Consider the following 287132-nt stretch of genomic DNA (forward strand, 5'->3'; position numbering starts at 1 on the left):
GGGGACAATAAAGTATATTTGATCTTATCTTGATTTATTGTTTGGACATCGACCTGCAGCAGTAGTTTCAGGCATTTATAACAACATAGAAATAATCAAACCTGTCTCCGATGGTCTCATTTTCTTTTATACAGTTGGTCATTAAAAACCTGTTAACTATTTACAGGTTTAACTAAGATTAAAAAGTAGAATATATGTATAAATACGGACAATGCACTTTGTTATAGAACAATATATGTATAGGCCTAAGTTAAGTTGCACAACAGGATTCAGTTGTTTTGGCAGTTCAATTATAAGGATTTTTTTTGCATGTATGGCCTTAAAGCATAAGGTTGTATCCGCTATAACCTTTTCTTAAAAAATGGCACAACTGCGCTGAGATCCCATCGCAGCATGTCGCTCAGAGACAAGGAGTAAGAGGGCCCTGCATAAACAACAAGCCCTGCATACATGTGACTGATTCATCTTTGTGTCTCTGTATTGGGAGACAGGTGGAAACTTGACTTAAAACTCACGTGCTATCTTTAAATCTTTCACGGTTACATGCATGACCTATTTTCGCTCATCTTTTTTTCACTGATGATAAATCCTCCTCTCAGCTCGCAGCATTCCTGTTGTTCAACAACCCACTTGACAAACTTTTTCGGAGGAGCCAAACCCCTGTTTATTCAGTTTCTCAGCCAAGTTTTCACGAATCATATTTTTTAATTATTTTGTACCACTGCCAATCATGATTAGTGCACTTACAGACTAGGTGTGTCTGTCAAAAACACAGCATATGTGCCAAATACATTTATAGCTATAACATGCAGAGAATTGCTGCTTGCAAACATCATTTTGTGATTCCTAAACATGCAGAAGGAAGACAAAGGAGAGCCTGGGGTAAAGGTCTGCACCCTTGGAAATGTTTAATTAGTTGCATATATAAAATCCTGTTAATATACAACTAAAACCTCTCACGTGTTTCGTTAGACTGATATGCAATAAATGTCGGTATCAAAGCTTATTATTTACTAAGATTGTTTAACCATCAATTGACCCACATTGTCCGTGTAAACAAGCATGTTTGTGTTTCTCTACAGACTTTTTCCTTTGACATGTACACTTACTGGGTTCTGTTAAGAACACAATGGCGGAAAGAAACTGTACAGCTACTCACCTTGTGCTTCTGTAATCTGTTTTTTTTGTTTTTCAAATAAATGTTTCCTTTAACTTAGATCCCATGACAATTCAACATGTATTATGTATATAAAACTACGTAAACTGCTTATAGCATAAGGACTGCTATGACTTGTGAATTTCATTGATGGTTATATTTGATGCATTGCATTCTTTAAACATTGCAGTAAATAATTTTTCGAGGGACTTGTACTGCTCTTGAGTTTTTTTAATTCACATACCTCCATAGAATCTGACTATATATGTTTGGTGTTTTTTTTATATTAGAGTCATTGTGAACTTTGCAGATTCAGAAAAAGCACACAAGATACTGTATGTTCTTACAAAAATAAAGAATTAGTGTCGGTCAAACCAACTTACAGTGTACTTAGGTTTGATCACAGCTCGAACAGTTGTGGGGAAAAAAAGGCAATTAATGTGATTCTTTATATGGACACTTCTGCATTTTTAGTCATTTTATTGATTTAATGCAAAATTGTGCATTTGTGTCAAGCAAAGAAGTTGTATGTCAGCCAACATAGATATTTAATAGCATACACGTGTGCAGAAGTATTACTGGAATAATTAGGCTTCAATAGCCCACTTTTAAAGAAAACATTTAAATTGAGATATTTGGGGTTGAAACATCTTTTATATTTCTTTGTTTAAAGTTGGGGTTTTTTACCATAAAAAAAAACACACAGAACCCAGATTTGAAAATGTATCCAAACACGTTGCGTTTAAATAAACAGAAAAAGTTGCATTTATTTAAAATACAAGGAAAGTGTCTACAGCACAACACGTCCATCTGGTATGATGCAGTATGTTTAGGAGCCATAATTAGTCTCCATATCTCCAACCTTGACGGGGTCTTGAGATTATTGTGTTTTTTTAGTAATTTTGGTGTTGTTGAGAGTCAATCTTTCAAATTCTAAGACGATACTGTTGCAGGTTTATCGTCACTAGAGGGCGCACAACTTGTTTACCATGCACTGCCAGTGAAAAAGTCTCTTTCTCTCCCTCTGATCAACATTTTTGCTCCATGCTCTTTTTTTTGTGTTCTTTTTCTTTACTTTTTTTCCCCATATTCTGTCTCGCATGCTAAACAAGATTGATAAAGAGATAGTTAAAGATGATAACACTATGTGGGTTTCCGTCTTTGTTATCCAACACAGTGACCGATTGACTTCACATCTCCTCATCACGGGCTGATCACGTTTCCGCTCGACCAATCAGAGTCGAGTCTGCTGCTCAGCAGCGCTATAAAACAAGCTGGACGCAGAGGCACAGGCAGGAATGAAAAACAACAATAGAGACATTAACATAGACAGCACGTCTAGAGACTGTTTTATTCTTTTGATTTACTTTTATAGTTAACATAAGGTAAGGTCCTTTTTATACAGTTAGTGTTTTCTTCTGCATGCACGCGCATCTTCAAAGTGATATCTGTTTCCTGTTTGTGTGCTGCAGAAACTTTCTTTGTTTTCAGTGTTTGCCTTTGGCAGTTGATGGTGACTTGTTTTTGACAAGTTGTGACAAATTTTGTGCGATTTATGTTGTTTGTGTGTCTCTACATGAGCTTTTATTTGCCGTATTATTATTCACAGCAACGCATGAAACGTGATGACAAAAACATTTGTTTGTGAAGCAATTCTAGAAACGGAGGTTTACAGAAATGTTTCACAGAGAAAAACCCAGAAAAAGACAAATATTACTTGGGGATGAAATTTATCATGTAAAAAAGAAAATCAAACGGGCAACAGTGCATCAATGATGAGTTATAATTGAATGTAGTGCAATCTAAGATTACACAAAATGAAACAGACTGTAGGCTGACTAACTGAGGTTGTAGTTCTTTTCCTGATCATGTTGTTGGTGATTTAACTGAAATGGTTACAGTCTGCCATTTGGGTTTTTTTCCATTCATCCTCTATGATATTTATGTGCAGAAACACAAGCTACTCCTCTGACGCTCACCATCTGTCTTCTTCTGTCTTGTCTTCTGCAGGTTTGGGGTCAAGAAAATGGCTACCTCGGAAAGCTCAAAACTGAACAAAGCTGTTAAACAGCAATACATGGAACTCCCCCAGGGAGACAAGGTCCAAGCCATGTACATCTGGATAGATGGATCTGGAGAGGGGCTGCGCTGCAAGACCAAGACTTTGGACTCTGAACCCAAGACTGTTGAGGGTAAGCTCTGGCTCCAATTTGATCAATACCAACAATTTCAGATAACCTAACCGAATAGTATTGATTTTATGGAGTTTTTCTTTTTTAGATATTCCTGAGTGGAACTTTGATGGCTCCAGCACCTACCAGTCTGAGGGCTCCAACAGTGACATGTACCTGATCCCTGCAGCCATGTTCAGGGACCCGTTCAGGAAGGACCCCAACAAGCTGGTGCTGTGTGAGGTGCTCAAGTACAACCGCAAACCAGACGGTAAATAACTGAGATCAAGTTTAAGCAGTGAATTACAGGTTAAACTGTCTAGGATTTTCAGCTAATTCCCGCCATTATTCCCATAGACAACAACCTGCGCCACACCTGCAAACAGATCATGAGCATGGTGGAGAATAATCACCCTTGGTTCGGTATGGAGCAGGAGTACACTATCCTGGGCACAGATGGACATCCCTTCGGCTGGCCCTCCAACGGCTTCCCTGGTCCACAAGGTTAGAGTCCAGCCCCTGCCTGGTCTCAATGTTTATTTAAATGTATTCCAGGCCAGCTGATTTTTATATTTTTGTTATTCTACCTCATCAGGCCCTTACTACTGTGGCGTGGGAGCAGATAAAGCTTATGGACGAGACATAGTGGAAGCCCACTATAGAGCGTGTCTGTATGCTGGAGTTCAGATCTGTGGAACCAATGCTGAAGTCATGCCTGCTCAGGTATTAACCTTTTTGTCTTTTAGTTTCATAATGGCCCACTTTTTGTATGTTTTGTTTTAACATCTTGGGTATTAAATCCTGTACATTTAATAAATGAATGTGGTGTCTGTGTTTTAGTGGGAGTTTCAGGTCGGGCCTTGTGAAGGTATCAACATGGGGGACCATCTGTGGGTGGCTCGCTTCATCCTCCACAGAGTGTGTGAAGATTTTGGTGTGATTGCTACTTTTGATCCCAAACCAATCTCTGGGAACTGGAATGGTGCAGGCTGCCATACCAACTTCAGCACAAAGGAGATGAGAGAGGACGGCGGACTTAAGTAAGAATGAGTGTATGAACTATCTAATAAAATATTTTAATTTGGTTGGTGTGTTTTTAATTCCCTCTTTGCTTCACAGAGTCATTGAGGAGTCCATCGAAAGGCTAGGGAAGAGACACCAGTATCACATCCGAGCCTACGATCCCAAAGGTGGGCTTGACAACGCTAGACGCCTCACTGGTCATCACGAAACTTCAAACATTGACGAATTCTCTGCTGGTGTGGCAAACCGTGGCGCCAGCATCCGCATCCCTCGGGCTGTGGGGCAGGACAAGAAGGGCTACTTCGAGGACCGCCGCCCATCTGCAAACTGCAACCCGTACATCGTCACAGAGGCGATAGTGCGCACGTGCATACTCAAAGAAGAGGGAGCGCAGCCCACAGTATATAACAAATGAAAATTCCCAGACAAAGTCTCATGACCAGTACTGTATTTAGCCTGTTCGACTATAGATTGATCTGTTCCTTTTCTTTTTTTTACTTGATGGATGAAATGATATCTGAGGTCTTCCTGTGCTCTTTGTTAAGTCTTGCAGACGATCTTTAAGTCTGACACATCACTGCCATATTGCCAGTATATTTTTTCATCTAAGCTGATCATTTATATATAAAAACTGTTGTGTCTCTAACTGGTGCAAATGCAATGGTAGGTGCAGCAGGTTTGTGCAGTGGCTATTGTTACTCAAAAAAGCATTTGAATGTTTGTCTGAGGCTACCATGCTGGTTTTTGTCATGTTGTCCTTGGAACAGGTCAATGGATATGCCAGAAAGAATTTGTATGTTTAAAAAAAATATATATTATTAATCTGTTTTGTTCATTTTCAACGTCTCTTTGCAAGAAACCTTAAATAAATGGTTAACCTTTTTGTATCATATCTGAATTCTGAGTCGTTTTATCCATGATCAGTATTCATCCATATAGTGACACTTCTCATGACACTGAACATAAAGAGTAAGACTTTTCATTTCCAGTGTTGAATTTCCCATGGGATTAATAAAGTATCTCAAACTTACATTTTAAGGTCACATATTCTCCACCTTTTCAACCAGTTAATATAAGTCTCAGAGCTCCCCAAAACATGTCCGTGAAGTTTCTTGTTCTAAATCCACTGATCCTGTATTTGATCGTGTCTATAAACCCCTCTATTTCAGTCCTGCTCAGAACAGGCTGTTTCTGTGTCTGTAGCTTTAAATGTAAATGAGCTGTGTCTGACCCTTTAACAAAGGGATTTGACTCGGGCTTCTTGCACCATGCCCGATTTACTAAAATGAGAAACCATCTAGCTGTGTTGAACAAATAAAACAAAAACAAATGTGATAAACAAGTATTGAGGCAATAGACAACCATTAAGAGAGTTAATGTGACCAACTGAATGCCTGAACCTCAAAAAATGTGACGTCAAACCTTTAAACTATAGTTTTCAGACATACTGTAAATCATTTACTGTAAAGGCAGTGACAACATGGAAGCAACCTGAGGACAGTGACTTTGCTGACGAGTCACGTTTTACTGATGTATGCTAAAGGTCAGTGAAGAGATAAGTGTGTGTGTATTTACACGTGCCACTATTCATGTGTAACTGTCAGTTTGGTACGTTGTTCTGACACGAGCCCTGATAACCTGTGGACTGAAAGTAGGTCAAGAGAGAGAAAAAAGGAGGATTTCTTTTAAAAAAGTGTTTAAAGTCCTATGAACTCAAGCACATGTCAGAGTCAGTGTTGTGACTCCTTGTGGTTTCACCTTATAAGTCCCAACACGTCATGTGGTGCCTCTCATTTCGAAAGTTTTCCTAAACTGGATCTAAAACATGTTGACACAGTAAAAAAAAAAAAGAATAACGAGAAATGGTGAGTCGTGATGAGTCTTTTTTTTTTTACTTTCACATTCGTTCTTTTCTTCTTAAGCTCACAAGTTGTCCTCCTTCTAGTAACGAATAGCAACAAATATTATTGCAACTAAAAAATACAAACAAAAATTATATTGCATTTGAGTTTGTTTTTCCCTCAAATATCCTTCTGCAGTGTTTTAGATAGCATGGTGTTCAAGTTGTAGGGAAGTGATTTGCTCTTGAGTTTTGACTTGCGTCAGAAGAAATCTTCAACTTCCACTTTATTGTCCCTGCAGGGATGAAGGTACAACTAAGACACAATACAGTCACCCTGTTGCTGTCCGCTGCAAGAACAGCATTCCCAATCAGTTCCTTCTTCTAAAGCTGCATTCCTGTTTTACGTCATGACATGTACATGTTATTGACCACAAAAAAACAGATAAGTTAATTCTACAATAACATATTGTATTGAACTTGTTCTTCGAATATGTTTTACTTTGTTGGTTTTCTGTCCGTCATAGAGGCATTTGACCTGCTTAGGACCTGGACAGTCACATTTACAGTTCTATTTCCATCAGGTCCATGAACTTGACTTAGTGTGGTGACATTGTGACCTAGATAGAGCCGCAGTTAGAGTTGCACATCACGTTCCCCTTTCCCCTTCCCTTTGAATTGGCACGTTTATTCCAAGAGCACTTGACTGAGACGCTGACCTCACAAAATGCTGGTGTGCAGTTTTCAACATAGTCTCAGGGAAATAATAGTGAAATGAAAACCACACACAAATATGACAAAAGAAAGGGTGAGCCTTTCAGAAAAAAGAAAATATTATAAAAAATATTGGGTGCTTTAACTGTGATCATAGTTTGCTTAGTTTGCAAGTACATAGGATCTGTACAAAAATATACCATTTTCACAGAAAACCGATCTCAACCACCTGGGACATCTGGTGAGTGTCACTATACTCTAGCTCTCTAATGGCCCCAATTAATACACATATAATTAATGTGTGTTTGTTGTCTGTTTGCAGATTTGGATTAAAGCCCTTATTCACCTGCTGATGTAAATGAAAGACATTAGAGAATAGAGTATATATATATATATCAGAGTGTGTGTGTAATATTTGCTTGCAGCAATGTGTTTGACAGGAGTCTACGATTACACCTTATTTGATTCAGCTCAGAGTTTAATGCCAATAAGTGAAAATGTATGAATCATGTTACATTAGCCCCTTGAATCATATCTGAAGGCCAAGCTCAGAAAATAATACGAAACCTTTAAAAAGACGTTTAAGACAAAATCACAGACAGTCAAGCATATTTCATTTTTTTGTGGACACACAAAATAAGATTGCAAAACGAGATGTTAAATAAGAACCAACTAATTGAAGAAATGTCTGAGGAGGAGTAAATCCATTTGAAATGCATTCTTACACTTGCACATGTTGTGCTCCATGTGGTCTGTTTCATAACCTAATGAAATGTTCCTTCCTCAGTTTATCCTATGCAATCTGAACCCATTGTACTGCACTAACTGGGGGTATTAGGAGTGCGTGATTGCCACAAACAAAAATATGAGGAATAACGTACATGTTTCAAATAAGATAACCTCAGAAGACAGACCCGGACAAAGAGGAGGTCTAACATTACGCCTTCAGCTTTGTTTCTATGGCAGCCGGAGACATAACTCAAGCAATCTGGTGGTGTGGAAATGATGCGGGGGAGGGGTTCTATACCAGCCTATTGCATAACAGTAGGCAGGTCAAGAATATGTAGAGGGCACACAACAAAGGACATTGATCACAAACTGATGCGCTTTTGGAAAATCATCTTAAGAAAGTCGATGCAGTCCGGTATATGGTAATGTTTCATACTCTCACAATACTCTTTTCGTCACACAATATAGACTATTCATCAGGAAATAAGCATATGAACTGCAATTCAATTGGAAGAGGCTTAATCAAGTAGTTTTGAGTGGGAACAGTAAATGAAGCACCATCCACTGCAGGTTAGTTCTAATGTCATCATGAGTGCAGTCATGTCTGCTTTAGAGACCCCTTATCCTTATCATTTGTGACAACAGGCTGACTTCTCTGTGACACCCTTCCCCTTCCTCCTCAACCCCCCAAGTTGGCTTAAGGACGTGAAAACGTTTGATTTGCTTGGCTGGCCAGGTGCTGGGAAAGCAGAACTGTAAAGTGAGAAATGGAGATAAAAGACCCTAAATAAAAGGCAAAATGCAAGGGAGAAACATCACCTGCACCAGGTCAAACAACCACTTACATTTAAGGTCAAATCTTAACCTTACAGATCTCTTTATGCAAATCGTTCCAACAAAATTAATGATATACTATCTCTTATCTGTATTACAGGAAGAAGGGTTGTATCTGGTTGTATCCAGATTCAGCACAAGAAACTCCCTCATGTTTGCACAAGGAGAAGCCTTATGTGTCCCACTATGTGTGTCATATTTAGTTTGGCTGTCTGTGCGACATGTGCAGCTCAGCTGACCCAGTAATGAGAAACATGAGAGAGCAGAATCTCAAATTACAGACGGAAGAACAAGGTCAAGTGATGTTAATAAAAACACATTATCGAAACAGGCAAATGCAGGGCAATGGTAGGATTCAAAAAAATTCTTTCTTCAGACTTTCATTGCCACATACACATTTCTTTTGGACAACTGGCCTATTTAAGGGTCAGACAAGAAAGTAAATACCCTTACCCATGTCTGCAAGGCTTATGGAAGCTTCAGAGTGGAGTAGGTTTGCTAAGCATATGCATAAAGAAAACAAGCAGAGAGAAACATTTCAAATACTAGCCTCACAATATATTTACATCTAATTCTATATTTCTGCTATAGTTTACATCTCATACTGTGCAAGTACTTATATTTTATATTAGTTTATATTTCATATAGTGCAATATTTATTTTACACGTCTGCAATAGTTTACATCTCGTTCTGTGCAAATATTTATTTTATATTTCTGCTATATCCATTCAAACTTATTATGCTGCGTAAACAAGTCCTGTCATACATAGCCCACCTTACCTTAACTAGAGTGACTTTTTTATATTCTTCTTTTGTTGTTTTTCCTTTTAGCTGTGTGCACATTAAGGTGAAGCCAAATCATTTTGTTGTACTATTGTATAATGACAATAATTCCACAAGTGATGCTCCTCAAGGAGAAGTATACCAATCGATCAGTGTTTTTGATAAAATATGCTGAAATAAGTAGGAAACATGTTAAACAACAGACAAGCAACTGCCATGAAGTTGTTAGCTTAGCATGTTTTAAAGCTTCGGTATAAGCACACAAACAGCACACAGACAAAACAGCAAAATCTGAACAATCTGAAAGTTCCTTAACTACGTGGTACAACTTCAACCGGCAATTTTTGTCTGGTTTAACTTGTTATAACTTCCTTGTTTTTGTTTTTTGGTTGTTTGATTATCATGCTGTGGGTTGGTGATTTCTTCCAATTTCCAATGTTACCAGTTGTAGCTTCATGATTAGCAAACAGGGATAAAACAAGTCTCAAATTCAGAGGTGACTTGTGATTTTCACCTTCTACCATGACCTTTTTCTAATTCAGTCAATAATTTTTGGTTCCTGGACGTACCCATGCACTGACACTGACAAAAAAAAAAAAAAAAAAAAAAAAAAAGGGTGTAACATAAGCTGTCCTGCACTTCAGTCTTCAGGTCATTAAAAAGTGTGGGAAGGTGTAAAAGAGTCAAGCTTCCCCTATTTTCCACCTTAAAGTTTGTCTCACCAGATCAGGCCAGACACTTCTCCCCTAAAAGTTTTTTTCCCTCTTATTCTGTTTTGCTAAACTCAGTGTTGTCAGGTTGCCAAGCGAAAGTAGGACAAATAGTTCTCCTTTTTTTTTCTTGTGTGCACGTGCCTGCTACTCAAGAGCAGTTGCATGTTTGGGAAATGTGAAAAAAAGCAGCATTGTCTTTTTCACTTGTTCTCTTTCTGTTTGTTGATTGTTGAAAATGTTGATTACTGGTAATCAACATTTTCTCCCTGAAGACAACATGAAGTTGAAAAGCCCCCATTCCAAGACCTTTAGGGACTGAGAGTAACCACCCCATCCTCCAACAACAAAGATAGTGGAATTTTACAAAGGTCACGCAAGTAAGTGCAAAGTGAGCAAAAAAAGAGAAAGACCCTTTGTGCCAGATACCACAAAAACAATTTAATCAGCACTTCTGGTCAAATGCACGGTTACTGCTCTACTTTGGGGATTGTTTCAGAAAAAACGTTTTCAGAAAAAATGTAATGTTTAATTGATTTCTTCCAGTGCACTTCTTTTTTTTTTTGGCTCATTACTAACAACGTTTGTTTTGTGCCCTGCAACTCATGGAACTTAACTGGATCTCATGCTGTCCAGTGCAAACTCATTCCAGGAAAAATGTGGGGTGTTCCTGAAGGGTTGAACTGAAGGAAGCATGATTCAACATTTCCTGTGGCTTTGCAAATGTTTGCTATTTTATGTTTAAACTGCCCGTGAGGCAAAAGTGCTTATTTTTACAAATATTACAATTTAAAGACTCAGACAAAAGTGCTTATTTTAACAAGTATTAAAATCAAAGACTTAAACAAAAGTGCTTATTTTAACAAGTATTAAAATCAAAGACTTAGACAAAAGTGTTTCTTTTTGAAGTATTAAAGTCAAACATATAGGCGAAAGGGCTTTAATTATTATCAAAAAGACAAAAAAAATATCAAAAGGTTTGTGCATAAGATAAGATAAGATAAGATAATCCTTTATTCATCTCGCAAGTGGAGAAATTTACAGAGTTACAGCAGCAAAGCAGGATAGCAGAAGAAAATCACACAGTGCAAAAAATTAAAATAGATAAAAATATAAGTGTACAAAAAAATATGCATCGAAAACAATAATCAAGAGCTAGTATAAAAATATGCATCAATTAAAGGGCTAGTAAAAAATGTGCATCGAAAAAGGAACAGTTGAAGAAAAAGGAACAGTTGAAGAAAAAGGAACAGTTGAAGAAAAAGGAACAGTTGCATGCGAAAAAAGTGTTGTTGTTTTTAAAAAAATAATAATTATACACTACCACTTAAGTGTTTTGAGACACCCAATCAAAATGCATGTTATATTCTTGAAGACATTTTCATCTAAAGGCTTAATCTTCAGTATTTGACAATAGTGAAGTTGATGTCTTCGTCCTGTGTTATTGATAATACTGTTACTGTTTCTAAGAGGAGCTGTATTGCAAAAAGCCACATTTTTTCGCCAGGACTTTACCGAGAGTTTCTCCAGAAAATATAATAATAACAACAATAATAGCTGAAATAGGGATGGTTCCTCTAAGTGTATGTGTAAGTGCTTTAGCAGTAAACTATAATTCCAAAATAACACTTCATGAGATCCTTGAACTATAATGCCATCACCAACACGGTCTTACCAAATGTAATTGCTAAACGCAGAATAAGGTAAAATGTTCAAGGAAAATAGGGCATGTTGAGTCCTGCCCTTACTCATTCTCCGATCTGGTGATATAAAAGAGTGTAGCCTGGCAGCGACGTCAACAATGAAATTCTGTGTAACCTGAGTAACTACAGGTGTCAAATTAGCTTTTGGTTACAAAACCAGCCCAACTGCTGTTTTCAGCAGACTGAGGTCTCAGAGGTAAAGGACAGACAGCTTCAATGTGGAGGTAACAAAACAGGCAATTATCAAGGCTGCCTACAAGCTACATTAAGAAACAGTGCTCTGATTATTAGGGTCTAAACAAGCCCTGATAGTTCCTTTTGCCCACACCCAAGCTGTTATAATTTCTTCACTTTCTTTAAAGGTTTATTCTTTGGGCTTTTGGTTAAGAGATAAGAGTCAGATATTGGGGGGTAAAGTGAACATGCACTCACTAACCACTAGGTAACCAGTGCCTTCAGCTGTTACAATGTCTAACAAAACAGCAAGGATTAAGCCGGGTGGCATCCTAAGGAAGGAGACTGCCCATCAACTTAAACACGTTGATTCAAGATCCTGTATTGGGTAACAATTTCCATAACACCCAGCCCTCTTTGCACTCTGCGGTCCATGTGAGGACAACAGCACTCAATTCTCAGAAGAATAACATTACTACTCTTCTAAAACTACTCAACTGGAATAGTTGGTGCTGCTGTGGTTTCAGTTCTTCATTCTATATAAAAATGACACACTAGTCACTGATAGTGCCATGCGTGTTACTGTTGTCCTTGATATGATATGGACTAACTCAACAAGACCTTCAGGACATCAGAAAGAGGTCTAGTGTTTAATAAAGCTGAAACAGTGGTTAAAAGCAAATCAGCTCTCATGTTTCCGCCATCCTGGGGCGTCTGTCGTATTTTATTTGAGTATTGAGTCCCATTTGTTTGTGAAACAGTCCGTGAGTTCTTTTGTATGATGTCCTGTAGAATGTCCAGGGTTGTCCTGTAATTGTAGTTTCATGTTTTTTTTTGTCAGTACCTGCCTGAGACACAGGATGAAATTTAGCTCTTGTGCTAATTCTGGCATATTCACATGGATGGTATTTGCTGATATTTGGATTTAAGTGCAAAAATAATAAATGAAAATAGAATCTCTGTAAGCTTACCCAGTCACATAAGACAAGATGAAGACAGTTGTGGGTGGAGACATGGAGATAATTTGTACGGTCAACACTTTGGGCGGCTGTTGCTCTGTTGTGTCTCAACCTGAAGGTTAGAGGTTCGATCCCCAGCTCCTGCAGCAACAGGTCCAATATGTCCTTGGGCAAGACACTTAACCCTGAATTGGCGGTTTACAAAAAGGTTTAGTTACTTTTGATGGTCCCTTTACACAAGTATTTACAAGTCCTTTTACTTTTTAAAAAGTTATTGTTAATGTCTTGTTTTTCATAAAGACATTAGTTAAACTAGATGATCATGTTCATCTTCCACACTGGCATGATGAAGAAATTGTCACTGAGCCTGAATTGTTCTCATGTGTAAAGTGTTGTTGTGATTTAGTTCCGTTTTGTGTAGTTTCAAAGACATCTAAGAAATCATCCCGTGTCTGATTGAAGCAGTCGGGCTTGTGTAACTGCAGTAGGCAACATAGGAAGAAAAACTCTCTTATATAACTATCCTAAGTGTACATTTTAAGAAGTACCATATGGGTCGATGTTCTGCAGAGGACAAGTTATGCAATCTTATGCCAAGCGCAAAAAAATCCAACAATTTCCACAGTCGAGAAACAGCGTCCCGTGGAAAATTCCAAGGTCTGGTATGTTTTCAATCAAGGCAGTTTTCTCTCCACATGAAACTCAAGAACCAGCAGAATGACTCAGCACTCTCTCGCTCTGTCTGTGCGGTGTGCCAGAGAGTTACTTAAGAAGATCAAAGAGATGGTCATTCATGTCCAAGTTTATAGTAAAGTCTATTTAACGTCTTTAAAACGTTCTCTATTCATTGATTATCCCCCTCAGATTGCATCCTGTTTGTGTAGTGTTCAGTCAGGAGTGATAAAATGAATGCGACGCTAAATGAGAAAATAATTTGTGAAGATGGAAATCTTAAAAACAAGTGTTGTGTTAGCGAGCACGCATCAGTCATTATTTGTAGTCAGCCAGTTCATAACAAGTAATAATAGTAGTAGTAATAATAATAATAAAACATTTATTTGTAAAGCACTTTCAGGTCATAGTGTTGTACAAAGCATAACAAATACAGTTTAAAAACATTTCAAATAACTAAAACAAAATTTAAACACACACTTTGACTCTCAGGAAACATACAGAGAAATTAGGACTCATACACAACAGAAAATAGATTTAAAAAACAGGCTTTAGCTTTGCTTCAAAAACTTCAACTGAATAACCCTGCCTGATGTCTACAGGTAAACAGTGTCGATGCATGGAAAGAAAAAGCCCATTCACCAATTCTCTTCTTTTTGACTTTTGGGACACTCAGAAGACTTGTTAACTCGAGACGCTTTCTTGCCTTTTAGGTGGAGGTCGAAGCAGGCCATACATGTTTGCCTTTATTTCTTTTGATGCAGTCAAGAGGGAAACACTTTCGTCTCTGCAGGGCTGGAAGAAACAGGAACACCCTGAAGACAAACAATCTTTTTAATCCCAGCAGGTACTTCCTGGGTGATGCTCCTCAGTCTGGTTGTTGATACAGCTTCAGCATCCTGGTTCATGTACTGCGTCACCACAAAGGGCACTTACGTAACCCACCCACAACTTTGTTGCAGACAGGAAACTCCAAGACGCAGAGTCATGAACATTTCAACTCCAACTCTGACCAGCAACAATTTTATGTGTGATGGATGTGTACTTTGTGTCTCTTCGACTGAACAAACAGCTTTACTCACGGTACAAGTTGTAAAATGATGTATCCTTCTTGGGTTTCATCATGCAGGACCTTGAGTCAAGATGAAAACCCTGCTGAACACGAAAGGTGTTTTGAACATGTAAACTTTGCACAGTTATATAACACCAAAAGAAAGTTAGTAATAGGCCCTTGTGAATAAATTCCTACAGATGTTGTATAAGTTCAAGGAGTTGAAGAAGACATTTTCAACAATGAACTTCTTTGTTGTTTATCACAGACCATCATTTCACTTTTTTAAGGAAACAATTCTTTTTGCACAATCAGCTACAGGTAGGAAAACATTTTGATTCATGTAAAAACCGAGATTCTTATCTTGTGAGATTTTAAATAGATTCATAACTTACCTTTTTGAGGGGCTAATCAGTCACTCCCTTCTAGAATCAAAATCAGAATCAGATTTATTGGCCAGGTATGTTTAACATCCATGGAATTTAAATTCTGTAGACTGTGCTCTCTCTGTACAATGTAACATTAAATAATGACAATTAGCTAAAGAAATAAAAACAGGTAATTAAAGACTAACATGTAAAAGACTATGTGCTAATCTAAGTGCTAGTGCTAGCTCTTTAACTCAGTAGAACGCCAAATGAAGCAGCACGAAATTCATCCAGTCTCACAGATAACTGGAGTAGATCCTATTATTGTGCTAATTCAACAATATGACTTTGAATCATAAATCCAGAATCGTTTGAATCTAAAAAAGATAGTGAATCGAATTGTGACTCCAAGAGTTAAAATCAAATTGTGAGGAGATTAATAAGTGCCAAAAAATGAGGGTGTTTGATGTTAATGACTTATTCATGGGCAAGGAGCTCAGGCAGTTGGGAACTGGGTTGGAAATCAGAGGACGGTCAGTTCAAGCCCTGGTGATGACCAAGTCTTGAAGGTGGGCTGGTATAGCTTGAGAGGTGCCAGCTCACTTTCTGAGCTCTGCCAAAGTGCCCTTGAGCTCAGTACTGTACCCTCAAAATGTTGTATCAACAACAGAATGAACACTTTGAATTCCCCTCTGTGATTAATAAAGAATAAAGAGATGCTTCCAATTGTCACATTTCACCTTCGCAGCACGAAGAAAACCTGTGATGTGGAAAAACTTTTGTTCGCAGTGAGGTATATATGACATGTCAGAATCACTTGTTGAAGCTTCCTTTTCATTACAGTCATAATGATTTTCTGTTCAGCTATACTGTATTAACATGACCGGATACCTGTGTTCCTGCACACATCATCTGTCGTGAATCACAAATGTTTCCTGTTAGCAGGATTCTGGTTCTTTCTTAACAACATTTTTCCTCTTCTTTCTCAGCCTCACTCTTGCACCACTCCGATGCAAACAAAATAACATTATCTGAGGGTAGCTGATGGCTTGCAGGGGGCTTATCTGATTGGTCACATGCCTGCTTGTTGACGTAAATTCATTGGTTAAAAATGTTTAGGCTTCTGCTACGTGTTTTGCTCGGGTTCAACGAAAACAAAAAAAAAGAGATAGATGTAATGCATAGCTTTGTGTGTGTGTGTGTGTGTGGGGGGGGGGGGGGGGGGGGGGGGGTGTATGGGAAACTGTATACAGGAGGAACTCCACAAAGATTAAAACATGATATGTTAGACAAAACAGGGCGCATTTTATTTTATAAAGCTGCTTTGTAAAGGTGATTAGTAGAGTATCCAATTTCAATCTGCTCTCCTGGGAAAAAAGAAGGCAGACGAGCACAGCCCAGTCAATCAGGACAATAATGTCTCACAAGAAGCTCTCACTTAACACCATGAGCTGCTTGAACCCTGTCTGCTGTTTCTGAATGAAAGAAACAGCCTAGTCTGCCTGTAGAGTGATCCCCATGCCAGCAGCAGCAGGAGGATGAAGGCTCATTTCTAGGAATAAAAATAGTACTACTAAACATTTTGGTCTCATAACGTGTATGATCACATGATCCTTATTCAATGTCTCCATGGAGCCCAAACTACTGGAAAGAAGTACGAGGTCATCTACTGACAGAAAACTGAATTGCAACTTGTTTATCGTCTAAGAGCAGAGGGACAGAATGTTCTCAAAACAAAGGAGTCACACAGAGTTGCCGGTGGCTTAGTGGTTTTGCGTGTACCCCATATAGGCTGTGGCCCCAAAAGCAGACAGCCGGTGTTTGAATCCGGCCTGTGGCTCCTTTCCCGCAAGTTGTTCCCCAGTCTCTTTCTCTCTCACTCATTCTCTTTCTCACTCTATCTCTCTCCATATTCTCTGGTTGTAACCTGCTCTATCTCTAAATAAAAAGCATAAAAACAACGAGTCACACAAACTACATTCATCCCTCTTCCAGTGTTTTTTTTTAAACCATATTCTGGACATATATGTGACAGTAACCTTATTCTAAAATAGAGACATTCAAAACCAAACAAAGAAAAAGAGCTGCAGAGGGCTCTTTAAACTCTTTTTGAATTATTTGATTCAGAACAATCTGTTTTTCTTCAGCGCCACACATGCCTATAATAAATTGTGCTCCAGGAGGAGATTTCCTGTAGGTTTTTTTTTGTTTTTTTTCAACAGCCTGTTGTTCATGTGGTGCACTCCTCAGTACTGCAGTGCTATCTTGTTTAGTCTTGTACATATTCTTATTATTTAATATTTACATTTTTACAAAGAGAGCGCAGTCCACCTAAGTTAATTTCCTTATGTGTTAAACACACCTGGCCAATAAAGCTGATCTAGATTGTGAAAATAAATGACGAGCAGACATCGCCATCTTGAGGCCGTTATACGACCATGCACATGGTTTAAAGTAGAATTGGGAGCCGACCTCCACGACCTTTGCTGTAAATTGAATCGCAACCAGAGTGAACTGACTTCCATGTAAAACAGATATCATCCTGACGTCACAACCCAACAGTTACGGCAGGCTAATAGGCTATAGATGTTTTCTAAAGTGAACCATTTACTTATTAAAGTGTCTATATTATACCTTTGGATACATATTGCAAGGTCAGTTTAGTTAGCCTCTCATAAATGCAGGAAAGTCGATAAAGAGCTTTTGAAAGAAAGTTGATCGGAAGCATACTTAGCATGTTTTTTTAAAGTAGGCTATTCAAATGAAGGTAGCAAAGGTAAAGTTTTATGGAGTTTGTTTTCAAGTTCAAGGAAATTTGATGCTCTCAACCTTTGTACAGTAGGCCCACTGACTGTGTAACTTAGTCAACAGGCTATATACAAACGCATAGTACGCTAAGTCAGTGAAATGTAAGCTGAGCCAGGCCTGAAGAATATCATTGCTCTTGCTGACTAGCAGGAAAGATGCTTACCCCAAGAGAGAGCGGCAGACAAACCCCGCCTGCAAACACCACCGGACTTTTCTCATGGACCTTTACTAGACAGGAGGGGGGTGGGGGGTGTAGGGATGTGGGGGTGGGGGTGCTAGTAGTCTAAATCTTATGGCATCTCATGGACATGACCTGCTCGGAACAAGACCACAGAGTAAGAAGCTCAGCAACATATTTTGAATTTGTAATGTTATCTCTTTTGAGGACTGCTGTGGGTTTTCTGCTTTATGGAGAGATCAGCGGAAAATCTACTTAGGAGTATTTGTTGAACTCTGAGGTATTACTTGTCAAATAACTGCAAGGTTATGTGAAGGATACTAATGGTACTAGCTGGATACTAGTGAATGCAGCATTTAAGTATTTCCAAGCAGGCATGAATTGTAAGGCTATATTATACTAACTGTCTCTGTTTGTGTTTTTCAGAGATTCTTAAGGGACACACGGCACCTCCCTGTATGAATTTCATGCCTTTTATAAGAAGTGACTATGGCTGATGAAAGCAAAAGGAACCACCAAGAAAGATATTGTGTCATTCCTTCTTATGGAGATGGACAGATCCTAATCAACACAAAAAGCGTGAAGACTGTTTCCTCTGTAATTTGTTTAGATCCACTTCCAGAGAGCGGTGACACCGAAATCCTTTATCTGAACCCTCAAACACCAAACTGCTCTCTTGTGGAGAAGTTTTCAGAGCTTTCGCCTGGAGAGGAATCAGGACTTCGTGATGACCAACACAAAAGTGGACGAGAATTGTCACAATACTCTAAATATAGTGAGAACACAGAAATACATGGATCTAATGGCAAGCTGTTGGATGCCACGCAAAAGAAGAAAAGGAACTGCTCTCAACACCTCAAGAGTCATAAGATACTAATGGATGCCGCAGTCAAACCAAAGGCATCCAAGCTGAAAGAGAGAAATGTTGTGGAGAATTCTTCAGTTGGAGGTGAAAACAAGATCAAGAAAAATCATGTGAACAGTCCTCATATTAGGAAATCCCTTAAAAAGTCTGCAGAAAGCAAAATCCCTCGCCTTTTGGTCGCAATGAAAAAACGTGGTGAGGTCGACACAGATCAGCGTCCCTTCAAGTGCACTCACTGCCACTGGGCTTTTAAGAAGCTTTGCAACCTGCAAAGTCACCTACAAACACACACTGGGCTCAAGCCGCATGTGTGTGATACATGTGGCAAGACTTACTCTCATCAGGGCACGCTGCAGCAGCACAAGCGTCTACACACAGGAGAGAGACCATACCACTGCCCCTTTTGCGACAAGACTTACATCTGGTCATCAGATTACCGCAAGCATATCCGGACTCACACGGGTGAAAAGCCCTACGTCTGTGACACCTGTGGGAAGGATTTCATTCGCTCCTCTGACTTGCGAAAGCACGAGCGGAACATGCACACCAATGACAAGCCCTTCCCGTGCAAGCACTGTGGAAAGACCTTCAATAAACCCCTCTCTCTGAAACGACATGAGCGTAAGCACCTGGGAGAGAGGCCCTTCTCCTGCCCTGAGTGCGGGAAGACCTTTGCCCTGGCCAGTCGAATGGCAGAGCACCAAAAGATCCACACGGGAGTGCGTCCGTTTGCCTGCTCTGTGTGCTCCAAGTGTTTCACAAAGTCCTCCAACTTGCTTGAACATGAGGCCATTCACAGCGGTGAACGGCCTCACAAGTGTACAGAGTGTGGCGTGGCGTTCGCTATGGCCTCCCGCCTCATCCGTCACCAGTACGTCCACAGTAAGGAGAAACCACATAGCTGCACTGGCTGTAGCAAGAACTTTTGTCAGTTAGCTACACTAAAGCTCCACCAGGAGCAAACGTGTGCTGGAAGGATATTTGTCTGTGTTGAGTGCAACAAATCCTTCCAGTGTGCATCAAAGCTTGCTCAGCACATGATGAACCACAAGAGTGTCTGAATCTGTGTAAAGAATTATAAAAAATAAATATGCAGTTGTAAAAACATTGGTTGCATTCAGAGTCACAGGGCACCAGTTTATTTATATTCTGGTATGCATTAGATATAAGTGTCTTATGAGTTTTGACACTTCTTGCGCACACTCTGTCTGCCTCTGTGGTGCTGGGTTTCCAAGAGAATGTTGTAGGATACAAATTACCACACGCACAGCATTGGCACTGGATCTGACAGCTTCATAGAAAGATACTTATGAGCACATAAGAGCATTAAGATTACTAATGCAGTTCATGATATATTGACACTTTGCATTTTGGAAATGAAGTAAGTTTATCCTGATGAACTTCTGTTAATGATATATTCACATGTAGGGCTTATTCTAAGTACCCTTGTGGGATATGCTGATCCATTGCAACTACGAAAGACACTGAGCATTGCATTTCAGAAAGCTCATCACTTCCTCGCCTTGAAATCATTGATGCACAGAGATTTGAATACCTAACTATAGCATCAGTGACATTAGCACAGATTCTTTGAAAACAGTATTAATGACGGGTCCTGATGTCCTGCCAGATGAAGGGTCAACTTAATGTCTCAACCAATCAGTGCTTGTACATAACAAAACACCAACATCAATGCTAAATATTCTCAGGTACACTTTGTGTCTATTATTCAGTGACCTTTGACACAATATTTCTCTATGCACAACCAGCAAAGGCTGCAAAACAGACTGTATGTAAAACATGGATGTTGCCACTGTAACTGTAAAGAGTCTGTAATTTATTTTTTTCTGACCTCATTCTGTGTTTTGTTTTGCTCTTTTGTTTTTGGACATGAGCGTGACATTGCTATGTCTCTACCGTAGATAACGGGAGGCCCTAAGGGGACCATTTTTACAAAATGGACATGCTGTATTGAAAAACACTTGGAACAAGCCATCGATACCATAAATTCATTGGCAAAGTGTTTACTGAACAAAAACATTTTATCTTTTGGCACCAAATAATCAGACTTCTTTTTGTACAGCCACCTGAAGCGAGAATTTGTGATTGGCACTTCAGCACTTTTCCTTAAATTAGACACCAACAGCATGGACATGCCTTGTCCACTTCTTGTGCCAGGGACACATTTTTTCACCCACATTAATAGACCACCGTTTAAATGGTTCAGGGAAGCTAGATTAACAGCAAGCCATCACTTTTTGCAATCAGAGATTGCTTGGCATGCATCTTGAACTAATTATGCTAAATATTTGTTTTTTATGTTTTCATTCAATGTTCAATATTGAACATTTTGTGTGAGTTTATGCTTTAGATTTAAATTGACCTTTTGAACATATCAGTTTAGCATAATTTTACTGGTGTGTGCAATAAAGATTTGCCTCCATAATTCATCCCTCAGTGTTTTTTAACTTGATGGTTGTAATGTTCTTGGTCCTTGGTGCCTCTGTATTTTAGTAGTTCAAGCTCTAGACTCTGGATGTCACTGCCCTCGGTCTTGCAGAGTTTTATAAGTAGAACTACAGCCAGTAATTTCTTATTTTCTTTGGCACTTACAAGTTGAATATTTTAATGTCCTGTTATTGTCTGTTTGTTTGTTTTCTGAATGTCAGTATGCATTAAAGGTCAAGTTTGGATCTCTTTGCCTCATGGATCTTATTGTACCAAGTCCACAACTTCAGCATGTAAAAGGCCACGCTCTAAAGGATTAAAGGGACCCATTCTGCTCAGGATGAAGAACAAAATTCAAAAAATGATCAGCCCTCTTTTTTATTTTTACTCTGGACTATGGTAGGAAGCCACACCAAATTAACCAGAGAACCCAGAAATGCACAGGAAAAATTTACAAACTGCATACATTAAGACTCCTGTCTGACGGGGATTAAATCCAGGAACATTCTCACTGAGAGGCAACAATGCTAACCACTGCAGCCCTGCACTCGGTCATAATGTGATCGTATTATTAAGATTAAGAAATGTAATCGAGCAGAGCAGTTTTGGTATGCTAACAGTTACTTACATGATTGGTTCATTTGGACAGGGTGGCCTGGTCAAAAGCCCTGTCTGAATTGAATTATCCCAGTCATGCAGTAGAAATGCATCATGCCAAGAGGATTTTAAAAGGGGTGTCTACTTAATATACTAAAGTAAGTATCAACACAGCCGTCACAGTCTCTTTTTACCATTAGTCTGCACTTGCCAACTGCGAGTGGGACATACTGTCCTGGAATTCAGTTGACACTGACAGCCAAGAGGGGACTTAATACTTACTGCTTGCCAATAACCTGCCAAAAAAACATTTACATCGATGACTAGGCAGAGACGGTTAGATGGGGACCAAATTGTGGAAGTTGGGAGATATCCCGGTGCTGGAGATTATTTGCACTCGTCAGATTAATATCACATTAAAAGACAAGTATGAAGATGGTGTAAACATTTAATAATACTGAAAAAATGACTCTTATATAAAATGACATTAATGAACTGCTCTTTTATGCATCTTGTCTTCTGCTGGTCCAGTAGTACAAAAACAGAGAAGTGTGTTGTAATACCATAAGCACGATACTGCATGACAAATACAAAAAGCATGAATTACATCAAAATATATTTATAAGGTAACACATACAATATATCACTATCATCTTTAAGGAGTGCACACACACAGTGTGCAGTCACACAGACATGTACTGTATATAAAATAACTATGAATACACACGTTTTAGATTAAAGCGACACACAATATTCTTAGCACATAAACAGTTTGATCTGTTGTCTGCTGGCCTATTAGCGCTCTTTCTGGTTTCCCCCCTCCACTGTCACAACCCTGTGGTATTACCCATCATGCACCACACCAACTACAAAATTTAAAAACAATGATCATATTTTTAACTTGCCTTGTGACATCTGCCAGCACACTTTGCTGGCAGCTTTGAAGATAAAAAAGTGGCCTCCTCGAGGCTGCAAAATAACCACAGCATTGACTTTTAATTTAAAATAATTAATTTACATATATAATTACATATATATTCATGTTAAGAATATAAAATTATTGCTTCATTGTGTTCTCTGAAAATATATTTGAATTGAAAAAATAAGAATGTTGACTCTGTGCTTCTTAATACAATGTGATGTGAAATGATCTGCATTTCTTGCAGCTCTTGGAATGGATATATTTTTATGGTTGACTCATAAGAGTCTAATATCCTATAGATGTTTTAGCACTGGTCACATTTCACGTTTCGCACTGGTCACTAGTCCCCAAACTTTCCCCTGACCCACTAGATTCAAGTCTCTCCCACTAAAAATGGTTATTGGGGTCAAAATATGTCCTACGTCCACCAGTAATTTTCCTTCCGTCAGCTTTTCATAAGGCCTCAGCTGTTTCTGGGATACGCGTCACTGCAATTTGGTAACCAAGTATTTCTATCTAAATGCAATATGATGGAAGAAGCTGGCAGTTTGAAAGGGCAGCCTTAAAAAGGAAATGTGGTCCAAGGGGAGTGGTAACAACCCCACTTGCGTTCACTAAGACATTCGGTACTTTATCCCAGCGTTAGATTAAGTGGCGTCAGTGATCCTAAAAAATACAACGATTTTAAGGTCATAGACAAAATTAAAAAATCTAAAATATGGTGCAAATGTATCTTTAATATCTTTTCATTTATTGAATTTACCTGTGACACAGGCGAGTAGTCTCTATCCCAGCTGCTGGCCTGAGAGGAAAACGTGGATATTTATAGAAAAACATTTCATTTGCGCAGTTGAATTAAGGATAAATGTCATCAGTGGAAGCATGTAGGCAGCATGCCATGACTATGCTTAAGCCATAATATGAAATTTGACACGTTGGTCAGCATCTGTGTTAATGTCAAGAACACAGCTTGTCGCTGACCTCAGACATCCCCCATGACAAAAGAAGAATGTGGAGTTTAGCAACATATTTAGGCGGAATAGTTCAAATCTCAAAACTAAAAAAACAACTGCTGATTTTCCATATCTGCGGGTAATTTTTTTTTTTGATAATTCACCTGCTTTCCTTGAAAATGGATTGATCCCTGCAGAGGAAGACTGGGATGGACACATGGCAGGTGGGACAGCTGCAGGTGGGGGAGGGGGACAGAAGCCAGCACTCGGTTGCTGCTTTAAATAAAACATACAAAAGGATTAATGTTAGCACCAAGTTAAAAAAACAAAACATGTTTGTAAGTGAATGCATGATGTCTTAATCTCTCACTGGCTGAGCAGGGCTGTCCAACTCTGTGCTCTCCTTCAAAACATCTTTGGGTTTTGATTTGAACCATCCGCTAAACCAGCCAGCCTTGGCGCTCTGCATAGAACATGGAGAATATGGGACGAATGTCAAAGGACTGTCATGTGGTTTATTATGTGTCAACTTCAGAGGGGCTCCAGCCACCTGCTTCAGGGGCTCGTTGGTCACTTTGGAGGCCACAAACTGTTGTTGTACACTCTGCTGGCTCTGCTGCTGCTGACTAGTGGTGACTTCCAGCATCTGACCCCCCATCTTCAAAAGGTAGACACACATCATTCACATCCAGGTTTTTCTTTTTGTAACCTCTATAAGCTTGTACCAATCTATTTCTGAAACACTGTGGATAATGACTACAGTTTGGGCATAAATTCAGAAAAGATAACAAAGGGAACAGCATCAAAGACAGAAGTTGAAATGTCTGTGGTGCTTGCTTTGTTACAGTACATAACGTTAGAAAAATAGGACTCACTGTGCCCGCTACAGAGGACAATCCAGCCCCTGTAGGAGAAATGAAATCAAAGTATCGCACACAAGCTCACTTGCCACAGTTAAGCTGAATAGAGACTGGAATGACTGATCTCTTAATGCTTTGGATTCTCACCCTGGGCTGCTGATGGTAGATTATTCTGAGGACAATGTGGCAAAGCAGTTCTGACTTCAGCACTATCTGTGTTATGATAACTGAAGTCCTGGCCAGCAGCCACTGTTTGCACTGGGGGAGGATAAACCACTGTTACTGGCATGGGATGGTTGGCGGGTGTCCTGGACAGAGCAACAGAGAGATGACGGTGACATAACTGGTACCCTTAAAGACTGGATATCATATGAGCCGCAATTGTGAGTTGACAGAAGGGATTAGGTCACATTGTTGTACCAGTCCTGGTCAGCATCCCATGAGGAAGCTGTCGTTTCCTCATTGTGTTCTTCAACTTGATGATTAAAATGCTCTTGATCCACCGTGCCTCTCTTATGAAGTACTTCAGGCTCTGGACTCTGGATGTCACTGCCTCGGTCTCGCAAGTCTGACTCTGTGGTGAAATAAAAATAAAAAGCAACATTAAGGAGAAATGTTGAAGTATTCATACAGATGTACAGCATATGCACGGTGGAAATATTTGAAGTAACAAGAGTTCACAATATTACCAAAGTAAGCTTTGCCATCGTCATGGGCCAAAGCCTTTTCTTCAGGCTGGTATGTTTCTGTGCAGTCATAATTCCCTGTCTAAGTAAGAAAAACACATTAGACAAATCAAGAGCCTGCAGGAGCTCTACTACGACACAGTTGTGGCTCGAGTGAAATGATAAAAACATCGTGCAAACATTCCTGCAATGATAATATTGCCACATGAACTTTACTGATAATCTGATCTCTATTCCTCACAAGTTAGCATTTTGGCATGTAAACAGTTGCTAATTCAATCTTTTTTTGTTTTGTTTATAAGAACACACTTGAAGAGAGACAGGAAATGTTTGGAAGAGAAAGGATGGGGGATGACGTGCAGCAAAGCTCCGAGGTCAGATTCAAACCCACGGCTGCCACGAGGAGGACTCTGTTCATGAGGCGCACAACATAACCACTAGGCTACGGACACCCTGATTTTAACTGCGGCTTGGGGGAACGCCAGCAGCTTTGGAATTATTTAGGCATAAACAAATCTATTGGCCAAAGTAACATTGTGATGTGATGATGGTGCTGCAGTACATGTAACCATAAAGGCTCACCTCCTAAAAAACCTGTAGCACCCACAGCTTGTTTGAATTTTAAAAAGGATGAGAGGAACTTGAATACATTTGCAAAGACAAATCAGATGCAAACTGTTACCTCTGCTTTTGTTATTTTTTAACATGTCGACTGTGTTTGAATTTTGATGATACATTTTCCAAAGCTCTAAACCAGCAGCCTGGATAGTTTAGAAAACATAAAAAGAAACTCTCAGGAACATACGCTTACAACAATGCTTCATATCTTACAACAATGGCCCTGTCTAAGCACTGTCGTAGGGACATAAAGCATCTTTGCTGAATTCCCCCTGCCGCAAATTAGAATAATTTCTCAAAAGCAAATGAGGAGCTAGTTGAAAGCATTCACCTGTAAACTGTGTAGTCTAGCCCGTAGATGTTTCAGCCAGGTGGGATCGTGTACAGCTCTGCCTACCCCTGTGTCACTGAACTGGCCCTCAGAGTGTCTCAGCCTGTCTGACAGCTGCAGGAAAAAGACGTATAAATATGACCTTACATTTATTTATGCATTTAAAGCATCAGTATGAATAATGAATTTTGTTGTGAATACCTTAATGACCTCTGCAGTCAGCACATAGAAAGGCTCGCTCTGTCGGAGGATGGCCTGCCCGACTACCTCACAGTAGTGAAAGGCCTGAGAAGCCAGTCCACAGTCCACAAGTCGACATGCATACAGGAACTTATACACCTGAGCAACATCACATGCCTGTTCATCAAGTGTACTGAAACATGACAATTGTAACATTTATGACATTTAGTCAGAGCAGCAGAGAGCAGTGAGATCTACCTGAAAGGTTGGTATGGCAAAGAATTTCCCTCCTAGTGTCTGGCAGTACTCATACAGCTCGGTGCACTGGATGGCAGAGTTTGTTGCAAAGTGTCGAAAGGATTGCCTAAAGGAGCAGACAGCAAACAAAACAGCTTCTCTTTAACGATCAGAAACCTGACCAATCACATTTGTTTAATGAAACATTGTGTAGTTAGGACATCAGATGGTAAAAAAACATGAGACAGAACAAAGACAGAATTTTTTTTTTGTAAAAAGCAACTCGTAGAATTTTTACAATTCTGACTTACTAAAAACTGATGCCAAGCTATTATTGGGTCCCTACTCACCAACTGAGAACCGCTGGTTTAAAGCATGGGGGTTGAAAGAACCACATTCAAGCTCTCGTATTATGTAAAATAAACGTCACCATGTTTTTCTAACACGATGTGTCCCAGTTCATCTACAAACCCCCAATGATGAGAAAAGTCCATCCTCTCCGTCTTTTGCCTGCTCCACTCTTCAGAAACTGTGTGCTCAAACAGGCTGTTTGGAGATTTTACTTTTATGACATCACAGGGCAGTAACCCCTCCCCCAGATGGGTAACATGCCCACAGCTAGGTGTTTGTTCTGCCCTCTGAGTCTGCCTTCTCACCGAAAACAATTGGGCATGGTGCAAAAAAGCCCGGGCCACATCCCCTTCCAAAGAGGGGCATGGTCAGACACAGCTAATTTACATTTAAAGATACAGACCCAGAAACAGCCTGTTCTGAGCAGGGCTGAAATAGAGAGGTTTATAGGCATGATTAAATACAGGATCAGAGTGAATTTTTATATCTAACACCTTTTTAAACTGGTTCAAAATATGTCTGATGTGTTGTTTAGACCACATTTGGGTGCTCACGACTTCTAATTCCTGTTACCCCATAGGAGTCTCTTTAATACCCTTTTGTGAACAGACTCACAGATAGATGTAGTTGTTATGTTCAGTTAAAGATTGATCCTCCTCATAGGTTTCAAGTTGGAACCTTTAAAAACTGTTCTGTCAGGAACCAAAAAGGCTCCAGTGGGGACGAGCTGAAGAAACTCTGCTTCTAAATATATAGAGAAATATAACAAGTAGTAAAAGTCATTTAGCTTGGATCTTTCTCCATCTTCTAATCAAACCATCAAGCAGACTTTATTAGTGTAGAGCTCACCTGTGGCTGCTGCCAAGGAGCACCAGTCTCTCTGCCTTCTGTGTGAACACCCCAAAGGGAACACTTGCCGTCAGGTAGCACATGTGGGCAGCATATAAGAGCTCTTTGGAGGCTGCACAGGAAGAGCGACACAAAATGATCAGCTCACAAATCTATGCAGAGACAACATTACATCCTGTCTGTCAGTCCGTGAATCACTACCGAGAGTGTCTCCCATGGTGACGATGGCCTTCTGTTGGACAGCCGCGTCCCCCGTCTCATTGGAGAGCATCACAGCCAGATGAGGCCTCCAATCTCCCCATTTTTCATTCCCACAGCACTGGACACAGAACATCACGATCAAATCTTGAACATTTTTAAACTACTATTATTGAAATGTGGGTCCTTGAGAACTTTATGTTGTGGGTGTTTTTACCATTGCTACAGCAGGAATTCTCCCAGACAGCAGCTGAAAGAGAGTCTGGAGTGGATCACTGGCTGTTAGCTGTCCTGTAAACCTGCCAAAAGAGGAGTTTGTTGTCAATATCTCATAGTCTAATATCTCGCTGTCTAATATCTCATTTGTTGTCAGAGATCTTATGCATATCTCATTCAAAGCTTTAATGCAGGCTTGCAGCATTGCTACTGTACTTAAACAGCAATCATCCAATTTAAGGCACCACTGCGTATTCGACTCTGTATAAAAGTAAAACGTAGCAGCAATAGATCGCACATGATGATCCTCCTGGCTATCTGTCCCTCCTCCCTAAGACATTCTTCCAGTGACATATGCTGCAGTGGGAAATACTGGTGTAGCTAAAATAGCCTGGTAACAATGGATCGGGTTACGTGATAAATAGTTTACAGAAACTTCAGTTTAGTGATATACTGTACAGTAGTGCAAATGTTTCTACTTTTGAAACACAGGGCCATTACTTGGCACAAAAATATGACTGTGACTGACGCAGACGTTTAACTGGGCTTATTGTATGTCCAGCTAGGTTATTTGCAGAACGGTGTTAATGGTCTATTATGTACCCTCACATTTACAATGTATTAATAACTCAACAGCAAAGGCAAACTCTGCACAGCAAGAGAGGAAGTAATCGGGTGTTGTCTGCCCACAGAAACCATCTATTATTGCTTTATTAGATATGTGTCACTACGTGGAATATACATGTAGGAAATACTACTGACAAAAAAAAAAAAGACATAATATCCATCGCCTCATCAAGATATTAAACTATTGTTCAGCATGTTCATCAGCAATAGGCTGTGTTGAAATGTTCTACATGTCTAATCTCTGGTTTAAATCATCCTTATTGCATAATCAAGAATCTCTTGTAATATATATATATATATATATATATATTTATTTATTTTATTTTATTTTTTTGGCTAATCATTTAAAAAGTGCGAAAGCTAGCTTTATAACTCAGTAGATCCTGAAGTATGTACTAATTAAAAAATAAACTTTGAATTAATGGATCCATGAAAACAGGATCGCATTGAATCGAAAATACAGTCTGAATAACATTGTGACCCCAAGAATCAAATGGAATCATGAAACACCAGAAAATTCCCGGCCCTACCGAAGATATTCTCTGACGTACTTTACGTATTACAAGCATCTGTGAGTCTACCTCCCTTACTTCTGACTGCATCCAATGCTATGGTCGTACAGTCAGTAGAATGACCGGTTCTCAGGATTTAGTCAGTTAGTGGTGAGATTGCAGCCAATTGATAAGCCAACTACAGAGGTTAGGTTGATGGTTGACTTTATGTTGCCCGTAGGTCTTATAGTCAGTGTGGCCGGTTGTCTGCCTCTATATGTCAGCCCTGTGATTGACTAGCGAACAGTCCAGCGTGTTCCCAGTGTCTTACCCAATGACTGCTGAGATTGACTCCAGCTGAGACCTTACTGTGAACATTGAGACTGGGACAGGGTGTACTTGCCTGTTAGAAGCAGAGTGCTGTGGGTTATACTTAATTTAGGCTGTAAATTGTCTACTTCTTCTGAAATTGTCACAGGACTGTCTTCTAAGAATAGGTTGTATTTATCTTCTTGCACTGTCCTTCTTGACAATGTTCCCACTTTTGTTAGACAGATCGCTTTGAGTGTGTCACACTCCCAGCAATCTATTCATGGTCTTGTGGCTCCTCCTTTTGCAATGACTGCGTACAAAATAAAATTATCTCAAGGCTGCTGCTGTCCTGTGATGAATGTTTGGAAGTTAAAGTACTCTGAGCGGCACCAGTGCCAAAGTCACGTTACAGCCCGGCTTGTTCCCGGGTGCTTGATTAAAACTCACACGCAGGATGCTTAGGATATACTCCACATAATAGTGGCACAAATGCTAGCTGTATTTGTATGCAACAGCAACACAGAAGACCACAACAAGCCCATATCTCAGTTTAGTCAGAGAAATCATTCCTCACAAATTACCGCCATGTGTGAAGTTGTGTAAAGATAGTCGTGTTTTTGCAGCTGTCGTGTCTCAAAAGACTTTGTCACCCATTTCTCACCTGCTCAGCACAGTGGTGTAGGACCTGTTGTCCATTTTGCTGGCCAGAAATAGTGCATGTCCCCATAGGCTGCTGTTCATAGCTGACTCCAAGGCCTCCTGGGAAACACAAAAAAAAAGGTGTGAAGAGACAAACACTCAGATCCCTGCACACTGTGACGTCAACGGCAACTTGTATGAAAATGTAGGTTTAAGCTTTTTGGCAGCTTATTTTGTACCCTTACAAATAGTCAATAAAAAAACATTACTGTGAATGGGGATCACTCTCTATTTGGGTAAAAACAAAACAATGTAAAAGTCCACATTGTTTTCGTTCAGTTTGAGGCCCAAACAATTCAACATATTTTGCCAAAAAGCATTGAATCCACATTTACATGTAGGAACTTTGATCTCTTCTCCGCTCTACCTTTCCTTGTTTAATCAACATGCTTCATGTACACTTAGCTGATAAATAATAGTTTAAATTCAAGACTTATAATTTATTATTTGTCAAGGTTGTATTTTTAAAAAAAAGTTTCACAACAAAGACACCTTTTTTCTTCCAGCCAGCAGCAGTTGAGTGTAGCTTTGCAGCGCTTTCTCTGACGTCTCAGAGCTGAAGCTGCTCAGGTTTCCTGTGAGCAGGTCGTCTCCTCTTTGAGGGGGAATGTCAGCCGTGGAGCTCTCACTGAAGTCGATCAGCGTGGGTGCCTCAGCCTCCCAGCTTCCATCTGCATGTGAGCCCTGCATCAACAGCTCTGCGATATCTGATCCCACTATTTTCTGAAATAAAGGAAAACTGTGTCGTCAAGATCACAATGATTGCTTTGATGTAATGTCAGCTTGTCCTTTTTATTTAAAAAAAAATACATGATCCACCTACCCCATTCTGTCTGCAGAGCAATATCAGTAGATTCCACAAGAGGGCAGCAGACTTCTTATCATGCAGTTTTTCGTCTCTGACGCTTGCGTCTGCCCTCTGGTGGGCAAACTCCATAGCATCCACTTTGTGCAAGTCCTCTCTTCGAAAACATTAAAAAGCGACAAATAAATATGGCCGTGATTTTTCTACATATTGTTATTATATTCATTAAATTTATTGTATTGAAAAATTAAAATGTCTTTATTTACACAGTATCATTATTTCAGTATTTCATTAAGTCTAAAGCTTCTGTTTCAAGCTGAGCATGGACAGGGGTTGGCCAGACCGAGAAACCTGTAGGCATGGCATCTACTTAGTAAAGCAGTGTTCAATGAGTCCCTACTAAATAAACGTATAAGATAAAAAGATGACACTGAGCAGGATACATTCTGACAGGGAGACAAAACGACACAATACCTGGTTAAAGGCCCGGGGAAGTTTCTCATCTCCTGCTGTTCCTTTGTGTCACTCAGAATCACCTGAGTCCAGACATGAAGACAAACTCCTTCTGTTCAGTGTCATTCAAGTTTTCAGTGATAGGGCTATGAATAGACAAGAGTGTAGCAGTACATGTGTGTCATGATGCAGGGTTATGGGTCACATGTATAACCAAAGCTAGGGGAATTGTTATAGAATGAGCAACACACCATGATACAAACAAAGTCTGAGTCTTTCATTTGAACGTGATCTGGAGGATCTGCACGTGCATCTATCAGAGTCTCTGTCACATCCAGCATCATCAGTGCAAAGGTTGTGACATTTGCCTTTGTCGGTACAAGACAAACAATAACACATCTAAAAGTGCTTGAGTGTGTAAGATCATTGAAACACAGAAGAAAGAGGAATAATACTGAGGTCCGTCACTGTAATAATAATGTCTTGTCTCCCTGTTATTACCCATACAAAGGACATAGTCAAACATGTAATAAACACAGATATGGCGTAATTTCCTGCCCATTCCCTCTCCACCACTTCCTGCGTCCTACTGCTCTGGTGATCAGCTGATTTGGGGCGTTATTTCTTTAAGTAGCAATCAGACCCGATTCTGACACAAACTCTCTCAAGCTGCTTCGAGCAAAGTTTAAAACCTCTTCCCTCTCTTCCACACTCAGTTTGTCATTTTAGAAACCCACTCCTCATCACATCCTGCATTCTTCTACCACCACCAGCAGCAGTGTCCTCTAGTGTCCTCTAGTGGACAAAACTACGACCTGCATAATGATCCTGTGGGCCAATGACCTGAAGTACGGCTCAAGGTGCTACATTTTAGCATCAAAAGATTTAGATATATTTGAATATATTTTTTTTTTTAAAAGAATTCAAATCAGACTATAGAGGAATATCTGCAGCACCAAACATTAAATAACCAACAGAGGGCACAACAGTTGTACTGAACTCACCTCCATACTGTGGATTTCCAGGTGGCTGACGTTCTCCTGAGTGGACAGTCCCGGACTGACTCGTATCAACTGTCCTGCAGGTCCAAAACTTACCACTGCATGAGGGATGGAGAACTTCAGAGGGGCGGACAGCTGATGCGCTGAGGACATACGATGAAAGGGACAGGAGTCGTCAGGAAAGGTCGAGGTGAGGAAGGAAAAACAACAACCACCTTTAGTCGACTCACCTGCATCAGATGTTTGAGCAGGCTGTTGGACAGGCTCGCTGTGCTCAGCTCCGTTTATGTACTGACTCAGTTCATAGCTGCTGGACGACATCCCAGAGTTTTTGGAACTTTCTAACGTCCCTAGGTAATAAGAGGAAACCTCTTCATGGTCTCTGGAGGGATTCTCCTCGTAGTCGTTGAAGTAATGCTGGGAGTTTTTTCTCCCTTGGTCATTGCTGAGATGATAAAAACATCAATATATTACATTTTCATTCAAAAACAAATCCAGATTCATACTTTCTACTTGAGCTTGTATAGAGAGCACTTTTACACCGCAGCTCACACATTTGGTATGAGTGCCTTATAAGACTCTTGTGAAAAAGAGTTTTTGTTTATGTAACTGTTTTTAGTATGTCTGCCTATTGAGCTTAGAGCCTGTAATAAAGTTTATATTTATATTTACACCCTGATGGCAGAGGCCGTTATTAATGGATCCCTAAACAGCTCGGGGTTAAGTGTCTTGCCCAAGGACACATGGGACATGTGGCTGTGGGAGCTGGGGATCGAACCCCTGACCTTCTGTTCAGAGACAGACGACCGACTCCACCAGTAAGCTACAGCGGCCCCTTAACTTGTATAACTATAATAATTAAACCTAGAATTGTTTGAGATAAGTGTAGCTTTTTATTGTTTTTTCATTTGATTAAATGTTACTCATTAAACAGTTTTAACTATTTGAGAGCATTTTACGCTTCTCTTATACATATGATTATATTGTTGTACCTTTACATGTAAAGTATTTTACCTTCCTTTTATAAAATTAAAGTCCTCTTAATAGTCAATTATGCCCTACGAAAAATAAAAATAAACGTATCTCTCTGAACCGCGGTGCAAACTCTGATAGTATCAGAAATATCTCAAAATAGCTAAAACGGAGCGCTGATAGTGGTTACAGAATGTTGTGTAGCCCTTCTACAGGAGCTTTTGTCCTCATCGCAGCGGCTGTGGGTTTGGATCAGACCTCTGCCTTTTGCTCACCCCCCCCTCCCCCTCCCCCACCCCACCCTCCTCCCAACACCTCCTGTCTCTCTTCAGCTGTCTAATAAAGGCAAAAGACCCCCAAAAAATAACAAATACAAATAGAAATACCAGCACAGACATAGAGAAGTATTAAGATAGTCTGCCAAAAGATGGGCACGATACAATATAAATATATAAGGCACTAAACAGTCCAAAGATGGTGCTCCAGTGCATGTTGTTAAGTCATTTGTTTTTAAAGCGAACAATGCTTTTGATTGCTGATGAAGGTGGGACAACATAAGTTCAAAAGGGACATCAGTGTTAAGTGCCAGTGCTTTTTTTGGTTTTCCTGTTGAGGAGAGGGAGGGAAGAGAGATACGTTTCTATCTCTTTTAAGGTTTCATGTGATTATAACTGAGGGTTGTCTATCTCCCATATATAAGAATGAATGTTGATTATATTTCTAAAAGTTGAATCTTAGGGCTCACCTGTACTCCTCGGTTTGGGAGCTCCCTGATTGGACCTGGCTATAAGCTCTTTCACGGTAACTGTCCGTTCTCCAGGAGTCATGGGGACCCCACTGTCCAGCATCTGTAAAATCAGAGTAACAGACATGGACATCGTGTTTTTGACGAGACAAAGACTGAAGAATACTGCTGATAAAAAGACAAGTTGGGTCATGGACGTGTTTTGAGTCACTTTACCTTGGTGTCCATGCTGGCCTCTGTTGTAGTCCTGATCATAATAACCGTAGTGGTCTCTGTAGTCCCAGTGGCTGTGTGCTGAATAGTCGTACCCATGTCTGAAGGAAAATCATTGTAATGTTAATCCTCTCACCCCAAAGCAGCATAATCATCATTACCATTGTTTGCACGGAGTGTTTAGCTTTCCCTTTAACATATTTTAGCTTGACAAGAGTCAGGTGTCAGGATGCACCAACCAGCAGGAAGGAAAATGTGCACTCTAAATCAATCTCTAAGAAAATCAATGGCCTTGGGCTTCTATAGCTCTTTTCTAGTCTTCTGACCTTTGCGCACCGCAGGTCACACATTCACACACTGATGACGGAGGTTGCTATTCAAAGTGACCTTCAGAAGTAATGAATTCCATCAATACACATTCCTACGTCACAGAAGAAGCAGGAGCAACTTTGGGTTAAATGTCTTGCCCAAGGACACGTTGGAAATGTTGCTGCGGGAGCTGGGCTTCGAACCCCCGACCTTCTGTTCAGAGACAACCGCCTCTACCAACTAACTGCCCCAATGTGTCCTCGGGCAGGACGCTTTACATAGCAACCACTGACATCAGTGTGTGAATGAGTCGGTGTTTCTTGGTGTGAGCTACTTGAAGACTAGGAAAGTGCTAAACAAGCTCATTAACCATTTCATACACAAGCTAATGTCAGATATTCGCCTTTTTAAGTTGCTCAGGTCAAAACGCTCCGGCAATATTTGAAGTATAAAGATCGACTTTATCAGAGTCAAGGGCATGACCCTGCTGAAGGCCACAAGCAGAAACACGTTGGTCTTGTTAATATATTCGATATCCATACTATAAGTGTTGTTGGAGCCTGATGACCTCCTTTCACTCTTCTTGCACCTCGGTGGTTGGTGAAGTTGTGCCATAACGTCTCACTCTCTTTTTCAGTTTCCAGACTGTACACTTGTCGCTCTGCAAACATGCTTTGAAATATCTCAGCTTTTTAGCTTATTCAGGACTGCACAGGGGGCTCTACACAATTCTGATGAGCCTTCTTTTTCACTAAGGCGGCCAAAATAGATGCACATTTCATTGTTAGTTGCAATGAATAAAAAAAAACGATGTAAACAAGCAATGCTTTCTCCTTATGTCAACATGTTGCCTGTAGACTAGGATGAAAGTCTGGGTGTATTAGATATGATGCCTTTACACCATGATGAAGTCATGATAATGTGAGCTCATGGCCCCGAAGCACTAGCTACTATCGATCTGCTAGCCTAAGATTAGTTGGTGATAAGTTGTTAAAGAAGATTATTGCGGCTATATCGGCCTTTGCAGGTCGTCACAAAAAAAAGGGTGGCGCGAGGGACTAAACACGGGAGAAAAGTCTGTGACGCGCAGTCGTTATGAATGACTCTCCATCGATATGCTTTTAGTCATTTATTCCTCCAAACAAACAAAAACAGACAAGACACTATGACTGCGTAAAACTCAACTTGTGCAGTGCAGTGTATGACGGTCAACAGAAATTTTCCGCTCACACGCTCACCCCCTCTCTCCATCCAAGACAATCAACCAGGTGAACAGGTGAGTGCAGCCCATATAGTCTCGGCAATCACCACAATGATTTCCGGTAAACACACCCACCACAAGAAACAATAAGATTGCAAACAATAAACAAAAAGGTAAACAAACCATTAAACCAAACACACAACCGACTTACATTTATGGCTCCTACAAAGATAATATGTAAAACATAAAGAAGAGATGGACATGTAAACATGAGTTATTGCAACACTTATTTATGTAATGTACTAAGTACAGCTGTAGTAATATAGAAACCATGTCATACTTAAACTAATAATAATGGAAATATAATTGTGATTTTAATTTAAGGAGCATTAGTAAAAACATCTCAAAAGTAATGAAGAAGACTAGTGTCCAGTCTGTGTACACACCTGGACTGAGGTCTTTGGTGGTCCAGATGTCCATACCCGTAATGATACTGCTGACTGGTGTAAGGATGCTGCTCCGGCCAGGCATGAGGGCTGGTGTAGTGACTCCTGTGGTGAGCATCAGAATGGGTCCAGTTCCTGTCCCTCTCCCTGAGGTCCGGTGGTGGGTGACCCTTGTTTCCGTCCTGCTGACAGTACCTGTAGTAGTCCTCTCTGTCTTTCGTTCTGTAGGAGTTACCGTGTGCAGCGTCGGGCCGGGGTTGACCTCTGTGATCCATGATAACCCCTTGAAATAATAACTGGACGGTCGAGTTTGCGATTCTGAGGTGCAAAAACAAAGATTTTTGTTTAGGTTCTTTAACAGCGCAAAAATGCCACAGAGTCAAAGTACACTGACAGCTGCCACATCATTTCTCAGGGAACTCACATGTGCTGATAACAGGTTTGCATGATAACAAGAGGATAAAGTTCACAAAAACTGACCCATACCCATAACAAGGAAGTCACTGCACACGAAACACTGCCAGAGTTTGAATCATCATCCGTAGGAAAAGCAAAAACACACCAAAGCGTGCATGAAAGCAAAACAAATCCTACCTTCCAGGTTATAAATGTGTATAATCCTTCATCTCCGTTTTGTTTTCATTGTGTGTGAGCAGCCTGTGTGTTCTCAGTCAGCTGAAGGTAAACAGTGGAGCGCGCCTTGAGGAGTCTGACAGCTGCTGGATGGAAAACACCAAATCACGTCCATGTTCATCCTGACTACAATAAATAAGTCTTTTTTTCTGTGTCACTCTGATGTGAATAATCAGGATCTCGGGTTTTCTTTTATATGCTAAAGGAAAAGATACAACTTTCAAGTGTGTAGACAGGACTTGCCACGTTGCCGGTAGGGAAGATGAAGTCAGGAGGACTGTCACACAGGGTTTAACTAGGAGTCGAATAAACTGCTCTCAGGTCAGTTTCTGTGATTTTTGTAAACTGACAGAGTGAGTCGGAAACCGATCTCGAGTCAGAGGAAACAACTCTCAGACGAGTTGGAAAAAAAAAAAAAAAAAAAAGTCGAGTTCGTTTGCATTGCCACTAGAGGCGCTCTGGTGCATTACAGTAAATGAAATCTATTTCTGGCTAAGAATCACATTATTTCTGTTGCCAACATCCGCCTTGTGTTCAGTGAAAATTTTCCCACCTTTCCTGGCTGCATCGCAATAAATCTCGTTTAATTTCGCTCATTATACAGTAGCCTCTACAATAAACCTTTCCTTTTACAATACGTTGTTTCAGTAGCCTACACTTTACATGTTTTTAAGGCTCAGATATGTTGATTAAGACTTACCTAAAAAATTGGCTATTCGCATGTGTCTGCTGTTTTGCACAGCAGATAAACCTATAGGAGACATTATAATGTAGCCTATTTTACCTATGTTGATTATTTGTTTTGTTTCACTCCTTATGGGTTTGTTATCATTTCCGGTCATTTGCAGTGGTCGTGATTTTACCCAGAGCTCTATTATGTTCCCATACAGACTTTATAACTGTTGTTTTTGTATTACTTATATTGCTCCATATGTTCCTTTTCATAAATGCACTTTTCTCCATAGGCTAATACAGGAACGTACTATTATAAAGTGTAGCCTACTCATTTTATGGAAAGTCTAAGAAGAAATTAAGTTAACCATTTTTTTTCAGACTTTTTATCTTTTGCAGTATTATCATGTTTATAGTGAATGCTCATTTGTAACAGCAAACCCATAAATAAACTGATGAGTTAAAAAAGAAATACAAATCTGAACTGGGTACAGTGATATATGCTGAGACACACCATTGGCATGTTAACTTAGACACGGTCATGTGTTTGTTAATCACCAGGATTTAGTGGCTCTCTTGAAAAAGGTAAAGTTTGAAGTAATCATGCGTTATGTTCCAGGATGTTCACAAAAAATACTTTTTGCAAAAGACATTTTGAAAAATATATGTTTATGCCAAAAAGTCAATAAAATGTGTAAAAATGCAACTGTGATGATTTCTTATCAGTCTTTTTGTCCAGAACGTTGTAGTCCCAATTGTAAATGTGGTCTTTTTTTATGTTACTGAACTCTGAATTAACTATGTGATTGTTTTGGACTGATCTCATTATTTATCTATGTCGTCTGTTTCCCTGTGCTGTTTGTCCCATCCCCCATTCACTTTCCACTTTCTCCACCACTGCCCAGGTAAAGGTACAAAATACTTAATGGGATGCACCTGGCCTCAGTGCTTAAAAAAAACCCAGTTCTGACGTTTGGAGTGGGGACTGCTGCGTGGCGCTGCTCAGTCAGGGATTGGAAAGGATAAATGGACTTGAGCTCGCACGGCGCTTTTCTAGACTGTGGGTGGTTGTGTTTTATAACATTAGTTTATGAGTAGATCTTACTTTAGTGATTTAGTTGTTTGTCTATAAATGATAAAACACTTTGCTAAGGTGTTTTGTCACTTCATGGGTCAATAGACTGCCATCACTGGGCGAAACACGTCATTATAACAAAATGAAATAAATCAACACATCACTTTATTATATAGGCTAATCTAATAGTAACATGGCCAGTTTAAAGTCGCTCAAAATTCTCTCTTAATATTTTAATACCCATTATTGAAATTGAAAATATTTGTGCAGTTTTTGATATAGCCACTTGGTGTTGCTATTTCCCCAAAGACAAGTTGAAATTGAAATGCGTCGCTCCTCGTGACCATAGGGGGGCCGGTTTATGCAAATGAGCGGGGGGTTGTAAAGGTTTTACTACTGGAAACGTTGGACTGACGGAGCAGAACAACAGAGAGACTCTGAGCACACGCAAGCAGTCACACTACGCTCTGGATATTACTGAACAGCAAAGCCGCTCGGATGTGCAATATGACTTTTGAAGAAACAGGTGGAGAGAATTCTTCAGAAAGGTAAGCTCACAATATCCTATTTTTTAATGTATTTCTTTTGCATTTGTTTTTGATTTCGCACTTAGTGTACATTTTCAAGTTCAACAGCTGACATCGTTCTTAAAATATTGTGACAAGGAAATTAATTCAATTATAGGCGAAGTAGGATATGCAGAAGTCTAGACCCACTTATTTGGGTTTTGATTCAAGTGAGGTTTATGTCAGCTCTGACTGTCATTAGGTGACATTTGGTTTCATAACTTCAGACTGTAACGTCAGCTGACGTCAAGCCGCTCTGCTAAACTTTAGCTTTAGTAATGCACGCTTGTCATGCTGCTGAGAATTTGCATTCTCGGTGCCAAGCCTGTGTGCATGATTACCTGATGAGGTGGTCGCTTTTTGGTTAGTACGTTGATTTTGTGCATCATCGGTCTTGCAATGTTGCATCATTAGCCATCCCTATTATAATCCATAGTAGTAGTAGTTAAGTGCAGACCAGTGTTTACATTAACAGTGTGTTTATGTGTTTTTGTAAACTTAACTTTTAACATTTTTAATTTGTCCTTCCTCAGGATGGAATCGGTGGCTAAAGCTTTAGAGGAGGTCCTGAGCTCTGCATTGCCTCAGGGTTGCATCACTGTTGGAGTTTATGAGGCAGCAAAGTCTCTGAATGCGTAAGTTACTACCAATCATGCAGGGGTTTAAGTAGCCCGGCACTGACCGACAGCAGTACGCAGTAAACCCACTGGAGAGCAGTTGTTTGCCAGAGCCCACATTCAACAGTGTGGGTCACTTCCAAGCTAATTTTGTTTCATCTGTTAAACAACACTTTCTCTCAATTATCAATGTCTTATTAGTCGTTCTGTGTTTGCCTCTGAAGCGCGTCAGTCCTGTGTTTTGATCCGTGCAGGACGGAGCGCTGATGCCTGTTCACGTTAGCGCGAGATTTCTCCAGCCCGGTACAAGCTGCAGACTGCTGACTGAGATCCAGCCCTGTGGGCTTTTGGCAGGCAGACTTTTGTTGTAAAATCTACCGAGTAAATTGTATTGCAGAATAAATTGTAACGCTTCAGACGATCTGAATTAAAGGTGACGAACAGGGATTGCGAGAGCGCAGCCGTTGTTACTCACCACTTCGCAACTGCGCATGTGCACTCTTCTTATTCTAAGAGGGTGCGTTTGATTAATGTTCAGGGACGTATGCTTTCACAACATTTATACGCGAACTTTATTCATGTAATTTGCAACAGGAAAACACTAACTCTACATGGAGTAGAAGCTAATCAGAAAAGCATTGACACTGTGTATAACAACACGTGGTTTTAATGGACAAGGTGCAACCTTGTTCCAACTTGTTTTTTTTCATAGAAAGCAGCTTAATTTAACATCTGAACAGTTGTCTTCTGTCTTTAACTTTTCAGAACATTGGACATTAAAAGAACATTTTTATGAGCAACATCTCTTAATCAGTGAAAGAAATCAAGTTGACAGGTTTTTCTATAGGTTGTTAAAGAAGAGCTATTGTACTTTTCCTTCATGTCTGTCTCTTTATTGATGTGTCTTTTAGAGATCCAGACAATGTGGTGTTGTGTCTGCTGGCCACAGACGATGAAGAGGACGTGGCTCTGCAGATTCACTTCACCTTGATCCAGGCTTTCTGCTGCGAGAACGACATCAACATCCTGCGAGTGAGCAATATGAGGCGTTTGTCTGAAATACTGGGAGGAGTGAAACCTGGAGGGGAGCCCATGGATCTACACTGTGTTCTAGTTACGGTAAGAAGTTACTCATGTCTGCTTCCTACAAACACAATTTGTATTACTCACCTCCTTCAGACTGTGAAGGGAGTTTTCTTGCAATCACTGGGCACTTTTTGGAATGAAGGCATTGTTTGTTCTTGCAAGAAATTGTTTTCGTCTTGATGGCACTTTTCAGTAAACATCAGATTGTAACTGCCTTGTTCCTTTTTTTCTGCAGAATCCTCAGTCGTCCCTTTTGAAGGACCTTGCACTAAGCAAAGTGAACCGATTCTGCAGAGACAGCCGCTGTCTGGATCAGTGGGTGCCTGTTCTCAACCTGCCAGACCGATGAAACTGCTTGGAATATAATTTTTGTGTGCATTTGGGGAAAAGTAATTGCACAAGGCCTGTCTTAATGTCTGTGTTGGACTTCTCTGGACAGTACCTCAGAGAGAGCAAGAGATGGGAGGGGCAGAAAAACCGAACACGAGGAGCCAAACGCTCAAATATTTTACCAGGTCAGGGTGAACTCATGGGCCAAGGAGGAGTGACTCAGCAGTCTGGCTTCCAGGATTTCCAGCTCATGACTGCGCCTTTCTCTGCTGAGAAAGAAGCCTTCTCAGGAAACTGAATCATGTGAGCGGACAAGTTCCCGCGTTGTGAGCACAAGTGCAGGACTTGGGAGGGGGGGGGAAGCACACAGAGAGCTTACCGTTGACAAGACTCCAAGAACTGGACCACGCTGGAACGGACCAGTCCAAGCTCTCAGCTTGAAGAATTCCTCATGGAGATTAAACCAAATTCAAGCTTTTCTGTAACATTTGTTTGATAGTATTTAAGACACTTTGATAACTCAAAAGGGAAACTTTTCACAGTTTATTATTATTATTTTAAGGGCAATGCAATTGTTTAAACTTGTCCATTAATCAGTGTTTTTATGTGTAATTAATTTAACAAATTGTATTTATTGTGCATCGTTCATGAAACTCTGCCTTGGTAAGATGAATATAATAAATGAACAAGGAACTAATCTTTGTGGTTTTGCCTCCATCATTTCCAGTAACTACAAGTTAATAATCCCTGCAGGAAGTCACACCGTGCCCCGACCAACAGTTTATGCTTCTATCTCTCACAGCCAGCACATCATGTTACCCTGCAGGTTTTTGATTACATCCTGGCACAGTCACTACTTAATTGACATTTCTAACAGTTTGTTCAGCCAGCAACTCTTTGGCAAAAAAAGCAAAAAGATGTTTCAGTTATGATTTCAGATTTTTTACATTTTAAAACTGACAAATGTTTTAAGGCCCGATCTGGTGCCTGCATGCATTTTCTTGAAATCAGCTTTCCTCCTGCATTAGCACTCTTGTAGAATTTGACCTTTTGCACATTTTGAGGATCTAGTTACACTGAAGGGAGGAGAATTCCCATTGTAGTGTGAAATGTTGAGGGCGAAGTAGCTCCTGGTGACAGCTCATTCTTCACAGCCTCCTCTGTCTACGTAATCAGAGTTAAATTTACTGCTGAGTGGATTAAAAATAGCTCACAGGCAAGACAAGGGGAAAATAAAGTGAAGTTCCTTTTCAGGCTGTGCAAAAAGAGAAACCCAGAAATTATTGGTGCTTGTGCAGAATGGGGAGGGACAAAGCTTTTTTACACAGAGGGTCACAAGACAATGGGTGCATGAGTCAGGGCTATTCAGGCCTCCATTGCTAGAGCTGTACAGCACTTTAGCTTTGTGGCCAAAAATAGCTCTGTGAATAGAGGCGCCCCCCCTCCCCTGACCATTGACATTAATAGCCCTTAATAACAGGCAGCACACACACAGAGGCTGAACTGCGGCAGAAGTGTCAGTGATATTAAGAGGACGACAATCCTAACAGTTGGGGGGATGAGGTCAAAATGTGGGACTGACTAGAAGACTGGAAAGGAGTTTGGGGTGTGATGGTTTGGTGGGAGGGTCTGTGGTCGTGTTAAATTCAGAGGGTAGAGTTTTCACATCTGATCATATTCGCAGAGAGATTGCACATTTTGCGTTGAACTCCTGAGTCTTTAGATTTTCTGACCTCATGCAGAATGTTATCTGTCAATGCCAAAAGGGCATTTTATAGACTTGACAGGGAATATCTCTGGAGAGTGGCGATTCTGGGGGGGGGGCTCCAAACATCTTCATTATGTTATAAATAATCTGACACCAACGAAAAAACATTTAGCAGAGGATATGTTATTAAAATGTCTCCCCCCATATTTACAGCTCGACAAGCATCATTCAATCGTTTACTATTCTATGAGGGAGTGCTGTGAAATGGGGCCACCTTAGGGAGGATTCCTACTGTCATTGCAAATGTATGAGCCACTGCTGTGGTTTAAAATTATCAGCCTTAGGGGGGCCCCCAACTTGCCTGGGCCCCCAAGCAGTTGCCTGCTTTGCTTGATGACAAGCAGGGCTTCTGCCTCATGGACCCTATGGGTCTTGGCAAACAATTCATCAAGTATTGTTGTGAAATGTTGTTTCATTCCTTGAACCACTTGCACAAAAATAATCCATCCATTAATACCATCCCTGAACTCCACCATCCACCATATATCTCTTTAAGCTTTCTCAAACTGTTTTCAGGTTTTAATATTATGTCAGGATACAAAATAAACTGGCAAAAATATTTTCTTTTACCTTAGACATTGTAAACATATTTTAATATCTCTGTTAACCATTTAAATATTTATGAGATGACATCATTCAAACTTTATAAATTTTTGTCGTTAAAGATTACAGTTTTTAACATGAACAAAACAGACCTGGAGAAGAAGACTTCAAAACACCTCAAGTGAAATTTCTTGCTTCTGTGCTTCCTCTGAATCCACAGATTGAATAGTGGGACAAATTACACAGGGGGGAGGGGCTTGTCCAATATGATCAAATATGGGCGGCAGTAGGGACTTGGGTTGGGAAACTTGAGTTGGGAAACGTGAAGGTCGAGTGGCTCAAGTCCCAGAGCGGTCCAAATTATGAAAGTTAGTCTGGTTGCCAGGTCACTATAAAGTCACTGTAAAGAGTACTGCCCATGTGCCTTTGAGTAAGGCTCGAACTCCCAGCAGCACAGGCCCGTTGCTTGCGTAGCATGTCCACAGGTCCTGTGTGCACTTTGGGCCTATGTGTGTGAGAAGCGTGTCATTGTACATCTCTGTCTCTGCACATCCCAAAAAATCCCAGCAACAACTTACCTGGTTGTTCGTTTCTTTTTTTAATACTTGCAGCTTTGCTCTGCCTTAAAGGCAAACACTGACAACTCAATACAACAATGCACAAACAAATGTGTGGAGAGGCCTAAACTTGCAGATGTGCACTACATTGATGACACTACTCACTGTACCTCAGCATTTAAGTGGTTTAGTATTTTAGTTTAGTAGTTTCGCTTTTTCATCAACACTTGGATTTAAATGTTGTCTTTTTAAAGGGCACACTCTACTTCTAGATCCTCACCAGAGGAGCTTGAGTGTAAAATAAATCTGGTCCCATTTTGATCATTAAAAGATAAAAACAGCTTGTTGTCTTCAGCCCTGCTGTCACACAGGGAGGGACAGTCAAAAGTAGGTGAGATATTGCAGATACTGGATCATCGGCTCATCCTGAAGCTTCCCCCTCGCATGTACAGGTTATACAATCACTGCTACAAAGCCCTGGCTATCCATCATCTGCCTGGAGTTGAGGGTTACATCAATGTGGGCCAACAACAAGTATGGTGTGACCTGATTGTTGTTGAAACCTCACACCTAAAGAAAGTGAGAAATAGGAGAAAGGGCCACTCCAAACAGCGGAGATTATTGCATAACAAGTTGGTCACAGGCCGGGGGCACATATGAGACCTTTACTGAGAAACTGGAGCAGAATGTTTGTGTTCTCCTGACCTAATGGTACACACACACACACACACACACACACACACACCCACCCACACACACACACACACACACACACACACACACACACACACACACACACACACACACACACACACACACACACACACACACACACACACACACACACACACACACACACACACACACACACACACACACACACACACACACACACACACACACACACACACAGTAAGTTGGTTTTAACATAGTGACCTGTGATTGCAGCTTAGGTTGGTTAACCACTAATGATGCAAATTAGTTTGGAGTACATTTGTCTGAATGGACTTGAATGGAATGTCTTCTGCTGTTTAATAAAACATTTTAATAGGTTAATATAAACTACAACAACTATGTTATTAAATTATGTTTTAAGATTTTATGAAGGAATTAATTGATTTGGAAATAGTCAATCTTGTCACTGACGTCATCTGTATTCATTTCAGTTGGGTTTCTTTAGCAGCTTGTGGTTTCTCTGTCGTCATTCCCTTTGTGTTGAAAGCGTGATGTAAACAGAGCTAAATATTAATGCTTTTTATTTGAAACCAGTAGGAACTGGGTGAGATGGGCAGATGGCGGTGAAACAAGCAGAAAACACAGCACTGACATATTATGAAGTTAATGAAGCTGGAACACTTGCAAAGATTTTTCCATGACCATGCAGGTAAAAGCAATATACCCATTTAGTTTATTGTTTTTATTTAGAACACATTACCAACAATGGTGCAAGGAGGAATGAAGCCCAATGGGCTTGTAAAATCATTTATTTGGACTTGTGTCTCTTCAAACCTAGTAATACTTTTTAATGTTTGTGTTTCTTTTAGTATAATACAAAGAGCAGCCCTGTACCACACGGGGATGATGGGATTAATATTGGTGACTCTGTATATTACAGTATGTGATTTAAATGTGAGGACGAATGATTTTGTGTTCTTTAGCAGAATGCATGTTTAGAGGATGTCTATTTTCTTTCTCTTCTGTATGAACTTTGTTAGCTCTATTAGATGAGTTGGCCTTGCTGTTTGTCTTTTTGTCTATTGTTCTGTGTATACGTGTGTATGACTAGATGTGTGTTGGACACCAGGAAGAATAGCTGGTGCGTATGCTGGTGCTAATGGGGATCCTAATGAATAAAAAAAGAAAGTCCTTCAAAATGAGTTCTTACACCGCTACATGCTCTTCTCACGAGCTGTGTCGTACTGTGACAGGTTGGAGATGGGATGGTTAATATAATAGATGGAAGATCTCTCCAATCAAAGCAGCTCTGATTGTAGACTACTTTTTAATCATTTAATGTATCTAACTTGCATTTCACATGTCCATACATCCACCAAACCTGGGGAGACAGAGCCTTCTCCATCACTGCCCCCTCCCTCTGGAACTCACTCCCCAAACCCATCCGTTCCTGCACACACCTCCCATGTGTTTTATGTTTTATGATTTTCAGATGTGTAAAGTGTCTTTGAGGATTCATAAAAGTGCTTACAAATAAAATGTATTATTATTATATACCACTTTCTCCAGTTTGGGGTCGTGAGGGGCTGGAGCCGATCTGTCATTGGGCAAGGGGCCGGGTACATCCTGCACTGTTCCCCTGTCGCTCACAAAGCTGACATATAGAGACAGACACCTACGGACAATTTTAGAATCAACAATTAACCTAACTAGCATGTCTTTGGACTGCGGGAGGAAGCTGGAGGACAAAGAGAGAAACCAAAGCATGCACAGGAAGATATGCACACACCAAACAGCAGGGATTCAAACCAGGAGCCTCCTCGCTGTGAGTCTTCACAGTGCAGCCACATTTCATATATATAAATCACCCAAGTGTAAAATCAAAGTATAGAAAGATAACGCCTCCATTATCAGCTGCCATCATCTGGTATTAGATTATATTTTCTAAGGAACACAAGGTTCTATATCAGCTAGTGAAAATCAACAAAATAGACAATTGATCCAAACACAGTCGGTTTTCATTGATTTTTTTTTTAATAAAGCTTTAAAACTGAAATTCATGCTGATCAGTGTAATCCTATGAAGTACATTAAGCAGAGAAAACGAGCACAGGATGTGGCTCACGTAGTTGCAATACTTAATTTATGTTGATTTTTTTATTCAATGACGAAGGACCATTTATTTATATGGAATCACACACTGAGTTAAAAGCCTATGGTTAGCTACATCCGCTCACATGGGGGGGTCATAGATTCACAGTATTCGTAATCAAACAGCACTTATGTGACTTTAAGTAAGCAGAGAGATTGAAGCTCCATCACTTGATCATTAAGGCTCCTGCTGGTTAAAATCACAAAATAAGCTGAGCAGGAGCGTTAACACAGGAACGACATAACGTCCCATCTCCACACCAACAGGTTCACACTTCATACAGAACTTACAGTACATTTAGAAGTATCTGAAAGCATGTATGGTTTAAAACTCCAGAGAGTAACAGTCACTTTGTGTTAAGAGCAAATAAAAAGAGAAAAGAAAAAGGGAGGAAACAAATGGTCAGACATGGAAAATTGAAGAATGACATTAAATACGTTGATCTGATAAAATGGCACAGAGAGGTCTTGAATCCTTGAATCAGCTGGGATTGCCTCATAATAATGCTACTGGTTTTTGACGTAAGATTTTAAGGCAAAGGAAAACAACATGAGTTTCAGCAGTGTCATGAGATCTCAGCTTCTCTGATATATCAAAACATCACGATACATTTCATCAGCTTTACACGGCATTCAAAACAGGTTTAATCTGTCGATAATCAAATAGTAATACAGCCAGCCGGAAATAAAATTGGAGTAAACTTGAATTCATTGTCAACTTGTTCCAACTCAAGGAACAACTAAAAAACTGAACAATACTGGTGAATAATATAATCCTGGACAAAAAAAAATCATAAAGAAAAGAAAAGAACTTTTAAATAAAATCCAATTGACGTGAATGGTTACATTTAAAGGTGAAGTAAAAGAACAATGAGAAGAAATGTGTTCTCTCTCTATCTGTGCTACGAGAGCATGAACATTTGTTTTAAATCCAAATCCAAAAGGCTTTGACTGGTTCAAAGGGGTTTGAGTGGCACCTGACAAAACCTTTTGTTTTCATGCGGCAGACAATATATTGTTATCTCTGCTGCTCATTATCAGTCCCCCAGAAACTTCTACAACTGTTTCCTAAAACCTTGTGAAGGACTGACGTAAAGCAGAAGGCCTGAATCCAGCCGGGCCAATGAGGGAACTTGAACATAACATAAATCTGTCAGTACAGACTGTACACAACATGGATGTAGCCTCAGTGATGTCACCCAATGGTTCATGAGGAAGCCGTTTTGAAGCTCAACTATGTCGGTTGGAAATGCCTGAAACAGACAAAGAGGTGAAGCTGGGCCTTAATCCTCCAGTCAACTCAGCCTGCCCCTAATTCTGGAAATATATGAAAAACCTTTGGCGTAAATATTGTTAAAAAAAATGTTTTTAAAAAGCTACACAAGGCATTTCCAGTTTAGTTTTTAACCGGAGCATAAATGAGCTTTTTCTGATCAACACCTTTTTTTAACCACCAGGCAGTAAACATGATAATTAATTCTTCAGTAAAAATGGACCTAATGGGGATTCTTTGGCTTTTGCAGCCAGAATCAAACGGATAATCGAGACAGCAGCAAAATGCTTTATTTTTTTCAACACAGGAGTTTGCAGCTTGAATGTGATCTCTGCCATCAATGGCTACAGATCCCTTCAGTTTGGTGTACTGTGTTTGATTTTGATCCAACAACGCAGTTTCAGAGTTCTGCTCTGCTCTTTGGTGTTACACTGCAGTGTTGGCTAGAAAGGATTACATTAATTGAATGACAGCGAGCATGTGAATAAGTAAGTTGGGGATACTGGCTTTATGATTAGTCAGCTTTCTGAAACCAGACAGTTCAGGTGCTCCCCTACAAAACAGTGCAGGGCTTCTTGTCCTTGAAAGGGTTTTCTGAAGCAGGGACGCCCATCAGAAGCGGGTCATACTTGGCATGTTCTCCACAGTATCGCATCAGGTCTGATGAAGCCTTGGACACCTGCGAGGAAATACACACACACACTTATTGATCTACCTTGACATACATGTGGTAAAATTAGGCTGCTGTAAATGACCATGAATATAAAGGCACCTTTATCCTCTCGACGCTGGCCTCTATCCTCAGCTGCTGCACCGTCCGTCTGGCCAGAGCTGTGCTGCTGGAGCTCTGCATCTTAGATGACATTTCAATCACTGGACAGCTGTCACACCTGGAAAAGAGAAAAAAATGTATTGTACCACCATGTTATTGACCACAAAGGTCAGGCTCCTTCCTAAAACATTTTGCATGTTGGCTATCATTACCGAAAATCAAAGTCAACAAGATCTTTTTTCCCCCACATGTTGTCATTTTAGAAATAGCCTGAATGTTTTTGCACTTCATCTTATTTGAAATATTAGTGCCTGTTCTGCCAAATACATACAGGACATATAACGGTGCATACAGCTTTTTGGGGAAGAGTAATTATTGGAAAATATTGTGCAGTTACACGTTTATGAGAGAAGAGATTATAGGCAGATTGGAAACTTAAAAAGTGGAGATGTATTAATTAATTGATTGATTACAGTCACAACAACATCCTATAAAGTCTGGAGAAAACCAATATGGTGGGAAATTATATACAAACTAGTTGTATTATGGTGTATTGTAGCAACACATACAGCCCTTATAATGATTAATTTAGTTTCGCAAAAAAAATTCAGAGAGTGTTAAAATCAATGCCACTGACTCTATTATGTAACAGCAGAAATAGAGTTTGATAAGTAATGATCCCATGTGTAACTCAAATGTCAAACTATAAGGGTCTAAAGACGTGCTAGTAAATTTGGACCTTCAACAAATCCAACTTTTGATTTGGTGATCATGCTTGATGAAAATTCAGAGCATTACCTCAATGATCCAGTGGAGGAAATTCATTTCTGCACCAAAGTTTGCCACAAGTTGCATGTGTGGAAAAGAAAACCATGACCAACAATTCAAAATGTGTTCAAATGTGTGCACCGTATATTGAATCCTGCATACGGTGCATAAAAACTAAGAAGTCAAAAACATAGATGAAAGATGCATCTCTGCAGGAATAAGTTCACTGAAAAGGCAGTTTTGCACAACATACAGACACTATAAGGAGTGAAGTAACTAGGAGGATCCTGCATAAATAACTGATGTCTATGACTTTGCAACTTCCCTGAAGTGACAGTTGATCTTTTCTGTAATCAGCTTGATGTGCGTAAAAGCTGTGGCCCAACCTATCGGACTCCTCTTTCACAATTCCCACTTCCAGAACACAATGGTTTCCTTTTACCGCCACATTACGTCACTCCCCGAAACACTGAAGAGGAAAGGCGACAGAGTTCAAGCTTGTTTGGTGTGCAAACATTATTTATTGGAATAATTAAGAATAGGAACAACTTCCAATGCAAGAACACCATGTAATGAATTTAAAGTAGAGCACTGTGTTTGTGCTGTCAAGCAATAACTCCGAGTTTCTCTGTCTCCCAACAATTGTTCTGCAATGACAACACTCAGTTCTTGTTCCTTCAACAAAGTGTCCCAGTGGGATTGACAAAAATAATCTTTGACATGTGGTCTGGTTAATGTTTGCTCTGTGCTTTGGTGCAGGATATTACAGAGGAGGGGGACACGCTGAAACGGAAGGGAGATGAAACATGGACTACATAACCAACTACAGCAGGGGGACAGGACCATGCATCCCTTTAATCCCCTCGCCCACTCCCTTCCGCTTCCTCCACAGGAAGCAGTATCCCCACTTACCCTCTGCAGTATAAATGATCAAATCTGAGGTGGAGGGTTTAAAAATAAACGCTACACGATCACGGCAGAAATCATGGCTGCAGAGGAGCTTTCCCAAGACAGCATTGAAATGAAAACAGCATTTGCACTTTTATTTCTGTTAGACACGTTAACCAGCTGTTTTTGTTGCTTTGCTGACCTGTGTACTCATTGTTCCACTGAACTTCACACTCGTGGCACTTTAGTCAAACATGAATGTTCTGTTACTGTTTACATGCTGCAACAAACACTGCTGTAAGCTGCAGTGGTGTGAATTGTCTTGGCTCTGTCCAACGATAGCCTATTACCATTGATTTATAGTAAGTACATGTAAATGGTTATGTTGCAACTTTAAGCTTTACAGAGAAGTAACAAAGTGGATCCAAAGAAAAAGAGCTGCCACAGCATCTTCCATGGTAGAATTAGGGACAGTGCAGACTCTTTCCCTCAGCCCACAGGTGCCAGATGTGGCCTGCCAGCTGCAGTAATCGGTCTAGCAGGGGTGAACGAGTTTAGAAGGCACACTTCATCATCAGGATTGGCTTATCCGCCTGCTGTGGGCCGCTGTGGGCACACACAGGCTCTGCTGTGCAGCTCTGCTCAGGGAGCGGTCTGATCCAGTGAGGTCTCAAAGTAAAAAGTAAAGCCTGTTCCTGAGCCATGAGGTGGACAGTTTTACTGTAAGCCTGCTGCTCCTGAGGAATAAAAACATTCTGACAGACTTTATTTACTCTCACGGGTCTCGTCAGTGTGACTTCCTTTATTCAGCTCAGCCTGTTTGTTGTTCTACATACAGTCACCGCTAGTCTTTGAAATAGAAGAAAATCTCCCCTTGCTTTCTAGGAAAATATTAGAAATTAAAGGAAGGGTTTTTTTTTTTCAGGTGGTGATATTTCCATTTATTTGTTTTCAATCTTTATTTGGATCCTCATTAGTTTGCTTACTCGTCTTTCTGGGGACCATACAAAACCAATGGTAGGAAAAAAAGGCAAACGAAGAAACTACCTCAAATAATTCAAACAGGAATAACTGTGTGTGTGTGTGTATACATATATACATATATACATATATACAGATAGATAGATAGATAGATAGATAGATAGATAGATAGATAGATAGATAGATAGATAGATAGATAGATAGATAGATAGATAGATAGATAGATAGATAGATAGATAGATAGATAGATAGATAGATAGATAGATAGATAGATAGATAGATAGATAGATAGATAGATAGATAGATAGATAGATAGATAGATAGATAGATAGATAGATAGATAGATAGATAGATAGATAGATAGATAGATAGATAGATAGATAGATAGATAGATAGATAGATAGATAAAGTATATAGTATTCTCCATAAATTGTAATCTGCAAGGTCATGTAAAATAAAACAAAGGAGAGGGGCCAACAAAGTCTTTATAAAGGCCCTAAAATGTTGCTGTACGTCCCTGTGAGTATGTTAATGTATTTTGACTTACTATCATAAAAGGGGTCACATGAGTCTGGGACTGTCCTTGGCTCAACTTCTACACCCAAGGGCACTTTTTTTTCATAATCAGTGGAGCCATCATGCAGGATGGGGACGACCTGTTCTAGCTGACTTACTCCAGGAAGGAAGCTGCATTACAAGCAGTGAAACCGGAATTGCTTTTTTAGAGTCTCGCGTCTCCTAAACTGGAAAACGAGCTGACCTTTGCCCTCCTAGCTCATCATCAATCTATGATGGTGCTCTGTCTGCATGAGAATGTTGCTCTCACTGCAGCAGAGTGGAGGTAGTCTCATGACCCCTAGAAGCTATGAAGCATTGGAAAGGTTCAGATATTGCTTCATTGTTTAGTACATGAAAACCAAAACTACAATATCTGAACCACCCCTTCTATCGAGATTGCTTATCCTGCAAAGGAAGCATTTACTACAACATTACAACATCTGAGGCTGAAAATAGAAAAGGTAATATTCTGTATTTTATCAACAAACAAAGAGCTCCTGCAAACCGATGTACAAATAAAAAAGAGTTCTACTCCCTTCCAGTGAAACAAACAAAAACAAGCAGGGAAGTTTGTCACTTGCTGTGTAGTTCTTTGTACTGTATGTCGACTGAGCCTTTCAAATCCTTCAAGCCAAAAGAATGTGTGCAATGCCTTCAGCTGTGGTGTGTCTGTCTGCATCCAGCGTGTGTACTTATGTGTGGTAAATGTAAACATGTGGCACACTGAAAGCATTGATGAAAGTATTTCTGAAGTCTTACAGTAGAGGCCTTTCTTTGATGTGGCTGCAGGGCTTTACACAGGTGGGCTGCCAAAGTGCCTACAGGGGGTTCTGCAGAGTTTATGACAGTAAGTTTTGCCTTGTGGTATGTGGTGTTACCATGCACAGTGCTAAGATCTGATGCCTAAACAAATACACTCATAACTTACTTACACAGTTCCACCACATCAAAGTCCTTCTTGACTTTTTGTTCGACGTGACAGAGCAAACTGGAATGTCTCTACTCATGGCATAATCAGGTAGGTGAGAGTTCCTAAATGTAACATTAAAGTGTGTCACGGTGTAGAAGTGGGAGTCCCAGGTTCTCTCATGATATGTTATGACACAGTACAGAATATAGATACCACACCATACCATACCATACCAAAACAAATCATACCATACCAAACGATTCCACACCGAGCATACCATACCAAACCACATCATACAAAAAATACCAAACCATTCAATACCATACCATACAATACTATACCATTCTACACCATACCATTCTACACCATACCATTCTACACCATACCATTGTACACCATACAATACTATACCATTCTACACCATACCATTCTACACTATACTATACCATAGCATTCTACACCATACCATTCCATACCAAACGAGTCCACACCTAACTATATGAAACCAAACCAACCCATTCAATACCATGCCATACCAAACCAGACCATTCTACACCATACATATACCAAAGCATGTCATACCAAACCATATCATACAAAACAATACCAAACCATTCAATACTATATCATACCATTCTACACCATACAATACTATACCATACCATTCTACACCAAACCAAACCAAACCATTCAATACTATACCATACCATTCTACACCAAACCAAACCAAACCATTCAATACTATACCATACCATTCTACACCATACCATACTAAACCAGATCATACAAAACAATACCAAACCATTCCATAGCTTTTCCAAACCTTACAACTGCACATGTATGTGCATCACAAGGATTCCTTTGTTTGTAATAGTTATTTTCAGATTTTTTACACTCTGGTTCAGTCTTTACCACACTGATTGAAAACAATTCTCACATGATCACATCTGTACTTAAGGAATGTGCATAATTACATAGTTAACTTCAGCCAAAGCATGAGGATCGCCTCACTCTTCAGAGGTCTCATATAAACTTTAAGTGAACGTTACAAGGCAAACAGAAATGATAAGTGAACAAAGAGTAATGTTTTATAGGACAGACTTGACTATGTGTGAAGCAATAAAACCAACAAACGGAGTTTCACTATCACAAATCACGTTCTTCTTATCTCCTCTCGCACTGGCTCCAAGTTTTAACAGATCCATAGTGTCATGAAGAACAATAGAAACAAACCGAGGTACATTGTGCTCACAGATTACAGAGGTGTTCGTCAGTGTCTGATAAACACAACACTCTGCAGACGAAATGATTACTTATCAGCTGTTTGGTTCCAAAAATGTTGGGCTCTTGGACACTGATCAGCTCTCTTATCTGTCTCTTACACAGCTAAACTGCATGGCAACAAAACCAAAAGGCTCCAACAGTCCGCTCCTGCATCAGAGTCTGTTGCTGCCTCCGCAATAAGCTTGGAGGCTTAGAGCACATTTGAGAGGCACGGTGACAATGCAGTCAGGCTATCAGTATTGTGCCACACTAACAATTGATGTGTGGTATTGTGTGGGACAGAGGCACCAGGACAGGAGTCCAGAGCTTTTACAAGTTTAACTGCGCCCTCATGAGCGCTAATCTCAGGCAGCCTGATGCTATCTGGGAGCCAGACTGTCCAGTCAGGCGTGCAGAGGAAAGAGACAGAGCCTCCCAAAGAGAAAAAACAACACACAGTGTTGCTTACGATGGAGACAAACTGTATGAGTAATGCTATAAGGAACATCACTGTTCATCAGTTCAAGCTTTGATGTTGACAGATTTAACAAAGTCACCATCAGTGCAGCCAAAAGACGTTTAAAGATCTGTGTGAAGTGAGCCGACCAAAAAAGAAACAGAAGGCGTTAGTGTTTGCACTGCAGACTCCGACAGAAGACGAGGCGGGTTCCAAGTTTCTGAGTCACTGAGAGACTCTCTTACTCCACTGTACACCTTTGAACTGAGAGCTGCAGTGGCATGCAACACCTTTGCCTATGGGTAAGGTCAGCTGAGGGACAACAGATTATCACTCCGGTTTCTGTCATCCTGTCTTTCCTTCCACCTGGGCCCCATGTGTAGAAGAACAGGTTCCTCTGAGTGTGTGTGTGTGTGTGTGTGTGTGTGTGTGTGTGTGTGTGTGTGTGTGTGTGTGTGTGAGAGAGAGAGAGAGTGTACGTCCAGTCTCTAAACCTGCAGACAGTCACAGACCATTTATGAAGTTCAAAGCTTTGACTAACACGTCTCTGATTCCCTGAGAAATAAGTTCATCTACGGCGCTTCATACACACTCTGCAGAGTTGTGAAGTGAATAACATCCATGGATTAGAGCTCTCTTTGAAGTGCTGGTGACTTTTTTCTTTCATGTGCTTAGAAGTGAATAGAAGAAAAGCAGATAAAAAGCCCTGAACCAGGTGTTGCGCTTTTCTACTACACATCATCATGCGTGTGCTCGGAGGAAACTCCGAGCACACGCATGCTCCGCTTTGATTGTTTTCCCAAAAAAAAAAAAAAAAAAAAAAAAAAGATTTGGCTTTGGGAGATCTTGCTTTGATTTGACAGACGTAAAGGAAAAATGGAAAAGCTGACACAAAGCAAATGCTCCACCATGTCTGGAGCTAAATCTGGAAGGACAGATGTATTGTGCCAGCAGCAGCTTCTATTAATAAAGAAATGCTGTCATACAGATGAGTGTGGGTGGGAGTTATCATGCAAACCTGTTGCATGCTGCACACCCTCTTTGAACAAGTGTAATAAAAAGAGCTTTGGAGGCAGCTGTCTTCCGTAAACCTTTTGATCTTTGTGATAATTTAATATATCTTTATTTGAATTTCTAACACGTTTGATGCTGTTGCGTTTTCACCAGTTCTCTCAGACATTACAGCTCTGTCGTTCTGATGGTCAGGCGGTCAAATGCGACTCTACTTGGAGAGGTTTCAATTAAAAGTGTGGCAAAGTTTGCTGCTCCGGACGTGTCAGCAAAAATGAGTAACATCACTTCATCAGATTCACAATAAATACTACGTCACACAGAGGCTTCCCCTCTGGCTTATTTCAGAGGAATGAAGCTGGTATTATTTACTTGTAATCAACAGGTCTGACGTTTACCAGGAATCTATTGTTTGACTGGAATCTGTGAACTTCATGCACTTCTGCACTTTTACCCGTGTACTAAGCATTTGCACTCTGAATGTTTATCTGTGTTTTATATGCTACGCTCCCTGCAACCAAATTGATTTCAAGTACAAAAAAAAAAAAAAAAGACTTTAAGCACAGGCTGAAAATAACACCATGATCAAGATTTCCCAGTAAAAAGTAAAAATGAAAGCTTTGTTGGGTCTGTCTTCAAGAGGAGATAAAATCTCACACAAAAATATGCACAAAATAGTGACAATCCCTCCGCCATGACTTAATCCAAACCCTACTATGCAGGACTTGTTCACTTTGGGCTCTGTGGTGTTATTTATGTCTTTTCAGACTGTATCATCATCACTCACATTATTGGAAACACTGTATGACTCTGCTGTCGTTGCTACAAATCCTCTTAAGACATGCAATTGTCTGGGCTCCAGTGGAACGTTGCACATGGCTCGAAGAAGCCGCCCTCAGGACACAGCTGAGTGTAGCACTTAATGAGCCGAAGTCAGCCCTGTCTGCTCGCTGAGCCGACGCTGTGGGAGCCGCCTGTCTTTGCCTTCTCTTGCTGTACACAGTCATTCAAAGACAATAGAGCCTTACAGAATAGCTCCACCACACAGCGAGCTAAAGAAATGCTTTTGTGGTCTAATTTCTTGTCAAAAGTCCCCAATCTTTTGTTTAACAAATTGTGTTATACGCAACGGATTGCATGTGTTGCATGGTGTGCATATATGTGCCTGTGAGGGGCTTGTGCAAGGTGGGCCTGGTTGCTATTTCCTGCCAAATGGGAGACATGAAAGCTTTGAGATTTAATGTCTTCGATATCTGTGCACAAATGCAACAGGCTGTCTCCACCCTATCATGGGAGAAAAACTCCCAGCACCAACAAAAAAAAAAGAAAAAAAACCTCACTCTCAGCAGTCGACTTCTTTTGGCTAAAATCCCCCAAGTGAGCAGGAGGGGGGAAAAAACAGCCCACTCTCTCCCACCAATACTTCCTGGAGCCCGAGGCAGTCCTGGATCTGCCTGAGTCTCCCCGACAACTGAGCTTTGTCTAGACAGAAACCAACGCTCAACTCACCGGATAGGAATTCAGTAAACCCACAGCCCCTCATTCTCACACCACCTTTAGCCCACCACTCTCACAAGGCACCAAACAACCAACTCACAGCGCTCATTGTCACAATAGTCCAGCATTTACACTCCAGCTAAATGCACCACCCTGTCATTCATTAAGAAAAAGAACAGAAATTGGTGCATTTTACTCAACAAGGTGTACACTGTGCATGAAAATCAGCTCTTTGTACATTCTAACTATACAGGAATGTTTAGCAGGCTGCAGGAAATTCCTCTCATTCCAACTTCAAGTGCACCGCACACTGATCACGTTCTGTTTGCTTCACATTGGGCTTAATAACCAGAAATATAGGATGCAAACAGGGCGTGGAGAGCTTGAAAGGCATGTGAGTCCAAGGGGCCAACAGGCTGTTTGACACGGTCCGTTGCATGAGGACAAACACAAGCAACTTTTCCTCCCCAGTTTCAGCGTTTCCCATAACGCTGACGTCACAAAACCCTCCGTCCAAGGTTACTAACACCTGGCCCGCTCACCTTCACATGCCTTCCACTAACACACCACCATGCATTCATATGTTTCTTTGTCTCCTTTCTTTGATTGATTCTTTCTCAGGGGAGCATTTATATATCTTTATATTATTTTTATATACTTAATATTAATATTGATAATAATATTTTCTCCTCTTCTGACTACTCAAAGCACTTCTACGCCGCAGGTCACATCTACACATTGACAGTAGAGGCTGCTAGAAGTGACCAACAGAAGTAATTAATGTGATTTACAAAGAAGCAGGAGTAACATGGGGTTGACTGACACATCGGACATGTGGCTGCAGGAGCTGAGGATCGAACCCCCAACCTTCCAGTTGAGAGGCGATTGACTATTCTTACAGCAAGACAGACCGCCAAGTTTCCATGCCACAGCAGGAAGAAGTCAAAATAAATTCACCACACGTGAGTTTTCATGCACGTAATGACGCTGAGTCGTCCTCATTAAAATGTGTATCACTCTGTTGTGCAATATACAATACAGTGACTGAATTTATCTGAGCCAGAATATAAAAACTGGCAGTTAAGTAATGAGGAAAGATGTGATCGACATAAACAAGTGACAGGAACTCTCCACCTCTGCAGGCTCTTCTCCAATGTCTTCATTGGAAAAGAATTATACTACATTTTGAACGTGATTCTTTAACTCAGATTGAACGTCATGGAAACCTTTGTCTGAATGCAGCATTTTCCCCTCTACAGCAACAACCCTTAAAAAACTAGACCATGTCAAATATTGTTTTGGATAAAGTGAAGGGCATTTAGACGCACTGTTCAAATGTAGATCGGACGATGCATACATAAAACAAAGACACAAAGATTCGAAGAACACACAGAAGTTAGTGGACTAAGAGATATCTGCAGCTGCAAAAAGCTGCATGATAATGAACCATGCAAACACAACAGTAACAGGCTGAATAGTGAGAAAAGGGAAAGCAATCTTGTGTTTTGTGGAGTTGAGGAGGTTGATCTAATCAGCACACGGCCAGCGCTGAAGGTGGTGGTGGTAGGTGATAGGGAGGCTTCTTCACTGCTGCCACCTGACTGCTTATCATGACGAACAAAAGGCAGAGAGAGGCACAGAATAAGAGGAGGGCTGGGAAAAACAACACAGCCTTCTGACCTCTAGAACAGGAATGACACTCCCACCCCCCTTTCTCCTCTCCTTCCTGTGAACTTTGGAGCTGAGTGAGCACTAAACTGCAAATAATGAGCAGATGAGGGTGGGGGAGGCAGAGGATGCAAGAGACACTGAGGTGGACACCATGTCCTAATAGGGAGGTGACTACAGATATTGTCTCATGGCATCTGCCTGTCTGGAAGCCACCTGAATGAGAGCCGGCAGTCCTGACGCATTAGTAATCTGCACTTTGTCCTGCATGTTATTTGCATACACAGTGAGTTGAAAGTGCAATGAAACTGTGAAAGAATCCCAAACATCCACCTCACCCAGTGCTGCACAAGGGTCACTGCATACAAAGTGCACATTTTCACAATGTGTTCACCTGCTGACATATCAGATACCTTCAAGGGTTTCACTAGTGAACTTCCAATCTGTAGCTCTTATACAGGATTTCAAACAGAAATATTCTACCCATTGAGTTCATTTAATGAGTTACATTACAGACTAAGCATCACAATGCATTGCAACCATACTGGTAGCATCCCATGTCTTGCATTCCATTTCAGTGAAGTGCTTTTAATTATAGATGTTAGCAAACTGAGAAAGAATCCCAAAGTGGGGCCATTTGGAAAGCTTTTTCATTTTAAGAATTAACATGTCCGTGTTTTTTTTTTTTTTTTTTTTCAAATACAATCTTACCTTAAAGAAAAAAATCCTTTGTGCTTTATCTATTTTTTCAAGACTTATTTTGGGGCTTTTTTGGGCCTTTATCGGAGAGACATGAATGTGCATGGAGTCTGAAATCAGGGAGTCATGGTGAATAGCATGCGGGAAAGGAGCCACAGATCGGAGTCGAACCTGAGCTGCCGAGCTGAGCACACTAACCACGTTCCCTTCAGCGCCGCTTAATTTTTTCAGTTGATCAGCTTTATTGAACAATATGTAAACTGAAACACTGCAGATCTGTTAAACATTCAATTCAGTCAAACTTTCAATACAATTTTACCTCCATAAATTGAAATTGAATGAATCAAACTGAAAACCAGAATAAACAAACATCTAGAGTTGGAAAATCAGAAGAACAAGAAATAACCAACTGTTACTTCAGTTATTCCTGTTCTGTGATTGGCTGGTAGCATGGACTGTGTATTAAGATGGACGGAGCAACATGACTGGAAGTGAAGCCAAATGCGCTATATCTATTATTATCAAACAGTCGATGGCTGGAACTTGTTACCTGACATGTTGCTTGTTGGTTTTTTGCAAGAAGGCTGAATCACCAAGAAGTAAAGGAGAACAACGTTCACTGTAACCCCGTTTCCACGAAGCCCTCCAGTATGGATCAGTACAGTTTGGTACGGTTTGTTTCGGTAAAGCCTGATGCTGTTTGTGTTTCCACAGCCAAAGCGTGCCATATTTGGTGGGCGGCGTCTGTGCTGGATAAGGTTAGCAGCGTCAGCTAAGTACTAGCGTGACATACGAGCAGCACGCGACAGTGTACCCTGCTAATAAATTCAACAAAGAAGAAAAACGCGACACAGTAAACAACAACCAAATCATTGTTTCCCCTTATATGCATTTAGCAGCGGCGTTGCTAACATGACTGTAACTTAGTTTGTTGTAAATAATCACCACATAGTTTAGAAATAACCATCCAACTAGCTGAAACACTGATATGTTGCATACTTGCTAAATCCATCCCTTAAAACGGCAGCGTAAAACTTCTGTTGTGTGTCAATCAAAGGGAGTTTCTCAGGCTGTGAAGGAAACGACCTTTCCTCTCGTGACGATGCAAAGAGAGACTCCAGTTAGACTCCATACTTTGTCATGCTGAAGGCTTTTTTTCCATGCACAGTCTATGATTTGTTCACAATGCCATCTTGCATGAGAAGAGAAAGAAGCACTTCTGACTTTCTTGCGGGACTGGAGTGTGTATGTTAAGTCTAGACAGGGAGTGACCTTAAGGTAGACAAGATGAGTGTGTGTCTTCTCAGGAGCAGTCTCTAGTGCCCAAAAGCACATGTTTGCAGCTCATGCATGCAGAATGCTCAGTGGCAGATGAGTGCAAACACGTGTTAGTGACAGTAACACGTGTTTGCACAGTAGAATTAAAAATACATGTGTAAGGAAGGAATGCTGCGGGACTATCTATTTAACATGCAAATGACTGCATGTGTATGCTTACAATCTGTAGTAATCTGGCAGTGGCATTTCATGTAGGGATTCAAAGATGCCAAATGCCTGTCTGTGTTTCCCATGTGCCTCGTGTTCCGACCTGATAAAACTCAGTTTCATTTCTCAGGAAAAAGCAACAAGAACAGCCAATAAAAGGCTCGCATAAAATGTTTAAACAAATGATCACGCTGTAGTAAATCATTTACATTGGTGAGAACATTTCTACCATCACGAGGTCACAGAAACCAGACAAGTCGGATCCTGAGAGGGGAGTAGTTTGGAGCAAAGACTGCTTATTATCCAAAATGAGAAACCCATTTTCCCAAACCAGAGCCCAACACTACCTCATTTAACAGTGACCTACATTGTGTGATATTTGAATCTAGTCTGGTGCACAGTGCTCAAATGATGACTGAACCATTTTCATAATGCTGTATTTATTGAACGTACCGGCCACGATCTCACAGGTAAAGTATGTGCATGCCGGTTGCAGCGGTTAGTTGTCAGAACAGCGTACCTCTGTAAGGACGCGACTGTAATGCTGAGAAGCAAACCGCCCTGATTTCCACCCTAATGAACATCAATCAAAGGCACATTCTTACAGCAAGACAGACCGCCAAGTGTAAACTTGAAGGCAAAGCAATTAAATGAAACTTATTTCTAGACTGGAAAATATTTCCTTTGCCACTGTCTGGTGGAGGAAAATGTTTAGGAGAAAAAAAAATCAAAGGAGGAAAGAGCAGTTTGTGGAAAAGAATCCCAGGCATGTAACCAGTGGCTGGGCAGATTTCCTGGGCAGGGTGACATCCCTGCTGCTGCTGCTGGGTCTTCCTCTCTTTACTGCCAGACAGTTATGTTTGTTAACTGGAAGCCGACACTCCCTGGACGGCTCCCGCAGGAAAAATCTGGGAGGAATTCTTGTCTTAACTTTACGTGGCACAGAGATACAAGGCGCAGAGAGTCCCAAAGTGAACAGGGCCACACGTAGACTGATAACGTCTGAGCACACTGCTTAGTGTCAGGACTCTGCAGACGTGATTAAAGGGTTTTTAACAGCTGTCAAATTGTTGCTAGGCAGAAGCGCTTTCCTTACAAAGAGCTCAACATGTGGGACTTAAAAATAAATGTTTAAGTCTGCAGAGGTGCTAAAGGCACCGACCAGACGTCCTGCTTTGTGCAAGTCTTGTGCAGATTTGATCAGAATATTATATTACCATGATACTCGTGCAAAATGCACCAAGTGTCTGCATTTCCATAAGAGATTATTTTCTTTGCTAACAACAGAATCTGTCAGCATGCTAACATTCAGCTCTCTTGCTTCTTTCGCCATCATGAAACCCTGCAACAAAAATCAGTGTTCATGATGTCCACAGTGATAAAACAAGTTTTTAGTTTGTGCACTAAGGTCACAAATACATTTCCCCCCATCCTGAAGACAGTGAGGATGGTGCACGCACAGACGTATATATGTGCATATATTGCGTATATTATGTCAATGCACTTCTAGAATCTTTCTTGAAATCGTCTTGAGTGAGTGGTTCACATGAACCTCACAGCAAGACATTATCCGTAGGAGGGGTCCGAGGGGACATGACATAAAAAGGACGACGTAGAAAAGGTGGACGGTGTAACAGAGGCAGACACAATGATGAGAGTTTCCTGCTTTTATACCAATTCTATGTGAAGTAGACATATTCACTGAAACAACGAATGAGACGGGACAAAGACAAAGACGAACCGAAAACATAATGAAGCAATTTCATTCCTTTCACCGAGCTCACACCGGTAGTGCGTAGGCAGAATGATATTTAAGTCAACCCCCGCCCTCTCACCTGCTGCACCAGCTCACCCTGAATATGCAGAAAATTTCACCTGGAGGCACGCAGGAGAGATTCCAGGTAAAGTCATGGTCAAATATGTGCCTGTTAGCGTTCTCAAATACAGCTCACCTTGAAAAAAAATATCAGGACATTTTAGGAGTTTTGTGTGAAAGCGATGAAAGTAACTGCATCGGGATTCATCATCTGATTACCTCAAAAACAACCAACAAATGTAACCATGCTGAACGACGAGACACGAGCATGGCTTTGAAAGAATACATGTGAGGTAGACAGAGGTGAAGTCAGCACCTGGCAGGCTGTTGTGTGAAAATGTCAGACATGGAAATTGGATCTGCAGTGACCTAGTTGTTTGAGTGGGCTGATAATATGTCACAAGGCAGCAACAATGAGGGGGATATGGTAGACACACATGAGAAAGTCCAGCAATAATTCATCCACGCTAACGCTTTTATGGAGGCACAGTGCTGACTGATGTGGACTTTCAGTTTTGTTCCCACAAAGCCTTTCACAGGAAATGTTCCCGCGCTAATAAACCCCATTTGTACGATTCAATCTTTAGCATTAACTTTAAAGCATGCTGTTGATATTGTAAATGTTGTTTCAGGTGAACAGAAAGATGAAGTGAGTGGTTAAAGGAGCCCCAGCTGCAGCGTAGTAAAACTGTGTTTGTCCTACTTCAAAGGTAACTTGTGTCTACACTACAGCTGTGGAGATAGGTGGACTAATCACGAGAGGGCCCTCTGAGGCCACCCAGAGCACTACGAATTCCCAGAATTAGAGGTGCACATACACAAAGCACACATAAGTCTCCGGAAGTGTTGAGTGTATTTATACAGGCATCAAAGACTGCATCGTAGTTCCTGAGAAACGAAGAACGCTGAAAAGACAATCAAACATATTTTCAGTTCTGTCTCTTCAACAACCAACAGGACTCCGGCTTCCTCTTGCATGAAACGAATGATACGATTGAAACAGAAACACGATGAGCCATCATCTGTAACATATGGGTTCTAAAGAAACGTGCATTTTGCAAAATCAGCGCTCTGGTCTGCTGGTCATCAGTACTGGGGATCAAATGAGAATTAACCACACGACTTCCTGCAGGGGGAAGAGGCACTCCCGCCTCTGCCCGGCGCTAACCGACATGAGTAGGAGTGTGAATTAGGAGGGAGTGGGAGCGGCAAGACTCAGAGGAAATGTGTGTGTGTGTGTGTGTGTGTGTGTGTGTGTAGGTGTGTGTGTGTGTGTGTGTGTGTGTGTTTAGAAAGCGGACGTATTGCAACGTAGGAAAAAGAAAGAAAGACGATGCCCATATATGAGCAGACGCTTTTGAAACAGGATGGAGGACTTGCCAGGAGAGGCCTGGGATCTCCCTTGGGTGCAGCAACAATGCAATAACACACACCCCGGCACTAGAAAGCTCAAGTTGCACTGAGCACAAACTTTCTTTGAATGATATTATTGTAATAATTTAGATGTGTGATAATGGCTGGTATCAGTGTCCATTACGTCAGAGAGCAGGTTTCTGTCTGTTTGAAAGGTGATGTCCTGCAGAACATTAGCAACACACTTGCTCTCCTAAAGCGATGCTACAAAACCATTCCTTCAGTCAGATCTATTCACCTTGTGATTCTTCTACATGCCTCTAATGTGTCCAAATCTGTGTCCCCACCCAGCCACCCCCACATTCCCCACTCCTTCATGTGCAGGATGTCAGATGTGTAGAGAACAGTATGTGTTAATTAACGCATGGGCAGCACAGTTACAATGCAGACACAGTTGTAGCTAATTAAACCCAGACAAAGAGAAGTACAAATGCAGTGTTCAGCAACATGTGGCTCAAGAGAAAGAGGATTCTCTTGGTTCCAGTTCTGATGTGTTCAAAGGGAGGTTTGTGGATCGTTCATCCATGTTTAGGTTAAAACCAGAGTAGGAAGTGCACTTCATCAGTGAACAAATGAATGATCGTAACCCTGGTAGAGATTATTGGCTAAACAACACTGCCACCGTGTGGAGGACAAGCGCACAACACAAGAGACTGAGACTCTTTAATGGCTCATTTGGCCTCGCTCGTTCAAAGGGTTTCAAATCAGCTGCTCCAGTTTACGTTCTGGATTAAAAATGGATTAGATGGATCAACCTGAACCAGACTCAGACTTCTGAAGATTACCAAACATAACACGTGCTCCAAATGGTACAACACACTTCTTTCATGAATGAAAATATTTTTGAAAGATGTAAACAGCTAATGTTGAAATATTTACTATGTTTAAACCCCTAAGTCTACCTATCTACTACGTCACAGGAGCGATTATCAATCTAAAATCAATTCTATTGATCGGCATGATTGTAAAATTATTTGGTTTGACCTTCTCTAAAGTTACATTTTGATCCTGCCAGCCTGAATTAACCCTGAGCTTGATTCAGAATAACTGGATTTTTTTGGGATCAAAATGAGCCTTAATCCTGCTCAAAAGATTTGAACACAAACTACAGTTTTCATCCAGATAAACAAAAATAAATACAATTTATTTATTTATTTATTTTTTACAACAACCCATCTCAAAGATTTTATCCCATTGGATAGCCTCAATCCAAACAGATTACCTTTGAACAACTGGATCCTCCTGAAATATGACAAATTAACATTGTATGTATGCATTTTTGTTTGTTTGTATGTATGCACACACATGCATGCATGCATACATACATGCATGTATATATATATTTTTAGGATTATTTGTGTGTGTGTGTGTGTGTGTGTGTGTGTGTGTGTGTTAACACAACACGTTATATATATATTTTTGCAAATATAGTTTGTTCCTTCTCTGTGCTTGCCAATTGCTTTTCAGGATACTCTGCACTGTGGTACTTATTGCCTTTATTTTTATTTGAATATTTCCTTCTGATATTTAGTGTTTAAGAGAACCGATTCCCCCCCCCCCCCCCCCCCGAGATTAATGTAATGTAATTAAAGTATTTCTGATTATATATTACAACTATCCTCCTAACAACTATCGTACGAAGGTTATAGAACAAGAAAGGACACTTCTGCAGCTTTATTAAATGATGTTTAGCAGCTAATGTTTTGAGTCTCTCATGATGCTGATCTCTGTTTCTACCAGCAGAGGGCAGCACCGCGCTGACAGTTCATGACGACTTGTGAGGGCTTTGGTCTGATAAATAATGAAAGACTGCTGAAACAATGTTTGTAAAATGATCCTTCTCTCAGTTCCTGTAAAAACTGAAAAGAGAGGAAGTGATCTGACAGAGACTCACCTGTGTGGAGACCCAACGAGTATGCAGCGGCTCGTCCCACACTATGAGAGCAGCATTAATCTAGACAGACAACAAAAGACAATCGTAAAAATCACAATCCAGTCATTGCAGCAAGGGAATGCAAAAACATTTCATGTTTTTAATGATTTTATAAGCACTTTAAAAAGAAACTGGCACATGTGAGTGACTCTGATGTGAGTGACCAGGCTACCTGAAGCCAGTGAAGCCGGTTAGATGGTGAATGTTTCGGCCTGATGACTCAAGTGAAAGTCCTTTCTGTCCATTCTAAAGAAAAGAGTATTTTCCTTTACAAGGGTAACAAAGTGTTGAGCTGTATTATAGTCAACAGACTGGATCATATGAGAGAACAGAGTAGACAAACATGATGTCAGACTTGTTTCAATCTAAAGTTCTGTGGCCACAGAGCTGTCCTCGAGTTTGTTTTGGAACATTGCTTTTCGTCCTCAGTGTTGTACCCATATTATTTTATTAAACAATGATGTGTTGTGGTGCCAAAAGACCGGACTTGAGACCACTTTTTGGAGGTCTCAGCCTCATCTCGGAGTCTCGAGCATTTTTACTTGGTCTTGACTCGGTCTCAAGAACACCACTGACGGGTCATTACTGCCATCAGAAGGAAAACAGCCCTGACTAAAAGAAGGACTGACTTCAATTCACTGTCATCCTCTGGTCACATCTGCAACCTTCCCGCTGTTACGGTCTGAGTGAGTGACACGCCAGCTACACACAAAAGGATTTTTCAGTTTCATTGATGGTCTTGATCTTTTCTCAGTCTCACCCTGCCTCGGCCTCGACTTGGTCTCGATTAGGATGGTCTTGACTACAACACTGGAACATTAGAACGTTGATCTAATACACTGACATTCACACGTCTGTTATTTCACAATATTAACACCACTGATATTTTAAGCAACCTTTTACTTCCTCCTCTAGTTTATATTTGAGCGAGCTCGGCGGTGTCAGGTGATTGTTTTATGTCTCAGGTCAGGATAAGCAGTAATTCAGTGTAACAGCAGCTAAACATCCAAACTAAGAATAAGACTTCACCTTAAAGCTTTGCTGACACACACAACTATTATAATAATGACCCAAAGACTCACGAGCAGTGATTCCATAAGGACAAAAACAGGCGCTTCAGGTAACATACAAGTCGACAACATCCAGCATTTTTTTTTCATCTCCATTTGATGTAAAGATGTTTTGATATTTCAAACAGCTTAAGGACTAAACGTGTTCTAATGTTGTTATTGATTGATTCTACCTTGCAGGCAGCCATCTGACAGACAACATACATTTCCCTTTAGTCACATACGAATGTATCACTGTGTATTACACTGTCAAAAATGATCGTAATTAATGTTCAACAACTTCCTCACTTACTCTCAATACACAGTGATAAGGAGGGTAAACTCTTCATGGCTAATTAAAGTAGCTACAGACAACGATCATGTAGAATAAGGTGCTTTATAATGACTAATAAACAGTCAGTATGCTGCTAATAAGCAGGCTAATAAGGCTCTATTCATCAAAGGTTCTCTGGGTCGCCGAGCAAACACGTGACTGGAAAAAAAAAGGTGTAAAAAGTCTATGAAGCGCTCTGAAAACGTGGGTTTTGTTCCTTTTCTTTGTCCCGTCATGTTTCGTACCAGCTAAGGTCCAAACTGCTCTGTTTTTCATTCAAGAAATGTGATTGGTTGAAAACTTATCATAAACTTGGGTCACGATGTTCATGAAGGAGTTGGTGGTGAGTCTTCAGACTTGACCAGTTGAGAATCACTGCTGTAGTTAATGGTGAACAGTGTTACTGTGTGTGCTTTGAACTGTCATGTTATACCTCGCCCTTTTTTTATTTATTTTTTTAGATTTTTAGTGGAGTCATAAATCAGGAAGAGCGAGAGTAGGGAGTGACAGGCGGGAAAGGCCCGTGCATCGACCGCTACATGGTACCACAGCTCAACATTTTAGTTGCTGTGATATCGTTTGTGTTTGATCTTTACTGCTGTCATATCTACGTTTTTCTGGTGTTGGTGACACTGACAACCCTACACTGGGCAATATGTGTAGCAAACGTGGTGAACCCATTACTGTCGTTATACCAGTGGTTTCAGGAAAGGATGACCAGCATGCTGATGAAGGTGAACTGTCCAATGACTTTTAGCATACAAAGTGACATAGAACAACTAATGAGTGCCTTCGTCACCCAGAGGAACCAGATGACGAGAGGAAGGCGTTACAGAAGATAATTAAATTTAATGACAGTGGCTTTGAGGGACTCATTCCCCTGACGATGAACAGATGCACCATGGAGACCTGCAGGAGCTGGTTTGTGTCAGTGAACTGTGTTTTAGCCCCGCTGGCTCAGACAAACAAACAAACAAACAAACAAACAAACAAACATCCATACATACATCCATCCATACATCCATCCATACATCCATCCATCCATACATCCATCCATCCATCCATCCATACATCCATCCATCCATCCATACATCCATCCATCCATCCATCCATCCATCCATCCATCCATCCATACATCCATCCATCCATACATCCATCCATCATCTTATTCGGGACTACATAATGTCTATAAATAACCCGGGGCAGCATCAGGACAAGTCTCACAGTGTCAGTGTGATCGTCCACACGACGAGAGCAGTCAGTGACCCGGCTGCTGTCACACAGGTCCGTGTGTCACTGTGCCAGGTGACAACATGAGAACTCTCAGCTGTGACGACAGAGAGAGCGACAGTGAGGCTGATCGAAAGAGAAACGGATAACAGATGGTTTACATTGATGAGAGTTTTCTAGAAGTTCTTGGGGTTTTTATGAAATCTAAAAACTGTCTTTATTTTGAGTAAAGATCCCAAATAGATGAATTTCATTCATTTCTTAAAGCAATGGTTTCTTAGATTTACTTTCAAATCATTCTTATATGAAGTCATGCCAGGATACATATTGAAAAGATCTCCTTGGCCTGCAAGATGCAAAACTATCAATCACCTTGTTCTTCATTTTTTACACAATAACTGTGTGCGCATCATGTTTGTAACACGTCTCATCCAAAATCCTAAAATCTAGTGGACAGTTAGCTTGAGCTTCATCTGACTTATAAGTTTCATAACTAGCAAAACAAAAGTCCTCACAGGAGCTTCAAAGGACAAATACATCGATTTGAAGTTTTACACTAAATATCTAAATGAATTAAAAATTGACTAAACCTATGTTATCTATATGTTTTGTTAACGGGTGTCTTGTCGCAGCGGACGCTGTGACAGACACGAAATGTTTATCATTGCTGTGGAAACTCTCCGCTAACATGAGCCCGCTAAAGAAGCGGGACATGACGTTTCCCGTCTGCGACAAAGTCATCTTTATGCTGTTATTTTTTTATTGAGAGCCCCCTGGTGGCAGAATGTCCATTCTGTGCGTTTAAATAGCAAAATTTTAAAGACATTAATGTGTTGTTTTGGGTTTTTTTTTAAAGTCAGGGTTTTCTTAATTTTTAAATACCAATTAAATGTTGAACATATATTATCTATTCCAATAACCCATTTCCACATCTGTACACGGCGCGGCCGATCTACACTGGATAGCGCCGGTCCTGCGTCACTGCAGCCATGATCGGCTGTACATACATCTCAGGAGAACGACAAGATCAGGCGAGGAAGAGAGAAATGTGTTACCAACATGTTGCTTGTCTTTCTGAGGTTGTTTTGATGTATTGACAAAGTGAGTCCGTATGCTGTGTTTTATTCATGTTTTATGTAGCGGACGCTTAGTGCATATCCTGTTCTGACTTCCTGTCCGGGCCGTTCTATTCTGTGCAGTGTGACGCTGACCTGCAGTGTACTCAGAAAAGACTTCTTGCAGCATATGTTTGGAGTGAGCAGAGCATGGTGGCGCTGCTGGTACGCCTTCGAGTGGAAGCGAACGGCGGCATAGTGGTGCACAGGGAGTAATTTGGGGTTACACTAGTTTAAACAGGTATTTTTAACATGAAACATACACATGATATCCTTGATCACTGACCACCACACAGGATGGAACTTGTTTGAAGATCATAAAATAATTTAATGTTTGTGTGCATTTAAAATACCGTCAGCTTGTTGTTGTTCAATATTTCTATATAAGTATTTGATGATGTTTCATTAGATCGAAAATATTTTGTCAGTATCCGGGCTTAATATGTGTATATTGATCTATACACAGAAATGAGTATACTGTATGTGTACTTCATTGTAATTGTGATTTGTATGAAGGTCCTTAATAAAAAGATTTAAAATACAGTCAGCTTAAAAGCAACAGCAGCACCGGTGATGAAAGGCAGGTAATAACTCAGAGTCTTTTTAGAGCCTTTATCACCTGTTGATAAGCAGTAAATGCTTTGACTGTTTAATACTTAGTCACTGTGTAACGCTCAGCTGACGAGGCTGAGAGAGCTTTGACGTTTGTCCAAGCATACTTCACATGTAGCTGTGTTGACTGGAAGCATTCTCTGAAGGTCTTTGTGAGCCGAGCAGTGACGCACAACGCCGGCTCCAAGGAGGCCAGCGTGGAATTTGAGTCGAGGGATAGAGAGAAGGGGAGAGAGGGGAGGAGGGCAACACTCTCACGAGATTAAACCACGCTATGGTCTGAATGTGGTGTAACCAGGCAACACAGCCAAACCCACGTCAGCCCCATAAACCCACACAGGTGGAGCCACATGCAGCTGACTGAAGCCATTTTTAAAAAAGGAAAAGACAAAAACGCAACAAAAATGTCCAGCTTCAGCAATGACTTTTATGTGCTTCTGCATTATACGCAGTCACTGACTGCAGCTTTTGTTTCAAAAATACTTCAGATACAGCTCAACACATGATCATGGAAGACAATGGCCTAACCATAAATCAGACCTAAAACGTACAAAAGTAGATGTTCTAGCAACATTTAAAAGTCAGTCGGTCAATTCAGTGTCCACTGAGAGCCAAATGTTCAAACGGCTCAATCTTTGGTCTTTAAAATGTCAGACAACATTAGAATAATGTCTAGAATGTCCTGCATTCAAGGTAATCTTTTTTAAAACTTGTAAGACCGAACAAATCATCCAAAGTCCCTAAATACTTACATTATACTCCTTTGAGACCAACAGTGGTTCTGTAGATAATAAGATTGTTGACATTGTTTATATCATGTGTTGTGAAATAATACAGTCTCTCTTATCCTATTGATCTTTGAATGAGAAAAGTACAGATGCAGTAAAAAAAAAACTGCATATCTTCAGTCATATCTAGAACCTAAACACTAGCGCACTAAATTTCTTAATTTCACAAAATACATTAGCAATGTTTCAGTGAGAAACGTTGCCAATGTGTCTGTGCAATGAAGACAGTTTGCAGGAGTTTGCTTGTAACTCTTGTGACATAAAAACAAGAAATGACCTAATACTGAATGTCTGGGACTTCTACTTTTCTTGACATGGTATTGATACTGATATTCATTTTCAGTATTGCATCAAAGTTTAAAATTCTGGTACTGTGACAACCAACAGGAACTGCAACATGTTTGTGTATGTAGTTGAGCTTAAAGGCAGGGTTGGTAATTTGATGAGCTGAAGTCCGATTGTGGAGCAAAGGCGCTCCTGCATAAAAAGTGAGGGGCGTGGCTTTTTAGGGGGTGAAAACTAACACTTTTTAAATCATGTTAGTTTTTCGAAATTGACCAACCCTGCCTTTAATTCATTTCATTATTTTCTTGTTGTTGAAGCTCACAACAACCAACACTACCTTATTTTCAGTAATAAAAACGTTTAACATGATGTAATGTCTCCTATACTCCAACAGTCCAAACAACCAACCTCTATGATAACAGTGAGACTCACAGGATCCTCACAGTGAAATAAAAATGTCAGTTCAACTATTCTATGACTGTGTTTTCAGTCCTTAATAATTTTTGAGACTTTTAGTTCAAATAAACTTGTAAACTACAGTAAAATTTAAATTCAGTGTTTTGATTTCTTTTGTTTCTCCTCTTCTATGACAAAACACTCTGAGAGGGTTACATTAGATATTTAAAGGAATCCTTAAAAGATTTTGCAAACAAAGACATTGAACTCATCTACTCTGTATTTTCGGAAATACTGTATACAGTAGTCTACAATAGGTGAATATTAGCACTAATTGGTTAATCGAGACAATATTCAACAGATTAACCGTCACAGAAAACTAATCATTAAAGAAAAGTTGAATCGAACAAGTGGTTTTCGTGCACAGTAGCCTGATGTTCAATCACTATCAGGTAGCTTCTTCGACCACTTCCCTTTTCTTCACGGAGTTTCTCAGAATAACACTTTCATCACTACTGCCTAAAACCGTTTCCTCCTTTGTTATTCATCTTCTGTGACCACCTGCTGTTACTTGTGCTTCCAATACACACCTGAAGGCTGAAAAACAAGTATTTGCCCTTCTCTTAGAGCTGACACACACCTGATGATCAAACAGGTAGCCTGCGACCTGATGATATCCTGCATCGTATGCATGCACATTTGTCCACATTAAACTGGCTTTTTGTTGTCAACATGTAAAAAGGATAATTATGATGGACTGGTTGTTATAGCTATAACAATAATAACCACACAACAGTCTGTTACATAGCTAACAAGCTGTTCACACACCACTGTACATAAAGATGATTCATGTAATCTCACCTGGCCTCTCTGATCCGATACTTTCTGTTTTCTCAAAGTCGAGCGATGAAACAAGCAACGCAGGTGCAATGTTTGAATTTAAAGAAATTAACTTCAGCTGTGTCGAATAAAAACTTCAAGACGCAGAGACGTTCAAATAAAAAAAAAACGGAGCCCCGTTGATGTGGGAAGCAGCGACAGGAGACCTGGAGAGGAACATCTGCTGCTGACGGCTGCTGAGCTGCAGGGCTGAGACTAACCTCTTTGCTGAGAGGACGAGACACCAGCGCCCTCTGCTGGTAAGCCGGCCAGCTGTCTGCGCTGCTCGTGTACACGGTTAAGGCCTACACGTACAGTATGACATCAATGAGCAAATGTCAGAACACACACTGTCAATTTATGTTAAAAGCACATGTTCCTTGTTGACAGTATAGCATTTGTATTGCTCAGTCACGTTTTTTTTAATCAACGTGAACTGTGAGATTGTACCTCCATAAAGCGGAAACCCCGGGAGGAAAAACTCTTCTCGGAGAAAAGTCGTCTTCTTTTTTTTTTTTTTTTTTTTTACATTATTTTTACATAAACATACACGTTTTTGATAGCCTATATTTCCTGTTTTATTTACAGGATGCCCTGCTGGCATCTTGTGGCTCTTGGTCACTTGGTGGTCTTGTAGAAACAACTTCGGTAAAGTTCGAAAGAGTGTAGAAACAAACCTTTGGGGAGGTCGACTCGATAGCATAGTTTTCAGTGGTACAGCAACTCTCTGATATTTAAGTCTCCCTCGTAATAGCAGTTGAATTCTAATTTTTTTAAATTCTGATTGGCAGAGTAAACGTTTTTTTCGTAGCAAAAAAAGACATGATTCTATTTAAAAATGGTTCTTATACAACACTATAAAGACTTCAAAAGGACAAACAGCTTAAATTGCAACAAAAAGATGTAAATGTATACGTTTGATGTTGCCCAAAATGTTTTCCACTTTTAATGTTCACAACTCAAGTCACTGTGCAGGAAGGACTTCATGCATTATACAGGGTTAAATACTAGAGGGTATTTTGACATTAGGCCATGATATCTCATAAAGTTGTATGTACAGTATGTGCCCTTAAGATCAAGAAATAAATTACACTCCAACACATTGGATGAAAGCAGAGTTGGGTAAAAAAAATTGCTGTAAGGTCATACGAGCCCTCGATCATCCCCTTGTAATTAAACTTAAGGTCCATGTTACTTTAATTATTCAAAGTATTTTAACTAGTTTTCAAGTTTGTCTAACGAATCTAAGCTTCAGACGGAATCATATTTCTTTTCTAGCTTTCATTTCTCCTCTCTGCCTTTCTTTCCATGCAAGTTTCACTGTGTTTGCAGAAACCACAACATTTAAAGAATATAGAGGGGATTTTTATTCCTCAGCGACCTTTCCTGTGATCCTGTACGTCTCAGTAGGCCCCTGATCTTCACAGGTCAGATGGGTCTCCTGGCTTTCCGGCTTCTCCAGCGTATCTGCCAGCAGAGAACATCATCTTAGACTTTGAGCTTTTTTGAAAGTCTTTTTTTAATCTGTGAACTGTGACTTCCCTTAATGGTAAAAATGCTACAGACCTGTTGGTCGACAGCCTCGTCGGGGCTTCTGTTTGATGAACTTGTGGGAGGGGGCATAGAGGAACATAATGGTGGAAACGTACAGGTTCCACATGCCGTAGACCCCTGTGAGAAAAGCACTGTGAGCTTGCAGAGTGAAGTCACCCCAATGCCAGTGACCATCATTCACCTGGTAACAGAAAAAAAACGTTTTTTAATACTTTTCACAGCTCAAGCCTACTGGTACATCATAAGGACTACAATAGATTAGATGCTTAGATCATTTGCACAGGGACAGCACAGTACAACTAAACCAGATCTTTTTGTTTTGTCATAGACCAAAGGAGTGAAACTTTCATGTTGGTCATCTGGGGACATTGAGATACTTACTTGATTTAAGAGGAAGAAGACAACAGTCATGGCGGCACATGCTAGAGTAAGCAGCATCAAAAACTTGAATCTGAAGATGATCCCCTGCCGAGAACAGCAACAATTCATAAGCAGAAGATATTTGAATTAACTGTTGTATTGCATGTTTTTTTGTTTTACAGTGTTTTTAAACGATTTGTATGGTAGACTATGTCGGCAAAGAAAGTCTTTAGGTCAAGACTATAAGTGAAAGGGAGCAAAAAACAAAATATACAGCATAAATAATTTCGGGGGGGGGTTATATTTTTTTGCAAAATGGGAATAAAGTCAAAATGTCAAGAATGAACAACAAGCTGTATATAAGGAATAAAATATAAGGAATAAAAGTTAACTTTCAATGTCAATGCCAAGTATAACAAGAAAAAAAAAACTATTTTTGATTATAAATACCAGCCTTGGGACTACAGATTAAAGGAGCAGTATGTAACTCTAACACCTAGTGTTTAAAATGGGTATTGCAGTCTAATTTGAAAATATTGGAGAGAGCTCTCTGCCTGCACCCTCCCCTCTAGAGTTGATGTATTTGTGGCCATGTTATGGACACTGAAGCTTCAGTGTTTAGCCAACTCTACATCAGTCTGTTAACCTTTCTGCGTTCTAACCTCTATTCATTTTTCAAAAGCATCTCCAATATTGATCCCAGTTTGAGCACGTTTCTGCTCATGGAGCTTATTAGAAACATGAAGAGGCTTTTTAAGTCGGGTACAATCACTTCTATCTGAACCAGTTGTCATGTCTGCTTCCATCGCTGTAACACCTGTTGGTTTAACCTGACAAACTGAGGGGGCGTCTTCATTTATTTTGTTGGTTTCTAGTGGATGTATTCAATTTGACAGCTGTAGAGAGAGGAATTATGGGCAGGACGGTGGGGTAGACATGCACCAAAACAAAGTCAAAGGTTAGATTGCATCCGTCAAGGGCTTAAAGGGCCAACTGAACCCAACACAGTTAAACCGTCGGCCATCGCCTGATTAAGAAACAGAAATTAAACCTTGTAATGTCGTCTTTTAGCCTCTGGCATTGCAGGAAGTTGTTGCATTTTCCCTCCAATGTTCCTGAACACGCAGTGCACCATGCCACAGAGGGAGAGAAGATATAGACACACAGAAATCGCTACCACGATAATGAAAGTGATCTGTGTCGACAGTCAAGAAAAGAGCCTGAGATGTTCTTAGAGGTCACACTGTTCATGAGACAGAAGAGTTTTGTTGTGAAGGATACTGCCACTCTTGTCCCAGTTTCTGACGCCCAAACACTGTAGAAAGGGTTGGTCAAATGAGCCCCCCTTTAAAACATATAAAACACGTTAACATTTGAGGAAGAAAGACCAAACCATAGTAAGTACTTAATCAGAGCATATCACCTATTTACCGTTCACTCAGGTCGTATATGAGGAGAACAGACGAACCAAACACTACCAGCCCAAGCTGCCACCAGTATGCCGACAGTCGATTCCTCCGACTTTGGTCCTGAAGGATTTTTTTTTAAAGTAAAATAAAGTAAATGAAAAGCATGGAAGTGTGGAGGGACTGTGCAGCAGAGAGCTATACAAGGTTCTCACCATGAGATGTTCACCACAGAAGATGATCCAAAAACAGAAGAGGGTGGAGTAGAAGACGCCCTGTTGAACGTCTTCATACAGCAGCATCCACGTCCACTCGAATCCCAGAGACAGCCACTCCACTGGCACGTTCAGGAACGTCATAGAGATGCCAAGAGCAAAAATCACCCTGCACAGGGATGCAAACACACGGTATATACCTACATGTTTTCTTTAGAGTCGGGTTGCTTCTGCTGGGGGACAGTTCTGACCTACATTTCTTAATCTTGCACTTAAGATGAAGCCTGTTTCTCCAAAAAAAAAAAAACCTACCCTGAGGTCGTGTCCACCTCTTAATGGTACGATAGAAGCTTTACCTGTTGTCTGCTTTCTGTGCCTGTCTGAGATCAGCCTGCTCATATATTGGCTGTAAAAGAGGTTTTCAGGTCCTCCCCCATCACCTTCACGGCCGTCTGCAGCAGACGAACAAGCTCAGGTTTAATCTGAACAGAGAGGTTACTGTACCACGCTGACATCCTGTATCTAAGGGTACTCTCCAAACAGCCTGTTTGAGCACAAAATGTCAGAAAAGTGGAGCAGGCAATAAGGAGAGGGGGGCATTTGTTATAACTGGGGGGGTTTGTAGACAGACAAGGGACACATTAGTGTTAGAGAAACATGGTGAAGTGCATTGGTGGAATATGTGACCTTTAATAAATACTGTTCATTTAGATATTGTCTTCTATTTGCTCCTACTTTTCCAAAAGGATTGGAGGTCTTGCCATGAGGCTGATCCTGCGCCAGTACCAAATGGTTTCCACGGAGATCCAGGGCGTGAACACAGTCTTCATGCTGATCCACACTTTAGTGAAGCCTCCGTTCTGATGTATGCCCTTAAAGACCACAGATGTAAGAAAGAAAAAAAAAAGCCTGAATATAAAAGCCATGCAGGCTTTGAAATAAATACGATATGACGCAATAGAGAAATATAAAAAAATATCAATCACATATATACACACACACATATATGTTATAAACCTCACCACAACATGGACGTCCTTTATGTCTCCAATGCCAACATTAACCGTGTCATTCACTGGCAGGCGCAGGTTAATGAGGAAATATTTATGTGCCACACTCCCGAGCTCCATGAACGGCACGGGGTCACACTGATAAAAGCGGCCTTCATTTTCATACGCCTGCAAAAGCGTTGACTGTTACAAGTCGCAAGGCAGGAAACATTTGGGGTAAATGTATGAGTATCATGCACTTAGAGCTTCGACGGCTAATGGAAAAATCAACTGAATGAAAATTAATCCGAACTATACGAAACAATGTCATTTGTTCTTTCATTTTTGGTTTAAAAAAAATGTCATTTTCCAATTCTATGTGAAGATGTGCTCCTTTTTTTCCGTCATAAATGAAGAGCCTTCTGATTTCTTGAACCGTCAGTTTGAGTACAGAAGCCGCTTGATAAAAATCACTTCATGGTCTTAGAAATAGTGATTTGCTTTTTCTGCTTTTTTCAAGGTTTTTTGGGGGCTTTTCTCTTTATGTAGAATCTACAGCCTCCGTTCATAGGGCTCAAGTATCGACCACTTGCTACCTGCAAGGGGTCTTGAACCCCAAGATTTATCCTGTTTAAGTAAAAATATATATCCAGCATTTCATTTGAAAAATAACCAACTGTAAAAAAGGAGCAAAGCATGGTACAAAAGAAAAATGAATGTTTTAATCAATTATAGATTATATTAAAGCTTTGATGAGGTCTACTTCATATCTATAAAAATTACCTTCTACCTCTAACTTTCTGTTTGTAGTTTTCTGTCGTCACGTTGTATGGTGACATCATCTTATCTGTTCGTCCTGTTACATGTTATTTAGCCTGAACTAAATCAAGCAGAGAACAGTCATTGAAATGGTTAGTTGCATTCCTACCTTTGCAACGTCAAAGGTGCACTTTAGTGGCCGTTGCTCGACTGAGTGAAACTTTGTGCTCCACTCTGATTTCAAATCATCTCTGTGCGCCAGGCCAGCATCTATAGTGATGATGACATCATCTTCTGCACAAACAAGAAAATGATTACACTCATTTTATATCCAAAAAGATGTCGAGTTCAGCTGGGAGAAAAATAACTAAAAATGTCAGACACAGAATAACTGACCGATGGGATTGATCATTTTGAATGCAATGTCAAACTGAAGCACAGCCAGCATGTAGTGAAACCAGGGACTCATCTCCGTGTGAGGAAGAGGAACGTGCACCGCAAACACTATGTCATTGGCATCCACTAGTTTTGCAAGAGGCTCATCAAAACTATGGATGTGCTGGCACCGCTTTGATCCCCACGGCATGAGCCAGCCCAGTGTCCTGTGGCGATTAATGCACTTAGTGGCCAGGTAGCGGATTGCACTGGTGGGACTGGGAGCTATGGGAAACAGGAAGAATCTGTCATAGACGTGCAGTTTGAGTTATGCTCATCGAAGTACCCAACATACAGTTTAAGGTTGTATTTGAGCCACACTGGATGAAGTCGTTTCACAGATCTTAACGAGCTTTTTCAGGTTGCAGAATTAATTAAAAATAAAATAAAATGTTCCACTCACCGATAAATGCTCCAACCATGACTGAAAGAATCTGGAAAAGGAGGATAAAGAAACCAAAGATAACCAACTTCTTAGTGCTCAGATTCTCTATAATTGCTCCCGCCATGTTCCAAGAGAAAATTCAGTCTACAAGTCTAAAAGCCTGTGGTCTCAATGGGACGTGTGCTCAGCTGCCTCTCCTCCTTCCATCTTTCCACTCACATCAAATTCTCCCAGGGGCAGAGACCAGTGACAGAATGTGTGTGTGTGTGTGTGTGTGTGTGTGTGTAGGGGGGGGGGGGGGGGGTGTCAGCACAAAACAGAGAAAAACAAAGAGAAACCCATTGTCTATAAAACATGATTCCTTTATTGCTTAAAGAATACACCTTTCGTAGCATAGCCAAGTCAATGTTTGTCACAAAAAGTTTACTTGTCATTACACTGAGGATCGACCACAGTCACAATGCAAATGTTCGATACTGCACCCAAAGGGAGAGGGGGAAATACCAAATTCAGCCTGGACATCAAAGCGTCTTACAAAGTCGTAGGTTGATAATCTGTTATGTTGTTTACTCTGCGAGGACAATCACAGTAGCACCTACACATTTTTAAAAACACTCAAATCTGTCAGGGCTGTTAGTCCGTCTTTGGTTCGAGGAGACAAAAATAGTTTCAGTTTCTGAAAGGTGTGGCTAATAAGCAATACTGTGTGTGGTTCAAGGTAGAAAGAAACGTGACAAAAAGTGTCTGAATGAGATCAATTTAAACAAAAGGTCCGCTTATTCCGCTACCCAACGAAAAATATTCCAATAAAATGATCCTGTGAGAACACAAGAAAGGAGAAATGTTCTGCTCTGAAACTTTCTAAAGCAGTTCTCTTAAAGTGATCGGGAATAACGGATAACAAAGGTAAGCTATCTGGTGCAGTACCTGAAGAAGCAAACACTTTGCTGCTTTACCACCAATATTCACTGACAAGATCCCAGGCGACGTCTGCCTTCAGTGCGTCCACAACACATCCAGAAATCTACAAAATTACTCAAAACATGTCAAGACACGAACAGAAGCAACCAAACAAAAAAAAAAATGGGGGAAGAAGAAATTAATCAAAAAAACTTCATCAACGGCCTTTCAACTCAAAACATTTTCAGGTTCTGGTATCAGAACGTGTGGCAATCCCCTTTCATCCTTCTCTCCACTGTCCACTCCAATGTGTGTTATCGATGTTACACTCTGCAGTCTAACGCGTCTCATGTCTCTGCCGGTGACAGTACGAGGAGATCTGTGTGCCAACACCGTCCCAGCGAGCGATCCAGACAAGTGGAAAAATGTCGTCTGGGAATCACATGTCATCCTCTTCGTCTTCATCCTGAGAGGAGCCGGCCTGCTGGGAGGCGCTGGCAGATGACGCCGCCATCTGCGCCTGTTGGGCGGCCTGCTGCATCTGTAACCACTCCTGCTGGGCGAGCTCCGCCTGCTGCTGCCGCGCCTGCACAAACAACAGGATTGGAAGTCAAACGAAGAGTGTATTTGGTTTTTCAGCCAAGGTTCAGGATGGAGAGATGGTTTACAAAATGTAGCTGAAAAACTCGTATCGCAGCATTTTTTCACTCCAAGACAGCGTGCATCTAGAGACTTTTCTTACACTAAACATGGAGAACTTAAACTTCTCATTTGGAAAAAAAAAAAGACAGAAATAAGATCACAACATTCGGGAAGGAGCAGGACAGCCACTCGCATTGTGGTCATGGCAAACGTTTTACACGTCTCAATAAGGACACAGAGATGTCGTGGAGGTTTAGTGTTTTAGCTGCAGTTGTAGTTTGAGGTGAGGTGCAGCTTTTCAGATATTCAGCTGCACACCACACAACGAAAACTGTGCACAGTTTGGCTTTTTATATATACAATGTATTTAATTTCACATTAAAAAAAATACAGCTACGATAAAGAATTTATTGTGGATGCATTTTTTTTCTCAGTTGGATCATTTCAAAATCTAGCTGAGTGTTTTCTCCACACTTTTTCATCCCACTTTGAACGTTTTTAAAAAGGAATCTAAGATCTACATTGTCTGTGCGTGTGTTTTGTTCAGCTGTTGGCTCGCTGGTTAAAAAAGGCACACATATAAACTTGTTTTAGGTCTGTAAATACACAACTGTAAATACACAACATTGTTGGATAATAAACCTCCATCTAATAAAGTCCCATAATAACCAATAAATCTGTCTCCCTGTAATAGCCTCACACTCTGTAAAATTCAGTCTCAGTAATGTACTATTGTCTAAGAGTAGCCCTGACATGCATTACATTTAGTAAAAGGTGCATTTATTCTGAGACAGGATCCCTGCATATAACCATCAGACATGTCTTAATGGAAGTGCTTCTGGTGTGCAAGTCTGCACACCAGAAGCTGCTCCGATTTAACATTCAATGGGAATTATCACCACATGTAGGGGCTGAGGGCCCTTAGCTTCTGGTGTGAAGACTTTGTCTTTGTCCAGAAAGTCCAAAAAGTTGGTATCCAGCCTCGCCACACAAACCTTAGCAAACAATTCCTGTTGTTGCCGGAGCAGTTCTTCCTCAGGGATGCCCAGGTTCTCCAGTCGGGAGCTCGCCTTCCTCCTCTTCAGGGCGACAGTTTTACACTCCTGCAAGACGTCTTTCACCTCAGTGATGTACGATGCGAAACCGAGACTCTCCAGGGCTGTGGTAAGAAATGAAAAGGCAGGGGTGAAATATTTACTCTCTGTGGTTTGAAAAGAAACATGGCAGGTTGGCTTTTTTTTGGGGGGGGGGGGGGGGGGCATAAAAAACACAACTTCCATGCTATGTCTACAGAACGGAGTCATAGATTGGATGCAGGGGGAAAAAGTACCCTTACAACACACATGTTACGCAGTAGGGCAGTGGGGGAGGCAAGGGCGCGGGTGGGAGGGAAGGCGGATGTCTGCAGGGAGGGTATATGTGTGTGTGTGTGTGTGTGTGTTTGTCTATTTGTCCATGAGAGGCCATGTGTTTAGGTTTGTGTGTGCCTGGCTTTCCCCTGACTTCGCCTAGGTCAGAATGCCTTCTTGAAGTGTGAGTGGTACAAAGCTCCAATCTTAACATCCCTGATTTGCTTGGTGATCGTCAGGGATGCCCCAATTTATTTCCAACACGTTTGATACACAGTCACACCAACACAGTCCCCATCACCTCATCCATCTGCACGTCCATATATGCTGCCGTTTCCTTTTTAGGTTTCGGTTCACGGGACAGCACAGGTGATCAGTGAAGCACTTTTCTAAAACGTTGAAACCATATATATCTATGTTTGTATCATTTCTTATGTACCCTACAACAACTTCCACTTCCTTCTCTTTCACCAGCCACCAACCCCTGGAGTTTTTGAGCCGCTTTACAGCCGCTAAAGGGATCTTATACAGTCAAAATGTGTCTGCAGTCTCATTTTCACCGTATCGTGAGTTAATTGAAACATCCCTCTTTAGTCCCATAGCAAACCATGTAGGGTCTGGGAAAGCCTGCTCTACAAATAGATTGTTTTGCAGACACAGCCCATGACTTACCGTTGATGACATGTTCGGGGGAGATAGTCTTCTTGTCGGACTTGTTGCATATTTCATTGGCCTCGGAGGAGATGAGGTGTATGAATTCTGTGCAGCAGTTGACGACGAGCTCCCTGGCGTCGTTGGCCACCCTCACGTTGGGGAGAGTTTCTTTGATCATCTTGTTGATCGCAGCTCTAGGGATGGTCAGGTCGTCGTCGTTTCCAGACGAAGAAGCCATCGCGGAAGACAAAGTTATCACAACCCACACACAGATATTAAAAAAGGTCCTGGAGTTCACTGGGTTGTGAGGGACGATGGTAGTAGATCGCCGGTTTTGGAGTAAATATTACTCTAACAATTATTTAATGTCAACGCCGTTAAAAAATGTCAACAACTAAACTGACGTTTCCCCCGAAAGTAGCCGGCTGCTAACTTTAGCTCACTGGAAGCTACGAATGAAGGCGCAAGAGAAAGAGCCGCTGCTGCACGTATTATGACAAAAAGTCAAATGATATGCAAACACAAAAGCACAAAAACGAGATGAGAAAAAAATAGGTTAATACTTTAAAAAGCTTAGCTAGCTAGCCTCCTAGCTAGCTAGCCGCTCCTGTCCCAGCAGACGAGTGAGAGCTCAGCCTGAGAGCATGGCTAATGCTAGGCTAACAATGAAACCACCCGACCATAAGTGGCTTCACGAACCGGCTGAGTAAACACAACGTGTTTAAACAAAGTCCCAGCAACAGCGCCACGTTACTCCTCCTAGTGTCGACCGGAGGAATTTAAACGATTTTAACGCTAACAGCTATTTTCTATAGACTTTATTTAATCAGGGAAGCATTAGCTTAGCGTTAGCTTGGGTTTCCCGGATACAGCGTCAAACAATGAACCGGAAATAGCGTCAACAACAACAACAGGTGTTTGAAGTAGCCTTTAAAATTGTTTAGCGCCATCTACTGATCACAGTGAGTATTACAATTCAAATTCAAAACCCTTATTTTAACTTGGAGGACACTGAGGTTTCCCTCATTTGCAGTGACATCGAGTGTACAGCACAGAAGAGGAGATACAATAACAATTAAAATGCTATATTCTTTATTTATTATCATAATTAAGGATCATACTCAAGGATGCCCGGAAGTCCAAAAAAAAACAAAAAACGCTGATAGTTAATTTCTATAATCACAATGTAATAGCTTTTAGGAACAAGATCATTATCGTGTGCGCTCAATAAAAAAAATAAAAATAAAAACCTGAACCTGGGATTTTAGGTGTTATCAACGTTAGGCTGAGTCGGCTGTGGGAGAATAAATCAACGTGTTTTCATTCGTCAAGTCAGATAACGACATTAAGCAATACCCCTTAAATTGGCATGTTTTAATTATACAACATGAACTATTGCATGTTATTATACGTTGTAACTGGACCGATTTTACTGTCTAAAGGCTGGATTAACCATGGAATCCCTTTATTATAATGGCATGGTCCTGTAGTTTACGGAGGGTGTTAACCATAGACTGTAAAAATAACACATAGATTCCAGCAGGTGGCGTTGTTTTAGAGTTTTTAATGTGTCGATAGTTACTGTCAGTGGTCCACACGCTTCTGCAGGCTACAACGCCATAGAGAGACAAGTGGAAATTTCCTATGAGAACTAATTATTATATTGAGACAAAGGCTTGATGGCAAATAGTGCAGAAGTTGTTTTTAAGGACTTAAAACATGACCGTGCTATGACAATAAAGACTTTTTGGCTGAAAAAAGAGGGTTCCTTTGTGTGTGTGTGTGTGGGGGGGGGGTTATTTTATATATGTTTTGTTTTACCATTTTCTTTTGCTGCCCGATTTGTTTCCTGTTCTCTGACAAAACTCATACTTAACTGTTTATCAAATGTTTATCGCTAAATTAGAGTAAACAACTGAATCCTAAACTGTGACTGACTAGACTAAATATAAGCTATTATCAGTCACAAAGCATACATCTTTAAAAATGTAATTTATAATGACACAAAATCAATGTTCTTTATGTCTGAAAAGTGCAAATCATCCCTTAAAGACACAGCATGGCTACTGTACCTGACTTAGAGCTCTACACTGACTTTCACACTGACCTTCACAGTTCTGCTTACTGCTCACATTTGTGTAACATGGGGCTTGGAGGATTAACGAGTTAAGAGAGTTGTGGTAGTTGGCTGAATGTTCTGGGGTGTGGTTTAAAGCCTGCAGCAGGTGCTTGCAGACACATAAGAAGAGCTGGACAAACATTTATGACTTTTCACATTTTTATTTCTCCTTAGCAATCCATGTGTCTTTTAACATAATAAAGGGAAAACACAGGAAAAAGCTTGACTATGGCAAAACTGAGACAAGCACTCTATTAGGTGCTCTTTTCCTTTTCCAAAGTAAAGCTCTTACGACTCCTCCAGCGTAACAGCTTGATGAAGTTCAGACTAGCGTTGAAGACCTTGTCGTGTTCAAACACCATTTTGTAAAACGTGTCAATCGGGAGGTCACCGGTGGGGTCGGCATATTTAAGTGTAGTCATCGGGGTGTAGAGCGTGTTTGTTTGATGACGGAAAGGAGGATTCTCCATGGTGATGATCTTGTGTGTGTGCTGGGTGAAAAACACACACACCACAAGAACTGATGATGGTAACAAACAACTAAAAAAGGAATAAATCTAAGGATATTCATTGATGAACATTACCTCTGCCACATCCTCCGCAGTCTGACCGAGGGTTTCAAAGATTTGTTTGTAGTTCTTCAGGTAGATGTTTGAGAACATGTCAGCTGTCACTTTGTCAGCTTTGCTGAGATCAGTCTTCAGACCCTCGTCATAGACTTTACGCTCAAACTCTGTTATCACTGGACCTGGCTCTATCAGGCTGATACTGAGGACAGGAAAAAGCAATGCATACAATTAAAATATAATAAAGTATATTTTACATTTGATATGCTGTGACAAAATATTTTGTGTAACTCCTTTCTGACACCACCCTGCAGAGCTATCCATTTGAATACTGGGTTACTGAGTGATAGTGTTCGGACTTGCCCTCAGACGAGGGTGTGCTGTGGTTGGGCTGATATGAACTGGCTGACATATTTCCTCATCGTTGTTTAAAAAATGGTTGATGTGGTTGTGCAATGTGAGTGTGTAGATAGACATGTTTGGATTTGCAGGCATGAACTGCACCATTGTCTCCTCGCTTATCCCTTCCTGTTTGGATCTCAGTCAGAAAACCAGCCTGTTTCATGTCTGCAGGATTGTGGAAGCAGCGTTCTCTTACTGTGTTTGTATCTTACTTGAGATTAAACCTCATGGCTTGCACTGCTAAGCTTTCACAGAAGCCTTCCACTGCAAACTTTGATGCTGCGTAGACATCGTTGAATAAGATACCTTAAAAACAAAGCAGGTTTAGAAAATGATAAGGGCACACTACCAGCAAAACGACTAGCTCAGACGATGAAAGCATTCTCACCCTGAATTCCCATGACGCTGCTGATCACCACAATATGGCCTTTTTTCCTTCTCTTCATGTCAGGTAGGATTTCCTTCAGCAGCCGCACAAGCCCAAAGAAATTGGTGTCCATGACTGTCTTCATTTCATCGATAGACTGACACTCGATGGGTCCAATCAGACCCATCCCAGCATTACTTACTGTGACAAGGTCAGGTAGAACAAGTTGAATTGATGCAAAAACATTGAAAATCTAAACATTTACAATTTAAAAGCATTTTCAGGGGCTATTTTACAAGATGTTGCCGGCTTACTCAGAATGTCCACCCTGCGCTCAGGCAGGCTGTCCACGCAGGCTTTGATGGAGTCCTCATCACACACGTCCAGCTGTTTGAGCTCCAAAGTCCTGCCCAGAGACCGACCCGCTTCCTCGATCAGCGCTTCAGCCTTACTGAGGTTCCTCATGGTCGCATAGACTGCAAAAGCATGACAAATATAGAGTCGGCTTGTATTAACAACTTGTAAACAGAAGTTCTGATGAGCATTAGAACTGTTAGACAGTCATAAAGGGCCAGTTCACCTATCAACACAAATTCACACTTTCAAAACTAAAGTATGGTGAATACATTACACTTTTTCAAACCACAGTTACTTGATAAATCCAGATTATTTCAAGATGTACAAGCCTACAGTAAGGACTGAATTGCTTGTAGTGAGTGAAAAGTCCTTGTTAAGTTTCCTGAAGTAAGATTTACCTTAACAACTTTTTCAAACTGCCTTTAAACTGTTTTTGCAGCAAAAAAAACAAAACACTGACAAATATTATTAGCTTCATTATCAGCCAAAGAAAGGGCTTTAAAATATCATCAGGTTAAATAAACTATTTTTTTAAATAAAATAAAAACCCCACCAGGCCCTTCCCTTTTTTTTTTTATTTCACATAAATTCCCTACAGTCCCTTGTCTATTAAATAATTGTTGCTCTGAACAGGTGGCTTTAATTTCATCTCCTTCACTTACTGTATCATCTCTTTGCATTCACATCGAAAAAGCAGCTCTGAAAATACAAGAATAAAAATGTATACAACACTGTTTTTTTTAAATGGTGCAAATTTACCCATGAACCTTTTCTTCTCATCCTTCGCTATGCGGGCAGCCAAGGCGAGGCCAATCCCAGAGGAGCAGCCTGTGATAAGAACCACCTTCTGATTCATTGCACTGTGTGGTGTTTGTCTTGCAGCTCCAGCGGCGGGGAATAGAGGAACAAAAGAGGGGAGGTAACAGGCAGGGGGCTGTTTTTAAAAGCCACTTCTTAATCCACAAGTCTGCGACTCAGCAGAAGCCTCGTGTGCAGGCTGAAGATTACCATCAAGCTCGGCCTTCATAGTGCTGAAGTGGATTCAGGGTAATGATAACAAGTCCATCATTGCATTTAATAATGAGGACATGTTAAAATAGAGGGTAGAATAAAGCACATCATTGTTGTTAATTGAATATACAGTGAAATACATTCAGAGTAGGGTTTTAAAATGACTTTTATTAAAATTCGGATTAAAACAGCCGTAACTGTCAAAATGGGTCCTTTTACATTAAAACATACATTATATCTAATGCAAACTAGTACATTTTTTAAGTTTTAAATGCAAATACGATTAAGTATTAGTGCCACAATAAAGCAAAAAAAAAAAGAAGAGACATTTACAAGAATCAACGATATTAAATTCCTAATTCCATTTAAATGAGGCTATGATTAAAATTGATGTTCTGAAAGGTTGTATCAGAAGAGCAGCGATCCAACTGAGCAAAAAGGATGAAAGGGGAACCCTCAAAGACTCAGTGTAATCTTTGGAAAAGCCCTCGTTTCTTGCCTGTATCTTTTTAGTTCGTTTAGAGCTCTGATATTTACGGCAATGTGATGCTGACGTATTTCTGTAGCTGTGAAACTTATAATAGTTTACAGTCTTATCAGAAGAGCAGCAGCCGCCTGAACGTCAGTGAGGAACGTGGAGCACCTCATGAAGTTATACTTTATTATATCGACTTTATCCTCGTAAATACATGACTTCCTTCGCTTACAAGTTTATTCTCATACATTTATGATTTCATACATAAATATAGGCTATTACTTTGATCTTGAAATCTAAGATATTACCCATCCTAAATGTTGCCCTAATACTCCTTCTCGAGGAAGGCCTATGTGCAGTGCAAAAGCAAAAAGAGAACGAGAACTCCAGAAACGTCCCTAACAACCATTTGATTAGTTAAATTGTGGAAAATTTGATCACTGTAGATTATGTTGTTATACAAAAAAAGACATGATTTAAAAAAAGGATTTGTCAAATCTTTAAACATAGATGTAGTTCTTAGCTTCTCTACGACCCGGCAGATTGATCTCACAGGTCGGGACATTATGAGTAATGGATATTTGAAGGTACATGCATATGCAATTGATTTTTTCAAGCACTTTGGGCTGTCCTTTTATAAATTGTCCCACATCTTGGGGTTCCAGCCATGGAACCAGCCCGTGAATGAGGGAGGCTCCGCCCCCTGCTTAATAGTGGCGATACACACACCACAGCGTCCAGAGGGATCTGATTCCACATATTGTTCAGCTGAAATAAAAACATTGATAACTTAATGAACAGGATCTGTAAGATAGTTTATCTAAATCTTGTACTGTTCCTTATGTTTTACCTATTTTGGACACTCCAGCTTTCTCACTCTCATTGGCTTCTTTTCCAATCCAAACGAAGATCTGGGGGGGAGAAATAAATGAGGATGAGGTAAAAATAAAACAGAAATACAAAAAAGCTAAATCTCAATCATTATATTATATCAGAAAATCTTAACTTATAGGCCTTAGTATATAGTTTGAAGTGTCAATGACCTCGAGGTTTAAATTCAAATTGCTTTAGTAGAATGCTTCAGGTCGAAGAAGCGATGGGCGTGGCCAGAGCGGCAGCATAGGCCTTGAAATCTGGTGGCAACCTCAGGTGCCACCCCAAAATCCAAATCTATGACTGGGTATTTGCCAAATCAGTACAAATCAACTATTCAGGCTGTTTTCAACGGGCCAAATTGTAGGACTTTACATAGTAAATAAATACTTTGCTTTTAAAATAACGGGCTGTATTTCTTCTACATCTCTGTGGTTAAAAAAGGATTTGTTAAATGTTTAATCTTTAATCACAGACGTATTTCTTAGCTTCTCTATGACCTGGCAGACTGATCTCATTCTCTCTAAAAGCAAAGTATTTCTTTACATCGTTGTATGTCATGATACCAATCAAATTAATAAAGAATAAAGAAAATACTTTTTCCATAAACATTTCCAAGTAAAAACCTGTGCACACTGTCTATGTTGGACTTATAAATGTTTCTTTGAGAGTCAGACAGTATACAAGAGTTTGCATGTAGTACTTAAAATTGTGACTTTGGACATCTTTGTTTTTGAGTCCATAAATAATTAAGAAAAGAAGATTTATATGTTGCCAAATTGTGTTATAAACAAGTACATATCATTGTGGGTATCATATAGGGTAAAAAAATAAGTATTTGCATGTGGTGCCTACAAACGTTATGCTTCCCTTCCCTAATTCAGTGCGTCATGTGGGCTATCTCACTTAAAAAAGTCTGAACACACTCCTGGAAGCAGTAAAAGAAGCCGTCGTAGCTGCAACATATCCATGAGAAGAAATGCATTCAATCAAATTATTGAGCTCAAAGTCCAGAAAAGTCAATTCAAAGTACTGTTTTTTTTCTCCTGCCTACAAGCTCAGTTTGTCTGACATCATTAAAGAAAATAAACTTCCTCGCATTGCTTTAGACAAAGTCACCAGACTCAATGGACAGAAACATGGATTTAACTTATAGGAAACAGGAGTAGCTGCATAATAACTTCCTTTCAGTGTTTTAAATGGTTACTTTGGATCTAGCAAAATATAAAGTGAAAGTAAAACACAATAATCTAACAAACTAACCAATCAAGGCAGACAAAGGCCAACAGCTTCTATGGTCACCCAGCTAAATAACCGTTAAATGAAAGGAGTTTGGTTTCTCTGCAGAGAGCAAAGCAAAGAGGAAAGTACCTTTTAAAGTCCCGTTTTTCACTTTTTCTTAGACAGATTATAAGGAATATGTATGCATCTGTATGAGCTTCAAAAGAAAACAAGACCAATAGCATGAAGATCAACTAAACGGTTTTTATTAAAGCTGCAAAATGTAGGCTATAAGTATTCATTAAGTGATCTAAACCCTAAAATATGATTAAATGAATAGGCCTCAGGTTTATAAATCCTGGAATACCCTTATAAGAGTGAAGGCCGCATACCTGATCCCAGGTGTCCAGAATCATGACATCATCAGGTAGCAGGTCCAACTGAGTGAACTCACCAAGCACCTCTTCAGCCTGAATATAGAGCAACATATATTTATGTGTATCATTAAAACAAACATATTTGTCCTTGAATGCAATAAATTGATGCCAACTTAAATACTCACAATGAGCCTGCCAGTCTTGTTTGAACAGCCAAACAGTCTTGGAGGCCTGATTGTCCTCTGCAGGTTCAAGGAAGTCTGGTACTCCTTCCTACCGCCCAGTGGTTTCCAGAATTCCTCTGAAAACCAGAAGCAGACCACAGTTTTCCACAGGAAATACTTTACAGCCGTATCCTGCTGACATAAAAAGGTTGGTTTTTTTCAGCACTCACCTGGCTCCTGCAATTCCTTCACCTCAGTGGGTTTTCCTCCGAGCAGGCCAGCAACATATTTAGCTGCAGCCATTTCCTCTGGAGTTGCTCCTTTCCCCGTCCAAATGAACAGGTCTGTTGGTGTCTTTAGCACAAACGTGTCATTGGTGTTCAGGGATGGGGCAACGGGCAACACCTGGGTGAGTCAGAAAAACACAAAGACATGAAAAAGGATGTGAACAATTTATTTCAAAACACTTTGTTGCATTAGTGCACTTTCTGTGTATTAAAAAAGGCTGACCTCCACAGCCCGGGTGGCTTTGGTGGAACTTCGGCGGATGTGAAAGAGGCGTGTGCTTCCAGGCTTGCTCTCACCGTTTTCACGGGAGGTCCCACCCAGATGGACAACCAGGGGCTTTCCTTTGAATACGCTCATAAGATGACAGGGTTCTTGGCCCTGAGTGACGCGTACCTGTAGGGAAATAGAAGTAACATTACTTACATGAGTTGTAAAGGTGCTGTGATAACAAATGTGAAACTTTAATGGTAGAAGCATGATATCACATCAAATCAAAGCTCCTGTGAGGAATTCCTGTTTGTGTGGATTTTGGCGCCCCCCTGAGTATTGTATAGTGTTTTTATCCCAAAAAATCGAATTCCGCTTCCTTTAAACAGTCAAACACAGCAGTTGTCGGGAATCTTTGAAAATGATAAAAAAGGTAATTTAGGCTTCTCCTTACCTGACACCTACCCCTCAGCAGCATTTCTTAGCATAAGAAAAACTAAACAGCAAAAAATGTATATCCTCGCTGATGGTCTTTTTTGCTTTTGTAGATTATAAAAATGTGTCAGTGTTAAATTTAATGTTTCATAATCATTAAAAAAAAAACTTCACAGGAGCTTTACAGTAAGTTCAAATATACTGTATTTATACAGAAATGTTCCTACAAACATGCAGTGCCACGTAAGACTTAAGATACAACTTTTCAAGACTTGGTAATTACAATCAATCACCCTTAAAATGTTGGAGAAAAAAGCAAACATCCTATAAATATAAAAACTAGAACTAGTGAAAATCTTACCTGGGTTGCGGCTCCACCCAGGGAATCATCCATTCTCACAGTGAGAAAGGCGGAAGCAGCCAGTTCATCCTTGGAACACTTTAGCCCTTGCCTAACGACACCAATACGACATGTCTTTATGAGCTAAATCAGCAGGGCTGTATTTACTGACGAGGCTTAAAAGCAGGGTAGGCCTTGTGGTACATTTCGCTAAACTAGATTTAAAAAACTGACATGACACATGACAAGAACTTGAAAAAGAAAAAACCTCTCATAAGTTGATATTGTTTTCCTTGTGTTCACATAAGATTTATAAAAGGGATAGTCCAAATCAAGCTGTTTATTTTTAGCCCTTCATAAATTCAAAACAGGTTGATGCAAGGCATATAGCATAACTTATTACAAGAGGTGACAAAAAAACATTAATAGAGCAATATATCACATGGCAATAGGGGTTAGATAGCACCATGTGTGGGAACAGCAGGCTTCAGTCCTCCGCACAATATATTGTATGGTTGTTGTATAGTTTGGTATGGTATTGTATGGTTTGGTATATTGTTTGGTATTATATGGTATGGTGGTTTCGTATGGTTCTCTATGGTATGGCTATGTATTGTTTGGTATGGTAATATATGGTATGAACAAAAACACAAAAAAGCGAAAACCTCAGGGGAAAAAGGTTGTGCTTACCAGGTGTAGATGATATACATATTTCTGCCTCCAGTGTTGTAGGTGTACTTCAACAGGTAACAGTCACCTCCAAAGAACTGTCCATAGTCGGATGGCTTAACGGGCACTGTCTCCCCTTTCTCCACACGCCAGATCTACAGACAACCAAGACTGTCACATCTACCGTCCGTTGTCATATCAGCTCATGCTACACCACACTCACACACCTACATGCTACTCCTGCTCTCTGCCTGGCAGCACGCAGCTCACATTGGAGGGCAAATATCATGGATTTTACAATGACTGACAGCCTACCACGAAAACATTTGTCTCATCTCCTTAACAACAAACAAAACCTCTGTGTCGTCTGAGTTGTTTCATTATCAAAAATCAATCTTAGCTTGTCATTGTATAATTTTTTTGTCGTGGAATAATGACTGAATCACTGATGAACATTTTAATGTAAACTTTACCTCGACTTTTCCTGAGCCATCATCCACCATCCCATACTGGGCAGCCATCTCCTGATTGGAGTGTAGCGTGGAGCAGTCAAAGGGAATCTGCTTCACTACAGCAATCCGGCCAATGGTGTAGGCTTTACCTGGGCCTGTGGTCTCATCCTTGTCCAGCCAGTTGAAGAAGAAGTCCTTAAACAATGCAGTCTCACCCCCAGCTGCCATTATCTGGACCTGTTTGTTTCAAATGGACAGAAGCGTAAGCACATGCATTAATAAGGACAAAAGACAGGATGGATGAAGTTATGGAGACTTTTCCATATCCATATTACCTGAGTATTCTTGGCATAATTTTTGTCTTTGATGAACTTTTCTGCAGCAGCATATGCAGCTTTTCGCTCGTCCCTATTTGCATCCTTCCCTGAAATTTAAAGGGTTTAACAGTTGTTAGAGATTTCAGACTCAGAGTGCTGTAGCTCCGAAGCCCAGGAGGATTCGGAAATGTATAGACGTCACAGTCAAGTACCTTTCCAGACAAATATCTTATTGTCTCCTCCATTGTCTAGGATAAAGCATTCTTTCTGGCAGAGCATGTCTTGTTTGAATGGGTTTTTATCCGCCACCATTTTTGAAGTCATGGACCCAGTTGCATCAGAAATCTACAAAGAAACGGCAGGATTTAATCATCTCCACTTATCATCTGATGATGTACGGTGCTGTTGCATTTATGATCAATATTCTGTCACAAAGATCTGAACATTTGTGTTTATTTACCACATAGAGCGATGCCTTGTTCTTGTTGGCTTTATCAGCAGATACATCAGAATCAGGAACAGCATCGCTAAGCTCGGGCTTGGGTCCGAGCGCCTGTAAATAAACACGCACGCAGACCGCAATATCATACCTACATCCTTAATAGCAGCCAAATGACGCAGATTAAAGCAACATTCCATTTTCCTCCTTAACATAATACTTTGTAAATATGATTTAATAGCACAATAACTTTAAACAGGGAGAATGGCATCTCTCCCATGTTCCCCAGAGACTGCCTGTATACTGCAGTATGTAACTTTGACAGCAAGCCAAGTTCATCTCTTGAGAAGTGGGTAAGGCTTTGTGACATTTGTTCAAATAAAACACCGACGGTACCCCAGTTCTGTACAGTTTGTTACAGTAGCAGAGGCTAAAAGGGCGATGAAGATAAAGATGTTTAGCAGCTTTACTTGGTGCAGAAAGTAACCTGACCTAATTATGTCTCAGGTTTTGACACAAATAAACAAATAAATTCAACTCTTTCTATTTTTGATCTCGAATGTCGCTTTAGCTATCATAGCAACGGTTGAGTCATATTTGCACAAAATCTGCAAATATTGATAAACCTTGTCAGATGAAATGTTTGTTATGATTTCCACAACGTCTTTGCTGGCCTCACACCCTCCGCTTGTCAGCAGATACACGTTGTCTAAGAAGGGAGGCATAACAGACAGCACTACGATAGTGCAGTTGCACACAGAGACCTTTGGTGCTTAAGTGCACCAAACTAAATTCCTACTGTTGCCTTAAGTCTTTGAAACAGCCACTGTTTGAAATCCCCAGACATTTCCCATCAGAACAACAACCAAAAAGGAGACATTAAAGCTTACCTGAATGACTTGTTCTGGCTCTTCACCTTCATCTATTATTTCGACATCAGCTCGGCCCCTACGCTCATTATCACGAATCTCATTGGCCAGCTGGATAGCCTTCAGGCGTTCGAACCGATTGCTTTTTTTTCCTGACCAAAGGTAGATCATCTAGCATTTTCAAAAGCAGAGCAGAGGATATAAGGACAAAAATAAAGTAATGGTTAACTTTAAAGTCTCTTCTTTCTCATTCTCAAATATTGTAGATATCAAGTCACTTGCTCCATATTACCTTTCCCAAGTCAATGATGAAGCAGTCTCCATTATTGAAGCTCCCCCAGGACATTTCCACCTCATTGGCTCTGATTGAGCGCCGACCTTTAACATGCAACACGCGTTTTACTTCTGACTCGTTGGTCTTCACATGGTTGAAGCCAGATTTCACTCCACCTCGCTTTGACAGGAGGAAAGTTACATTTAGTTGAAGATGTAGGTTAACAGCAAAACCACTTTAATACCCCTGACCAAAGAGCTCTGAGATGAAGAAAAAACCAAGACATTTAGGGCTCGAGGCGGAGTCGAGACTAAGATCATAAATCTCACTGGAAAAATCCTAATTTTGTGTGCAGGGGGCTTTCTCACTCACTGTAATACGGAAGGTTGCGGCTGCAACCAGTGTATACAAATCTAACTACATGCGAATTGAAGTTATTTGTTGATTAAGAATAGCTGTTTTCCTTCTCATCACGTGGAAAAGTAGCCTCTCATTGGTAAGCATGCCAAAGACAAGAGTAAAAATGCTTTCAATTTGAGATGAGGACGAGGCCTTCAAAAAGTGGTCTCGAGACTGGTTTCGAGTACTACAACACCAATCAGAGGACTAGAGAAGCGCTCTATATCAACTTAGTTTACACTTTTTTTTTTTACATTTTTTAGAAACTGCTCGATTGGCTCGATTGGCCGTCTAAAACTCAGTAACTCAGATAATATATTAAATGTTTTAAGTATGACAAGAAGATGTTTAATTGCAGATGATGAAGGCTAAAACATTATAATGTTTTTTCACCGGGTTTTTTGTACGTGGCAAACAGTGAGTTTGACAGGCAAGTAGCAAGAATTCAAGGACGTACAGATGCTAAGCTAAATTTCTGTGATCTTATCTTTTGCTGAATCCTGTTATAAAGTTCAAACGCTGACTAATCAAACTAACATCCAGTGAATCTTCAAAAAAAGTAAGGAGGTGGAGTTGATGTGGGGCAAATTAATGCTGGTTAATTTGCCTTGCTCGTCACACTCGTCATCTGTCTTAACAGCAAAAACAATAAAGTTGTTGTTGTTGAAGCAAGCATGCTCCCTCTCAGCTTGTTTTTTCAGTTCTGGCTGAGGAAAAACCCTGAGAGTTCCCAAATTAGCACCCTGAGGAGTTCTCCTTCCCACATAGCCTTTAACAATATATGTGGACTTGTGTCATAAGGTGGCTACATAGTTTAATAGATGTATAATAATAATGCCCATAAAAACATGTTTAAATGATACGTCATTAGCTTTTCTCACCTTGTACTGGACGCCCTTTCTGAAGTAGCTCATAAAGGTCTTCGACTCATTATTTTGAAACTCAACATACTGTTTTGGGAAACCACCCATGAAGTCATCCAGCTGGGTCATGAAGATGGCAGCACAACCTCTCTCATCTGCAGAGGCTTCGTCGCCTGTGGTATAACAAATATTCATAAATAGTGAAAAAAACAATAACGTGAAAAATGATTGTTCGATTAAACACAGACAATGAAGGCTTAAGCAAAGTATCCAATACCATGCCATGCATGAATGTTATAGGATGGATGTTTGGAGTCGCTGGTGTGGAGCAGTATGTAAGAGTCTCCAGTGAAGAAGCTTCCGTGGAATTCATCAGGTACAGGTGACAAATTCATCTTCTCCACCCGCCACACCTGCAGGCCGGGCTTTTTCCCAGCTGTCTGGAACTCTTCATGTGTCATCTTGCTCAGGGCCTAAAAGAAGATGTATATTTCTTAAACAACCCAATGATTATATTAAACCATATTACATACACAGGAATAGTCTCTCTGCAAGTGTTCTTTACAGCAATTCTTGCTTAACCTGTAATTCAGGTAGGTTGTTTTATTACCTGGAGGGAAAAAACACCTGATGTGCCAGGGAGTGTCAATTCAAACTGTAAATCAGTGTTGCTTTGGTAATTAGGAGTAGCCACTCCCAAGACAAAGACAAAAGCATATTTCTTCTCAAAAAACTACATTTAAAGATTCAGTTCTATTTAAATAAAAATATATTGATATAGAGTGGATTGTATTTTGCAAGACAGGATTCCCTCGTTAGTTTATTAACAAATGTACCAAAAATATGTCAAGCTTCTGAACAATATGACTATCAATTTAGCTTCCAATTATTTATGACAAACTATAGAATGTGCCAAGCGTGAACTTTTTCTGCACATCATGCGAAATATGACCGAGCTAACTATGCAGAGACTTTGAGATCATTTAAGGCGAATTAAAACGTGTTCAAAAGTTAAAATAAGATAAATAATTGCATTAATCTGAAAAGTTGCAGAGAGTTTTACTTTGTATAATATGGCATTAACACATGCATTGTGGAGATTAAAAAAGTTATTTTACCAGGTGAGGAGTGAAGGCAGATGCTGTCGGTGCTGCACGGCTACTCTTTCAGGTGTCCGCCCAGATCATCCGACCTGCGCAGTTATAAAGGCTGCAGAAACATCCGTGTTCTGACAGAGAGGCGTGTCCAGACACATTCCGACCCAGCCCTCTGTGCACAAGCTCTGCATTATAACATCCTTCATGCAGCAACGAACCCGGGCTTAAAGGTAAAAAAGAAAAACCCCACTTAAACCTATAGCTGACCAAATTACCCCCCAAGGTTCTGCTTTAGCTATGATGCAAACAAACTGAATAATGCAAATGATTTTTGTCGTCTAAAGAAGATTATATGTAATGTGCAAACAGAAAATAGGTCATAATCTTCTCGAGGGAAGTCTAAAGTATTTGCTTGTTTAGCAGGAAGTTAAAATCATAAATGATAATCCAAATGTTACATTTGATAGGCTAACTTTATTCTCTTTGTTAAAGGAGGTGTACAATAGACTTGCATGTGCATCTTAATTGGATTTACAAGAAAAAAGGCCATTCAGAGTAGGAAACTGCTCTGCAGTAGTTTGACATTTATTTAGAAATAGCACCCAGTGTCTTGGAGGGGTCATTAACTTAAGTTGTTTGTGCAATATGTTGTGTTTTCATGCATTTGAGTCAGGGGTGTGCTGGTGCTGGTCTGTCAGATATTTGTGTTTGTGATCTCTGACTCCATGTGGCAGCTTAACAGGAGGAAAAGAAGCAAATCTCTCCTCCGTCACCTCAGGTTAGGGCTGGGTCCATCGCTTCTTAGTCAAAGCTGCATCAGCACATTCTGCCTCATTACTGCACTCACTCCTCACACAGGTCCTATCTGGTGGCATACCAACCATACTCTCTCTCTTTCTCTCCCACACACACACACACACACACACACACACACAAAACACATAACCACACACACACACACACACACACACACACACACACACACACACCCTGTTGTTTAATAAAACATGCCAGTTCGGTCCGTGTACCAAGTATAATGACGCACACACATCCTATCAGAGGAAGAACACATATGCTGCCAACTACATGCTGCTTGTTCTAACTTGAGAGAGATAAAACACCCCCAAATTTAGATTGCATAACTGTTCATCATAATCAACGAGGTTCTCTGCAGGCACACTATACTGGCAACATCATAAATGGAACTGAAGAAATGATACATGCAGACACATGAATCCCTGAGACAGATGTCTGCAGATGTGTCTCATGTGTCTCATGAGTTTCAATATCCTGCAGCAGCCTTTGTTCAACAGCCCATGAAAAAGATTCATTTGTAGATTTCAAAGGTTCAAAGAGTTTTCTTGTCACTAACTGTTATGCATTTTAATTTCTATTTGATCTGTTTTTTTCAGGAGTATTCATAATCTCAGTGAAACTGAAATAAAGGTTTTACATCAAAAATTGTTCAGGGAAAAGGCCATGCCGCTCTCTCTTTAGTTCAATCATTTGTTGCTCCACCAATCCTTTTACCTGAGCATATACCTACACAAGCATGCCAAACCCCCTTCCCGTGTGCTCATATCTAATATCATGACATAAGCAAGTTAACTTTGTGTATTTACCTGAGAGGTCCCGAGTCAAGTCTCATGCAAAATGGAAGAAAACTTCAGATTTTTTTGCAGTCACTGGAGACGCCACCCCCTGGCCATTTGAAGGATTGCAGGTTTATGGCATGAACAACAATATGTCCACTTCTTACAATCTGTTCATAAACCGCATTATTCCGCATTAAACTCTATAAGACAAGGATGTTAATAAATTAATCTTGATCCAGCTTAATATCAATTCAAGCACCTTATTCATGTTTTCTTAAATGCCAACATGGCTGTCCAAACCAGTACTCTCATAAGACATCATTGGATGATATAGTGAGGTCTTTAACTTTCCAATATGGGACTACAAGCTGAGTTGTGTCATGATATGGGAGGTTTTATCTTTTTAAAAAATGCACAGATAACCAGGCTGTGGCCACCACATCCATTGCGATGCTGCTCTGGGTTTGTTGGTCTCGGTGAAGGTTACGAAACTGTCATAGCTGGGACGTCTGTCAAAAGTCGGGTGACATATTTAAAATAAATTTAGGACCAGCTAACATAAACAACTCCAAACCAGGGTTAGGGTTAGGCTCGTTGTTTCTCCAGTGCGTACACAATTGGAAATGGTTTCATTAGGTAACACATGCAAAAACATCACATTATATAATGAAGCATATTGGTCATGTATATGGAGGGTGTGACTGAGCTCACGATGTTTTTAGCTGTGGTGAGGGTGGTGGCAAAAAACATACAGCCCTTCATAGAGTTGAACAGAGGATACTGTTGGCAGGTGGACGAGCCGGTTTTCCCTTTAACTGGTAACTTATTGTGACTTAGCTGGTTACAGGTGTATACATATTAACCCTCTGAAGATTGTCTGCAAAATGTGAGAGGTGGGAAACAACAGACTTAGGAGGGAGGGGTCAGGGTGATGCATTTCTGTGAAGTTGGGTATCTTCAAGACTCATTTCAGTGTAAAGTAATGTACATCTGAATGTGGCAGAAATAAAATGAGTTAAATTAAAAGACTGATACCATTATTATGTCTGACAGTGGGGATGCATGCATGAAGCCATTAGCCCCTTTGAAATGGTTACAAACTTAAACTTACAAACAGAGCACAACAAAAAGTGAAATGCAAGTTGCTTATGATGGGTGTAACTCAGAATCAGTCCAAACCAACCAGGCAAGATTTCAGCCATGCAGTGTGCTTTTTATTGCAGAGGATTTGACATTAAATCCCTTCATTTAATACTATATTTTATCGTCAAAGAAGTACAGAAACCCTCAGCTTTGTGTTTTTATCCCCACCTATGAACAAATATCTGTTCGGTTAGGACAAAATGCATACAAGCTGTTCGACATGAATACTCAAAAGACAAGTGCTTCAAACTATTAGTTACCACAGGTGATGGAAAACAAACATTTTAGTAGATGAGGTATTCGCAAACTTAGGACACAAAGAAATCAATAAGTAAATAAAACATTTAAGTCGGTTATTTCCCGTATGACATAGACCTTTGATATGTTCTCAACACAGATATGACTGGCGCCTTGTGCACCTGCCTGAATACTGCCCCATGTCACAGGCCAGCCCTGGGTCCTGGTCTTTTGTTGGTATTAAACATAGAAACATGTCTGTGTATAGGAATAAATTGGTAAAACAAATGGTTACATATTTAACCAGCAAAGCTTCCTTTTAGTAACAGGAAGCTGCAACTTAAATCACTCTTAATAAGACAAGACCAGCCGGTGAATCTGAGTCTGTCAGGAAGATAAGACTCTGTATAGTCAGGGGCTTCAGAGCAAATTAACACAAAGAAGTGCAAAGATCAGATTACATCATCAGTGGTGATTCTGGAGTCTGTTGGGGCCCTAGGTCAAAATTCTCCGGGGCCCCTCAAGCCACAGTTCCTCACCATTATGTTGAAAAATTATTTTAAGCCAACAAAAGATGTGTGAAATGTTAGCATTTTTTTAAACGTACAAAGTCTACATAAGTATTTTTTTTTCATAAAAGAATTTAAAAAAGAAAGATGTTGACAATAAAAATTTCAAAGAATAAAAGTAAAATGTTACATACATGTATTTGACCTGACTCACAGGTTCACCTTATGTTGCCACATATTCAAATATAAATTTATGTCTGCAGGTAATTTAACTAATGAACATTGTCTTCGGTCCTCATAATAACAGTCACAAATTGCTATTCCAGTGTTTTATAATTAAACAAGAAGGGATCCAACATAGTGCGCGCACACACACACACACACACACACACACACACACACACACACACACACTTCTACTAGAACAGCTGTTTCCAAACATTACTATCATGATTGAAATAAGGAATAAAAGTCATAAAACAGGTCACTCTGGCATGTTACACTAATCTTGTTTTTGGCATTTTATTCTGAAAAACTAATGAATTACTCAAAGCTCATGTAATTTAAGGACCTGTTAAAAAAATAACGAATAGCCACAGTGTCACACATAAGTTACATGAGGTAGTTGTGTGCACATCTCCTTAAAGTAATCAAACCAGCGTTGAAAATGTTAGAATCACACACATGTCCTCACTTCTTTTTCTATTATATCTGGTCCTCATTCTACACATATATATATATATATATATATATATATATATATATACATACTACACTGACAGGCATGAGGGGTCTGGTAGATAAACTGATCATGATATATGTTGAGGGGTAGTGATGCGCTCTGCAGGATTGTAAACTTTGGATGTTTCTCTGATTTATTTTTTTGTTTCGGCCTCTCCTTGTTGTACTCGTTTTTGTGTTAGTAATCTCTGTATGGTTTGTGTTGCTGATCTGATGCCACAAAGGCAGGTGCAAAAGTCAGATGATGTTTGGTGGAGATGTGATCTCTCCCTCCCTTTGTTTCTTTTACCTGTCATGCACACTTTTTTAAAAAAAAACAAAAAACGTTTGATTCATTTTGTTCTATACCTGTATATGCAATAAAGATATTGAAAAAATATATATACGTATATATAAATATAAGAGAAAAGCAGACAGTTCTTAAATGATAAAAAAGTTACTTTGAATACGACGGGAAATCGATTGATTGCTATTAAAAAACATTTGAAAGGGGAAGTTGCCAGTTTCTTTTCCAGACAGTGCTCTCAAACGTCTGCAGCGCCCCCTGCAGGGTCAATTGAGGGGATCATTTGTAACTACTTAATACTGAATTCTGCGCTATTGGACAAAAAGAAAAAATAACATATTTATATATGTTTTAAATGAGGGTGTTGTAGAAGGTGTTAGTTTGTAATGATGAGTTTATATTAATCATTTTGGATTATGGACCCCCTACATGATAACAAACTAGCTGTACCTAAATATAACAGAAAGCATCTTAGATGTAACTAAACCAGAGTCAAATGTGTTCATATGTTATTCATAATTTAACAATCAACACTTTCTTATGAGAGGAACAGTGGAGTAAACAAGCAGACAGCAGGATTCCAGTCCAGAGACAGAAGACAAAAACAGAAGAAACAGATCACAAACAAGTGTAAAGAACATGACTGTCCTGTGAAGGTGTTATAATGAATGTGGTACTTCAGGGTCAGCCTCTCAGCATGTGACAGTGTGAAACAAGCCGTGCTAAATTCGGTGCTATCACATCTCTGCTGCAGGCCTGGACGGCACGGATCCGGCTTTCAGATGACTCACCACAGACACACAACAGACTCTTGATCCCTGAGGGAGAGGGAACACTGAAGAGCACTTCACTGTCACTGGGGGAAAAAATACATTACATACAAAAAGAAGACAGCCAACTGTGTTTGTCTCAGCTCTTCAGTTCTGTCTGTGACACCCTGTTTAAAGTCCCGCCCCTCAGGATGAGTGCATCTCTGACAATACATGAACAAACAGTTGATGTAGAGAACAAAGCGGTGCTGCTTCTTCCTTGTGCACTCCTCCCGAAAAGACATGACAGCTGAGTTCATCATGCATACATAGTTTGATGTATTTTGTATATATACAAATGTCACATGATGGAAAGCTTATCAGGATGTGCACATTTAATTGCATGATGAAAATGTCACAGTTACAAAAAGAGAGTCTACATGTTAACATTGGCAACGTTGATATCGGTACAGCATAGAAGGAACAAACTCAAACTGTGATAAAACTTTAGGTGCACGACCACAATACAACTGCAAGAACACAGAAAAGTGTGGCCACTGACGCTTGCAGACATCAGCTGTTATGATCGAGATTAACAGCCTTTGGTTCAACTATAGAAAGGAAGCAACACGATGGAGGGATTTAAAATAACTGAGCTCATCGTTGTTGATCTGTACGCCGCTGCTCTACACAGATAATAACAAGCTTTAAAGGACATTAGCGTGCTGGCTTCTCTGTCTTCTTGTAGTGTTGATGTCAGTGAAGTTGTGATGCATGCTGCAGATGTTATCTACACCAAACACACATTTTACTTTCTTAAATGGGTGCACAGAGAGCTACCAAAAAACAACAAGAAAAGGGCTGCTCAACAGATGTTGATAACACTCATCATTATGGCATCACAAATGAACCAAATCTCCAGATTAGAGATTTGGAAAATTCAAGAACTTAACTCTGTTTGTAATTTAGAGAACAGGAATTTCACAAATGAAAGAACATATTAAAACAATGTCCCACCCGGGATTACATGAAATGAAAATGGAGTAATGATTGGTTTTCTTTGTCTGACTTTTGATTATTAGTTTTCTCTTGTTTTACATCAAACAAACACAACATGCACGTTTCTATTCAAGCCATACCATTTTATTTAAATACACCGATCAATATATGATACACACAGAAAAAACATTGAAACGTTATCTGATCCTTGTATCTCTTTGAGTCGATGTTTCACACCTGATTCAGCAGTGATGAACTCTGAGGAACCTCTTCGGATTCTTTTCATGAGATACAAAAGAGTGCATGACAGGCACAAAATAGCATATTCTAAACATGTCGACAGAAAGCCTTCAAACTATGAGATCTCTAAGAGCAAGACTAAGATGGGGAATTTAGGAAGCGAGTCGTTAAACGAATGAACAAATTCTCTGCTTCAGATACAAATCAATGGCCAACCTGCAGCGACGGAGGGCCAACACAGAGCCCGTGATTATTCTCCTGTCCATGAAGCCAGCGCTGGTTTTGTGAGATTTAAACTCTGCACTTGGTTTTTGGCATGGTGCAGGGTGTCAGGCCAGACCTTTAGTTGGAGTATTGGAGCTTGAAAAACCTTGTTTGGAACCAAAGAGCATCTTCAGGGCATTTAGCTCACCTAAGCCCTGCTGCCAGCTTCTCCATTGCAGCCTTACGCTCCTCTGCTTTCTGCTGTGAGCGACGCAGGACGTTCCTCAGCTCCTGAAGATGGTCCAGAGTGCCCACCAGCTCTCCTTTCACTGTTTTCATCTGGCTCTCCAGCATCTGTGTGTGATGAAGGGAGTTTCTCCTATACCGTCTGGTGGAGCGCACTTTCTCCTCCAGGTCCTCCACTGCAGCACAGAACAGAAAATAAAAACACTACAGCAAAATGGAGGATTTTAAGAAACGGCAGTAACAGTAAAAAACTAAAGTGGATGTCTTGTTTGGGATACAGACCCATGTTCTCCTGGTAGCCCATGCTCTCTGAGCTAGACTCCGTCTTCTTCTCAAACAGGCCCTTGGTCTGCTGCAGCATCTTCTCCATCTTGGCAAGTTCAGCAGCCTTTGTGTCGCTGTCCCGACGGATTTTCAGTAACTCCTGCTCCCGCTGAGTCAGCTCGCCATGAAACTTACTCATGATGAGTTTTTTTTTTTTAAATCCTCACAGCACAAACTGCAAATTAACACTGCAAAAGAGTCCCCAGTTACACAGCCACCAACCTCAGTGAGCAGAAGACACGACAATAATGTTTCCAAGACAGATCTCAGCATCCGATGATGTTCCTCTGCGGTAACAGACTCCTCTTTGTCCTGCTGTGGAGAATTAAGCACCGTGAACTATTCTGCTTGTCATATTGGGCTTTTTAAAGTCTCTGACCTCAGCAAATGTCTGGAAGATATCTGTAGACAGTCGACTCTCAGTACACACTGTTACAATAGGCAAGTCATGAGACCAGCTCCAAAAAGCCTCCAAGAAAAATGTTTGCACTTAATAACTGGTGAACGTTCTGAGAGCAGAAGAGAGCGAAATTGCCCCTCTGTTAGACTGAATTGACTTTATGAAACAACTGTGTTGGTTCACACCAAATGAAAGACTTTCATATCAAAATAGTGACTCTAAGGGGGGCGCCGGTAGCCCAGAGGTTAGTGTGAATGCCTCATGTAGTCCTCCAAAAAGGCACCCTGTGTTGGAATCAAACCTGTGTCTCCTTTTCCACAGGGCAAATCCTTAATCTCTGTCTGTCTCTATACACTGCCCTGTCTCTATATTCATACTGATGTAACTACGGTCATCTGAGCATTTTAGGCAGTTTTTTTTCCTAACACAGATTTTAAATTTACATAAAAATGAATAGGAGCATATTCTTTCAAGTGAGGCAGGCACTATCATAAGCATGCCGTCTCTTTTACTGATCACATACCGAGAAACAATCTCAACAGCAGCTAAACCGAGCAGAAACTTTATGTTGCTGTTATTGAACGTTTATTTCCTTTCCTTGAGCACCTTGGACGGCTGTCATGATGATGTCAATCCATCTGCAAAGACTGCTGAAGACTTTTCCACTGTGTGATCTAAAACAGAACTACAACCTCCTCCTCTCATGTCTTTACGCTTGCCTGTCTTACCTGGCCTCAGTGCTTCAGTAAATACTTTATTAGATATATGTGTATGTGTTTAAATAAACGTTAGGTGTGTCTGTCTTTTTTAGTCTCTGTTTGGTGTTTCTTGGTTGTGTGTGTGTGTGTGTGTGTGTGTGTGTGTGTGTGTGTGTGTGTGTGTGTGTGTGTGTGTGTGTGTGTGTGTGTGTGTGTGCTGCAGATTGAGGACAGGAATAGGAAAAGAATAATTGACGAGTCTGTTCATGTGTTTGTGTTGCACTCTAACGGTGCAACACAAACACATGAACCCCCTGCCCCCAAAAGTCTCCTCGGGGGCCGGCTCCACCTTCTGACTTCTACAGTTGTAATCACTGCACTCAGTGATCCACCTCATCTGACACTAAAAACTTCTGTCATCAATGCACTGGTAAACAACTCTATCATAAACTAGTCCGTCGCTCCTGACTGAATCTGCCCTCAGTGATTTGTGCGCACCAGTACTTTAGTTTTATAATCTCCACATTATAAAAATGGCTCACACTGACATAATACACCAGCAGCATATGATGAGAAACATGGACAGACAAGCTCAATGTAAAGTGTCTTTGCTGAGAAAAGCAACTACGATGTAAACAGCAAAAACCTCTCTTTCATTTTACACAAACCAAGTCAACCTCTTAAAGATCAAGGAAAGTATAGGTCATGCACGTTTAAAACCAAAAGCATCTCCTTGTCAAACAAAACATTTTTCCATATTTCAACAAAAAAGGGATGTGACTCTAAAATGTTGGGTGATATGATATCTATTTGAGGAATATAACTAATCCTCCTTCAGGGTTGTCCAGTTTGAAACAACAAATCTGTGTTTGAACAGATATGACCCACTTATCTACAATGAGAGGACTGTGTGCATGTTGACTGGGACTGGGAATTTTCCTGGTAAAATAAAGCTTAAAGTTAAATGCAATATTGACCAAACAATGCTGACAGCTATGTTGAATATAACTGACTTGTGTGTTCACTGGCAGGGCATGTGGCTGCAGCAGTGCTGGACCTGTTGGAGTTGGGGTTAGAGACGGTCTGGAGCTTACACCCAAAGAGCTGGCTCTCACCCCGGCACCCATCTGACCACCAGCTGAAGACTCGGACCAACATCTCTGAAAGTCACATGACAAATAAGTAATTGACTTCTCTCAGATTTGTTATCTCGATAACATTATCATGCCATAACATCACATCTACACGAAGAGCCTTCATCATTAGATGTAATTTAGAGCAGCAAAGTTTAATACAGACTCATTCTATGTTTGTTTTTCTCAGCCTGTGAGTGCTGCTGCACTGGGTCGGTTTCAGAGAGGCTTTGTTTACTGTTTCAAACTGTTTTGGCAAAGAGATGAGGCATACTTTTTTTTTTATCTAAGGGGGTTACGAAATAATACACAAGCTGCATATAAACACACTCCACTGTCACAGATTAACATTTCTTTACAGAGTTTACTAATCTAAATTATAAAGAACAACAACCCTGGTTTGGCAATGATTCTTAGAAATGTGCATGTTTCTTGACTTTAGTTAGGAGACACGTAATGTGACTGATGTGGCACTCTAATTAAACTTATGAGAGGTACTTTACTATTTAGACTATTTACTCTGATCCTTCTGTACATTGTTACATCTTGTCGTGTACTGTGGTCATTCTTCCTTCAGCTAAATAAAATCACCGCCTCATTGAAGCTCAACTCAGGATCTGAGTATGTGCATCCTGAATCTCATCTCCGCAAAAAAAACAAACTTTACAGTATGTAAGCTATCTTTAACCTCATTAAAAAATTTCAAGCTGGTCAACATCTGCACAAGGATTTTTCACGTGTTTGGGTAAATGCTTTAACACTGTTTAAATGTGAAAAGGGTATCGTACAGACTTGTGTGTGAGTGTGCGTGAAAGCATTCTGTGGTGCAAGCACTGGTCTGGCACGGCAAAAACAGAGCAAGATTGCAGGAAGCTGGGGCGGAGGTGCTCCAACTGAAATGGATGCAGATCAGTTCCTGGCATCAGGAACATTATTACATAGACACTATCTTCTAAAAATACAAGCAGGGGCCATCTCAATATACACACAAAACAATGTCCACAAAACATATGATGCTCACAAAAGACAATAATACATGCACAATTAAGATAGATGTTCTCATGTTTTGAACAGGGCTTGAAATTAACCAACTCAGCCACATTTTGGCTGTGTGTGAATTTCAGCCCAGCTCAGCCGGGTTGAGACTGTAAATAAAATAATAAAAAAATATCAACTACTGTTTGTTGTTGTTAGATCCTTTCAGAGGAAAACTCCTGTAAGTTCACATTTGTATCTTTAGTGTACAGTGTGAGTTAATAAAGTCAGTTAGAGTTGTAAAATTGTAATACAGGATTGTCACCATGAGGGGGAAGACTAACAACACTTATCTCTCATGAATCTGTTTGCTTTCCCTCAATACAGCTATGGTTTTATCTCTTCCAGTTTTGGCAGACGTCTACTTTAACATCAGGAGTCTGTTTCACACATCGTCACATCAGCTATAAATGTATGACTCTTCTTCAGGAGTTTCTTCACGATCTGTGTTGATCAGTAACAGCTGATGTACAGATTGCTCCAGATGAGGGATGTGAAGATTATTTCTGGAAGGCTGCATGACAGACATGTCTTGTAACTCGTTGCCTAGGTTACTCATTTGATTTGATGGATGCTGATGGAAAGATACGGTTATGAACAGGTGTGGGCTGCATGCGGCATATAAAGACGATGGTTGTTAATGAAAGGTAAACTACATTTAAACATGGACATTTCCACTCTCCACAGATGTTCCCGTGTCAATTAATGGTAAAGGTTATGTGTGTAGGAGGCATTTATTATCATTTATAATACATTGTGCATAATTATCAGTATTTTAATTTAATCAGGCCCCAAAGAGAACAATCAATCCAGCTACAGAAGCCTGTGCGTCTTTGGTGTATTCTCTGTGCACTCCAGTCGTGCCACAGCCTCCGTCTCTGTAACAGCATGGTTGTTTTTGTTGTTGGTTTGTTCTTATATGGAAACAGAATATTTTATCAACCCACTCAGAGGGCCTCAAGGTAATCAGCATTACATCATCTCAGGAAATACCTTATCCACATCCAGTTTCTCCTTAGAGCTTACCCTTCTCAAAATTCTACGCCTGCCTCCATGAAAATCCGATATCACAGCTTTCTTTCTGCCTTTTCTTATGTTCTCCCAGAAAGAATTGATCGATGCACCTATCACTACGCTGTTGTGCCGCAAGAATTCCTCATTCTCCTGCAATTAAATCTGCCATGTGTAATTTTAAAGACAAATTGCATTAGTGTCTCCACACATTAAAATACACTTTCATGAAATATAATACCATAAAACTGTTGTCTGTTTTGATGGATGATAATGTAGGCTTACATGATCTTTATGCTATGCTGTATATCTGAGTAGCCATTCCTTTTTGTTGGTGCATACCCATACCCACTCTCTTGTACGATATGAGAGAGCAGCAAGAGGTCTCACAGCAGAGTCATAGACAAGCTTTTCAAATATACAGACTACATGTAATGTCAGTCTGATTTAAGTAAAGTAAGGATTTATTAATCATAAACATGTGAATCTCTGTTTGACTATATATATATACATATAAATGAGGTGCCACTCTCTCTGCTTCCCTGTAAAGATAATAAAAGAAAGTGGATTTAATACAGATGTAAGCCTTACTCTGTAAAATTGAATATATAATACAAAGTGATTCAAAACAGGGAAGTGGTGATTCATCCTCCTCTTCGCCCTCCTCCTCCTCCTCTGCTGACTCTAGCTTCACTCTGAGCTGTGAGACTTGTCACTTTTTGAGTGCTATTTCTCCAAACCCTACAAGGAAACACAAATCTTTTCTGCAGCCAGTTTTGAGGTGAGGCGTCATAATATATATTTTTTCTTTTTAAATGTTTATCCTCCGTTATGGGTACACTATTCACAAAAAGATTTAAACCTGGGGGAGTGCCAGGTCAACCCAGGAAGGGACACCATGGTTTTGTTGTTTTGTTGTGTTGCACCAGTCTAACAACAAAAAAGCTTATCAGTAATGTTCTTCCATTTTACACCATGTTAAATCCAATGTTATGTTCATCGAAAACAGAGATCAAGCTTCACATGATCAAATAGTGCAACAAATACAGATTCTTACATCTTACATCCATGGAGATCTGCAGATGTTTCTCCAGCAGCTTTGGATCAACATCAATATACATGTGCATGCTCATTCTGTCCGTATTCTAGAGGAGTGATCAATACATAGTTTCTTTTATCTCTGTTTTATTTGCCACAAGCTACAGGGAGAAACATACAAATTCTTTAGATGCTCAGTGTATATCTATGTTGACCCATCTCAGTAACTTAGTCCGTGTGCTGAGTGTGTAGAGCTCCAAGAAAATTCCTGGCTTTTGCCATATTGCTGCATATATGATTATTAATGAATCAATAATGCAAAAGTATTGCTGAGTTCAACTTTAAGGGCATGGCAAATTTAATGAGTAACATTAACTACATTGTAAATATAAAGCATTACACTATGGACATATGTATCATTGGATAAATCGTTTTTATATATATTTCATTGCAATATATGCACTGGTGGATTTAGCATTTCTGTTGTAAATATCCTGTAATACACTATTGTAAACGTCTTTTAATACAGAGCTACTAGTGTGAAATTAATAATTAATTTTGCAAACAAGATAACTAACTTGTGGAAACATATTCTTATATTGTGGGCATAAGTAAGATCATCATTATATTGTTCTCACAAGATGTGCTATCTCACACAAAGTGATTTGTCTTTGTGCTCACAAGTTACCATCTAACATGTGCGAACAAAATTATAATGTGGAGGCAACACAACATTATTTGTACTTTAGGGGACTCGGAAGTTTTGCTCAAACAGAAAACGAACCTTTATCTTTGACAGCCTTATAGCCGAAACAAATCAAAACAAATGTATTTGTTTCAGAGATTTCAGACCATATTTTCAATAAAAACCCCAAAGAAGCCATTTTATCTATATTTTTATGATGACAATTTGATATATGCCTAGTTGGAGTAATTTAACCCGAAGTGGTCGCTAAGAAACCATAGCATATAGACAGCATGTAAAACGTAAAAATGAGCCACAAATGATCACAAACTGTCACTCATCCTAATTGGTCCAAACGCCTCAGAAGCCATCATGGCCAATGTGAGCCTGACTCCGCTGCAGTCTCGGGCGCAGATCAGCCTGCCGCTTCTCCTATCTAAACACAAATCAGTGTCGGAGCAGCCGACAGAATTGGCAATGTTTTATATTCGGATAATCTCTAGGGTTTGCCCGATAGGCGTTGCCTGATACAGTCGACCATATGAAGAGCACGCGGAATGTTCCTCCTCCAGCAGCTGATGTGAGATGTTCTGCTTTTGCCATGGCACGAGGACTCTTACCATGGGGGTTCTTCAAAAAGCCTCTGTACATCCAGGTAAGCTTCTGGGAAAACCCTCAGCACTCTGAGGTAGAGTCCAAATGGAAATATGCACACCGGCTCGTGCTCCTATACGCGACCAGTAATATCCGACTGTATGGGAGACATGCATCGTTATTTTTATTGACTGTAAGCAACCAGGCATGTTGCACATGGGTTTGCGGTTATTTGCAGGTATTTCTATTTGACGCTTGCTAAACTGAATTCTACTTGATTTCACTTGATGCTCGACGGATCAACCATCTCCACCTGATCCCCGTTGCTGTAGCAACCATGTCCATGATACATCTGGCTGCTACAATCTGATTCATTCAAAAGAGACTGTTACTAAGGCTAAATGTTATTATCACCTTACAACATAGCATTCACCTTATTATAGGTTAAGTCTTTATTATACTGCACGTTCACTGCATGAACCTTAGAATGAGAAATGTGTGTTTTGTTTGCTCTGCCATTCTTCTTATATAGAAACACTGCCAAACTTTCTTGACATGCTAACTAATTTCAAATCATGCATGTGTGATAGATATTGCATAATTGGTGCTACCCTATGTTAAACCTTATGTGGGAAGCTGTTGAAGAATGTTATGTAACAGTTGGCTGTGACTGAATTTAGGTGAAGTCTACAGTGGCCTTCCCCGTAAGTAAAATTAAACTCTGCAAGGAAAGCCCCTCAAGGACACGTGGAGGTCTCAGGAACCCAAATTCAGTATTTGCATCCACTGGCTGAGTAGAGATCTATAAATGTGTCCCTACATCAGACTGTTCTAAACAAATAGTCTTGTAATTGTACCTCGGCATTTGGCCACAGACATTTACTTCACTAATTGTGGTTAAACAACGTCTCATCTCGGCTTCTCTAAGCTTCCTGTTTGCCTTTGCATGTAAGAGACAAAACAACTGTCAAGTGCAGTGAATGGAGGGAGAAACAGTCTGTCTCAAGGGACAGCCACCAGCATTGCTGTTTTCTAGGCCACCTCAGCCTTCCAGTGACAACTTAGAGTATTAGAAGTGTCATTCACTGATCCTTGGAGAGAAGCTATTTCCTGTAAGCCACAAGTTGGCCTTGATCAAGAGAATTTTTTTTTTTTATGAATAAATGAAATGTTATAAATGAAAGGAGGTTTAATGGTTTTTATAACCATTATCGTTTCCTTCATGCAGCGAGAGAGATCATTTTGTCAAAACACATTTTAAAGTCAAAGTACGAGAGATATCTTGACAGCAATTCTTTTTTATACTTATACAGTTGTACTGTACTGTTGAATTAAATTAAATGGTAACGAAATACACATCACGTGTCCCTAGTCCATCTACAAACCCCAAATTACACTATGAGTAAAGTCAGTCCTCTCTGTCTTTTGTTTCAGTATTTTTATGAAATCTTTGAAAAATAATGCCAAAAAATGCCATTCAACATACAATCTCTTCGTCTTATTTTCTTTTTACTGAACAAGAAGAAGGAGGAAAAAATAACAGAACAAACAATGTAAAAGAACCAACAGGATCTGGATCTATGCTCTCAATCCTCTCTGTCTTTTAATAAATTGTGTACTCAAACAGGCAGTTTGGAGATTTTCCCTTCATGACATCACAAAGGGCAGTAACCCCTCTTCCAGGTGGGGGACACTCCCACAGCTAGGTGTTTGTTCTGCCCTCTGCGTTTGCCTTCTCATCAACAATAGGACGTAGAGCGAGAAAGCCAGAGCCACATCCCCCTTCTAGAGGGGCTTGCTTGTTGCTTTCCAAAGCAATGTACACAACAAGAGCATCTTCTTGATTGAATCGTAACGTTGTATTATTAGTGGAAGATATAATGTATATTGTTAATGGTTGAGTCCACTGCATCTTTAGCTTTAATTAGTGTCGTCATATAATCTGCAGTTTGAAAGTTATCCCTTCACAGCTGCTGTTACATAGCCTACTGCATAATTTGTCACAATACCAGAAGTTTAAATGTAGACTTACCAAAGGATATATAAGGATACCAGTCAAAACGTTAGCCTGGCAACAGTGTTCTCTCTCTTTCTCTGCATGGTTGGTTGAAATGTGGGAGGGGATTTCCCCCTCTCAAGCACAGACAGTCCCTACATTAATATTTTTATTTTGTGTTGTCTGTGTTTGCAAACCATGTACTTGATATTTTATTGTTCAAATAAAAGCATCAGGACGTACAATAGATCTGCTGATAAAGAAAAAAAAAAGTCATGTTCACATGTGGTAATGTCGCAGTATTGAGTCAGCATCAAAATGTGAGCTTTGTATGTGTATGAGGGGGTGGAGGAGGAGGTGGGTGTAAGAGTGTGTCTGCGTGTGTGCATGTGTTGAGGGGGGTTGCCTGCTGTCTGGACAGTGATGAGTCAGATCTTAGTGTGGCCTCCTTTTTTCAGCTCAGTCTGTGACAAGTGGAGAGGCATGCAAAGCTTCAAGAGCAGAACTCCTAAAAGTGGTCCTTTTATTTAAATGTTAACTGGATCACTGACTAACACATGCATTTTTTTAAATATTGTAAAATTTCAGAACAGTCTGCCCCTGAAGTCCTTCTAAGTTGCTAATTCACACGTGACATGTTCCTAACAGTGGGATATTTTCTTGTTGGACGTTGGGGTCCGAGGAGGTGAAGACAAGGAATGACTTTAAAAGATGCAGTTGAAATACAAGCTGAAAGCCAAAGTGACAGTCTAGCTACATGTGATTATTGCTTCGTGTTACTGGACTTATTTATTCATACTGGTGAGGAGAATAGAGTATAAAGCAGCTTCATGGCGTCATCACATCAGTCGTGACTTGTGAGACATAAACATTGTGATCCCTGCAGGCTTGGGATCAAAGACTTGGCTGTTTGTGCAGCTCATCACATATGCACTCCTAAAAAGATATAATGCTATATGGTATAATGAGAATATCTGCCTTTATGTCCGTGCTATTCATCGACATAATAACGATATACCTGTAAATAAAAGAGGAGAAGCTCATAATTGTGATCAAAAAAAGTGAATGGAGATCCCACCGGTGGCGTACACACAATCTTAGGTAGTCCACTGATCGCGGTGTACTTCAACATACAGTCACATTGGATCACATTTTAGTCAAATGGATTTCTTCATAATGAAGGCTGTCAGCTTGTGCTCGTGCATGAAGTGTACCGTCCCTGACAAGTCTTGTCACTTATCCATTTTGTAGAAACAAAAGCTTATAACCTGACTTTTAGTGACTTAATTGGTTTCAGAAATGCCTCATATGAAAGCTAAAACACTCCCAAATTATGTTTAATATACTAAAATAAATTTGCTTCACTGAAGAAAGATTAATTATTAAATGAACACAGGAAGATTAGATTTTGGCAAGACAAAAGTTGTGTCGCTGACAGAGAGTAATGTGAAAATTGAACAAATCCTTTACTTCAAATATAAAAATATGTTGCATAACATCAGTGAATTAAGTAGTGGTGCTGTGAGATCCATATCTAATATCTTGTATGACTTCCATGAGCTTGAAGGACTGCATCCATGCAGTTCGACAATGATTCATACAATTTATTGACGACGGAATATGTAATTGTAATGTAATTATTTACCTCCTGTTACACATTTTACTGTGCAACAATCTAGATTTTGATTAGACCTGCTTGTTTTCTTTTTGTTGATTAACAGACGGGAAAGGTCAAACAAGGCAATCAAGGACTGTTTAACGCACGTTCACCTCAAGGTATTCAGTTATACCTGATTTTAGCCACAGCAAGTCGCGCAACTCTCATCTTTGTTCGTTGTGAATCATTCGAATACCATGCAATCTCCCCTCCAATTGATATTGTATGTTCCTTGAATACATCAGTCTTGTCTTATCTTTTAGGTTTAACATGACAACATACTTTTGCAGGGCCAAGCACAGTTTAAGACTGTTACACACAGAGGATGTAGTCTGGCATCATGAGCATTGACCAATAACTTCTACAGGGGAGGTAATGACTCGACTGGCCCAGTTTAATAAGAAGGAGATATATGATGGTAATTTGTCCGTTTTGGCTTAATGCCTGTCATGCCTGATGAACCTTTTAAAACACTATGCGATGATAAGTAGAGTAACTGTCACCAGTGATAAAACGTAGGGTAAAATGATAAACTGCATTAAGTGGTTTATTGTGAAGGCCGGGCATGTCTATCGATTATGTCTCCATAATCCAGGACAGATAAGGAGAAGGCTTCAATCATCTCTTTTCAGTCGCGCAGAGGAAAAATGAACTCAGTTTCTGTGCAAGTATCAAATGTTTTACTGATACAGAGCATGCAAATAAAACATTTAGATGTAAAATAAGATTCAGCCAGAAACCCTCTAAATACTTTAACCTTCCTAAGCGGCAATGTGCGTAGATCTGTCCCCAGTGTCTTTGGCTTTCGTGAAGAGTTTGTATTCTGTCTTGTTTGCTTTCAGGACTTCTTAAAATGAGCCTCCTTTACAGAAAATATAATCGTCCTTCACTCCTCGAGCCCTCTACATTTTTGGTGTCTCTACATTCCCTCCTTTCTCGGCTCTGCATTGCAGTCCATTAACCAGCGCTCTCTGAGGGAAGGGCTTTAAAACCATACATAATGGATGAATAGTTTGCAGGCTGCACACACCAAATGTCATGACAGGCTTGTGATGCTTTTGATCAGCTCTGATCTCCTCTCTGCCTCAACAGTTCAATGGCAGGTACCCTGTGTACTTTTTGTAGATTCATGGTTTTGAAGGGTACACCGGCTTGAGTGTGTGGGTTGAGAGGAAGTTAAACCAGATGTAGACTGACTATTTCTTTCTGCCCACCTCAGCTCATGGCTACAGTTCCCCATCATTCTCTAATTAAAAGCTGTCAGAGCAGCCACAATCAATGTGGCCTCATTAGCCATGTTTGTGTTACTCTTCCCCTTCACACGGGGTCAATACATAACCCCAGACATAGAAATGAAACGGCCTGAGTAGAAATGAAAGCCACAGAGTATCGATTACAAAAAGGCTAACCATACATTTGTTTCCCAGCAGAGTGTTATTTCCATTATACTTCTGCTGTTGATGCGTTTCACCTACGGGAAGAATCAATGGAAACTATACACAGCTCTTACTTGTGTGGTCACTGATGTTAGAGTTGTAGTGCGTCTACGTGGTCAGATTTGTAAATAAACCAAACAGTAAATACGGCAGCAGAAATCATATTTAAACAGCGATGGTTAAATCATTGGGAATAACAAAGCGACATTGTGTTTTGAAGACGATTTGTTTGTACAGGCGTCATTTCACGAACAGTCAGATCAGTGGAGTTGACTTTAAGACATCATGATACGTTTTTTTTTGTTGGCTCCGTCTGTAAACCGGAAAACACAAAGCAGGTCTGAGCAGATCGGAATTTAAGCAGCAATCATGAGGAAGGGGATCAGGAGTATTTGAGACATATGGTGGTCTATTGTCGAATAAATCTAAAACATTCACTCTCTCAGTTTTAGTTTTATCAGGGGACCTCTTCTAAATCAGTAATCAGCCCTAACATCAGTGTCACTAAGTGAAGTCTGTAACTTCTGACAAATGTTGAGGTGCACTGACTAAATAGTGCATCTCATGTTTTGCAGGCATTAAGTGCCTTCATGTAGGCATGCAGCTGCTGTAAGCACTCTAAGGCATTTGATTTAAGCCTGTTGAAAAACAGAAGTTGTTGCTCACTGCATCACGCAAAGCATGTCATCCATATTATTACTTTTGGACATCCGCTTCTTCTAGTTTAGTTTAGTTTATTAGTTTAGTTGTCAGGGATCATGTACAAAAAAAAATCTTTAAGCTCACAGAGAAAAGATGTTTCGTATCAGATTATAGCAAGTTTGCTAATTTCCATCTGCAGTCCAGGGCAGGTCAACACAGAATGCAATCTAATGGATTTTACTGTAGTTTTCCCTTTCTGCGAATGGGTCTTCATGCTGAATAGCAAGATGAACCAGTTGAAATAGCACCCAAAATGCTGTAAAAATATTTGTATGCAATGTCCAACGCAGCCCCAGAAAAGGAGGCAGAAGATGCCAGATATTCAAAAATTACCACCCCAAATACTGAGTTGCTGGTTTGGACAGCTGATCCGTTTAGATTTAATTTAGGCTTATGAGAAAATGTATGAGAATTGCTTATACTTTTGCATAAATAAGGGCATGGCTAAGTTGAGGTAGCTCAGGAGCAGGTTTCCAGTAGCTAGCCTGTAGGTTGACCGAGTGATACAAAAAATAGAAATAAATCTGACGACAGTAAATGCACCGCTATTTTTTAAAGCATAGCTTATTAACTGCAGTGCTGGTGACAATAGAAGAGGAATATACTCCTGTGCTTTTTTTTTACTCTAAAGAACATCACATTAAAAGCTTCTGCATGCAGAGAAATGAGATTACAGAGTGACACAAAGAGCGTCTGAAAGCTTGATTTCTGCATTATCTCTGGAGTCCATGGCAGCAAATGGAGGGCTGATCCAGTTAAGGACAGATACAAATGGCAGAAACAAATGCAATCTCTGAAAAATAGACTTTACATTCAGCGCTTCAAAGTTATATATTTTTTTGGATCAGGCTGAGTGTATGATCAAAGAGCGGAGTGACTGTCCTTTCACTAGAAAGTCTGGGCGGACTCATCCCGTGGATGAGGGAGCGCAGAGTGTTACAAAGTGAATGAAGAAGCAAGGGAGAGAGAAAGACGGACTTGTGCCAATAAAGACATTTAAAAGTGAATGGTGCAGCTAGTGTACTCAAGGGGAGAGTAGAAAGAGTAAGCAAGGGGAGGGCAGAGAGTGTAAGCCAGTCCATCACTGTCAGGGCTCAGTACAAAAGATCATTAGCTGGGAAAGTAGGGCTGCTAAAAAGTCTGTTATTTTCCACTAATGTCCTCGAGTTGGAGAAATTACATTTTGGATGAGGCCCATTGTATCTATCAGCCGGGAAAATAGAAAGAAAATCTGTAGAAAGACCAGTGCTGCTCTAAATGTTTCAATGTGGTTGAACTTGTTGTACATCACAGATTTCACTGTTAATTAGTGAGCTCCCATTTAGAAGCAATTAGATCATTGATATGCTCAGAGACAGCTCAGTTTGGAGCTAATTTGTTTGGAGCACAGACTGTAAATAAACACGGACAAAGCCTGAGTTACATCACCCTTTGGTTTCTAAAGGGCTCTTTTGGAAGCCCATGGTGGGGGCCATATTGGAAATGATGACTTTAAACTTTCCTTCAACCCATTGACAGGCAAACAGCTGGAGTCTCCTGACATACTGCTACACTCAGCTGCCTACAGTCAGATCTATCAAGCCTCTAATTATGAATAACTTGTATCTTTCATAGAAAAGGTGACCTATTTGTCATGTTGTTTTGCATTTCAACTAAGCAGAGGTTGAACTGGGACAGCTTTTAATTTTTACTTCTTTTTTTTAACAGCTCTTTCTTTCTGATACATTTATCTTATTACGTAGACACAATGGCACTTTGAAGTTTTAATAATCCACTTTTTATTTTTGTTTAAATGTATTTTTTGTTAGGATTTATTTCTAATTTAATTGTGGTTTTAAGTATGGTGAGGGGGTGGTCAGTTTCTTTTAGATGTGATGGATATGTCAGTCCGTTGTTCATTAATTGTTAAGTAGATTAAAAAACCACTTGATGTTTAATTTGTCACTTATTGTCCTGTCTTATTTTATGTAGATTAAGGAGATTTAATGCAAATGGCCATACATGAAACATGTCGCTGTTTGACATAACCATGACCTGAGGCCTTTGTGCTTTTGCTTTCATATCTCAATGCTCGCATTAACAGGGAAGATAATAAATAAATAGAATAATATGTTCTTAGCAATAATAACTCAGATCCTGGCAAGAAATTGTGGCCAACAGGAAAGTGAGGAATACAGAGGAGAAATGCTTCCTGCATATTATCCCATCTGCTCTTTTGTAAAGCAGCTCGAGGTTAGTCTTGTTATGGATTGGCGCTACACTAATAACGATTGATTGATTGATTGAAACATTGGGTGCTCTTTTTGCACTGTAGTGTACAGTTAAGCATTTTGCAGTGTTTTAAGTAATGACATAAACGCAAAGTTTGATTTGCTTGCGTACTCAAACAGATTGCATGGCACATCAAAATCTGGTGCATAAATAGTTTGACTGTCCTGTTTTGTGAAAGTCCCAAAATCACATTTCCCTAAAGATATTCATCTCAATGCTTTTCTAAAAAAAGAATCAAACTTGGTGTTCATAGTAAGACTGCACACTGTGCTCCTAACATAAAAGAAGGCACTGATATGATGGCTTTAGGCAACACTCATGACTCTGATCCTCATCTCATCAATCTCTATAATATTAGGTCATCAATGATTCCCTCGTCTCAGGCTGGTCTCAAATCAGATCCGGCATTTTTAATGCACTGAACCATCATCAGATAGCAGAGTGCATTACAAATGATTTATTGATGAAGAATCAGATGCTATTAAGGGCCCTGATAATGCCCATAAATGTGAATATATGAGCATATTGAATCATCAGCACTGTTTCCGTGTACGTACATTTCAAGCATCTATTGATTTTTTTCTAAAGTGCTAACAAGCTTTGGAATATGTTTTCAAACAGGCCAGATTCTCCTACCTACACATGAAGTACCTGTTCTTTTCCTGGCTGGCAGTGTTTGTGGGGAGCTGGATCGTCTATGTGGAGTACTCGTCCTACACAGAGCTGTGTCGTGGGCACGACTGCAAAAACTCAATAGTGAGTATATTCCCTGCGACTCATGGCTGCAATCCTCAGTTCTCTCTATGTGTATTCCAGTTCCCTTAAAGTGATGAACCAGTATGTTCCATTGAATTTTTCAGTGCGAAAAATACAAAAAAGGAGTCATCGATGGCTCGGCCTGCAGCAGCCTGTGTGAGAAAGACACTCTGTACCTGGGGAAGTGCTACACCGCCAAGGCCAACAGCCAGGTCAGCCTCCTTTCAAATACACTCACCGTGTTTCTCATCCAGCTCGACCTCTGGCTTACGTACTGTCTTTATTTTAGGTTTACTCTGGGATCTGGGGAGATCTGGAAGGAGTCATTAAGTGCCAGATGGAGGAGGCTCCTCAGTACGATTTGGGGAGTGAGATCGAGCACAGGAAGGAGGCTGCAGCCTTCAACAAGCCCACCGAGGGGACATCTGTGGAGAAGTTCAGAGATATGATCCTCAGCCACTTAAAGGTCATTAAACACTTGATACTTAAACATGAATCATACTCAATTTGAGAACACATGTACTTATATTCTGACTCACTATGGCCCATTGCAAATGCAGATCCCAATATATGTACACAATTCTTAATGATACGCAGAGACAACTGATACCGTGATGACCACGAAGGAGCTGTCACATGAAATACATCCCTTTAAATAAATATTCAATGGGCAGAATAGCACAGCTTCAATACGTTCTACATCTACATTCAAGACATGTCATCGCTTATCTTAACTTTTATTGATGTATGCTGCCACCTACTGTAGAGAGGAGGGAAAAGACAACAAGCTGCACTGCTTTAAGCCAGACAGGTAATTGTTGCATGTTTGTAAGTGAAGCATTTATCAAACTAGAATTCTAGTAATTTGGACTATTTTAATGAGATGAACATCAAAGTCTTATTCATCACCAACCTTGAGCTAAGCATGGAAGCTGTGAGTGTGCATGAGGGCTGAAGAGCTTTAACATCGTATGTCACACCGACACGTTTGACACATTGAGGGTAGAGGCTGCTATTTAAAGTGCCTACAGTAATCCATTCATACACTTTCACACGCCGTGGCCACACTGAAGCAGCAGGAGCATCTCAGGGTTAAATTGTCTTGCCCAAGGACACATCGAGCATGCGGCTGCAGGATCTGGGGATCGAATCCCCGAGCTTCGGGTTAAGAGACGACCGACTCTAGCAGCTGACGAGCCAAATTTATTACATCAAACGTTGACTGGAAATGCCATTAAACAAACTGTAACATGCTAATTTTAGCTCTTTCAGGGTTTATTTTCAAACTTTGATTGAGTACTATTTATCATCCAAAAAACGTGTTTGCATCGCCTTGTTTAGGCTGGACAGTCAAATCTTGAACCCTTGAAATACCCACAGGAAAGTCCACAGAAACACTCATAAAAAGCCTTGGTGCGCTTACTGACAATCCATTTTCATCTGCTTATCCAAGATCGGGTCAGGATGGAGGCAGACGTAGGCCAGACGAGACGGGACATACAGTGGGTACGGAAAATATTCAGACCCCTTTAAATGTTTCACTCTTTGTTTCATTGCAGCCATTTGCTTAAAACAAAAAACTTCATTTTATTCAGCATTAATGTACACTCAGCACGCCATCTCGAAATGTAGAATTGTAAAAAAAAAAAATGTTACGACCATGTTTATTCAGTTTTTCTTTTTTTAATAAATTTGCAAACATTTCTACATTTGTTTTTTTTTCTGTCAAGGTGGGGTGCTGAGTGTACATAAATGAGAAATAACTTTTTTGATTTTAGCAAATGGCTGCAATGAAACGAAGAGGCTCCTTTCGATGTGAAGGAGCAGCTGCTCTACTCCAAGCTGCCCCCCGAATGACCGAGCTCCTCAGCCTATCTCTAAGGCTGAGCCCAGCCATCTCATTTCAGCAGTGAGACCGCACCGATGCACTAACCGGGGACGCAGTAAAAGCCTGGAAATGTGGAGATTGGGAAACGGCATTTCATAAAGTTTTCTCTTTTTCTGCAGGGTAAAGTGGGGGATCAGGCCAACCTTGCAGACCTGGCAACCCAAGTGTTATCTATAACTGATGCCAATAAGGACAGTCACATTTCCCTGCCGGAGGCCCGCTCCACATGGGCTCTGCTGCAGCTCAATGAATTCCTGTTAGCGTTAGTCCTTCAAGACAGAGAGCACACGCCCAAGTTACTGGGCTTCTGTGGGGACCTGTACGTGATGGAGAAGGTGCCATATTCTCCACTGTACGGGATCAGTCTTCCCTGGATCATGGAGGTGTGGATTCCTGCCGGTCTGCGCCGCAGCATGGACCAGTGGTTTACCCCTTCCTGGCCACACAAGGCCAAGATCTCCATTGGACTGCTGGAGCTGGTCGAGGACATTTTTCATGGCACTTTTGGCAGCTTCGTCATGTGTGATATGAACGCCAGAAGTTTTGGATACAATGATCGCCATGACCTAAAGGTGGTGGATGCACGGTACATCGTTCCTGAAGTCACCTTCCAAGAAATCATCAGGCAGCAGCGCTGTGATGTGGACGAGGATTGTCTGTATGGGGCAGACTGCCTCACGTCTTGTGACCTCACCAAGCACCGCTGCACGCCTGAGGTCACCAGGCCGAACTTAGCCAAAGCATGTGAGGCACTGAAGGACTACATTCTGAGAGGAGCTCCGTCCGACGTGAGGGAGGAGCTGGAGAAGCAGCTCTACGCTTGCATCGCACTCAAAGGTTCAACAGAACAGATGGAGATCGAGCATTCACTGATCCTGAACAATCTCAAAACATTGTTATGGAAGAAAATCTCTCACACGAAAGACTCGTGAAGCTTTACGTCCTTACAGGAAGGACTCTCTGTGGAGCCTCTCCTCCGTGTGGAAACAAGCATTATACATGTATTTATCTCAACATGTTTAACAGTTTATCTCGCAGGAATGTCATTTTCATATTAAATCATGTAATGAGAGGTTTGCTTTTAAGTTTTATGTAATTAAGTAAAATGAGCAAGAGTAATTTTTTGAAAGATGAATAAAAAAGAAAATGTCTGAAGAACATGTCAGCCTAAACAGTGTTTACACATCGACAGCGTTCTCTGCTACACAAACACATTTACAGGAACATCTTGTCACAAAGGCCAAACAATCTAAAAATGGAGATTCAGTTATGAAAGCTGGCTCATTAGTGACCAATACATCGCCAAGTACCAACATAAGAACAAGGCTTTGTAAAGCCATATTAAGGGGAACAATCAGAGATTTGAGATCACAGTAGCGAGAAGGAACTTGTAAATTTAGGAGAATTTTTCCAGAGACAGCTGGGGCCAGTTTCACCTCAGTCACAAAGCAAGAATTATTCGCTTTGGCAGCTTTTGGGATGAATAGGCTGAAAAGGCTCCTCAAATTTAAAAATATTTTTGTTAATATTTTCCTACAGAGAGAAAAAACACTGATTGGCACATATGAATCATCAGCATTATCACCCTGAAAAGAGACTGAAGCAAAGCGGGTCTTCTCCAGAGAAGCTCACTGACTTTCTTTGGTTTCTTTGGCGGTGGAAGAAACGTCTCTTCTGATACCTTTCGGAATAATCCTAAACATCGACTAACTTTAGTCAGAGCAACTTTCTTCTTGTTCATTTACTATTTATGTATCCACATAAGAATTTAGTTTCTCGATCTTGGCCTTAACACATTTAAAAAAACGTCTTTAGTCCAGATGTTTGCAACTGGACATGTCTTTCACAGCAAAAAGAAAACCATGCAATAAGATGCTCTGACCATTTTTGAACAAAAAAAATATTTAAGTCAGACATGCAAAATGTGTTCAACTGTATAGAGTAGAAACATCTAAATATGCATCAAAATCAGTGCTGCACATTGATAATTCCCAAACTGATTTAAAAAAAAAAAAAAAAACTCCCCACAGTACATTTAGCCTTCAAAATTCAGTTTGCAGTTTAATACAAATGATCTGTGGCATACTCAACATAACCTGAGGTGCTAAGGGTTAACTGAGAATAGATTTCCGTTTAGTGAACAATCATTATATAAACAGGGTTTTAACATTTTGATTTTGTGGACTTTTTCACCCCTGAAACAGGAGTTTAGGGAAATAAATCTCAAAGAAAACACTAGCTTTGTTTGGCCCTTAGGTTTGAACATGCATCCACCTGTTGGCTGTTCACAAACAAAACTAACATGAAGTAACTGAAGTCAACTTCAGCTTTTGTTTCTCAAATTAGATGCTCCACATTATGTGAAGATAAGTTAAGTATACTCTTCTTCAGGCAGTCATTTGTAATCCATTAACAGTTTGAGAGGATTTTCTAGAAGTGCCACAAAAGGTCAAACTAATTCTTATTCCCCTTTTCTTAGCAGCGACACATGAGCCACTGCCGCATGACCTAAGCATATTTTATGACGAGCCTAAGATGCACTGAAAAAAGGATTCTAGTTCAATATGACAAAGCACACGAGAGGGTCAGTTTGTTTTTTGATAGATTTATTAGAACAAACGATTCTGCGCCTGGGAACAGAGCCGACCATCTTAATCTGAACTCTCCTGCTCCTGAGCCCGAAGGAAGCTGGCCTTCTTCTGGGCCACGCGGTCTTTCCTCTGTTCCAGAGAGAGCTTGGCACGGTTCCACCTGAGTCACAAAGCAATAACAATTAGCAAACGTTTAAAAGATCAGTACAGCTCTCATTAGGTCACTAACACTATTTAGTCATGTTTCCCTGTGTTAACACAGAACTACTGGCTGCACTCATGTGACCCTAACAGTCCCTGCAGCTTGAACAGACGTCTCTCTCTCTGATCCTGGAACCTTTCTAAAGAACCAAAGACTCCTCTCACCTCTTCTTCTTGATTTCTTTTTGGGGCTTCTTTTCATGGACCGGGTTCTCACGAATGGAAGCATGAGCCTTCTCGTACATGGCCTCAATCTGAAACAGAAAACAGTCAACAGTCAACCTCATGTCTGCTGTGTTTTTCCCCCCCAATCTACTCTTAATCAGCAGGGTTAAACACTGAATACAGAAGGTCCAGTCATGTTCAGGTAAATACGAGAAAGTTAGTCACTAAGTTATTTCACTGTCTGCTCATCCCCCGTCATGATCAAACACTCAGCGGATGTTTCAGTGAACTGTTCCTGAGATGCAGTTCTCATGTTGGGAGCGTGCCGCTCTTTGAACCAAGCATTCACTTCAAACCCTGATCATCTTCTGTTCCGACAGCGAGGGGAACTTAACACGCAAACTGACGAAGTGTTTGGACTTTTTATGTCATTAAGTAATAAGGTCACCATGATTATAAATCTATTACAAAGATCGCAATCAATACACATGCAAACATGTCATGTAGGTGTGAAAAAAACAATTCTTGTAAAAGATGAATTTTGGGGCTAATCGTTGTCTCCCTGCGACGTGGTCACGTAGCCACGCTGACAGAGCAGATGCTGGTTTTGGATGGTGTGGGTGAACGACCCTCTCATCCCTGTCTGCTTCATACAGGAAACATCCGGGACAACAGCTGGGCAGACAGTGCCAGTTCAATCTGTACTATGTGATGTGCACAACACGTCATTGCAGCTCAATCACCATGGGGAATAAGCAGCTACAAATGTACCTGCATAACAGATGACTGAAATCCGGAAATATTTTTTGCTCATTAACTCCACAATTGTTGACTCACATAGCACCGATCCCTCAGACGTGATATTTAAACATATATGCTGCTTGACCATGGAAAGCTATAAATTGAGTGAAATAAAATAAATTCAGGTAATCAGCTGCCACACCGTGGTCTCTAATTATTCCCAGCTTAGATGAAAAACTGTCGGACTAGCACAAACCATCAAAACTCCACTGGATTAAAGGTGGGACATAAAGCTTTTTACCTGGATAAAAAAAATCTATACTAAACGTCCAGAGTGCAGGATGGGTCATCAGACACTGTTGTGTTGTAAACGCACTCTGACGAAGCTTTGTTATTCAGAGAAATTTACATTTAATAACTCTTGATTAGGCCTTGGAACATTTCTCTCATTTCGTTGAGACTTTAACACATTTATTGATGTGTTATTTGATCCACTTCAAAGAGGGATTGTGTTTACCAGCCCTTAACTGTAACGTTCGAAGGAGCCAGTACTCAGCGAGGCCGTCGTACGGCTCATTCATTCAGTCAAGAGTTACTTTAAATAGTTATGGATATATAATTAATTATAACTTATGCCGTTTCCTTTCTGAGTGAACGAGTGAAGCCGTCTCATCACCTTAGTGGCTTCCACTCTTGAACAAACTCAAGATTTCTCGCCGAGCGCCACGTGCAGCGTTCTACCGTCGTATCCAGCAGGTTGACGTGCAAAGCAGCAAAATATTCACCTCGAGCGAGCGCAATGGGGCTGTGACGTTTACACCCTGCAATCGATGCACAAACCGTAGACTGCATGTACGCCATCAGTATGATCTCCATGCACACAACCAAACTCCTGTATTACAGTTTCCATTTGTCAGCATGATCGTCTCGCCTCATGATTCAGTCAATCTACACATGGCATCCATATGAAGTCCGTGGAGAGTGTAAATGTGAACACAGATTTAGGAACCCCTGAAGGTCTGACTGTCTTCACTCAACACGTCCACACAAGGGCACATCCACAGCTGTGGAGTTTCCCGTGTGTGCGTGCGTGTGCGTGTGGTGAATACACGTGTGGTTAAATGTGACTTACTGAATCAGCGGTAACGCCGTTCTTGATGAAACGGGAGAATTGCTTCTTGTAAGCGTCCTCGTCCTCCTCCATCAAGTAGCTCATGTACTCGGACACGTTGGTGCCCATGATGTGCTTGCGGTGGACCTCAGCGTTGAACTCCTTGCTCTCTGGATCGTAGCCAGGGAAACGCTTGGTGCTGCGGACACGAGAGTGGAAAAGGTCAGTTCATCACAGGTTCAGTAGAATACGCCACCGAGTGATGACGCTCCAGCTGACAGCCGAGGCGCCGGTCATTTTACCATTCACAGCCCCACATCTCAGACTTCGAGAAGCTCTCTTCTCCAGTCACACTGATTATCCTAACGGCATCAACAAGCAGTCTCTACATATTCAACTCTTCACCATGAAAGCAGTGACGACGTGGATGTTTTGAATGTTTTAAAGCTCATGCTTCTGTGGATATTACTTTCATCATGTTTGTAACTGTGATGGTGCACCCGTCTTTTTAAAGTCTGGGGGGGTTAATGCTTTAACTTGTTTTAAACACTGCAGTTTCACTCAATACTCGTCAAAGTTGAAAGAAACAATGGCAGACTCCCAAATTAACCATTGAACTGAGCGCTTCTCCAGCACAGTGTAGATGGCCTGCACCTTCACTTTCATCAGCTGACGTGCCGACATGTGCCAGACACTGGAAACCCCTCCACGCCAGCAGCCGGACAACCGTAAGGCGACGAGCCACAACTGCGTGTACGCGCTACCAAAGGAAAAGTACGAGGTCACACCACCAACCCTGGACCTAGCATGTATACTCCTGTTTTAAAGAGCACTCTATAACTAAACAAACCACTGTGCGCTTTAAATGCACATCTATGATCTAAAAAAAAAAAAAAAGTCAGAAATGTTGAAAGTGGTTCCACCAGCCCGCTCTGAGTTGCAGTGCATCCCAGCACAGCTTGTAGTGCACAATAAAGAGGGGCATACAGTGGATGAAGCAAGTGTCTGCACCTTCTATCAGTGATCCTATCTGAGCTCCCCTCATGATTCAGGTGAACATGATCCTCTAAAATCGATGAGCATGGTGTTGCAGCAGCCAATAATAAACAGGCCTGCTTCTGCTAAGTCTCCATGCACAGTCTCAGTGAAAACAAGGCGGCTCGTTGTGTCGTGTCGACCGGCTGTATAAGACAGTCTACTGAAACATCTTTCACCGAGCAGAAATGAGTCATGAAGCGTCAATTCTTCAAGGCCGTCTGTATCTCTGGTGACTCTCTGCCTGTCGGCTCTCGTGCAGGTAACAGCGTGTGACATCACTCAGGAGCCTTGCGTTAGAAACGCTACGTCCTGCTTTTGTGATTCTGTAAACTTAAACACACTCAGTTACGCGTTGGCGCCAAAAACTGAGGATATACTTCATGAAAGCGTGCAGGGTTTGTTTGTCTGATTCCAACACGCTGCAGATTAGGGGCAAAGTTTCCTCTAAATCGATTACTCGTCGCACTAAATACTCGAGTGATGGTTTTGTAGGTTGTGTTTTGAGTAGCAATCTTAGTTTAATTGTGTATTGGAATCAATGCAGGCAGCATTAGGTTGTTGTTGTTGCAGCGGTTCTCATTCTTTTAGAGTCACAGCGTCCAAACAACAGAAGCTTTGATGTTTGCCTCACATCAACAGATCAGCTGGGCCGAAGTTTACCGTTTATAACTCGGCATGTTAAACTTCGGCCCTGCTCTTACTGCCTGTTCAAGGTGCAATACATAGGCCCCAATAGAGCTAGTTACTGAGGCGTTACAGGGGCGAGACGGGATCGGCAGGGCTCGCGGGAGAGAGAGAGCAGCACCGTGTGTACGAGGAGCTTAAGATTGCGCAACGCAAAACTTAAACAAATTAAAGGCCTGGGTCACAGATATTTAGCCACTGATCAATATGAATGTACAAAGACAATGACCGCAGCATTTTGTTACCCGGGACTCTACGTCTTTTCAACACTAAAACTGCCCAGGTAAAGCAAAAATGCCAAAAAAAATCTCAACAGAAAGACAATTCCAACAAAATAAAATAAACGTCCCACTAATGCAACTCTCACCACACACAGTACATCAGATCCAACGTTACCTGTGTGGGATGGACAGGCCTCCATCCACAGCTCCCTTCAGGGCACCAAACACCTTGTTGCCTGTGGTGGTTCTTGCAAGTCCAGCGTCCAGGTAGCAGGTGAAGGCACTGGGCTGACCGTCAATGCTCTCAACGTTGAACTCATCGCCTGTGACCTCAACCTGGCCTTCGTACACCTTGTCCAGGCCAAACTTGTTGAGCAGCTGCAGACAGAAAAAATTGTACTCGTTCAAAAATAAGCAACCCAGAACTGCAGTGACGTGATTTTACTTGGTTTCACAATGTCTGAACTCATCTTCATGCAACCAGGTGTGTACTCACTCTGCGAGCCATCAGCAGACCAGTGCAGTAGGCTGCTGCGTAGTTTGTCAGACCCACAGTGATGCCGTACTTTGGCAGCTCGTGCGAGTAGGCTGCGCACACGATCATGTCGCCCTCGATCTTGGCATAAGCGATCTGCAAGACGACCGGAGAGTCATGAATTCACAGCACAAACATGTACACGTGGACGTCCACAACGAAAACCGTAGCACAGATTTCACTTATTGCATTCATAAAGCAGCTCTAATGTGCGTGTTGCAAACAATAGATGTAAATATCTCAAATTAAAATACTTCACATCTTGATCCAACATTGAACGCAAGAAAAAGGATGTACACAATTTAATTTGTATTTAATTGTCTGAGAAACATGACAACACCAGAACTGCTGTACATACAAACAAGTGCCTCGCTCTTTCACGAGTCACTGACAGAGTAACCGCCCCTCACCTCTGGAATAAAACCCGCGTATCTTAAATGTTGCTCACCTGGCAGACGATGTCCCTGTTGGAGAATCGGACGATCATCCTGTACTTGGGTGTGTTGTACTTGTTCTTGTCTTGAACAACCAGGCGCTTACGAGCGAAGAAGTCAGTTTTGCCCTCTGCAAAGATCACACAGATAGACTACCTCAGATACAATCATCAATACACCGGAATGACAGCAGGAAGAGGACAGTCACAGGTGGGCTTACCTCTCCTCCTCCTGAATTTGACCTGATACCTCTTGAAGTAGGCCTTGTTCTTCACCACTTTAACAAAACCCTGCAGGAACAAATGCACGGTCTCAACATCAGCGTACACACCAACAACAACACTGGCTAAATGTCGAGAAAGTGTCCTGTGCTGCAGTGTGGAGCTGTCACTGTCTGTGGGAGTAACACTGGACGATGCTAACACCAGCTAGCTCATCAAATGGAAATGAACGACCAGAGTTAGCATTCCGCTACATAGAGTTTATGATAAGCTAATAGGCTAATGGGAAGTCAAATAAAAAGAAAAATCAGGGGATCCTCAGTCAGGGAAAACACGCGTCACATGCTATTGAAGAAATTAGACTAGAGCACTGTAAAGAAGGCAGGAAGCAGTGGGTTTGTGAAGACAGCCATTGGGCCACGTTTAAGCAGAGCCCGGGTGAGCATTAGCTGGAGTTAATCTAACTTCATCTGAACTTCAGAAGCATGTTTTCACACGTTTGACACACCGCAGCACACAATGTATGTCTTAGGTATCAATGGAGGCGCATATTGGGATGAATTACAAACCATTTTTGCAGTCTTTTTGTCTCCTTATGAAGGAGCCCGGAGCCAAAGACTGGGGCTTGACTCCGCTGCACTGGAAAAAGGAAGTTTGTCGTGCGCATGCTCCGTAAATAGCGTGTCACAGGATGAGCATGGGTGCGCGCCACGCTGCAGAGGATTCAGCACTCTGCCCCCTATCGAGCTGGGGCTGACCCTTTTAATATAACACGACTGAACTCTATTAACAATGTTTAACCACGAATGGCTCTAATTAAGAATCATATCATCATCAGCGACAGGTTTGTAAATGTTTAACATCGCAAATCTTCTAGGCTACATTTACGCCGCATTCAGAGGCCTATACAATGAATTACACTCAATACTGTCAATAAAAGGACACTTTTTATTTTTATGTCACTCAGGAAAATATATCCAGTGTTTTCAATCACTCATACTGTCTAATTATTTTCCATGTTTCTTTACTCTATACTTTATAGTTCAGACTCATAGGTCCATATCATTACTTAAAAAAGCACATTAATATAAATACAGGACAAAGGGATATGATCACTATAGTTCACAGTTTGTCAGTTTCATTTTGATTCTAAAAATTATTGTTATGTTTAAGCTTATTTACTGGGTTAAAATTGATTGGACACTATGTCAAATATAGGACTGTCGCTTTTCAAGGTTTTCTTTCTCACTCAACAGGCAATTCTTGAGGAGACTGAAGGGTGCTGGCCTGGGCTCCTCTGTCAGACGCACATCAGCTGTGTGCAGTGGGTGTCCTCTCATCCTCCTTTGTTAAAGCTATTCTGCTGAAGGCAGGAAATCACAGCAGCAGGTGGAGAAGTCAGCGAAGAGGGTCACCTGCAGCAGTCTGCCAAAACCAACATCAGCAGGTGCAGGAGCAGGTTTACATTATACAAATGATAATGATATAAAATATGCGCCCTCTCTGTAATTTTGATCATCTTTCAGCACATAACAGTGTTTTGTTTTATTTTTAGATTTAAATCTGTTCTCGTGAATTGAATTGATGAACTTTTTACCCTAACCAAAATCCCATTTAAACCCTTTCATAGAAAGAGAGGGGGGAGTTCAGCGATAGAGAGGTCGTCTGTTGTTGCATTTTTTTTGCAATAAAAGAAGAAATGGGAAATCAAACTCATATCTTTGAGTTACTCTTAATATTACTGTTACTGTAGAGACATGCTTCTCACACACAGTCCTAAATCACACACAAGCATGACCTGGGGACATGCATTTAAGGAGAGATGTCAGAGTGCAGCAGCAGTCCCTACTGGAAGCGCCCCCGGAGCTGGGAATTCTACCAGACCAACTTCTATACCCTGGTCCATATCTGGACTTGAACCAGCGACCCTCCTGTTCCAAACCCAAGTCCTTACAGACTGAGCTACTGCCACCCTGGTGCAAAGAAAATCTTCTCTTATGGTGAAACTATGAGTCTATCTATTTCTTCTTCATATTAAATGAGAACCATTCATAGTTTTCGGGCCCCTTTCAGTGATGGGCTCTTAGACTCCTCCTTACTTTTCTCCCTCTCACCCTGTGTGGGTGTGTAGAGGCTTTTTTGACTGATGTGGTCTACTGGGTAAATGACTTAGGCAGGGTGACATGTGCACCCACATGATTTAATTGAATTCACCTACCTATACTTAAAAGTATCACAAATCATGTTGCTTAATTTAGATAAAATGGGATTTTTCTTTTTTCTTTTTTTTCTTTTTTTGCTTATAGTTTCTTTAATTGTATCAAGTTTATTTTTTAGCTTATATTATTATTTTGGAGAGCTTATTGCAGTCCTTCTCATACATGATCCGGAATGACAATAAACCTCCTTGAATTCTTGTTCAAGGAGGGATTCAAGGAGCTGTGAAACCAGAGAATCACAAATGATGAGTTGAGCATAATCTGCCACACGTCAATAAAATGCTGTTGAAATAAGCCAAAGTTTCTAAGAGCACAATGTTACAAAAACAATGTCTATTTAGGGTCCGTTACTCTAAAGGGATTGAAACCTCTTTCATAACATAATCCTCCTGACATGATTCAGAGTCACTAATAGCGTGGGAGTGTATCTGGGTAAATGGGTGTGACAGTAAGCAAATCACAGTTAATAAGTCATGTTCCTATTTGGTGCACCTGCCACATCATGAAACTGGCCCTTAACCAGTAACTCAGCCAGAACACAACTGGTGGAACAAAGTGAAAAATTCCTAAGAAGTTCCCATTACAATGTCTACATACTAGTTTAAAAATTCATTTTATATATATATATATATATATATATATATATATATATATATAGGAATTACTTATATATAAGTAATTCACCTACAAATTATTTCTCATTTTATAGGTTGTGATTTCTTATTTTATTTAAAAATGTATTTAATTCATCAAAAAAATACAATTAAATACAAACATAAAATGTAGAATCTTGAATGAAAAGATTTCTTTAAAAAACTAGATCATGACAGAGACTGATTACATCGCTGTGTGTATTTAATGATCCTTTTATTTTCATTTGGTAGACTGAGATGTGTATGGAAGAGGATTAGGGCCAGGCGTGAAAAATAATGAGATGAGGAAAATATTTTTTTTCTTAATGAATATTGAGCAAAAAGTTGAAATGTTGAAAAAGGTGTTACATTTCTGAAAATAAAAATACAGTCAAAGGAATATATTTGAAATTTTACAGGTTGTAGATCAACATTTTTATTTTTTTCTCTCTATATTTATCTATATTTCTGTATTTTTTTATGCCTTTATTTAGAGATAGGTCAGTAGACAGAGTCAGAAGTCAGGGAGAGAGAAAGTGGGGGATGACTTGGAAAAGGAGCCACAGGTCATGATTCAAACCCGAGTCGCCTGTTTGGAGGACTACAGCCTCTGTATACAGGGTGCACACTAACCACTAGACTACTGGCGCCCCTTTTGCTTGATATTTTGATCTTTTTTCTCTGGGTTCCAACTTTTTTTTCAAATAGTACATAAACTTTATTCCATTTTCCCATTTTCTCTTTCTGCATTTTGCCTTTTTCTCTATATTTTATCATTATTCTGGATATTGTGTGTCCACCTAGACATTTTTCATATTCTCTCTCTCTCTCTCTCTCTCTCTCTCTCTCTGCTAACTTGAACCTGTACAACGTCATCTGCTTTTCAGCCTCTCTTTGAGCACAGGAGTGTCAGATGAACAACAAAAGACATGCGTCACTGCTCCCATGTAAAACCAGAAAAGTAGGTTTTATGACAGATTGGTATGTAAATCAAGGTTGTCTGCTTCGTCACATTTTCATTGGAGCTATTTTGCGCTTATGTGGTTCATCGTTGGTTTCTGTTGACTTCTCTCTTCTAATGAAAGCTGTGAAAACATGGCCTTTCTAGAATGAATAGAATATAACATTGTTTCCTTATTTGTTAGTTCTTTATTTAGGTTTGTTTTATTCTATTTGGACTAACTTCGGTCTGACGAACTTCATTATTATTTCTAAAAATTGTACTTATTTACTTGTCAACAGACAAGATGGACTAACTAAAAGACCACGAGACAAGACATTTTAAACCTTCAGTCTGGTTAAACAGAAGAATTATATCTCCCAGCAATGAACTTCAGGTAAGTTATGCAGATCAGATTAGATAGGTTGTACACATTCAGAAGTACAGGAAACTTGAAGCTTGATCTTTTCTTTGACTGAAACATTTGTAATGTACAGAGCTAATAGCAACAATATGTGCATTTTTCTATTTATTTGTGTCTTTCCAAGTTGAATACAAGCAACAACTGTTAAGAGGTCATTTGCTGTCTTTACATGTTGACATTATGTTTAATGTTAAAGATGCTCTTTTGCCTCCTGCTTTCATAACACACCGTCTTTTTTCTGACATCTGATCAAGTGCTGCCAGTTATTATAGTTTAACAACACCTTATCACAATGACCTCCCTCCTTTAAGTGACCCAAATCACTCAAGCAAAGCTCTCTATCTAAATAATTGTAAGCGCTCTAATTATGAGGAATTGCTGGGTCTTTCATGTTTTCATGCAGTGTGTTTAATTTCAATAACTAGTGGTGAAATGCAGTGTATACGTGGAGTATACCCACTTTTTTTCAGTCTCAAGGTTTACCGACTTTTAAATCTCCTCTGATTCAAACCATTAATTGAATGATCATATGAAGTAGAATGCTGAAATTCTTAGGATGTTGAAGGGATGAACCTCTTTACTCTCTCTAATTGGCTAGCACGCACACTAACTAAATATGAATATGTTTATCATCTGTTCGGTGGGACACTTAAATTAAACCCTAAATAATAAGAGGAAACTACTTCAGGCCCCACTGCACTGCTGGCAATAACTTTGTTTTAGTCCTGAATGCAGCATAAGATGTTCAGCAGTGAGATAAATAAATAAAAACACCTCTGCTTGTATATTTAGGAAATCTTTTCCACCCGTCTGAATGAATGAGAATGTGTTAGAGGTGCAGTTCCCCACTTCAAACACTTGGTGGCAGTGTTTCCTTGTGTCTACACTGAAGGCGCATGCGCCGTGCGATGTAAACACTTGGTAGGCCGCCGCCGCCGTGTGTGTCGGAGCTCCGCAGACATTTGTGTACACGTATCACCGATCACACGGCTGCATGGGCTGGACCGTAGAGTCAATGAGAACCAGCTAACTTAACGCTGGCTAGCTCTCAAGTGGAAACCTAGCTATGCTAACTTGGATGAGATATCTAATGTATTCAGCCGAAGTGTTTGAAAACACACGGCTTTTCTCATAAAAGTGGGATTTTACTTTCGTGCATGGGAAGCAGACGACGTTTGTTGCTGTCGGTCCAAAACACTTCAAGGTAAAAAAAAAAAAAAAAAAGATGTTCTTGTTTTTTTCGGGCTCCGTCTAATCACTGGGTTGAACACTTTCTCGTAAAGACACCTCTTGTTTTCGTTGTGATCAGTCGAGCTGAGTGGTGTGACAATCTGTTTTAAATGTAGTCAAACTTTGACATCACAATGTTAGCTTTTAGCACAGTTTGTAACTCCTGGCAACGGCTGTCTGCTGTTGATCAACTTCTTCACAGGCTTGCTGAGGACTCCGTTTACAGTAGCCTGGAAACAAACACGGAGCATTTGATGTGTTATGAAATATCAGATTAATTTTAATAGATGTTGTGTTTTACAGAAATGTTACCCCTCTGTAGCCCCGTTTAGCTCGCCGACATCACAGAGAAAGACAGAGCTGCATACTGTTCATGCGTTTCGTGCTCGAGCTCCATTTCAGCTCACAACACCGGCGAGCCGTACAAGGAGCGGAGACTTCTCCTGTCTGTAGTTTAACTGTCCTCGGTTTAATACATGCTTTCGATAAGTGAGCGCAGAGTTTGCAGCCTTACTGAGAAGGATCTCCTTTACTCAAAGTGCAGGAAAAGTGACTTGCAAGTTGCAGCAACAATAACGCAGCTCTGCAACCAGAGATGAAGTGGGCGATACACCCACACACGCAGGGAAATCCCCTTCACAGGATCCACTTGATAATCATGCGTTAAGATATCGTTTGGATGAAGTATTTGTGAGTCAATATGTTAACCTAAATAGTTGTGACGGTAATGTCAGTAATGTTCCCATTAATCATGGCAAGGAGCTTGACCTTTTACAGGTTCACATTATTTTTTGTCCATGTACTTGTTATGACACGTTGAAACTCATCCTAAATCTGTTTCAGAGCTGTGTCTCCTGAATAAATCATAGCCACCCTCTGTGTGATCCCCTGAGATATTTTCTGAAGCACTTTTTGGAAACCTCTTTTTAAAAAATGCTTCCCAGTAGATAACAAAAGGCAAAAGACAGAAAAGTCAAAGAAGTTTTTTTTTTTTTTTGGGGGGGGGGGGGGGGCGACAACTACTTTATTATGTATAATATATAATTAAATGTACATTTAAACCATATAGACAAACATACTGTCAAGTTGAGACAGAAAATTGGCTTCCTCTACAGGAACAAAACCGACTTTCCTATGTCTTGTAGGAAAAGGATTGTAGAGGCCATTTTCTTATCGGTCTTAGACGATGGTGATGCGATTTACAGGCATGCTGCCGAATCAACGCTCAGGCCCCTCGACTCTGTCTACTCATGTCTATAGATATGAGAGGGTTGGCTGGCCTTCTCTTGCGGAAAGCCACAAAAACATCGGCATCTATTCATTTTCAAAGCCCTGACTGCTAAACTGCCTCCATACATCACACACAGCCTTGTTGGAGTGGAACAGTACAACTGTTATATTCCACTGGTTCCAGTGATCGGCTCGTACTTAAGGTCACTCACACACATTCAGATTTGGGAAAGACTGCGTTTTCATTTGATGCTCCTGATTCCTGGAATGCAAGAAAATGAGGACTCAAAATGAGGACTCTGACTCTGCCTTTAAGGCCATAACGGACCACAGTTCATCAACTGTGTTCTTAACTGTGTGACTGTTGTCTTTGTTTGTTAATAGCTGATTACCTGTATCCCCTCTTCTATGCTGTGAACTGTGCTTCACTGCAAAGGAGGGAAACCTCAGCGTCTTTCGAGTTCAAATAAAGGTTTTAAAATGACCAGGGAAGAGTTAATGAAACAAACCTTTTTATACTGCTGACTTTTGAAAAGTTCAGAGTGAAGGGTGAAAAGAGAAAGGCACACAGGCATTACATGAGTCAGTAAGTCGTACTGTGAGACAAAGGATGGCCATGTCAGAGGATGCACATGTCAGTACTTGTTGCATTTATGACAAAAAGCTTCCCAAGCGTTTCTCAGACCCCCCCCCCCATAAATACCACTGGGAAGGTTTCAGAATTTATGCCTGCATTTCTTACAGTCTGAAATAATAACATATGTAAAGCTGCAGTATGATGGGGCGAAAGCAGAGAAGAAGCTGTGAAGTGTCCGAATAATTACGTGACTGCATTTCCCACACGTTTAACAGAATAGTTTGAAGCTGTCGTTTCTTTCTTTCATTGAGTCACGCTCTCAAACCCGCAGAATAAACTGGCTATGGCTACTGGCTGTGATTTGTGTGTTTGCGTTATTGATCGAAACATCCATTTTCCCACACCACACCAAGGCTACTTGTTGCAGTGCAGCTTATAACACAGGCCGAGGGTACAATGTTGGCCTGTGCTTTGAGCTCTCATACTGCGGCTGCAGAGAGAAGAATGGCTCGCAGCAACACCATTGAGATGCTGATTGTACACTGGGAAAGTCTGAGCTTCCTTCCCTGTTTAAAGTGAAAGGCCTTCGTAGCTCGGTGTGAGTGTGTTATTGTAAGTCAGGACTTTAATTCCCAGCATGCTCTCTGCTGCTGGGAGAGACACTCTGTTCTCATTCATCCCAGATGGGATTAGAGAGAATCTGACTTATTTTTCCCTGCGAATAAGTACATGTCTGAATGTTTTAGTTTGCATTTGTAGTACTTCTCTTCACAGGATGCAACAGTCTTCTTTTTTTTTTTACCTGCTCTTTTTTTAGTCCGCATGAAGTCGACGCTCGCTGCTGTGAAATCAATTTTGAATTTGAAATGAGCAGTGAGGAAGTGCTTCTCTGTTCTTCCTTTGGTCTTTCTCACTTCCCCAATCGTCCTGCCTTGCTGAGGCTTTCTTCTCGTCGAGCTGCGTTTCATTAGCTATGCGCATTGCATCTCAGGGCCCTCTTTGAGGTCTTTGGCAAACAAAAGCAGCAGTAGTCTGTGTACCCAGGATTTATAGGGAGGCTTTGCTTCACTTGGCTGGGCTTACTCCAAGGAATGTCTCCTAAGGACACCTGGACACGGGCATTCTGAACCTTTTCAAACAGCAGATCCTTCCTGAGGTTTATTTTGAAGAGCACACAGAAAGCAGACAGGCCTCAGTTCACTCAGGTGGACTTCAGTCAACATGATCATCTCTTCTCTGCTCGCTTGTGTCTGCATGGCAACCTCAGGCCCAGACGATGATGACCTGTGAGTGTCAAACAACAAAAAGGATAAGGATAAAACTTTATTGATCCCCAGATGGTGGAAATTTGGGTGTCACAGCAGCTCCAAAAACAGTAAAACAGGCGATAGAAACAGCATCAATAGCAAAAAGGACAGCGAGGAGCAAGTTTACATAAATTAAATAAATGGGTTAAAAAAAATACAATAAACTTAAATAATACAAGGCGTAAACACAATGTACACTTCTGCTCGTGGAAAGACAGATCAGGTGTTAAAACACAGTGTGTAACATTAATGATACAGATGATGAGTCATGTGGTGATGCTGTTAGAAACAGAGTTGGATGTGCTGACAGAAACTTTCACGCAAGATGCTATTAGAGGAGTGAGATCGCTCATGTTCTCCGGTGAGTCGGTTAGATTTGTCGTTGCAGTCTCCTGTCATTAAATCAGTGTGGCTGTAAAGATGAGGTTCAGTTCATTCACTCTGCTGTTCAGGGTCATGTGGTCACAGCGGGTGGGTTCCATCACATATGAATGTGAATCATTCGATGTCGTCTTTGACTGTTTTTCTGCTGCTGGTCGACATGTGAGTGAGCGTGGCGTGCATACAGCTGATGAGTATGGGAGCCGTGTAAAGAGAAGTTTGCTACTGGTGTTGACGTCGTTCTTTATGTCATGACAGTCTGAGCTCATGAATGTAACCAGCTATTTTAAACGCCACGTTATGGTGGTCAGTCAGTATTCTTTGCTGCATGTTTGGGAAAACTCAAAAAGCTCTGTGAGTAGTTTGTGTGTCATGTTGATGACATTCATCCCTGCAGTCAAACGCCGACGTGTCAACTCTTTATAGAAGTATAAAATATGTCAGACTTGTTAAAATGATCTCTTTGACATTTCCAACATTCTCAAGTATTACTCTCCAAACATTTTTTTTTTTTAACTAAGGAAGCATCACCTGTTGTTGTTCCGTGTGACCCGTGTTGACTTAGAGCCGGCGGCCTGCAGGAGGCACAGGAGGAGGCTCTGTTAGCTTAGCTGTCATGTGTATGTCATGTTGCTGGAGAAGGTCAGTAAATATTCGACTCATAGTGACAGCTCAGGAACAGGGTGTTGCTCCAACTTCCTGTTTGTCTTTATTTCAGAACAGACTTAACGAAGCCTGCGTGATGTAGAGACCCCACGTGTGTCAGGATGCAGAAATCCTACTTTATATCCTAACTCTGTGAACATGATTGTTTATTGTGCTCAGGACTTGAGGAGGAGTAAACTTTCTCTTAATTTGACTTTTCATTCCGACATGTTGTCACATTATTAAACCAGCGATGTTGCGTTTATCTTTTCATGTTTTTTTTTTGTAAGATTTATTTTTGGCAGTTTTTTTTATGCCTTTATTATAGAGGGAGGAAAGTGGACAGAGTTGGAAAGGGGGAGAGACATGCGGGAAATGGGCCACAGGCCGGACGCGAACCCGGGCCGCCCGCGCGCGAGGACTGAGCCTCAATACGTGGGATCACGCGCACTGCCCCCTTTTCATGTTTTTTTTCACAAATCCACGAACTGCCTGAATTTGAATTTTTTTTTTTTTTTTTTTTTTTGGGCCTTTTTGCCTTTAATGATAGAGGGAGGAAGGTGGATAGAGTCGGAAAGGGGGGAGAGAGTGGGGAGAGACATGCGGGAAATGGGCCACAGGCCGGACGCGAACCCGGGCCGCCCGCGCGCGAGGACTGAGCCTCAATACGTGGGGCCGCGCGCACTGCCGCTGCGCCACCGGCGACCCCTGAATTTGAATTCTGACCTGGACTCTTATCCTGCCAGCGCCTTGTGAAAGTTGTGTGTGTAGACGACAGGGTGAGCTGATGTGTGAACACAACGTGTGTAAATCGCTCAGGATAATTCCCCACAGAGATGCAGGCGGCAGACAGTGATGTCACACAGACGGAGTCACGGTCTTATTGAAGCCATTTCAGACTTTTTCTCTGCTTGAAAAGAATGTGACTTTGTTTTTGTACCAAAGAAGACTGACTGTGTTTCATGTGCCTTTTACAACTCTGAATATCTCTTTTTTCCAATAGCACATGAATGCACCAAAACTCCTCTCCTTCAGTGTGGTGTGACACTGTGCATTCTGGGAGTTGTTGTCTTATATCCACATGAGACAAAAACACAATTTCTGTTTTCTCTGTCATGAAGGCAACAAATTCAAAATGATTCATTTGGACTACATCTATGACCCAGTCTGACTACAGATCCAGTCATATCCAACATCCACGTATCATATCGTATATCGCCCAGCACTAACTGTTACAACAGTGAATACACCCAATAACACATAGCATTGATTAAAAAGCATCAGCTGTCATTCTAGTGATCCACTGTGACGCCATCTTGGATTTCCTCAGCGTCCTTTTTTTTTATCTCGATAACTGAGAAACCCGCCTCTGTCTGACAGCGAACACGTCTAACAGAGACATCAGATAGATTTCATGACAACAGCTTTATAAGCGCCATGACAACCGCATCACCACAAGACAGTCTTATGACCTCAACTTGTTTCATGTTTAAGAATACAACATAAGCTGTACTGTTCATCTCCATCTTTCAATGGTTTCATTGAAAGAAAATTGAAAGAAAAAAAAACTCAACCTCACAGTTTGTTTGGCTTTTTGCTGACATTAAATATTTCTGTTTTCATGTACGCAAACACTGAAGGATTTGTTCTGACCCCAGAGGCTATCAATCAAAACAATAACACGATATGACCTTCCAAAACGAACTGTGAGTCGACCGACGGGTGACACCGGCCTGAGGAAGAGAAGATCATGACGTTTGTTAGCTCAGCAGCACAAACAGCAACAGAACGAAAGCTTTCGGCAGGAGTTCTCGCTTTCTTATGCAGCAGTCTTTGACCTAACAGCCGAGTGTTTCCATGGCAACGATAAACATATGTTGTCTGTGATTGCAGCTGTGTCACTGGGGCCGTAACAAAAGACAGAGTCCTGTTACAACTTGAAAATGACAGATTGGTCACCCTTTTAAAATATCAATCTGATTATAACTTCTAATTGTTTTCTTGACAAACCTGTTGGTATTGAAGCCATCAGAGCTGAAACACAATCACCACGTTTGCTGTTTAAGATGTACTTTATTCACCCTGCATGGGGAAATTCAACTCCATTTGAATGAACTGTAATAATGATTCGGCCTCCTTCTCTGTGTGCTCTTACAGTCACTCTGCTTCTCCACCAACATAGATGATCAGTGTGTAGCGTAGCACATTCCTACCTAACACCGCACTAACCACAAACTTTTCCTCGCCTCTCTGTGTTTCTCTCTGTTTCCTTTGTGTCTTTGTTCTCAGAGAAAAGTGACTCATGGTGTTTTACAGAGTGAAATGCATGCAATGATTTTTTTTTTGGTCTGTTGCCTGGTGGCAGCACCCAGACTTCCTGCTGAGGTGGAACTGAACGCTCGAGTAATTCCCTTTTCTCTCAGGTGTTATTTGAGGTGAACGTCATATAACACGTATTGAATGTAGAAGGAACACTTCCTGCACTCCTGGATTCAGCAGGAGCCTTTAAAGAAGGACTTTCTTACACACAGAGTACTTTGACCCCTCCTGACTGTATGATCAGCATATGACCACAGAGCAGAGTGTCATTAAAGCGGTCGAAGGTCCAGATGAGTGGATTACCTCAAGGAGAGACTCGTTGCTGCTGTTTTAAATGAGCCCATTTTAATTTTTCGCTCTCTTTAAGAACACAAACAGGATGTCCTCATGGGGTATGTTAGTGCTTGTAAGCCAATGATGTTGGATTTATGAGAAGAGTAGAGATTTTATCTGTAATATATTCACAGCATTCATCTTTCATGCCAAGCTGTCATTAGGGGTTGTGTCGACGACCAACAGTGGCTCATGTTAAAGTAATAAAATGTGATACTGTGATTTATCTTGTCGCGCGTTATGGGGCTTTCACATGTGTGAATACAAACAGCAGGAGTTTCTCCTGCCACACCCTGAGAATTTTTTTTTTTTTTGTTGCAGCAAGTCCGAGTGAGCTGACGTGAGAACGCAGCAGGACATTCTGTGGAGAATTCACCTCCACCCACTGGGTGGGGTGGGGGGGGAGAGGGGGGGCCGGACATGTATATACTGTGACTGCTGCACGGTGCATAGTGTATTTATGCGACCACTACGGTCTCTGTACACGTAATCAAACTACTGCATTACATTTACTGTTTGTCAGTAGGCTGCTCTCTACTCTTTTGTTGATAATGTTGTTCCATTAAACTTGAATTGCCCCCCCGGAGACAAATAAAGTGTTTGGAATTGAACAGCTTTGTTATAAAAGTAGATATTCAGTCATGGTAGCATCGTGTAGCGGATTCTGTTGCTTCATCCACTAGCTACTGTTTTTTAACGTCACACTAAAGCCCCGTTTCCACACAGCAGTCTGGTACGGTTTGGTTCGATTAAGCCCGATCCCGTTTGCGTTTCCACAGCCACCCGTGCCCTATTTGGTAGGCGGCGTGTAAGCCAGATGCCGATAGCCGCTACGTAATAGCATCACATGATAGCAGCTAACCGCTAACTAATAAATTCCACAAAGGAGAAAAACACAATCAAGCTTTGTTTCAGAGAAGGCTGTGTGTGGCAAATACAGACGTAAACAATCGGCTGTGTGTTACAGTCAATGGGTTAAACACGGCAGAGTTTTGTTTGCTGATGTCACACGGGAAGTGACGATTCTTTCGACCTATCAGCGGACTGCAGTATTTAGCTCCACCTTTTCAGGTCGGCTCGATATTCTTGGCACCCCAACGGAAGGGTCCCAAAAAGTGGGACGGTACGGATCAGTTATTTGGGAAGCTTTCCTGGGATTAGTCGATGGAAATACCGCAAAATGCACGCCGTACCGAGACGAACCGATCCGAACCGCTCGGTGGAAATGGGGCTTTTAAGACTTCATTAAACAGACCCGGGCCGTCCCCTTTCAAGGACTACAGCCTCTGTACAAACAGATTACCTCCAGCATTGTAGGAAACCTGTATAGTGCTGAAGACTGAAGTTTAGTACTTAACTAACGTTCTCCTCCGTGTTCCACAGGTGGCGACAGACAAAGTTGCTGGTAAGCTGAGTTCTACTCTCTCATGGGTGAAGAACTCGGTGTCCCACACGGTCAGTCAGATGGCGAGCCAGGTGGCCACTCCCACTTCCCTGCAGACCACTGATACCTCATCCTCCACGTCTCTGTCCTCGCCTGGCCTCTCGCCGTCCTCACCGGCGCAGCTCAGCCCTGACGATGTGGAGCTGCTCGCCAAGCTCGAAGAGCAGAACAGGTAAACGGTTTGCCTCTGAAGCGTCTTCTGTCCGTCACTGTCACTCTTTGTACTCGAGGTCAAGGCGCCAGGGGGGATTTTCTTCAAATGCACTTTGAGATTAAAAATCTGTTTTATAAAAGAGACCTGGTAAAGCAACAGCCAAACACAATCACATTAAGAGACAACAAAACACAACATGGGGAAAACACAACAATAAACAATCAACAACTTAAACAACAGAACATGTTTAAATCACGCACATTTTGAAGTTGAATGTACGTCAGACTGTAAAGGAATAACTGCCATCTTCTACCCTCATTAGAGCTGAAGAAGTAAAAACATGGCTCTACATGGAGCTGCAGGGAATTAGTCACAGGACTTTCACACTCCTGGTGTTTCCAAGAGGAGCTGTGTGTGTGTTTGTGTGTGAACGCAAACAGAGCCTCCCTGGAGTTTCTCCTGCCAGACGCCGAGTATTTGTTCTGCAGCGAGTTTGTGTGAGCTGATGTGAACGCAGCGGGATATTATCCGGAGAATTCACCTGGAGCCAGTATCCGAGGGGAGTGAGGTTGATGTGCTGTGACTGAAACCACAGCATAATGTTTTCTGTTGGTCAGTATGTTCTTTTCTGTTGTCTTTGTAGACGTTGTGATTCTGTTATACTGCAAACCAGAGACCAAGTCAGACATTGATTGTAATGTTATTTATAACAGACAATCTTTTGCTTTTGGATTTCGGTTATTTTACTGACTTTGCACCTTGAGTGAAGTATTTAAAGCTGGTTTAGATGAAGCCTGACTGGCTCGTACGTTTATGTGATGTTTGCGATATACCTGGGACAGCATGTTTAAAGGCCAAGATGTTTGGGGTGACAGCTTGTCCTCTAGCAAACGAAGAGATTATGAAAGAGACTGAAAACAAAAGCACATTTGTAGTTGAGGCCAACATTAAAATATCCCCCAGTGGATTTCCAAGTGGACTGGTTTTCCATAGATTATTCTTTTGAATGATTGTGATTTATTGTGTTAGTGCTGTCAGGGTGGTAGGGATGCACCAATCAGTTAGGTTTCAGACAGTATCGGCCCTGTTGACAGACATTATATCACGTCAGCCAATGGAATGAGCCGAGGTCAGTTGCGAATGTTTTTTGTTGTGTCCAGTCGATTTCAGTGCTGACGTCTATGGTGAACTACTGATTAAGAGAAGAAGTGTTTTATTTAGCAGAAGAGGTCACCTTTGTTTTTATTGTCAAACATGAACAGATGTTGTCATTCTGAAAAGTTTTACACCAAAAGAAGTCATGAAACAAACATCTACAGTTAGCTAAAGTATTATTTCAACCATCGATGTCAGCCCTGATTTTCCTAATTGATGCGTCTCTAGGTAGTTTCCGATGGAGAAAAATTGGTAGGACTGACTCTTAGTTGTAGAGCTGAAACGATTCCTCGAATAATTCGATTACAAAAATTTATCGTGGAATTTTTGCTGCCTCGAGGCCTCGTAAAGTTTTATTATTAGTTTTATGGATTTTAGTTTTTAGTCTGCAATGTTAATGCGGAGTGGGGGGGGAGGGGTGGCAAGCAAATGTATATGTAAAGTTTCTCAATTTCCTGATCTGACAAAATGATTGATTCTGTGATTGATTCAACAGAACATAATGCTTTCTTGATTAAACATACTGTAACAGATGTGTAGGCCACACAAAAACACTATTTGTTATTTCAGCCGTTAAAACATGTTTGGCCTGTATTTTTCATCTACCCGCCACCTTGACCAGTTAATTTGGGACCCTGTCAGTAATATGGTGAGTGTCAACAGCTGTAGAGCAGAGGTGATTGGTTGTAACAAGCAGGCATTACCACGGTAGCTGCAAAGACTACAAGCAGGTTTGCAGGGACGACCCGAGACGAGTTAAACCTTAATGAAGCAAAAGTATGATTTATTTGATTACTTGATTAATCGATCGGGATATTCGATAGAATACTTGATTACTAAAATATTCGATAGCTGCAGCTCTTCTTAGTTGTCATGGTAATTAGTGCGAGTCTTCAGACTGCTGTTAGCGTCTTTACAATCATGCACTCAATGATGCAAGCTTTGTTGCCATAGACAACATAAACAATCATTTTCTTGGTTTTCAATCCTGTAACGTTTCATCGTATTTATTCTACCTTCGCCGATGTTTCTGTGATTTGAGTAGAAGTTGACTTGGGAAGGCCTTAAAACGCCTTCCATTTAACTTGGACTATCTTTGATGCACCCTGCTAGAAGGAACGATTGGTCAAATCTTTGTATTGAACCAACTCCCACTGATGAAAGTCCAGTACAGTCGCACTCTTGTTTGGTAAGACGCATTGTAATCCTCGCTCCGTCTCTGAGGTGTTCATTGTTCACATCAGAATAAAGCACTGACGGAGGATGACGTGACGCCCCTCTTTGGCCGACTCTGTGAATTCCTCCTCCGTTGTTTCTCTCACCCATGGCGAGTGCAGTCAGTGTCAGCATGGAAACCAAGCGAGCCGTTCAGAGTTCAGGACTGTGTCACAGAGAAGAGGAGACAGCTCGGCTCTGTCGAACTCGGAGGTCGGTGACTCATCGTTACGCCCACAACAGCTCCCGCTCCACACTGCAGAGTGACACACACACAGGGAAGATCAGAACCATCGACACAAGTGTTTAATTTTCCTTCTGATATATTTTATGAAGCGCTGAGCAGACCTCCATCTGGGGAACAGAAGTTACATTCTCATGAGGCTCATATGACATCACAGCACCAAGACACGCCTTTGCAAGTCTGCCATGAGGCTATTAAGGATGAATACAAATTAAAATAAAAGGTGGAAACTTGTTTACAACTCACATACAGGGGGGCTGAAACGTAGAGAGAGTGGCTCAGATGGCCTAGTGGTAAGGTGCCTCATGCACGGAGGCCAAAATATTAATTGTGTTCCATTTCATCTCGGAAGTCTGAAATTCTGAGTTCCTATGCAGAAGTGTTAACTGGAACGTTCCCTGAAGTCGAAATTCTGACTCGAAAAATTCAGAAAATTCAGTAGCCCCGGTTCAAATCCAACATGGCTGCTACGTGCATCAGTATTAACATTAAAGCTGTAACTACTTTTACTATTAACTACAGTCTTTAATATCCACTTGCGTTGCTCTTTTTCTGTGATGAAGTCAATCACACCGATGATATCATGGACATGTTGTCATGTTATTTACGCAGTGTGTTGTTATTATCTGGTATTAGCTAACAAAAAAAAGGTACTCCATATTGTCCTTGTTGCTTTTCCGACTTGCAACTCGGGTGTGACGTCTAAGGTGAATGGAGCCTGGGTTCAGGTTTGACCAGCAGCTCCCTGAGCTCCAACTCAGCATCCACTGTCCTTTCCAAACGTAGGCTGAACGCCCCTTAAAATCCATCTTAGAAAGAAATAGGAAGTAAGAGAGAGCGAGAGAGAACCAGTCAGGATTTCCATAGTCATAAAAACAGCATGACATGTTTGAAGTTTGTTTTCCCGGCCTGCGAGGGGGCGGGTATGGAAAAAGTACACCGGTATGGAATGCATTAATTTAATTATGTTTGACAGCAGCACTTCTGAATCAACAGTCAACTTAAAAGAAGTGACTTGTTAGGTAATTCATCAATACTTCAGGGGTCAGGGAGAGTCCAGTTAGAGAGGAGGCCATAAAAAGTCTGCTGTTTGATTTATACAGATTTAAATATGAGAGAAAAACATGTGTGGAAAATGAGCAAGAAGGAGAACCTGATGAAGAAGCGCCAGATTGTAATAGATGAAATAAGTATTTTTGGTGTTTTTCTTCACATTAAAAAATAACTGCAGCAAATTAGAGTGTTAGAAAATCTCCTACAATCAGGAGTGCTGAAAGTTTCCCGAGATGAAAAACCTCTCCTGCAGGTTGAACAAAGTGTGGAGCTCTTTGCTATTCATGTTTGTATTACAGATACTGCGATGAATCCTGCTCCTGCTTACCAAGTGTTTGTGTGTTTGGTGAGGCCTTTGTACCCTACAGAGCAGATAAAAGGCACAAGCATTCACTCGATCACTTCACACAGACCAGGAAGTCCCACGCTGACTGCTCCTTTCTGGAGATCAGACATGCCTCTGCTTCAGAATCCATGAAAACACGAGGCATAAGGATAACATCATGAATCTTTCTTGGTAAGGTGGATTGTACCTTTGACTTGTTCTCCCGATTCTGGCAAACTGCAAAAGGATTTCATGAATGAAAAGCAGCTTGTCTTTGACGAGAGTGTTCCCGTTGAATGTTGTTTTTTGCTCTAAACTCAAAGTTTCACTCAAAACGTCTTTTAGAAAAGCTGTGAATGATTCTTCGTGAAGTCAAATTCTCCGTACGTTTTGGGGTATTTTTTGTTTGTAAAGCGTCTGACTTGTGTTTGGACACTGGTGAATTATTAGCAGGGGTGTAAGTCTGTTGAGGTTCACGTGTAACACAGGCTAAGTGTGCAGTGTGGAGCTGACTGAAATGTTTCAAACATTTCGACATTTCTGTTGCAGTGCAGCTCATAGGCTAGACTTTGTCTTACAACTACAGCTGAATCTAAGTTAAGAAGCTCTGTCGCTGCTGCCTGCTCTTTCTGGTCGTCCATGTCTCTCTCTCTCTCCCCCTCCCTCCCGCCCGACCCACATTTGGCAGTAATCCTAGCCAATGTGGGAGCACCCTCAGTGACATCACAGGCTCCAGTGCAGAAGCCCTGGTCTTTTTTTTTTTTTTTTTTCCGAGATCAGATGTCTGAGTCTTTGTGTGTCTGTCATGAGCTCCTCTGTGCTGCACAGGTTGGGTGTCACAGCTTCTCTCCTGTGCACGCTGATCCCTGATCAGGTCACTCTGTCACTAACTCCAATTACAAACTGATAAGAGTGATACAGCGCAAGATCGACCCGCTGACAGCAAAGTGCTCGAGCTCTTTATCCCCACAAATGCAGATGGGATGCATGGGAACTATAGAATCATAAGTGATGGACATATGATCATCAAAACAAACTCCTGCAGAGGTGTTGTTGCCTTTCATGTGTTTTTATTTCAGTTTTTTAATCTATATAACGCAGCACCTTCATGACTGAAGCTTACAGCTTCCAGTTCCTGCTGCATCAATATTTAGTTGAGCGTTCACTTTTCACGTTGTCCTTCTTCTTCTTCTTCTTCTGCTTTCTTCTTTGACATCACTGATGTGTGGAAGGTACTAGTGTGTGTGAGGCTACAAGAAAAAAAAACTGGTGGCGTTAATGACAAATGTTGCAAGAACTGAACCAATCAGAACAGTCCAGAGCTGAAAGCTTCATTCTCAAAAAGGTCCCTGTTGTTGTAAAGCACTCGCACCAAGAACAGTTGTGTTTTTCTTATTTGGGGGGGGGGGGGAATGTTCCTGAGTTTAACTAGCGACCCCAGACATCTGAAACACGTTCAGCTTTCTGCTCAAATGGATTTGTTTTCAATCGTCTTCAAGTCAATTGTCTTCTACTGTGTCATAGGGCTGGACAATGTATCATGTTTTTATTAGGGGTGGGACTTGATTAAAACATTTTAACTGATTAACTCAGGGGCTTTCTAATTAATTAATCGCATTTTAAGTGCATCAATTTGTCATATTTCAATGAGTTGTTGTTGTTGATTTGTTATTGTTTTTTTCTACTGATTAATACTTGTAAAAGCACTTTGTGACCTTGTGCTGTGAAAGGTGCTATATAAATAAACTTTACTTACTTACATTATTTGCCCTAAAAGCAACACTTCTCAATCTGAAAGGATTTTGGTGGATGAATGAATGCAATGCATCCAACTTTACTTGTTTCTCAGTTTCATAAAGCTGTTGGCTCTTGTTTGAAATAGTTTTTCTGCACAGCAGCTGGAAAGTTGGATCACATGTTGCTATCTGTAGCACATTTTCTAACCCCCTTATCTTCTCCCACTAATAGTGGTCTACAGACCAGAGCGATCAATTCAGCGAGTGAATTTGTAAGTTTGTCAGACGTTGAATTACTCATTTTGGTCCTGAAGTCATTTGGTCGAGTTTAGGCTGCAAACACTTGTTTGTACTTGTGGCGAAGCTAGTGAAAAGCTAGCACAAAGCTAGTGCGTAGAGTCATTGTCTCTCAACCGGAAGGTCGAGGGTTCAATCCCCATCTCCTGCGAGCAACATGTCCGATGTGTCCTTGGGCAAGACACTTAACCCTGAATTGCTCCCCCTGCTCTGTCAGCAGTTTGCTGCTCCTGTGGTCGAACGCTTGGTGAGCTAATTGCCCCACGGGGACAAATAGAGTTTCGAAAAGACAAACAGTCCTGCGCTGTTTATGAGGCAAACTGTGATTAAATGCGTTACAAAAATTTTACGTGATTATTTTCTTGTCATTAATTAATCATAATTAACATGTTAAAGTCCCACCCCTAGTTTATATGTACGGTATATATATATGTATGTATGTGTGTGTGTGTGTGTGTGTGTGTGTGTGTGTGTACACACACACACACACACACATATATACATATTTTAGGGGAAGCCCATTTGAATTCTTTGTGACCCCACTTGGGGTCAGGTCTTCAAGTCTGGGAATGTCTGCAGTACTGGGACTGATGAACAAAACCCAGAACCTTGAAACTGTTATTAAAGTTATTGTGTCCTCACCTCTGAGTAAACTGGAGTCAGATGTGGTTTAAAAACTCGACATGTGGGAGTCAGCAGCTGTGTGGTTTATGAACTGGCTGTGCTTTCAGTCTATAACGCTGTAATACATCAGTGCTAAGTGGCTTAAAAATGAGCGGTCCATTTTTAGCTCTACTCCAGAAGTGTGGGCAGCTTTGATTTCAACACGGGATGTGGTTTGTCTGTTTGCTTCAATCTCAGCTTGCAGATTGTCTGGCACTGATTCTCCTTTTAGCAGGACTCGTGTCAGCACCTGTGCATGAGGGCTGCTGCTAGCTTTAACACAAAGTGAGTGCAGTGATTGATCATCTTTCTCTCATGACAGAACATTTCTGTCCTGAGTGGAGCGGTGTCAGTGTTCTCCAGATGTGAAGCCGTTTGAAACCTTTGGAAGGTTAAGAGTTGATGTGTGGTCACGTGGAGTCCATGATGTGGAGGTCTTACACCTCCCTACACTTCTTGTTTTTATTATTATTATTATCATTATTGTGAAATGAGATACTCTTGCATGTAGTCATCGTCAGCTACAGATGAGTTGGGTTGTGGTTTGAACATTAGCAGAGGTAACTGAACATTTCAAACTGTGATTTGACGTTTTCACAGTTTGCATGAAAGTCAGGTTATTCCAACTGTAAAGTTCAAACTCAGAGTCGACTGATTATTGACTTGGCCGTCTAACTGGGTCTGACGTTCAGCACTTGGACGATCATCTTTTGTGGGCGGAGCTCCTGTGAGCGCGCCCTGAGGTGCAGGTTCGGCACGCCGATTTTCCAAATGTGTGCAGCACCTCTTCTTCAACTTACATTCATGCATTTATTACACCAGCACACAACTGTGAAGTACAGGATGTGTGTAGTAACAACATTGTGTCTGAACAACAGCTTCACATCCATTACAGATTTAATAGTCGTACGGTGTCCTATAATAGTTTTCCAGACTTTTCCTAATTGTTCATAGAGACAAAGATGGAGACAATGTTGTTGTTCACATTGAATAACGTTCCCCCTCTTTGCCTTCACTACAGGCTGTTGGAGACAGACAGCAAGTCGCTGCGCTCCATGAACGGCTCCAGACGTAACAGTGGCTCCTCCCTGGTGTCCAGCTCCTCCGCCTCCTCCAACCTCTCGCACCTGGAGGAGGACACGTGGATCATGTGGGGACGTATCGTCAACGAGTGGGAGGAGGTGCGCAAAAAGAAGGAGAAGCAGCTTAAGGTGAGACGAGCGCACATGACTACTTGTTGAGTGACTGCCGAGTCCCGTGCAGACCTGATGAACAGCTTCCTGAGACACATTTACTCCGGCCAAGGCCAAGGCTGATGTTTCATCAGTGTTTTTTTTAAAATCGTCCCTTTTTATTGTTATGATAGAAAAACAGAGCCGCAGAAAGAGACTGGACTAAAACAGAAACTTTCTAAGAAAGTGAAGATGCGGTCAGCTCCGTCTCACTTGTGTTGTCTCTTCACTTGAACGCTACAACGGCTCCATTTGTTGACATGGTGACTCGGCCCTTCTCTAAGGTTATCTTATTCCGGGGTGACCCTGAAGTGCTGTCCTTGAATCTATTTTAGCTCCTGACATTTGCCTCTAATTTTAGTCTGTTTGTTTCTACTCCCTGAAGTCTTGTGATAATCACTGTCTCTGCCATAACCCTGTTGTGAAGTTGCTTTGATAACTGTGTGATAAACGGGGACGAGTCATCACAGGGAGTCCGTTAGCTGCCTGCAGCTACCTCACCAACAAAAGACTGAAGTGAACGAGCTATTTAAGGGCATGAAAACTGCCGACTCATCAAAACAAAGGATTCTTTCGCTATAGGCCCAATCAACAGGAGCAACAGACGCTGCTCTCCTACAGCTCTATGCAGACAACATTAAAGTCAGGCAGTTCCTCGAACGTAGCAGTGCAGCCTGTACACGAGAGAGCTACAAGATCACGCAGGAACAAAGAGAAAAACACAAAGAACATGTCTCTTCCACTCTCTAAAGATGAGCTGCTGCTCCTCCTGTGTCTCTGTTGATCTCATGGTGTCAAAGTGACGATGTGGTATCTACAATCAGGAGTCTGTATATTGGGTTTCATTTTCAAATTGACCGGATACTCTGCGCGTTCCCTTGTCTGACTTCCAGTCAGGGTGGATTTAGTCAGTTGGGCTTGATGTGTTCTCGCAGCTGGCTGCGTCAAAAAATAGACATGGAATATGAAGCGTAGCAGAGCGGGCTGCTGTTGCTGGCCCGTGAAGTAAAAACAAAAGCATCGATTAGAGTGGCGGCAAACGCAGCGATGACGGACGGTGGCACCATGTCCTACGTAGAAATTGGATGTTGTTCATCTGTGTTGTCAAGCTAGCTATAATCACTACGTTTGGAACTCCCACCTATCTGATGGTCCAGCTTGTCTTAACTGGTACGCTTTAATACCATCTCCAACTAAGTAAATACTTCCCAGACAGCATCATGTCACTGCTGCTCATTCTGACTTCAACCCAGCTCAACCACAGATACTGATGACGACGCTGTTCGACTGATGCTAACGTTAGAGACAGAGCAGTGGATCACCTCAGGACAGGAAGACAACAGGTTGCTAAAAAACAAACATTCATCATCACTCCGTATCGTCACCTGGCACTCACTCTCTCTCTCTCTCTCTCTCTCTCTCTCTCTCTCTCTCTTTCTCTCTCTCTCTCTCTCTCTCTCTCTCTCTCTCTCTCTTTGTTGTTCTGTCTGCTGTCTTAGCTCATGTCGTTGGAGGTGTGTGTGACGCTGGGTGTCATTAGTTATGCAACCCAAAGTCACACAATCACGACTTCATGCCCATCCCATCCCCATGATCCTCACCATGCCTTACTCAGAGTTTGTCACACTTGAAGTCTGTTGTCTGCCGTCCCTTTAGCGTGCAGAAACAAGTTGCTGTTAAAGAAGCCACCCGTCGTTCAACCGAGCACAACATCTGCACCGTGTGTGTATGTGGGGGGGGGGCTGTTCTGCTCCCTTAGTGTGGAAATGAGGAAGTATGTAATTCAACAGAAGTAGTAATGAGCAGATGGCTGTTTGTCGCAACTAACATGAGGCATTAATCATAACTGTAGAGAAATCCACACATGGGATGCTTCTTCCCCCTCTTGCCTCCACGGAGACGCATGAAGGAAGGAAACTTGTCAGCACAATCCCAGCTGTGCTTTTCAAACATTTCATCGGGTCTGGATTTGTATTTACATGAGTGGATATTTGACAGAGCGTTATCAAACTCAATCACATTAGGCTGCTCAATACAAAGCACTGATTCATAGCTCGTTAAAGCCCCAACATGTTGACAAACAGCAGTCCTGTGTTTTACCTTGAAGACTTCGTCAGAGTTCTCACGAAGCGCCGGTTGACTACATCGTACGTTTTGAAGTCATTTCTTCAAACTTTTGTAACCGTCTCATTTCACTTACAGTCCTCTGCTGAGCCGCAGAGTTTTAACTTGATCCTCCTCACCGGGTCCGTTTTGAATGATGAAGGAGACGACTGCAGATAATTCAGCTCGTGTTTTAACCTTCTCATTGGCCGTGAACGCAGACAGAAATGAACAAGCGTGAGCTCCTCCAAACGAGCAGGCTCTGATGCCCTGCTGGACGGACAGAGAGAGAGACTTGCTGCCTGTAAAAACACTCGAGACTCAGTGTGTAACCTGGTTCCTTTTATTTTGCAGCCTGTCATGCTACGACTCCATCGTTTGAAAAACCCCAACAGAAGTGCAGATATTCGAGTGACAGCGTGCACATGGACTGATGCTTTTAACTGTCTGCCTTAAGGGGGCGGGGGGCTCAATGTGCACATGTTATGTCAATATGATAAAGATGAACATGATATCTGTATTTGAACCTGTCGATGTGGATGAAGTGTGAATAGAGAACAGGAGATAAATCGGTGGTTTCATTTAGAAAGAAGCTTTAACTTGGACTGAGTCGAGCGATGAGGCGCTGCATTGTTCCAGCACAAAGCTCCGTTTGTCTCGTCTAACCTCTGAGAGGCGAGAGGGATCTCCTGCTGAAGGCCTGTGTGGGAGGAGCTCTGCTCCAGATGCACCCTGCACTGACCAGATGCACACACACACACACACGCACGCACATGCACACACACACACACACGTTTCCACCACAGCAGGAAAGACCAGTGTTCCCTGTCAGCACAGGAAATTGCTTAATCAAATAGTATCAGCAGTATTATTTGGAAACAAATCGTGCCCTTCTGACAAGATTCTGTGTGGTCATGAAAACTGTGTTATTACAGACGCTGACTCTGCTGAAATGGTAAAAAAATATTCGAGTGCAGAGCATCCCAGCAGCTCCATCCTGCTTCCATAAATGCAAGTGTCTTTTGTTTTTCTTCACAGAAAACACACGTGTTGTTACGGCCCCACACTGCAGCAATAATCACACTCTGTGCTCAAAGCTGATTCCAGTTTCTATTAAAACAAAACTGTGAATACTTTCAACCAAAGCTGCTGCTGCGAGCAAAAGAGAGAGCAGCAGTGGGGTGTTCACGGTTTGTAACGTCACCTCGGCTTCTTTCAAGATGAAAAGGTTATGTTGGCAACTTTCAGAACTGACACGTTGCCAGTGTTTTCATGCCATGTAGTGTAGTTTGCTTGCAGTTGTTGCTATTTAAAAACAAGACGGATTTTAGTTGCCGTGGTGGAAACCAGTATGGCTGTCCTTTGATATTTAGTGTCGTAACGAAGATTAAGATGTTGTCATGGTGACAGCCTTGGTTCTTTATAATAGCTGGATCAATATCAATTTCACAAAGTATCTGTTCCCTTTTTTTTCTTTTTTCCTTCGGCAGGATCTTGTAAGAAAAGGGGTCCCTCACCACTTTCGAGCAATAGTGTGGCAGCTGTTGTGCAACGCCCAGAATCTGCCCATCAAAGACCAGTACTCGGAGCTCCTGAAGATGACGTCGCCCTGCGAGAGGCTGATTCGCAGAGACATCGCCCGCACATATCCTGAGCACGAATTCTTCAAGGAGAAAGACAGCTTGGGTCAGGAAGTGCTCTTCAACGTCATGAAGGTAACGCTCCGAAGAGAACTGTGTACAGACAACACAGCGAGGTCTCCGGCTCTGTTTCAGGGTTGCATTTTGTATTTCATTTGTAAAGTATAAGCCCCTTGAGATGTCCCATCTCCTTTTCGTCCTAACATGAGACAATTTACAACATGACAACAGAAATGATAAAGAATTAAGAAATGATTCAAAAGACGAACGAACAGAAGAAATTAATAAAAATAAATACAAAAATGATAAAATGGTAACAAAAATGGTAACAATATACAAAAAAAACAACAAACAAAACAGAGCAGCGAATAAAAAAACTGACAGTCGAGCAAGTACACAAAGAAAGGATGTAGAGCTCTGACTGTCTAAAGTGAGCTCCTCTTTCCTCAGGCGTACTCTCTGGTTGACCGGGAGGTCGGTTACTGTCAAGGAAGTGCGTTCATCGTAGGACTGCTGCTCATGCAGGTAACGATCCCATCTTCACCGAACGTACAAACAAATTCACAGATTTCACATGTCGAAGTGAGAGACGGATCTGTGATGGGCTGATGGGATCCCGTGTCTTTGTCTCTTGCAGATGCCAGAGGAGGAGGCGTTCTGTGTGTTTGTGAAGTTGATGCAGGAGTACAGACTACGTGAACTTTTCAAACCCAGTATGGCCGAGCTGGGACTCTGCATGTACCAGTTTGAGTGTATGATCCAGGTAGGAGCCTCGCGCTTTGCACACCAGCTTGTCGAGGTCACTAAATTTAAATGTCTCGGCCTAAATGTCAAGCATCCAAACATGTATAGAACATTGAATAAGAACCAAAAATGTTCTTTCATTTCTGTCCTTTCCTTTTTTTTTATTATTATTTTTGTAGTTTAATTCTGAAATATCTCTACTGCCAGACTTCTCTGAACTGCAAACTGAATTCCTATTCTGTTGAGCTTTTTCTTTTTTTTGAATTGTTGTTGTTCTTATGTTGTCACATGTAGTCAAATAAGGAGCTCGTACTCTGAATGACGCCTGGTCCTCCCCTGCAGTCTGATAATTAACTTGACCCAGAATCATAAGGACAGTGTTGCAGCATCACAGACCGAGACAGCCGCAGAGAAGTGGGACTGTTTAGTGTTTTTACACTGAAAGTACCTCGGGCGCACACGAGTGCTCGTTTGTTCCTCGAGTTTGTTTGTGTGTGTGTTGTCGTCCTTGAACGTGATCCGTTTGATTAGTCCCCATTGTGTGAAGTACACAAAGAAGCCTTTAAAACTTTAATAAAGTCACAGAGACACTTCACCTCTTTTTGCCGGCGTAATCGCAAAGCAGCACAAACGCACGAGTGCACAAGTATAAACGCTCAGCACAGCTCCGTGTCCCAGCGGACGTGTTTAAATGAGACTGAAGACTTGTCATAACGGTGTAAATCCATTTGATCTTTAAACTTGCAGGAGCAACTCCCGGACCTTCATATGCATTTCCAGGCTCAGAGCTTTCACACATCCATGTACGCCTCCTCCTGGTTCCTCACCATCTTCCTCACCTCCTTCCCTTTGCCCGTCGCAACAAGGATCTTTGACATTTTCATGTGTGAGGTCAGTTAAAACTGGGTATGCTTTTTTCACACACTTCTTCGTGTCAGTTTGTACAGAATTAGTATTTTTGCACATTTTCCACGAGATACATTCAGCTGAGATGTTTGCTCTTTCACTCTGTAAGGATTACAGAGTGAACCATCTTCTAACTTTCTAGTGTTTGTTTCTCTAATAGTAGTTGAACTTAATCTGCTGTCGAAGCTGTTGCCTGTCACTGTGGCTACACGCCTCAGTAGAGCTGTGTTAAAAGCAGACATGAAACCTAAAAGAGGAACGGTGAATCCTTGCATTGAAAGCAATATGAGCTTCACATTTGCTCTAGATTGACTACATACTTACTATAATTGAAAGGTTATCCATTAGCACCACCTGTTGGAGATAATAGAAACGCCAATCATAACCAAGTAACGACAGGTTGTTTCATCACTACTCTGAAAACTGGAGTGTCTCATTCTTAAACTATCACAAGATTTTTTTTCTTTTTAGAGATAACAGAGTGTCATTTTTCTTAAATTTCAAAACGTGACTCCGTGTTCACTGTCGTCCACTTGCTTCAGGGTCTGGAGATAGTTTTCCGCGTGGGCCTTGCCATCCTCCAGATGAACCAGACTGAACTCATCCAGCTCGACATGGAGGGAATGTTACAGGTAAAATCACCACGGCCCGTTACATAACTTATCGTTTAGACAGGTTCAGGTTTCTGCTGCTAAATACACAGCAGCACCTTGGGAGGAATCTCCACCACGCCCAGGTAATTGATACGTTTCCTCCCATGGTGAACCTGTGTAAATGCTGACGTGTGGTGTCGTGCTTTGAGGTCAAAGAAACGCCTGACTAAGACAGAGTTGTTGTAAGGAGCTGTTTTGTGTGTGTGTGTGTTCCTCTCTGTCTCGCAGCACTTTCAGAGGGTCATCCCGCACCAGCTGGATAGCGGACCGGATAAAGTCATCCAGGCTGCTTATCAGGTTAAATACAACGCCAAGAAGATGAAGAAGTAAGCGCAGCTCTCACGTCATCAAATCATATGAACTCCTCCTTCGTCACACCTTGGAAAAAGCACATCACTTAACATCCTCGTCAGCTCTTCTCAATTCTTTGTTTAACCTTTCAAAACGTGGCGCCGATGGCCGAGTAGGTTTGCTCTGTTGGCCACGTCTCGGTCCAACGTGATGCTCCTTTTCAGCATGTCAGTCCCGCCTCTACCCCGCTTCGTCTCCTGCTCAATCCACTGTCCTCTCTGGACTCAAGTCATAAAGCCCCAGAAAGAAATTGTATTAAAGAAAAAGAAAGCATCATAACGTCTTCATGATTACTTCTTTTTTTTGTAGCTAATGCCAAAATTTATAGTTTGTGTGATTTTCTTATAATTCCACTTGTTTGTGTATTTTGCTCTTAAAATATTAAAAACAAATCCTCGTTTTAAGAGAAGCTCTCAGCACATCTTCTCCATGAGTTAAGTTTGGAGACGAGCATCTCGGACACGATCACTAAACCTCCTAAACGTCACGAATAGAGCAGGATTCAGCTGCTGTTCGCCGATCCTTATCGTTCAGTTTGAGAGGCTGCTGACTGACGCGAGCGCTCTGACAAGAAGAAAGGAGTGCGGCTCCTACAAACATCAACACTGCAGATGCTGTTGTGCGTAGTGATGAGCCGTGGATGTTTTGGCGCTGCAGGCAGACTGTGATTGCAGCAGCAACATGGTGACCTTCCTGCTGCAGCAAACACACATTCTGTGATTTTTCACCTCCACTTTATTTATAAACTCCTCCTTTTGTGGATCTGATAGTACCGTAGATTTCTTTCTTTTTTCGTCTAAACTCGGGGTTTCCGCTGTGATCCAGCGCTGGATCAGATCCGTCCGCTCGCATTTCCTTTGCATTGACCGTTCATGTTTGAATGTGGGAACGCTGAGGGTAGAATATGACGCTGATCCATGCGCACGCATCTTCAGGTAGATGGTGATTTATAAAGGAAACATTGCGTGCGTGCACAGTTTTAAAACATCGGAATTATTTTGTGCACACCCTGTTTCCGGGGTTTTGGTCACTCGTACGCTTTTTGTAAGGACTCTACGCACCTATTTTTTTTTTTCTAAATGCAACCCCGGCTCTTTACTTAATGACTGATCTGTTTCAGGTTAGAGAAAGAATACACTACAATCAAAACGAAAGAAATGGAGGAGCAGGTGGAGATTAAGGTTGGTAGAGAGCGATTTTGTTTTATAAAGGCTCCACTTGATTGATCTATTTTCATGTGATTGTCTTTTTTTTTTTGTCTTGCAGAGGCTGCGAACAGAGAACAGGCTCCTGAAGCAGAGGATAGACACACTAGAGAAAGTGAGTGCACCGTGTTTGTCACTGTGGCTCCATCACCAGACAAACCATCAGACAAAGCTCCCCGCTCATCAACATGACATTAACCCATCCAGCCGCGTACGCTCTGACATCATGCATCTCGTCCTAATGATGGAGTCTCGTCTTTAACTGGGCTGCTTGTTGTTTGGGTTTACTGCAGCGCTCTGAGAACTGTTTTGATTGTAGGTAAAGTCAGAAACAGACGCCAGATTTGGACTTGGCACCATGGTGACTGTTTGCTTGGCTTGAGTGACTGTAGTTACTTCCTGACATCACTAACTGAGACGGGGAATGTAAGAAGCTTGTTCGGATGTGCTGCTTGATGCTGTTCAAGCTGATACAAAGCACTGCATGCTCAGTTGCAGTTGTATCGTTCTGCACGTTTTTGTGTCACTTTGACACTACTGCTGCCCGGTAGAGGCGCCATGCATGACGTCTTCCGTGGACTGCAAAGGGGCATCCGCTACGCCACGTTTGCCTGCAACGTGGAACACTTTGGTCTGATCGAGTCCGTTGTTTAAAACCAGCTGGAAGCTGCTGCCCTGTTACCTAACTTCCACGTTCCTTTACAACTCTTACTAACTGTTCCAAAGCTTGGAGGAACCTTATTTAACTCAAATCCAGCCAGGCGTTTTGTTCACTTAAACAATGCATCGCTCCGTAACACTTTAATTGTGTCGTTGTTGCACCATACCTCACTGCCTGCTCGAACTCCAGCTCTCCTTTGCTTCTTCCTGTCTAAAACCTCACTGTGTTCCTGCACTGCCTGAGTTTGTCACCAGCCTGTTTGCACCTTTTTGACCACACCTGCATGCAATGTTCTTTTTCTACCCCTTAATGACAAAATCATGGTACAATCTTTAAAAAAAAAAAAAAAAAAGACAAGATTCGTGGAGGGGAAATGAACATTGTATTTCTTCTGTCAACAAAATCAATTGTTCTTTTGTGTGCTATAAACTGTCCTCTGGATTCTCTCTATCTCTCTCTCTCTCTCTCTCTCTCCCTCCCTCTCTTTCTCTCTCTCTCTCTCTGCTGTCTCTTGTCGATATTTCTGTTTGTAGGAAAGTGCTTCCTTGGCAGATAGATTGATCCAGGTATACCCTCTTATTTTCTCTCGACCTGTCCCTTGATGTTGCACCCTTCTTTACTCCTCTCTCTGTAGCCTTGCATGCTTATGATTAGCACAATGAAGGACAAAGTAATAAGACAGACCCTGATACCCTCTACTGATTCTCTGAATTAAGAAACTAAACCAGATCATAATAGCTGATTACAGGGTGAAAAAAAGTGCATGAAACCGCACATTGTGCCAGAAACATTTAAGATAATCCTAAAAAAAAAAAAGATCTAAGGAAGTGAAATATAACTGAAATATTTTGCATTGTTAGAATTAACCAAGCATGTCCTAAGGAAACCCAATCCTTTATCTTCTCCATGCCATCCCGTCGTTTTCATTCTCTGTCGTGCTCACTTCCCCCCCCCCCTCCTCGGTTGGTTACGTCCAAAGGGACAAGTGACTCGAGCTCAGGAGGCGGAGGAGAACTACCTGGTCAAGCGGGAGCTGGCCACGGTCAAACAGCAGAGCGAGGAGTCCAGTGCTCAGCTGGAGCAGGCTCAGAAAACCATCGAGCAGCTTCAGCAGCAGCAGCAGCAGCAGCCACACGCGGTAAGGAGGGCCACAGAGTCCCCATCTGGCAGTTTGCTCGTCTGTGACAGGAGCCTCGGCTTTGAGTCTTCCAGATCAGTTTGTGATGTGCAGAGCTGAAACGTATGCCGGACCTCTGTTAAGACCGTGCTGTGTGCGCGAGCTGACCTGTGAATGTGTGTCAGCACACTCACATGTGTCTTAGTGTAACGCAGGCAGATGGGCGACCAGTGTTTTTTCTCACTTTGCACATCGTTCTCAGGTAATGATCTGTTTTGGCATGCATGAATTCAGATCGGGACATGGAGCACTGTAACGCCGGGGCACCACTTCTGCTCCTCTGCAGTCTCAGAAATACATTCATGAATATGTAAGCGGTCGTCTTTTCACACATGGCACCTCGTTCACAGGCTGCTCTCACTGAACCTCTTCTCTCCTGTTGTTCTGAATTATTGATGGTTGGACTCACATGATTATGTGTACGCATTACTGTGTTTTACATAATTTGCCATCTTGCTCTACAATGGGAGGTTATTATTTATTTATGTGAAAGCTAAATGGTTGATGTCAGCTGAACTGAATGCTGAAAGTCTGTTGAAGTGTGAAGAGATTCATTTAGTTGGAATTAAACAAATGTAGGATATTTGACGGTGGCACCAACACTGGTTTTATAAGGAACAACTTCCAATATGATGAATTTTAAAATTCTTGATTTATCACCAATTCACTATTACTAAGGTACCAAGACCATAAATAACAGTATTCAAGAACATGATGTCATCGTAAACCAATGTGCAGGGCATCGTCTGCTCAGCTGTGACGCTCTGCTAAACTTGCTGCAGACAGCGGAAGAAGAGTTTCAACTATTGAGTCGCGTCTTGGTCTCGGTTAGTTTGGTCTTGACTAGACCTCGAGTCAGCACACGTTGTAAAGTCATGGACTGATGCGGATGTGTCTGTAATTAGCTGGAATTCTTTGGAAACCTGGTTTACGTTGAAGGTTAAATTCCTCCACATTTGTAGCTCCGCCTTGCTCGCTTGTCTCACTCACACTCTTGTCATGTTGTAGAAGAGAGCCCCGCGCTACTCTGAGGAGTCTGTCCTGCAGCTGGAGAGGGAACTCGTGCAGGCCCGGCTAAAAGAGGCCGAGTCTCAGTGTGCCCTGAAGGAGATGCAGGACAAGATCCTGGAAATGGGAAAGGTGCGTTAAAAAAACAAAAAAAACAAAAAGGTTGTGTGCTGCCACTATCTTAGCGTTCTGTGCAACTATTACTTGCTGTAGATTCAAACTCTGACTTTTCTCTCTTCAGAGAAACACATCTCTACCAGATGACACCAACGTGGCTCGACTTCAGGAGGAGCTGATCGGCGTGAAGCTGAGAGAGGCGGAAGCTCTGACCGGCCTGAAAGAGCTGCGACAGCAAGTCAGAGATCTGGAAGAGCACTGGCAGGTGAGCGGCAACATTTTTATGATGTAATAATCAGTCAGAATCAGACTGTAAAAATGAAAAAAAGGCCACTGACTCACATCTCCCCTCAGCGTCACTTGGCTCGCACGGCCAGTCGCTGGAAGGACAGTCCAAAGAAGAACACGCTGAGCGAGCTGCAAGATGAGCTCATGAGTGTGAGGCTGCGCGAAGCCGAAGCCCAGGCCGAGCTACGGGAGACACGGCAGAGGATGCTGGAAATGGAAACGCAGGTTCGTAATCGGAGCACAATACATGAACCTGACTTAGCACATGTGTTGTTTTGATGAGCATTTCTAGATTGTAAGCTCTTCCTTTCATACTTTGTCCTTATTATTTGGAATAAAAGGGATATTGTAATAGTGGCTTTGTAGTAAGTGAAGTGTTTTTCTGCCTGTATTGTCACTTTGTGTCCTTCAGAGGGCAGCAGTTCCCTTTCCTAAGTATTTCAGCCAGCCGAATTTGAAGCAGTGCAGACAGATCCTGTGATGCACCTTTGTCACTATTTCCTTAATATATACACGCATTCATTCATCAAAGTAATATTATTTTTTTTCTTGGATGTTCCCTCGATCAGAACCAGATACACAGTAACCAGCTGCGACGGGCGGAGCAGGAGACTCGCTGCCTGCAGGAATGTGTGCAAACACTGACGGTGCAAAACAAAGACTTGCATGCACAACTGCAAGAGATCAAACGGAGACAAGCCGAGATTGAATGCAAGGTACAACTCTGCTGCTCATCTGCAACATTAAGCACGGGCAACCTGGGGAAACAGTCTTAACCCACATAGATGGAGAACGTTAGTGCAAATATGTTAGATGAATCACAAGATTAAAGGTCAGTTTTCAAACATGGAGAGCGAGGAAGCAACTTGTTTTCTTTTCAGAGAGAGAGTTCTTTCTCGTGGTTTTATAACGGGTCATCCTGCAGCAAACTTCTCCAGGGCTTTGTCACTTTTTGAAATAGCGTCTTTATACCTGTCTTGGTTTCGTCTCAGAGTAAAGAAGAGGTGATGGCGGTGAGGCTGAGGGAAGCTGACAACATTGCTGCTATGGCTGAACTCCAGCAACAGATCTCGGAGCTTGAGATTCAGGTAAAGTCCAGACTCACTCCTGGCTAGGTTTGTCTGTCACACTCCAGCCTCTGCTTCGAACATAACGCTCACACAACTCCTTCACTAACCACATTCAGCAGAAGGAACCTCACCTCAGACAAATAAACCGCAATAAAAGGGGGGGAAGAGAAGTCATAAAAATCATCTCAAAAAAGCTACGTTGAACAGATGTTGAAGCAGTCATAGTATGCTAGTCATAGTTAACGTGTGTACTAAGGACTAGAATACAATTAATTATGATATACAGGACTGTCTCACTGTGAGTGAGGGGCTTCGGACATGTTTGAACGGGAGCGATGGTTTCACACATCAGATTATTCACTGGTTTGAAATGGGCGGGGCTCTGATGGGGGAAAAAAAGATTAGATCACTGATTTGTACCCACCCATCAGATCTTTGAGATGTAAGTAAACAGTTTGGTTTGCTCTCGTTGACAGGAAGAATCAAACCACACCCACTTTGCGTTGATACCACAGATTTGCTGAGATATTTTCTTCTTGTCTTAAAATGACTCTCTTGCCTTTTCCAGATATGGATATGTCAAAAACTAATCATTGTTTGAGGAGGCTTCAAGGCTCAGAAGGTTTAGTGACCATTAGTTTGGTCCTACTCCAACTATAAAGAATGCATGTTGGTTATTTTTGTTTTCCAGTGTATTGATTAGGTCACTTATCTATTCACATTCTTTGTGGCTGAAGAACTGTCATGAATTTAGTTAAACTCTCACTCAGTCCAACTGTATGAACCAGTGTTAACAAAGCATGCAGGAAGACACCCATATTTACCCCCAAACAAATGTAACGCTATACAAAACAAGGGTGACCAAAACAAATACAGGCGTGTTCTCCCCCTGCCAACACTCAGCACTTCTGATTGATCACAGCTCGTCTCAACACCAATCAGGAGGAGTGCACGGCTTGTTGAAAGGTGCAACACTTGGTTACCTGCAATTTGAAGGAAAAGTAAAGCTGCAGTTTGTCATGACCGGGAAGTGTAGCATCTGGCAGAAACTGTGATTATGTGTGAACAGGCTAAAGAGGATGAATGTCAGTCTTTTGTAAACACTCATTAAAATGTTTCAGTAACCTAGTGGTGAGTGTAGCCATCCCATGTACGGAGTCTGTAGACCTCCTAGCAGGCGGTCAGTTCTGGTAGTTGGTTGGTCGGTCGGATGCATGTAAATTGTTGGACATAAAATTCAGCGTTAAGATTTTTTAGCAAGAAATGAAAAATGTGGTCAGAAGTTGAATCGGGGGTTTTTTTTTGTTTGTTTTTGTAATTCCTGAATTGTCACCTCATGAAAGATTGTTTTTGGTGAGTCAGTCATGAGTAAGCGTCTGACACTTCTTTAATCAGTGTTCTCTCACATCATGTGTAATGAGCTCTGGATAAAAACAACTCTTAAAGCAGATCAAAGATGATGTCAGAAGCAGTGATTATCTCCATTGTTGTTCCTTCTCTTCTTATCAGCACTTTGCATATTAGGCAGCAGTTCTCCTTTTTGAAATCAGACTGTAGTTCTTCAAACACTGGATTCTTATGAAACCATACAGGCCAAGCAGGAGACACTCCATACCGTTTTAAAACACTGTCTGCTCCGCGATCTGTCAGCCTGAATACAGACTGATAGACAGGTGTGTTGACGAGATCTAATCTGTAAAATATCTCCAAACTGAAAATGACTCCAGTGTTCTTTGAAAGGTGCGAGATGTCACGTCACGATGCTGCCTTAGCAACACTGAATAATGTGAACGCAAATATGAGGATTGAAGCAAATAAAGTAATGAAGTTACTTTCCTCAATAACTATTTACTTTTTAAAGCAGTAACTCTCTTAGTGAGTCAGTGACTTTTTGATCGTAGTAACTATAACTATTTACAGCTGTGCAATAACCTGCTCAACACAGCTTGTAATTATCAAACAGTGGAAGTTGAGTTAAAGACGTTTAAGCTGGAGGCCTGGACTATTTATAAGTACGACACCTACAGCCCCTCAGAGGCTCACACACACACACACACACACACACACACACACACACACACACACACACTCACACACTCACACTTACGCACACACTCACACACACACACACACACACACACACACACACACACACACACACACACACACACTTACACACACACACAGTGTGGTCTGAGGTTTTGTTACTAAGTGACAGAGCCAAAACATGCAACAGCAGAGTTTACCACTGCTGCCCCCATACTTGACAGAATCTGCATAAGGAGCACTCAGATGAGTGTTTTAATATCAGAGAAACCGCCATGAACTTTATTGACACAAGAAAGTCGTCACACTTTCATGACCGGCATTTTAATAACGGAGATTAGTCTAGTGTCACGACCGGGTTGAAACTTTAAAAATCAGTGTGCAGTTTCTGGCTTTCTGGTCTGTGGTTTGGTTTGTTCTCTATAACTTGTGGGTGAAATCTGCCTCACTTACCAGGGGAAAAAAATGAGTCTGATGCCCTGTTTGGCAAAGAGTTGGTGTTGACAGTTTTCAGCTTGCTTTAAGATGTAAAAGGTCACCGTTTGATCAGATAAGCTTTGTCAAAGTGTCGTTGTTAAGTGTAGACCATCAGTGGTTCATAGCAGTAATGTACACGTTGAAGGTGATGTTGACGTCATGGCCCTTTAATAACACCACTGATAAACCTGCAGAGACTTCATAAACAAATACAGATGAATGATAACGTCCACTGAGCTGCGATGGAAGATCTCTGTCTTGTTCACTATCACAGCTACACAGTCTCTGCTCTGAGAGGAAGTGGGTTCTCTTTTTCAAGCAGCAACTCTACCAAAGGTGACATGCATGGTTTATTTTGAGGTTTCTGTGACATGCTCAGAGATTTATACTCAATGTTTGAGCGCCTAACAGGTGCACGAATCTTTTCTGCCAGTTATATCAATAAATTTTACACTTAAACTTAAAATAGGATTTTATAAAAGGAAACTCTACTGTGCACATCTGGACTGTGGCCCTAGGACTCATAGGATACTGATAAACTGAAAGTGACTGATATAAATGGATCACATGTTGTCACAGATCATACACACACGTGCTGAATGTTTCATCATAAACAGTTGTTTTAATGAGACGTTTTTAAAACAGCATTTAAGCTGTGTGGACACAATGCTTCAACAAGCTCCATGACACTCTGAGCAAAGCTTTTTCCTTTGTCACCCAAAAGATCAATGTCAAACCCAAATATGATATTGAGCTCACACTTTGAAATCTTAAACATATTGAATTTGTTTTGGCGTTACAAGGTAACAGTTTTGTTCTGTGAATCAGTCACTGAAACTGCTGAATGGACTTGAGCTTGAGTCTGGTTTTTTTTGTTAGTCTTCTGACTACTCAAAGCGCTTTAACACCCGCCGGGTCACACCTACACATTGGCACAGTGATGGGCTGCTATGAAGCCACCTACAGAAAAACTAATCTTATTTATAGACACTGAAGAAGCAGCAGGAGCAAGTCATCAGACATGTGGCTGCAGGAGCTGGGGATTAAAAACCCAACCTTCCTGTTGAGAGACGACAGTCTACCACTGAGCCACAGCCACCTAGTCACGTGCATACAACATAGGTCTACTGAAATGAGTCCATAAACCCTCTACGTTTATATCCCTCATATCCTTGACGCAGCTGCTCAGCTTACTCATTTTCCTTGCTTTGCCTTACTTACTTTCTCTACTTTTTCCTCCTCTGTGAGAGCTCCAGTATCCAGGAGCGTGAAGATGGCAGGTCTGTTTGAGACGTCACAGCCTCACACCTGTTGATTCACTCAGCTGAGCACGAGGACGTTTCATGAACTGCCTCCTGCTGTCTCTTTTATCGTTACATCGCTTTGGAGCCGTGAAACCTCAAAAACAACAGACTCCTGAAAAAAAAAACTCACTTGTTTAGACTCCTGCTGCGTGTGGGGAAAAAAAGGGCCCACTGGGACCTGCCATATTTGTTTATAACCCGGCCTTACCACAGGAATCAGAAACCCTGTGTATATTTTGGGGTGTTGGCCAGTTAGTTAGTTACAGCTCTTCCTTTTTCAGCCTCTCAGTGTTCCCAGGCTGCAGCCTGTGGTTTGAACTCCTCTCCACCCTCAGGTAGTCTCAGCGTAGCTGGGGCACGTTCAAGGTTGGGAGTGAGGTTTGAAACCGTGCACGACGACTTTGTCTCCAGATGTCTTCACTGAGGACAGTAAACATCACATGGGCTGTTTAACTGTTAAAGCGACACAGCAGCCTCGTCCCCAGAGCCCGAGGAGGAAATCAAACACAAAATGACATCTGCCACTTCAGTCTCCTAAGGCCACTTCGCAGAGCTTCTTTCTTTCTACCTGCTGCTGTCTGTATGTGCAAGACTTCAGTGCTTTAACGTCCCCCTGACCCAGGACCCAGAGCAGGACAGACAGTTAAAGTCAGTGTGCATGAGCAGGAACAACAAAAGCTTATCGACTTCAATGAAGATAAAATGTGGAATATGGATTGGGTCATTTCATCAGCTCACTTAAACAACGATCATTTATCGCGTTCTGTTTTTTATCCTCTCCGTGTTTTGAAGTTATTTTCAGATCCTCTGTTCTCATGGATGCATTCGTGTGATAGCTGAGAGAGTTTAATTATTGTTGCGCGCTCCATATACAGAGACTACAGCCCTCATTGCAGCGGCTGTGGGTTCGAATCCGACCCCGGCTGCACAGCAGTTATTATTCATGTGTATTCACATCTGTTTGCTTTACAAGTTTCAGTTGTTGACCTTCCTCCAGATTTAAGAAAAGCACCTGAATCACTGCATCTCTTGCACCAACAGAAAGAAGAAGGAAAAGTCCAGGGCCAGCTGAACCACACCGACTCCAGTCAGTACATCCGAGACCTCAAAGACCAGATAGCAGAGCTGAAAGACGAGGTGAGACTTTGAAAACAAGCTTCGGGTCCATTTGTTCACACCGCCTTATTTTTGCAACATTTGGCTTTTTTTTTTTTTTTTTTTCTTCTTCTTCTTCTCAGTTACAGATTCAGATTTTGTTGTTGCCTTTGCTTTGATCTTGCATTTCAAAACATTCAGTCAGATATGGTTTTGACTTTGAGGCTAACAGATAAGTATAAGTGTTAACTACACCCAGAGACTTCCTGTGAGGAGCTCAAACTGCACACGTCACAGTCATCACCTCGACATGTTTGTGACAAACAGTGTTCAGAGGAGAGGCAGAGAAGACGAGTTCAACACTCAAAGGGAAGATTTTAGGAGGAACAAGTCAACTGTTGACCAGAAGCTTTCTGAAGCATGCTTGGGCGGCGCTATAGAAAGCTTCAGCCTCAACATGAACTCACCGGTTTAGTCTCAAGTGAGGCAAACTTCAACATGTTAAGCTTGAACTTTTTTTGCTGCTCGATGGGAAGACAAACTTAAAAAGGTTGTAATTTTCCATGAAAAGTCAAAAGACAAGAACATTCCATCTGAAGCCCAGGTCCCAGTTTAACGTAGAGTCTGTACGTCACTCAAATGTCAGCGTGCATCTAATACAGTCACTGTCTGGAGTAACTCAGCCTGGCTGCTGGAGTTGTTCTGAGCAGCACTTCGTCCTGCTGCCCGTTAACGCTGCAGATGCACATCACATGCTGACTTGATTTCTCCTCTAATAGCTACTCCAGCAGCGTGCAGCAGAGCAGACGTGAGTCACAGGCAGCGCAGCAATGTGGACCTTTTATTTGAAGGTTATGATCATTAATCAGCTGTTCCACCCGTCAAGATTAAAAGATGTTTATAACGCACGCACACACACACACACACACACACATTGTGCTGGCCTATAGGTAAATCTGTTTGTTTCCTGATTTTAAATGTTTGATGTCTTCGGTGCACTGACGGGTTTATCTATCGTCTTCCATGTGACGTGTAAGTTTGAACATGGTTACAAAGATGAGCGAACAGGAACACAGACGGACATCTATGATCTATGTTAATGTTCATGTGCGTGTCAGAGCTGCTTATAAACTAAGAAGAAACTAGTTCTCGAACTCTCAAAGGTTGAATAATATTTTATTTACTTTAAAACACAAATAACAAGTGACGTGTTTCAGGTCCAATGAAATGTTGCCCATTATTTATTTTATTTGGCAGAATAATAATTACAATGACTTTTTTTTTCAAAATGCAAAGTTCAACATCTGTTTTCTTTTTAAACATCATCAGACGGCATCATCATGATTATGTATTATTCTTTCTTAGGAGGGTAACATGTTTTGGCATTTGTGTCTTTCATTGAAACAAAAAAAAAAAGAAAGGAAAACATAAGAAGTGAACCAAGAGTGTCACAGAAATGAGAAAGTCAGAGCAGGTACAGTCATTTCCCCTCTTGCTCAGTTTGCTCGGGGGTCAGGTTATCTTAAGTGCCACCTTCTCTGACTCATGCAACTTCAGGCGCCCGCACTGAGCAAACCTGAAAGCTGATAGTGTTTCGTATTGTCCCCCCACCCTCCTCCATCACAGACGTACGACCTGTATCATATTGCTGGAAATTGTGACTTCAGCCAGTCAGATGTTGAACACATCAAAGTTTCCTTTTCACACGGAAACAACAGGAAGTCAGAGGGCCATCTTTAGACAGGTGCATTTACACGGAGGCTTATTTTTGACACCTTGTATACATTGAGCTCTGAACTCCCCTCTCAATGCATCTCTTCCTACATGTCTGTCTGTTGCATGGCAGGCTGACACAGGTAAGTGTGTCCAGATGTTACTTTGTCACCCCAGTGGTTGATCCATGATCATTGTGTGGCCCCTCCCATATCAAGGCGTGAGCAGCTATGCACGAGAGACAGTACTGGAAGCTTCCACAGAAACATCATGAGCATGAGCTGATGCACATCAGTCAAACTTACTGGTTAGACTTTCCTCTTGTTGAACTGAAACGTCATTATGAGACACTTGGCACTTTGCCATCTTAATTTCTTAGGGTTTGTCCAAATAAGTTTTTTTTTTTTTAATGTTGCAAGAATCCTTGAAGTTTTTGGAGCTTATGTTAAGAAACGCTTGTTTTTTCCCCCTCAGTCGCTCAGGAGCAGCAAAGAAAAAAAGGGAAAGAAGTACACAAACCCTTCGTTAGAAAAAACGTGTTTCAGTTTTACGAGAGAGAAGATGTAACATAACACCTTACAGCCACTTATCCAAAGATTTTCTCAGGACACCTCCAGGACTGTCTGAGATATAGACCCAGATGGAGCTCGCCTCACCTTGGAAGGAATGAAACATTCATTTGTCCAAACTCCTCTCATTTTACTGATTTCCAATGTGATGAATGTTTGAGATAATTAAAAGAGCTATATGTAACTTTAAAAAAAAAAAAAGGTGTTTGTAATGACACCGCAGGCTGCTAGGCTAACTACACCAGCATCCTGTCGCTCACTTTCGTCGGCATACTCATACATATACGAGTGAAATGTTCTAGAGAATGATCTTACCTTTTTAATAGAAGTGAAGCCATCTGGGGGTCCGTTTTTATCCCCATTCAGTCCTTTTTGAATGAAAAGCTCTCCAGTGTTCACTCTAGTTTTAGATTCTAGTTTGGCTCGGCAGGGTTCTACTGATTAAACCTTTTTTGGTTTCTTGTGCTTACATAGAGTCTGTAGTGTGCTAAAGGCCGGTCGTTTATTTTTAATAACAGACTCCATCTTAGTTTTATTCTCCGTCCAGTCAAAGCAGAGCTGTGTGAGGGGGACGTCGAGAACAGACATAGAATGTCACTTCCTGAAACATTTGCAAAAAAACCCGAACCCAAGTCCATCAAAAAAAAAAAAAAGTGACACTGGCAACACAGACAGACAGTGAATGTCTCATTTTTAACATCAGTGAGCAGTTCTCTTACTAAAGGGCTGTAAAACACGATTTAATGATGTGACAAAGTTACATATAACCCCTTTAAGAAACTCTCAGCACTGTCTGCAGCACCACAAGACACCTGATCTTCATCACATCTATAATCTGTGAATAAATCATCTCCAATATCTGAAGTGTTCTCAAAAAATCCCATGCTGGGCGATAACTTCTTTTCTGTCCCTGTTTTGTTGTTCCACAGTGCTGCTGTTAGATCATACAGTTTCTTTATTGTTTTCAGTTTGTACATAATGGTTAATGGTGCTGGATCTCTGGTCTTCAGAGATAGTATTGTCCACAAGCTCACAATTCAATATCATTTCGCTTCTTTAGGTCACGACTCGATTTCAATTCTATTCAACATTGATCAATATGCTTCAATATCGATTTCAGAACACAAAGAGATGACAGAAATAAATGTTTTTGTTTGTTTTGGTTTAGAGCATAGTGACTCAAACATTTATTTTATCATCACATTTGTCTTTAAATAAACAAAGAATAAAACGGTAGTCAGCATGCTCCAAAGTACACATTTGTGCCTGAGCTGAATTTGCAGTAACAACCTAATAATAATAAACATAGGGTATGCTGTAATGGCACAAACGACTTGTCACAGCGCCCCCAGTGGAGAGGGGCGACATTACAACGAGAAAAAAATCCATCTCAGAATTTCCCAGAATCAATGTTGAATTGGGAAAATAATAATTTCAATGCATTGATGAATTGATGTTATTAACCAGCCCTAAGAGCTAGTGTAGTATTTGAATGTGTCCACTGTGATCTAGCTGTATACAGTATGGACACAGCTTGTAGCGTGTATATTGTTCCCATGTGTTTAAGTTCCCGCCTGCACGTGAAACATCTCATCCTGTACTGTTACACTTTCCCTCACTGCCAAACATGGGACCACTTTGTGTTGTTGGAGTTATACTGGTCAAACTTACTGTTTGCATGCAGGATTAAACAATCTCAATGTAGCTCCTCATGCTCCTCGTGTTTCCTCTCACAGATTTGCTGCTTGAAAGGACAGAGGGGCTTGGCCAATCCTCCCACTTTTGATGGGATCCACATCGTCAATCACTATGTCAGGGATGACAGGTCTTACCAGTCTTCAGATGAAGACGGAGTCAAGGACCCCGTCCTGCAGGACAGCCAGCTGAGGAGCGGCGGTCGTATCAGACTGCGGCCGAACCTGCCGGACACGGACAGCGAGGAGGACGAGGAGGACGACGAAGCCTTGCGGCTCTCCGTACCCTCTAGCAGCAAGTCCACCTCCGTGTGATGTCGGGACAGACGCTGTCAGCAGCCAGTCAGGGAAGAGGAGGTGTTCCCAGCAGCCATTTCAGAGGAGGAGTCTGAAATTTCAGAAAGCAGATGCATCATTTCATATCATGAGAAACACACTTACGGATTGAGTTTATTTAGCTTGTTTGTAGTTTTCTTGTTTTCTACTTGAGGGCATCAAACACCACTGACAGAGGCGGATCATCAGCATGGACCTCAGCAGAGAAATCATTAATGTGGAGGAGTGTATCAAACTCTAATGGGCCAGGAGGAGGAGGATCACTGCTGCCCCGACTCACAACACAGAAAGAGAGACTGTGCAATAAAACCTGTTAATGCTATATCACACACTTCTTTCAAGGCGTTTTTATACTTTTAAAAGCATTTTACAAAAGAACATCACACACGTGATGCCGTTACTCCTAAGTTTCCATCATGCAGGAACATACCATACACAGCCCGTACAGCTGCCTGCAATGGCGGTTTGGCCTTCGTCGATGCTGCAGCAGAGCAGCACGAGGTCAATGACTTGTAGATATGTAAATGTGTATCATGTTTGTTTCTGTTTGAACTTGAAAAATATGTATGTAGTGCATATCTGATGTGTAGATTATAATGCACAATTCACAAAAGAAAAAAAAGGGACATGTAAGTTACATTGCTATGGTAACACAAATGACTAAACGTGTTTGTGAGAGCATTGAGATGAACTCGAGACAGGAGAGAGAAACATACCCGGTGTTCCCTCGGCCTCGTCATTCTGCACAAAGTTCAAGTGAATACTCTGTGACGGAGCGAGCGTGTGAGGAAAAGACTTTCAATCTTTTTTTCTGCTTGAAAATTACGTTCAATGTCGACAAATTGAGTTCACGTGTGGTGATAAAAGTAAAAAATAAACTTAACAGCGTCAGAGCCAGGTGCAAGAGAAATAAAAACCAGGAAGTCAGGTTGTTGAAATCTTCCATACTTTGATACTTTTCGATGCCGAGTGTTACTGAAACTTGAAGCTTTGTAAATTAAGATCTTCAAGCTGATATTTTTTTAAACCAAAGCTGCGGGAGAAGTAATGGCACGCTCAAAATGAAAGATCAACTAAAGGTAACGTTTCTTAAGTCCTTTGGACACATCATAAAGATGAAAAAGAAACTTCTATAACAGACGTTGAGCTGAGGAGGGGGCAGGAGCTTTCTTAGGATGTTTGGTAATCAAAAGCAACAACTTACCCATAACACCTCTTTTCTTGTTGCCATGGTATCAAACAGACATCGATGTCTTGATTTTTTAATTTTTTTTCTTTTCTTTTTTTTCTTCTCCCTCCTATCGTATTAAAGTTTGAAATCCTGCCGTGGTGAAAAGTAGACCTGTTTCTTCTTTCATTTGAGGATTGCATTCTTAAATGTCTTTATTTTTCTTGTGCCTGGCCCTTCAGAAAAAATGCCATTTATCATCATCTGTTTGACTTTATTCAAAAAGAGAAAATGAAAAAGACCCTCCCTCAGTGTTTTGCTCTTATCCACGGCCCTGTTGCTGTGTTCAGACCAAAGCAAAGCTCACAGTCGCCTGTGGTGGACTTTATAGGGTGACTGTCCTGCTGCCTCCACTTGTTCAAGGGCGACAGGGAAATCTGTTCTCACCCGTTAGCTTTGGTTGTACTTGGCGCAGGACTGGGATTACTCATTTGTAATCTGGTTTACTAAAACCAGCAAGGCTTCCAAGAAATGGATTTTGTAATCAAATTAGACTGAAGATGATTCAACACAAACATCCAGATATAAGTAAAAGTAAAAATATGTTCTTTTGAAACGAGACAAAAGGCAACATTTAAAATAATCTATCGTCTTGCTTGAGTCAGACTCTAGACATCTCCACGCTGGACTTTTTTAACTTGCAAGAAAAATAATTGAATTTGCATGATTGGTTTTTCCTTGATTGATATGAATAATCGTTGCGTTGACTTTGCAGGTCGTACCGGGAAATCTGCTTTGGGTCTGAACACAGTCTGCTGTTAAAAATCAGTGCAGAGTTCACGTTCATTTCTTCACTATGATCCGTTCGTTCCGAGCTCTCTGACACGTCCCTTTCAGTTCATTTGTTAATGTGTCAAATATGAGTCATGCCTATCATATGTTCTCTGTATCGTACATTTGCACATTAACCAGATGACTGCCTTGCAGGAGTTTAAAACTGGGAGTTCAATCTGAGATATCACAACGTTGCACACTTAATAATTCAATCTGGAGAGGAGTCAGGACCTTTCAAGTGTTTCCTCAGTATAAACACTGTACTCTGTGCTCATCCACAGGACAGTTTCACTCCATTTCATGAGCAGTGAGCGGTTTGTCTAAGAATTTCTCTGAATGCCTGTATTGAACACTAAACTCCAGTGTTCAGTGAAAGTGAACGAAGCAGTGTTTGAAGTCGAGGAAAAAGGAAAAAAAAAAAACGAGTTTGAAAATATCCCTTTGTTGAAAAAGAAACCTTGTGATTGTTTGCTGGGAGAGGAACACGTTATGGCACTTTGTTTTTTCTTGAGCCTGTAGTGCAGTAAGGACACATGGCAACACTATGAGGCATCAGCACACTCTGGAGATGAAATGAGATGTGTGTGTGCATGTGTGATGAGTTCTCAATAAAAACATTTGATAAAACTCCTTCTCTGTCTTTCATGTAATGAATGCAGAAATGTATATAAAGACTGTATATATTATTTACAGTCCATCGCAGAGACCTGTGATCTGATCCAGCTCAGCCCAGTGTGACTGAGCACGTGTGATGCTGAGTCTCAGCTCTGTCTTCCTCTGTGAAGATTCTTGTTAAGATTGAGAGCTTTCAGGAAGTGATTTCTCGCGGTTTTTCAGAGCTCACTCTCAACAACTTATCATTTTAAGCAGAAAACCACATTTTTTTAAAGCGCGTGCAAGGCAGCCTTGAAGATCCAGCAGGTTTGTATTTTTGCTTAATGCTGATTAAGACACGTATTTATTATTCAATGAGAAAGTCCTGACAAGATGGTAAAGGGGAGTTCAGTGAAGGTTTCATTTATATTTTATAATGCAGTGATTGATGATGATATTTGGATAATGTTTGTAATGGTGCAGAAAATGGAAGCAACAGCATTAAACAATTACAATTTTTTGCCCATTTGCCAAGACAATACGTGCGTGAATAAGCTGTCATTTAAATTCGGTTTAATTAATTTTCGGCATAAATGTGCAAATTTGGGTTGACATCAACAGCCGTATCAGATTTTATAATAAAAAAAAAATAAAAATACTTACATGCAACTAATGAACATGTATTTAGAACTGAAGATATTCATCTACTAAAGGGGGTCCATTTCTTAAAGTGTAGACGGTCATTATGGTAAGTTCGCAATTAAATGATGGCACTGTGGTGGGAGGCGTGAATCACCTCGGAGTTTTCAGATGCAGAGGCGTTTTTAAAATGTTTTCCAGAAGATATGGAATATTTAAATAAATTATACAGAAACATTACATGTATTTTATTCTTTAAAATATACATGAAAAGAGTCGCACAAAGACGTGCGCACAAAAATAAGTAGCCTGCGTTATTATTGTTATTGTAATTATTACTCACTAATGTTGGTTGTATTTAACGCTTTGCTGTATCGTCACGTATTGCATCATGATGTTTGGCAGTGGCCTCCTTCAGCCTATCGGTTCTCTTCGGACTGCAGGGCTTGTCTTTTTCGACTTTTATCGGCTCCGGGCTTCATATCTTCCCCGACACCGTGTCCGGATGCCTCGGTCGCGGTGTGTGTCTAATCGAGCCGGGGCACGTGGCGCTTTGATTTTCTGTCGACATGGACTGATGTGCACATACTTTAGTGGTCTGTGGTAATCAGAGACAGGGCACAGTAAGATTGTGTCCTCACGATCAGTTTGATTTGACCAGGTTAACATAATCTCAGAACTAATTAAATATTGTGATTAGCAGAGAAAATGTACAGATTGCGGATCTAATAAGTCGGGTGGGGATGTGGAAGATGTTACATTTAACAGTTTGCCTAAAACGGAGCTCTGTGATTCACAAAAAAGATTTTTTAAATATATTGGCATTGAGCACGATGCAAATGCTAATTATTTTATACTTTGTGAATTTGAATGCTCATATTCTTGGTAAAATCTGAGTCCCCTTTACTCCTTTACTAAAACAGTTTGGCTGATGGATGAAAGGCACCAACCAGGGCGCACTACTCTATCCTTTGTTCTGTGCGTAATGACGCTGAAAAGACGCACTGATCAGCGCCCTGCAGGGCAAACTGAAAACAAATTATCTCTGTTTTGGCCTTCTTTCTCTTAAGGATAATGCCGAGGGTAATGTGAAACTGTCACCGCAGGCGCGTGGACGGCTAGTGTCTGTCGCATAATAATAGTCGCAGGCTCATCAGAGCAACAAACCGGAAACTGCATTTTATTTACAGGCTCTTAAATCCACAGATTAGTAGGCCTACTAATTAACGTAATATTAATTCGAGGCTTTATTTGAATTGAAGCTATGATATGTCATTAACATTGGGCTTTATAGGGCAAAGTAAGTCATTTGTCTTATCACTCGCAGCCTTTGCGCCAGCTGCAGACTTTAATGGTTGAAAATGCATTTCGATATATATACGACATAGGCCTATATTAGGCACAATGAGTGGTCTGCTAGTCTGCTAGAGTTTCGTTTCCCCCAACCTTTTATTTTACCATTATATGCTATATGTAGCCTTTCAGTAACTGACACCCTGGGGTGCGCCTCCGCATTTCCTCTCCCTGTAAGATTGAGCAAATCGCCGATAAGGCCTGTATCACTTCTGCTGATTGCCAAAGGCTCTTTTGGAGGACACGAGCCGCACTCTGATCCGGGAGGGACCAGCTGCTCCGGGCAATGGGCTCAACGCTGCAAAAAGTCACGAGAGTGTGAAAATGTGAATAATATTTAAACCAGACAGACAGAGCAATGTCCTGTTAGGAACTGAGGCCTGAAATTAGAACATTTGTATCGAGGAGAGAGTGACAAGACGTCGCCCCCGCTGCAGACATTTTTCCTTTCACCTGTAACCACACTAACAGTGCTGACTAAAAACACTACAGGCGGATATTTTTTTTGCAGCGGATGGGCCGCTGCTGTGACACCTGTCCGGGCAACACCTGGCAGACGGGACAGACAGTGGTGCGCATGCTCTGTTGTCAGGTTGAAATCTCTTAAAGCACTTGGAGCAGACCAGCGCAGATCAAATCTTTGCAGGGTTCAGTCACCGCGCACAGCTCTCCTCCTTCTCCTCAGTGATTTGTCTGCTCTCACTTCAGAGATGCCTCGCTCCTTCATGGTGAAGAGTAAGAAGGCGCACAGCTACCACCAGCCCCGGAGCTTGGAGGATGACTACAACAGACTGGACTCGATACTGGCACACATATGCTCAGGTTTGTGCATCAATCCGCTTTTTAGATCGAAAAAAATATTTAGCTTATATTAAAAACGTTTCTTATTATAAATAACTATCAACGTTGAAGAAAAGGCACATGCATCGTGCTGCTTCTGATTTTAAAGTTAATAAAAGCTTGACGCAATTTATTCAAATAGACCTTGTTGTTGTAATAGTTGAGTCAGAAAGAAGGCCTATTTAATGATTTGTTTAAATTTATTGAGAAATTATTTTATTTTATTGTCTAACATTAATGTACGTTGAAATAATGGAGTTTATAGGCTATGCTGTCCCTATTCTTTTATCTAATAATTGTTCGGCATTTATTGTGCATTAAGGTACGGGTTGTGTTGGAGATTACATTTCAGCAGACTTGAAAACATTACCGTTTCCTTACATCCTCTTGGATAAGACGCTGACTGTCTGTGTGTTTCCTTCAGAGGTGGATAAGCTCCCGGATGACGCCGACATGTCGGTGGACAGGTACGGCCTCTCTCCAGACTCCCACCTGGCTGACGCTGCTGATTTCTCCCCGAAGTCTCCGCTCAGCTGCGCGGACAGTCTGTGTGGTCCTTCCTCGGATTATGAGGACTTCTGGAGGCCTCCTTCCCCCTCAGCATCCCCGGGTACACACCACCACACAACCCGCCTACATCCTGTACACAATAATTAGCAAACGCATAAAACAGTCAGGGGAGACTGAGTAGTAGAGGTTTAGGATGCAGGAATCAAAGCAATATCATGAACTCATTTCTAATATGGAAGAATATTACTAAACATTATTATAACATTATATGTGCTCGTTGTGTTTCTGATTTATATTGCAAGAAGTATAAGCACACGTTGGAACCTCTAATACTTAAAATATTCACATGCTTAAAAAAAACTTCTTGAACTGTTTTTTTTTTAACTGGAGCATTAAGCCAAGTTTCCAATACTCATGACAGGGGACATTTCTTTAGTTTTTCTAACGGTGTCATCGTATTAAGAGTTCTGGGAGGAAACGTTGCAGGTCTCTTCTGCCCTTCTATTGCCCCACTTCGGCATGTCACTCATTTCATGACGTTTCCATACCTCTCCCCTCCTCAGTCGATTCGGAAAAGTCCCTCTCTCCTCTGACGGATGAGACACAGCCCTTCACTGTTCCTTTCCGGCCGTACGACTGGAGCAGCTACCCGGGGCACGGACTCAGACCCTTGCTGCAGCAGGGTCTTCACCCTGGCATGGAGTTGGACAGGGGCGCGGGTTCCATGGCCTTTTACGGAGACAGTAGCACACACCCAGCCCTGAACTCATACCGGAGTCTGGGTGAGGAGGCTTATGGAGACTACAGGAGGCACGCTGCTGCTGCCGCTGCTGCTCTGCTGTTTCCCGATGGAGGCCTGCAGGGGAAAGCCCACAGTGTGAAGGCCCCATCCGACCTTCTGTGCCCCAGTCTTATCCTCAACGGGGCTTATAAGTGTGTCAAGTGCAGCAAGGTAAGGATGGAGATACATTTCAATTGTTTGCGTCGTGGGATAAAATCAAAAGAATGGCTTACAGAACCAATGTAATTCAAAAATGTAACTATCAGCTAAAATCTGTAAACCCATGATTCTATTTTAGTATGGCTAAAACAACAACGTTAAATAAATAAACCTTTAATGCACCCATCTTAAAGAAAAACAGTCCAAAAACCTAAAGAGCTTGTTTTTCTTCCTCCAACAGGTGTTTTCTACTCCGCACGGTTTGGAAGTCCACGTCCGAAGATCGCACAGCGGCACGCGCCCGTTTGCATGTGAAATCTGCGGAAAAACTTTTGGACACGCAGTCAGTTTGGAGCAACACAAAGCGGTGCACTCACAGGTAACCTCATAAAAAAAACAAAAAAAAACGTCTCCGGATTTCACACCTCCTCTGTGGGTCTGCATCTTTCTTGTCATGAGCTGCGTTTTTCTGTCACCTCTGAACTCGCCCCTGCTCACGTTTCAGGAAAGAAGTTTCGACTGCAAAATCTGCGGTAAAAGTTTCAAGAGGTCTTCAACTCTCTCGACACATCTGCTCATCCACTCCGACACTCGGCCGTACCCGTGCCAGTACTGCGGGAAGAGGTTCCACCAGAAGTCAGACATGAAGAAACACACTTTTATCCACACAGGTGAGTGGGAAGCGGAAGACGAGATTGCTTTAAATTACAAAATAAATCGAAGATAAATTGCTGTTAGATTTATTTTGCATTACTAAATAAATCAACACAGTCGTCGGTAAATAATCGTTGCGTAAATTGTGCGTAAAAGTAAGAAACCAACCTGAAATAATGCAAATAATGAGTTTAGCTTCTGTTTGATAGAAAGTGACCAAAGTAATAAATCTTGAATGTTTTTTTCCAGGTGAGAAGCCGCACAAATGTCAGGTGTGCGGGAAAGCGTTCAGCCAGAGCTCCAACCTCATCACGCACAGCAGGAAACACACCGGATACAAACCTTTCGGCTGCGACCTCTGCGGCAAAGGCTTCCAGAGAAAAGTGGACCTTAGGAGGCACAAAGAGACGCAGCATGGACTGAAATGAAGCGAGAATAACAAAAAGAGATCTGACAAGAGGATTTAAAGTATTGTTACTGAAACGAGTTGGGAGCCCTGACGAAGACAGAGGACATGCTTCAAATGTGCCAGCTTATGGACGTTTCCTTGGGTCAAAAATCAATTTGATTCCCACTGTACAAGACTAGTGTTAAAGTGCTTTTTCAAGTATATAAATATAGTTAGGCTATAATTATTTATTTATTTTGATACGGTAAACGTGAGCAGTTTTCTGATGGGCATTTTGCGGGGAAGACATCGAAAACACTAATTATATTCAAATATGTTCCAGAGATACATGAACCAGAAATAAGCTGTGAATTACACAGAAATGATGACACAGGATCAAATAAATACGTCATGCTTACGTCGACCCAAAGGACTCCGCACCAGTGGGTTGAAAACCCTCAACATTTTTCTACTCTCACTTTCATAATAAACCATGAAGCCGACAGAGGTGCAAATCTGCGCCTCTCCACAGAACAGAGGATTCTTTGTTTTCAGTCTGAAGACATGATGCTGGCAAAACAGCCTCCTCACACTGTGTGATTTAATAAACAAGGAGGCCTTAGTCACAAAGATGCTATCTACACTTTTACATTTTGCACATTTGACTGTCATAAATTATTTGTTATATAATATATTATCTCAAGTGTATTTTATTTTCTGGTTGGTTTTATTAAAATGTATAAAATGCAATAAAATCAAAAAGTGAAATGATCTCAACTGACTTGTTGACTAACTCAAAGAAAACTGCAGACTAAATGAAATCTATTAAGAATCATTTACTGACCATTGAACTTCATTTCACACAAATTTAAGCTACATTTCTATACAATGATTTGTATTCTCTAGGCCAAGTTTAACCTATTATTCTCCCATATAAAACAACTGAAGCTTTTTAGATCGTTACTCTCAAAGTCGTTATGCAAAGTAAAGCTACAGACACAAACAAAGACGCAGGAGATCTCAGCATCTTGCTGCCGTGATTGTGAACGCCCAGAGGCGGCTGCAGCTCCTGTTTGTTTTGACCACTGCAGCAGAGTGTTTTAACCTTCAACAGTCTGAGCAGATTGAACCGTTAACCAAGTGTTTTTTACCCTCATGGCTGTTATTTAAAAACAGACAAAAACAAAGGCCAGTTTTGCAGGAAGCTGACACACATGCTGCAGCAGCAGCAGCAGCAGCAGCAGCAGCTGTGATCCTCAGAGGGATGGGTTTGGAGTTTCACATTTTGTTGGCAGTGAAGATTCAAAACTGGAACCTCGTGTTGGATCGCAGGACGTCAGGATTTACAGTTTGAGAGCAGACAACAAACAATCTTGACACAGATCAAGTGGTGATAAAAAAAAGTTTATTCTTATTGGGTAATCAGAAGGTAAAATGATACCGAATAATCACAAAAACAATTCAACTCCATGAAACTGTTTGTTAGTGGAGATTGAAGATCACATTATTCATCATGGTCATTTACATGTTTTCTCTCTTTAACAAGGACAAAAGAAAAGAAGAAAAACAGGAACAATCAGTTAGTCGTCTTCCCTCAACATTGATTGAAATCACTGACTCACAAGGATTTTCTATGCCTCACTTCCCTCAAAACCGTACAACATCCAGGCCTGCGAAAACACTGAATATTTTAAAGCCCCAGATGAACAGGCTGAGGGAGAACACAGGAAAAGGCGAGCCCATTTTAAAGCAGAACTTAATGGAGCTGTGCACCTTGGTGCAAGGTTGCACAGAAGGAGACGTTGTCATTTATTTCTATCTCTTTGTATAAAAATAAACCTTGTGTTCGTCACATTCCCCCACATTTAAATGCATGCTAAAAACGTCTCTCTTTACAGGAAATCTGAAGTTTATGTAACGGGAATTATAAAGCGTGACAGAGACAAAAGCTGCCATCTGCAAAAAAAAAAAAAACTGTTGAAACGGAGTGATGTTGAATCTGCTCACAGGGGAATTTCCCTCCTGTTTAAATGAAGCGGAGCTGCCATTAAAGTGCCTTAAACACTCTGAGGGCGCCTCCTGCCAACAGCCGGACCACGGCCCTGTGGATGAACGGGCAGGGTTATAGCCTCATCGAGGTGGGAAAAGAGGACAGTTCACGTGAACTTTTCTTTCTTTTAAAGCACTTTTTTTTAAATTCATGTAACATAAGATGTGCAAGGAAAAGGACGTGTTCTGCATTTCCTAAAAAAAATAAATATCAAAACATCATTCAGCGGTGTCATTACAAATCGATCTGCAAAAAATCAGTTGACCATAGAGGATATATTCAGAGACAGGGATAAAATACATTATGGACAATAGTTCAAAGGTACAGCAGCCCTAAGTGGACATTCATCAACATATTTTATTTATTTCTGTTGTCAATGATTACATGTTAACGTATTTATGTTTTTAGTCAGGATAAACTTGATGGTTTTCATGTTATATATGCATTTTAGCCGTTTTCTCGAGATCTTCATAAATTGAATTAAATTATCAAGGGAAAAAGTGGTATAAGGAGATAGTGAAGATCTCGAGAAAATAACCAAAAGTACTCATCACGGAAAAAGGATGAAAAGTCAAATGGATGTGTAGAGACTATCGCTATAACGCATCTTAATAGTGACTGAAACTAGTATTCCTTAATGATGAAGGAAGGAAATAAAAATGAAAATAAACTACTCAGAGATAATTGTTACTTTTTCAAAACATGACAAGAATGAGCACAGCAGAGTAAAATCCTTCTCTACTTTGAGTCCTGAAATGTATTATTATTTTTTCAGTAAGTATTTTCTCTTCATTAAATTCATAATGTGAGGAAAGGACAGGGGGCCAAAAAAGATGTCCAGTATTGGCCAATTCATTCAAGTTTTATTAGGATACAAGTGGGAAGGAATGTTAAAATTGACAAAAAGGATATTCAATTTGGAGGAGGCTTTGTGAAATACACTGATGACTGAAAGGGATTTTAACTTTTTCTATTTTCTTACCTTGTTATTTTATCTCTCATGTTGTGTTTTTGCAGATCTTATGCATTATGGGTAATGTGTAATCTATGTTGTGTAATTTTGCATTAGAATTTGCCTCTTTGTTTACGTGTGTTTCTCTATTGTTTTTATTTATTGATTCTAGTGAAAGCATATGAAAGTGTATCATATCGTAACATAACGTATATCATACCACTCTGTATTGTAATGTTACGCATCACATAATAACATTATTGCATTGTATCACGTTGTATTGTAACATATTGTATCGTATTGTAAGATATCATGTCGTAACATCGTGCTGTGTTCTTTCTGATGGGCTATATGTTCTCTTATGTCCAAAGCGAATTTCTCCTAAGGGAGAAAATAAAAGTAATATAACATATTGTAACGTAACCTAATGTACCATAATGTATCATATCACATCGTAATGTAACGTATCGTAACATAAAATGCAACGTATCATATCACAATGTATTGCATCGTATCGTACCGTAAAGCATCGTATCGTACTGTTTCATATCACATAGCATGGTATCTATTGACTGAGGTATGGCATCCTATCATACTGTAACTTTTTGTATCGCATCATAATGTCAAAGAACTAGTTTCCAGGAGTAGTCAGCAGAATACATTTGAAGTAAGATACACACCAGTTTACATTCACGATTGCAAGTATTTAGTTTGAGTTATGCAAACAGCATGAAATTCTTAATTTTTACTTGATTAAAACTGCTGCACAGCATCCTCTCATGAAGAAATCTGGTCAGTTTTGACTGATGTTTAATCTCATAATGTGCTGCAGGATATACTGTGAGAGATGCACCTCGAGCACAATCTCAGAGAGATGTTTTCAAGCAAAAATCTGAAAAAGAACCATTAGAGCTGACCAGATTTCCTCCAAGGGCACGGCCGGATTTTTAAAGCATTATCCCACTGCCCGGAGGCTTATCAAATATAAATAGAAGACGGCTCAATCGATTCGAGTGGGTGAGTAATCAGAGCATTGCAGTCTGAGGGCTCAAATCCAGGCCTGCATCTTGGACCATAAGTGCACACACTGGAGAAACACACACACACACAAACGAGCACACAATCGCACATGCATGCACCCACAGGTCTGACTGGATTAATTTTTCCTGACAGACACAGTTGTGCAATTAGAAAGTTCAGTGTGGTTTGTGGTTTAGGATGACTTAATTATTCATCTGAAATTAAACATGAATAATAAAAGACAGTTTGATTTAGATTTTTTTCACCGTATACTGTTAAAAGAAGCTGATTTCTCAACCCTGAATAAATACATTATATTGGTTTTATTGTTTTATCTGCAATACAAAGACCTCTGAAGAGGGCTTAATTAAAAAATAATCTCCTGACAGGATAATGATAAAATGTAAACACTTGTGTGCAGTTTTAATTTTACTATGTAGGTCAATGTCACCTTTTCAGATTGCGGTTGTTTTTAACTTTGTCTTTTTTAGCAAATAAATGTGTTTAATTGTCTGAAGAAAAAAGAGAAGCAAACTAAGTTAAAGTTATCACCAGCTTTAACCAGCTGTGCTCTTAGCTCTGCAGAATAGAATCACAAACCTTTTTTAACCTGATTTTAGTTCATCTGTTTTTAATCACAAAGTCTGTGTTTTTTGGGAAAGAAAATACTTTTGTGGATAATTTGTCTCCAAATAGACACATCAGTATACTGATGACTGGAGGAATCCGAACCTGAAAACTAAGCAAGCTAAGGTTATGAACAGCAGCTCTACTTGCAGCTGTTTGCATAGAAATGTTGGTGGGAAGAAATGTTATTTTTTTATTTTTGGAAAGGTTTTATTTGATCTTTAGTTCTGCCTGTGATTGTCTTTACTGTAAAACTTAAAGAGACTGAAAATGTCTGACAGATAATGTTAGAGCAGGCAACTGTCAGCATTATAAAATAACATGAAAAAAAACAATTCTGAATACAGATTTAAAAAATCCTTTAATATAATCATCATTATATTGCTTCACCCCTGTATCTCCCTCTTCATAAAATATTGGGCTTTTTTTCATGTTAAGAAATACATTTTTTGAAATGTAGATTCAGGAACGACCAGAGTTGAAAAAATTAAGCCAATCTGGACATGAAAAGTCCTGCAGTTCATCGAGTGGCCACTTGAGGCTGGAACCAGGAACCATAGAAATCACATATGCATCCTGTCCGGGTTGAGATCATCTGTTTAGCTTGAAGCGAACTTGCTATTTGAAAGAGAGCAGAGCATAGTGGCGCTGGTAGCACGCTCTTGAAACAGACCAAGGTGACTGCTATGTGAAAAAGAATGGCAGCGAAATACAGCGTAATGGGCTGCGCTGACAGACCGCGGCGTGCACGGAGTAGGCCAGTGTGTATATTTGTTATGTTGTATTAAAATGACAGAATTCACATATTGAACTTTTTAAATAACACCCCCCACATATTTTGGGGGGTGTTACGGCTATCCTAGGGGTAGTTACAGCACCCCCTAGCCCCCCCCCTTGATGCCGCCAATGAAAAAGCACATAGCTGACCTGATAGACAGTTTGTCAAAAGGCTTAGACCCGCCTCAGCTCCAGCTGTCAGCCTATCGTTAGGTTGTCTGAAAGTTAGGCTGAGGCAGGATTTTCAGCATGGTGAACGTCATTGATGGGACTCCACAGACTCAGGCTTCATCTAGTAGTAATTATTTTATTTGTCTCTGAGAAAATAAACCTAGATTGGATGTTAAGACAGGTCAGCAGGCTGAAATATGGTTTTGAAACCAGAGTCCATCTCCTGATTTACAAATGTGGAATTATGGAGAGAGTCTAAATAGAGAGTGATAGAGATAAATAAAAGGGATCACACCCCTGCAAACAACAATTATCCATGTTAAGACTCAGCAGCATCAGGTGAATGTTTAGATGCTCATCAACTTTTTATATGAGAGAAGAAAGGGACGGCTCTGTGAAGAGCGGCCAAATGTGATTATTTCCCTGAGGGCATGCAGACCTGTTGTGTATATTGTAATAATGATGTGGTAGTTGCTCTCCTGCTCTGTTCAGCAGATTTCACACAGGTTTGACGAGTTACAAAGAGAGATAAGCTGAGAGGGAGGAAGGATTTGTGCTGCTTCAGAGAAAAACGCTGATTAATCTGCTCAAACACAAGAAACGCTGCGGAGAAGTTCTGGAAAGATAAAAATAAAACCGTTTTCATACATTCTGTCAGTCACAGAGACTTTCCTGCTCACCTGTCCCCCCCCCCCCCCACCAGTGGTTGACACGCCAAGCTAAGCTGGGACAGATGAAGTGAGGCAGGGCTCATATAGGACACAGCTCTTTTGTTGCATGAGGCTTATTCATTATTCACCTGATCTGAAAAACAGACTGCTAACCAACTGCACAGCTGTCATCGAGCAACAAGGCGTAGACACAAATTATTTATGTCTCTGCAAAGAAAAGGCAGCAGAATGAGAGGAAAATAATAACAAGAGACATCAGCGAGGCAGCTGACAGGCTGAACACGTGTGGGGAGAGACGGCTTGTTTGAGCTTTCTGCCCCCCTTCTGATGTTTTTACACACCGAACTCACTCACCCACCCACACACTTTAGCGTGAGACAAAGGGCGGGACTTGTGCTTAAGACTTTTATGCAGTTTTCAGAGATTTTCAAATCATCTTTTTTAAGATGTATTTGTATGAAAGATCTCAGGATAACTTTTCTGTGTCTTGGGTGAATGGTGTGAGTCTTACCTCGACCTTTGGTGATTGAATCATGGACATGTTTCACAAAAAAGGAACAACTTGTTAAAGTATGTTTAAAAAGAATTGCCAAATCTGATTTGACTGAATATTCTAGGTCACACAAGTTTCTAGTTTCTACTGAGAGGACATTTTTTTCAATGTATAAGTTAATATCAAGTAGCTGCATTTTCTTGATAAAGCCCATAAAGCCTGCTATGCGGATTTAATTCAGCTGAAGTTACAAACTGGATTTTATTGTTCACCCACAACTTATTCAAGACCAGGTCCTATAAATCCATCCATTATCGATGGAGCTGACCCAAGCTGTCATTGGGTGTGAGGTGTAGTTACACCCTGGACTGGATGCTAGTCCATCAATAAATTTCTGTATTAATTAATTTTACTTCAGTGATATAAAGTTAATCAAACATAGCTCTTCTTTTTATTTTGACAAAGCAAAGATCACACCTCCAGTTGACTTTTACTTCACTGAAGCACAAGCACACCCTGTTTTCACTTGTTATTAATGCACCTTGATTGTTAAATGTTTTCCTCATGTACCAAAGCTGTGAGAACATTTCCTCTAGGGGGACAATAAAGTATTGTATGTATTGATCAAAAACCTTCTGGCTGCTGATTGTGAAAACAAGTCTCTGAACTAGAAATCAGATTTGTGATGACTCTCGGTCTGTTTCTGCATCTGGAAGCCCGCTGCTGGCTCATCATTAAAGAAATGACTTTCAAATGTGGCGGTCAATGTTTTTGGGTTTTTTTTTTTAAATCAGAAAATTGGTGGTTTGTGCTCAAGCTCATGTTGAAGTGTCCTTGGGCAAAACATTGAGATCTAAAAAGCTCCTGATAACATTATCATGGATGTTTGGATGCATATGAATGGGATGAGTTAATACTGATGGCCACTTACAAAGCAGGCTGCCATCAGCGTGGAGATGTGGTGTGAACGTGTAAGTGAAAGCACTTGACTTGTCAGAAGACCAGAGAAAGGCTTTCCAAGTACACATCTGTATTAACCATTCACCAAAATTAGATCTTTTTAAATACTGAAACGTTCAAGATTCACAGATAAACAACCAGAAAAAGGATTAGGGCCACTGACAATAAAAACAATTGGTTCTGACTTTTTTTTATGATTCAGAGACTAAAGTCAGAATCCCAAAAATGTGTCACGTTCCACGGGGAGAAAACAGGGACGAGGACACAATTGCAGTAAAACAAAGAATATTTATGAAACAAAAGCCAAAAACAAACTGACTCAAAGAATAATCCAACACGTCCAACAAAGCCACAAGGAGAAAAACAAAATAAGTCCAGGAGTAGCAGAACCAAAAGCAAAACAAACACTTTCTTAAATAATAAATCCAGAAAATCCAAACCAAATAAATCCAGGAAAAGAGGGAGACACACAACAGAGGAACACTGAGACTAAATAGACATGGGGTAATCAGACACAGGTGAGGACAATCAGGCTAATCAAGACTGGAGGGAAACACAGAGAGGCAGGAAACCAGACTACACTGAACTACAAAGTAAAACATTGAACACTGAAGAAACCCAAGGAACTAAAGGATGTAAGAAAACAGGACACGGGGAGAAGACATTACAAAATAAAACTGGAAACACTAATGACTGAACAAGTACACAACACAAGGAAACATTCACACACAGAAACTCTAAACACCAAACTAGGATCCCTCACACAAGTAAAACAGGAAACAATACTACAGACAACATAGAAGGAAACACTGAAGACTAGAACTAAATATACATCAGAAAACACGAGGGAAAAAATGAGAACTAAAAACAAGACAGGAAATCAAAACTAAATCATGACATAATGGCCTAAGTGGCCCTTATCCTCTTCCATAAAACTTCTATCAAACATTTACATTGTATTTCATTTATGGCTTGATGTTGCAAATCAAAGTGTCCTATAACTCGAGGTTATCATGATTACTTCTAGAGCTCAGAATAATGGTGTGTGTGTGTGTGTGTGTCAATCAATCAATCAATCAATCTTTATTTATATAGCGTCAATTCATAACAGGCGTTATCTCAAGACACTTTACAAAAGCAGGTAAAGGACCTTACTGTTTGTCTGTTAACATTAACAAAAGAGCAGGTAAACAGACCATGCTCATTGTTATGTTTACAAAAAGCAGGTAAAGGACCTTACTGTGTGTGTGTGTGTGTGTGTGTGTTTGGTTGTAGGTGTGGGTGGTGTTGTTGTTTTCAGTTTTCAGGCCTGTTTATAATGGCATGTCCCAAGGTGTTTGTGTGTGATTCTACAGCCATGACCACACACACACTCACACATACACTCACACACGCATACACACCAGTGACATAAGGAAGTCCAAATGAGAGCCGACATATTCTCCGGCCGCCTTGAAAGCTTTCCATTAGGCAGGATCTGTTCTGAGGGTCCCTGGCCCTGAACAGCATGAGCCCATGGGGGCTGGCTGGGATGGGGGAACCACAGGTTTGATTAAAGGGAGGGGGGCGGTAGGGCTGTCCACTCATTTAAAGACATGTTTATCTGGTTCATTAAGCATCACATATCACTAGATGATTTGGATGTGAGCTGTCACTCAGGAACAAAAAGGCAGCTCTGCCAGTCTGAACCTGTGTCAGTGTCACCTGCTCTCTGTGTGGCTTTACATATAATCATTTCAGATTGTATCTAAGTTTGAAAAAAAGAACTGTGTTCACCTCTTTTAACCCTTCTGCTCCTACACTGTGCTCTCACCTTGTTGGCCTGGTTTCATCCTTTAAATGCAGCCATGTCTACATGACAACACATGAATCCTTAAGGTGACATTAAAAGGATCCACTTCGGCTAAAAGGCTTGAAAACAAAAAGAAAATTCTCTGTTCTTCAGGGGAAAAAAACGTGTGGAGAAAAAAAAATGTTGACAGGAGAGAGAGCTCTATATCCTCTTAGCATGCAGCTGATACTCTTGTTCACTTGTAAAATGTTCTGACATCACTTAGATATTGATGTGCGGAGTGTAAAGCTGTAAGATTCACGCACAAATCATTGCTTTTTTTGTGGAGAAAAGACTCAACTGTTTGTCAGTCGAGCAGTAAAGTCAGAAAGCAAAAACACCGTGAAAGCTGGAGATGAAAAAAAGAGGAAAATTAAGTGTGTCAAAATTAGAAACATTTAGTGTCTGTATTGTCTGTGCTTAGGATACATTTAAAGGTCACATATTATCAACACGTTGAATAAGTTTCAGAGCTCCACATAACTGTGAATAATGTGTGAAGTGTCTTGTTATGAATCCACTCTGTTTAGTAACACTGAACAGCTGTGGAGCTGCTGTTAAAAACAACTGCGAAACTGACTTTAAGCAGTTAAATAAATACATGTAAACACTTTGATTAATATGTGTTAATAATCCTACTTTTAAGTGTTTTCATTTTTTGACAACATGTACATGACATCCACAACCCCTGTTGTGTGCCTAAAATGTTCATCACACAGTGATAACAGAGATAACACTCTCTGCATAGATTATCTGTGAACAGTAAATGATTTGTGATTGAGCATGGCAGCACAAGATGTTACTCTGTGATACAGTCTTCTTCTTAACCAGGCCTGATTGCAGCTATGAATCTTTCTGAAAAATTCATAAGATCCATTTCACAAATGACCAAGCCAAGCGCACGCCTGTATCTAAATAGCAGGGTGAGAGAGGGAGGGAGAGAGGGAGGGAGAGCGAGGCAAGGAAGAATCTATAAGAGGAGCCCGCAGCCGGAGGAAGGAGTACAAAATGACAAAGATTTATTCTCAGCCATGATCAAATATTTATGCTGAGGCATTCAAGTAAAGTTACTTTTTGTGTTCTGATTTAATGAATGATTTGAGCAGTGGCAGTGCTGGGAGGCACAGATGTTGGGTTTGCTGAAGCCTGCACTAATGCCCATTCAGGGGTCTGTGTGGTCATGTGTCAGACTGCAGCAGGATCAAAGCAGAGTAATGCAATGGTGGGGATCGCAGCAGAGACGAATAGGATGGTAAGTACTTCCACAGGCCCAGAGGTCCACACTGGGCCGTGACTGGGAAAGATAGAATGGGAAATGGAAGAAATAAATACTAAGATGTAGTCATTGTTGAAAAAATCCTGCAGGAGGAAAGGACGTTTGAAATTTAAATTTTACTATGATTTTAAGGCTCTTTCCTTTCAAAGTGAAAGGGTAACATCCAACCAAAAAAAAAGGCTTTGTCTAACCCAGTATCTGTCATTCTTTTTCATCCCAGGCCAGTTTGTTAACAATCAACCCACCAGAGACGAGACACTTTCACAAAAGACGCCGCTCACGCTGGGATCCAGAGTGATAAAGCCGCAGCCAAAGGAAATGGAGACTCTCTCATTCTCCCTCTGGCATCCTCTGAAACATTAATGACCCCAAGCTGAATCTGATCTGGCCTTCTCTTGCACTGCTGTATTTGTACTCACCGCCACCACCCGCTGATGAATAAAGTCAAGATAAAGATAAGCTGCATCAAAAATACACTCTTGCCGGCCCCCTGATCAATTATTGTATGTGATGAATTTTCTAAAACTTCACATCTTTTTTACTACACATTCCACAAGTCACACATGTAATCACAGTTCTTAATAATAAGCACATTTAGTGCTCTTTTGAAATGTGGGGCTTTGATTTGACTCTTTCATTAGTTGGAAAAAAAAGGGAAAATATTAGTCTGTTTTTGAAGATTTATTTCGTGGCTTTTTGTGTCTTTATTGTAGAGCTAGGACAGTGTGAGAAATCTGGGGAGAGACAGTGGAGAACAGCATGCAGGAGAGAAGCCAAGGGTCTGAGTCGGACCCGGGCCGCTTGAAGGACCACAGTGTCCGTACATTAAGGCACACACAACATTAACCACTACGCCACTATGGCCCATCAGTCATGTTTAATGTTAAAGTTAATGTTAAACATGAAACTATTCTTCATGCCTATTTTCAGCCTGTGCTTATCTACAGTATCCGCCTCTCTTTTCACTGATTACTCAGGATAAACTCTATCATATTCAAATGCTCCAAAATGCTGCTGCAAATTTGTTCCTTTTGCATAGCTATTGAATTGATTTAAAAATACATTTTAAACTTGACGTTAAAGGCTTGTAATTTACACCTAACCAACAGAAAAATCAACACTCTCCTTGAAGGTATTTCAATGTGAGTATAGAGCCGCCGTGTCCAGATCAACTATGGCCATGTTTCAGCACAAAGCCTTCTTCATCAGTGTTCACACTCAACACACATACTTACATGTATGCTGTCACTCCACTAACATTATAAAACCTTAAAAGACTTCGAGCTTGCTCCTTTTTCTGCTGTTTTCATTTACAGGCACCTTATTATAGCAAAGATTTACAAATCCACTACAACCTCAGGGTCTTCTATCATGGACCAAAAAAACTCTACGAGAGCGGGCCCCGTGTAGTTCAATAAATGTGTCACTGCTTTTAGATGACTTTAAAGAAAAGATGTAAAAGATTTTAAAAAACAATGAAATTATGTGGGAACTTGTAATAATAATAATAATAATAATAATAATAGTTTATTTTTGGTCTTTTTATGCCCTCATGTCAGAGATAGGACAGTGGGTATGGTCAGAAACCATGGACCCCTCATTGTGTGAAAGATAGATAGATAGATACTTTATTGATCCCGAGGTAAATTCAGGAAATGTAATCCCATTGTATTTATCATGTTTTCATGTAACATAAGGACTGATTGACCTAATGTATTATATTTATTATAATAAAAAATCAGAAAAAAAGAAAACGTATGAAACCCTGATGTTAAACTAGCAAGTTTAGTAAGAAAAGATTCAAAAGGAAGTTTGTAAATTCAGAAAAGGATTTGGATCACATGACCTGAGTGGAGGCCTATAAGAGGACAGGAAGTGCCAAGAGACGTCTGTGGCAGGTGAAGTACAAATTGTAACACTCGAGTGAACTCTTAAACGGATAAAGGGAAGTCAAGAAAAAAAAAAAGAGGCTAAAAGCCTCCATCACTTCCAACAAGACATTGGTACCCCAAACACAGTGTGTCAGCATCTTTAAACACCGGAGAGAAGGGGAGATGACAGAATCGTTTTGACAGCCAGTTCACATGTAACATCTCCGATTCATCCACCTTGGGGAGTTGCTGGGCAGTTTTACCCCGCTGCCGGGGGAAACCAAGCCCCCGTGTGTGATAGCAGAGTGGGCAGGGCCGAGCGTGTGCACCGCGCCACACGCCAATTATTGATCCGAGTCAGACAGGGTGTCAGTCTCCACAGCCCAGAGATACAGCAGGCAAGCAGCAGTTATCTGTGTCTATAAAGGCATCCGCTCTGTGTGTATTGATTGGGAACAACTCGACACAGGGAATTGTCATCAAAATGCCGATTTACAAAAGGTTGAGCAGGCGACAATGAGGTCTGTCTGGTGCGGGCGGTATGGATTTGTTGATGCGCTTCTCCCAGCGGCTCCCCTGAACCAGACGCAGCAGCAGCTCGGACAGGGCTGGAGTGTTCGGTCTGAGCCTTTGTCTCACCTCGGGAGCTTTCACCTCGCAGCACACTGCTGGATAAAGCAGCTTTATGCCATGTTGAAAGATGTGAAAAAGACCGGACGACATTACCGCAACAGCCTTTTGCCAGAATACAAACAAATGTGAAGGAAACACGCTCACACACTGACACTGCAGCCGCTCAGCCCCTCCCTGCAATTGTTTGCTTCAGGGGCAAAGCTTTTACAAAAAGGGGCCAAGGTCATGATTTTCCCTGGTGAGACAACCCTCTCCATTAGCTCCAAGATCACCAGAGTCTCCCTCTCCCCCAAAGATATTATACCTCCACTTCTTGACCTGCACAAAGGAAAAGAAGGAAAAGACGACAAAGCCTACTGTAAATTGTCTTTCACATCTTTCAGATGTGCTGAGATCTACACATTTAGATCAGTTCATAGTTGACTTTTCCTGCTGAAGTTATGATTATCTCATGAGATCACTGCGACCACTGCTGGCCCCAAAGTTTTATCCAAAATATTATTTTGATGGTGTAAGGAATTTTCTGTTAAAATGCATGACTGAAACACAATTTCATGCAACTTAACCCAAACATATTTGACTCTGAAATGTAAATTATTTCAATGAATGGGACAACAACAATACTACTGAGACAAGGACATCAGCAAACTCCTTGTATGTGCACATGTAGCTCGCCACAAATGCTGATTCTCATCTGAGTTACTAAATGCGTACAGAGAGAAAGGCTGTGAGGTTTGCACACTCCTTCACAAAAAAGGAAGCTGGTAAAGTGTGTGCAAAAATCACCAAATCTATTCGATTCACAAGCATTGTGCAGTGTGTTGGGCATCTCTACACAACATTGGAAAATAGTAAACTGACTTGCGCTCGTGCTCGTTTTCTAGACTACTCAAAGCTCTTTTATACTGCAGGTCACATCTACAACCATCAGCATGAACTAATCTATACATATAGCATGAGCGCCTGTCAGCAACCACATTGGACATGTTGCTGCAGGAGCCAGGGATCGAACTCCCAACCTTTCGGTTGAGATGACCGAGTCTACCATCTGATCCCCTCTCTCTCCTTGGAACATTTAGTATGAGTAGATCTTTGCATGTAAGAAAACAATGAAATCCTCGGGAAATAAAGTCTACCCAAGAACCATCTGAAGTTCAGTTTAAGGTACTCAGATGTTTGCCATATAAGTCTTTAATTCTCGGGTTGTATCAGGATACTTCTTTCAATGTCTTCTAGAAGCTTCGCATGAACGATCAGTGAGGTGTCATAAGAAAAAGACTGACTTGAGTTCATTCTTGTAACGTTTTTTACAATACTCAGTTTAAACATTAAAGCAGCAATCACAAGAGCAAATCTGAACTGCATAAAAAAATAGCTTAAAATCAAATTCATGTGAGCAGCAGCAGAGAAGCTGGAGTAGCACCCGAGAGAGAGGCAGCTTTTCTCTGACAAGCGCAGCGGGGCCTGAGGAGGTTTTGGGCAGACAGGAGAGCTTGGGTCTGAAGAAGCCTCAGGGGGACGCTGACTGGATAAATAGTTCACTTAGACCCTCTTGCTCTCTAAGAGGTCACCGAGGAAATATGGGATGGAAAGGGAAAATGGAGAGGCTTTATCTCGCTCTCATAGGACCGCTGCCTGTTTGTATACTAGACTGCTTTATAAATACTGCACTATCTGCTGCTGCATGGCTGAAATGATACAGTCAGTCTTTTTTTATCACTGCGTTTTCTTTCAAAGAAAATCAAACGCTCAAGAACATATCTGGATCATTCAACATGGAATAAACCACAAACATGCACACTGTGCCCCCTTTAAAGACTTGATAATAAAGTCCTCCAGATGAGCTGGAACTTACACACTGCTGTCCTCTGAACACCTTGTGAAGCAACTGTGTTGTTGTGGTCCATCAAATTAAATATAAATGGATATGTGATATCAGTGACCTGAGATACACGTTGGCCTCTGAACACTGCAGGCCGCTCCCCACATGCCTAGACAGTAAACAACCTGTCATACAGTATCTCCACCTGACCTGAAGATCGCTCAGGATATTCAGTTATGGAAATTGATACTTTGATGGGGGGCTACCAAATGAATGTGCTCGTACCACTAAGATAAATTGCTGGTATAAAGCTGCAGATGAAGTATCCGATTACACAGGGGGATATTTCATCTCCTGACACCATGATGCAGGAAACATTTGACATCAGTAGCTGTAGTACGCCATTTTATCACCAGATCTGAAGAATCCTGACAAAATATTGAAATTGATCTCTAATGGGAGCGCTGATTGCTTTTTATAGTTAGTTATTTGCTTTTATTGTCTCCCTTTGGACACAAGAGAACGTCACATATAGCACATCACAAAGAACCCAGCACAACACAAATGTCTGTATACATACAACATAAATTTCCTGACAGTACAGAACACACTCCGCATTTACACTTTTTGCACACTCTTTCTATTTCACATAATCCATACAACACCATTAATTCTATTGCACTGATTTTATTGCACTTCCCTATACCATATTTCACAGTCCCTTTAAGAATCTCTCAATCTCTCTCACACAAACACTATCTTACACCGTCTAATAATTTAATGGAGGTAAGTATGAAAGACAGTTTATATCTATTTACTGTATTATATTTCCCCATGTTCACAGGCTGTGGTCCTCGTTGCTGTGAATGAGGGTTTGAATCTGATGTAATCCCCCTCTCTCTCCTCCAAACATTTCCTGTCTCTATAGCTTCTGACTGTACCAAAGTGGTGAGAAAGGATGGTCATTAGACCCGACCTTCATCCAAAGGGAGAAAAGTATGAACACCGAGTGTAAAAGAATTGCTTGTTTATTATGCTACTTTATCCCTTACTGCACTACTTTTCTGTCAGGAACTGATTTTAAAGCTGTAGTATCTGGTCATGAAGTTAACTTTATATAAACACATTAAGTCCTCTATAATCGAGAAACAATTTACAAATCAAGCTTTTCCTTTAATCTGTGAAAAGCGCTGCCAGCTGTTCTTTACCCAGTCCTTTGCTGTTGGTTACGGTGGCTGACATGAGATGTTGTTTTATGTGAGTATTCCTGTTTTATTTGTTTGTTTGAAGTATGTGTTGGTGTTTTGGTAAAGTTTCACATACCTCTGTAAATCAATCAGGCTTTACTTTTTTTCAGGCCTAATTACAAAAAAGATGTTAAGTCAAAGCACATTACATAGGCCTACAGCATTTAAAATTACACTTAGAGAAACATACTAATACTTGTAATGGAACATGTTTGGCAGTATTATTAATACTTTTATCCAGTTTAGGAAATTTTAAATCATTTAAAATCACAACATTTCTGACACCACTGCCTCAGTATTATAGTGTTCAATCCACTGACTTTCTCCAGACAAACAGCGCCCTCTTCAGTTAGAAAGTCAGAAGTCCCTTCACTCACCCAGCAGAGGATTGGGATTCTTTACGATGAATAAAACACAATCACAAGTAGGCTAAGCATGCTTATGTAGTAGAATTATTCTTGTTCTTCTGAAGCTCACTTTATCTTGACATCATTTTCATGCATTTTGTTTCCAAAAACATCCAAGCTCAGAGTTTTTATTTAATCGAAGAAAACAGTGGTCGTTTGGTCTTGGACCTGTTTGATTTGAACTCAAAAGATGTTTAAAAGAGTTTGTAGGTTGATGATTGATGTTCATAATGTCTTTTTTTGTATCAGTTATTTGACAAAAATGAAAGTCAAACTCACTAGACAGTCTTTAAAGGTCTTCTTCAACAACTACAGATTTTTCATCATTTGCTTTGGCATCCAAACTTCACTCTTTGATCGCCTTCTTTGGATGTTGTTTTGTGATGTGTGCTGTCATTCATGCGAGCTGAGTGCTCACAACTGAAGTTCCTAACAAATCAGTGTGTACTCCTTGATCCTCGTCTAAGTTATCAAAGTCACATTAACATCTAAACTAAGAAGCTGAACCAGAAACTGTATGTTTGGATCAGCTCATATGTCACCAATAGAGTCTCTGAAACACAATACCTATGCAATATTATTTTAATAATATTCTTCTGTCTCTCAAATCTGGTCTCTTACTACAAAAGAAAATATTGAACCTACAGACTAAGCTCATAAGATTCATGGAAATTGTACTGGAAAAAATCATAAATTTGAACCGACATGGTGAAGATAAATCATAAAAAGACAAATGCGGTATTGTCGACACATGCTGGTCCTTGATTTCCTCCACACAAGAACCGCTGTCAAAACAAAACCTCATCAGCTCACAATTTTCCAAAGACAAAAAATCAGTGACAAATGTGCTGTGAGCAGCCGTATGAACTGTGTTTGCTTTGTGGCTTTTGTCTAATGCTTTCACCACAGAGCAATACAGAGAGCAAACCAGAGCGGCAGATGTCGGCTAAATCCGACCCGTTCAAACACGCTTCTCTCCCTATTCATGTAAAATCAGGACTTGAGCTGCTCTTGTACTGAAGCTGTCTGACAGGAGCAGGAAATCAGTGATAGTACGTCTATTGTGCTGCTCACACAGAGAGGCCATCGCTGGAGGGGAAAAGATGATCCCTGCCTTTTGAAGCCTTTGTATGTTGTCATTAAGCAATCATGGAAAGGTATACTTAATCCTTTTGCCTCTCTATATAACACGCTTTTTTCATTTAATCATAGAGAAAAGCAGGAACACCCGGCACGGGACACTGGTGGATTTATTTGTCGAATATAATGTGAAATCACAATGAGGCTCAATCGGTACATATCCTGTTGTAGAAGGTTAAATAAAAGAAAGAAAGAAAGAAATACAATCTGTCGTGAGAAAAGGAGCTGTAGTTTTAGGGGTTGTCAAAACAAAATCCACTCATTTAAATAAAATATCATTACGCCACAAACAACAACACCCAAATGACAGTGTCTTGACTAATACCTCTCCACAAACATGTCTATTAAACATTTTAGATGACTGAATGTCACTTTAGAAGCTTTAAATAGCTTTAAGTGTTTACCTTTCATTTCTGCACAGTATTCAAATAAACTCCTTCAAACTGAAATATACAAAAAGAAAGAAGGCACACTTTCATTAATCCGGTGAGGGGAAATTTAATTCACACATCAACAAACAGGATCCAATGGACATGCAGAGTGAGGGGGCTGTCTACAGAGAACACTCCTGAGCCGGTGGGGTTTGGTGCCTTGCTCAGGGGCACAATGGCAGTGCTCAGGAACTGAACTGGCACCTCTCCAACTACCATACCAGTTTCCAGAACTGCGACACACACACCTCACAAACCAATACCCTGCAGACTGAGCTACTGCCGCCCCAAGAGCACAGTGAAACACCACAGCGTTGTACAACTCTTCTAGAGACAGAAGAGCACATGAGGAGGATAATGAAACTGGTTATAGAAGCTGTATTCTCATGAAACTGGTGAATTATTATTGGGTAGAATCTTTAAGGAGGAGTTCAATTGATTTGTGCCGTAACTTAAAAAAAAGGTATTAATCTTGAAAGCCTCCTGCGTAATATTTAATATATGGGAGCAGGGTGTAACGTAGACTTGTACAGAGTTTCTGTATTAGCCCACGTGTATTAATATAATGCATATTGACAATAGGGCTGTCAAAGACATTCCATTCTTTTGTATTAAAAAAAAAAAATTTTTTGAATGTTTGTGTTTTTTATTTTATTTCTCAGTATTTAGTCTGAGTGCTTGGTGCATTTTGTTTCCCCCTCCCCCCTTCCACTCTGTCCTCTTCCCTCTGATCACTTGCACTGGATCTCCAATCAGCACACCTGCCTGCAATCATCTTCTCCTACAAGAACCCTGCTCCAACACTCAGCCCCTGCTGGATCGTAGTACCATTCACAGATTATCTACCACACCCTACAAAGTTGACCAAAAACTAGCCTGCCAGCCAGCCGGCCACCTCCTGCTCACTGCCTCACCCCCAGCTCTGGACACCTAACCCTGCTTATTCCAAAAATAAATCATTTTTTGACACCATCAGTCTGGCCTGCATTTGGGTTCAGCCGTAGCTGCGACACCTCTGGTTCATTAAAGGCGTTAGCTCAGCCACATAAAAATGATATCATTACAGGTCAATACATTTATGAAACAGCTAAAGGTAAATGTTTGATGTCACAAGTTGGATATAACTTTAGATTTACAGAGGAGGCTTATTCAGAAGAGCATGAGGATAATCATGATAATAAAAAAAAACAATTGCATTAATTTCTGACTTAAATTCATGGTGATTAACTACTTATAGTTAACTGCTATTGAAAACTAATACACAAACCTACAGAAAGGTAGAATATACTGTTACAGGCTACTTCCAAAGTGTGACAAACTGCACTATCTCTATATCAGGACTGCTTGGGTAATTTGACTGGAACCTTCCAGACACTTCCACATTTTCTGTGAACACACACACACACACACACACACACACACACACACACACACACACACACACAGTGCTCTGGTTTAATCCTATTACACGTCAGGCACAAAGGGAGATAAGAGGTTTATGTCAGAGTCTCTCCCTCCCTCGAGACATTGTAAAAGCTACACATCGGGTCATTTTGATACCGGCTGCTATATTGAAAATAAAGACATACTGATAAGAGGATTGTCTGTGATGAGGAGCTAAGGTAACAAACATGATGAATGAAGAACAGGTGAATGTCATCGTCCAGAGATGGGTAAGTCAACACAGTTCACTGCGATACCATTTAGCTGAGGCATTAATATGCCTTTTCACTTTTCTAATTATTGATCTTGTTAAGTTAGAGGATGTTTTTAAATGCATCGATCTCAAAAACTTCTCATCTATTTTTCTCACTTCTTTCCGTCAGCATTAAATGTCTCAGTGCGAGTTAGTGTTGTTTCCTGTCATTTACACTACAAGTCTCTAGAGTCCACTTGATAGATGGTCTACTGAGATATTCAATGTTTGGATGATGGTGGTAGAGAGGGACTGTCTCTCACTTTTGTCCAGACTCTCCCATGGGTGTTTGTGATGAGATCGGATGACTGTGAAGGCCTATTAAACATGAAACCATCTAGTGATCCCTTGTGGATCACTGTGTGGATGGCTGCATGGTCATCCTTGAGAGACTTAGCCACCCACTTGTTTCAAGTCATTTTTATCAAGTTGAATATGTTGCACAGCTTTCTTACAGCAACTTTATATATGTTTTTACAAAGTCACAACTTTTTGGAAACAGGGTTGTAGAAACTTCAGATCGTCATCCAGACATATTTCAAAGCATAGCAACATATCTGCTAACCCATTGGTTTCCTCTAGGCGGCAGCTTAGGTTAGCAGTTCCTAGCTAAAATTACCATTTTAAAGTTTTGCACACTTAGAGATTTAATTTCTAGCATGTGGTTATTTAAGTTGGGAAGTGGGAACCAGAATTTTCCACAGGGATGAATAAAGTACTTAAAATAAATAAAACTAATACAAATGCAAACATTAGCTGCAACAGAATATCAGATACATGTTTTAATTTGCAATAATGGCTGGATGTCTTTAGTATTTAAAGTCTGCTGATTAAGAAAGAAATTAAGGCATTTTATTCTTGTAATAGAGCTGCACAACCTTATCAGAGCATCTGAGCTTTTTATTTTACATCTGACATCAGAGGGATATGGTCACCATGAGATTATGGGCAACAATTTCATTTGTTTGTTTGGACGCACATTCGCTGCACGCAAAGGCTCAGCTATTCTCTTCATCATGATCATAGAGCAGAACACACATACGAAATCAAACCAACTTTAATATGTGTCCTCATTATCAATGCTGATGTGAAGACCTGCTCACATCTGAAGTTGACTAAAAGCTGTTTTGCCTGTTTCCTATTTTCAGAGAGATACACCGGGAGAACATTTCGACCTCGAGGACTATCAGAAGTTCAAAGAATTTGGATCGGCTTGTCTCACTCATGGTGACAGTGCACGTCTACTGTCATTTCTTCAGGATGAGAAGAACCAGGTATTTGTCCTCCAACACCAACAACACTGACAGGAGCAAATCAGCTAAAACACAACCTGGTACGAGTCATACCGCTCGGATATGGAGCGACAGTAGACTGAACAGTGTTAATCTGTCATACAACACTAAAAGCACATTCACAGCAACACTAAATTCCCCGGACAACAACAGCCACATAAGCTACTGAAGCGAACAGCAGCCACTTTTCTATATGCCAAACATTAACATGCAGCCTGCTGCAGCCTCTTGGCCTGGAGGTGTGGGGAAGAAACAGGCAGATATTCAGTCAGATTTCTCGCTCCACTGATAACCCTCTTCAATACGGCACTCCTCTAAGTGCCCTTGGTTGTCCCTTCTCTCCATGTGTCATGCAGTGCTGTGTAATGTCCTTTTAGAAGCACGTGTCAGTTCTTGCTTTCACTTACAATCTCAGGGGACAAAAAAAGAATAATTACAAATGAGAAATCCATGACTTTGAACTTTATAGTGAACCACACTATTGGCTCAAGTGCATTGATTGTGCTCTTGTTTAATTGACAAGAAGGAAATCTCATTGAGGTTATCACTCTACTAAAAGGTCTCTTTTAGTAAATTGAAATATACTGTGAAAAATGTCTTTATCAGAAAGACAAGAAGCTTGAGGATGATTTTTGAGTTAATAATGTGGCTTTTTGTTAAAAAAAGAAAAAAAGAATTGAAAAGTAATGATCTCCAAAGTTCAAGAAGAATTCTTGTCAGATTCACTTTCTTAGGATGTGTCTTATATTAAGATTGTGTGAATAGTTTTATAGCAGTGATATGCTCTGCACCTGAACTGTATCAACAACACAGTACACAAACCTGCAATGATGGCACAGTTCATGTTTTATCAGTAAGTAAGTAAGGCTTTATTTATATTGCACATTTAAAATACAAGGTGCTTGACATATGGAAACAGTCTATTATATCTAGTTAGGAGGCAAATCAAGATGTCCCTCAAAGGTTTTCCCTTGCACTCAGGGGCTCATCAAGATTATGGGCTGCGGTCTCATCGCACCTCTTCTAACGGACGTGCTTAAAGGAGGGAAAACTTCTGATCACTGCCAGGCTGCCATCACACATTTAATCACGGTAAGTACAAATAACTCATCTAATAATCTTCTCTGTAACGAGCTATGCTTTCTGTGCGCCTTCTTTGATTGCTGCTCTGTTTTTCAGACTTGCAGCCCAAACGAGCTCCTGCACAGCTTGATTGAACTAATTGAAGACATTGCTCCAGGTGACATTTCTGAGACCATCTTAGTCCTCGTTCCACATCTTCAATCAGGTGAGACAACCCCGGGCTCAAGCTAGAAAAGAGCGCCACAGTAACACTTTCTGTGAATATTCATAAAAACGTGACTGTATTTGATTGTGAAACTAAATACATTATTCGCCCACAATAAAATTCAGTATAGTGATTTTCAGTTTACCACAGGGTTTTGATTCATAAAATGATGTTTACTCATCACAACCATAACATTATATTAGCAGTGACTCTTTGATTATTGAAAACTTTAATCTGATTTCAGCTAGGCCAACATCATGTCACCATTTCCAAAACATTGTGGTTGTTTTTTACATTTTAAGTTCTGTAAAGGAAGTTATGAGAAAGCATATTTACTTCTTCCAAACGATCTGAACCTATAAATGGTCAGACTTAACCGTCAGCATTGAGACATTAAGGCGTCACATTTTTTAATTAATTTGATCTAACACTTGCTAAAGTGGTCTGTCCTTTTTCTAAAACAAAAGTCAATGATTACAATCAGTCATGCAGCCTAACAGATAGATAAAGAGAGAGAGCGAGAGAGAGAGAGAGAGAAAGAGGACAGACATGCAGAAAGGGCACCTCAATCCAGATTCAAACCCCCAATTGGGAATTGGTAGTATATTTATAATTCAATTATATAGACAAATGATACATTAAAACATTAATGATTGGGGAATTGTGATGAAATGAAATGTACTGGTTTACTCGTGGTCAAACAAATGCAGTTGTTTAAAGAAATGGTGTTGGGCTCCCTCTGCTGTACATTAACGTTCACTACAACAACTTTTAAACTATTTCAAAACAACACACATCCAAAGCGACAGAAGGATAGAAGGACTGGGTCGGCAAACCAGAAGCTGCTCCAAATCACATTAAACGAGGTTCATCAAGAAATATCACGTGGTGAATAAAAGGCTGCTCTGCAAACTGAGGCCTCCTTTAACGTAGACAATCTTGACCTCTATAAAGTGCTTCTTCAGCTGGAGGAGGGAAAGGCAGCAGGAGTGGGCTTGGCTCTCTCCGCCCTGCAGAAGCAGCTGTCTCGGCTGCCTGTGCCTTACACCCAGCAGCAGGAGGAAGCTGACCAGTACGGATTGTGTCGCTGCTGCCATGCCTTGGCTGCATTTACAAAACCATTCGTAGAAGAGGTACGGAGGAAGAATGGAAACTACATCTCAAACTCTGAGGATGAAGAGCTGCGGACTGAGCTTCTTAAGTTGTACGTTTTTGTAATATGTCTTGTAATTCATTCATTAAATCAACCTCCACAATGTGTCGATCCTTTTATCAATGTTTTCACCACATATGTTCAAGTTTAAGTATTGATTAGCACTAAACTATGTTTTATTTCAGAAAAGGTTAAAACAACCATCTTAGAGGAGAGGCGCTGAAAACAGTAAACGTCTGTGTTGTGATCATTTTCAGCTGCATGTGGAGTTTGAGAGAGACTTTGCTTCAGGCTGAACTCAACCGGGACAGAAAATCTGCACTCTGGCTCTTTGCCACAGAGATCATGGTTAGAGCGTGTTTTCTATCAGTGGGAAAGAGGTTGATGATTTCTCAATGTGATTCTATACTTTAATAGTTGTCTCTGTGCCTCACTTATCAGGTCATACTGCCTGCTATCCAAGAGTCTCTGTCTGAGCTCCTCTTCTTCAACTCTGTGAAAAAAAGCCCGCAGATGGACAGCAGTCAGTCGACGGAGTCCAGAGCTTGTCTGGCCTATCTACTGTTTGTCCAGCTCATCAGCATCGACAGCTTTCCAGCCGTATTCAGGTGATATGAGAGCAGCATGGCCAGACTGATGATGAAAAAAAGGTCACTGATGATGCACATATGAAAAGAAAAAAAAAACATACTATCAAATGACAATTGAAATTCTGTTTCCTGCTTTTTCAGTCCCGTTTTTGTTCTTCAGTGCAACATGGAATACATCAATCAGCTTCTCATTAGGCAAGTGGTCACCACAGAGTGAACTGAGACTTTTAATTTAAATCGATTGAATGCTTTGTGTAATCTGTAATCTTGTGTCTTTAACAGCAAAAAGGAATCCCACTTGCTTAAAGGACTGGTAAGGACACGTTCACATTAAAGCAGAGATTAAAAATGGATGACAGCAGAAATCAGAAGGATTGAATGTCTGTTTTCTTTCAGGCTCTGTACAGAAAAAGTTTGGAGAGTGTGCAGGACAACAGCCTTACAGTGAGTCTGCTGGAGCTGAGGAGCTTCAATAGTGTCCCAAAGGTAAGATAGTCGTGCCATTAGCGTTGATCCCAAACTGCAATTATCATTTTCACCTTTCACAAAATGAACAGGTTATAAATACAGAAAGAATTATTCACTTTTGAGGTTTACTCGACTTAGACTGGTTAACCAGAGCCAACAGGACATTATTAGTAGGATAATATTTGTACGTGAAAACATGTTGAAAAACACTTAAAAACTGCAAAGAAAGAATTATGTACTGGTTATACTGCTATGAGTACTGGAGATGCAGCGACTGCAAAATTTGGGCCGACTCATGACAACATTTTCTCTCATGTTTGAGTTAGTCAAACGTGTGACTCAATCTGCCAAAAAAAAAACAAAACACAACTATTCTCTAAATCAGTAGTTAGGGGTACTAGAGGTCGGCATTCAATTGTTTTAACAAAACAAAAACGCATCGGTTTATGCTCCATTATGTGCCGATGTCAACGGGGACGATGTCAGTCGACACAGATGATGAACCAATGAAGTAGTGAATACCATGTGTAGTGAATAACAACTTAACTTAGAAAACAAGACAAGCATGTTGTCAAAATCAGTATGATTTTATGTAACTTATTTTTTTCATCTCTTATATCTCAAAGTAACCAGTTTATCTAGAGATCTATATACATTACTATTTATTTATTTATTGAAGCTTTGGGACTGCTCACTTAGACTTGTTAACCAAAGTAAAACAGGATTATTTTATACTGTCTCAAAGAAAAACCTTTTGAAAATATATGTTTTAATAAATTACAAAGAAAGAATTCTGCACTGGCTAAAAGGCTACTTCAGCTGTTTTGACCGGACTGTCAGGAACTCATCGCCAACTTTTGACTTGTGCTGTGACTGTGATTTGTGCTATCTCGCTATGTGCTCAGTTCAACACACTGCTGTCCTGATATTTACAGAACCTGCAGCAAGTTCTCGTCGATTGTCCAATTCAACATTTGGTAAGTATCCAACAAACATCTCACAACCTGTGAAACCTCTGGCTTTGTTGAACTGCTTGTGATTGCTCCCTCCACAGAGACAATCAGGACTGAAGGTGTTCCAGCTCTTCATCACTAAATTAGATCACGAAGCAAAGCACAAGTTTTTCAGGTGAGAGGATCATCTCAGGAAAGTTCAGGTTTAAATCAAACCAAATGTGCTCAATTCAACACACTTTAGACATTACTTTACATGAATTGTACATTCATATTCAGCCTTCCAAAAATGTCAAGGAATCATCATTTATTTCTATTAACAGTTTAAACTGAAGCTGTTGTTTTACAACTTTACTCAAATCCAAACATTTCCCTTCTTTCATCGCTATGTGATTGTTGTGCTTCAGTGATAGTTACATTTTGACAAATGGAGGTTGGTACTCTGAGCAGGATCCAAAGAAAGTACAGGAGCTCATAAATCACTTCAGGCACGTTTTTAGGTACAAAGGAATAATGCTTCAACACTCTGCGTCTCCCTCAGAGTCAGACTTCACTGGACCTCAACTCAAATTCTAATTCTCTTTGCTGTATAATTTTATTTATTTCCAATATCTTCTAATGAAGCTTTGCAACTCAAGGTTTATCTTCTGTTGCAGGTGCATGTTAAAAACCAGCAACCACGCAGGAGTAGAGAGTTATATTGTAAAACACATCAGGAGTCAAGTGGAACTGTCCATGCAGGTGAGTTAAACATGCAGAGTCAAGCCTTCCATAACTCATAACGTTCTGCTATCAGAATTAAAAACACCCTGACTCTGTGTTGATGACACAGACGTTATTAATGTTAGACGTTAGTGATTTTATCTGAGGATGTTTAACATATGATAAACTGTCCTCCAGCCAGGTAATGCCAACAGATGGTTTCAGGGAGAGCAGCTTCTCTCATTGTTGAGACTGGTGTTCTGTTTGCCTCAAGGTGCTCAGACAGACTTGCTGAATGGTGTGGACAGGTGAGTAACACGAACAGTGGTTGAATCAACAGACAGTGCTGCTCTTTTGTAGCTTTCGCCCCACGCTGGCCAAAATCTGCAAATAACACGTCAAAGTGTTTACCACCGCGCTCTTCAAAAGAAGTCACAGTCCAATTATCTGGAGACACAAAATGTCCAAAGGCCTCAGAGTCTTTGAAAATTTGCTTTCAATGAGCACATTTATAAAGAGATAGATCTATAAACATGCATCTTTAGCATGTTTAGGCCCTCAGTGATGGTAAGACATATCTTCAACAAAGAAGTGGTACTGTACATTTAATGAACAATGGAGCTGTCTGTGTATGCACATTTTAAATTGTAGGGCTTTTTATAGAACAGTGTCTTATTTAATTTAGAGGGAAAAATAAATGGAGGGTTACTCTTCACTGATATCTGAGGTATAATGAAAGGTTGATCAATGAATAAGTAAAACTAAATGACTCAAAGTAAAGTTCTATCTTTTTTACAATTTTGACTACGTATTCAGCAGGGATTCAGATACAAATACTGTGTAATAATTACCAGTACAAGGACACTTCATGCAGACTGAGCCTTGAAGCCCTGTCTCTGTTTTGACAGGATAATGGAGAGTTTGAATCTTCTTCGTTATCTCCTTATCAGAGACAAAGAACTAAAGCGCACAGTAAGTCACCCGTATTCAGCACTTTCACTGGTAAGACAGCGAGGTACAAGCAGAAAGCTGATGATCCTTTCCTCCTACCTCCAGGCAGACGAGTGGCAAGAGCTGTACAGGATCAAGGATGAATACCTTAAAGTGCTGCGCGTGTGTATCAGCATATCAAGAGGGTATTATTCTGCTGAACTGAAGGCCCTGAGGGAAGATCGGAAGCTAAAGGCAAAAGGTAGGCAATAGCTGCTTACCTATGTCTAATGACTTTGAAAAAACCTTGAATTCAAGGCAGAATGGCAGCATTAGAATTCTATCTTTATTTTTCTCTCCTAGAAGCGAGAGATGCTGCCAGATCGAGCGGATTAGTCAAAAGCATGAAAGTGAAACATGAGAAAGTATCTAACATGTCCCCAGAGGCCCAGCACCAGGTACACAAACTCTTCTTATTATTATCTTTTGTTTGACATTTAAGGTCCAACAAGCCAACTGCTAACTGTGTTATGTGTCACAGGTGTTGCAGAGTGCTATGGTGACATTTGACCTGATGGAAAGTCTTATAGTCCGGATCGAAGAGATCACAGAGGAACAAGTCAAAACTCCAAGTCGAACCACTCTCTCAACCTCTGATGGGCCTTTGTCTCCCTGTTCAGAAAACTGAGAATCCTGAGTCAATATTTATAAGAATTGGGTTTTATAAAAAAATATAAGGCTGTACTGTGGTTTGCAGATATGGAACGCCAAAATTAAATCTATCAAGCATTCATTACTTTAAAAAAGAAAGAAATTGACATGGAATTTAAAAAGTTATAATCCTCCTTTCCAACCAGTTGAAATAAGTCTCAGAACTCTCAAATACAAGTTTGTTGTTCTAACTCCACTCTGATCCTGTATTTGATCATGTCTATAAACCTCTATTTCAGTCCTGTTCAGAACAGGCTGTTTCTGTCTGTAGCTCTAAATGTAAATGAGCTGTGTCTGACCACGCCCCTCTCTGAAAGGGGACGTGGTCCAGGCTATCTCGCTCCATGCCCGATTGTTCACAGTGAGAAAGCAGACTCAGAGGGCAGAACAAACACCTAGCTGTGGGAGTGTCACCCGCCTGGGGGAGGGGCTACTGCCCATTGTGATGTCATGAAGGCCCCATCTCCAAACGGCCTGTTTGAGCACACAGTTTCTGAGAGTGGAGAAGGCAAAAGACGGAGAGGATGGACTTTTCTTATAATTTGTGGCTTTGTAGACAGACTAGGGACACGTTAATCTGAGAAAAACATGGCCAAGTGTATTATGCATAATGTGTTACCTTTAATGAATTTAAAATACTTTTGACCGGTTTACTTATTTTGAGTCCTTTTTTTTTTTTGTAAAGTTATTTTTTTCCTTTGCTGGATGTTGTGTAGTTTATGTTTCTGCTCATTTTGTTATTTTTGTTGTAGGATTTTCAAAAATTAGGTAAACTTATCTTTTCCTTTAATAGCTGGATTTAAAGCAGTTTTGACTAAAAATACATAAACAACAACAAACAAAGGCTGCCTGGTCTCTCATTTCATTTCAGAAACTGGGTTAATAATACTAAAACACTGTTTTATTCAGTTGATCTGGCTAACCAATAGAAAATACATGTATCATGTTTAGTGTGAATTTTTCTGCAGCATATTTATCTAGAAAACATATTGTTACACGTTACCCTTCCTTTGTGTCATTAGATAACATCACTGTGAAAATATGCTTTATCACCTGTCAAGCTCTACAGCATATCTCTTAACATCTCCCACACAGGACTGCTTTCAATGATGTGAGCCCGAGCCAGAGACATCCTATTGCGGATGCTGTCAACATGAGGCTTACTGGTGGCCTGTAGACAAAAAACAGCCTTTGCTTACTTAAAAAACAATAACATAAAGACGCAGCATAATGTGTTTTTTATAACACTAAATAACTTTAGTGCACTGCCTCAATCCTTACCTTGGCAATTGTCAACATCCCTTTGACGATCTCTGCGTTGTTTCGCACAGGCAGGATCCTCAGGTTGCTACCTAAGAATCTGAAAGAGAAAAAAAGCCCTCAGTGATAAGTACAGCGAAAGATAGCAGAATTCACCATAACAGAAATCCTGTTTTTATTAGTTTGAGTAAAGGTAAAGAAGCTTGCATGCAAACATGCCTATGATATCAACTTTGAGATTCAAAAACAAAGATGTAATGCAGCCTCATTTACCTTTCCTGAATCACAGTAAATATTTCCATCTCTCTTGTCCCATTAAAGGGGGCGAACAGAAGCAGGAAGCTGTTCCTATGAACTTGCACAAATGTCTTGATCCTCTCAATGAGACCAGATTCCTCGAAACACTCAGGGAGCTGTTGAGGGTCAACCAACAGAAATGCAGTGCCTGCAGTACATAAATGATTAATGTCACAAGTTATTAATGTCAATCATTGACTGCTGTATACAGTCTATGGTGTCAACTATTTATTCAAGTAAACATAACATGACAATACTTGTGTAGTGTAAGGCTACCATTAACATCCATGTACACAAAAAATAATTATAAATATTCTGGGAACTTAATAACTGTCTTAGTTAATATTTAATGGGTTAAAAACATATGTACAGGACTTTTTGTTCAGGTTAATGTGTATTTTTATTAACTCAGCTCATGCATCTATCTAACAGCAGGTTGAGACTTTGTAAATATTACCTGAGAGAGGAAAAATAAAGGCTCCGGACTCCACACTGTCTGAAAACCTGATTCTGTGCTGCTGCGCACTCAGCATCCTTTTAGTATCGTGATTCTGGAAGAAAAACAAAAGGTGAGTAATTAATTTTATGTCTTGCCTTCTGTGAAATCCAAATTTAAACGAGGTAAAACTATTATCTTTAGCGCGTAACTGTTTTTCACTGTTGGTGCTAGTAAGCTAAACTGTTGAACACCTACCCGGAGTGATGTGCTGGCAATAATGGTCGTTTTCCACTGAGGAGCTGCTTCTCCGTTTGCTGCCATGATGGTTAAAAGGCAGCAGAATAATTCAGTTTTGACAATAAGACTAAAAACCTGCTATTTATTTTGTTTGGTCGATGTTTAGACGTGGGCGAGTGTCGTCATAACAAGAAGAAGCCACGAGAGGTCGCTGTGGTATCCAATATATATATATATATACATAAAGATTTTTTTTTTTAAACTTTATTGAAAATTTCAACATACACAAAAAGACAAAACAAACTCTTAAAAGGATGAGCAACAATAGCTAAATATACAGAACAAGTACATTCAAAAACGTCAGTCAAGACTAGGGGGGATTAAGTGCAAATTAATTAATGGAGCAGACAACAAAACTGGAGCAATGTAAAAAGGAAAATATATACATAAAGATGACGCAGGCGGGATTCTCCGGTGTAGCGACATGGCGGCCATCTTGGGTCAGACAGCTGACGCGCTGCGCTCTATGGGAGCAGATGGGAGGTGAGTAATAAGCTTTAACAAATATACTCTTAACTCCATGAAATATTGACGGATTTACAAACTGTTTGGTTTATTACAAACCGTATTATGCGTAGGTGTGACACATGATGTTTGTACATGTTGAAATTGCCGCTTTTATTTTTGAAACAACTTCATTGTGAAACATGGTTGTGTCCAGCCTATTTGTGCAAGTTATCAAGGCTGAGACAACTATCAAAATTAATTTATAGACTAATACGAAACCAGTAACGTTTTTATACAACCTCATTGATCGATGTCTGACTGTCTCTGTGGAGGTTGTTGTATTTATTAGCTGTCTAACTTAATTTAGAGGCTGCCATGGGTGAACCTTTGAACGTTACAAAGTTGACTCAGCTGACGTCAGATTTACATCTTTAATCTGTTGTCTCCATGTTTCAGCTGGTCCTGAAGAAAAATAATTAATGACGGGTGTATGTGTGCATTGTTAGCTGTTTTTTACATTTTATAATTTGAATTTTAATGGGTTTTTTGTTTTTTGTTTTTGTTTGTTTTGTTTGCTTACTTTAGGGAGTCGGCAGGAGAACATGGACGTGGTGTGGTTGGATACTGAAAAAAGGTCAGCTAATGGATTGTACATTATTCAATATCTCTGAGAATTGTTTTGTTTGTTGCCATTACAAATGCTGTTCCTTCTCTGCTCCACCCAGCTGTAACATGATGCTGATGTTTATATCTAAAATAAATACAGAAGCTATATTTCACTGTTATGTATTTAGTTATTAAGTGTTTGCATCTTCTCTTGTCAGTCTTGTTGTGTTTGCAATTCTGTTTGTGTAGAAAAATGTAACTTGTGTGTTATTTGCCTATCAATAAACGTTTCTCTTCTCCTGACAATCAATTCAGTATTCACTCTAAATCATCAATAAGAGAAAGGAAGATACATGATTGAGCTGTTAGGATTTCTGCACAACTATTGTTCTTTGTGTCAAAGACATTATGACAGAAATTAAAACCAGCCTGAGATATTCAAGCTGAACTCCGTGCTTTTAATGTGTCTTGGACTGAGCTGTAAACAGATGTCCTCCAATCATCATCACGGACACTAATGATGACCCTTGGACTCTGACGTTTTTCTGCGCTATGATTTGTTTGCTGAAGGTCTCCTGCCAGTCTCAATATCTTGTATTCCGTGTTGTGGAAACTATAAACTACTTTCAGATACTGTGTTGCCACACATGGGAGATAAAGAAGGTACACTGTCTAGACGACCTGCATTCAAATTTAGACTAAGTGTTTTCACTTTTTAGTGAGCTACTTGTGTTTTACTGTTAGCTGTAGGCTAACGCTAGCGAGAATGGAACTGCTAGCCAGCTAGCTTTATGTAGCGCTGTTTCCATAGAAACTTATAAACAGTTATTTTTCGTTGAAAGCTGAGTTTATATTTGCGTTTGTTCACATTTGAACCGTGTTTTTTTTTTGTGATCTGAAAATGTTATGAGGCTACTTGGATATAAACTCCACCAATAATCGGCTTCACACTTTAAATAGTGGACACTTTAAATATGCTGCCCGATGCCAGTCTGTTGCAGGGGGCGGATATGGCAAAGTTGGTAGCGCGTTCGACTTTCGACCACAAGGTTGGGAGTTCGAGCCCCGATGTGTCCCTAGGCAAGACACTTAACCCCCTGCATGCCAAACACTAGGGTTGAATGCGCATCAAAAAAGGACTGACAGTCCTTCACACAAATTGAGTGAGTGAATGACTAGGGCTTTGAAGGTCAAGTCATACATGACACTTGATTGGTAGATCACCACATAGTCCAAACACTGATTTCTTTTTCAACCTGAAGGATCTTGTCATTTTATTGAGCAGAGATCAATCATGGACATTATCCAGTTAAAAGTCAAACATTATTTATTTTTTATTATTATGTGAATTTATTATTTGGCTAAATATTTAACAGCAAAAAACAAACAAAAATCCCCACCAGATAAATAAGGACCCAATGTGAAAGAGATGCTACATGATTAAAACCTGTATTTTACTATATTTCAAGAATACAACTGTAAAATAAGCTCAAGCTGAATGATCCTCAGTGTTGTGTTTACAGCTGCTCAAGAGTCAGGGTAAATGAAAGAGAAGTTAAGATCGATGTTATGTTAATATTAGGATGATGAGGTTTCCTGTGGCTCAGCGGTCAGCTGCACCAGGTGAACACTGACCTGCTGGAGGCCTCAATGGATGAGCAGTGAAGGTTTGTGTTTTCATATAAATGATGTTCCGCAATGTCATTGTTTGAATTGTAAAAACTCAGGGCTGGAAGATTCCTTATTGTAACCCCGGCAGCAGGCGACAGCACCCAGATGATCACACTACCTGTGTCCCATTCCAGAGGCTGCAGCCTCGGGAGGGCGTGGCCTTCGCGGTCCACGAAGGCACGTCCTCCGTGGACCGCGAAGGCTGAACCGCGCGGTCTCCGAAATGAGACAGTCTTGTCTTCCTACTTACGTCACTAACTGTTCTGTCTCCTAGCAACCCTGACAGCGTCCGTTTCTGACAGATCAATACGTTCGTTTGTTTCATGGTGGAGAAGTCCCAGCAGCGTGAGAATAAGGCTGAGAGTCCGGCTGTCCAGCTATGGTCCAGCACAGGGACAGCCTGGGTTTTTTTCTTCTTTCTTTCAATAAAATTAAATGCAAATACCCCAATATAATAAATATAGAATATTAGCGATACATTTTAAATAATAGAAATAGACTTTACCTTTTTGTGTTAAATAAATCAAAGTTTAGTTTAACTTCATTTCTGCTGGTTGTTTTTATTATAGCTATACTAGTTCATGTTGATAATCTCCACAATAGACAGTATACTGTGAAGCAAGGTTGTAATAATTCTCTTCATACTGTTACCATTAGGTTATCATTTTTCTTAATTCCATCAGAAAGTCCATTTCCCTATTGTGCCAGGCTATTATGTATACAGTATGGAAGCTATGAGGACTGGAAGAAGTGAAAACTCAGATGCTTCCAACCTGCTCTTGTATTTCTGATATTCTTACCTTGTTTTCCTGAGGCAAAGAACAAGCAGCGAGTCCTTGATACTTATTCATCACTGGGACTGCAGCTTTGTCACATTTTATTTATAACTTTAAATATTGAAACAAGTCTGCTTATTGTCTGCTCTCTAAATAATGTGCAATCTAAATATTTTCTTGGAGGATTAAAGCAGTGTGTGACAGCGTGGAAGCTCAGATTATTTTCTTGTGATTTAGTTTGCACCTGTAGTGAATCATGCTGCATTTCTCCAAATGAGTTAATCAATGAATTACAAGTTATCAATTCAATTCTTTTCTTGTTCAATCATTTTCATGCATTCATAGTCCAGATAAAATTAAAACAGATTAAAATAATATTAAACATAGCAAACATAACAAATATGTAACAAAATAAATCTTTTCTATTTGAATTTTTTATTTATATAGTTTTTCTATTAAACGTTGCAGCAGGGAGAACTTCTTCTTCATCAGCTCCTTGCTCTCCTGCGCCCTCGTCTCTGCTGCCTCTTACTGAAACCTCAAGTCCTCTTTGATGGGGGTCCATCAGCAGCCTATCGAAGTCCCTCTCTTTTCTCCTGCCTGGCCCTCCTCTCTTTCTCTCCCTGACCTCTCCTCCTCCTGGTCCCCCGCCTCGCTGGGCCCTGGTCTGTCCTCAGGCGATGAGGACAGGGGTTGAGGTGGACTGCCTCTTTTCCAACACCTCATCCATGAGGACAAACCAGGGCCAAACTCGCAATCTCCTGATCCTGGACACTTGCAGATGAAATTAATCATGACAGTTGTCAACAACAGCAACAGAAATGTTAGCAAAAGTCAGTTTAATCATTCGTGTGAATATAACTTATATACATTCAATGTGAATGCACAGATGACATGTATTTCTTTTTAAGGTTGTCCCTTTTTTTTGGCCCTGGACACACTTCCAGCCCAGCCAATTGACTCCAGAATAGTTCCTATTACAGAGAAAACACTAGAAAAGGGAAAGCAGGTTTACACCAGGGTGAAAAATAACACACATGCCTCAAAAATAATTTATTTGGATGCCTTATTTTGGATTTAAAAAACAGAAAGTCAGTTTGCATCCATTATATTATCCATATTATTGTGGGCTTTACATGGGATGAGAACTAATTATAGCCTTAAGTACAAGATGGTTAAATGGTGATAATATGGCCAGTTGTTTTCCTTAATGTTACCTCCAAGCTAAGCTGGCTGTGTTCTTCACTCCTGTGAACAGATGATCATGTTTCCCCTGCAGCTGGACGATCTAAGCAGTTTGCTCCCTAAAATCAAAACATGTTTAAGAAATGTGACGTTAAATTATACTTTACTCTGATTGGCTGCTGGAGTCATATCAAACCGTCTAAGTTCACAACCCGTCGAAATGCTTTTAACTTGATCATTTGTGTGCGTAGCAAAGTCTGTTAACTCCACTAAAAACAAAGTAAAGTAAGAAATAAACTAACGTTAACTCAACAAACATCAGGTCGAGTTGTAACTTTAGCCTAACTTATTGCTAACTTTACAGCATTAACGTTACAGCTCCCGCATCATCAGTGAGCAGGAATCAACAAACATTAGGCTTTTCAGTCGCCTTCCTCTTTAAACATGGATATCGTTAACTATTTAAATGAAATAAAATCAAATACTTGCATTTAATAGTGAAATTCAGATCAGCTGTGCAGGTCAGGCTTGGAGATGCCATTGTTTACATTAATGTTGAACGTCCCTTGCGCGCAATGCATCTTGAGAAGGGAAGGCTGCAAAGGATCCAACCGCTGAATCCTCCAAAATCGGGGAAAGGAAGGCTGCATTTCTCGGCTGCATTCGAAGGAGCCGCTGAATTGGGACAGCACTTGTCGCGCCGGTGTGACGTAATCGGTCTTAAAATGCAGCCCACGAAGGCTGCAACCTCTGGAATGTGACACAGCTATTGATGATCTTGGCCTTTACCGGCGTGTGGAAATCCAGGGCCTTGATTGGGTGGCTAGACCAGATAGGAGATAGCAGAAGAAAGTGTAGTAATCAGGGTTATGTCTAAACATTATGTATCCCATTGTGATTCATGAGGTTAATTATATTAAAAAAAAATGCTGAAGGTTTCATACATCTTTCATGCTATGGCCCTTCCATCTCACCTGATGGTCTCCTTTACTTTTTTACGCACCAGGAGTGTACGTGTGATAACTGCACCTTGAGGAGAGAGAACTTTTCATCCTAATATTAACATCCATCTTCATTTCTCTTTATTTACCCTGACTCTTGAGCAGCTCTAACCACACCGTTGAAGATCATTCAGCTTTATCTTATCTTCCACTTGCTTTTTCTTAACAGCTTGAGCCTCACTGTGACCTGAATAAAGTTCAACTACAGCAACACTTGCACACAGGTCAAGCATTTCACACTACAACTCTGTACAGAGGATCAACTCACTCATCACAACAGCTTCCAGTCACACAAACGACGAAGGAAATCATCCTGCACTTCAGGAAGCACCGCGCAGACCCAGCTCCCCTCTACATCAACGGTGTCTGTGGAGAGAGGGTCCAGACCTTCAAGTTCCTGGGCACCCTCATCTCGGCTGACCTCTCCTGGACCCCGAACATCGTGGAGATCACCAAGAAGGCCCAACAACGCCTGCACTTCCTGAGAGTGCTCAGGAAGAACAACCTGGATGTGAAGCTGCTGCTGAACTTCTACCGCTCCTCCGTAGAGAGCCTGCTGCTGTACTGCATCACAGTGTGGTACGCCAGCTGCACTGAAGCAGACAGGAAGGGACTTCAGAGAGTAATCAACACAGCGCAGAGGATCATTGGCTGCACTCTCCCCTCCCTCCTCTCCTCCTCTCTCGATGCCTGAACAGAGCGAAGAACATTGTTAAGGACAGTTCTCACCCCAGCTTTCATCTGTTCGACATGCTGCCCTCTGGCAGATGCTACGGGTGAGTCCGAGCTCGGACAAAGAGACTGAAGGACACCTTCTTCCCCAGAGCCATATCCCCACTGAACCTGGACATGCGTTGACCATCCTACCTCTACCATACACTCTCACACACTGCTGGCATGTGCAATACTCTACATTTCAGACTGGAATGTTTATTTATTTAAGAATTTTTTTTTTTTTTTAAACTATAGTTTACTTCAAACTGTGCTATATTTATTACATCTCTGCTACGGTTTACATCTCATTCGGTGCAATATTTATACTGTATATCCTGTTGTAGTTCTACATTTTTCATACTGTGAAAATATTTCATTCTTTTAATATCCTGCTAAAAATTACATTCCATACCGTGCTAATATTTATTTTTATATCATATCCTGCTAAAATCACATCCATACTGTGCAATATCTATATTTTTTACATTTTATATCCTGCTTAAATCACTTTCATACTGAGTAAATATTTATATTTTTATATTATATATACTGCTAAATCACATCTCATACTGTGCCAATATTTATATACTGCAAAATTACATTTCATACTGTGATATTTATATTTCTACATTTTATATACTGCTAAAATCACATTTCATACTGTGATATTTATATTTCTACATTTTATATACTGCTAAAATCACATCTCATACTGTGATATTTATATTTCTATAATTTATTTACTTAAAAAAAATACATTTCATACTGTGATATTTAGATTTCTACATTTTATATACTGAAAAAAATTACATTTCATACCGTGATATTTATATTTCTACATTTTATTTATTGCAAAAAAATTACATTTCATTCTGTGACATTTATATTTCTACATTTTATATACTGCTAGAATAACATCTCATACAGTGAAAATAGTTTTTTTATACCCTGCTATGGTTCACGTCTCATACAATGCACTATTTATATTTTACACCCTGCTATAGACCTGCTATCTCGTACTGTGCAGTAAGAAATCTGATGTCTGTTTATACATTTAAATTTAGTATGCTGCAAACTGTAAATGAGTCCTACCACACATATCCCACCTTCCGTTAACTAGGGTCACTTTTTTTTCCTTTCTTTTTTTTGACCCATACCCTTCTTGTTGCTGTTGTTGTTTTTTGTTTTTAGCTGTGTGCACTTTAAGATGAAGCCAAGTTATCTCGTTGTACAATTTGTATAATGACAATAAGGCATTCTATTCTAAACAGCCCAGAAACTCCCCTCTTTCTATCTGCTTCCAACAGGCCTCATGACTTTTCTCCAACAATATCATCCTGGAAACGGAAAGACTTACACATTCACATCAACTGATGACACTGCTGTGTTCGTATTTTCAAAATCCAACCACATGATAAACAGAGCGGATGTAAGAAAGCCAATTGCAAGTTGATTAAGTCTTAGCTACACTTAAACTCATACTACTATGACAGTCCCGTCCAACACAACTTATTGGAGGCTGTATTCTTCACTTTTTCTTCAGCTTCTCTTGGATTGTGTTCATTTACTTACATTTAACATGAAATAATGTCAAATACAGATTAGAATCCTGTAGCACCTCTTTCACATAGGCTCATTATTAATCAAATTAGAAATCCTCTCGTGATTTCACTTTTACTTGGATAATGACAATGATTCCTCTATGCTCAATAAAATAAACGTACCTCGTAAAATGCTTGAAAACAAATGGTTTATAGTTCTTGTTTTGTTTTGTCAGTGTTTTGACTATGTGCTCTTCTAACAATCAGCTGTTATGACTATACTTCAAGTCGCAGCTACACATTGACACACTGTTGTCAGGAAGACGATCTCAGTCATTTATGCCACCATTCACACGCATTCATACTGGGCAAGTGGTTGGTTAAGTGTCTTGCCCAGGGACACAACGGACATGAATCACACTTGGCTCATTCACATTATATCCGCCAGCTTCACCCAATTAACAAATCCTACTAATGACTACGATAGATAAAAACATTAATCAATGCCATCACCGGGTTGCAATGAGGTGGGCGGGTCTCAGTAGGTCACGTGCTCAACTAGCCGAATACGCAACCTAGGAGCGGCAACTTGGCCATGTGTACCGGCACTAGTCGCTGCTTTACACTGATAGCCAGATGATAGCATTCATGGGGCACCTGGAAGCTGGAATCGAACTCACAACCATGTGGTTGAGAGACGCCCTCGCTACCTTCTTAACCAGCTTCCGGATTTGTGGATCAGAAAATAAACTTCAGCTATGAACAAATGCAAGCTCAACTGTCATCGACAATAACTCGTTTTACCTTTCTATGGAAATAGCGCTACATAAGGCTAGCTGGCTAGCACTTCCATTCTAGCATTAGTCTACAGCTAACAGTAAAACAGAAGTAGCTTACTAAAAAGTCAAAACACTTACTTTCAATAAATATATATGCAGGTCTTAAGACAGTCCTCGTTCTATGATCCCATTAATTATTTCCACAAAGGATTTAATGCTCCATAATCATCCAATGAAGCCCTACAGCCGGAGTGTAAGACGCTGGTTTTAGCCGCTCGGCGCCGAACACGGAGCCTTGCTAGCAAGTTAGCTAGCTAGCACGAAAAGTACTAATAACTTTGTCATGCTGCTGTGAATGTAGTAAATTATCATTTACACAACACACGCTACAATATATGAAGTCACTTGCACTGACGGTATAAAAACAATCGCAACAACAAAAGTCATCTTTAAGAAGAAAGGCTATCATTCGCAATGGATTGTGGGATGTGTGGTTCTCTGATATAAGGGAGCAGCGCGGCCGCCATCTTGGATGTGTCTCTGGTCCGTCCGCTCCGTATTCATTTCAATGAAGGAAGGTCTATCCTTAATTACAATAATCATCATAACTCACCGATTTTCGAACGGATTTTCACACGGTTTGGGCTTCTACAAACCGCAGAAATGTAGTTATGATACAGGACGTTTGACACGTTGAAAAATACGTGTTTTCATGCAAAAAGACTTTTGCTCTAACAAAGACATATGATAGGCTATGGCTTATTGATAAACGTAGAAATGAATTAATGTGATATTCTAGTGAAGAAACAAGTATGTTTGTTCATTGAAAACTAGCTACTTCTAGTTTCAAATCAATGCACTCTTTTAACTCACATTTCCAAGTTATTCCTATTCATAACAATTGCCTTTTCAAGTTTAGTTAACTCGAGTTCTTAAGGCAGCAATTCAACTTAAAGTTTTCAAACAAAGTAGACTAAAGTTTTACATTTCTAGCCCTTATCTTGACTAATAACAACACATTTCACAATAAACATACAGCTAATTTCTTCAAAAACATTCATTTGAACTTTTCAGTAACAGCCTTTTTTTCCCACTCAGTTTTTATTGAAGTTGTTTTCATGTTGAACAGCGCACGCACGCACGCACACACACACACACACACACACACACACACACACACACACACACACACACACACACAGAGTACAGGAATGCATAATGAAAGAAAACAAAACAGAAAAACAAGACAGACAAGGTCAAAGAGTCACAATATTACATCAAGGCAGAAGGAGTCAGGTTTAGGGATTAGTTAATTTCAGTTTGTGCCCATTTCTCTAGAGCATTCCTTCATCATAATTCCATAATCATCCAATGAAGACCTACAGCCGGAGAGTAAAACTCCCCCCGTCACCTGTATGTCGAGGTGATTTTTGATAGTGGCAACCAATCACGTCCCCGTTTGCTACCAAGAATCTACCGGAATTCTACCACGATGTGGCCAATCAGCGCTCGTATCGCTACCAACAATCACACCAATGTCCCGCCCACTCGGATGTCCCCGCCTTATAGTTGCTTAGTAACGCCAGCGCTGGTCTCAGTTTCGACAAAGAACTGATGAGACAGATTTCTTCACGTTCGACTTTTGAAAGATTTTGAAAGAACTGGTAAGTAAATTTTTGTTAAAATAGATATATTCACCGAATTACTGGCTCGGCCCAAGGCTACTGTTAGTTGTTTTAATTTAGTTCGTGTAATCTGGCTATGAGCATAGCATTACAAGGCGATCGTGACTGAATATAATCGATGTAAAAAAAAACAGGCATAAAGGAAAAAAATACAATTTCGCAAGCTGTGGAAGTGGTGTTTGACCCGTTTTGTATTTTTAATTACCGAACAATTATACAATAACAAGTGTTTTCCACCTGAAACTTCATGGCCTTACATTATTTTTAGTGAAAAAAAAATACAAGAATGGTAAAACGAAGGACCATTTCATTGTTAAACGTAAAAACAGTTAAAAAAAAGTATAATCATATTCTAATAATACAAGTGTTAATAATACAAGTGTGTGTGTACACACACACACACACACACACACACACAAGACATGTGGGATACAAGACATTAGTGTTCAACAACTGCTGTCCTCTCTCCTTTACATATTTGATAAACTCGAAACAAGATTTAGAGGACCCCCTGTTTGACTCAGAATAAACAAATTACAAATTAAACCAGTGCAATTAAAAATAGACTCATATTTATATAAAGAAATGTAGATAACCTGTGAAGTAAAATAAATCTATGTGCTATTTTAAAGACACTTTAAACAGTTAAGCAGCCTCAGAACAGTGTTGATTGGGCCTGTGCAGAACAGTCAATGCAATACAATAAGGTGCAAACAGTCCTATTTAAGGTGATTGTCATTAAAGTGTCCAACTAGAGGCTGACTCTAAGGCAGCAGTGCAGATGAGAAGTGAGAAAAAAGAAAGATGAGTCACTTTGTGGCATTCCACCTCGCTTCAGGAGACGAGCTGATGGCAGTATTAACCTTACGGACACATTGGAAGCAACGAAAGTCAAAAATACCAACAGAGGCCAGCAGTGGATGCGACCCCTGTCCCCAGACGTAGTGCTGGACAAAGCCAGAAAAGCTTTAATCCAACACAATGGCGATATCAGTAACCGAAAACACCTGCTTGGTTTCTTTGAAATTCAGTTTGGTGTCTTTCGTGGACAGACGTTTCGCTGGGTAGCTGAAAATGCCCTGGGGTATGCTGCTTACCTGGTGGCAGCTATGAACAGGGATCCCAGAGGAGGCAGCAAAGGCTCCCAGGAACATGCAAACAACAAAATGTGTTTCAGGGAATACATTGAGTGCTTTCCTTCTGGCAGAATTGCTGTTGCAATGAAGGAAGCACAATATGCTGGAAAAAAAAACCAACCAAGTGCCACCACCCAGCTCTGTCCCCCTACTCAGCCCCCTCCTTCCACACAGCACGTTGATACCATCCAGGTCTGTCCCTCCACCCTGGACGCTCCCTCCACTCAGCATGCTGCCACTACGCAGAGCACTTCCACCACCCAGAACGCTCCTCCAACTCAGCACGCTGCCACCCTTTCTCTTCGCTCCCTCTTGGTTGGGAAATTGCCCCATTCAAAAAAATTATCCAAGACTGTGACAAGGCTGGTTTCCCCCCTCAAAGCAAAACCCTGTAAGCACACACTCATGTATAACACAGTTGTTATATATATTTTTATATTTATCCGTGTTGTTTGTCATTTTTTCTGCTTTTTTTGTTGTTTGTTTTTTAGCTTTGACCCAGGCACACCCTCGCCCCACCCCGACTGTCTCTGTTCAGCAAGCCACAGAGCCCCCTCCCACCATCTCCCACACCTCTGTGTCTACTGAGCTGGATGACAGCACGCTGCTGGCAGAGGCAATACGCTTTGAAGAGTCAATGTCAAGAGCAAATGTGACATGTAGGTTTATACTTTTATATACAAAATATTTTCTTTTATAGTTGTACTTCCTGATATTTGGTTCTGGCCAGCTTCACATCTTCATTTGTTGATGTTAATTTATCTAATGTATCTTAAAAGTAGTATGAGGACACACGCCTTGCCAGAAGTGGACCAAAGGTGGATTTCGAAGGCTCTGTTCAAGTGGACAGCACAGGGGCATCCGGAGCTGGACTTTAGCAGAGTGGACAAACTTTGGTGGTATCCTCCACAGGTGCCACTGAAGACCAGCATTTCTCCTCCACTGGAGAATTACTTTGGCCATCCCCTGCTTCTCTGGATGCCACGTAAGCTGTGGCAAGTCAAGTTAACCTGTCCACACCCAGACTGCCACAAAGATCTTCTCACATCTGCAGGCTTGCACCAGAAGATCAGGCAAGTTGTCGCGGTGGGTACGATTTATTTTGTGGCATCTGAGTACCTGTCCTGCCGAAGTTGCCACCGGAAGGTCATCAGCTGGAGCCATGGCTTTGTGTCTCAGCTGGACATGGGCCCCAGGGTGCAGTTCCCCTGCATTCTAACATCAAAACTGGCATGTGACATTGAGGTAGCCAGTTTGATGCGTCAGCGAGGGCTGGGCAACAGCAGCAGTCAAATCCAGCACAAGCTGCAGGAACGACAGTCTGAGGTCTGGTTACAAAAGACGGTTCAGTACCTGACAGATTGCAAGGTGATTGCCAGAGCTGTCACATCTGGCCTGATCCTACCTGTTTCATTTGCACCTGCACCACCTATGATTCCTGTCCCAAAACACCGTTGGCTGATGCAGGTGTATGCCCAGGATGTCTTGCAAAGGCTGGATGAGGTCAAGGCCACCATAACTTCCCAATATGGTCGGATCTTGAAAATGGATTCCATCAAGAAAGTAGCACGAAAGCTTGCAGGACAGCTACCTGGGCAACCAATGTTGGTAATGAGCATGGGCAGGTGATGTGCTGGCTGCCAGTGAAGGTTTCGGTCTCGGGCCAATGATTGAAGGGCTCATCAGACGATACAGAGTGGCTGGGGTGGCTCCTCCTGAAAGTAGACCGGGACTGCTGTAGCAACACTCTTCTGAGGAGGAGGTTTGAAGAGTGGGAGCAGATGACAATCCGGTTAGACATTTGGCACTTCATGCGGAGGATTTCTGTGGGCTGCACAACTGACTCACACCAGTTGTATGCCCCCTTCATGAGTCGCCTCAGCCACTGTATCTTTGCGTGGGATCAGGACGACCTGTCGGCTCTGAAGAAGGCCAAGAGGTCAGAGCTAGAAGCTGCCATGAGGCAACCATCTGAGGCAGATGTTCTGCGTTCTATCAACAGAAACGAGCTAGCCCTGCATTGTAAGAGAACCACCTGCGGCACCAAGGAGACACAGGCTCTGATTGAACGGCAAATCCAGGCCTTTGATGGGGATGCTGGCTGTAACACTCTGGGAGTCCCACTCATCAACTCCGCCCAGATGAGCGAGATCTGGAAGTCCCAGCGGAAGCATGTGGCCTGCATCCAGGATCCTCCAGGAGTGTAGCTCTACCTGCAAACGGGAACTGTGATGAAGGGAGGACACCGTCTGCCAACCTTCCGCTGTGCCAGAGGTTCCACTTCCCTCGAGTCATTTCACCTGCATCTTAACAGATTCATCCCAGGTAAATATGTGTTAATACTGACTTTATAAAAATAGGATTTAATTTCAATATAAATAAGTAAATGAACTGTGTAACGATTAAATTAATTGTAAGAAGAACAGCTTTTCTTGTATTTATAGGAAACGTTTGTATGGTCTGATTTTTTTATTTTTTACTTTACTTTAGGTACACTGGCAAGTGACACCTTCTTGTGGATGGACTGTCAAGGTGGAATGAGGACCGGGCTGTGGCAGCAACAACGGATGGGCAGCAACCACGTTGCTACAATTATCTGCTCCGTCATGCTGTCAACACTCTTGCAGAGGAGGTTCTTGGCAAGAAGATCACCCCTTTTGTTGGGCCGAGAAAGTACACTGGTATACAACTATTGTTTATTTCTGGGACAATTTCATTCAAGTTAAACAAATACAATGTTACCACTGAGCTGTTAAATAATGTCTTGACATAGTGTTTAATTGTTTGCCTTTTTAAAAAAAATAAATATATATACATATATATATATATATATATATATATACATATATATATATATATATTAAAGGTGAGCATATTGGACTCGAATAACTTTACCAGCAAACTGGTAAAGTCCTGCAGGACTACAAGGTGGCCATTGAGGAGTCATAGTCTACTGATATTGATGTAACAACTGATGAAGGTTATGCTGAAACTGAGGAGTTTCAAGACATCACTGTCCCAACATTCGACTCAGAAATAGCACCTGCTGCCTCCTCACAAGCATCATTGTCTGCAGCATCTGTGCTCCCTCCATCTCCATTAGCAACGCCTGCATCCAGCTCCGTGTCATCCTCCTCTATGGCCCCTCAATCTCCAGTGAAATCTTCTCAATCCACCACCATGTCGTCATCATGTGTGGTCCCTCCTCCAGTGGCATCGTTTATTGAAGGCCCAGTGGTCGAGTTACCAACAGAAAGGGATCTTCCAACATCTGAAGACTCCACTTCACATGATGTAATGATAGTTCATTGTGTACTTTAACATGTCTGTGAACAAACTCTGGGATATGTTGGAAATGCTCAGATATTTTCTATTGAATTATTTTTTTCTGCTATAAATTTTGTTCTGCTATTAAAACTTCAAAAAAAAAAAATCATTCTAGGACTGTTCCGGCCGTGATAATAATGAGGGGTATGGAGCCGTGCAGGACTTGGCAGAGGTTTTGATTGGCCTTAAAGAACATCGTCATGCAATGACTGGAGAACAGAGCGCCCAGATCGTCACCCTGTGGCAGGCGTTGGGGGATTATGACAAGAGGAAGACTGTTTACTCACCACGTCACCAAACCACCTTAAAGCAGGGACGATACAGGGCGACTAAAGGTATCATGTCTAATTAAGCAAACTGAAATGTCAGGTCAACACAAAATAGGAAAGACAGAAGGAAAATAGAATAACACAGATAGTAAGAATTAATAATAAGAATATATGAATAATCCTACATTAATATTGTGTATTTTATTGTCATTTGCAGAAGTTTCTTTGGAGCTCACAGTCCTGCACAATGGCCTGACTGCAACAGAGTTGTGGAGGCCATCTTTACAAGGCTCTGTGCTTACTACCCAAACACTATGCGCTGTGAAGGAGCGAGGGTGTCACGCTTTACAATGGTGTTACGTGCTTGCAACAACATCAGAGAGTGCATCATAAACAATGCTAAGGTTATGAGTGCCACCACCATCCAGCTCCCACTACTACTACTAATACTTGGTTTATTAAGGATCACTCCACATTAGGACTTAATCAAAATGCCTGACAGAGAAACATCTAAAAAGACTTCTAATGTTTAAAGGAGTTGTGGTAGATCTGGGCTATTTTCCCTGTCCTCTACTTACTCTACTCCAGCATGTAGCTGTGAACCTGAATACCAGGAGTACAGTTGGAAAACTAGAAAAGGAGGGCAACATGTGGTTCATGTTTGTTGTGTCATATGCCATTATTAATTTTATTATTTTATGTATTTTTCTATTTTTTATGCAACACTTGATTGTTCTTGTAATCATAAATAAACAGCAATCGTGTTTATTAATGTTTTTCATGAAATGTAAAATTGAACATGAAATGTAAAATTGAACAAACAAACATTTCTGTCTTCATTTCTTAATATTTCTCTCTCTGTTTACAGAGAGATGTCCTCCAATCATCATCACGGCCACTAATGATGACCCTTGGACTCTGACGTTTTTCTGCGCTATGATTTGATTGCTGGAGGTTTCCTGTCAGTCTCAATATCTTGTAGTCCATGTTGTGGAAACTATAAACTACATTCAGATACTGTGTTGCCACACATGGGAGATAAAGAAGGCACACTGTCTAGACGACCTGCATTCAATTTTGAACTTAAGTGTTTTCACTTTTTAGTGAGCTACTTGTGTTTTACTGTTAGCTGTAGGCTAACGCTAGCGAGAATGGAACTGCTAGCCAGCTAGCTTTATGTAGCGCTGTTTCCATAGAAACGTAAAAACAGTTATTTTTCGTTGAAAGCTGAGTTTATATTTGCGTTTGTTCACATTTTAACCGTGTTTTTTTTTTGTGATCTGAAAATGTTATGAGGCTACTTGGATATAAACTCCACCAATAATCCGCTTCACACTTTAAATAGTGGACACTTTAAATATGCTGCCCGATGCCAGTCTGTTGCAGGGGGCGGATATGGCAAAGTTGGTAGCGCGTTCGACTTTCGACCACAAGGTTGGGAGTTCGAGCCCCGATGTGTCCCTAGGCAAGACACTTAACCCCCTGCATGCCAAACACTAGGGTTGAATGCGCATCAAAAAAGGACTGACAGTCCTTCACACAAATTGAGTGAGTGAATGACTAGGGCTTTGAAGGTCAAGTCATACGTGACACTTGATTGGTAGATCACACCACATAGTCCAAACACTGATTTCTTTTTCAACCTGAAGGATCTTGTCATTTTATTGAGCAGAGATCAATCATGGACATTATCCAGTTAGAAGTCAAACATTATTTATTTTTTATTATTATGTGAATTTATTATTTGGCTAAATATTTAAGAGCAAAAAACAAACAAAAATCCCCACCAGATAAATAAGGACCCAATGTGAAAGAGATGCTACAAGATTAAAATCTGTATTTTACTATATTTCAAGAATACAAGGTGAAGGTTTGTGTTTTCATATAAATGATGTTCCGCAATGTCATTGTTTGAATTGTAAAAACTCAGGGCTGGAAGATTCCTTTTTGTAACCCCGGCAGCAGACGACAGCACCCAGGTGTTTGTGTGTGGCCTACACATCTGTTACAGTGTATTTCATTGAGAAAGCATTATGTTCTGTTGAATCAATCACAGATTGGAGTCATAGATTCAATCGTTTTATCAGATCAGGAAATTGAGAAACGTTAAATGTATTAAAACTAAGACAAGTTCTCTATTGATTTGAGCTTTGACAGCATTAGACTCTTCATATCATCAGCCTGCTCATTATTAGACATGTGTATCTCTGTCTGCGGAGTGAACGGAGAAAAGCCGACCGTTTGACCAGATCACATGTTCCCAACTCAGTCGTATGGATCACGGATCGACTGTACTAAAAGTTAAAAGGGACACGCCACGCTCGTGTGTGCATGGTTAGCGCTGAAGTGTCTGTGTGTCAGACTCAGTGTGCAGCAGAGAGAGGCGCAGGTAGCTGCAGCTACATTAAACGTGTTTAATACTCATGGCGTAGTTTTGATGACGCAAAAAAAAACCAACTAAACGAGGCCTCGAGCTGTCGAAAATTAGTGATGGGCAAATGAAGCCCCATGAATCACTGACGCTTTCCAGCCCATTGCTTCAGCAAAAGGTTGACTACTCGAGGCCTCAATGAAACGGTGAATACTGCCATCTGCTGGAACAAAATGAACATTGCAGTCAATGCCATGGTACCGTGACCTGAGCTGAAAAGTATGATTTACTTATGTGGTGCTGAAACAATAAATGACATTTATTGTTTGATCACAGTGATGATCTTGGCCTTGACCGGCGTGTGGAAATCCAGGGCCTTGATTGGGTGGCTATACCAGATAGCAGAAGTAAGTGTAGTAATCAGGGTTACGTCTAAACATTATGTATCCCATTGTGATGCATGAGGTTAATTCTAAAAAAAATGCTGGATGTTTCATACAGCTTTCATGCTGTAGCCCTTCCATCTCACTTAACTATTCTGTTATAGAAAAAGAAGCACTGGCTTTGATTTTGGCTTTGCAGCACTTTAGTGTGTATGTTTTTCATACTTTTCTGAACTCTTTGCAGTGTCCAAATCAGCGGCTGATTCGTTGGGCACTGATGTTACAGTCGTATAGTTTGGACATTCGACATATTAGGGAACGGGACAATGTGGTGGCAGATGCATTGTCTAGGGCTCCCTGCTGTTAAGGTTACATTGTTACTGTATATGTTCATCTAATCTCTGCTGTGTCTCATCTTCCTCTGGCTCTCCCTCTTTCCTCTTAAATTTGGCTTCCAGATATCATTTGCTGAGGATGGGGTGGAGAGGTGATGACACAAGCGGTGAGTTCTTTATGTTCTCTCTTTTGCATTATATTTCAGTTTAAATAAAATATTGAATGTGTTATGGTAACTGAAGACTGGGCGCCAGGGTTCCCTATGGGAGGCGGGGGTTACAGCCCCGGAGCCTGTGGTCTTTTGGGTACTGGTTGTTTCTTTTGTTGCAGGACTGATTGGTGCTTGATCACTAATCAGATCAACCTGGTGTGCATCCAGTGGATAAATAGGCCCGCCTACATGAGCTCCATCCCTCTCTTCTCTTCTGACCTGCCACCTCAGCGGACCTGTTGCTCCTCGTTTGCAGCCTGATGCAGATTACAGCCTGACTGACTCTTTGTCGCACACACAACACCCACCATACATCGATCATAGCACCCACACACTTGCATACACTAGTAATACTCACACTTCATGTTTAATTTAAATAAATTACTTTTCTTAAAATATCAGATCAGTGCGTGCGCATCTCCCTCTTGTTGTTGCGGCTTGAGAGCCGGTCGTAACTGTTAGATAGGTTAGAATCTCCAACGTCTATGTCATGTTCGATGTGTGCGAGTTGGTGTATCGCCAAACAGACAAGGAAAACCTTTAATCAAAACAGCTAATTGGTTCTGTTTGGAAACATCCAAATGGCTGAGCAAACCATCCAAGTTCCTCAGAGACTCTGAATTGTTCAGCCGCCCATAAAGTATGGCCTCGTCAGGACCTCATTCCCCCTCGCTCTGCCACAACAACAGGGGACACCGATACTGACAAACAGGCAGGATGGACCTCTAATACCTGCTCCTGAGCAGCCAACTGGCCCTTATGATATGGTTTCAGAAGGTTCACATGACAGAGCTGAGTGGAGGGCCTGCGGCTAGGAGTAGCAATCACATAGTTCTGATCTGAAACCTTCTTCACCAGTGTATGGACCAGAACATTTTGCCTGAAATGGAGATGTTACAATCGGCAACAGCGCGAGCACCTGGTCTCCAGGGAGAAAGACACGGTTTTCAACCCGCAGATCATAATGCTTTTTCATCTTGCTCTGTGCAGAAGACAACTTGCCCTTAGCTGCCTTCTGAGCTTTATACAGCCTGTACCTAAAACCATTCACATACTCCTGAAGATTTCGAGGTGGTTCCATCTCCTTCCAATTGTCTTGCAAAAGTGCCAGTGGACCCCGCACCTTATGCCCAAACACCAGGTCATTGGGACTTCTGGACAACCTCCCTGGCCGCCAGTAAAAGCCATGGCATGCCTTCCTCCCAGTCACCCTTCATCTGGACACAATACGCACGCAACATAGATTTAAGTGTCTGGTGAAAACGTTCCAGGACACCTTGGCTCTGAGCATGGTACGCCGTTGCCCGATTACGCTGAACACGCCATTGTTTCAATATCTGAGAAAACAAATGGGATGAAAGATTTGACCCTTGGTCTGACTGTATGACTCTGGGAACCCCAAAGAGGGACATAAACTGTGTTAAAGCACGCACCACAGACCTAGCTGTGATTGTGCGTGTGTACCTCAAAATACAGTCGTAAGTTTTCCTGACGCCCAAATGCCCGGACTCATCACTGAACGAGCAGCCCAATTGTCCCTATACCCGCTGCGAGCAAAAGAAGCATCCCCACTGTGCGCAAGAACATTACCGTCAGCCAAAGAAGCGGCCTCAGCTACCGTCTTGACCTTCCGTTCACTGATGTTGCTATACGCTCTGGCAGAGAATTTTTAAACAACTCCAGAATAATTAACTCACGGGGAGCCTCACGAGAATCAATCTCAGCTGCACTACACCAGCGATCAAAATGCAGACAAATCACGAGCAGATTCTAAATGAGACTTGTCACCTTTTTTCCAACTCCTAAACCGCAGGCGGTATGCTTCGGGCACCAGTTCATATGCCTTGAGAACAGCAGCTTTCGCCAAAACATAACTTGTATCTTCCCTGTAACTTAAAGAAGAATAAGCCTCCTGAGCTCTGCCGGTCAACACACTCTGCAGCATCAACGTGCGTGTGGAATCAGTCCATCCGCGAGCATCAGCCACGCGCTCAAACAGCACAAAAAAAATGTCAGGGTCCCTTTCATTAAATCTCAAGCCTCAAAACATTACTAGAACTACCCGAAGCCCCAACTGACCCCGAGGGACCACCAAAGAATCAGCTGTCATCTTCCCTCCTATGTCTCTGCACTTCCAGCCTAGCCAGTTCAGTCTCTGCCTTCAATCTCAAATGATCTGCCTCGAACTTCAACTTCATTTGATCCGTCTGTAGCTTTAACAATTCCCTCTGCTGCTCAAAGTAAAAACTCTCACCAGGACCCCACCTAGACAGGCCCCCCATCAACCACAGACGCAGCAGCCTCTTCTGAACCCAACACTTTCATTTTAAACAAATTAAACTTCAAGTTTGCCTTTACTGTCTCTTTAACGCGTTTGTCACCAACATGTAGCTCATAATAGTCGGATATCTTGACCAGCTGGTCCTTCGTACACCCGTCTAAAAAGAATTCAGACGGATCCTTTACAAACGCTTCTACTTCATCCATTATTAACACATGGGTACCAGCTGGAAAACTAAAGAACGCAAAATGTCAAACCCACCTGTGCGCACTGGAGGAACAATCAGCTTCCACCCGTAATTTCCCACTAACTGACTACCTAACCGAAAGCTACCTACAACTCCCCCCTAGTCTTCATGAGGCGTAGCCCGCTGGCCCAAGAGAAGCGACCAGAAAACTGCCAACAACCTCGAAGCCACGGACAGTGCTCCCGAGCAAATTTAGGGGAAAAGGAAGCTCTCACCCGCTGTACCCCAACACTACAACCCCCCACCGACGAAAGCCAAAGGGGAGACGCCGCTTTACCTAACAGGGAAACTTCCAACAAATAATGCACACACAGACAGATTAACACTCACCTTCCCAAGCTTCCAACACCCACAAATGAAGGAGAACATCTTAACCATTACCGGCTACCACATACCACGGCAAAAACATGCATGCCAAACTCCGCATCTCCCAAAACGCAACAATCTCACCATATAAGGTAATATACGTCACATCAACCCGAGGAAACCCTCTCGTACTCGTCATCAACACACGGAAGTTCTCACTTACCAAAGGAGTTCCCCACATGTAGCCAAATAACCGGACTGACCCACACAGCTGCCGTGTGACGACCGCGGTCGACCAGACTAAATTTAACCAAAATGATCACTACCGCTTTTTTTTCTGGCACTTACCTTCAATTAGACGAGCCCCCACTTTTGTTTCGACCGGCTCTCAAGCCGCAACAACAAGAGGAAGATGCGCACGCAGTGATCCGATATTTTAAGAAAAGTAATTTATTTAAATTAAACATATGACGTGTGAATATCAGAATCAGTAGTGTATGCAAGTGTGTGGGTGCTATGATCAATGTATGGTGGGTGTTGTGTGTGTGACAAAGAGTCAGTCAGGCTGTAATCTGCATCAGGCTGCAAACGAGGAGCAACAGGTCCGCTGAGGTGGCAGGTCAGAAGAGAAGAGAGGGATGGAGCTCATGTAGGCGGGCCTATTTATCCACTGGATGCACACCAGGTTGATCTGATTAGTGATCAAGCACCAATCAGTCCTGCAACAAAAGAAACAACCAGTACCCAAAAGACCACAGGCTCCGGGGCTGTAACCCCCGCCTCCCATAGGGAACCCTGGCGCCCAGTCTTCAGTTACCATAACACATTCAATATTTTATTTCAACTAAAATATAATGCAAAAGAGAGAACATAAAGAACTCACCGCTTGTGTCATCACCTCTCCACCCCATCCTCAGCAAATGATATCTGGAAGCCAAATTTAAGAGGAAAGAGGGAGAGCCAGAGGAAGATGAGACACAGCAGAGATTAGATGAACATATACAGTAACAATGTAACCTTAACAGCAGGGAGCCCTAGACAATGCATCTGCCACCACATTGTCCCGTTCCCTAGATGAGATGGAAGGGCTACAGCATGAAAGCTGTATGAAACATCCAGCATTTTTTTTAGAATTAACCTCATGCATCACAATGGGATACATAATGTTTAGACGTAACCCTGATTACTACACTTACTTCTGCTATCTGGTATAGCCACCCAATCAAGGCCCTGGATTTCCACACGCCGGTCAAGGCCAAGATCATCACTGTGATCAAACAATAAATGTCATTTATTGTTTCAGCACCACATAAGTAAATCATACTTTTCAGCTCAGGTCACGGTACCATGGCATTGACTGCAATGTTCATTTTGTTCCAGCAGATGGCAGTATTCACCGTTTCATTGAGGCCTCGAGTAGTCAACCTTTTGCTGAAGCAATGGGCTGGAAAGCGTCAGTGATTCATGGGGCTTCATTTGCCCATCACTAATTTTCGACAGCTCGAGGCCTCGTTTAGTTGGGGTTTTTTTGCGTCATCAAAACTACGCCATGAGTATTAAACACGTTTAATGTAGCTGCAGCTACCTGCGCCTCTCTCTGCTGCACACTGAGTCTGACACACAGACACTTCAGCGCTAACCATGCACACACGAGCGTGGCGCGTCCCTTTTAACTTTTAGTACAGTCGATCCGTGATCCATACGACTGAGTTGGGAACATGTGATCTGGTCAAACGGTCGGCTTTTCTCCGTTCACTCCGCAGACAGAGATACACATGTCTAATAATGAGCAGGCTGATGATATGAAGAGTCTAATGCTGTCAAAGCTCAATCAATAGAGAACTTGTCTTAGTTTTAATACATTTAACGTTTCTCAATTTCCTGATCTGATAAAACGATTGAATCTATGACTCCAATCTGTGATTGATTCAACAGAACATAATGCTTTCTCAATGAAATACACTGTAACAGATGTGTAGGCCACACACAAACACCTGGGTGCTGTCGTCTGCTGCCGGGGTTACAAAAAGGAATCTTCCAGCCCTGAGTTTTTACAATTCAAACAATGACATTGCGGAACATCATTTATATGAAAACACAAACCTTCACCTTGTATTCTTGAAATATAGTAAAATACAGATTTTAATCTTGTAGCATCTCTTTCACATTGGGTCCTTATTTATCTGGTGGGGATTTTTGTTTGTTTTTTGCTCTTAAATATTTAGCCAAATAATAAATTCACATAATAATAAAAAATAAATAATGTTTGACTTCTAACTGGATAATGTCCATGATTGATCTCTGCTCAATAAAATGACAAGATCCTTCAGGTTGAAAAAGAAATCAGTGTTTGGACTATGTGGTGTGATCTACCAATCAAGTGTCATGTATGACTTGACCTTCAAAGCCCTAGTCATTCACTCACTCAATTTGTGTGAAGGACTGTCAGTCCTTTTTTGATGCGCATTCAACCCTAGTGTTTGGCATGCAGGGGGTTAAGTGTCTTGCCTAGGGACACATCGGGGCTCGAACTCCCAACCTTGTGGTCGAAAGTCGAACGCGCTACCAACTTTGCCATATCCGCCCCCTGCAACAGACTGGCATCGGGCAGCATATTTAAAGTGTCCACTATTTAAAGTGTGAAGCGGATTATTGGTGGAGTTTATATCCAAGTAGCCTCATAACATTTTCAGATCACAAAAAAAAAAAAACACGGTTAAAATGTGAACAAACGCAAATATAAACTCAGCTTTCAACGAAAAATAACTGTTTTTACGTTTCTATGGAAACAGCGCTACATAAAGCTAGCTGGCTAGCAGTTCCATTCTCGCTAGCGTTAGCCTACAGCTAACAGTAAAACACAAGTAGCTCACTAAAAAGTGAAAACACTTAAGTTCAAAATTGAATGCAGGTCGTCTAGACAGTGTACCTTCTTTATCTCCCATGTGTGGCAACACAGTATCTGAATGTAGTTTATAGTTTCCACAACATGGACTACAAGATATTGAGACTGACAGGAAACCTCCAGCAATCAAATCATAGCGCAGAAAAACGTCAGAGTCCAAGGGTCATCATTAGTGGCCGTGATGATGATTGGAGGACATCTCTCTGTAAACAGAGAGAGAAATATTAAGAAATGAAGACAGAAATGTTTGTTTGTTCAATTTTACATTTCATGTTCAATTTTACATTTCATGAAAAACATTAATAAACACGATTGCTGTTTATTTATGATTACAAGAACAATCAAGTGTTGCATAAAAAATAGAAAAATACATAAAATAATAAAATTAATAATGGCATATGACACAACAAACATGAACCACATGTTGCCCTCCTTTTCTAGTTTTCCAACTGTACTCCTGGTATTCAGGTTCACAGCTACATGCTGGAGTAGAGTAAGTAGAGGACAGGGAAAATAGCCCAGATCTACCACAACTCCTTTAAACATTAGAAGTCTTTTTAGATGTTTCTCTGTCAGGCATTTTGATTAAGTCCTAATGTGGAGTGAGCTATACCAGATAGCAGAAGTAAGTGTAGTAATCAGGGTTACGTCTAAACATTGCATGAGGTTAATTCTAAAAAAAATGCTGGATGTTTCATACAGCTTTCATGCTGTAGCCCTTCCATCTCACTTAACTATTCTGTTATAGAAAAAGAAGCACTGGCTTTGATTTTGGCTTTGCAGCACTTTAGTGTGTATGTTTTTCATACTTTTCTGAACTCTTTGCAGTGTCCAAATCAGCGGCTGATTCGTTGGGCACTGATGTTACAGTCGTATAGTTTGGACATTCGACATATTAGGGAACGGGACAATGTGGTGGCAGATGCATTGTCTAGGGCTCCCTGCTGTTAAGGTTACATTGTTACTGTATATGTTCATCTAATCTCTGCTGTGTCTCATCTTCCTCTGGCTCTCCCTCTTTCCTCTTAAATTTGGCTTCCAGATATCATTTGCTGAGGATGGGGTGGAGAGGTGATGACACAAGCGGTGAGTTCTTTATGTTCTCTCTTTTGCATTATATTTCAGTTGAAATAAAATATTGAATGTGTTATGGTAACTGAAGACTGGGCGCCAGGGTTCCCTATGGGAGGCGGGGGTTACAGCCCCGGAGCCTGTGGTCTTTTGGGTACTGGTTGTTTCTTTTGTTGCAGGACTGATTGGTGCTTGATCACTAATCAGATCAACCTGGTGTGCATCCAGTGGATAAATAGGCCCGCCTACATGAGCTCCATCCCTCTCTTCTCTTCTGACCTGCCACCTCAGCGGACCTGTTGCTCCTCGTTTGCAGCCTGATGCAGATTACAGCCTGACTGACTCTTTGTCGCACACACAACACCCACCATACATCGATCATAGCACCCACACACTTGCATACACTAGTAATACTCACACTTCATGTTTAATTTAAATAAATTACTTTTCTTAAAATATCAGATCAGTGCGTGCGCATCTCCCTCTTGTTGTTGCGGCTTGAGAGCCGGTCGTAACTGTTAGATAGGTTAGAATCTCCAACGTCTATGTCATGTTCGATGTGTGCGAGTTGGTGTATCGCCAAACAGACAAGGAAAACCTTTAATCAAAACAGCTAATTGGTTCTGTTTGGAAACATCCAAATGGCTGAGCAAACCATCCAAGTTCCTCAGAGACTCTGAATTGTTCAGCCGCCCATAAAGTATGGCCTCGTCAGGACCTCATTCCCCCTCGCTCTGCCACAACAACAGGGGACACCGATACTGACAAACAGGCAGGATGGACCTCTAATACCTGCTCCTGAGCAGCCAACTGGCCCTTATGATATGGTTTCAGAAGGTTCACATGACAGAGCTGAGTGGAGGGCCTGCGGCTAGGAGTAGCAATCACATAGTTCTGATCTGAAACCTTCTTCACCAGTGTATGGACCAGAACATTTTGCCTGAAATGGAGATGTTACAATCGGCAACAGCGCGAGCACCTGGTCTCCAGGGAGAAAGACACGGTTTTCAACCCGCAGATCATAATGCTTTTTCATCTTGCTCTGTGCAGAAGACAACTTGCCCTTAGCTGCCTTCTGAGCTTTATACAGCCTGTACCTAAAACCATTCACATACTCCTGAAGATTTCGAGGTGGTTCCATCTCCTTCCAATTGTCTTGCAAAAGTGCCAGTGGACCCCGCACCTTATGCCCAAACACCAGGTCATTGGGACTTCTGGACAACCTCCCTGGCCGCCAGTAAAAGCCATGGCATGCCTTCCTCCCAGTCACCCTTCATCTGGACACAATACGCACGCAACATAGATTTAAGTGTCTGGTGAAAACGTTCCAGGACACCTTGGCTCTGAGCATGGTACGCCGTTGCCCGATTACGCTGAACACGCCATTGTTTCAATATCTGAGAAAACAAATGGGATGAAAGATTTGACCCTTGGTCTGACTGTATGACTCTGGGAACCCCAAAGAGGGACATAAACTGTGTTAAAGCACGCACCACAGACCTAGCTGTGATTGTGCGTGTGTACCTCAAAATACAGTCGTAAGTTTTCCTGACGCCCAAATGCCCGGACTCATCACTGAACGAGCAGCCCAATTGTCCCTATACCCGCTGCGAGCAAAAGAAGCATCCCCACTGTGCGCAAGAACATTACCGTCAGCCAAAGAAGCGGCCTCAGCTACCGTCTTGACCTTCCGTTCACTGATGTTGCTATACGCTCTGGCAGAGAATTTTTAAACAACTCCAGAATAATTAACTCACGGGGAGCCTCACGAGAATCAATCTCAGCTGCACTACACCAGCGATCAAAATGCAGACAAATCACGAGCAGATTCTAAATGAGACTTGTCACCTTTTTTCCAACTCCTAAACCGCAGGCGGTATGCTTCGGGCACCAGTTCATATGCCTTGAGAACAGCAGCTTTCGCCAAAACATAACTTGTATCTTCCCTGTAACTTAAAGAAGAATAAGCCTCCTGAGCTCTGCCGGTCAACACACTCTGCAGCATCAACGTGCGTGTGGAATCAGTCCATCCGCGAGCATCAGCCACGCGCTCAAACAGCACAAAAAAAATGTCAGGGTCCCTTTCATTAAATCTCAAGCCTCAAAACATTACTAGAACTACCCGAAGCCCCAACTGACCCCGAGGGACCACCAAAGAATCAGCTGTCATCTTCCCTCCTATGTCTCTGCACTTCCAGCCTAGCCAGTTCAGTCTCTGCCTTCAATCTCAAATGATCTGCCTCGAACTTCAACTTCATTTGATCCGTCTGTAGCTTTAACAATTCCCTCTGCTGCTCAAAGTAAAAACTCTCACCAGGACCCCACCTAGACAGGCCCCCCATCAACCACAGACGCAGCAGCCTCTTCTGAACCCAACACTTTCATTTTAAACAAATTAAACTTCAAGTTTGCCTTTACTGTCTCTTTAACGCGTTTGTCACCAACATGTAGCTCATAATAGTCGGATATCTTGACCAGCTGGTCCTTCGTACACCCGTCTAAAAAGAATTCAGACGGATCCTTTACAAACGCTTCTACTTCATCCATTATTAACACATGGGTACCAGCTGGAAAACTAAAGAACGCAAAATGTCAAACCCACCTGTGCGCACTGGAGGAACAATCAGCTTCCACCCGTAATTTCCCACTAACTGACTACCTAACCGAAAGCTACCTACAACTCCCCCCTAGTCTTCATGAGGCGTAGCCCGCTGGCCCAAGAGAAGCGACCAGAAAACTGCCAACAACCTCGAAGCCACGGACAGTGCTCCCGAGCAAATTTAGGGGAAAAGGAAGCTCTCACCCGCTGTACCCCAACACTACAACCCCCCACCGACGAAAGCCAAAGGGGAGACGCCGCTTTACCTAACAGGGAAACTTCCAACAAATAATGCACACACAGACAGATTAACACTCACCTTCCCAAGCTTCCAACACCCACAAATGAAGGAGAACATCTTAACCATTACCGGCTACCACATACCACGGCAAAAACATGCATGCCAAACTCCGCATCTCCCAAAACGCAACAATCTCACCATATAAGGTAATATACGTCACATCAACCCGAGGAAACCCTCTCGTACTCGTCATCAACACACGGAAGTTCTCACTTACCAAAGGAGTTCCCCACATGTAGCCAAATAACCGGACTGACCCACACAGCTGCCGTGTGACGACCGCGGTCGACCAGACTAAATTTAACCAAAATGATCACTACCGCTTTTTTTTCTGGCACTTACCTTCAATTAGACGAGCCCCCACTTTTGTTTCGACCGGCTCTCAAGCCGCAACAACAAGAGGAAGATGCGCACGCAGTGATCCGATATTTTAAGAAAAGTAATTTATTTAAATTAAACATATGACGTGTGAATATCAGAATCAGTAGTGTATGCAAGTGTGTGGGTGCTATGATCAATGTATGGTGGGTGTTGTGTGTGTGACAAAGAGTCAGTCAGGCTGTAATCTGCATCAGGCTGCAAACGAGGAGCAACAGGTCCGCTGAGGTGGCAGGTCAGAAGAGAAGAGAGGGATGGAGCTCATGTAGGCGGGCCTATTTATCCACTGGATGCACACCAGGTTGATCTGATTAGTGATCAAGCACCAATCAGTCCTGCAACAAAAGAAACAACCAGTACCCAAAAGACCACAGGCTCCGGGGCTGTAACCCCCGCCTCCCATAGGGAACCCTGGCGCCCAGTCTTCAGTTACCATAACACATTCAATATTTTATTTCAACTAAAATATAATGCAAAAGAGAGAACATAAAGAACTCACCGCTTGTGTCATCACCTCTCCACCCCATCCTCAGCAAATGATATCTGGAAGCCAAATTTAAGAGGAAAGAGGGAGAGCCAGAGGAAGATGAGACACAGCAGAGATTAGATGAACATATACAGTAACAATGTAACCTTAACAGCAGGGAGCCCTAGACAATGCATCTGCCACCACATTGTCCCGTTCCCTAGATGAGATGGAAGGGCTACAGCATGAAAGCTGTATGAAACATCCAGCATTTTTTTTAGAATTAACCTCATGCATCACAATGGGATACATAATGTTTAGACGTAACCCTGATTACTACACTTACTTCTGCTATCTGGTATAGCCACCCAATCAAGGCCCTGGATTTCCACACGCCGGTCAAGGCCAAGATCATCACTGTGATCAAACAATAAATGTCATTTATTGTTTCAGCACCACATAAGTAAATCATACTTTTCAGCTCAGGTCACGGTACCATGGCATTGACTGCAATGTTCATTTTGTTCCAGCAGATGGCAGTATTCACCGTTTCATTGAGGCCTCGAGTAGTCAACCTTTTGCTGAAGCAATGGGCTGGAAAGCGTCAGTGATTCATGGGGCTTCATTTGCCCATCACTAATTTTCGACAGCTCGAGGCCTCGTTTAGTTGGGTTTTTTTTGCGTCATCAAAACTACGCCATGAGTATTAAACACGTTTAATGTAGCTGCAGCTACCTGCGCCTCTCTCTGCTGCACACTGAGTCTGACACATAGACACTTCAGCGCTAACCATGCACACACGAGCGTGGCGTGTCCCTTTTAACTTTTAGTACAGTCGATCCGTGATCCATACGACTGAGTTGGGAACATGTGATCTGGTCAAACGGTCGGCTTTTCTCCGTTCACTCCGCAGACAGAGATACACATGTCTAATAATGAGCAGGCTGATGATATGAAGAGTCTAATGCTGTCAAAGCTCAATCAATAGAGAACTTGTCTTAGTTTTAATACATTTAACGTTTCTCAATTTCCTGATCTGATAAAACGATTGAATCTATGACTCCAATCTGTGATTGATTCAACAGAACATAATGCTTTCTCAATGAAATACACTGTAACAGATGTGTAGGCCACACACAAACACCTGGGTGCTGTCGTCTGCTGCCGGGGTTACAAAAAGGAATCTTCCAGCCCTGAGTTTTTACAATTCAAACAATGACATTGCGGAACATCATTTATATGAAAACACAAACCTTCACCTTGTATTCTTGAAATATAGTAAAATACAGATTTTAATCTTGTAGCATCTCTTTCACATTGGGTCCTTATTTATCTGGTGGGGATTTTTGTTTGTTTTTTGCTCTTAAATATTTAGCCAAATAATAAATTCACATAATAATAAAAAATAAATAATGTTTGACTTCTAACTGGATAATGTCCATGATTGATCTCTGCTCAATAAAATGACAAGATCCTTCAGGTTGAAAAAGAAATCAGTGTTTGGACTATGTGGTGTGATCTACCAATCAAGTGTCATGTATGACTTGACCTTCAAAGCCCTAGTCATTCACTCACTCAATTTGTGTGAAGGACTGTCAGTCCTTTTTTGATGCGCATTCAACCCTAGTGTTTGGCATGCAGGGGGTTAAGTGTCTTGCCTAGGGACACATCGGGGCTCGAACTCCCAACCTTGTGGTCGAAAGTCGAACGCGCTACCAACTTTGCCATATCCGCCCCCTGCAACAGACTGGCATCGGGCAGCATATTTAAAGTGTCCACTATTTAAAGTGTGAAGCGGATTATTGGTGGAGTTTATATCCAAGTAGCCTCATAACATTTTCAGATCACAAAAAAAAACACGGTTAAAATGTGAACAAACGCAAATATAAACTCAGCTTTCAACGAAAAATAACTGTTTTTACGTTTCTATGGAAACAGCGCTACATAAAGCTAGCTGGCTAGCAGTTCCATTCTCGCTAGCGTTAGCCTACAGCTAACAGTAAAACACAAGTAGCTCACTAAAAAGTGAAAACACTTAAGTTCAAAATTGAATGCAGGTCGTCTAGACAGTGTACCTTCTTTATCTCCCATGTGTGGCAACACAGTATCTGAATGTAGTTTATAGTTTCCACAACATGGACTACAAGATATTGAGACTGACAGGAAACCTCCAGCAATCAAATCATAGCGCAGAAAAACGTCAGAGTCCAAGGGTCATCATTAGTGGCCGTGATGATGATTGGAGGACATCTCTCTGTAAACAGAGAGAGAAATATTAAGAAATGAAGACAGAAATGTTTGTTTGTTCAATTTTACATTTCATGTTCAATTTTACATTTCATGAAAAACATTAATAAACACGATTGCTGTTTATTTATGATTACAAGAACAATCAAGTGTTGCATAAAAAATAGAAAAATACATCAAATAATAAAATTAATAATGGCATATGACACAACAAACATGAACCACATGTTGCCCTCCTTTTCTAGTTTTCCAACTGTACTCCTGGTATTCAGGTTCACAGCTACATGCTGGAGTAGAGTAAGTAGAGGACAGGGAAAATAGCCCAGATCTACCACAACTCCTTTAAACATTAGAAGTCTTTTTAGATGTTTCTCTGTCAGGCATTTTGATTAAGTCCTAATGTGGAGTGAGCTATACCAGATAGCAGAAGTAAGTGTAGTAATCAGGGTTACGTCTAAACATTGCATGAGGTTAATTCTAAAAAAAATGCTGAATGTTTCATACAGCTTTCATGCTGTAGCCCTTCCATCTCACTTAACTATTCTGTTATAGAAAAAGAAGCACTGGCTTTGATTTTGGCTTTGCAGCACTTTAGTGTGTATGTTTTTCATACTTTTCTGAACTCTTTGCAGTGTCCAAATCAGCGGCTGATTCGTTGGGCACTGATGTTACAGTCGTATAGTTTGGACAGTCGACATATTAGGGAACGGGACAATGTGGTGGCAGATGCATTGTCTAGGGCTCCCTGCTGTTAAGGTTACATTGTTACTGTATATGTTCATCTAATCTCTGCTGTGTCTCATCTTCCTCTGGCTCTCCCTCTTTCCTCTTAAATTTGGCTTCCAGATATCATTTGCTGAGGATGGGGTGGAGAGGTGATGACACAAGCGGTGAGTTCTTTATGTTCTCTCTTTTGCATTATATTTCAGTTGAAATAAAATATTGAATGTGTTTTGGTAACTGAAGACTGGGCGCCAGGGTTCCCTATGGGAGGCGGGGGTTACAGCCCCGGAGCCTGTGGTCTTTTGGGTACTGGTTGTTTCTTTTGTTGCAGGACTGATTGGTGCTTGATCACTAATCAGATCAACCTGGTGTGCATCCAGTGGATAAATAGGCCCGCCTACATGAGCTCCATCCCTCTCTTCTCTTCTGACCTGCCACCTCAGCGGACCTGTTGCTCCTCGTTTGCAGCCTGATGCAGATTACAGCCTGACTGACTCTTTGTCGCACACACAACACCCACCATACATCGATCATAGCACCCACACACTTGCATACACTAGTAATACTCACACTTCATGTTTAATTTAAATAAATTACTTTTCTTAAAATATCAGATCAGTGCGTGCGCATCTCCCTCTTGTTGTTGCGGCTTGAGAGCCGGTCGTAACTGTTAGATAGGTTAGAATCTCCAACGTCTATGTCATGTTCGATGTGTGCGAGTTGGTGTATCGCCAAACAGACAAGGAAAACCTTTAATCAAAACAGCTAATTGGTTCTGTTTGGAAACATCCAAATGGCTGAGCAAACCATCCAAGTTCCTCAGAGACTCTGAATTGTTCAGCCGCCCATAAAGTATGGCCTCGTCAGGACCTCATTCCCCCTCGCTCTGCCACAACAACAGGGGACACCGATACTGACAAACAGGCAGGATGGACCTCTAATACCTGCTCCTGAGCAGCCAACTGGCCCTTATGATATGGTTTCAGAAGGTTCACATGACAGAGCTGAGTGGAGGGCCTGCGGCTAGGAGTAGCAATCACATAGTTCTGATCTGAAACCTTCTTCACCAGTGTATGGACCAGAACATTTTGCCTGAAATGGAGATGTTACAATCGGCAACAGCGCGAGCACCTGGTCTCCAGGGAGAAAGACACGGTTTTCAACCCGCAGATCATAATGCTTTTTCATCTTGCTCTGTGCAGAAGACAACTTGCCCTTAGCTGCCTTCTGAGCTTTATACAGCCTGTACCTAAAACCATTCACATACTCCTGAAGATTTCGAGGTGGTTCCATCTCCTTCCAATTGTCTTGCAAAAGTGCCAGTGGACCCCGCACCTTATGCCCAAACACCAGGTCATTGGGACTTCTGGACAACCTCCCTGGCCGCCAGTAAAAGCCATGGCATGCCTTCCTCCCAGTCACCCTTCATCTGGACACAATACGCACGCAACATAGATTTAAGTGTCTGGTGAAAACGTTCCAGGACACCTTGGCTCTGAGCATGGTACGCCGTTGCCCGATTACGCTGAACACGCCATTGTTTCAATATCTGAGAAAACAAATGGGATGAAAGATTTGACCCTTGGTCTGACTGTATGACTCTGGGAACCCCAAAGAGGGACATAAACTGTGTTAAAGCACGCACCACAGACCTAGCTGTGATTGTGCGTGTGTACCTCAAAATACAGTCGTAAGTTTTCCTGACGCCCAAATGCCCGGACTCATCACTGAACGAGCAGCCCAATTGTCCCTATACCCGCTGCGAGCAAAAGAAGCATCCCCACTGTGCGCAAGAACATTACCGTCAGCCAAAGAAGCGGCCTCAGCTACCGTCTTGACCTTCCGTTCACTGATGTTGCTATACGCTCTGGCAGAGAATTTTTAAACAACTCCAGAATAATTAACTCACGGGGAGCCTCACGAGAATCAATCTCAGCTGCACTACACCAGCGATCAAAATGCAGACAAATCACGAGCAGATTCTAAATGAGACTTGTCACCTTTTTTCCAACTCCTAAACCGCAGGCGGTATGCTTCGGGCACCAGTTCATATGCCTTGAGAACAGCAGCTTTCGCCAAAACATAACTTGTATCTTCCCTGTAACTTAAAGAAGAATAAGCCTCCTGAGCTCTGCCGGTCAACACACTCTGCAGCATCAACGTGCGTGTGGAATCAGTCCATCCGCGAGCATCAGCCACGCGCTCAAACAGCACAAAAAAAATGTCAGGGTCCCTTTCATTAAATCTCAAGCCTCAAAACATTACTAGAACTACCCGAAGCCCCAACTGACCCCGAGGGACCACCAAAGAATCAGCTGTCATCTTCCCTCCTATGTCTCTGCACTTCCAGCCTAGCCAGTTCAGTCTCTGCCTTCAATCTCAAATGATCTGCCTCGAACTTCAACTTCATTTGATCCGTCTGTAGCTTTAACAATTCCCTCTGCTGCTCAAAGTAAAAACTCTCACCAGGACCCCACCTAGACAGGCCCCCCATCAACCACAGACGCAGCAGCCTCTTCTGAACCCAACACTTTCATTTTAAACAAATTAAACTTCAAGTTTGCCTTTACTGTCTCTTTAACGCGTTTGTCACCAACATGTAGCTCATAATAGTCGGATATCTTGACCAGCTGGTCCTTCGTACACCCGTCTAAAAAGAATTCAGACGGATCCTTTACAAACGCTTCTACTTCATCCATTATTAACACATGGGTACCAGCTGGAAAACTAAAGAACGCAAAATGTCAAACCCACCTGTGCGCACTGGAGGAACAATCAGCTTCCACCCGTAATTTCCCACTAACTGACTACCTAACCGAAAGCTACCTACAACTCCCCCCTAGTCTTCATGAGGCGTAGCCCGCTGGCCCAAGAGAAGCGACCAGAAAACTGCCAACAACCTCGAAGCCACGGACAGTGCTCCCGAGCAAATTTAGGGGAAAAGGAAGCTCTCACCCGCTGTACCCCAACACTACAACCCCCCACCGACGAAAGCCAAAGGGGAGACGCCGCTTTACCTAACAGGGAAACTTCCAACAAATAATGCACACACAGACAGATTAACACTCACCTTCCCAAGCTTCCAACACCCACAAATGAAGGAGAACATCTTAACCATTACCGGCTACCACATACCACGGCAAAAACATGCATGCCAAACTCCGCATCTCCCAAAACGCAACAATCTCACCATATAAGGTAATATACGTCACATCAACCCGAGGAAACCCTCTCGTACTCGTCATCAACACACGGAAGTTCTCACTTACCAAAGGAGTTCCCCACATGTAGCCAAATAACCGGACTGACCCACACAGCTGCCGTGTGACGACCGCGGTCGACCAGACTAAATTTAACCAAAATGATCACTACCGCTTTTTTTTCTGGCACTTACCTTCAATTAGACGAGCCCCCACTTTTGTTACAACCGGCTCTCAAGCCGCAACAACAAGAGGAAGATGCGCACGCAGTGATCCGATATTTTAAGAAAAGTAATTTATTTAAATTAAACATATGACGTGTGAATATCAGAATCAGTAGTGTATGCAAGTGTGTGGGTGCTATGATCAATGTATGGTGGGTGTTGTGTGTGTGACAAAGAGTCAGTCAGGCTGTAATCTGCATCAGGCTGCAAACGAGGAGCAACAGGTCCGCTGAGGTGGCAGGTCAGAAGAGAAGAGAGGGATGGAGCTCATGTAGGCGGGCCTATTTATCCACTGGATGCACACCAGGTTGATCTGATTAGTGATCAAGCACCAATCAGTCCTGCAACAAAAGAAACAACCAGTACCCAAAAGACCACAGGCTCCGGGGCTGTAACCCCCGCCTCCCATAGGGAACCCTGGCGCCCAGTCTTCAGTTACCATAACACATTCAATATTTTATTTCAACTAAAATATAATGCAAAAGAGAGAACATAAAGAACTCACCGCTTGTGTCATCACCTCTCCACCCCATCCTCAGCAAATGATATCTGGAAGCCAAATTTAAGAGGAAAGAGGGAGAGCCAGAGGAAGATGAGACACAGCAGAGATTAGATGAACATATACAGTAACAATGTAACCTTAACAGCAGGGAGCCCTAGACAATGCATCTGCCACCACATTGTCCCGTTCCCTAGATGAGATGGAAGGGCTACAGCATGAAAGCTGTATGAAACATCCAGCATTTTTTTTAGAATTAACCTCATGCATCACAATGGGATACATAATGTTTAGACGTAACCCTGATTACTACACTTACTTCTGCTATCTGGTATAGCCACCCAATCAAGGCCCTGGATTTCCACACGCCGGTCAAGGCCAAGATCATCACTGTGATCAAACAATAAATGTCATTTATTGTTTCAGCACCACATAAGTAAATCATACTTTTCAGCTCAGGTCACGGTACCATGGCATTGACTGCAATGTTCATTTTGTTCCAGCAGATGGCAGTATTCACCGTTTCATTGAGGCCTCGAGTAGTCAACCTTTTGCTGAAGCAATGGGCTGGAAAGCGTCAGTGATTCATGGGGCTTCATTTGCCCATCACTAATTTTCGACAGCTCGAGGCCTCGTTTAGTTGGGGTTTTTTTGCGTCATCAAAACTACGCCATGAGTATTAAACACGTTTAATGTAGCTGCAGCTACCTGCGCCTCTCTCTGCTGCACACTGAGTCTGACACACAGACACTTCAGCGCTAACCATGCACACACGAGCGTGGCGCGTCCCTTTTAACTTTTAGTACAGTCGATCCGTGATCCATACGACTGAGTTGGGAACATGTGATCTGGTCAAACGGTCGGCTTTTCTCCGTTCACTCCGCAGACAGAGATACACATGTCTAATAATGAGCAGGCTGATGATATGAAGAGTCTAATGCTGTCAAAGCTCAATCAATAGAGAACTTGTCTTAGTTTTAATACATTTAACGTTTCTCAATTTCCTGATCTGATAAAACGATTGAATCTATGACTCCAATCTGTGATTGATTCAACAGAACATAATGCTTTCTCAATGAAATACACTGTAACAGATGTGTAGGCCACACACAAACACCTGGGTGCTGTCGTCTGCTGCCGGGGTTACAAAAAGGAATCTTCCAGCCCTGAGTTTTTACAATTCAAACAATGACATTGCGGAACATCATTTATATGAAAACACAAACCTTCACCTTGTATTCTTGAAATATAGTAAAATACAGATTTTAATCTTGTAGCATCTCTTTCACATTGGGTCCTTATTTATCTGGTGGGGATTTTTGTTTGTTTTTTGCTCTTAAATATTTAGCCAAATAATAAATTCACATAATAATAAAAAATAAATAATGTTTGACTTCTAACTGGATAATGTCCATGATTGATCTCTGCTCAATAAAATGACAAGATCCTTCAGGTTGAAAAAGAAATCAGTGTTTGGACTATGTGGTGTGATCTACCAATCAAGTGTCATGTATGACTTGACCTTCAAAGCCCTAGTCATTCACTCACTCAATTTGTGTGAAGGACTGTCAGTCCTTTTTTGATGCGCATTCAACCCTAGTGTTTGGCATGCAGGGGGTTAAGTGTCTTGCCTAGGGACACATCGGGGCTCGAACTCCCAACCTTGTGGTCGAAAGTCGAACGCGCTACCAACTTTGCCATATCCGCCCCCTGCAACAGACTGGCATCGGGCAGCATATTTAAAGTGTCCACTATTTAAAGTGTGAAGCGGATTATTGGTGGAGTTTATATCCAAGTAGCCTCATAACATTTTCAGATCACAAAAAAAAAAAAACACGGTTAAAATGTGAACAAACGCAAATATAAACTCAGCTTTCAACGAAAAATAACTGTTTTTACGTTTCTATGGAAACAGCGCTACATAAAGCTAGCTGGCTAGCAGTTCCATTCTCGCTAGCGTTAGCCTACAGCTAACAGTAAAACACAAGTAGCTCACTAAAAAGTGAAAACACTTAAGTTCAAAATTGAATGCAGGTCGTCTAGACAGTGTACCTTCTTTATCTCCCATGTGTGGCAACACAGTATCTGAATGTAGTTTATAGTTTCCACAACATGGACTACAAGATATTGAGACTGACAGGAAACCTCCAGCAATCAAATCATAGCGCAGAAAAACGTCAGAGTCCAAGGGTCATCATTAGTGGCCGTGATGATGATTGGAGGACATCTCTCTGTAAACAGAGAGAGAAATATTAAGAAATGAAGACAGAAATGTTTGTTTGTTCAATTTTACATTTCATGTTCAATTTTACATTTCATGAAAAACATTAATAAACACGATTGCTGTTTATTTATGATTACAAGAACAATCAAGTGTTGCATAAAAAATAGAAAAATACATAAAATAATAAAATTAATAATGGCATATGACACAACAAACATGAACCACATGTTGCCCTCCTTTTCTAGTTTTCCAACTGTACTCCTGGTATTCAGGTTCACAGCTACATGCTGGAGTAGAGTAAGTAGAGGACAGGGAAAATAGCCCAGATCTACCACAACTCCTTTAAACATTAGAAGTCTTTTTAGATGTTTCTCTGTCAGGCATTTTGATTAAGTCCTAATGTGGAGTGAGCTATACCAGATAGCAGAAGTAAGTGTAGTAATCAGGGTTACGTCTAAACATTGCATGAGGTTAATTCTAAAAAAAATGCTGAATGTTTCATACAGCTTTCATGCTGTAGCCCTTCCATCTCACTTAACTATTCTGTTATAGAAAAAGAAGCACTGGCTTTGATTTTGGCTTTGCAGCACTTTAGTGTGCATGTTTTTCATACTTTTCTGAACTCTTTGCAGTGTCCAAATCAGCGGCTGATTCGTTGGGCACTGATGTTACAGTCGTATAGTTTGGACAGTCGACATATTAGGGAACGGGACAATGTGGTGGCAGATGCATTGTCTAGGGCTCCCTGCTGTTAAGGTTACATTGTTACTGTATATGTTCATCTAATCTCTGCTGTGTCTCATCTTCCTCTGGCTCTCCCTCTTTCCTCTTAAATTTGGCTTCCAGATATCATTTGCTGAGGATGGGGTGGAGAGGTGATGACACAAGCGGTGAGTTCTTTATGTTCTCTCTTTTGCATTATATTTTAGTTGAAATAAAATATTGAATGTGTTATGGTAACTGAAGACTGGGCGCCAGGGTTCCCTATGGGAGGCGGGGGTTACAGCCCTGGAGCCTGTGGTCTTTTGGGTACTGGTTGTTTCTTTTGTTGCAGGACTGATTGGTGCTTGATCACTAATCAGATCAACCTGGTGTGCATCCAGTGGATAAATAGGCCCGCCTACATGAGCTCCATCCCTCTCTTCTCTTCTGACCTGCCACCTCAGCGGACCTGTTGCTCCTCGTTTGCAGCCTGATGCAGATTACAGCCTGACTGACTCTTTGTCGCACACACAACACCCACCATACATCGATCATAGCACCCACACACTTGCATACACTAGTAATACTCACACTTCATGTTTAATTTAAATAAATTACTTTTCTTAAAATATCAGATCAGTGCGTGCGCATCTCCCTCTTGTTGTTGCGGCTTGAGAGCCGGTCGTAACTGTTAGATAGGTTAGAATCTCCAACGTCTATGTCATGTTCGATGTGTGCGAGTTGGTGTATCGCCAAACAGACAAGGAAAACCTTTAATCAAAACAGCTAATTGGTTCTGTTTGGAAACATCCAAATGGCTGAGCAAACCATCCAAGTTCCTCAGAGACTCTGAATTGTTCAGCCGCCCATAAAGTATGGCCTCGTCAGGACCTCATTCCCCCTCGCTCTGCCACAACAACAGGGGACACCGATACTGACAAACAGGCAGGATGGACCTCTAATACCTGCTCCTGAGCAGCCAACTGGCCCTTATGATATGGTTTCAGAAGGTTCACATGACAGAGCTGAGTGGAGGGCCTGCGGCTAGGAGTAGCAATCACATAGTTCTGATCTGAAACCTTCTTCACCAGTGTATGGACCAGAACATTTTGCCTGAAATGGAGATGTTACAATCGGCAACAGCGCGAGCACCTGGTCTCCAGGGAGAAAGACACGGTTTTCAACCCGCAGATCATAATGCTTTTTCATCTTGCTCTGTGCAGAAGACAACTTGCCCTTAGCTGCCTTCTGAGCTTTATACAGCCTGTACCTAAAACCATTCACATACTCCTGAAGATTTCGAGGTGGTTCCATCTCCTTCCAATTGTCTTGCAAAAGTGCCAGTGGACCCCGCACCTTATGCCCAAACACCAGGTCATTGGGACTTCTGGACAACCTCCCTGGCCGCCAGTAAAAGCCATGGCATGCCTTCCTCCCAGTCACCCTTCATCTGGACACAATACGCACGCAACATAGATTTAAGTGTCTGGTGAAAACGTTCCAGGACACCTTGGCTCTGAGCATGGTACGCCGTTGCCCGATTACGCTGAACACGCCATTGTTTCAATATCTGAGAAAACAAATGGGATGAAAGATTTGACCCTTGGTCTGACTGTATGACTCTGGGAACCCCAAAGAGGGACATAAACTGTGTTAAAGCACGCACCACAGACCTAGCTGTGATTGTGCGTGTGTACCTCAAAATACAGTCGTAAGTTTTCCTGACGCCCAAATGCCCGGACTCATCACTGAACGAGCAGCCCAATTGTCCCTATACCCGCTGCGAGCAAAAGAAGCATCCCCACTGTGCGCAAGAACATTACCGTCAGCCAAAGAAGCGGCCTCAGCTACCGTCTTGACCTTCCGTTCACTGATGTTGCTATACGCTCTGGCAGAGAATTTTTAAACAACTCCAGAATAATTAACTCACGGGGAGCCTCACGAGAATCAATCTCAGCTGCACTACACCAGCGATCAAAATGCAGACAAATCACGAGCAGATTCTAAATGAGACTTGTCACCTTTTTTCCAACTCCTAAACCGCAGGCGGTATGCTTCGGGCACCAGTTCATATGCCTTGAGAACAGCAGCTTTCGCCAAAACATAACTTGTATCTTCCCTGTAACTTAAAGAAGAATAAGCCTCCTGAGCTCTGCCGGTCAACACACTCTGCAGCATCAACGTGCGTGTGGAATCAGTCCATCCGCGAGCATCAGCCACGCGCTCAAACAGCACAAAAAAAATGTCAGGGTCCCTTTCATTAAATCTCAAGCCTCAAAACATTACTAGAACTACCCGAAGCCCCAACTGACCCCGAGGGACCACCAAAGAATCAGCTGTCATCTTCCCTCCTATGTCTCTGCACTTCCAGCCTAGCCAGTTCAGTCTCTGCCTTCAATCTCAAATGATCTGCCTCGAACTTCAACTTCATTTGATCCGTCTGTAGCTTTAACAATTCCCTCTGCTGCTCAAAGTAAAAACTCTCACCAGGACCCCACCTAGACAGGCCCCCCATCAACCACAGACGCAGCAGCCTCTTCTGAACCCAACACTTTCATTTTAAACAAATTAAACTTCAAGTTTGCCTTTACTGTCTCTTTAACGCGTTTGTCACCAACATGTAGCTCATAATAGTCGGATATCTTGACCAGCTGGTCCTTCGTACACCCGTCTAAAAAGAATTCAGACGGATCCTTTACAAACGCTTCTACTTCATCCATTATTAACACATGGGTACCAGCTGGAAAACTAAAGAACGCAAAATGTCAAACCCACCTGTGCGCACTGGAGGAACAATCAGCTTCCACCCGTAATTTCCCACTAACTGACTACCTAACCGAAAGCTACCTACAACTCCCCCCTAGTCTTCATGAGGCGTAGCCCGCTGGCCCAAGAGAAGCGACCAGAAAACTGCCAACAACCTCGAAGCCACGGACAGTGCTCCCGAGCAAATTTAGGGGAAAAGGAAGCTCTCACCCGCTGTACCCCAACACTACAACCCCCCACCGACGAAAGCCAAAGGGGAGACGCCGCTTTACCTAACAGGGAAACTTCCAACAAATAATGCACACACAGACAGATTAACACTCACCTTCCCAAGCTTCCAACACCCACAAATGAAGGAGAACATCTTAACCATTACCGGCTACCACATACCACGGCAAAAACATGCATGCCAAACTCCGCATCTCCCAAAACGCAACAATCTCACCATATAAGGTAATATACGTCACATCAACCCGAGGAAACCCTCTCGTACTCGTCATCAACACACGGAAGTTCTCACTTACCAAAGGAGTTCCCCACATGTAGCCAAATAACCGGACTGACCCACACAGCTGCCGTGTGACGACCGCGGTCGACCAGACTAAATTTAACCAAAATGATCACTACCGCTTTTTTTTCTGGCACTTACCTTCAATTAGACGAGCCCCCACTTTTGTTTCGACCGGCTCTCAAGCCGCAACAACAAGAGGAAGATGCGCACGCAGTGATCCGATATTTTAAGAAAAGTAATTTATTTAAATTAAACATATGACGTGTGAATATCAGAATCAGTAGTGTATGCAAGTGTGTGGGTGCTATGATCAATGTATGGTGGGTGTTGTGTGTGTGACAAAGAGTCAGTCAGGCTGTAATCTGCATCAGGCTGCAAACGAGGAGCAACAGGTCCGCTGAGGTGGCAGGTCAGAAGAGAAGAGAGGGATGGAGCTCATGTAGGCGGGCCTATTTATCCACTGGATGCACACCAGGTTGATCTGATTAGTGATCAAGCACCAATCAGTCCTGCAACAAAAGAAACAACCAGTACCCAAAAGACCACAGGCTCCGGGGCTGTAACCCCCGCCTCCCATAGGGAACCCTGGCGCCCAGTCTTCAGTTACCATAACACATTCAATATTTTATTTCAACTAAAATATAATGCAAAAGAGAGAACATAAAGAACTCACCGCTTGTGTCATCACCTCTCCACCCCATCCTCAGCAAATGATATCTGGAAGCCAAATTTAAGAGGAAAGAGGGAGAGCCAGAGGAAGATGAGACACAGCAGAGATTAGATGAACATATACAGTAACAATGTAACCTTAACAGCAGGGAGCCCTAGACAATGCATCTGCCACCACATTGTCCCGTTCCCTAGATGAGATGGAAGGGCTACAGCATGAAAGCTGTATGAAACATCCAGCATTTTTTTTAGAATTAACCTCATGCATCACAATGGGATACATAATGTTTAGACGTAACCCTGATTACTACACTTACTTCTGCTATCTGGTATAGCCACCCAATCAAGGCCCTGGATTTCCACACGCCGGTCAAGGCCAAGATCATCACTGTGATCAAACAATAAATGTCATTTATTGTTTCAGCACCACATAAGTAAATCATACTTTTCAGCTCAGGTCACGGTACCATGGCATTGACTGCAATGTTCATTTTGTTCCAGCAGATGGCAGTATTCACCGTTTCATTGAGGCCTCGAGTAGTCAACCTTTTGCTGAAGCAATGGGCTGGAAAGCGTCAGTGATTCATGGGGCTTCATTTGCCCATCACTAATTTTCGACAGCTCGAGGCCTCGTTTAGTTGGTTTTTTTTTGCGTCATCAAAACTACGCCATGAGTATTAAACACGTTTAATGTAGCTGCAGCTACCTGCGCCTCTCTCTGCTGCACACTGAGTCTGACACATAGACACTTCAGCGCTAACCATGCACACACGAGCGTGGCGTGTCCCTTTTAACTTTTAGTACAGTCGATCCGTGATCCATACGACTGAGTTGGGAACATGTGATCTGGTCAAACGGTCGGCTTTTCTCCGTTCACTCCGCAGACAGAGATACACATGTCTAATAATGAGCAGGCTGATGATATGAAGAGTCTAATGCTGTCAAAGCTCAATCAATAGAGAACTTGTCTTAGTTTTAATACATTTAACGTTTCTCAATTTCCTGATCTGATAAAACGATTGAATCTATGACTCCAATCTGTGATTGATTCAACAGAACATAATGCTTTCTCAATGAAATACACTGTAACAGATGTGTAGGCCACACACAAACACCTGGGTGCTGTCGTCTGCTGCCGGGGTTACAAAAAGGAATCTTCCAGCCCTGAGTTTTTACAATTCAAACAATGACATTGCGGAACATCATTTATATGAAAACACAAACCTTCACCTTGTATTCTTGAAATATAGTAAAATACAGATTTTAATCTTGTAGCATCTCTTTCACATTGGGTCCTTATTTATCTGGTGGGGATTTTTGTTTGTTTTTTGCTCTTAAATATTTAGCCAAATAATAAATTCACATAATAATAAAAAATAAATAATGTTTGACTTCTAACTGGATAATGTCCATGATTGATCTCTGCTCAATAAAATGACAAGATCCTTCAGGTTGAAAAAGAAATCAGTGTTTGGACTATGTGGTGTGATCTACCAATCAAGTGTCATGTATGACTTGACCTTCAAAGCCCTAGTCATTCACTCACTCAATTTGTGTGAAGGACTGTCAGTCCTTTTTTGATGCGCATTCAACCCTAGTGTTTGGCATGCAGGGGGTTAAGTGTCTTGCCTAGGGACACATCGGGGCTCGAACTCCCAACCTTGTGGTCGAAAGTCGAACGCGCTACCAACTTTGCCATATCCGCCCCCTGCAACAGACTGGCATCGGGCAGCATATTTAAAGTGTCCACTATTTAAAGTGTGAAGCGGATTATTGGTGGAGTTTATATCCAAGTAGCCTCATAACATTTTCAGATCACAAAAAAAAACACGGTTAAAATGTGAACAAACGCAAATATAAACTCAGCTTTCAACGAAAAATAACTGTTTTTACGTTTCTATGGAAACAGCGCTACATAAAGCTAGCTGGCTAGCAGTTCCATTCTCGCTAGCGTTAGCCTACAGCTAACAGTAAAACACAAGTAGCTCACTAAAAAGTGAAAACACTTAAGTTCAAAATTGAATGCAGGTCGTCTAGACAGTGTACCTTCTTTATCTCCCATGTGTGGCAACACAGTATCTGAATGTAGTTTATAGTTTCCACAACATGGACTACAAGATATTGAGACTGACAGGAAACCTCCAGCAATCAAATCATAGCGCAGAAAAACGTCAGAGTCCAAGGGTCATCATTAGTGGCCGTGATGATGATTGGAGGACATCTCTCTGTAAACAGAGAGAGAAATATTAAGAAATGAAGACAGAAATGTTTGTTTGTTCAATTTTACATTTCATGTTCAATTTTACATTTCATGAAAAACATTAATAAACACGATTGCTGTTTATTTATGATTACAAGAACAATCAAGTGTTGCATAAAAAATAGAAAAATACATAAAATAATAAAATTAATAATGGCATATGACACAACAAACATGAACCACATGTTGCCCTCCTTTTCTAGTTTTCCAACTGTACTCCTGGTATTCAGGTTCACAGCTACATGCTGGAGTAGAGTAAGTAGAGGACAGGGAAAATAGCCCAGATCTACCACAACTCCTTTAAACATTAGAAGTCTTTTTAGATGTTTCTCTGTCAGGCATTTTGATTAAGTCCTAATGTGGAGTGAGCTATACCAGATAGCAGAAGTAAGTGTAGTAATCAGGGTTACGTCTAAACATTGCATGAGGTTAATTCTAAAAAAAATGCTGAATGTTTCATACAGCTTTCATGCTGTAGCCCTTCCATCTCACTTAACTATTCTGTTATAGAAAAAGAAGCACTGGCTTTGATTTTGGCTTTGCAGCACTTTAGTGTGTATGTTTTTCATACTTTTCTGAACTCTTTGCAGTGTCCAAATCAGCGGCTGATTCGTTGGGCACTGATGTTACAGTCGTATAGTTTGGACAGTCGACATATTAGGGAACGGGACAATGTGGTGGCAGATGCATTGTCTAGGGCTCCCTGCTGTTAAGGTTACATTGTTACTGTATATGTTCATCTAATCTCTGCTGTGTCTCATCTTCCTCTGGCTCTCCCTCTTTCCTCTTAAATTTGGCTTCCAGATATCATTTGCTGAGGATGGGGTGGAGAGGTGATGACACAAGCGGTGAGTTCTTTATGTTCTCTCTTTTGCATTATATTTCAGTTGAAATAAAATATTGAATGTGTTTTGGTAACTGAAGACTGGGCGCCAGGGTTCCCTATGGGAGGCGGGGGTTACAGCCCCGGAGCCTGTGGTCTTTTGGGTACTGGTTGTTTCTTTTGTTGCAGGACTGATTGGTGCTTGATCACTAATCAGATCAACCTGGTGTGCATCCAGTGGATAAATAGGCCCGCCTACATGAGCTCCATCCCTCTCTTCTCTTCTGACCTGCCACCTCAGCGGACCTGTTGCTCCTCGTTTGCAGCCTGATGCAGATTACAGCCTGACTGACTCTTTGTCGCACACACAACACCCACCATACATCGATCATAGCACCCACACACTTGCATACACTAGTAATACTCACACTTCATGTTTAATTTAAATAAATTACTTTTCTTAAAATATCAGATCAGTGCGTGCGCATCTCCCTCTTGTTGTTGCGGCTTGAGAGCCGGTCGTAACTGTTAGATAGGTTAGAATCTCCAACGTCTATGTCATGTTCGATGTGTGCGAGTTGGTGTATCGCCAAACAGACAAGGAAAACCTTTAATCAAAACAGCTAATTGGTTCTGTTTGGAAACATCCAAATGGCTGAGCAAACCATCCAAGTTCCTCAGAGACTCTGAATTGTTCAGCCGCCCATAAAGTATGGCCTCGTCAGGACCTCATTCCCCCTCGCTCTGCCACAACAACAGGGGACACCGATACTGACAAACAGGCAGGATGGACCTCTAATACCTGCTCCTGAGCAGCCAACTGGCCCTTATGATATGGTTTCAGAAGGTTCACATGACAGAGCTGAGTGGAGGGCCTGCGGCTAGGAGTAGCAATCACATAGTTCTGATATGAAACCTTCTTCACCAGTGTATGGACCAGAACATTTTGCCTGAAATGGAGATGTTACAATCGGCAACAGCGCGAGCACCTGGTCTCCAGGGAGAAAGACACGGTTTTCAACCCGCAGATCATAATGCTTTTTCATCTTGCTCTGTGCAGAAGACAACTTGCCCTTAGCTGCCTTCTGAGCTTTATACAGCCTGTACCTAAAACCATTCACATACTCCTGAAGATTTCGAGGTGGTTCCATCTCCTTCCAATTGTCTTGCAAAAGTGCCAGTGGACCCCGCACCTTATGCCCAAACACCAGGTCATTGGGACTTCTGGACAACCTCCCTGGCCGCCAGTAAAAGCCATGGCATGCCTTCCTCCCAGTCACCCTTCATCTGGACACAATACGCACGCAACATAGATTTAAGTGTCTGGTGAAAACGTTCCAGGACACCTTGGCTCTGAGCATGGTACGCCGTTGCCCGATTACGCTGAACACGCCATTGTTTCAATATCTGAGAAAACAAATGGGATGAAAGATTTGACCCTTGGTCTGACTGTATGACTCTGGGAACCCCAAAGAGGGACATAAACTGTGTTAAAGCACGCACCACAGACCTAGCTGTGATTGTGCGTGTGTACCTCAAAATACAGTCGTAAGTTTTCCTGACGCCCAAATGCCCGGACTCATCACTGAACGAGCAGCCCAATTGTCCCTATACCCGCTGCGAGCAAAAGAAGCATCCCCACTGTGCGCAAGAACATTACCGTCAGCCAAAGAAGCGGCCTCAGCTACCGTCTTGACCTTCCGTTCACTGATGTTGCTATACGCTCTGGCAGAGAATTTTTAAACAACTCCAGAATAATTAACTCACGGGGAGCCTCACGAGAATCAATCTCAGCTGCACTACACCAGCGATCAAAATGCAGACAAATCACGAGCAGATTCTAAATGAGACTTGTCACCTTTTTTCCAACTCCTAAACCGCAGGCGGTATGCTTCGGGCACCAGTTCATATGCCTTGAGAACAGCAGCTTTCGCCAAAACATAACTTGTATCTTCCCTGTAACTTAAAGAAGAATAAGCCTCCTGAGCTCTGCCGGTCAACACACTCTGCAGCATCAACGTGCGTGTGGAATCAGTCCATCCGCGAGCATCAGCCACGCGCTCAAACAGCACAAAAAAAATGTCAGGGTCCCTTTCATTAAATCTCAAGCCTCAAAACATTACTAGAACTACCCGAAGCCCCAACTGACCCCGAGGGACCACCAAAGAATCAGCTGTCATCTTCCCTCCTATGTCTCTGCACTTCCAGCCTAGCCAGTTCAGTCTCTGCCTTCAATCTCAAATGATCTGCCTCGAACTTCAACTTCATTTGATCCGTCTGTAGCTTTAACAATTCCCTCTGCTGCTCAAAGTAAAAACTCTCACCAGGACCCCACCTAGACAGGCCCCCCATCAACCACAGACGCAGCAGCCTCTTCTGAACCCAACACTTTCATTTTAAACAAATTAAACTTCAAGTTTGCCTTTACTGTCTCTTTAACGCGTTTGTCACCAACATGTAGCTCATAATAGTCGGATATCTTGACCAGCTGGTCCTTCGTACACCCGTCTAAAAAGAATTCAGACGGATCCTTTACAAACGCTTCTACTTCATCCATTATTAACACATGGGTACCAGCTGGAAAACTAAAGAACGCAAAATGTCAAACCCACCTGTGCGCACTGGAGGAACAATCAGCTTCCACCCGTAATTTCCCACTAACTGACTACCTAACCGAAAGCTACCTACAACTCCCCCCTAGTCTTCATGAGGCGTAGCCCGCTGGCCCAAGAGAAGCGACCAGAAAACTGCCAACAACCTCGAAGCCACGGACAGTGCTCCCGAGCAAATTTAGGGGAAAAGGAAGCTCTCACCCGCTGTACCCCAACACTACAACCCCCCACCGACGAAAGCCAAAGGGGAGACGCCGCTTTACCTAACAGGGAAACTTCCAACAAATAATGCACACACAGACAGATTAACACTCACCTTCCCAAGCTTCCAACACCCACAAATGAAGGAGAACATCTTAACCATTACCGGCTACCACATACCACGGCAAAAACATGCATGCCAAACTCCGCATCTCCCAAAACGCAACAATCTCACCATATAAGGTAATATACGTCACATCAACCCGAGGAAACCCTCTCGTACTCGTCATCAACACACGGAAGTTCTCACTTACCAAAGGAGTTCCCCACATGTAGCCAAATAACCGGACTGACCCACACAGCTGCCGTGTGACGACCGCGGTCGACCAGACTAAATTTAACCAAAATGATCACTACCGCTTTTTTTTCTGGCACTTACCTTCAATTAGACGAGCCCCCACTTTTGTTACAACCGGCTCTCAAGCCGCAACAACAAGAGGAAGATGCGCACGCAGTGATCCGATATTTTAAGAAAAGTAATTTATTTAAATTAAACATATGACGTGTGAATATCAGAATCAGTAGTGTATGCAAGTGTGTGGGTGCTATGATCAATGTATGGTGGGTGTTGTGTGTGTGACAAAGAGTCAGTCAGGCTGTAATCTGCATCAGGCTGCAAACGAGGAGCAACAGGTCCGCTGAGGTGGCAGGTCAGAAGAGAAGAGAGGGATGGAGCTCATGTAGGCGGGCCTATTTATCCACTGGATGCACACCAGGTTGATCTGATTAGTGATCAAGCACCAATCAGTCCTGCAACAAAAGAAACAACCAGTACCCAAAAGACCACAGGCTCCGGGGCTGTAACCCCCGCCTCCCATAGGGAACCCTGGCGCCCAGTCTTCAGTTACCATAACACATTCAATATTTTATTTCAACTAAAATATAATGCAAAAGAGAGAACATAAAGAACTCACCGCTTGTGTCATCACCTCTCCACCCCATCCTCAGCAAATGATATCTGGAAGCCAAATTTAAGAGGAAAGAGGGAGAGCCAGAGGAAGATGAGACACAGCAGAGATTAGATGAACATATACAGTAACAATGTAACCTTAACAGCAGGGAGCCCTAGACAATGCATCTGCCACCACATTGTCCCGTTCCCTAGATGAGATGGAAGGGCTACAGCATGAAAGCTGTATGAAACATCCAGCATTTTTTTTAGAATTAACCTCATGCATCACAATGGGATACATAATGTTTAGACGTAACCCTGATTACTACACTTACTTCTGCTATCTGGTATAGCCACCCAATCAAGGCCCTGGATTTCCACACGCCGGTCAAGGCCAAGATCATCACTGTGATCAAACAATAAATGTCATTTATTGTTTCAGCACCACATAAGTAAATCATACTTTTCAGCTCAGGTCACGGTACCATGGCATTGACTGCAATGTTCATTTTGTTCCAGCAGATGGCAGTATTCACCGTTTCATTGAGGCCTCGAGTAGTCAACCTTTTGCTGAAGCAATGGGCTGGAAAGCGTCAGTGATTCATGGGGCTTCATTTGCCCATCACTAATTTTCGACAGCTCGAGGCCTCGTTTAGTTGGTTTTTTTTTGCGTCATCAAAACTACGCCATGAGTATTAAACACGTTTAATGTAGCTGCAGCTACCTGCGCCTCTCTCTGCTGCACACTGAGTCTGACACATAGACACTTCAGCGCTAACCATGCACACACGAGCGTGGCGTGTCCCTTTTAACTTTTAGTACAGTCGATCCGTGATCCATACGACTGAGTTGGGAACATGTGATCTGGTCAAACGGTCGGCTTTTCTCCGTTCACTCCGCAGACAGAGATACACATGTCTAATAATGAGCAGGCTGATGATATGAAGAGTCTAATGCTGTCAAAGCTCAATCAATAGAGAACTTGTCTTAGTTTTAATACATTTAACGTTTCTCAATTTCCTGATCTGATAAAACGATTGAATCTATGACTCCAATCTGTGATTGATTCAACAGAACATAATGCTTTCTCAATGAAATACACTGTAACAGATGTGTAGGCCACACACAAACACCTGGGTGCTGTCGTCTGCTGCCGGGGTTACAAAAAGGAATCTTCCAGCCCTGAGTTTTTACAATTCAAACAATGACATTGCGGAACATCATTTATATGAAAACACAAACCTTCACCTTGTATTCTTGAAATATAGTAAAATACAGATTTTAATCTTGTAGCATCTCTTTCACATTGGGTCCTTATTTATCTGGTGGGGATTTTTGTTTGTTTTTTGCTCTTAAATATTTAGCCAAATAATAAATTCACATAATAATAAAAAATAAATAATGTTTGACTTCTAACTGGATAATGTCCATGATTGATCTCTGCTCAATAAAATGACAAGATCCTTCAGGTTGAAAAAGAAATCAGTGTTTGGACTATGTGGTGTGATCTACCAATCAAGTGTCATGTATGACTTGACCTTCAAAGCCCTAGTCATTCACTCACTCAATTTGTGTGAAGGACTGTCAGTCCTTTTTTGATGCGCATTCAACCCTAGTGTTTGGCATGCAGGGGGTTAAGTGTCTTGCCTAGGGACACATCGGGGCTCGAACTCCCAACCTTGTGGTCGAAAGTCGAACGCGCTACCAACTTTGCCATATCCGCCCCCTGCAACAGACTGGCATCGGGCAGCATATTTAAAGTGTCCACTATTTAAAGTGTGAAGCGGATTATTGGTGGAGTTTATATCCAAGTAGCCTCATAACATTTTCAGATCACAAAAAAAAACACGGTTAAAATGTGAACAAACGCAAATATAAACTCAGCTTTCAACGAAAAATAACTGTTTTTACGTTTCTATGGAAACAGCGCTACATAAAGCTAGCTGGCTAGCAGTTCCATTCTCGCTAGCGTTAGCCTACAGCTAACAGTAAAACACAAGTAGCTCACTAAAAAGTGAAAACACTTAAGTTCAAAATTGAATGCAGGTCGTCTAGACAGTGTACCTTCTTTATCTCCCATGTGTGGCAACACAGTATCTGAATGTAGTTTATAGTTTCCACAACATGGACTACAAGATATTGAGACTGACAGGAAACCTCCAGCAATCAAATCATAGCGCAGAAAAACGTCAGAGTCCAAGGGTCATCATTAGTGGCCGTGATGATGATTGGAGGACATCTCTCTGTAAACAGAGAGAGAAATATTAAGAAATGAAGACAGAAATGTTTGTTTGTTCAATTTTACATTTCATGTTCAATTTTACATTTCATGAAAAACATTAATAAACACGATTGCTGTTTATTTATGATTACAAGAACAATCAAGTGTTGCATAAAAAATAGAAAAATACATAAAATAATAAAATTAATAATGGCATATGACACAACAAACATGAACCACATGTTGCCCTCCTTTTCTAGTTTTCCAACTGTACTCCTGGTATTCAGGTTCACAGCTACATGCTGGAGTAGAGTAAGTAGAGGACAGGGAAAATAGCCCAGATCTACCACAACTCCTTTAAACATTAGAAGTCTTTTTAGATGTTTCTCTGTCAGGCATTTTGATTAAGTCCTAATGTGGAGTGAGCTATACCAGATAGCAGAAGTAAGTGTAGTAATCAGGGTTACGTCTAAACATTGCATGAGGTTAATTCTAAAAAAAATGCTGAATGTTTCATACAGCTTTCATGCTGTAGCCCTTCCATCTCACTTAACTATTCTGTTATAGAAAAAGAAGCACTGGCTTTGATTTTGGCTTTGCAGCACTTTAGTGTGTATGTTTTTCATACTTTTCTGAACTCTTTGCAGTGTCCAAATCAGCGGCTGATTCGTTGGGCACTGATGTTACAGTCGTATAGTTTGGACAGTCGACATATTAGGGAACGGGACAATGTGGTGGCAGATGCATTGTCTAGGGCTCCCTGCTGTTAAGGTTACATTGTTACTGTATATGTTCATCTAATCTCTGCTGTGTCTCATCTTCCTCTGGCTCTCCCTCTTTCCTCTTAAATTTGGCTTCCAGATATCATTTGCTGAGGATGGGGTGGAGAGGTGATGACACAAGCGGTGAGTTCTTTATGTTCTCTCTTTTGCATTATATTTCAGTTGAAATAAAATATTGAATGTGTTTTGGTAACTGAAGACTGGGCGCCAGGGTTCCCTATGGGAGGCGGGGGTTACAGCCCCGGAGCCTGTGGTCTTTTGGGTACTGGTTGTTTCTTTTGTTGCAGGACTGATTGGTGCTTGATCACTAATCAGATCAACCTGGTGTGCATCCAGTGGATAAATAGGCCCGCCTACATGAGCTCCATCCCTCTCTTCTCTTCTGACCTGCCACCTCAGCGGACCTGTTGCTCCTCGTTTGCAGCCTGATGCAGATTACAGCCTGACTGACTCTTTGTCGCACACACAACACCCACCATACATCGATCATAGCACCCACACACTTGCATACACTAGTAATACTCACACTTCATGTTTAATTTAAATAAATTACTTTTCTTAAAATATCAGATCAGTGCGTGCGCATCTCCCTCTTGTTGTTGCGGCTTGAGAGCCGGTCGTAACTGTTAGATAGGTTAGAATCTCCAACGTCTATGTCATGTTCGATGTGTGCGAGTTGGTGTATCGCCAAACAGACAAGGAAAACCTTTAATCAAAACAGCTAATTGGTTCTGTTTGGAAACATCCAAATGGCTGAGCAAACCATCCAAGTTCCTCAGAGACTCTGAATTGTTCAGCCGCCCATAAAGTATGGCCTCGTCAGGACCTCATTCCCCCTCGCTCTGCCACAACAACAGGGGACACCGATACTGACAAACAGGCAGGATGGACCTCTAATACCTGCTCCTGAGCAGCCAACTGGCCCTTATGATATGGTTTCAGAAGGTTCACATGACAGAGCTGAGTGGAGGGCCTGCGGCTAGGAGTAGCAATCACATAGTTCTGATCTGAAACCTTCTTCACCAGTGTATGGACCAGAACATTTTGCCTGAAATGGAGATGTTACAATCGGCAACAGCGCGAGCACCTGGTCTCCAGGGAGAAAGACACGGTTTTCAACCCGCAGATCATAATGCTTTTTCATCTTGCTCTGTGCAGAAGACAACTTGCCCTTAGCTGCCTTCTGAGCTTTATACAGCCTGTACCTAAAACCATTCACATACTCCTGAAGATTTCGAGGTGGTTCCATCTCCTTCCAATTGTCTTGCAAAAGTGCCAGTGGACCCCGCACCTTATGCCCAAACACCAGGTCATTGGGACTTCTGGACAACCTCCCTGGCCGCCAGTAAAAGCCATGGCATGCCTTCTGTAACGTGATGTTCCTGAATGCCACCTGCAAGGCAGTGCGCATGTTCAGACAGGACTAGGCTGCAGAAGTTGTGACCGTTCAAGTTATTAAAGAAGCCATGATCCGCCAATGTTCCGCCTTATCATTTTAGGATATGCTAGTGCACTTCACATGGTGTCAGAAGTTAAAGTTAACTAGAACAATATGGCAAAGTTTTCGGCGCCGGAGCAGTTTAACTTCGCGAAACCGGAGAACTGGCCCGACTGGAAGAAACGTTTCTCCAGGTACCGAGTTGCAACGAAGCTGAACATCGAGGAGCAAGCAGTCCAAGTCTCCGCATTGATATATTCAATGGGTCCAGATGCTGAACAAGTGTTCAACTCGTTCCACTTCGAAATTGGTGAGGATGATGAAGACTTTGAGACCGTGTTGGGCAAATTTGACGACCATTTTGTCCCAAAAAGAAACGTGATATTCGAGAGAGCTCGTTTTCACTCACGCACTCAGGAGGCGGGTGAGTCTGTCGAACAGTACATTCGTCACTTGTATGAGCTAGCCGCCCACTGTGACTTCAGAGACAAAGAGGAGGAAATAAGGGATAGACTTGTGATAGGAGTTAAAGATAAAGAAATCTCACTCAAGCTCCAGATGACAAAAGACCTCACTCTAAGATCAGCGGCCGAAATGGCAAGACACTCCGAGCTAGTAAAGCTACAGAATAGCGAGGACGCAGCTACAGGACACGTGGACGAAGTAAACAGGTACCCGCAGGGCACGTGGAAGATGAAACAGGCCGAGGCAAATGGCGGTCGCGAAGAGGAGAGACAAAACTGTGGTAGATGCGGGCGCAGGCACGAGAGAGACAAATGTCCAGCCAAAGACAGAGCATGCAATAAATGTCGGAAAATAGGTCATTTCGCAGCTAAGTGCAAAACCAAAATGGTTCAAGAACTGACTGAGGAAGTAAACACACTATTCTTTGGGTCACTAGAAGAGAAAACGCGTGATAATATGGCAGCGGAAGAAGGCTTAGATGAAGTCATTTCAGACACTGAGCCACCATGGCGCACCACGCTCGTGATAGGTAATACAGCTGTCAGCTTTAAGATAGATTCAGGTGCTGACACTACTGTAATGAACGAAGCTACATTTAATCGCCTTCGTGTTAGGCCAAAACTCAGCCCAGTTAAAACTAAATTGGCGAGTCCAGGTGGGAACGTAGGGCAGATGGGACAGTTTCTCGCAAAAACACGAGTCCAGCTGGGGAGCAAACCCACAGACTGTTGCTTTAGGGTAATAGTAGTGAAGTCTACATGTGAAAACCTACTAAGCAGGACAGTTGGTGCTCGCCTAGGCCTAATACAACACATTGAGGATGTGAGCGTTTTTGGGGAGTTAGGACTACTTAAAGGAGAACCCGTCAAAATAATCCTTAAAGATGGCGCGCAACCTTACAGCATACCAGCACCTCGCCGCATTCCCATTCCTCTTATACCCAAGGTAGAGGAGGAGTTGAAACGGATGGAGATTATGGGCATAATAGAGCGCGTAACAGAGCCTACAGAATGGGTAGCACCCATGGTGCCTGTGGTCAAGCCCAACGGAAAAGTTAGAATATGTGTAGGTCTAACAAAGTTAAATGAAAATGTGAAAAGGGAAAAGTTTATCCTGCCAACCACAGATAGCATACTGCACAAATTGGCTGGTAGCAAAGTGTATACAACCCTCGACGCAGCCAGTGGGTTCTGGCAAATCGCTTTAGACGAGCAGAGCTCAAAGCTAACCACTTTCATAACGCCGAGTGGAAGATATTGCTTCAAAAGGTTGCCTTTTGGCATCAGTTCAGCACCAGAAATATTCCAGAGAAAAATGCAGGAGTTACTGCGCGACCATGAAGGAGCTCTTGTATACATGGATGATATTCTGGTGTACGGGTCAAATATGCAAGAACACGACAGCAACCTGAAAAGGGTCATGGACACGATCCGTGCGGCAGGCCTAAAACTAAACCGCGAGAAATGTAAGTTCAGGCAGACATCCATTCACTTTCTTGGCCAGGTCGTCAGTCAAAATGGAACATCTCCAAGCCCTGAAAGGGTGTCCGCTATCACGTCTTTGGAGAAACCCACAAACGTGAGTGAGTTGAGGAGGGTGTTAGGCATGTTTAACTATGTAGGTCGATACATCCCTAGCCTGTCGCAAACCCTCTATCCACTTAACCAACTGCTGAGAAGTGATGTAGCATGGGTGTGGGGTCCACAGCAAGACGATGCCTTCAGCAAAGTTAAAGCGCTGATTTCAACAGCCCCAGTGCTACAGTATTTTGACCCTAAACTACCGACTGTAGTGGGAGCCGATGCGTCCAGTTATGGATTGGGTGGGGTGTTGCTTCAAGACCATGGGGGCACACTCAAACCTGTAGCATACTGCTCGCGTACACTAAACGAAGCCGAAAAGAAGTATGCGCAAATCGAAAAAGAATGTCTCGCTAGCGTATGGGCCTCAGAGAAGTTCTATCTCTATCTGTGCGGTCTGGAGAGCTACAAGCTGCTGACCGACCATAAACCGCTAGTGACTCTAATTAACCACAGGGACCTAGACAAAACCCCCTTGAGATGCCAGCGACTTCTAATTCGCTTAATGAAATTTAACCCAGTAGCTGAGTACATCCCTGGCAAAAATTTGATAGTTCCCGATGTACTGTCAAGGCACCCGGAGTCGGCTACTGACAACTCAGGATTGAGTGAGGAAGTCCAAGCATATGTCGATGCCCTCGAGGAGGAACACGAGAAGCCTCAAACAGTGCTGGAACGCATACGGGCTGAGACTGCAGATGACACGTCCTTAAGGTTAGTCAGACAGTACGTGAGAACCGGCTGGCCTCGACATGAGAGAGATGTTGCCAGATCAGCTCAGGACTTTTTCAGAGAGAGAGGCAGTCTGAGCGAGAAACACGGACTGGTGAAGAAGGGAAACTGCATCGTGATTCCTCAGACAATGAGAGCTGAGATGTTAGAGCGAATTCACCATGGACACCAGGGTTTGAACAAAAGTAGAGAAAGATGCAAGGATGCCATCTGGTGGCCAAAGATGAGTAAGTCAATCAAGGAAAAAGTCACCTCATGTCCACACTGCAATGAGCATAAGCCAGGACAGCATCGCGAACCTCTGATCACAACGCCGATGCCTGAGCTTCCGTGGCAAAAGCTTGCAGCGGATTTATGTGAGTATAATGGAAAGAACTTTCTTGTTGTCATAGACTATTACTCACGATGGCTTGAGATACTGAGTCTCAACACGACTACCAGTCAGGCCGTGATAACTAAACTGATGAGCATATTCACACGTTTTGGCATTCCAGAAGAGTTGGTTACGGATAATGGCCCCCAATTTAGCTCAGAACAGTTCAAGTCTTTTACAGAAAAGCACGACATCAAACACTGCACGTCAAGTCCGTACTATCCCCAAGCGAACGGGATGGCTGAACGGGCTGTTCGCACAGCCAAGAGCATCATGGGACAGCCTGACCCCGGATTGGCTCTTTTATGTTATCGGGACACCGCAACAGAACCAACCAATGAAAGCCCAGCCAGGCTCCTACAAGGAAGAAGGTTACGCACAACAGTTCCAAAGCTCAACAACCAACTAAGACCAGCGTGGCCTGACCTTGTCGTTGTCAGACAGAAAGATGCTAAGGCCAAGCATGCATATGAGCACGCCTACAACAGGAGGTACTCAGCAAAGCCTCTCCCGGTTTTGGAGGTTGGTGATAGAGTAAGGCTGAAAACCGACGCTGAAAAGACATGGACAGGAACAGGGGTCATCGAGGCGTCATGCTCTACTCCACGGTCATACGTCGTAAGGACACCACAAGGAGATGTCACCAGGAGGAACCGACGACATCTGCAGATCGTGAACCGGGAATGGACTCCATCACGTCCACCAGAGACCGCCGCTTCAGCTGAGAACGGTGGTGACCAGACTCTGAGTCCATCTAGTCCAGCTTGGCCTGTCTCCGATACGACTACTGCTGAGACATCACCTAAGAGAGCCAACATCACACGCAGTGGGCGTGTAGTGAAACCAGTAGATAGGCTTGACATATAGGAGGAATGTGGATCATCCACGGGGCACAATAAACCCCTTCCCATTCCCTCAGGGTGTGGCAGTCTACCCACTACCCTGTAGACTTGAGTTCAATAATTGCATGTATGTTAATAGATTACAATATCTTTGAGAAAAGAGAGAGAAATTTATTTTGGGATAAAAGGTGATTTTGTTTATGACAGCAGGCTAGAACATGTAAAGAGATTGTATGTTTGTGTTGCCCCAAACTTAAAGGGGGAGATGTAACGTGATGTTCCTGAATGCCACCTGCAAGGCAGTGCGCATGTTCAGACAGGACTAGGCTGCAGAAGTTGTGACCGTTCAAGTTATTAAAGAAGCCATGATCCGCCAATGTTCCGCCTTATCATTTTAGGATATGCTAGTGCACTTCACACCTTCCTCCCAGTCACCCTTCATCTGGACACAATACGCACGCAACATAGATTTAAGTGTCTGGTGAAAACGTTCCAGGACACCTTGGCTCTGAGCATGGTACGCCGTTGCCCGATTACGCTGAACACGCCATTGTTTCAATATCTGAGAAAACAAATGGGATGAAAGATTTGACCCTTGGTCTGACTGTATGACTCTGGGAACCCCAAAGAGGGACATAAACTGTGTTAAAGCACGCACCACAGACCTAGCTGTGATTGTGCGTGTGTACCTCAAAATACAGTCGTAAGTTTTCCTGACGCCCAAATGCCCGGACTCATCACTGAACGAGCAGCCCAATTGTCCCTATACCCGCTGCGAGCAAAAGAAGCATCCCCACTGTGCGCAAGAACATTACCGTCAGCCAAAGAAGCGGCCTCAGCTACCGTCTTGACCTTCCGTTCACTGATGTTGCTATACGCTCTGGCAGAGAATTTTTAAACAACTCCAGAATAATTAACTCACGGGGAGCCTCACGAGAATCAATCTCAGCTGCACTACACCAGCGATCAAAATGCAGACAAATCACGAGCAGATTCTAAATGAGACTTGTCACCTTTTTTCCAACTCCTAAACCGCAGGCGGTATGCTTCGGGCACCAGTTCATATGCCTTGAGAACAGCAGCTTTCGCCAAAACATAACTTGTATCTTCCCTGTAACTTAAAGAAGAATAAGCCTCCTGAGCTCTGCCGGTCAACACACTCTGCAGCATCAACGTGCGTGTGGAATCAGTCCATCCGCGAGCATCAGCCACGCGCTCAAACAGCACAAAAAAAATGTCAGGGTCCCTTTCATTAAATCTCAAGCCTCAAAACATTACTAGAACTACCCGAAGCCCCAACTGACCCCGAGGGACCACCAAAGAATCAGCTGTCATCTTCCCTCCTATGTCTCTGCACTTCCAGCCTAGCCAGTTCAGTCTCTGCCTTCAATCTCAAATGATCTGCCTCGAACTTCAACTTCATTTGATCCGTCTGTAGCTTTAACAATTCCCTCTGCTGCTCAAAGTAAAAACTCTCACCAGGACCCCACCTAGACAGGCCCCCCATCAACCACAGACGCAGCAGCCTCTTCTGAACCCAACACTTTCATTTTAAACAAATTAAACTTCAAGTTTGCCTTTACTGTCTCTTTAACGCGTTTGTCACCAACATGTAGCTCATAATAGTCGGATATCTTGACCAGCTGGTCCTTCGTACACCCGTCTAAAAAGAATTCAGACGGATCCTTTACAAACGCTTCTACTTCATCCATTATTAACACATGGGTACCAGCTGGAAAACTAAAGAACGCAAAATGTCAAACCCACCTGTGCGCACTGGAGGAACAATCAGCTTCCACCCGTAATTTCCCACTAACTGACTACCTAACCGAAAGCTACCTACAACTCCCCCCTAGTCTTCATGAGGCGTAGCCCGCTGGCCCAAGAGAAGCGACCAGAAAACTGCCAACAACCTCGAAGCCACGGACAGTGCTCCCGAGCAAATTTAGGGGAGAAGGAAGCTCTCACCCGCTGTACCCCAACACTACAACCCCCCACCGACGAAAGCCAAAGGGGAGACGCCGCTTTACCTAACAGGGAAACTTCCAACAAATAATGCACACACAGACAGATTAACACTCACCTTCCCAAGCTTCCAACACCCACAAATGAAGGAGAACATCTTAACCATTACCGGCTACCACATACCACGGCAAAAACATGCATGCCAAACTCCGCATCTCCCAAAACGCAACAATCTCACCATATAAGGTAATATACGTCACATCAACCCGAGGAAACCCTCTCGTACTCGTCATCAACACACGGAAGTTCTCACTTACCAAAGGAGTTCCCCACATGTAGCCAAATAACCGGACTGACCCACACAGCTGCCGTGTGACGACCGCGGTCGACCAGACTAAATTTAACCAAAATGATCGCTACCGCTTTTTTTTCTGGCACTTACCTTCAATTAGACGAGCCCCCACTTTTGTTTCGACCGGCTCTCAAGCCGCAACAACAAGAGGAAGATGCGCACGCAGTGATCCGATATTTTAAGAAAAGTAATTTATTTAAATTAAACATATGACGTGTGAATATCAGAATCAGTAGTGTATGCAAGTGTGTGGGTGCTATGATCAATGTATGGTGGGTGTTGTGTGTGTGACAAAGAGTCAGTCAGGCTGTAATCTGCATCAGGCTGCAAACGAGGAGCAACAGGTCCGCTGAGGTGGCAGGTCAGAAGAGAAGAGAGGGATGGAGCTCATGTAGGCGGGCCTATTTATCCACTGGATGCACACCAGGTTGATCTGATTAGTGATCAAGCACCAATCAGTCCTGCAACAAAAGAAACAACCAGTACCCAAAAGACCACAGGCTCCGGGGCTGTAACCCCCGCCTCCCATAGGGAACCCTGGCGCCCAGTCTTCAGTTACCATAACACATTCAATATTTTATTTCAACTAAAATATAATGCAAAAGAGAGAACATAAAGAACTCACCGCTTGTGTCATCACCTCTCCACCCCATCCTCAGCAAATGATATCTGGAAGCCAAATTTAAGAGGAAAGAGGGAGAGCCAGAGGAAGATGAGACACAGCAGAGATTAGATGAACATATACAGTAACAATGTAACCTTAACAGCAGGGAGCCCTAGACAATGCATCTGCCACCACATTGTCCCGTTCCCTAGATGAGATGGAAGGGCTACAGCATGAAAGCTGTATGAAACATCCAGCATTTTTTTTAGAATTAACCTCATGCATCACAATGGGATACATAATGTTTAGACGTAACCCTGATTACTACACTTACTTCTGCTATCTGGTATAGCCACCCAATCAAGGCCCTGGATTTCCACACGCCGGTCAAGGCCAAGATCATCACTGTGATCAAACAATAAATGTCATTTATTGTTTCAGCACCACATAAGTAAATCATACTTTTCAGCTCAGGTCACGGTACCATGGCATTGACTGCAATGTTCATTTTGTTCCAGCAGATGGCAGTATTCACCGTTTCATTGAGGCCTCGAGTAGTCAACCTTTTGCTGAAGCAATGGGCTGGAAAGCGTCAGTGATTCATGGGGCTTCATTTGCCCATCACTAATTTTCGACAGCTCGAGGCCTCGTTTAGTTGGGTTTTTTTTGCGTCATCAAAACTACGCCATGAGTATTAAACACGTTTAATGTAGCTGCAGCTACCTGCGCCTCTCTCTGCTGCACACTGAGTCTGACACACAGACACTTCAGCGCTAACCATGCACACACGAGCGTGGCGCGTCCCTTTTAACTTTTAGTACAGTCGATCCGTGATCCATACGACTGAGTTGGGAACATGTGATCTGGTCAAACGGTCGGCTTTTCTCCGTTCACTCCGCAGACAGAGATACACATGTCTAATAATGAGCAGGCTGATGATATGAAGAGTCTAATGCTGTCAAAGCTCAATCAATAGAGAACTTGTCTTAGTTTTAATACATTTAACGTTTCTCAATTTCCTGATCTGATAAAACGATTGAATCTATGACTCCAATCTGTGATTGATTCAACAGAACATAATGCTTTCTCAATGAAATACACTGTAACAGATGTGTAGGCCACACACAAACACCTGGGTGCTGTCGTCTGCTGCCGGGGTTACAAAAAGGAATCTTCCAGCCCTGAGTTTTTACAATTCAAACAATGACATTGCGGAACATCATTTATATGAAAACACAAACCTTCACCTTGTATTCTTGAAATATAGTAAAATACAGATTTTAATCTTGTAGCATCTCTTTCACATTGGGTCCTTATTTATCTGGTGGGGATTTTTGTTTGTTTTTTGCTCTTAAATATTTAGCCAAATAATAAATTCACATAATAATAAAAAATAAATAATGTTTGACTTCTAACTGGATAATGTCCATGATTGATCTCTGCTCAATAAAATGACAAGATCCTTCAGGTTGAAAAAGAAATCAGTGTTTGGACTATGTGGTGTGATCTACCAATCAAGTGTCATGTATGACTTGACCTTCAAAGCCCTAGTCATTCACTCACTCAATTTGTGTGAAGGACTGTCAGTCCTTTTTTGATGCGCATTCAACCCTAGTGTTTGGCATGCAGGGGGTTAAGTGTCTTGCCTAGGGACACATCGGGGCTCGAACTCCCAACCTTGTGGTCGAAAGTCGAACGCGCTACCAACTTTGCCATATCCGCCCCCTGCAACAGACTGGCATCGGGCAGCATATTTAAAGTGTCCACTATTTAAAGTGTGAAGCGGATTATTGGTGGAGTTTATATCCAAGTAGCCTCATAACATTTTCAGATCACAAAAAAAAAAAACACGGTTAAAATGTGAACAAACGCAAATATAAACTCAGCTTTCAACGAAAAATAACTGTTTTTACGTTTCTATGGAAACAGCGCTACATAAAGCTAGCTGGCTAGCAGTTCCATTCTCGCTAGCGTTAGCCTACAGCTAACAGTAAAACACAAGTAGCTCACTAAAAAGTGAAAACACTTAAGTTCAAAATTGAATGCAGGTCGTCTAGACAGTGTACCTTCTTTATCTCCCATGTGTGGCAACACAGTATCTGAATGTAGTTTATAGTTTCCACAACATGGACTACAAGATATTGAGACTGACAGGAAACCTCCAGCAATCAAATCATAGCGCAGAAAAACGTCAGAGTCCAAGGGTCATCATTAGTGGCCGTGATGATGATTGGAGGACATCTCTCTGTAAACAGAGAGAGAAATATTAAGAAATGAAGACAGAAATGTTTGTTTGTTCAATTTTACATTTCATGTTCAATTTTACATTTCATGAAAAACATTAATAAACACGATTGCTGTTTATTTATGATTACAAGAACAATCAAGTGTTGCATAAAAAATAGAAAAATACATCAAATAATAAAATTAATAATGGCATATGACACAACAAACATGAACCACATGTTGCCCTCCTTTTCTAGTTTTCCAACTGTACTCCTGGTATTCAGGTTCACAGCTACATGCTGGAGTAGAGTAAGTAGAGGACAGGGAAAATAGCCCAGATCTACCACAACTCCTTTAAACATTAGAAGTCTTTTTAGATGTTTCTCTGTCAGGCATTTTGATTAAGTCCTAATGTGGAGTGAGCTATACCAGATAGCAGAAGTAAGTGTAGTAATCAGGGTTACGTCTAAACATTGCATGAGGTTAATTCTAAAAAAAATGCTGAATGTTTCATACAGCTTTCATGCTGTAGCCCTTCCATCTCACTTAACTATTCTGTTATAGAAAAAGAAGCACTGGCTTTGATTTTGGCTTTGCAGCACTTTAGTGTGTATGTTTTTCATACTTTTCTGAACTCTTTGCAGTGTCCAAATCAGCGGCTGATTCGTTGGGCACTGATGTTACAGTCGTATAGTTTGGACAGTCGACATATTAGGGAACGGGACAATGTGGTGGCAGATGCATTGTCTAGGGCTCCCTGCTGTTAAGGTTACATTGTTACTGTATATGTTCATCTAATCTCTGCTGTGTCTCATCTTCCTCTGGCTCTCCCTCTTTCCTCTTAAATTTGGCTTCCAGATATCATTTGCTGAGGATGGGGTGGAGAGGTGATGACACAAGCGGTGAGTTCTTTATGTTCTCTCTTTTGCATTATATTTCAGTTGAAATAAAATATTGAATGTGTTTTGGTAACTGAAGACTGGGCGCCAGGGTTCCCTATGGGAGGCGGGGGTTACAGCCCCGGAGCCTGTGGTCTTTTGGGTACTGGTTGTTTCTTTTGTTGCAGGACTGATTGGTGCTTGATCACTAATCAGATCAACCTGGTGTGCATCCAGTGGATAAATAGGCCCGCCTACATGAGCTCCATCCCTCTCTTCTCTTCTGACCTGCCACCTCAGCGGACCTGTTGCTCCTCGTTTGCAGCCTGATGCAGATTACAGCCTGACTGACTCTTTGTCGCACACACAACACCCACCATACATCGATCATAGCACCCACACACTTGCATACACTAGTAATACTCACACTTCATGTTTAATTTAAATAAATTACTTTTCTTAAAATATCAGATCAGTGCGTGCGCATCTCCCTCTTGTTGTTGCGGCTTGAGAGCCGGTCGTAACTGTTAGATAGGTTAGAATCTCCAACGTCTATGTCATGTTCGATGTGTGCGAGTTGGTGTATCGCCAAACAGACAAGGAAAACCTTTAATCAAAACAGCTAATTGGTTCTGTTTGGAAACATCCAAATGGCTGAGCAAACCATCCAAGTTCCTCAGAGACTCTGAATTGTTCAGCCGCCCATAAAGTATGGCCTCGTCAGGACCTCATTCCCCCTCGCTCTGCCACAACAACAGGGGACACCGATACTGACAAACAGGCAGGATGGACCTCTAATACCTGCTCCTGAGCAGCCAACTGGCCCTTATGATATGGTTTCAGAAGGTTCACATGACAGAGCTGAGTGGAGGGCCTGCGGCTAGGAGTAGCAATCACATAGTTCTGATCTGAAACCTTCTTCACCAGTGTATGGACCAGAACATTTTGCCTGAAATGGAGATGTTACAATCGGCAACAGCGCGAGCACCTGGTCTCCAGGGAGAAAGACACGGTTTTCAACCCGCAGATCATAATGCTTTTTCATCTTGCTCTGTGCAGAAGACAACTTGCCCTTAGCTGCCTTCTGAGCTTTATACAGCCTGTACCTAAAACCATTCACATACTCCTGAAGATTTCGAGGTGGTTCCATCTCCTTCCAATTGTCTTGCAAAAGTGCCAGTGGACCCCGCACCTTATGCCCAAACACCAGGTCATTGGGACTTCTGGACAACCTCCCTGGCCGCCAGTAAAAGCCATGGCATGCCTTCCTCCCAGTCACCCTTCATCTGGACACAATACGCACGCAACATAGATTTAAGTGTCTGGTGAAAACGTTCCAGGACACCTTGGCTCTGAGCATGGTACGCCGTTGCCCGATTACGCTGAACACGCCATTGTTTCAATATCTGAGAAAACAAATGGGATGAAAGATTTGACCCTTGGTCTGACTGTATGACTCTGGGAACCCCAAAGAGGGACATAAACTGTGTTAAAGCACGCACCACAGACCTAGCTGTGATTGTGCGTGTGTACCTCAAAATACAGTCGTAAGTTTTCCTGACGCCCAAATGCCCGGACTCATCACTGAACGAGCAGCCCAATTGTCCCTATACCCGCTGCGAGCAAAAGAAGCATCCCCACTGTGCGCAAGAACATTACCGTCAGCCAAAGAAGCGGCCTCAGCTACCGTCTTGACCTTCCGTTCACTGATGTTGCTATAAGCTCTGGCAGAGAATTTTTAAACAACTCCAGAATAATTAACTCACGGGGAGCCTCACGAGAATCAATCTCAGCTGCACTACACCAGCGATCAAAATGCAGACAAATCACGAGCAGATTCTAAAGGAGACTTGTCACCTTTTTTCCAACTCCTAAACCGCAGGCGGTATGCTTCGGGCACCAGTTCATATGCCTTGAGAACAGCAGCTTTCGCCAAAACATAACTTGTATCTTCCCTGTAACTTAAAGAAGAATAAGCCTCCTGAGCTCTGCCGGTCAACACACTCTGCAGCATCAACGTGCGTGTGGAATCAGTCCATCCGCGAGCATCAGCCACGCGCTCAAACAGCACAAAAAAAATGTCAGGGTCCCTTTCATTAAATCTCAAGCCTCAAAACATTACTAGAACTACCCGAAGCCCCAACTGACCCCGAGGGACCACCAAAGAATCAGCTGTCATCTTCCCTCCTATGTCTCTGCACTTCCAGCCTAGCCAGTTCAGTCTCTGCCTTCAATCTCAAATGATCTGCCTCGAACTTCAACTTCATTTGATCCGTCTGTAGCTTTAACAATTCCCTCTGCTGCTCAAAGTAAAAACTCTCACCAGGACCCCACCTAGACAGGCCCCCCATCAACCACAGACGCAGCAGCCTCTTCTGAACCCAACACTTTCATTTTAAACAAATTAAACTTCAAGTTTGCCTTTACTGTCTCTTTAACGCGTTTGTCACCAACATGTAGCTCATAATAGTCGGATATCTTGACCAGCTGGTCCTTCGTACACCCGTCTAAAAAGAATTCAGACGGATCCTTTACAAACGCTTCTACTTCATCCATTATTAACACATGGGTACCAGCTGGAAAACTAAAGAACGCAAAATGTCAAACCCACCTGTGCGCACTGGAGGAACAATCAGCTTCCACCCGTAATTTCCCACTAACTGACTACCTAACCGAAAGCTACCTACAACTCCCCCCTAGTCTTCATGAGGCGTAGCCCGCTGGCCCAAGAGAAGCGACCAGAAAACTGCCAACAACCTCGAAGCCACGGACAGTGCTCCCGAGCAAATTTAGGGGAAAAGGAAGCTCTCACCCGCTGTACCCCAACACTACAACCCCCCACCGACGAAAGCCAAAGGGGAGACGCCGCTTTACCTAACAGGGAAACTTCCAACAAATAATGCACACACAGACAGATTAACACTCACCTTCCCAAGCTTCCAACACCCACAAATGAAGGAGAACATCTTAACCATTACCGGCTACCACATACCACGGCAAAAACATGCATGCCAAACTCCGCATCTCCCAAAACGCAACAATCTCACCATATAAGGTAATATACGTCACATCAACCCGAGGAAACCCTCTCGTACTCGTCATCAACACACGGAAGTTCTCACTTACCAAAGGAGTTCCCCACATGTAGCCAAATAACCGGACTGACCCACACAGCTGCCGTGTGACGACCGCGGTCGACCAGACTAAATTTAACCAAAATGATCGCTACCGCTTTTTTTTCTGGCACTTACCTTCAATTAGACGAGCCCCCACTTTTGTTTCGACCGGCTCTCAAGCCGCAACAACAAGAGGAAGATGCGCACGCAGTGATCCGATATTTTAAGAAAAGTAATTTATTTAAATTAAACATATGACGTGTGAATATCAGAATCAGTAGTGTATGCAAGTGTGTGGGTGCTATGATCAATGTATGGTGGGTGTTGTGTGTGTGACAAAGAGTCAGTCAGGCTGTAATCTGCATCAGGCTGCAAACGAGGAGCAACAGGTCCGCTGAGGTGGCAGGTCAGAAGAGAAGAGAGGGATGGAGCTCATGTAGGCGGGCCTATTTATCCACTGGATGCACACCAGGTTGATCTGATTAGTGATCAAGCACCAATCAGTCCTGCAACAAAAGAAACAACCAGTACCCAAAAGACCACAGGCTCCAGGGCTGTAACCCCCGCCTCCCATAGGGAACCCTGGCGCCCAGTCTTCAGTTACCATAACACATTCAATATTTTATTTCAACTAAAATATAATGCAAAAGAGAGAACATAAAGAACTCACCGCTTGTGTCATCACCTCTCCCCCCCATCCTCAGCAAATGATATCTGGAAGCCAAATTTAAGAGGAAAGAGGGAGAGCCAGAGGAAGATGAGACACAGCAGAGATTAGATGAACATATACAGTAACAATGTAACCTTAACAGCAGGGAGCCCTAGACAATGCATCTGCCACCACATTGTCCCGTTCCCTAGATGAGATGGAAGGGCTACAGCATGAAAGCTGTATGAAACATCCAGCATTTTTTTTAGAATTAACCTCATGCATCACAATGGGATACATAATGTTTAGACGTAACCCTGATTACTACACTTACTTCTGCTATCTGGTATAGCCACCCAATCAAGGCCCTGGATTTCCACACGCCGGTCAAGGCCAAGATCATCACTGTGATCAAACAATAAATGTCATTTATTGTTTCAGCACCACATAAGTAAATCATACTTTTCAGCTCAGGTCACGGTACCATGGCATTGACTGCAATGTTCATTTTGTTCCAGCAGATGGCAGTATTCACCGTTTCATTGAGGCCTCGAGTAGTCAACCTTTTGCTGAAGCAATGGGCTGGAAAGCGTCAGTGATTCATGGGGCTTCATTTGCCCATCACTAATTTTCGACAGCTCGAGGCCTCGTTTAGTTGGGTTTTTTTTGCGTCATCAAAACTACGCCATGAGTATTAAACACGTTTAATGTAGCTGCAGCTACCTGCGCCTCTCTCTGCTGCACACTGAGTCTGACACACAGACACTTCAGCGCTAACCATGCACACACGAGCGTGGCGCGTCCCTTTTAACTTTTAGTACAGTCGATCCGTGATCCATACGACTGAGTTGGGAACATGTGATCTGGTCAAACGGTCGGCTTTTCTCCGTTCACTCCGCAGACAGAGATACACATGTCTAATAATGAGCAGGCTGATGATATGAAGAGTCTAATGCTGTCAAAGCTCAATCAATAGAGAACTTGTCTTAGTTTTAATACATTTAACGTTTCTCAATTTCCTGATCTGATAAAACGATTGAATCTATGACTCCAATCTGTGATTGATTCAACAGAACATAATGCTTTCTCAATGAAATACACTGTAACAGATGTGTAGGCCACACACAAACACCTGGGTGCTGTCGTCTGCTGCCGGGGTTACAAAAAGGAATCTTCCAGCCCTGAGTTTTTACAATTCAAACAATGACATTGCGGAACATCATTTATATGAAAACACAAACCTTCACCTTGTATTCTTGAAATATAGTAAAATACAGATTTTAATCTTGTAGCATCTCTTTCACATTGGGTCCTTATTTATCTGGTGGGGATTTTTGTTTGTTTTTTGCTCTTAAATATTTAGCCAAATAATAAATTCACATAATAATAAAAAATAAATAATGTTTGACTTCTAACTGGATAATGTCCATGATTGATCTCTGCTCAATAAAATGACAAGATCCTTCAGGTTGAAAAAGAAATCAGTGTTTGGACTATGTGGTGTGATCTACCAATCAAGTGTCATGTATGACTTGACCTTCAAAGCCCTAGTCATTCACTCACTCAATTTGTGTGAAGGACTGTCAGTCCTTTTTTGATGCGCATTCAACCCTAGTGTTTGGCATGCAGGGGGTTAAGTGTCTTGCCTAGGGACACATCGGGGCTCGAACTCCCAACCTTGTGGTCGAAAGTCGAACGCGCTACCAACTTTGCCATATCCGCCCCCTGCAACAGACTGGCATCGGGCAGCATATTTAAAGTGTCCACTATTTAAAGTGTGAAGCGGATTATTGGTGGAGTTTATATCCAAGTAGCCTCATAACATTTTCAGATCACAAAAAAAAAAAAACACGGTTAAAATGTGAACAAACGCAAATATAAACTCAGCTTTCAACGAAAAATAACTGTTTTTACGTTTCTATGGAAACAGCGCTACATAAAGCTAGCTGGCTAGCAGTTCCATTCTCGCTAGCGTTAGCCTACAGCTAACAGTAAAACACAAGTAGCTCACTAAAAAGTGAAAACACTTAAGTTCAAAATTGAATGCAGGTCGTCTAGACAGTGTACCTTCTTTATCTCCCATGTGTGGCAACACAGTATCTGAATGTAGTTTATAGTTTCCACAACATGGACTACAAGATATTGAGACTGACAGGAAACCTCCAGCAATCAAATCATAGCGCAGAAAAACGTCAGAGTCCAAGGGTCATCATTAGTGGCCGTGATGATGATTGGAGGACATCTCTCTGTAAACAGAGAGAGAAATATTAAGAAATGAAGACAGAAATGTTTGTTTGTTCAATTTTACATTTCATGTTCAATTTTACATTTCATGAAAAACATTAATAAACACGATTGCTGTTTATTTATGATTACAAGAACAATCAAGTGTTGCATAAAAAATAGAAAAATACATCAAATAATAAAATTAATAATGGCATATGACACAACAAACATGAACCACATGTTGCCCTCCTTTTCTAGTTTTCCAACTGTACTCCTGGTATTCAGGTTCACAGCTACATGCTGGAGTAGAGTAAGTAGAGGACAGGGAAAATAGCCCAGATCTACCACAACTCCTTTAAACATTAGAAGTCTTTTTAGATGTTTCTCTGTCAGGCATTTTGATTAAGTCCTAATGTGGAGTGAGCTATACCAGATAGCAGAAGTAAGTGTAGTAATCAGGGTTACGTCTAAACATTGCATGAGGTTAATTCTAAAAAAAATGCTGAATGTTTCATACAGCTTTCATGCTGTAGCCCTTCCATCTCACTTAACTATTATGTTATAGAAAAAGAAGCACTGGCTTTGATTTTGGCTTTGCAGCACTTTAGTGTGTATGTTTTTCATACTTTTCTGAACTCTTTGCAGTGTCCAAATCAGCGGCTGATTCGTTGGGCACTGATGTTACAGTCGTATAGTTTGGACAGTCGACATATTAGGGAACGGGACAATGTGGTGGCAGATGCATTGTCTAGGGCTCCCTGCTGTTAAGGTTACATTGTTACTGTATATGTTCATCTAATCTCTGCTGTGTCTCATCTTCCTCTGGCTCTCCCTCTTTCCTCTTAAATTTGGCTTCCAGATATCATTTGCTGAGGATGGGGTGGAGAGGTGATGACACAAGCGGTGAGTTCTTTATGTTCTCTCTTTTGCATTATATTTTAGTTGAAATAAAATATTGAATGTGTTATGGTAACTGAAGACTGGGCGCCAGGGTTCCCTATGGGAGGCGGGGGTTACAGCCCTGGAGCCTGTGGTCTTTTGGGTACTGGTTGTTTCTTTTGTTGCAGGACTGATTGGTGCTTGATCACTAATCAGATCAACCTGGTGTGCATCCAGTGGATAAATAGGCCCGCCTACATGAGCTCCATCCCTCTCTTCTCTTCTGACCTGCCACCTCAGCGGACCTGTTGCTCCTCGTTTGCAGCCTGATGCAGATTACAGCCTGACTGACTCTTTGTCGCACACACAACACCCACCATACATCGATCATAGCACCCACACACTTGCATACACTAGTAATACTCACACTTCATGTTTAATTTAAATAAATTACTTTTCTTAAAATATCAGATCAGTGCGTGCGCATCTCCCTCTTGTTGTTGCGGCTTGAGAGCCGGTCGTAACTGTTAGATAGGTTAGAATCTCCAACGTCTATGTCATGTTCGATGTGTGCGAGTTGGTGTATCGCCAAACAGACAAGGAAAACCTTTAATCAAAACAGCTAATTGGTTCTGTTTGGAAACATCCAAATGGCTGAGCAAACCATCCAAGTTCCTCAGAGACTCTGAATTGTTCAGCCGCCCATAAAGTATGGCCTCGTCAGGACCTCATTCCCCCTCGCTCTGCCACAACAACAGGGGACACCGATACTGACAAACAGGCAGGATGGACCTCTAATACCTGCTCCTGAGCAGCCAACTGGCCCTTATGATATGGTTTCAGAAGGTTCACATGACAGAGCTGAGTGGAGGGCCTGCGGCTAGGAGTAGCAATCACATAGTTCTGATCTGAAACCTTCTTCACCAGTGTATGGACCAGAACATTTTGCCTGAAATGGAGATGTTACAATCGGCAACAGCGCGAGCACCTGGTCTCCAGGGAGAAAGACACGGTTTTCAACCCGCAGATCATAATGCTTTTTCATCTTGCTCTGTGCAGAAGACAACTTGCCCTTAGCTGCCTTCTGAGCTTTATACAGCCTGTACCTAAAACCATTCACATACTCCTGAAGATTTCGAGGTGGTTCCATCTCCTTCCAATTGTCTTGCAAAAGTGCCAGTGGACCCCGCACCTTATGCCCAAACACCAGGTCATTGGGACTTCTGGACAACCTCCCTGGCCGCCAGTAAAAGCCATGGCATGCCTTCCTCCCAGTCACCCTTCATCTGGACACAATACGCACGCAACATAGATTTAAGTGTCTGGTGAAAACGTTCCAGGACACCTTGGCTCTGAGCATGGTACGCCGTTGCCCGATTACGCTGAACACGCCATTGTTTCAATATCTGAGAAAACAAATGGGATGAAAGATTTGACCCTTGGTCTGACTGTATGACTCTGGGAACCCCAAAGAGGGACATAAACTGTGTTAAAGCACGCACCACAGACCTAGCTGTGATTGTGCGTGTGTACCTCAAAATACAGTCGTAAGTTTTCCTGACGCCCAAATGCCCGGACTCATCACTGAACGAGCAGCCCAATTGTCCCTATACCCGCTGCGAGCAAAAGAAGCATCCCCACTGTGCGCAAGAACATTACCGTCAGCCAAAGAAGCGGCCTCAGCTACCGTCTTGACCTTCCGTTCACTGATGTTGCTATACGCTCTGGCAGAGAATTTTTAAACAACTCCAGAATAATTAACTCACGGGGAGCCTCACGAGAATCAATCTCAGCTGCACTACACCAGCGATCAAAATGCAGACAAATCACGAGCAGATTCTAAATGAGACTTGTCACCTTTTTTCCAACTCCTAAACCGCAGGCGGTATGCTTCGGGCACCAGTTCATATGCCTTGAGAACAGCAGCTTTCGCCAAAACATAACTTGTATCTTCCCTGTAACTTAAAGAAGAATAAGCCTCCTGAGCTCTGCCGGTCAACACACTCTGCAGCATCAACGTGCGTGTGGAATCAGTCCATCCGCGAGCATCAGCCACGCGCTCAAACAGCACAAAAAAAATGTCAGGGTCCCTTTCATTAAATCTCAAGCCTCAAAACATTACTAGAACTACCCGAAGCCCCAACTGACCCCGAGGGACCACCAAAGAATCAGCTGTCATCTTCCCTCCTATGTCTCTGCACTTCCAGCCTAGCCAGTTCAGTCTCTGCCTTCAATCTCAAATGATCTGCCTCGAACTTCAACTTCATTTGATCCGTCTGTAGCTTTAACAATTCCCTCTGCTGCTCAAAGTAAAAACTCTCACCAGGACCCCACCTAGACAGGCCCCCCATCAACCACAGACGCAGCAGCCTCTTCTGAACCCAACACTTTCATTTTAAACAAATTAAATTTCAAGTTTGCCTTTACTGTCTCTTTAACGCGTTTGTCACCAACATGTAGCTCATAATAGTCGGATATCTTGACCAGCTGGTCCTTCGTACACCCGTCTAAAAAGAATTCAGACGGATCCTTTACAAACGCTTCTACTTCATCCATTATTAACACATGGGTACCAGCTGGAAAACTAAAGAACGCAAAATGTCAAACCCACCTGTGCGCACTGGAGGAACAATCAGCTTCCACCCGTAATTTCCCACTAACTGACTACCTAACCGAAAGCTACCTACAACTCCCCCCTAGTCTTCATGAGGCGTAGCCCGCTGGCCCAAGAGAAGCGACCAGAAAACTGCCAACAACCTCGAAGCCACGGACAGTGCTCCCGAGCAAATTTAGGGGAAAAGGAAGCTCTCACCCGCTGTACCCCAACACTACAACCCCCCACCGACGAAAGCCAAAGGGGAGACGCCGCTTTACCTAACAGGGAAACTTCCAACAAATAATGCACACACAGACAGATTAACACTCACCTTCCCAAGCTTCCAACACCCACAAATGAAGGAGAACATCTTAACCATTACCGGCTACCACATACCACGGCAAAAACATGCATGCCAAACTCCGCATCTCCCAAAACGCAACAATCTCACCATATAAGGTAATATACGTCACATCAACCCGAGGAAACCCTCTCGTACTCGTCATCAACACACGGAAGTTCTCACTTACCAAAGGAGTTCCCCACATGTAGCCAAATAACCGGACTGACCCACACAGCTGCCGTGTGACGACCGCGGTCGACCAGACTAAATTTAACCAAAATGATCGCTACCGCTTTTTTTTCTGGCACTTACCTTCAATTAGACGAGCCCCCACTTTTGTTTCGACCGGCTCTCAAGCCGCAACAACAAGAGGAAGATGCGCACGCAGTGATCCGATATTTTAAGAAAAGTAATTTATTTAAATTAAACATATGACGTGTGAATATCAGAATCAGTAGTGTATGCAAGTGTGTGGGTGCTATGATCAATGTATGGTGGGTGTTGTGTGTGTGACAAAGAGTCAGTCAGGCTGTAATCTGCATCAGGCTGCAAACGAGGAGCAACAGGTCCGCTGAGGTGGCAGGTCAGAAGAGAAGAGAGGGATGGAGCTCATGTAGGCGGGCCTATTTATCCACTGGATGCACACCAGGTTGATCTGATTAGTGATCAAGCACCAATCAGTCCTGCAACAAAAGAAACAACCAGTACCCAAAAGACCACAGGCTCCAGGGCTGTAACCCCCGCCTCCCATAGGGAACCCTGGCGCCCAGTCTTCAGTTACCATAACACATTCAATATTTTATTTCAACTAAAATATAATGCAAAAGAGAGAACATAAAGAACTCACCGCTTGTGTCATCACCTCTCCCCCCCATCCTCAGCAAATGATATCTGGAAGCCAAATTTAAGAGGAAAGAGGGAGAGCCAGAGGAAGATGAGACACAGCAGAGATTAGATGAACATATACAGTAACAATGTAACCTTAACAGCAGGGAGCCCTAGACAATGCATCTGCCACCACATTGTCCCGTTCCCTAGATGAGATGGAAGGGCTACAGCATGAAAGCTGTATGAAACATCCAGCATTTTTTTTAGAATTAACCTCATGCATCACAATGGGATACATAATGTTTAGACGTAACCCTGATTACTACACTTACTTCTGCTATCTGGTATAGCCACCCAATCAAGGCCCTGGATTTCCACACGCCGGTCAAGGCCAAGATCATCACTGTGATCAAACAATAAATGTCATTTATTGTTTCAGCACCACATAAGTAAATCATACTTTTCAGCTCAGGTCACGGTACCATGGCATTGACTGCAATGTTCATTTTGTTCCAGCAGATGGCAGTATTCACCGTTTCATTGAGGCCTCGAGTAGTCAACCTTTTGCTGAAGCAATGGGCTGGAAAGCGTCAGTGATTCATGGGGCTTCATTTGCCCATCACTAATTTTCGACAGCTCGAGGCCTCGTTTAGTTGGGTTTTTTTTGCGTCATCAAAACTACGCCATGAGTATTAAACACGTTTAATGTAGCTGCAGCTACCTGCGCCTCTCTCTGCTGCACACTGAGTCTGACACACAGACACTTCAGCGCTAACCATGCACACACGAGCGTGGCGCGTCCCTTTTAACTTTTAGTACAGTCGATCCGTGATCCATACGACTGAGTTGGGAACATGTGATCTGGTCAAACGGTCGGCTTTTCTCCGTTCACTCCGCAGACAGAGATACACATGTCTAATAATGAGCAGGCTGATGATATGAAGAGTCTAATGCTGTCAAAGCTCAATCAATAGAGAACTTGTCTTAGTTTTAATACATTTAACGTTTCTCAATTTCCTGATCTGATAAAACGATTGAATCTATGACTCCAATCTGTGATTGATTCAACAGAACATAATGCTTTCTCAATGAAATACACTGTAACAGATGTGTAGGCCACACACAAACACCTGGGTGCTGTCGTCTGCTGCCGGGGTTACAAAAAGGAATCTTCCAGCCCTGAGTTTTTA

At 41.6% G+C, this 287132-nt stretch overlaps 16 protein-coding genes and 1 long non-coding RNA gene across 26 annotated transcripts; 8 read left to right on the forward strand and 9 right to left on the reverse strand.

Annotated features, from left to right (window-relative positions):
* The first annotated feature begins 2403 nt into the window (after nt 1-2403).
* Nucleotides 2404-5240, forward strand: glulb (glutamate-ammonia ligase (glutamine synthase) b). The gene is made up of 7 exons (XM_079350122.1): nt 2404-2541; nt 3167-3348; nt 3437-3598; nt 3685-3831; nt 3923-4050; nt 4168-4367; nt 4447-5240. The coding sequence occupies exons 2-7, from the start codon at nt 3183-3185 to the stop codon at nt 4763-4765; spliced, it is 1122 nt and encodes a 373-aa protein (XP_079206248.1). The 5' UTR covers nt 2404-2541; nt 3167-3182; the 3' UTR covers nt 4766-5240.
* A 9560-nt stretch (nt 5241-14800) lies between these two features.
* Nucleotides 14801-21432, forward strand: znf648 (zinc finger protein 648). 3 transcript variants are annotated; one of them, XM_079350941.1, is made up of 2 exons: nt 14801-14841; nt 18301-21432. In XM_079350941.1, exon 2 carries the CDS (start codon nt 18364-18366, stop codon nt 19798-19800), a length of 1437 nt encoding a protein of 478 aa, XP_079207067.1. In that variant the 5' UTR covers nt 14801-14841; nt 18301-18363; the 3' UTR covers nt 19801-21432. The 3 variants fall into 3 exon arrangements, with proteins under 3 accessions (XP_079207067.1, XP_079207066.1, XP_079207065.1); XM_079350940.1 differs by lacking the exon at nt 14801-14841 and adding an exon at nt 17957-18031; XM_079350939.1 differs by lacking the exon at nt 14801-14841 and adding an exon at nt 18016-18154.
* Nucleotides 21433-22266: 834 nt separating this feature from the next.
* On the reverse strand, nt 22267-37481 carry sec16b (SEC16 homolog B, endoplasmic reticulum export factor). Of its 2 annotated transcripts, none has more exons than XM_079350938.1 (25): nt 37054-37481; nt 36460-36777; nt 34507-34604; nt 34291-34393; nt 32804-33018; nt 32577-32716; nt 31594-31655; nt 31138-31276; nt 30807-31037; nt 30277-30374; nt 28187-28268; nt 27973-28090; nt 27772-27883; nt 26593-26698; nt 26356-26493; nt 26155-26268; nt 25209-25287; nt 24940-25093; nt 24667-24827; nt 24535-24563; nt 24210-24317; nt 24030-24122; nt 23824-23932; nt 23470-23508; nt 22267-23372 (listed from the first exon to the last, which is right to left on the reverse strand). In XM_079350938.1, exons 2-24 carry the CDS (start codon nt 36732-36734, stop codon nt 23492-23494), a joined length of 2781 nt encoding a protein of 926 aa, XP_079207064.1. In that variant the 5' UTR covers nt 36735-36777; nt 37054-37481; the 3' UTR covers nt 22267-23372; nt 23470-23491. The 2 variants fall into 2 exon arrangements, with proteins under 2 accessions (XP_079207064.1, XP_079207063.1); XM_079350937.1 differs by having other exon boundaries at nt 23824-23935.
* Nucleotides 37482-39179: 1698 nt separating this feature from the next.
* Nucleotides 39180-42135, forward strand: gadd45ab (growth arrest and DNA-damage-inducible, alpha, b). Its single transcript, XM_079350943.1, has 4 exons — nt 39180-39387; nt 39939-40040; nt 40934-41141; nt 41344-42135. Exons 1-4 carry the CDS (start codon nt 39338-39340, stop codon nt 41455-41457), a joined length of 474 nt encoding a protein of 157 aa, XP_079207069.1. The 5' UTR covers nt 39180-39337; the 3' UTR covers nt 41458-42135.
* Nucleotides 42136-47924: 5789 nt separating this feature from the next.
* Nucleotides 47925-73408, reverse strand: gng12b (guanine nucleotide binding protein (G protein), gamma 12b). Of its 3 annotated transcripts, XM_079350720.1 has the most exons (5): nt 73194-73408; nt 66696-66769; nt 66481-66544; nt 49177-49294; nt 47925-49083 (listed from the first exon to the last, which is right to left on the reverse strand). In XM_079350720.1, the coding sequence occupies exons 4-5, from the start codon at nt 49267-49269 to the stop codon at nt 48958-48960; spliced, it is 219 nt and encodes a 72-aa protein (XP_079206846.1). In that variant the 5' UTR covers nt 49270-49294; nt 66481-66544; nt 66696-66769; nt 73194-73408; the 3' UTR covers nt 47925-48957. The 3 variants fall into 3 exon arrangements, with proteins under 3 accessions (XP_079206846.1, XP_079206845.1, XP_079206847.1); XM_079350719.1 differs by lacking the exon at nt 66696-66769; XM_079350721.1 differs by lacking the exons at nt 66481-66544; nt 66696-66769.
* A 741-nt stretch (nt 73409-74149) lies between these two features.
* Nucleotides 74150-79527, reverse strand: LOC306828344 (protein wntless homolog). The gene is made up of 12 exons (XM_079350728.1): nt 79333-79527; nt 78891-79154; nt 78664-78788; nt 77769-77924; nt 77482-77618; nt 76747-76915; nt 76557-76654; nt 76407-76470; nt 76177-76320; nt 75147-75230; nt 74778-74946; nt 74150-74678 (listed from the first exon to the last, which is right to left on the reverse strand). The coding sequence occupies exons 1-12, from the start codon at nt 79436-79438 to the stop codon at nt 74578-74580; spliced, it is 1617 nt and encodes a 538-aa protein (XP_079206854.1). The 5' UTR covers nt 79439-79527; the 3' UTR covers nt 74150-74577.
* Nucleotides 79528-79655: 128 nt separating this feature from the next.
* dr1 (down-regulator of transcription 1) lies at nt 79656-83776 on the reverse strand. Its single transcript, XM_079350128.1, has 3 exons — nt 82878-83776; nt 81852-82015; nt 79656-80800 (listed from the first exon to the last, which is right to left on the reverse strand). The coding sequence occupies exons 1-3, from the start codon at nt 83095-83097 to the stop codon at nt 80654-80656; spliced, it is 531 nt and encodes a 176-aa protein (XP_079206254.1). The 5' UTR covers nt 83098-83776; the 3' UTR covers nt 79656-80653.
* Nucleotides 83777-85143: 1367 nt separating this feature from the next.
* On the reverse strand, nt 85144-87551 carry LOC306827804 (retinol dehydrogenase 8). The gene is made up of 6 exons (XM_079349865.1): nt 87430-87551; nt 86628-86789; nt 86335-86514; nt 86159-86252; nt 85563-85746; nt 85144-85469 (listed from the first exon to the last, which is right to left on the reverse strand). The coding sequence occupies exons 1-6, from the start codon at nt 87524-87526 to the stop codon at nt 85233-85235; spliced, it is 954 nt and encodes a 317-aa protein (XP_079205991.1). The 5' UTR covers nt 87527-87551; the 3' UTR covers nt 85144-85232.
* Nucleotides 87552-87829: 278 nt separating this feature from the next.
* Nucleotides 87830-97507, reverse strand: scinla (scinderin like a). The gene is made up of 17 exons (XM_079349846.1): nt 97462-97507; nt 96621-96816; nt 96362-96516; nt 95100-95261; nt 94829-94978; nt 93960-94052; nt 93712-93844; nt 93518-93606; nt 93204-93419; nt 92752-92885; nt 92083-92173; nt 91302-91472; nt 91022-91196; nt 90813-90928; nt 90643-90720; nt 89007-89067; nt 87830-88924 (listed from the first exon to the last, which is right to left on the reverse strand). The coding sequence occupies exons 2-17, from the start codon at nt 96802-96804 to the stop codon at nt 88791-88793; spliced, it is 2142 nt and encodes a 713-aa protein (XP_079205972.1). The 5' UTR covers nt 96805-96816; nt 97462-97507; the 3' UTR covers nt 87830-88790.
* A 6315-nt stretch (nt 97508-103822) lies between these two features.
* On the reverse strand, nt 103823-106029 carry LOC306828212 (uncharacterized protein). The gene is made up of 2 exons (XM_079350514.1): nt 104672-106029; nt 103823-104565 (listed from the first exon to the last, which is right to left on the reverse strand). The coding sequence occupies exons 1-2, from the start codon at nt 104850-104852 to the stop codon at nt 104348-104350; spliced, it is 399 nt and encodes a 132-aa protein (XP_079206640.1). The 5' UTR covers nt 104853-106029; the 3' UTR covers nt 103823-104347.
* A 5000-nt stretch (nt 106030-111029) lies between these two features.
* dipk1ab (divergent protein kinase domain 1Ab) lies at nt 111030-123268 on the forward strand. Of its 2 annotated transcripts, XM_079349970.1 has the most exons (6): nt 111288-111368; nt 112935-112990; nt 119991-120125; nt 120230-120337; nt 120415-120591; nt 122133-123268. In XM_079349970.1, exons 3-6 carry the CDS (start codon nt 120012-120014, stop codon nt 122943-122945), a joined length of 1212 nt encoding a protein of 403 aa, XP_079206096.1. In that variant the 5' UTR covers nt 111288-111368; nt 112935-112990; nt 119991-120011; the 3' UTR covers nt 122946-123268. The 2 variants fall into 2 exon arrangements, with proteins under 2 accessions (XP_079206095.1, XP_079206096.1); XM_079349969.1 differs by lacking the exon at nt 112935-112990 and having other exon boundaries at nt 111030-111368; nt 122133-123267.
* A 1334-nt stretch (nt 123269-124602) lies between these two features.
* Nucleotides 124603-130643, reverse strand: rpl5b (ribosomal protein L5b). Its single transcript, XM_079350942.1, has 8 exons — nt 130525-130643; nt 129955-130024; nt 129749-129864; nt 129262-129396; nt 128941-129143; nt 126844-127021; nt 124971-125059; nt 124603-124764 (listed from the first exon to the last, which is right to left on the reverse strand). Exons 1-8 carry the CDS (start codon nt 130525-130527, stop codon nt 124665-124667), a joined length of 894 nt encoding a protein of 297 aa, XP_079207068.1. The 5' UTR covers nt 130528-130643; the 3' UTR covers nt 124603-124664.
* Nucleotides 130644-135069: 4426 nt separating this feature from the next.
* On the forward strand, nt 135070-175496 carry evi5b (ecotropic viral integration site 5b). Of its 3 annotated transcripts, XM_079350979.1 has the most exons (20): nt 135070-135374; nt 143576-143808; nt 151500-151689; nt 155304-155528; nt 155904-155978; nt 156091-156216; nt 156945-157088; nt 157646-157735; nt 157985-158082; nt 159228-159288; nt 159374-159427; nt 160507-160539; nt 160953-161111; nt 162159-162290; nt 162400-162540; nt 162630-162788; nt 163133-163279; nt 163556-163651; nt 168502-168597; nt 172574-175496. In XM_079350979.1, the coding sequence occupies exons 2-20, from the start codon at nt 143657-143659 to the stop codon at nt 172844-172846; spliced, it is 2451 nt and encodes an 816-aa protein (XP_079207105.1). In that variant the 5' UTR covers nt 135070-135374; nt 143576-143656; the 3' UTR covers nt 172847-175496. The 3 variants fall into 3 exon arrangements, with proteins under 3 accessions (XP_079207105.1, XP_079207106.1, XP_079207107.1); XM_079350980.1 differs by lacking the exon at nt 160507-160539; XM_079350981.1 differs by lacking the exons at nt 160507-160539; nt 160953-161111 and having other exon boundaries at nt 135071-135374.
* A 2615-nt stretch (nt 175497-178111) lies between these two features.
* On the forward strand, nt 178112-181503 carry gfi1ab (growth factor independent 1A transcription repressor b). The gene is made up of 6 exons (XM_079350982.1): nt 178112-178277; nt 178720-178905; nt 179369-179757; nt 179987-180124; nt 180251-180416; nt 180649-181503. Exons 1-6 carry the CDS (start codon nt 178166-178168, stop codon nt 180825-180827), a joined length of 1170 nt encoding a protein of 389 aa, XP_079207108.1. The 5' UTR covers nt 178112-178165; the 3' UTR covers nt 180828-181503.
* Nucleotides 181504-200597: 19094 nt separating this feature from the next.
* LOC306828129 (glomulin-like) lies at nt 200598-209743 on the forward strand. Of its 2 annotated transcripts, XM_079350381.1 has the most exons (18): nt 200602-200839; nt 202011-202136; nt 203136-203246; nt 203334-203442; nt 204397-204646; nt 204853-204943; nt 205037-205203; nt 205327-205380; nt 205468-205498; nt 205582-205671; nt 206589-206630; nt 206708-206781; nt 207263-207347; nt 207507-207616; nt 208217-208280; nt 208365-208500; nt 208602-208696; nt 208780-209743. In XM_079350381.1, the coding sequence occupies exons 1-18, from the start codon at nt 200798-200800 to the stop codon at nt 208924-208926; spliced, it is 1824 nt and encodes a 607-aa protein (XP_079206507.1). In that variant the 5' UTR covers nt 200602-200797; the 3' UTR covers nt 208927-209743. The 2 variants fall into 2 exon arrangements, with proteins under 2 accessions (XP_079206506.1, XP_079206507.1); XM_079350380.1 differs by having other exon boundaries at nt 200598-200839; nt 208217-208500.
* A 152-nt stretch (nt 209744-209895) lies between these two features.
* cUnh1orf146 (chromosome Un C1orf146 homolog) lies at nt 209896-211397 on the reverse strand. Its single transcript, XM_079350382.1, has 5 exons — nt 211201-211397; nt 210964-211057; nt 210483-210654; nt 210231-210309; nt 209896-210120 (listed from the first exon to the last, which is right to left on the reverse strand). The coding sequence occupies exons 1-5, from the start codon at nt 211264-211266 to the stop codon at nt 210013-210015; spliced, it is 519 nt and encodes a 172-aa protein (XP_079206508.1). The 5' UTR covers nt 211267-211397; the 3' UTR covers nt 209896-210012.
* A 241-nt stretch (nt 211398-211638) lies between these two features.
* LOC306828152 lies at nt 211639-212605 on the forward strand. Its single transcript, XR_013779707.1, has 2 exons — nt 211639-211725; nt 212275-212605. It is a non-coding gene; the product is annotated as an uncharacterized lncRNA (long non-coding RNA).
* The last annotated feature ends 74527 nt before the right edge of the window (nt 212606-287132 follow it).

This window comes from Symphodus melops (assembly GCF_947650265.1).
Source record: "Symphodus melops genome assembly, chromosome: 8".
Taxonomy (NCBI): Eukaryota; Metazoa; Chordata; class Actinopteri; order Labriformes; family Labridae; genus Symphodus; species Symphodus melops.

What these genes read in the sequence shown, in the direction of transcription:
- glulb (XM_079350122.1), top strand. Translation starts at nt 3,183, where the DNA reads ATGGCTACCTCGGAAAGCTCAAAACTGAACAAAGCTGTTAAACAGCAA. An exon ending in TGAACCCAAGACTGTTGAGG is followed by an intron (nt 3,349 to 3,436) that starts GTAAGCTCTGGC and finishes TTTCTTTTTTAG; the next exon opens with ATATTCCTGAGTGGAACTTT. An exon ending in GTACAACCGCAAACCAGACG is followed by an intron (nt 3,599 to 3,684) that starts GTAAATAACTGA and finishes TTATTCCCATAG; the next exon opens with ACAACAACCTGCGCCACACC.
- znf648 (XM_079350941.1), top strand. Translation starts at nt 18,364, where the DNA reads ATGGCTGATGAAAGCAAAAGGAACCACCAAGAAAGATATTGTGTCATT.
- sec16b (XM_079350937.1), bottom strand. Translation starts at nt 36,734, where the DNA reads ATGGATCACAGAGGTCAACCCCGGCCCGACGCTGCACACGGTAACTCC. An exon ending in CTCCTTGGCAGCAGCCACAG is followed by an intron (nt 26,699 to 27,771) that starts GTGAGCTCTACA and finishes CTGCTCCTTTAG; the next exon opens with GCAATCCTTTCGACACTTTG. An exon ending in TGTCCTCTGTAGCGGGCACA is followed by an intron (nt 24,318 to 24,534) that starts GTGAGTCCTATT and finishes TACCTTTTGAAG; the next exon opens with ATGGGGGGTCAGATGCTGGA.
- gadd45ab (XM_079350943.1), top strand. Translation starts at nt 39,338, where the DNA reads ATGTGCAATATGACTTTTGAAGAAACAGGTGGAGAGAATTCTTCAGAA. An exon ending in GGAGAGAATTCTTCAGAAAG is followed by an intron (nt 39,388 to 39,938) that starts GTAAGCTCACAA and finishes GTCCTTCCTCAG; the next exon opens with GATGGAATCGGTGGCTAAAG. An exon ending in GCAGCAAAGTCTCTGAATGC is followed by an intron (nt 40,041 to 40,933) that starts GTAAGTTACTAC and finishes TGTGTCTTTTAG; the next exon opens with AGATCCAGACAATGTGGTGT.
- gng12b (XM_079350721.1), bottom strand. Translation starts at nt 49,269, where the DNA reads ATGTCATCTAAGATGCAGAGCTCCAGCAGCACAGCTCTGGCCAGACGG. An exon ending in CCAGCGTCGAGAGGATAAAG is followed by an intron (nt 49,084 to 49,176) that starts GTGCCTTTATAT and finishes ATTTCCTCGCAG; the next exon opens with GTGTCCAAGGCTTCATCAGA.
- LOC306828344 (XM_079350728.1), bottom strand. Translation starts at nt 79,438, where the DNA reads ATGGCGGGAGCAATTATAGAGAATCTGAGCACTAAGAAGTTGGTTATC. An exon ending in GCACCTTTGACGTTGCAAAG is followed by an intron (nt 77,925 to 78,663) that starts GTAGGAATGCAA and finishes ACGCTTTTGCAG; the next exon opens with GCGTATGAAAATGAAGGCCG. An exon ending in CTAAAAGACGACATTACAAG is followed by an intron (nt 75,231 to 76,176) that starts GTTTAATTTCTG and finishes TGTTCTCGGCAG; the next exon opens with GGGATCATCTTCAGATTCAA.
- dr1 (XM_079350128.1), bottom strand. Translation starts at nt 83,097, where the DNA reads ATGGCTTCTTCGTCTGGAAACGACGACGACCTGACCATCCCTAGAGCT. An exon ending in CCCCGAACATGTCATCAACG is followed by an intron (nt 82,016 to 82,877) that starts GTAAGTCATGGG and finishes TTCTTACCACAG; the next exon opens with CCCTGGAGAGTCTCGGTTTC. An exon ending in AACAGGAATTGTTTGCTAAG is followed by an intron (nt 80,801 to 81,851) that starts GTTTGTGTGGCG and finishes TTGTTTGTGCAG; the next exon opens with GCGCGGCAGCAGCAGGCGGA.
- LOC306827804 (XM_079349865.1), bottom strand. Translation starts at nt 87,526, where the DNA reads ATGAATCAGAAGGTGGTTCTTATCACAGGCTGCTCCTCTGGGATTGGC. An exon ending in GCGCAGGGTGGACATTCTGA is followed by an intron (nt 86,515 to 86,627) that starts GTAAGCCGGCAA and finishes ACCTTGTCACAG; the next exon opens with TAAGTAATGCTGGGATGGGT. An exon ending in GCCATGAGGTTTAATCTCAA is followed by an intron (nt 85,747 to 86,158) that starts GTAAGATACAAA and finishes TCCTGTCCTCAG; the next exon opens with TATCAGCCTGATAGAGCCAG.
- scinla (XM_079349846.1), bottom strand. Translation starts at nt 96,804, where the DNA reads ATGACACATGAAGAGTTCCAGACAGCTGGGAAAAAGCCCGGCCTGCAG. An exon ending in TAACATTCATGCATGGCATG is followed by an intron (nt 96,517 to 96,620) that starts GTATTGGATACT and finishes GTTATACCACAG; the next exon opens with GCGACGAAGCCTCTGCAGAT. An exon ending in GAAGGAATTGCAGGAGCCAG is followed by an intron (nt 90,929 to 91,021) that starts GTGAGTGCTGAA and finishes TCTGGTTTTCAG; the next exon opens with AGGAATTCTGGAAACCACTG.
- LOC306828212 (XM_079350514.1), bottom strand. Translation starts at nt 104,852, where the DNA reads ATGAGTAAGTTTCATGGCGAGCTGACTCAGCGGGAGCAGGAGTTACTG. An exon ending in GGGCTACCAGGAGAACATGG is followed by an intron (nt 104,566 to 104,671) that starts GTCTGTATCCCA and finishes TCTGTGCTGCAG; the next exon opens with TGGAGGACCTGGAGGAGAAA.
- dipk1ab (XM_079349969.1), top strand. Translation starts at nt 111,255, where the DNA reads ATGAAGAGCACGCGGAATGTTCCTCCTCCAGCAGCTGATGTGAGATGT. An exon ending in AAAAGCCTCTGTACATCCAG is followed by an intron (nt 111,369 to 119,990) that starts GTAAGCTTCTGG and finishes GTTTTCAAACAG; the next exon opens with GCCAGATTCTCCTACCTACA. An exon ending in CCGCCAAGGCCAACAGCCAG is followed by an intron (nt 120,338 to 120,414) that starts GTCAGCCTCCTT and finishes TCTTTATTTTAG; the next exon opens with GTTTACTCTGGGATCTGGGG.
- rpl5b (XM_079350942.1), bottom strand. An exon ending in GTCTGCTGATGGCTCGCAGA is followed by an intron (nt 129,144 to 129,261) that starts GTGAGTACACAC and finishes TTCTGTCTGCAG; the next exon opens with CTGCTCAACAAGTTTGGCCT. An exon ending in ACGGCGTTACCGCTGATTCA is followed by an intron (nt 125,060 to 126,843) that starts GTAAGTCACATT and finishes TTTCTGTTTCAG; the next exon opens with ATTGAGGCCATGTACGAGAA.
- evi5b (XM_079350979.1), top strand. Translation starts at nt 143,657, where the DNA reads ATGGCGAGCCAGGTGGCCACTCCCACTTCCCTGCAGACCACTGATACC. An exon ending in AGTTTGAGTGTATGATCCAG is followed by an intron (nt 156,217 to 156,944) that starts GTAGGAGCCTCG and finishes TTAAACTTGCAG; the next exon opens with GAGCAACTCCCGGACCTTCA. An exon ending in AAGCCGAGATTGAATGCAAG is followed by an intron (nt 163,280 to 163,555) that starts GTACAACTCTGC and finishes GTTTCGTCTCAG; the next exon opens with AGTAAAGAAGAGGTGATGGC.
- gfi1ab (XM_079350982.1), top strand. Translation starts at nt 178,166, where the DNA reads ATGCCTCGCTCCTTCATGGTGAAGAGTAAGAAGGCGCACAGCTACCAC. An exon ending in TTCCCCCTCAGCATCCCCGG is followed by an intron (nt 178,906 to 179,368) that starts GTACACACCACC and finishes TCCCCTCCTCAG; the next exon opens with TCGATTCGGAAAAGTCCCTC. An exon ending in ACACACTTTTATCCACACAG is followed by an intron (nt 180,417 to 180,648) that starts GTGAGTGGGAAG and finishes GTTTTTTTCCAG; the next exon opens with GTGAGAAGCCGCACAAATGT.
- LOC306828129 (XM_079350380.1), top strand. Translation starts at nt 200,798, where the DNA reads ATGATGAATGAAGAACAGGTGAATGTCATCGTCCAGAGATGG. An exon ending in ATTGTCCAATTCAACATTTG is followed by an intron (nt 206,631 to 206,707) that starts GTAAGTATCCAA and finishes CTCCCTCCACAG; the next exon opens with AGACAATCAGGACTGAAGGT. An exon ending in AAGTGGAACTGTCCATGCAG is followed by an intron (nt 207,348 to 207,506) that starts GTGAGTTAAACA and finishes ACTGTCCTCCAG; the next exon opens with CCAGGTAATGCCAACAGATG.
- cUnh1orf146 (XM_079350382.1), bottom strand. Translation starts at nt 211,266, where the DNA reads ATGGCAGCAAACGGAGAAGCAGCTCCTCAGTGGAAAACGACCATTATT. An exon ending in TTGCCAGCACATCACTCCGG is followed by an intron (nt 211,058 to 211,200) that starts GTAGGTGTTCAA and finishes TTTTTCTTCCAG; the next exon opens with AATCACGATACTAAAAGGAT. An exon ending in TTTACTGTGATTCAGGAAAG is followed by an intron (nt 210,310 to 210,482) that starts GTAAATGAGGCT and finishes TTTCTCTTTCAG; the next exon opens with ATTCTTAGGTAGCAACCTGA.